Raw genomic sequence first — 288358 nt, 5'->3', positions numbered from 1 at the left:
CAAATAAATAAAGAAAATCTTAAAAAAACAAAAAGTAATTCATATATCAGAACCCACAGGATGGAGGCCACCCAGTGGCCTGGCCCATGTCACAAATCTAAACTTAAGTCAGCCTGCACTTATGGGAAATGCCTCACTGTCAAGAAAACCTAACATATACCAGTCACAATCCTCTACCTCAACTGTAGTTGCTTACCTTAGGTAGTTGCTTACCAACTAGCTTACCTTACCTCAGAAAATTGGACCTGCAAACCTTAATGTGTTATGGAAAAATCGATCACAACTGTTAACTCAGGAAATGAACAGGTAAGCCCCAGTGCAGAACCTTGCCCAACTACTCCATTCCAGGGGACTCTGAGGGAGTTGGACAAATGGAAAGCATAGCTCCAGCTGGGTTTGCCAACACTGTTGCCAAACAAACTCAGATAAACTCATCACAAGAGAAGCCAATAACTCAAGAGAGGAGGGTTTTGAAAAGAGCAAGGGAGAAATTAATTTCTGGTGCCAGTAACCAGGGGAGGTGACAGGCTCAATCCTTAACAACCAACTTCTTTGCCTACAATATGGACTCTTAGAATTTTATAAGGAAAGGTTCAGGACTACCTGCAAAAAAGCAGGCAGAGAGCACATGGTCATGGGGGGCGGGGTGGCACATGATCACAGGCACAGAAGGGGACATGTGGGGTGTGGTCTTCCAGGTATTTCATTGCTACTAGAGCTCTTCGGGTCTGGTGGTTGGACTGTTCCAGTAGTTATCAATGCCTCAAGAAAGTGCCATAAGAAATCATTGTTGGGGGTCTACACTTGAACAAGACTAGTCATTGACAACCTCCTAGCTAAATATGTCCTGTTTTTATGTTGCCTCTTCTAACACTCTATAAAACTCACTCTTATGCAAAATCCCTTGGAAAGAATGCCCCACTGCTGTTGCTGTTAGGCACTGTACTCCCCCAATCCAAGAACTTTTTTCCATTGAATAAATAGCATCGAACTTGTTATTAAATTATTATTTTTGTCATTTAACTATATATATATATATATATATATATATATATATATATAACACAATTACACTCTGTTTTCCAAAAGAAACACCACCACATGAATAATCATTTAGTATGCATACATATATTGAACATATGGTGTGATTAATTTTCATAAAAATGTTTTATTTTATGTATTTAAAAAGTAGATGTAGAATAGAATTTATTTAGAAAGTAGTCTTCGTACTTTATAAAGTTTAGAAATTCTTCATGATGCATTTCTAATTGTAGCTATGAAAAAGACAATCACAATGTCTGTACCTGTAGATTTATCTGCAAATAGAAAAGACCATTATTACAATATTATAGGAGACCAGAATACAGACATACCTTGTTTTATTGCAATTTGCTTTACTGAACTTCACAGATAATGTATATTTTACAAATTGAGTTTGTGGCAACGTTGCATCTAGGGAAGTCTGTTGGTGCCATTTTTCAACAGCATTTGCTCACGTCATGTCTCTGTATCACATTTTGGTAATTCTTGCAATATTTCAAACTTTTCCATTATTATTATATTTGTTATGGTGATCTGTGATCACTGATCTTTGATACTACTCTTGTAATTGTTTTGAGACTCTATGAACCACATCCACATAAGATGGCAAAATTTATTGATAAACGTATGTGTTCTGACTGCTACACTGACTGGCCATTCCCCATCTCTCCCTCTCCTTAGGCCTCCCTATTTCCTGAGACAAAACTGTATGGAAATTAGGCCAATTAATAACCCTACGATGGCCCTTACGTGTTCAAGTGAAAGGAATCGTCTTATGACTCACTTTAAATCAAGAGCTAGAAATGATTGAGCTTAGTGAGGAAGGCATGTTGAAAGTTCAGACAGGCCACAAGCTAAGCTCCTTGAGCCAAACAGTTAGCCAATGTGTGAATGCAAAGAAAAAATTCTTGAAGGGAATGAAAAACACTACTTCAGTGAACATGTGAATGGTAAGAAAGCAAAATAGCCCTATTGCTGATATGGACAAAGTTTTAGTAGTCTGGATAGAAGATCAAATCAGTTACAAAACGCCTTAATATTCCTTGTCCAAAGCCTAATCCAGAGCTAGGCCCTAGAACTCTTGAATTCTATGAAGGATGAGAGAGGGGAGAAAGATGCAAAAGAGTTGTTGAAGTTAGCAGAGATTTGTTTCATTATGTTTGAGAAAAGAAGCATCTCAATAACATAAGAATGCAAGGTGAAGTAGCAAGTATGGATGTAGAATCGGCCCCGAGTTATCCAAAAAATATGGGCAAGATAATTAATGAAGGTGGCTGCAGAAAAAAAAAAAAAAACAACAACAACAACAGATTTTCAATATAGATGAAACAGCCCTTTATTGGAGGAAGATGCCATCTAGGATTTTATTAGCTAGAAAGGAGAAATTAATACCTGGCTTCAAAGCTTCAAAGACAGGCTGACTTTCTTGTTAGAGCTAATGCAGCCAGTGACTTGTAGTTGAAGTCAATGCTCATTCATATACCATTCCAAAGGTTTCTAGGGCCCTTCAGAATGATGCTCAATCTACTCTGCCTATGTTCTAGAAATGGAACAACAAAGCCTAGATGACAGCACATCTATTTACAACATGGTTTACTGAATATATTAAGCTCACTGTTAAGAACTGCTCAAAAAAAAAAAAAAATCCTTTTCAAAGGATTACTGCCCATTGATAATGCACCTGGTTGCCCAAGATCTCTGATGGAGACATACAAGATTAATGTTGTTTTCTTTTTTTAATAATAATTTTTTATTATGTTATGTTAATCACCATACAGTATATCCTTAGTTTTTGATGCAATGTTCCATGATTCATTATTTGCATATAACACCCAGTGCACCATGCAATATGTGCCCTCCTTACTACCCATCACCGGCCAGATTAATGTTGTTTTCATACCTACTAACACAACATTCATTCTGCAACCCATGGATCAAGGAGTCATTTTGACTTTCAAGTCTTATTATTTAAGAAATGCATATCATAAAGCTATAGCTGCTAGAAATAATTTCTCTGATGGGTCTAGGCAAAGTACATTTAAAACCTTCTCAAAAGGATTCACCATTAAGATGCCATGTGATTCATGGGTAGAAATTTAAATATCAACATTAATAAGAGTTTGGAAAAAGTTGATTCCCACCTACATGGATGACTTTGAGTTTTCTGAGGGGGCGCAAGAGAGTCTATTTTAGACCTATTATTTCTTTTTTGCCAAAATGCTCTGAGATTTTTTTTTCAAAGTTAATTTTTATTTCTTCATATGTTGCTCAAATATCAATGACTGAGTAAGTTCAATAGAACAATTGTACACACCGTTCACCTTGGCCAAGTTAGAGGAAGGCACCTCATTTGAACAGACTCATGGTCCTTAGCAATTTTATTTCATTCTGAAACAGCCTCAAAAAATACTGGTAGGAAAGCCACACGTTCTTTAAAGTTCTCTCTCTCTCTCTCTCTTTTTTTAAAGTTAATGATACAGGAACTTTTTTATGAACATCTGTCATAGTTGTAATTATAAAATTTTGTATCTTTTATTTTTTATAGTAATTTTTTATTATGTAATGTTAGTCACCATACAGTATAGCCTTAGTTTTTGATGTAATGTTCCATGATTCATTATTTGTGTATAACACCCAGTGTACCATGCAATAAGTGCCCTCCTTAATAAAGTTCTCTTGCTATGACATCTTTCCTTAATTTCTAATAAACATTTTTGTTAATTTATTAGGGCTATTGTTAAGCATTTCAGAATTTTATAAGTAAGTTATGATTTATTTCTCTAGAAGACATTTATTGGGTGTGGAGGGAATGAAAGAATAAAATATTCTTAATTTCTTAAAAGTCAAAAGGCAAAACTACAACATGTACTTTCTCAGGACCTTGACAGTTCTTGTAAACCGTGGAAACTAATGTTTTTTCTTTTGTTATTTACTTCCTTCATAAGAACTCAAATACTTAGATTGTCAATAATAGTCTTTTAAAAAAAGGAATAATTTGATGCTAAAGTTAAGCGGAAATGACATATATTTGAAATATGTCATAAATAAATTAATTTTTCCACACATAGAATAAACAAAGATGAATGAAGGAGAAGACATTATGGAGACTTATCAGAGATCACTATAAATAAGAAAAAGGGAAAAGCGGGCATTCAGTAACCAAATTATGCAGTAAGAGAGAAAACAGTCCTCTATTCTGGAGTTTTACCAGGAAATTTATCAGTGCCTTTCAAAAATCCTTTCGGATATCATGTAGATTGAACTTATAAGAGTGCAAAGAACTACACATTTTATGGCCATTTAAGAATGTAATTTCTGGGGCGCCTGAGTGGCTTAGTCATTAAGCATCTGCCTTTGGCTCAGGGCCTGATCCCAGGATCCTGGTATCGAGCCCCACATCAGGCTCCATGCTCTGCACTGGGAACCTGCTTCTTCCTCTCCCACTCCCCCTGCTTATGTTCTCTCTCTTGCTGGCTGTCTCTCTCTCTCTGTCAAATAAATAAATAAAATCTTAAAAAAAAAAAAAGAATGTAATTTCTGATTCTCGCTCTCCTAAGGAGGGCACATGATGTGATGAACACTGGGCCTTATATGCAACTTATGAATTACTGAACTCTACATCTGAAATTAATGATGTTCTATATATCGCTAATTGAATTTAAATTTAAAAAAAAAGGAAAAGAAAAGGATTCTCTCTCTTCCTCTACCTCTACTCTCCTCCCACTCTCTCTCTAAGAAAAATCAAATAAAGTAGTAATTATCTATTATAAATACATAAATAAAAAAATAAAAGGTATAAGTACTCTTCACTAAATTCAAATTTAGAAAAAAATTTTTTGATTTTATGTAAGAACTGTGAATTAAAACTCAGTAAATCTGCTTCCTTAACCATAAAATTAGTTGGTAATACAAGGATTAGGATGCAAACTAAAAATTAACAGTATATTTAAAAGAACACTGTAAATTAAAAAGTATGTTCCTGCTTAGTTATTTAATAATTACAGGAGAGGAAAGCAATTTTCTCTCTACCCTTCTGAATTCTTGGCTGAGATTCTTGTAATAAAAGACAGATTAGCAAGAGAAACAGAAGTTTGTTAACATGTATGCCTTACGTGTACATGCGAAATACCCAGGGAAAAATGTGTAACTCTCTGAGGTGTTCTAAACCACCAGCTTAAACACCATATTCAAGAGAGCCGATGGTGGCTCAGGTGGGACAGTTGCCAGGGATGGTGGAGCATGAGGATGGAGCAGGTGTCTGAGCTTCTCTCCCGGACCCTGAGCAGAGTCCCCTGGCTCTCCTGCCTCTTTGAGTGGGGAACTGCCGGTCAGCCCCGGATCACAGAAGAGAACGTGCTAGATATTATGATTTGATTAAATCTAGGATCCAGAGAAGCCCGATACTTGAGAAGAGCTCGAAGTGGTAATGGAAAGTAGTATGGAGGTTCAGGAGAGAAAGGATAACTATTTGGTTACTATCAGGTTCAGGCCAACAGGCCTCACTGCTATTCCGCAACCCTTAGTGGACTGGGCTTAAGAGTAAAACCTCAGTGTTTTTTACCATTTAAAGGTAAGCTGGAAATCTGCATTTCTGAAGGAACCCACTCAGCAGAGGAAGACATCAACAGGAAGCTAAATGACAAAGAGTGAGTGGCACTGCAATGGAAAACACCAATTTACAGGAAATCCCATACTAGTGTATCCTGGAACCTAATAGCTGTTTTAAGAGCCACTTAACTTTAATTGTTTGATATATTTGTTTAAATTCTTTGTAAAATGTAAGACTCATGTTTAATACATAGGTGATTTGTACCTCAAAGCATTTTTTTAACACATGATTTGCAATCAAGATTTAATTATAGGTAGTACCTAGTTGGTTCAGTGTATAACATTCTCAGGATTTGTAACACTTAAATGACCAGACAGAAAAACATCTTGTAGTTATTATGTGTCAGATGAGGTGCTATTTTTCTGATGCCTCCACTGATACTACTTTTCATGTCAAATATTTACTGTGCCCAAATGTATTCAATTTAAATCATAACTGTAGAATAAATAAAACAGAGATGATTCTTGTAATAAATACATACATATATACCATATTCAGCTAAAGACAAAAGAGAAAAGGATGTGCTTATCAGAAAAAATAAGGTAAACAAGAGTAAGTTTTGTTATGCAGACTTGTCTATGCCTTCTCTATTGATTAGGGTCTCATGTGACTTAGAATCATCTTTCTCCTCCTGTTACAGAGAGGAAGATACGCTTATAAGGATGTACCCTCTATAAATATAAGTTTTCTTTTATATTCTTTCTATAAAAGAGATGACTTCTCAGTTTCAGAGCTTCTCCTATGTCTGCTGTTTCTTAGAACAATCAGTTCAAAATAATCCTGTACCAAAGAGGTATATTTGGGGATGGCACATTCTGCTATCTTTCATAATATTAACATTTAGGTAAGGAAAAATATAGCTATTCTTTCCAAAATATTAGAAAGAATAAACAATCAAACTACATTCACACAACAAGGAGATAATGACCTCTGGGCATAACCCTTAAGAAAATCCATATGACATTACAAAATAAAAAAAAAAGAAAGGTGACCTAAGCAACATGAATTAGGAAAATTCAAAGATGATTTTTATTCAAAAATATTTCTTCTCAATTGAATGTAAATTGAGATCTGCAAAATCATGAAAATAAAAGTTTCAAAGGTTTTATAAAAAAATTCAAAGGTTTTATAAAATTGTATTTGTTTATTCAGGATCTAAATAGAAGCAGCATATGACAACTGCCTATTGTAGATTTTCCAGTTTAGCCTAATCAAACAGTATGTCTTGAATTTTTTAATTTTAGCTTTCCTTGAATTTCTGCATTTTTTTTTCAGGTTAGAATACTATTTATAGGAAGATAATGTTCTTTCCCTGGGAAATTAGATCTATATTGTCTCTAAAAATTCAGTAGAGAGCAGTGTTTTATCAGGATGGTACATCTTCTTGTTTTATTCTATTTCTCACTGAAATAGTGGCATGTGTCTGAATGGCCACACTTGGGTTCCCTGCTGCCATTACAAATGAGTATGAAGCCATTTCCCTGGTGGAAATAGCTCTAAGACTGACATTTCATTATAATGAAAGGAGCTGGTGTTCCTCCAAATACAATGCCACTAAATGCTTCCCCACTTCCCCACTTTTCCGATTAAGAATCTCAAGGAGGGTAAGAACTAAAATGAAGTTTACATTAATGTAGGACCATTCCATTTGTAATTGTAACTTTTTATATAATTACATCTAGGCCCCTAATGGCCTTCATACTTAATGTTCATCAACCTTACAATATTTGTCAAAGATCCAAAACAGTGCTGGATTTTTAAGTAAAAAATTTAATTCAAACTAATATTTTTTTCTTAGTTGTAATTTATTCACTTCTGGCTGACATTAGATGGGAGTACATTTTACGGATAATGAAAATTAATTTGCTAAGTTAAGAAAAAAATATTTCTCCAGTCATTTGACTGCACAAGCTTGTTTATCTAAATTGACTCTTTTATTGTTTGTTTGTTTTTAAGTAGGCTCCATGCCCACCATGGAGCTCAACACAGGGCTTGAACTCAGGACCGTGAGACCAAGACCTGAGCTGAGATCAAGAGTGGACACTTAACCCACTGAGCCACCCGGGCACCCCTGAATTAATTCTTTTAATCAAGTGTTCACATATTTTGTACTAAGCATAAATGAATCTGTCTCCTTGCCTTTTGTAGATGCACATGTTGCTTTAGTAAATGTATAGTTTCATTTGTAGTAGTACAATAAGAAGGTAGATACTGCATTTTTTCCAATTGCCAGAAATTAAAAGTCTCACAATATAGAAAACAAATTATTTTCTTGGTCCTATTTAGCAGACACATCATGAAAGAAAGTACTTTGCCTTCATACTTTTTCTAGTGGAACTTATTTTTTTCTCCCCCCCCCCTTTTTTTCTGTTAGTGATTTTGGCAATATAATAAAAAATTCATTTATTCTTTCCTCTATTTAATCAACAGTTCTTACATCCTTATCTGACTAGCTACTCCATAAAATAATCCAAACAAAACCTGTGAGCCTTAAAAATTCTATCATCAGTTAATTTGTGTCAATTCTATTCTAATAATGAATAATAGGGAGTATATTTGAAAATAACCAAGTGAGTTTGTAATGGTAGATACCTAAACATTTGATAAAGTTTATGTTAAAACATTTCATCAAACTCATCAGATATCTTCTTTTAAATTCTGATATTTATTAAACCAAGGTATAATTGAAAAAAACAAATCTGTATAATGAAAATAACTCATTTTCAATCCTCTCTTATTTTAAGTCTATATGCTTTAAAATGAAAGTGACAATAGTCACAGAATTTTGAAAAAATAAAATAAACAACCATTGAATGACATTCTTGGTTAAACAGAATTTCTTCAGAGAGCTTTTTTAAAAAAAGTTATAAAATTTAAAATTGATAATTTAATGTTTTTTGAAGATTATTTTACCTGAACAGCTGTGTTCAGTTTAGCCACGCAATTGTATTCAATTTGACGTAGTGTTTGATTCTGTTTCTGCTTGATTCTCAGTTGCTTATCCTGCAAGTGCACCAAGGGTTGATGCAAGATCAAGTTTGTTTCCGTTTCATAGATTTGATGAAAATTTTCTATTTATTATCTTGGATTAAATTCTATAAAAACATTGAGAATTAAAACATTTTATTTCTTTGCTAAATATATACCTACATATTAAGCAGTAGCTATGAAAGAGTAGTTTGAACAGTCTTGCCTTCTTCTTCTCACTGGATAATTTACACTGTAGAGGGAGCATTTTTTTCTAAGCCTCAGTGAATTGCCATAGTCCTTTCTAAGGTTGGATCAACTTCTAATATGTTATCCTGTGAATTTTCATTGTCATGAAACATCTTTGAGAATTTCCTCAATGTGAAATTTGACTGACCTCACTTCCCTGAAATATCTTCATCTTTTTTTGTTAGTTTCCTCATTTTTGTTGATAAGTTTGCCTTTACTAAAATTCCTTGACTGGATATCTCAAGTCTCTGAAACCATAGCAGTGTCAACTAGTGTTGGCTTTTTACTTTACTGAACTCATACTTTGTTGGCCAGTTCCTTCTTTCTGTTGCCTATCTTGTAAAATGTCACTTGGCTTTACCCTGGGAGAAAGAAAGCAACACAACTACATGCTTCTTGTTTGCATGGGCTGAACAAAAGATGGGAAGTGACCACCACAATCAGACTTCAAAGTACACAAATGTAACTGGTTATGATGAACAGATCATTTATATGGTGATTTGCCAACCGAAGAACTAGCTGTGAAGTTTGCACTTTATTGCAATTGATCACGGTTAATACACCTGCATAACAAATTTGAATCAAATTTTTGGGGGGACTGATTTTAACTAACAATGGTAAGTAGAATTTGTAAACCTCAGAACCATGCAAAACAAGGACAGCATCCATAGCTTCAGATAAAAAACAACTTTAAAAATCTGAATATACATTTTTTTGTGATCTGTGTACACTGAAAAATGACCCCCAAACAACAACAAAAATATGTTATATTTCCTCCATTTAACCAAAAAGAGGTTTTATGGATAATTAATATTTTTCTCCATCTCTCTAATCCTGTTCATCCTAAATGTGTTATTGTGTGCATTTCAAATGACAGATACAAAAAGACTTAATTTTCAAGGCAAGTTTATTGTGTAGTAATCTTCTTGGCTATCCTTATGGATATTTGAAATCTGTGCCTATTTTTGCTTATTTTTTTATAAACTCACACAGATCCTATATTTCTCTCTCACTGTTCCACAAGCAAAACAACAAATGAGTTCAATTCTGGAACACTTTTGGTACACTTTGTCAATGTCTAGAAACTCTTCAATTCTTTACATTTTTTGACTCATGTGCATGTAGCAGAGATGTATGACTTAGTGTATATCACAGGTACTCTTGCCAGAGTCAAAATAGAAACAGGAGGAGAAAATTATTCTGCCACTCTCACACCACTGTATTTTATTCTTAAATCATTGCAACCAATTACCAGAAAATGTAGCTGATGAAGAAAATGTTTCCTCCCAGTGGGAACAGTATTTTTGATATTCAGAGTCCTTTAGTCGTGAATTAAAGTACTCCCTTAAGATTTGTTCGTTCAGTTTCCTGGCAGGGTCCACTCATACAAACTGTGAAATGGCAGGGGGTCATCAAGCAAATGTCTGGTTAGAAAACGTTTCATGGTAATCTAGTGGCATGCCAATATCAAACGTAGGAACAAACAAGGCAAGGATTAAGAAGCACGGAAAGGTCAGGAAAGCAGATGTTCCCTCTCAAGTACAGGCAAGCTGGTGAACAAATGTATTTGATACAAGCAAAGTTGACAGTTCTCATTTTGGAAGGTCCCACGGTTACTGTGTAATCTGTATTTCACTCAAATGCTATTCTTTTCTTCCCTAATGTTTCTATAAAAATGTTGTCATTGCTAATACTTCTAATACTTCAGAAATAAAAAAATCTCAAAAGGAGGTAGATTAGTGGCGAAGGCAGAGATTACTTAAAACACACACACACAAACTTGAAATACAATCAGAGATTTTTTTCCTTTTATATCTTTGTCCCATTTCCTAAATTAGACATGAAATAAGTCACTACTATAAATTGAAGTTTATCTATCTATCTATCTATCTATCTATCTATCTATCTATCTATCTTAAGGGTGTAATCCTCCTTCCCTTAGTAACTTACTCATTTCATGTTATTTATCTTACTCCAAATGCATCTGTAAATGATGGAGTATTAATTAAGCTTTTTCCTATTACTCTGAATTTGAGGAAGTTGAAACAGAATTATTAACTAGGGGTCAAAGATGAAGAAAGCAGTTTTTAAGTGCTGTACATTCTAAAGAGAGCCACGAGTCACCGGGGCAGGTATTAACTACAGGCTTACCAAAAGATGGAAAGAAGTATCCACCAAGTACTGCGTCAATACCCCACTTCCCAAAATAAGACCTATAAAATAGAGGAACACACTTTGCCTCCTTTCCTGGTTCATCCAAAGGGAAGCTAGTTCTAAGAGTGCCACATAAAAATAAACATGTTTAAGATGATGAGGCTAATACCTTGTTTCCTGGTTACTCTTCTAATGAACTTGACAATCTAAGGGACTACCATCCTTGGGACATCTTGATATGTGACCCCTGAATTTGAGAAGAAGTTTTAAACTGAGACTGGTGCCTCCTTCTTTCCAAGATGCAAGGTTTAAAGAAATAACCCATTCACTCTTCTCCTGGTTGGGGTCTAAAACCTTGGGCGGGTCAGCAATACTTGCAAAACTTACCTCCCACACCCGGCCTCTCTCTTCAGTGTGGACACCCTTACCTCAATGGAGCTCTTACACCCAGGGCTAGCACTGGGATGTCCTCTCTCTGGGCAACCAAAGCTTCTCAAACCAATTTATACTACCTCACAAGGCACAAAAAGTGCTTCTTTCTGCCTACTTTATCTGTACTGGATATTGATAAAATTTTTAAATGTGGCAGTATGATAAATGAATCCTGGTGTCTGTTCATGTATTAATTTGTATTCTTAACAAATAATGTTCATATATTGGATATTTGTATTTTATATGAAATATCAGTTCATTGTTTGCCTTCTTTTTTGTAGAGGTGTTTAGTCCTTTTTACTATGTTGATTTCTAACTATTTTTCTAATTTAATTAGCCTTTCCCTGCATTTTTAAAAGTGTGCCATTTTTTGTTTACTTATTGTTTAAGAAGAGAAGTATTTTATTATTATATAGACAAATACATAATTCTATATTTTGCAGAATGCTTAGAACTGCCCTCTAAAACCAAATTTATAAGGATAGTTATGCCTAAATTGGAGTACACGTGAGCATAATCTAGCATTCTAAGAAAAATGTGATAAAACATTATTGTTTCCACATTAACTGATAAGTTTTCCCATCATTTATTGAATAGTAAAACTTACCACTACTAGAATCAATTTTGTCTCTACCTTAAAATAAATTATCTCATGTATTTGTATTTATTTTAGATATTTTAATTACTTTTATTGACTCATCTATTCCTTTGTTCTTTGAGGTTTCAATCACCATAGTCTTATATCATGTTCTATCTTATAGTAGGAATATACCTTTTTGTTAATCTCTTTTTATGTGAATTTTCATGGTTACTTGCATTCATTAATCACTGACTTACTTTATCAGATGAACTTTAGATCTATCCTGTTAACTACTTCCTCTCTCAAAATATGTATTGATTTTTTAAAAAAATGTTGGTTGCTTTGTATAAATTGCATAAAATAATTTAAAGGGAATTTACAATTTTACAACACTGAATCATCTTTTTTTTTTTTTTTTTTTTTTTTTTTTTTTTTGAGAGAGAGAGAGGATGGGGAAAGGGAAAGGGGGAGGGAGAGAGAATCTTAAGCAGGCTCCATACCCAGCATGGAGCCCAATTCAATGCTCCATGTCATGACCCTGAGATCATAACCTTAGCCAAAATCAAGAGTCTGATCCTCAACTGACTGGGTTACCTAGGTGCCCTGAGTTATCATTTCTAAAGACAAATTCATTCAGGTCACTTATATTTTCATCTCTTTTATATTTTTCCTTCATACTTGTCCTTTTTGTTTCTTAAGATAGACATAAATATTTGTAAAATATCACAGAGGAAGCTTGGCTACAGATAGTCTTATAAACTTGTATTTTTCTTCATTTTTTCAGCTTTATTGAAGTATAATTGAAAATTAAAATTGTATGTAGTTAAGATGTACTTGATGTTTTTGTATAAACATACAGTTGTGAAATAATCACCACAATCAAGCTAATTAACATATCCATCACTTTACATAGTTACCATTTCTTTCTCCTTCCCTTTCCTTCTTGTTTCTTTTCTTTCTCTTCCTTTTGCTGTGGTGAGAATGCTTAAGATCTAAAACCTCTTACAAATTTCAAGTAGACCATATAGTATTGTCAATTACAGTCATCATGCTGTACATTAGATCTCCACAATTTATTCATCTTACATAACTGAAAATTTGTGTCCTTGACCAAAGTATCCCCATTCTCCTTCCCCCTAGACCTTTACAATTACCATTCTATCTGCTTCTATGAGCTTGATTATTTTAGATTCCACACATAAACCAGATCATGCATCTTTGTCTTTCTGTATCTCACTTATTTTACTTAGCCTAATATTCTCCAGGTTCATCCATGTTTTCACTAATAGCAAAATTTCCTTCCTTTTTTTTTTTTTTTAAGATTTATTTATCTTAAGGGGGAAGGGGCAGAGGGAGAGAATCTTTAAGCAGACTCCCCACTGAGTATAGAGCCAGGTGCCAGGCTTAATCTCAGGACACTGAGATCATGACCTGACACAAACCCAAGGGTATGAGGCTTAACCAACTGAGCCACCCCAGTGCCCTAGAATTTCCTTCCTTTTTAATGCTAATAGTCCATCATATTCATACATAAATCTTTATTTATTCATTGTTTTAAACAAATTAAAGTAAACTTGTCTCTGGAAAGAGAGCAAAGTCACAAATAATGAATCATGGAACATTGCATCAAAAACTGGGGATGGGGGCGCCTGGGTGGCACAGCGGTTAAGCGTCTGCCTTCGGCTCAGGGTGTGATCCCAGTGTTATGGGATCGAGCCCCACATCAGGCTCCTCCGCTATGAGCCTGCTTCTTCCTCTCCCACTCCCCCTGCTTGTGTTCCCTCTCTCGCTGCCTGTCTCTATCTCTGTCAAATAAATAAATAAAATCTTTAAAAAAAAAAAACTGGGGATGTACTGTATGGTGACTAATATAACAAAATAAAAATTATAAAAAGAAAAAAAAAAGAAAGCAAAGTCAGTGAGAGACTGTGTTCATGTACGTTAAGATGGGAAGGAGAACTCAGATATATAAGAAAGACAGAACCAAGCCTACACAGAGAAATTTGAAAACTTGTGAATATATCCACAGAAGAACAATAAGAATAACAAAATTTACCAATGAAACTACATTAACAGTTTACTGCATGTGCAATTCAAAGATGTAAATTATTAAAATTTAAAATATTATATTTATCTTATTGAATTTGAAAAGCCTAAAGAAAATATTAATATTCTCTGAAGGTAAGATATTTAGAATTGTTTACAATAACAATCTTGTTTTTAAAGAAAAGATATTGCACAGTTGTAAAAGCTGGGCTAAATAAATTATGGCATAAGCCTATCATCAAATATTGGGTAGCTTTAAGTAGGCAGGATTTTATGTACAGAGTCAGGCTTCTGATTGTCTAGTTCAAATTCGCACCTTCACATTATTGTGAGTCCAGGGCTAAGTTCTTAATGTGTCTCTAACTGTGTCTTTATCAGTAAAAGGCAATTGATGGTGACAATCATCAACTATCTCATAAAGCAGCTATAAAGATTAAATGTTGTAACACAAGCCTTGGCTAAGGACAGTTTTTGACTCATTCTGAACAACTAACATATGGTCTCTATTGATGAAAATAATGCCACAGAAATTCTTGTATTAAAAAGAAAGTACATTGTTTCTAGTTTTTGAGTTAAAAATATGAAAAACAGTGTTTTATAACTGTTTTTCTTAAATATGCTCGCTCCCCAGAGTGGGGCTCCAACTCATGACCCTGAGCTCAAGAGTCCCATGCTCCACCGACTGAGCCAGCCGGACGCCTCTCTTATAGCATTTTTTAATGTCAGAAAAACAAAAATATTACAGATAGTTATCTCTACAATGTGGAATTATGTCTATTTTTATTATTTTTCCCCTCTATAAATTTACAGTACAGTAAAAAATCTAAATAAAGTTAAATTACTAATATGACCCAAACAAGAAATGTTTCTCAGAAAGTCTGTATCTTAAAAAAAAAAAACAAACAATCCCAGTTATTGTTGGTTTGATAAATGTAAGGAAATAAAATATAAACATGAATTAGAAATTGAAGTTTTAGTAAGATGCTTTTTAGAAATCTAGAATTACATGAGTAAAATAACCAGTATAGTTATCAATAATAAACACAATGTGTTTTCTCCATCAATCTTTGCAACCTAGACAGGAGAAAAATAAAAGAAAAAATTTTTAAAAAGTTCTGAATAAGAGAAAAAAAAATAGCTTGTTAGATACTCAGAACCTGAGTCTGATTTGCCAAGAATTGCGGAAAACACCTTTCTATGCTTCACATGTGCATTTCCTAATGCCTATTTCTTTTCAATAAATAATGACTAGAATTATTCACATTATAATAGGACCAAAATGGAAATTACTCTCATGCTTGACAATTCTCATGGCCATAGAGTGAGATGAAATGTGTGCTATCTTATGTTGCACTATTCTCTGTAGAATAACTCAAGTTAGCTAGCACATGAAAGACAGAAGGAGAAAAAAATATGCAATGGGCAGCGAATTTCTTGAGAGGTGATAATCAGCACTCAGCTAAATAGAGTGGAGCTCAGTTAGGATGAAGAAAGTGAAAGACTATTCAAATACACTTCTGCCCACTTAAATGGTCCCCATAAAGAAAATATTAATAGGCGGGCATGCCATGTACCATTATTACCTCTCCGAAATTTGCTATAACATTTAATATGATTTTGAATTATTTCTCAAGATGGCATTTAAATATGTTTTCTATTTAAAATGCACACCTTTATAATGTTTCTTTTATTTTCCCCACTGTGGCTCTTCTCCATCGAGCTTTTTCATGTAAATTGCTGGCTGCCTATTATTTGTTGTTTCAGCCATTCCCTACTTCCTTGCTTCTGTATATTATTTTGTTGCATGTCTCAGGAGAAAGGAATTTTAATAACTTTTATTTTAACCATATTCTTCATTTTTATTTTTGTGCTGGGATCTTACATGCTTTTATATATTACCATAGTTTATGCTGGAAGATTTTAATTTTTAATAAGTATTTTTCTACTGCATAATCTGTTTTTCCAGAACTTTGTGTTTCGAGATAAGTTATTTTCCCCTTAAGTTGTCATGTTTTTAAAGATTAATTGACTCGTTTTAATCTTGTCATTGTACTGTGCAACAGAGTCCAAAATCAAGGTTAGGTCAAAGTTTTATAAATAGCTATGTTGTTTTTCTTTTCTTTCTTTCTTTCTTTTTTTTTTTTTTTTTGGTGAAAGAAGACAACAAACATTTCCAGATGATATTTTTTGAGGACAAAAAATAATTTAAAATTCATGAAAAGTATATATCCCTATATATACACACATACACATACCCACATATTACTTTCTGACAATGCCAATGAATTATTTAAAATTTTTGAAAAGATACATTTTCCATTAAAGATATAGTGTTATGGTATGATAAAATGTATATTCTAAACTCCTCTCTAAATGCTTTAAATATATTGCTAATACCTCATACAACTCTGTGACTTAAGCACTCACATTTATTTACCCTATTTTACATAAAAGAAAGCAAAAGTTAGAGAGACTGAGTAACCAACGTAAGATCATACAGATGTTAAGTAGCAGATCCCAGACCGTCTAGCTCCAGAGCACATAACTTGTATTTGTTATTGCCATTGTTACACTCCTTAAGAAGTTAACCAGGAAATAAAATTTTTAGAACTGGGTATATTTAGAATGAGCCCTCTTAAGAGGTAATAAAAAGAGCTAATAAATATTGAGAATTTTCAGTGCAAGAATTGTTCGATTGATATTACATTTAATAACATTACATGAATGAAATAATTTAAGCCATAACATAGGGGTCATTGTATCCTGATTTTAGAGATAAGTCTCCTAAGGCTTAAATGAGATTAACTAATCAACCTTAGGTTACACTACTTGAAGTGGTAATGCCAGGGAGGATTCTAACTCAGGGAATTTGGTTCCAGAAGGTACAGTTGTTAACAAGAGATCCCAGTTTAACCTTTCTCACTTATATCCGTTGGTTGCTCACTGGTCCACATGTGAATGAGCAGTATCTAATGGTTTGCCCTTAGATTTAAATCACTGCTTTAGGCTATGGAGGCTTGACTTTAAAACTTTTCCATTCTGAGAGCTATGATGTTACACCTGGAATTCTTAGAGGTCCTGTGCCAAATTAGTGGAAGCAATCCTTCAAAGAAGAGCAACCATGAACCAAATTCAAGACTTAACAAAGGTTGCATGGATGCTTGAAATAAACATTCAAAGTGGAGCACTGCTAAGAGAAACATGGCTACAGGAAAATGCCAGTTTTTGTAAATAAATGCAAACACACAAAACATAACATTTCATAGATAGAACTTCTATGTGTCTAGAAATTATGTACATACATGGGAATGTCATTTTCTGACTAAAAAAATCCAAAGAACATGGTGTTTTAACTCTTAGTATGGAGGTACGTTTGCCTGCATTATCCCTTGCTTTGGACTAAGTGATAGAAGGAACAAAAATCCTTGAAATCAAAGCTGTGTCTTTCCTCTGACATTAAGTAAAGATCCTACAAAAATCATCTGATAATGGTAGCTAAAACCATGGGGGAATATGGTGTGGGCTATCAGAGTGGAGGCTATGAAAATCAGTCTTAGCTGGTTTCAGTTACACTAAGTACATGAAGACCATAGCCTCTACTTACAGTCCCCTTTTCATTGTGGATGGATGTGTATGTCTCAGCATGTGCATAAATTGTCCATTATTTTTTATTTTCACCCTCTGTCATTTTATAGAGGGGTTCCTATGAATGGATACACTTTCCATTTAGTTTATGTTAATAAAAACAAAAAGACATTATCTGAGAGGGAAAAACCACTGTTCACATACCCTAGAATGCACTAAACAGAACATATGCGATTATATCCCTGTGAGTAGGAGCCACATGTGGATTCACTGAAGCACACATTGTTGTCTGTCTTGTGGAATTTTAAAATTAACAAACCTCAAGAATGGTGTGTGGATGTTGGGCCACCAAAGGATGCAATGTAATGAACATTATATTTTTCCTGTCCTTAAGGCTTCTCTTTTTTTCTAATAAGAGAAGCCTAAGTTTTCTGTGAGAACAATCTCTTTGCACAGTAGATAATATTACTGGGAGTGTCATTCATGGTCATTGACACAAGACCCACTTCCGGACTGGTAAATATCCTCTTGCTGCCTCTGTGGGCTGCAGCACAAGAGTTAAAAATGGTTAGACTTGTTCCACTGTGGCCCCGCCTTGGTAAAAAAATGTCTATTTACTTTGGTCAACCAGATTCCCTTTCTTCCAGCCGGTGACATTTCTTTTCACCCTGGTAAGCTATGACCCCCTAAGTGTCAAAAAATTTTTCTTACCTTCATTATTCAAAAAAAATCGTGATTTGTACAACCAAAGAAATAAGGAAATATTTGCAGTTTTCTTTTCCATCAGTGCTTACTTTGCTCACACTTATTTCTTAAGACAACAGATTCAACAAAATAATAACTTTCTAGGGAATAAGTTCCCTATTGCTCTTAACATGAGCAAAAGCAGGTACTTCTTTTATTTCCCCTTTAAATCTGTTGACCATATAATTTTGTCTTCATATTTTCAAGTTTAAGCGTGATTTGAATGGAAGGGATATATTTACTTTCTTCCAGAAAGTTTATTTTAATAAGTTCCTAAATAAGCTCTGCTGAATTTAAAGGATTTTTAGCTTTTCTTTAAAGTAATATTTCTTAGAAATGAGTCTAATATTTTACAAAAACTTTAAATTAGTACATTTGGGATGGTATCATTTGATTGTACATGGAAATGCATATGGCAAAGCTGTCCAGATTCCCATCAATCATTCCATCATTTTTAGTTTTTAGAACTCTTATTTTGTTTTTTGCAGCAAAGTGTCTACTAAGACATCCCGTTATAATTACATTCCCTTCTGTTAATCATAGGTCTAGAGAAGGTATATGAACACTTCTGGCCAGTGAGATGTGAGGGGAGCTTTGCAGGTGTGCTTTAGCAGATTTTACTCTCCAATCTAAAGAGCTAAGCCCATGAAGAAAAATAACCTGTCTCATCCCCTTCTTTTTCTGTTTTTGGCTATTATGGAGTGAGTAATGAAATTCTTAAATCTGCTTCAGCTACCCAGAGAAGATATGTAGCGAGGATCGTAGTAGACCAGAAAGATGAGAATGGCTAGAGCTTACCCTATTGTTATCGAGCAGTTGAAACTTCCACCTGCCTCCTTCTAAATTGCTAAGTAAGAATTCTGTGTTTGTTTGTGCAGCTTGGCATTGACCAAAGCTAGAAGGTATATTCTTAGTAAGTGTATATGTGACTACTGTCAACCAACATGGGAATGTGTTCCTTGTACTGTGCAAGGTGCAACATGTGCTTTTGGCACGTGTATGTGCTGGCTCAAATAAGAGAGAGAATACATACCTTAATTGTGTAAGTCACTCGTATTGGATATCCTATTTTCAGCAAAAAATATACTGATATAAAAAATCTGAAAAATAAATGCATACTAGTTAGCTGTTTCTCTTGCAATAAACTGTTGTAAATGAATGACATTAATTAGTAATACTTAAAATAGGAATTGTCATGATCAGTTTTTATCATCTATGATTAAAAAGGTAATATTAAAATACAAAGTAAACTAATTTATTTTGACTACAATATTACACATTTTAACACTTAGTGTCCTGATAATGCCTCAGTTTATAACTATTTTAACTGGATTTTTCTATTATTATTTTACACTGATATTAAATAACTTATAACATTATTCTATATATTAGAAAATAACTATTTGACTATTCCTTAGTTGACCCAAAATAATGTGAGAGTATTTGTAAGAATGCTATTCTGGTTGCAATCTTTATACAAAAGAATATGAGGGCTTATAACAAAAGAATTCAGGGTATTAAATGAAAATAAAAATTAAAATGCATTTAGGAATTATGCATTTCTACATAACATACAGTAAAATATGATGAAAACCTTACTTCCTAGTTTAACAGAAATATACATATATAAATATGCAAAAATTTTTATATACCTATAAATCTAAAAATTTATAAAAGTATTATAAATATTTCTATTACTCATAATTATAAATATAAATGAATTTAAATTATAAATATTTATATTGTTTCTATTATAAATATAATTAAATTAATTAAATACTATAAAATTTAAAATAGGTACATATAAATTTTAAATTAGTAAATTTATATATATAAATTTTTATTATTAACTTGGAAAGATATAATCTTTCAAGGTGTTTTAATTTGTATGCCAACATATTCCTCAACTTAATTTCATAAAGAAATTTCTATTTGGATAACCTGACAATTGCTGAAGACATAGCCTTGCCTTTTAGGGCTGATGAAATGATTTATATTAAAGTTCTTAAGGACTTGAAAACACATTGGTGTTAATTATCCCAGTTTTTATTAAAAATAATGTGGAGCAGAGTAATTTAAAAAAAAGAAAAAAAAAGAAAGCCCATTGTCTTAAAAAAAAGGTGCTTCTGCTCAGTCTGCCTTAATTAAACATGAACAAGTTTGCAAGGCTCAGTAATCAAGATAAACTATTTTAAAGATATTTAAGAAGATGGATCATTGTTTTATTTGGGTTCTACTTTTTACCCCCTAGAGAAATTAAATACCGACATGATTGCCTTCATTAGAACACTTTTAATTTCTCTCAAAATGTTTCATCTCTTCTAAAGCTGTAATAAATAGGGTGCAGTGCAAAGGTAATTAATCCATTGTGCAATGAAAGAGAAATATAATGTGCTTACTTTGACTTCTTTTATTATGAATTAATTCACAATCGAAGCTATGGAAACCACAATTAGTTTTACACCTTAATTTCTTGGAATACATGCTCCTATACTGACATTCTTGGATGCATAGTGAATGTGTATATTAAAAAATGTACAACAGATAAAAGATATATTGTTGAAGAAAGATTTTTAGATGTACTTATTTAGACTACATTTGTGTTGTGACTCATGACTTCACACTGCTCACAGATACAGTGTAATTATGCAGTGGATCATGAGAAGTTTATTTCACCTAGGTTTAAGATGATTAGGTTTAAAATTTTGGCTTGCAGTATAACTTCATAGTATGAAAGGAATCAGTTATTGTTATTATTATTATTATTTTGAGAGAGAAAGAGAGCATGTGCACAATAGGGGGGAGGAACAGTAGGAGACAGAGTGAGAGAATCTTTTTTTTTTATTTTAAAGATTTTATTTATTTACTTGACAGAGAGAGAAAGAGTGCCAGTGAGAGAGGGAACACAAGCAGGGAGAGTGGGAGAGGAAGAAGCAGGCTCCCAGCGGAGGAGCCTTATGCGGGTCCCGATTCCAGAATGCCGAGATCATACCCTGAGCCGAAGGCAGACGCTTAATTACTGAGCCACCCAGGCGCCCCCAGAGTGAGAGAATCTTAAGCGGGCTCCATGCCCAGTGTGGAGTCAGACTCAGGCTTGATTTCACAATCCTGAGATCATGACCTGAGCTGAAATCAAGAGTCAGAATCTTAACTATCTGAGCCACTAAGGCACCCCACGAATCAAATATTTTTAATAATATATTTGCTAACAAATATAAGCTGGTATTCTTTGTCTTATATATTTGAATATTAAAACATTACCCTCATATAAAATATCATCTTGTTGACATTAAATTTTTCCTGAATTTCTCCAAATGGTGCAAAGGAATACTACCAATTCCAGTTCTTTAGGACACCTGATATTTTTCAGCTGAACACTTATAAAGAAAGAGGCCATTTCTGTGGTCAGGTCAAAGTGTATTTCATCTTTCAATAACTTGTCAAAAGTTTATTAACATAATAGTGTGACTAATGGTTTTGTAGTTTGAGAAATATATGACTGTGTTCTAAATAAAAAGAAATTTATGTTGATAGATGAGAATACAGAATACTAGAGAAGGTTCTATGAAAGCCAGGGAGATATGGAGAAAACTTTCATGGGAGATTCCATTAGGAACATGAGAGATACTGAGTCTATTTCATTATATTTATATTTTCTGCCCTGAAAGCAGAGACAGAGTCATGGCAAAAATGCTAAAATTTCTGCCTGTCTTTTTTTTCTCTCTTATTATGGCAAGAATTTACAGACCTACAGATTTATACTTTTTTTTTTTTTTTTTCAAGTCTCTTCACTCTTATTAAGAACTCCATAGATCTGTTAGGGACTACTAGGGGTCACTGTCATGGCTAATCAATCCTAGGGAATGGACATCTATATTTCAGGCCTTGGAATCAATTAATTTGCAACAAGAGTCACTATCATTTTTGGTTTGTTTGAGAGTTGCTTTTCTTACTAGTAACAAGGGAAGACATTGAAGGATTTTGAAAAGATCTAACATAAGATCTGAAGTGATTTGTCTGATTGCTGTTTAAATAAATAATTGAACATCGAGGACAGGAGTGAAGATAGCGGAGATCAGTTAGGAAACTACTGTAATATTACAAGTACAAGATGACTGGGGCTGAACCAGTGTTAGGATAATAGCCATGGGAAGAAGTGAGTGAATTTCTGCCATATTGTAAAAGTACAGTAGATAAGACTTACTGAAGAACCCAGTGTAGAGTGAGGAAAAGAAAAGAATCAAGGGTGAGTCCAGGAAATTTGGCTTAACTAACTAAAAAACATGAAAGGTTATTCATCAAAATAGGTGAGAATATGGGAGAATGGTTTCTGGGGGGAAAAAATCAGGAGTTCAGGTTGCAGTGCATTAATTTGCAAAAATCTGAGAAACACCCATGTGTCCGATAGGTTAAAAAGGCAGTGGATAGAAGGAGCATAGTGCAGAGAAGAAGCCACAGAGTAAGATGCAATTTTAGGTGTCTTCTGCTTATCAGTGATATTTAAAGCTATGAGATTGAATGAGATCACCTGGGAAATGGAAATTTGGAAGGAGAAGAGGTCCAATGACTGCACCCAGAGATAATCCTTTAGATGTCCAGAAAGTGAGTGGGAGTCAGATAAAAAAGGTAGGGGAAGGGGGAGGGACAACAAACAACCCTTAAGTTGAGAATCACTGTGCTAGATTGCTATAAAGGAAATCACTTAGGGGCACGTGGGTGGCTCAGTCCATTAAGCACCCGCCTTAGGTGTTGGGGTTAATGTAGAGCATGAAATCAGCCACAACACCTGGCTTGCTAAAATGTAACACAGAGGCCACTGGGGGCGAGGGAAGGTTTCAGAGAAGGGCTAGGCTTTTGGAATGCCGAGGACTGTATGACCACTCTGCTATAGGAATGCCATGGGGAGGTGCCTTCCTGAAGCTTTCCCAGCCCAAACAGCCCCCTGTGATCTAAGAGATGTAGATATTGTCCCTTAGGCTATGTGCAGCAGAACTCGTACAACACACACATTAACATCTATCTTTCCTGGAAGCAGATGCTCCCAGTTTCAGTAAGACCCCTTGTCCCACACCATGTGCTTGAGGAACAGTGATAAGGATTTGTGACTATCCCAAAGGACCAATAAAAGTGAGAGCAAACAAGACCAAAGTGTCTTCGCTTCTGAGCGGTGATCCGCTTGCTTTCTTGTTTCTTTCATGGCAAAGTTTGGAGTAATCTTTCATCCATCGGCACAGGGATTGCTGGCCATTTCCAGCAAGTGGTGACTCCAATGTGACCATCTTGCAACGGACACTGGACACTAGTAGCCCCCTCCCCCCCGCCCGCGCCCCGAAAATGAAAAGTCTGCACGCAGTAAGTTGGCATCGTCTCACGGCCGAGTTCAGGGAAGTTTCAGGCTTGGGTATTTTTACAGAATTAAAAGTTCTCTAAGAACTCCCGATACGAAGGGGCAAAGCCTCTCTTTCAAACAGAGACAATAGGTTTTAAAGCAACTCTTAATGGCTACCACTGCTACTATAAATGAGAAACAGCTCCTTAAGGTGAGCCTCTCACAGAGGACCAGCTTCAGGGTCTGTTAGAGGTTATTGAACAACCCATGGTTCCCTCACTGAGGAACTTAAGATTTAGAAGTATGGGAGAGAATTGGAAAGAACCTGAAAAGTTGCCAAAAACAAGGCAAAAAGGTGTCCCTTCCTTCCCTTACTATGTGGGGTCTAGTCAGGTCTGCCCTGGCCCCTTTACATACTGAGGACACCTCAAATAAAGAAAAAGGGGAAGCTATGACTCCTTTGGCTCCCGAAGTTAGCTCTTTAACTTATCAAATTAGACCTAACAAGTAAGAAGAGCTCCCTCCTCCCCCCTCACTAGGACATTCTACCACCTTCTCCCCTCCACCCCCACTTAGTCGATCCTTACTGGGGGGCTGCATTTAGGAAGTGATATTTACAGGGAAACGTTTCTTAGGGAAGTAGGCTATAGGCTATAAAGACCACGTGTGTTGGAATGCCGCTTAGACCATGATAGATTTCTATCTTTACTGTTTTCCATCAAGTCCTCTACTAACCACTTAAGCTACAGAATTGGATAATTTCCCCTTGTAAAACTTCTAGTGTTTTCCATGGGTTAAAAATGGTGGGTTCTTCAAGGCAAGATAAAATAAAACGTGACCTTCATGGCACAGCCTTCAAGGCATGGTATTTTGGTCCACACACCGGCACCCCTTATAGTCTAGAATGCGATGGGGAAGCAGAGGAGAGGGATGGCCTCCCTCCTACAGGGACCTGTATCAGTGGTGGTAGTCATAGTGATTTTTTTTGCAGGGGAGGGGACGCCTCGAGTCACTTTGACACCAGGAACCTCTGACACACCCTGCATGGGACTCCACCCAGGATTCGGGGATTTTCTAGGTAATGGACACTCTCTTTCCTTCAGTTCCAAAGCACTCTCCCTTGGTGTCCCTTTTAACCCATTGGAAACAATTCAGATTGTAAAATTTAGTAAAGTACTGATCTCCTGTAACGTTGGATGGCCTCAGTGGGTTCTATCAGTTAGATCTCTGCAGTAGAAAAAGGTAAATGGACCTATGGTACCCATTGCTCCTACCTAGGCCTTCATTGCTCTATACTGAACCCGCATCTAAGGTCCTTGCAGGATTGGTTTGCCTGAACATGTCTGGCTAATAAATTCGCTCCTGACATTTTGGATAATTATCTAAACAGGCTTCCTCCAAGAAAACCCAGGTTATTGGAGGAAACACAGGCCATCCCAGACAAAGGGGGCTACTCTTGACTCTACTTTTCTCACTGTTCTAATAGATGTGGGAGCTTCTCCCTCACTCATTTCCTGGGGTTAATGGCTATAATTGGAGCCATTTGTGGTTAGTCTACCTCTGGATGGGGACTTCAAGGAATATTCCCAAGCAGCTGCCGAAACTCCCTTAGTTTGGGGGAAATTCCCTGTCTTCTCTGGCCTGGCATGGACTGCCTATTCCCCCTTGTTGGCGGGAAAATAGGGATTTTTGCTCCTCTGTTGGAGCTGATGAACTCTAGAACCAGGAACACTTTCTCTGCCTTCTGGCTGCACTTGGACTCTTCTGTTTACCTCTCCCCCTTCTTATTTTGCACCACCTTGGTGCAGCCTGCATAACTGGCTTCTAGACCACCTTTGGTGCCTCAGGCACCATGGCTGCTCCTGCCCTTGCCATCAGGGAGCAAGAAGAGCTCCCCCGGACCTAACACCACCCACTCTAGATTTCCCCGCCAGTGTCTCAGGTAAAAATTGACAGCGGAGAGCAAATGGACTTTTAAAAGAGGATCCAAGTAGAACGTAATTCAGTATTTTAACTAAATTAAGTTTGTCAATTTAATTAAGATAGACCTGTCTTTAAGGTTATCGGCATTAAACGTTAAGCTTACTCTGTCGGGATTTACTAAAGGTCAAATACGCTCATGTTACCTCTCCTGCAATTTGTTAGCAAAAGGATGACTCATAAATTCGCCATCTAAAGAATTCCGCTGTAGCAGTTACAATTGGTTACTAGTTAGTCTTCACTGGACACTAAAATTTCTAAGAGTGAAAATTCGGCAACTCTGTATGTAGAAAAGTAGGAGATAAGTAAGAAAGATATAACGAATGGGAATTTCATTCTTGTTAAAGGTAAAAGAAGGTAATTTTCTTCTAAATCAGAATGGTTATTTGGAGAAAAATGGCTTGGGACAAAATCTGACTGCAAAAGAAAGTTGTAGGTTTATGAAGGGAAATCTTTGGAAGGGAATTTTAGGTGTGGTCAGGACAGACTAATATTAAAATAAAGGGATTTTAAAAGCATAGTGGTATAAGATTGAAATTCTCTCTGTTCAAAAGACAATCGTTGGTCTGCTCTTGATAAGAAATGTAAGTTTTTTTCTTTTTAGTCGGCGGAGAAAAGCAGTTTCTCTGTTTTGCCTTTATCAAGTCTTTGACAATCCCTAATCCTTTAGGCATGTTCTTAAACCTTTCTGAGGTTTTAACAAACTTCCTCAAGATTTAAATCATGACCAAGCCTCGTTGACTAATTAGGCTTGTCTGGTATGTTACCTTTTGGTGTAAGGTCATCAACAGTTGAGATTCTGGCTATTGAAGTGTTTCATGCGTCACAGAAGTAACAGTTTCCTTGTCAGTTGCAGCATAAAGAATTCTCTTATCAGATCATTAACAGTATCCATTTCTGAGTTTTTGTCATTTATAATTGTTTTTCTCTTATAAAATGAGGTTCATCTTCAGGGAAATTCATATAAAGGACTTAGGACAAATGCAGGTTTTTGATATCTTTAAAAAACAAAAAAACTGAAATGGGTAAAAACTTCCAGAACTAACTAAAGCTGATTTCAAATTAAACAAGAACTTGTAACATGGGACTAAATGAACTAAAAGATTACAGTTCTGTGACTCTTATTTAAAACATTGCTGACTCTCTAATGTTTGCTCTTGCAGATTAAGGAACTTTCTCTTAAGATATCAATGACTTACAGAAATGTGATAAAGTATTCATTTGTCAACAAAGCATTTATGTTAAGCAGTACTTGGGGCCCCTCAGTATGTGGTCAGGCGTACTGAGTATGACCATTTATGTGAACAGCAAGCTGTTCAGTCACTTAGCAGGAGCTCCTACAGTGGCTAATACGCTTCAGGGGAGAGGTCCATACGCAGATGTGCGATTACTACTTATGGACCCTCGAGTCTTTGAACAATGCTCTTTGTGCAAAAGGAGCTTGGGAACGGACCTCTGATCAGGGCACTCCTTAAGGCTCTTTTGCTTCTATTAGCAGGGCCCCCAAGAACCCTTTATCAAATTTGTCAATAAATTATAGCAAGCCATTCAGAGACCAATCAGTCATAATCAGACTATCATTGAGAGAGCACATTCTACCCTTAAACACATGATACAAAAACAAAAAGGAGGAGATATGGGTCCTATAGCACAATTATAGAAAGCATTGCTTACTCTAAATCTTTTTTATTTAAATTCTGATTTTGAAACTCCTGCCAAAGAAAACCAGTTTCTCACTTCTCACCAGAAGACACGAGCCCAAATCCTCTCCCAAACACGGGCATTTGGCAGGTACCAGTAGAACTCATAATGTGGCAGTGAGGTTATGCTTGGGTTTCCACTAAGGACTGACCAGTGTGGATCCCCACTAGAAAAGTTAAACATTACCATGGCCTGACACAGTCAGAATCCAGTCCCTCAGATGAGTCACCTGAATCTAGAAGAAAAAGAGCCATCTGTCATGCGCCTCCCCAGTACTCACAAGGCCAAATTCATGACCTGGGGAGACCTCAAGAAGACGACCCAGAAAGCCGAGAGATTCTACAACAGACCTGTAAACTGTCTGCTCCTGAAAACGTGTTCTAGGCTATGATATCTGTGCTTAACACCAGTTCTACCATGGTTTATATTCTTGTCTGTCTCCTGCTGTTGCCTAAGGCTATGGTACAAATCCCCACCTCTGACTTCGGGCGGATGACTCTTTTCCTATTTTCAACAATGCCACTATCGCTGTTAATCTTACCAGAGGTTGGGAAGAATCCAAATCCATTAGCATTCTGAATCAGGCTGTATCTGACGTCAGACGACCCAGGGGCTTCCTGGGCCTGCTCATTGCCGGCATTACCTCGACTGTTTCAATTACTACGGCCACTAGTGTGGCAGGTGCCTCTCTTTCTCGCTCGGTTCAGACTGCTGCCTTTGTGGACCAGCCGGCTATTAATACCACAAGGGAATTTCAACTTCAGCAACAAACTATCGATCAGAAAATATTCGGACGTCTTCAACTAATGGAAGCTGCTATTGAATATCTTGGGGAAAAACAAGAAGCCTTAGCCTATTGGCAAGGCGTCTTACATGACTGGGTTCCCAGATCCATCTGTGTTACCCCCACGCCCTGGAATCAGTCCATACTTGATTGGGAAAAGATAAAGAAACAAATGCATGGATTATTCCATGATAATTTAACTTTTGACATTCAGCAGCTAAAGGAGCAGATCCTCGCCTCATTAACGGCGGTGGAAAATCATAAGCTTCATAGAGAAGCTTGACAATCTCTTTCTAACAATCTGCAGTGGCTTAACCCGGCCACATGGTTCTCTTCCACAAAATGGGGATTCTTAGGAGTTGCTATTGTAATAATAATTACTGTTTTTCTTCTCATCATAGTCTGCAAAATTGGAATAAATGCTCTATCTATGCCAGAGATGGGAAGCATATCTCAGTGCGACTCTCTCAAGAACTACGTGCTACCGCTTTAAAGAAACACAAAGGGGGAGATGTTGGGGTTAATGTAGAGCATGAAATCAACCATAATACCTGGCTTGCTAAAATGTAACACAGAGGCTGCTGGGGGGAGGGAAGGTTTCAGAGAAGAGTGTAGGCCTTTGGAATGTGGAGACCTGCGTGGTGACCACTCTGCCGTTGGAATGCAGGGGGGGGGGTGACTTCCCAAAGCTTTCCTAGCCCAAACAGCCCCCTGTGATCTAAGAGATGTAGATATTGTCCCTTAGGCTATGTGCAGCAGAACTCGTACAACACACACATTAACATATATCTTTCCCGGAAACAGATGCTCGCAGGTTCAGTAGGACCCCTTGTCCCACACCATGTGCTTGAGGAACAGTGATAAGGGTTTGTGATTATCCTGAAGGACCAATAAAAGCTGGAGCAAAGAGCAAAGGGCCTTCGCCTCTGAGCGTTGACCGTCTTGTCTTCTCTTCTCTTTCATGGCAAAGTTTGGAGTCATCTTTCATCCGACGATTCAGGGGCTGCTGGCCATTCCCGGCGATTAAGGCTCAGGTCATGATCTTGCATTAGGCTCCTTGCTCAGCAGGGAGTCTGCTTCTCCTCTGCCCCTCCCCACTCATTTCCTCTCTCAAATCAATCTAGCTATCTATCTAAAAAAAAAAAAAAATGAGAACTAAAAATGAATTAGCATTATGTTAGTCATCGATACACGGGATCTCCCTTCCTGGACTATTGCAGTAGACTCAGAGCTAGCTAGTCTGTCTGCTTCTATTCTTGTTTTCTCGTATTTATTCTCAAACAGCAGCCAGTGTGATTCTGGTAATCCATACGTCTGACCGGGTTGAAAATTATCCATTTCTTCCTAACCTAATCAATGCTAACAAAATGTCTTTAAGGCTGACAGTACCCCACGCTATTGGGACTCATACTACCCGTCTGATCTTATCTCCTTCCACTCTCCCATTTGCTCCTCCCTCTGAAGCTCTTCTTGAAATTCCTGGACAAGACCCCAACTCAGGAAGCATTTTGTGCTTTTTCCTCTTGTGCCTGAGGTTCTCTCTCCAAATGACCATGTGGCTCATTCCATCATTTTCTTCCAGTCAGTGATTAAATGCCAGCTTCTCTGAGAGTTTTCACTTATAATTATTGTTTAAAATTGCAAATACTCTTCCACTTGGCTACCTGAACCATTTCCCTGTTTTATTTATCATAGCAGCACTTGCCACCTTCTGCCATATTACTTATTTTTAATGTCTGTTCATACCCATTAAAAATTAGTTTCATATCAGCAATGCTTTTTGTTTGCTTGTTTTATTGCTTCATTTTCAGAAATGGAACATGCTGGGGCTGGGCAAATATTAGACACTCAGTAAATATCCATTGAATGAATTAATGAAATCATGAGTTAAATGTTTTCTTTTTCTCCCCTGTAAATATGCACAATCAACAAATAGAAAGTATAATTAGAAAAGAGTAGGGCATTTGGGTTGGAAATAAGCTAAGTTCCCATTAATGGTTATATACCCATTTATTTGAATCACAAGTCATTACATCAATATATTTGATGTTTTTCTGCAGAAAAAAGAAATCTGACATTCAAAAAGCTGTACTTATTTAATGTATGCAACTTGGTTAGTTTGGAGAGAAGGATTCACCCATAAAACTCACCATAATCAAGGCCATAAACATTCATCACCTTTAAATGTCCTTTCGCTCTCTCCATTTTATTATTTTTCTTTTATCATAAGAACACACCATAAAAATCTACCTTCTCAGCAAATTTTAAGTATAGAACATTGTTGATTATAGGCACTGTGTTATACAGTAGATCTCTAGGACTTACTCATCTTGCATGGGTAAAGCATTGTGCCTTTTGACTCATCCTTCCCTGTTTTCCCTTCTCTCTAGTCCTTAGTAACCACCTTTCTATTCTCTGCTTCTGTGACTATTTTATAGAGTCTTCGTATAACTGGGATCATGTAGTTGTTCTAAGCTTGTGGCTTATTTCTCTTTGCATAATGTCCCTTAGGTTTATCCATGTTGTTGCAAATGGCAGGATTTCTTTTTTTTAACACTGAGTAATATATCATTGTATGTAAATAACTTATTTTCTTTATTCACCCGCTGGTGCACGTTTACGTTATTTCCCTATCTGGAATATTGCTGCAATAAATATGGTTGCTCATACATCTCTTTAAGATTCTGATTTCAGTTCCTTTTAATATATCCAGACATAGAATTACTGGGTTATATGGTAGTTCTATTTTTAATTTTTTTGAGGAACTTCCATACTATTTTCCATAAGAACATGGCTTTTTTTTTTTTTTTTTTTTTTTTTTTTTTTACAATTTGATTTTCTGGGACCCGTATATGGCTTGGTTGGTTGAGCATCAGACTCTTGGTTTCCACTCAGGTCATGATCTCATAAGTCCTGGGATCGAACCCGGCATCAGGCTCCTCATTCAATGTGGAATTGGCTTGAAAGATTCTCTCCCTATGTCCCTCTCCCCATTCTCTCTCTGTCTCTCTCACAAATAAATAAATCTTTTAAAAAAATTTTATTTTTTTATTTTTTATTTTATTTTATTTTATTATGTATAGTGACATAGAACAAAAAAATCTAGCCAAGTTAACAAATGTGTGTCTCATAATATTTGTTTTTTTTCACAATTTTATTTAAAAATTCTACTTGTTTTTCTAATCACCAAAGTAACACATGCTCATGGTAGTATGCAAAAATTTTTACACTTCTATAACTTAAATTTTTAAGGCTTTGTCTTAGAGCAGTTTTTGGTTTACAATAAAATTGAGAGGAAAGTATAGAGATTTCCCATGTGCCTCCTGCCTCCACACATACATAATCATTCACATTATCAACATCACTCACCAGAATGATCTATTTATTACCAAGGAGAAACCCTACATTGACATATAATTACCTGCATTGACACATCATAATCACATCCTAGTTTACTTTGCAGTTCACTTTTGTTGTTGGACACTCTATGGGTTTGGACAAATGTATAATGACATACATCCAACATTATGATATCGTATAGAATATTTCCACACAAAGATCTGTGTTCTGTCAATTCATCTCTCTCCTCTTCAACCCCTAGCAACCACAGACATTTTTGTCTCCACAACTTTGCCTCTAACAGAGTGTCATATAGTTGAAACATACAATATGTAGTCTCCTTTCACTTAGTATCATACATTTAAGATTTCTCCGTGTCTTTTCAGGGCTTCATCGCTCATTTCTTTTTAGCACTGATATTCCATTGTTTGGAATATTCCATTGTTGGAATTTATTTATCTGTTTACCTGCTGAAAGACATCTTGGCTGCTTCCAAGTTTTAGCAATCATGAATAAAGCTGCTGTAACAGCCATGTGCAGGTTTTTGTGTGTACATAAGTTTTCAACTTTTTTTTTTCTTTTTGTAAATATCAAGGACTATATTTGCTGGATTATATGGTAAAAGTAGTTCAGGTTTGGAAGAAATCACCAAACTGTCTTCCAAAATGGCTGTGCTGTTTTACATTCCCTCCAGCAATACATTAGAGTTTCTATTGTTTCACATCCTCCCACGTACATGGTATTATCTGTCAATATTCTGGATTTGGGCCACTCTGCTAGGTGTATAGTGGTATCTCATTTGTGTTTTAATTTGCATCTGCCTATGACATAAGAAGTAGAGCATCTTTTCACATATTTATTTGCCTTTTATAACTTTTTATTTATTTGTTTTCTTAATTCCAGTAAATTAACATACAGTGTAATAGCATTAGTTTCAGGTGTACCATATAGTGATTCAACAATTCTATACATTACTCAGTGCTCATCATGTGAAGTGTACTCTCAATCCCCTTCACTTATTTCACCCAGCTCCCCACCCACCTCCCCTCTGGTAACCATCAATTTGTTCTCTCTAAAACAAGTGTCTTCTGTCTCTTTTTTGTTGTTCATTTTGTTTCTTAAATTCCACATATGAGTGAAATCCTATGGTATTTGTCTTTCTTTGACTGACTGACTTCATTTAGCATTATACCCTCTAGATCCGTCCTTGTGGCAAATGCCACTTTTTTTTCTTTTTTATGATTAATATTCCATTGTATATGCCGTTCATCAGAGATACTGGCCTGTAATTCTCCTTTTATGTGGTGTATCTTTATGACCATTACTTTAAATTCTCTATCAGACATATTACTTATCCCTGTTGCATTTAGCTCTCTTGCTAAGAATTTTGTCATATTCTTTCATTTGGGGCATAGTTCTCTGTCTCCTCATTTTGTCTAACTCTGTGTCTATTTCTATGTGTTAGGAAAGTCAGCTCTGCCTCCTGATCCTGCCAGTAGTAGGCTTATGGAAAGTGGGTCCTGTGGTGCACTGTAGTGTAATACCTCTTTTTCACCAGAACCTAGCACTTCAAGAGTGTCTCCTATGTGTGTTGCATACATCCTACAGTTGTGACTGAGCTGCTTTTGCCCTCAGCCCAGTCACCTGCAATGGCTTTCTTTGTATGTTGTGGGCAGGGATTGGTCCTTGCACTGTTAGTCGGCCATCTGGGCTTGAGTCAGAGCAGGCATTTGGCAGAGCTGCGGTAGTATTGAACTGCAAGACACTCTCCCTGTGTTGTCACCAGGAAGGCTTTCTTTGGGGGGCAAGGTCTGCAGTCAGACCATATAACTGCCCCCTGCCCCCTGCCCAGTGCTGGTGTCTCAGTTGAATTGGTGTGTGTGATTATCTTCCCCTCTCCTGGGGTAGGAGTCACTTGGAGTGGTGCTGGCCCCTATCAAGGCTTTTTGCTCAATGCCATGCTTGTGGTACTGATTTGGATAGACTGCTGCCAAGGGTAGGTTGGAGGAGATCCAAGAAGAGCCTAGGTACAGAGCATGTGGTGTTCGCCAAGTTTGCCCAGGTCTGCCGTGGGAAGAGACCTAGCGCCAATTTGGAGTGCTCTCAAGGGTCATTTGGAGAGAGCCAGTCTGTAGAAGAGCCAAGAATGAAGAGTGCTGTTAGCAAGCTGGGGACTTTTCCTGCTGCACTGGTTCCCACAGGTGTGGGAACCTCTATTTAGGTTGGGAGACAGGAGAGGGAAATGGTGCCTGCCAGCTCTTTTGTTCTTAGAAAAGTGTCCCAAAGATCCTTACCCCTCCAGCACGTGCTCTGATACTAATAAACAAGTCTCTCTCCTGTATACCCCAGGTGTTTTTCAAACTGCTGCTTCTATAGTGTATCTGTGGCTGTTTGTTGTGCTGTCTGTCTTTAAGAGTGAGGACTCAATTTCCTCTAGCCTCTAGAACCAACCTCCCTCAATTTTAAAGTTCCACGTATTAATATTTCACTGTTGTGGAGTGAATGCTTGTGTCCTCCCCAAATTCACATGTTGAATTCTCCTAACCTCCAATATGATGACATTGGGAAGTGGGGTTTTTGAGAGGTAATTAGGTCATGAGGGTGGAGCCCTTATTTATTGACCTTGTAGGGTGATGAAAAGATCCAAGCTTTGTTTCTCTGCTGCATGAGACTGTAGTGTATGAACTAGGAAGAGGGCTCTAACCAGACACTAGATCTGATGGCATCTTGACCTAAGACTTCCAAGCTTCCAAAACTGTGAGAAATAGGTGTCAGTTGTTTAAACCACCGAGTCTATGGTATTTTGTTACAACAGCCTGTGTGGACTAAGATGGTCATGAGCTAACTAAGTCAGTTTGGTCCTTAATCTGTGTTTATTGTTGCATTTATGTTTTTCAGGTATAGTGCTTGTACATAGTTGGTGTTGAACATAAGTTTAATTATTTTAATAGTCATTTATTAACACATCACCAAGGCATTGGTCAAGTGCCAAACTCTCGCCAAATTCTGTCCATATCTCTTCCATCTTTGCCCCCAGAGAACTTTGCTTGTAATTTTAGAATTGTACTTACTATTCCCTGTCTCTCTTTTTATTATAAGAGACAGTTTCCCCAAAATAAGGACGCCTAACGACTGCGCTACCCAGGCGCCCCTCCATCCAAAATTTTTAAAATCGCATTTGGAAAAAATAGCAGAATAAATTTAGATATTTTTGAAACTTGTCTTACTCTGAGATATTTATTTTGAATAATGCTACAAATTTATTAACAAGGAAATATACAGAGATTGATAAAATTCAATATAATTAAAACTGATGATTTTTTTAAACCTTCATTTTAATAATTTAGATGCAATCATTTTAGTTTGAATTATCTAGATTTTCACCCTTCCACTTTGCATGGTCATAGATTAGGAAAAGCAGACTAGGTATTTTGGAAGAAATAATTTATTATTAGTATAAGATTGCTTACAATGTGATTTAATTTGATTGTCCTATGATCTGAAATGTAACAGTTTTGGTTAAATGTGTGTGAAAAGCAAATTTAAGCATGTCTAAATTCATAAGCATGATGAATTAACAAGGTATGAAAGAGCTCCCTCGTCACTTTCCTTTGAACTCCTCACCAACCTAGCATCATCACTGATGCTTCCTATTGAACTATTTTTGTTTCAACTGACAGTATATCCTATAAGACTAAATTATATATTTGCATAAAATTGTATGCATTACACATCAGAGTAATCTTTCAAATTTGTCACCTTCCAAAAGAGTAATGAATCAGGGGATATATGTAATTTTGCTCCATTATTCAAACATAATATGAGCGCTGGAATATGTTAAATACATTTAGGTGAAACATGATTTATAGCCCCTGAGTAAAAACTACTGATAATGCCATCTCAATATTATGCTTCTTCATTTGTGTTATTTAGTTTAAAATATATTTCATATTTCAAAGAGAAGTAGCATATTCTAACATCACTGATAGAACATTAATAGTACATTCATACATGCAATATGGTCCCACCAACTATCACCTGCAGAATTTCATGTGTAAATTTGTTTTCCCTATATGAATAGTGATCCTTAATTAGATGGTGTGAAATCTTAACTCTGGTAAAATTAAAGTGTATGAGTAAGTATCACAGAATACTTTTTTTATACTTTATACACAGAAAGATACTTTTAAAGATTAATAAGTTTAGCAAAAGTAATTTTAGCAAAGATCCTCAGAGAAGTAGGCTATTGGACATTTTTCACAAATGTATGAATTGTTGGAGAAGGGATATTCCATTTTCTGAATATGTTCCTCGCCCCACAGGATCCTAGTGTCTCTTTTATATACCCACTTATATTACTCCCATTTTTTTTAACACCATGCAGCTTAAAGAATATAAACTTCAAAATAGCCTATGAACATTATTTCTCACACAAACTAATTAAGAGACAAGAAAAAAATGAAACAGTTGCTAAATATCTTTGGAGATTTTGTTGTTTGGAATAAATAGAGCTTAGTCAAAACCAGTTATCTTGAGACAAAGTGTGTAGCTTGGAATCTGGCTCCAGATCCTACTACCGCTATGACTTTGGCCAAGTTTGCATACAGGAAGGATAATAAGAATACTTACATCATTAGTTTTTTATAAAGACTAAATAAATTTGTACGTGTGACTTGTTTAAAATGGCGCTTGAAACAGCAATAGGGCACCTGGGTGGCTCAGTTGGTTAAGCATCTGCCTTCAGCTCAGGTCATGATCCCAGGGTCCTAGGATCCAGTCCAGGTCTGTCAGCTCCCTGCTCTGCAGGGAGTTTGCGTCTCCCTATGCCCCTCCCCCCACTCGTTCTCTCTGGCTCTTTCTCTCTCAAATAAATAAATAAAATCTTAAAAAAAAAGAAACAGCAAGAATAAAATAAGTGCTAAACTTATTTTTTGTGACTCTTTAGATACACAGCTCACACCTTTTTGTTCTTTTTCCTATACATACAAATCATAGATTCTAATGTATATTTAGTGGCACTTTTCTCCTCTGATAAAATACTTAAGTATGTTTTTTATAAGGAATAGATACTTGTTCTGATAAAACTTTTATTAATTGCCATTTTTTTCTCCAACAGAAATGTGACCATTGAAGTGGTCAAGAGAAAAGTTATTCAACTTCAACTTCATTAACTTCATTGTAAGAGAATTACAAATCAAGAAAAAGAAAGTAAATGAAGAACATAGGCATTTATTATTCCTTAATGCTAAATAGTGGGAAAATTTAAATTTCTCAACAAAACAAAAATCTAAAGTTAAAACCAATCACCTTTGCCACTGAATTATCTTTCCCTCCCAACCTAAAATACATGTTTAATATGTATTTATTTTTATTATATATTCTTTACATATTAAATACTTAAAGAAAAAGGACAAAAGTTCAGGACTAAATGAATTCTGATTTCCTCAAGCTTTAGTTTAATAATGTCTAATAATTAACTCATTACATATATAATATATTTTAACTCCTAAAATATTAATTATTTTAATATTTCTATATGTGCATAATAAAAATCCCAGATAGATTAAGGAAACTAGTGCTTTGTTTATGTTATGAAGTTGCTTTTTCCCAATTCGATTTTTGAATTTTTTATAATTTTTTGTACCATGCAATATAAAAGCTTATTATCGAGCCAAAATTCTATTTTCTGGAAGGCTTTTGGATTCTACATTGTGCTAGAATATCTTTGTCATTAAAGGGCATATATTTTAAAAGTACTCCTTTGTTTTTTAACCATGTTTTCAGATTTATCCGAAGCAATCTACACATTTAATGCAATTCCTATCAAAATACCACCAGCATTTCTCACAGAGCTAGAACAGCCCCAAAATTTATATGAAACTACAAAGGACCCTGAATAGCCAAAGCAATCTTGAAAAAGAAAAACAAATTTGAAGGCATCACAATTCCAGACTTCAAGTTATATTATGAAGCTGTAGTGATCAAGACAGTAAGATACTGGCACAAAAACATGCACATAGATCAATGGAACAGAATAGAAAACCAGAAATGAACCCACAACTATATGGTCAACTAATCTTCAACAAAGCAGGAAAGAATATCCAATGCAAAAAAAAAAACAGTCCCTTCAACAAATGATCTTGCGAAAAGCGGACAGCAATAGGCAAAAGAATGAAACTGGACCACTTTCTTACACCATACACAGAAATAAATTCCAAATGGATGAAAGACCTAAAAATGTGAAACAGGAAGCTATCAAAATCCTGGAGGAGAACATATGCAGCAACCGCTTTGATATCAGTTGTAGCAACTTCTTACTAGATACTGTCTCCTGACACAAGGGAAACAAAAGCAAATTTATGCCTTCAACGGTATTCATTTACTTGAAACTGCATATCTCATGTAACTGATATAAACATTAAGATCTGTTTAATTTTAAAGTATTTAATGAAAATTGTAAACATGAAGATCTGTTTAAAATATTTAATGAATAACATATGACGAGAAAAGTGTATAAATTGTGTATTCTATATAGTGCAATGCTAAAGATTCTCAACAACATTTTTATCAAAAAGGTCCATATTTAAGTATGTAATAAAACATAATTTTAAAATTATAATCCTTATCAAATATATACAATAAAATATTTTAGACATGATAATGGATTATCTTAGATCCATCGTCATATTACAAATTTCATAAAGTTATATTAATTCACCTTCAAGTTCTTTTGATGAGACAAACACATATTACACTATTAAAAGTTAGATTGTTAAATTACAGAAAATTTCTTATTTGGACAGATAAAACTAAGTATTACATAAACTAAGTATTACATAAAAAGTGTCTAATCTCTGGGCAGCGATATGTCTGTGTGTATGTGTGTGTATAAACTGGTAGTAAATATGATGACTCCAAATTCAATATTCTAAATAACTATCCAATTAAATACAACATTTTCTGGTAAGGCTTTCTTTATTTCAAGTCAGACATGAAAATAACCACATAAATAAAGTCTATATTTTTGTATCCCACAGAGACTTTTCTATTGACTTCATTTAAATTTTACATTGATGCTGAAACATGATAGAAACCAGATGTATCCAAGTTTTCCAAACATTATTCACTAACTTGCATGTAAAAATTGAACAGTTTTACTTTTCTTTTGAATTGACTTCACCTGTCTGTTCATATTTGCAGTGTAACGGACTGTTTTCTTGCATATCTTGTTTGGAAGATGGTATTGAGGAAAGAAATACTTTAAATTGTATTATTCAGGAATCTAAAATGTAAAGCCCAAAAGATTGTATTTTTTGTTATTGCATTAGCTCATGAAATGCCTCCACAATAAGATTACATTCTTTTCACTGTATAAATCTAAAGTCAACCCAAAACTTCGTGAATACTGCCTATTCAATATAAAATGCTTTTCAACAAATTATCTATTATATTTTCAAAAGTTATACCATGCAACAACATTATCAGTAATTATAAAATTGCCTCCTTTTTCAAGAAAACAAGAAGACAAGTCAGAAATTGTATATAAAAGACATATATAGTGATGGACTGATTTCAGAAACACACAAAGATCTCTTAAAACTCAACAGCAAGAAAACAGACAACTTGCTTAAAAACTTAGCAAAAGATCTGAACAGACACTTCATCAAAGACTATATCCAGATAAAATGTATTCATATGAAAATATGCTCAACATCATATGTCATTAGGAAATTGAAAACTAAAACAATTATGACATACAACTGCACACCTACAAGAATGGCCAAAATCGGGAACACTGACAACCCCAAATGCTGATGAGGACATGGAGCAGCAGGAACTCTCATTCATTGCTGGTGAGAATGCAAAATGGTACAGCCACTTTGGAAGAGAGTTTGGTGGTTTCTTATAAAACTAAACTTTTTTTCACCATATGATCAAGCAATTACGCTCTCTGTGAACTAAAGTCTTCTTTGATTTCTTTCAACACAATTTGTAAGTTTTAGCGTATAGATCCTTTATATGTGTTCTTAAGGTTATACCGAAATAAATGCAAGCTGAATAAACTCATTTTCTTTGAGGGAAATTACAAGCGGTATTGTCTTAAATTTCAATTTCCTAATAGTCTATGGTATTGTTATCATTACAGAATAACCCTAAATGTGGGGACTACTTAGAAAGAGTAGTACTATTTTAAAGCTAGAAAGAAACAGAGAATGAGGCACATCTTCTTGGATAATATGGTAGGGGACAGTCTATTTCTTCTTAAACCTATGTAAAAGTTATTTATCTTAATTAGAAATCATTTTAACTCTTTTTTCATAATTTTAATGGATTATAATGTTAATGTTGAATGGTTAGTCATATTGTATTAGTGATTCATATATTTGGGACAAATGTCCAATAGCGTATTTCTCCCAGGACCTTTGCCAAAATCACTTTTGCTAAGCTTATTTCATAAAAATATCTTTTTGTCTATTAAATATTAAAAACGGATTCTGTGAAAATTATCTATACTTTTAAAATTTTTATCACTGATTAAACTGTATAATATCTTATGAAGGACCACTACTAATAATTTTATTAAATGTGAAATATTCAGAATGTTTCTTTTGCAGGAGAGAAAAAGCTGATTCTGAAAGTAGCTGATAATATTTCAATTGTTAAATCTAAACTTAAGTGTTTAACTCTCTTTTGAATTACTAATGCTATGTTAAGCTTTCTATTTTTAGTTGCTCATCACAGCCCACATGCAATTATTATTCATCTCTTCATTAGAAAACCAGAGTTGTATATCCTTTTGCCTTCTTTAATAAAGAGATAATAAAGGGATGTAAGGATATTTAAACAAAAATTCTATAAATGACTTACACGTGGAGATTTACATGCTTAGGATTATGGAAACATTTAAACCAATACACTAGTGATCCAGGTCCCCTGGACAGTTCAAATATTCACTAGTGACTCTTCAGGAACTTCTGGAGCCCACTTTAGAGTTTTGAGGCCACTTTTGGACCATCTAGTGCAGTGAAGCATTAGTTAATGATGTGGCTCTAAGCAACTTTTCAACTTATTGAATATAATTTTAAAAGACTATGAGAAATATAACACAAAAGTTTTTATTTTTTTTCATCAGTTACGTTGCAAAGTGACAAAAAGCTGGGAGGAGATCTTTTGAGGTCATCTAATCATGTTCTTTTAAGTAAACAATATTCCCCTTCCATTGATTCATGTAGGGGAAGAAATGCCAAATCACCAATGGTGTCTCATATCCAATTTAATAGAGTTTCTTTTTAAGTAGTTTTCAATAAAATTCCTTCCTGGCCATTTTAAATTCTTTCCTTATTTCAGGGAAATGGAGATGAGTTAGTAATACCCTGTCATAATGATCCTGTGTATGTAAATCAAATTTCAGAATTCACTTTTTTGTCCCCAAAGAATAATCATCTTAAAATTCCCTTCTTGATCTTTTTATTTGATTTGTTTTCTAATAATCCTTCTGGTTTTCCTTGACTCCATTACAAAGTTGTTCTGGAAATAGAAAACCATAAAGTGACCAGAGTTTGACTAAGTCCAGTCTGGTACATGCATAAACGTCATGTAAGTTAACCAGCACGTAATCAATAAATGTTGGTTTAACAGATAAATGATTAAGTGAAGCTATTATATAGTCTGGCCATTAAGTACAGGCAGAATGGCAGAATGAGGTCGACTTTCAACCTTAATTTCTTTATCTATAAAATGGCTTATTCTAATAGTAAATACCCAAAGGGTTTTATGAGGAATATATGAATTACTGTATGTATAGTACTTAATATAGTGACTGGTTTCTAATAAACATCACTAAATTATTTGCTATTAGAAATATTAAGATTTAAATAAAGAAACAAAATAAACAGGAATAAATGTTTGAAAGTAAATGTGCATCTCAAAAAGATAGTCTCCAAGACAAAAAAACTTTAGTCTTTAAACTGTTAGTCTCATCTTTCTAAAATTTATGTGAAATATTAGAATTGGACAGTATTAAAAATCTTCTCATAATTTATGTAATCCCACTCAGTTGTCTCTCTAATAAAAAAAAAGTGGGGCATGTAAATTCACATGTAATCCCCTATATTACACACAATGATTATGTGGATATAGAAACCAAGGGTCTGCAGACTATGGCCCTTACCTAAATCCATCCCACTGCTTCTTTTGTAAGGTATTACTGAAAAATGGTTATGTCCATTCCTGCACATATTGTCTATGGCTGCTTTTATACCACCACGCCAGGGTTGAGTAGCTGCAAAAGAAATCTTATGGCCCATGAAAATGAAAGAATTTACTCCCTGGTCCTAACAAAATAAAGGTTTGCAGATACCTACTGTAAATGATGAAGAAGAAACGACATACAGGGATTGATTTTATTACTGAATACATATGAATTACGTAAGAATAATAAACTCCTCCATGTTGAATACAAATGCATAATCCTTTAAAGATATTTGCATCTAGAACTAAGACCTGATGAAATAAATACCATTTTCTTACAATTGATTAAGCTTACTCTTTGAAATATTAATGTGCTTAATATATGTAGGGATGGGTGTAACTAAAAGAGGAGATGCTAAATATAGAGAATATTTAGATAATGGACATAGTGTTGAATAATGACTGCATTTTGAAGTGTGTTTAACAACATATATTCACAGCATTTTAAAACAAGAAGAAATACACAATTATCCTCAAACAGATGCATATACAAAATTAGATACATGTTATATCACAAAGCAAACCTCATATTCCATGGAACAGAAACCACAGATTTTTTATAAATTCCACAAAATTAAAGAAAAAAAGCGATGAAAGTAAAAACAATTACAGATACTTCCAATTAAATTTTAAAGTTCTAAAATTATTTAATTAAATAGTAATTCAGAACAAATATTAAAAACTTCTATTAAAAATTTCAGTAAAGAAAACAGCTTATCACATCGAGCCAAAGACATAAAGAAAATGTATGCTCTTGAATATTTTTTCTTACAAAAAGTAAAATTTAAACTAAGGCATTAGCACAAAGTACAACAAAAAAACATCTAAATGCCAAAATCAATTACCATTCAGTTAAAAGGCACAACATTTATCACAGAATTTAAACATCTTTCCTTGGATAAGGGTCTTTAAGAACATTAGCCGATTTAACTTGATGTAAATTACTAAATAGTACATGGAAATAAGCCAGGAAAACAGGTAATCAGCAAAAGAGAGGACCAAGAGATAGTTAATAATTAATCAGTACAATAAATGGGTAGTTTTACAGAAGTCTAAGTTATTTCAGGATGGGGAATAAATTAAGATTGAAGAATAGGAAGTAGTGGTCAGAAAATGAAAGGCTTATAGCAATGTTTCCAGAAGCATTGATGTATTCATAGTTTGATTTAATTCGATATTAAAAGGAATGACGTCAATGTTCTCCAAATTCCCAGCTTTAATGCAATTCCTATGTAAATTCTAGTAAAGATTTTGGTTGACATAAAAAAATTTATTATTGATATGCTGTCATGGGCCTTACAAGAGCAAAAAAAAATTTACAATAAAGTAGCAGGGATCACTGTATTTGATATTAAGTCTTATTATATAGCTGTAATAATCAAGACAGCATGGTACTGGCAGAGGGATAGACAAAGAGACCAATGGATCAGAATAGAGAACCCAGAAATGCACCCACACAAATATTTTTAAAATGTTAAAAATAACATGATGAAATTGTACAAGTAAATCCATACACTTTCTGGCACAACGAATGCATACATACATACACGCATACATATATTCATACATTATAGATACATACTAGAGTCTAAAAAGACTGTTCTGTAAATCAAGTGTGTGAATCTAGGAAGGAGAATGCATTCTAATTCATTTTTAGGAAATGAGAATTTCTTGGACATTCATCATGTGATAGGAAATGTCACTTTCTTTTTCTTTGAATCAGTTGAATTTTATTTTCGATTCCACTCAAAGAACCCCTGTAGTTATCAGATTCAATTCCTTGCCAAAGTGCATCACGTTGCCCCAGTGAACAAGAATCTTTCAGCACTGACCCAAGGCCTAACGTCTAAGTTCAAAGTCTGAGGCCAAGAGATGCTGTGTAGCCCCCAGTCTTGCCACCTCTCCGGGTGCTGCCAGGGAGCTTGGAACCATGCTTCCTAGGAGACACTAGGAGATGCTAGGAGATGCGAGCCTCACTTTCCCTCTTCTGGCTGTTTGTATTTTCACTGTCCCCCTCCAATCATACTTCTCCCCATACTGGTCCCTAGGTAACCAGTATTTAGAGCTAAAGTCATGGGCATGTGTACCTGTAGACAAATCCTGTCTTTACTTCTGCAGCATCATCCTCCGATGAACAAGTAGAGCACATCTGTCTGACTTCCCTGCTTCATTGCTAATGTGCGTGCTTGACAGAGTTAACTTGGTCAGTGCTTACTGACACATTTTATATCCTGAAGTGGATTTTTTAAATAATCCCGTTATAAGTCACAGTTGTCAATCTAGGACAAAATGAGTATTATCTGTGGATTAAAATCATTTTAATATTTGCTGTCTGTTTCAGCTTTTACATACAATTATCCTACTAACTAAAGAAAAAATGACCAGTTTCTGGCATTGATAGGAAAGACTAAAAATAACAGGCAGAATGGTAGTGAATCACACAGCTGAGGGCCAGAAAGAAAGATCACTGGCATGCCAATGACTCTGTGCTGATCAACCAAATGCATGTGACTGGACTGATCACATCGTGCATCTGGACAGGCACAGGCATCACCCATCTAAGGTGGAGCTGCCAGCATGGAGAGAAAATAAGGACTTTCAAATGTGAGAATGACTAAGGCATCCTTCCAAGTCATCTTCAACATTGGTAGAAAGAGAGGCTGCTACAATTCCAAACTGCAACGGTAATGAGCAAGATAATTATCCTCTTTGCATAACCTATACATAATTTAATTGAGCCTAATTCTCCTCTTAAATTCCCAAAGGGAGATTATTCTTGATGTCAGAAAATTTACCCTTGGGAATCTTTCTTTCCCGCTCTACATATTCCCTTGATGGTGGAAATTACACTGACTGCACGAATCCTGTTTATTTTCCAAACATCATTTTAAAATGTTCAATCAAAAATTGTTCTACCAGTTCTGGCTTGAATTTGGTATTCTATCAAAATTCAGATCAAGAAAAATTTCATTTCAAATTTCGCATCTTCAATAATAAAAGAGACTAAAGCATATACGTGTACACATGTGCACATACTCGTGTGCGCACAAACAAGGAAAACAAACGAGCAAAAAAGATGTTACCACCAGCCATTTAAAGAGCTCTAGGGAAAATAATTAACTTTGTATTTCCTGTTTCCTTATCACATATTTTAAAAAGGCATATATATATATATAGATAGATAGATATTTCTGTTTCAAATTTTTTATGTTACAGATAAGTGCAAAATAAAGCCTTATCAGTCAGTTATACACCCATTTTATAAGCATTTATTTTTATGCAAACTAATTAGTAATATTCTTTGTTTCCCCAAAGCTTTATCTTTAAAAGTGATTTTAAGGTCATTGTTTGGAGAATGCAAATAATTGGCAATTAGGGAATTCTTCTAATAAAATCTGCCCTACCTACAGTGTTAATATGTTTATTGGCTATAAAAACAGCTTTCACCCCCACCCTTTCTTTTTTCCTGAATTTCACTGTGATACCTGTATATGCTCGGCATATAAAATTTGAAATGTGTAATACAGCATAAGGAAGCAGCTTATAACCACTCATTATTCAAAAGCCTGCTCAATGAGAGGGTATTTGTTATTTGTCTACACAGGGTTCTATTTTCCAACGTGCTTACAAATGAAATACATTTCTAGGGAAAATAGCGGTGATGATTTGGCCCCATCTCTTACAGTGTAATGAGGAGAATTACTTGCCAAAACTTCTACACTTTGAGAGCAGTGCTTACTAGAGAATGTTAACTCTTTTCTTCACCTTTTTCTCCTTCTGCCCTTGGGAAAGCGAGTGATTTGACAGGTAGGAGGGTAGTGAGAGCCTGGTGTTCATTGGCTGCATTTCTTACTGACAGGATAAACGTGACAAAGGCTTGTGATTGGCTCTACTATGTTGAGGTGCAGTGGATATTTCTACTCATCATTTCCATGGAGAAAGTGAATAAATAAGCAGGATTGCTCATCCAAGTCCACCATCTTCCAATCCTTGTTCATTCCTTGGTGACACTGAATCGCTGGAAGGGCCAGGTAGTAGCTGTTGTGAGAAGACAAAGAGATTGGAATTTATTAGGGATAGTTGGACAACTGCTTTCCCACAGAAAGAGAAGCTGTTACTTTGTCATTTATTTACTGGGATTCCTTATGAAAATTCTCGAGGAAACATCCTGTGGTGATGAGAAGGTCAATTAATTACATATCCCAAAACATCATGAAAAATGAACTTCAAGGAGAATGTGCTTCCCGTGTGGTAACATCTAACAGTGTGCCATTAACAACTGTCCGTGTTACTGAATTACAGCCATGAATTACTGTTTCTTTAACACAGCTTCTTGGACTAACCTTTTCATCATTTTCTGCCCTATTATCAAATACTGTATGATAAACTGTTCATATTCAAGTTGCCTCATTGGCAGAGTCCCATCTATGGTGTATGTTGAAGAATATGATAGAGCTACGTAGTCCTATCAAGATACTGCTTTTCAAAGTGTTTATTAATTTGCACAACATTAGCAAAGTTACCAGTGACTTTAAATTGTCTATTTCCACACATTCTTACCAGCACTGAGAATTCCATTTTAACTTTTTTTTTTTTTTTGCTAACTTGAGACCCATGAGGAAGTATCTTTAAAAAGTTACCTGCAGTTATGTGCATTTTCTTTTTTGTGAACATAAGACTTAAGCCTTTGATTATTTATTTTTGCAGGGTGGGGCGGAAGAAAAGGAGGACAGGAGGAAAGAAAGACCACTTGACATGCTAATTACTTTGAGGGGATCAATTCAAGAGTACAGGTATCCCCCAATTTCCAAAAGTTTGTAATTGCCGCTTTGTTTTATGAAAGATCTACCTTCATACCTGTGTTCTGTAGCTGAAAGAAATACAGAGAAGACTTTTGCTTTTACAAAAAAAAAAAAAAAAAGGTGAAAAGCAAAAATAGCACTCAGCATTTGTTTTGCTGCAAGCCATCCTAAGAGGCAGGGTGCACCCCCAGCAGCAAGAGTGATGCCACCCACCTCCTTCCCTAGAACTATGCTTAGCATCACCGTGTGAAGCCTGGTGTTGAACTGTGACCGTGAGCATCTGTGCTTTACCTCGGTCTATTCCGTGCATCCTATGCAAGACGAGAAAAGCCTACGAAAAGCCTAAGAAAGGTTATTTTTTGGGGTCTGAGAATGCTCAAAATGTTATTTCATATAAATTAATGATAATCACTTCTTCTCTTTACGCCATTGAAGCTTACAAAAAGTTTCATAGAAGCACCGGGCTTTGGGACAGCCGGGGAAATCTGGGCAAGCCTGTGCTGGTCAGGCTGCGCATTTAGATGGACACAAGCACCACCGGCTAAGGGCAGAACTGCCAACAAGGCATGATTCCGTGAATATTTCCATGAATGCTCAAGAGGCATCGCAAAACTGTGTTTTTCCAAACATATTACAAATACAGATTTTCTTTTAATAAACGTATCTTCCTTCACATGCAAATCGTGTATTTTTGATTCTGAATTTCTTAACGCTTTGAGTGCGATTTTCTTTCTTTTTTTTTTTAAAGATTTATTTATATATCTCTATACAGAGATAGAGACAGCCAGCGAGAGAGGGAACACAAGCAGGGGGAGTGGGAGAGGAAGAAGCAGGCTCACAGCAGAGGAGCCTGATGTGGGGCTCCAACCCACAACGCCGGGATCACGCCCTGAGCCGAAGGCAGACGCTTAACCGCTGTGCCACCCAGGCGCCCCACAAGTGCGATTTTCTTTATTATACTTTATAAGTGTTTATTGCCACTCTAAAAGAGCCTTATTGATCTTTGTTTTCGCAGTTTGTTACTACTGCTTACTGACTTGTAACTCATTTTAAGGTTTTTCCGCTTAATCGGAATGAATGTTCAAATGTCCCTTCTCATTGACATAAACAATATAAATCCCTTTCCCATATATAAAGTATTTATTATAAGCAGTATTATTCTATTGTTTATTTTTAGGTATTTATTCTAGATATTCTATATATATATTTTACAGAAGAAGTATGTTTCTGTTGTTCCTTTGATAAGGGTACAAGAATTAGAAAGGAAAAATATAACAAAAACATTCTGGCAGTTCATGTAGTTTGAGATACCATCCATTTTATAAACCAGAAGTGAAGAATTTCTATACCTTGGGTTACAATCAACTTTTATTTAATAGGAAGATGTAATCATATGTGAGGGAAATTGTGAAAAGAATATAATGTGCTTAGCAAATATTTATTGAGCACCTACTGTATATCCGGAAATGTCCTAGTGAGTAAGGAAAGGGTTAAGGTATAGGCAAGGAAGGGTAAGGGGGCCCTGGCTAGGCTCTATTCCTGGCAAGCAGAAGCCTAAGACAGAGTGGACAAGAGATAAGGAAACAGACCACCTGGCCCTGGATCCCGGGAGTATTTGTCTTTGACGGCTACATCATAATCACAGAAAATGACCAGACCTCAAAGAAGTAAGTCATAAAAAGTGTTGTCAATTGTCCTTCCTCAAACCAAGAGGGCACATGAATCTCAAGGCCACAGGCTTCCTGGTCAAGCTTTCAATAAAAGACAGACCCTAAAAACCCTCAGTGGCAACCCTGTTGGGACGCCTCTCACACCTGAGAGCGTTTTCTATATCCTTGTTTAATAAACTTGTATCACTTTACTCACTCTCCTTTGTCTGCAAGATTCATTCTTTGACTCCGTTGAGACAAGAACCTAGCTCTCCCCCTTCACTAGCTTCTAGGATTCTATCAGTGAACAGAATATTTTTAAAAGCCATAACTGGGGTGCTTGGGTGGCACAGATGGTTAAGCTGAAATCAGACAGTTTCAGCTCAGGTCATGATCTCAAGATTATGAGATCGCACCCCACACTCTGCACTCAACAAAGAATCTGCTTGTGATTCTCTCCCTTTCCCTCTGCAGCAATGCTCCTCTCTCCCTCTGAAATAAATAAATAAATCTTTAAAAATAGAAGAATTAAAAAAGGAAAAGAAAAGACATAACTATCATACAGTTTATAATCTAGGAGCCATTACTAATTTAATTTAGAATAAAGTTAATCTAAATTGTTAGAAAGACATTCCATATTAGAGGTAGAAGTATAAACTCTCAAATATTCACCAATTAAGCAGGAATTAAAATACATTAAATAAATGCATTCTCAAATTGTATCATTACATTCCTGAGTAGAATGGAGTTATTTTTCCAATTACATGGGTGTCATTTTGTAAACGAGTTAGGACTTTTATCTCTCAGGTAAAAGTCATTTTTGGTAAGCTGAAATGGTTTGCTTTTTTGTCTAGCTCTTTCTTCCTACTTACTGATTACAATACAAAACTGAAGAATAATTTTTATTGTTGCACTTTATTAGTTTTATTTTCTACGACTTCATTTGTTTTGAGTGAATTAATGATGTTTTATATTTACCAACAAGAAAAAAACTAAATCAGTTTTTTCTGTAATTGTGAAACTCGATTATATTTTTTAATTTAGTTTTACTTTCCTACAGATATTTGTACAGTTAATTAAAAATGCCTATCTTTATTTTACAATCACAAAATCTAAAAGAAAAAAAATTATTCCATGAAGGTCACATATACATGTGGAAAAAAATTGGCCAAATCTTAAGTTATGATAGTACAGTAAATGATATAGTGAAATCACTTCAACTCTGTTTGATAAACATATTTGAAAAAAAATACATATTTTGGTTGCCTCACATAATAAGTACTATATTTCTTTTATTGCTGTCTTTGGAAAAACAGAAGACATCATTCTGTCTCATAGTAATGGATGAAAGGAAATGAGGAAAAAAATATACCCAGTTGTGATATTGTGATGTATAGCAATAAGTATGTATTTGGTTTCTGTCCCATTTCTGGCACAGAGCTCCTAAAGCTCTTGGAATTTCCTAAGAGAGCAGCAAAGGTGTCTTTTGTTATGTTAATGAGGTGATTTAAAACCCTATCTAAGGGTGGGGGCTGGTTACCAGTAGAGCCAATCATGTGATTAGAGGGTTGGAATTTTCAGTCCCACCCTCCCACCCCACTCCAGGGAGGAAGGAGAGATTGTCAGATTGAGTTCAATTACCAATGGCCAATGATTTAATCAATTATGTCTGTATCATGAGGCCTCCATAAAAGTCCAAAAGGAGGAGAGTCAGAGAGCTTCTTGGTTGGTGAACACATGAATATTTGGGGAAGGCGGTGGGCCTAGAGAGCGCAGGAAGTTCCGTGACTTTCATCATACTTTGCCCTCTACATATCTTCCATTTGGCCGTTCTTCAGTTATACCCTTCTCTAACAAACCGGTAATCTGGTAAATAAAATGTTTTTTTGAGTTTCATGAGCTTCTCTAGCTTTGGAACCTCTGATACGCAGCGAATCTGTCAGAAGCACAGTTAACAACCTAGGCTTGCTACTGGTATCTGCAGCAGAATGGCATGGAGGACAGTCTTGGGGGACTAAGACCCTAACCTGTAACCCGTAGAATCTGATGCTATCTCTGGGCAGATAGCATCAGAATTGAGGAGGATTGTAGGACACCCAGCTGGGGTCCAAGAATTGTTTGGTGGGGTTGGGGGCGGGGGTGGAGAAAAACCCCACACTAGGCAGTTGGTACCAGAAACTTCCTGGAGTCAAAGGTTAGAAAGATACAATGGGCAAGAGGGAAATAGGGACTCAAAGAATAGAAACATGTAAATTTGGAACCAGAAGTCTAAATAAGGAAGCAGTTCTGTAAACAGATTTGCTATTAATGTAACTCAACTGCTTTTCATCTCTTCTATCTAGCAGCTAATCACAGTGTCTATTATGAAAATTAGCCATTTTCCCCATTAGGGCAGTGCCTTCATAGAAAGCCACCACAAAGTCAGTGACTGGCTTCGTATTGGCTGACCTGGTTTCAGCTGCTGACCATTTACTAACTTTGGAGAGGGGCTGGCATTATATGGGCAACTATGAGAAAACCTTTATCGAAGTTGATATCCTGCAAATAGTCCATCTGCAATGGGTTCATCTACAAGTAGTGAAGAAACCTTTATTTAAAAAAAGCTACAGAGAAGCTGTTAGCTGTACAGTAGCTGCTGGATAAATCATCAGCCACACAATTACAAATCCAAATTACACAAACCCCACTAGGATGTAAATTTTCATCATTTTTTCAAAAGATGTCAATCTTGGTATTTACAAATTTCAGATGTTATCTATTTTTTTCTCTAAATGGATTTCTATGTCATGCAGGTGTATTTCTTGCCATTTTAAAATTATTGAAAAAAGTAGTTTCATCTCAAAACAAACTCTCTCCAAAAAAAGAACATTGATAAACTACATAATAGGTTTTATTTATTTTTTAATATTTAGCTAAGGGGCACCTGGGTATCTCAGTCCATTAAGTGTCTGCCTTTGGCTCAGGTCATGATCCTGGGATCCTGGGATGGAGCCCCACATCGGGCTCCCTGCTCAGCAGAGAGCCTGCTTCTCCCTCTCCCTCTGCTACTCCCCCTGCTTGTGCTCTCTCTCTCTCTCAAATAAATAAATAAAATCTTAAAAAAAAAAAAAAACATTTAAAAATATTTAAGTAATCTCTACATCCAACACAGGCCTCGCACTCACAGCCTCAAGATCAAGAGCCACTCCCTCTTTTTACTGAGCCAGCCAGGTGCCTCACAATATATTTTAAAAGAGTAGAAAAATCAAACTTTGAAGACCCAAAGAGCAAGAGAAGAAATGGGGGGAGAGGGAGGGAGAACAACAAAAAAAACTTAAATTGACTAGATTCTAGTCTAGTAGGTAGAATACGAGTATTTCTGTATTCATTCAGTTACTGAAGGGCATCTTGGTTCCTTCAAAGTTCTGGCAATTATGAATAAAGCTGCTAACAACATCCACGTAAAGGTTTTTGTGCAGACATGAGCTTTCAACTCCTATAGGTATATACCAAGTTCACAATTGCTGGATCTTCCTGCAAGAGTATGTTTAGTTTTGTAACAAACTGCCATACTGTCTTCCAGAGTGTCCGTACCATTTTGCATTCTCACCAGCAGGGAAGGAGAGTTCCTGCTGCTCCACACCTTCACCAGCATTTGGTGGTGTCAGTGTTCCCGATTTTGGCCATTCTAGCAGGTGTGCACTGGTGCCTCATTGTTTTAATTTACATTTCTCCAAGGATTTAAGTTGAAGAACATCTTTTCATATGTTTATTTGCCATCCGTATATCTTCTTTGGTGAGATGTCAAGGTCTTTGGCCCATTTTTCAACTGTGGTGTTTTTTTTCTTCTTATTGTTGAATTTTAATAATTCTTCATATATTTTGGACAACAGTCCTGTGTCAGATGCATTTTTGCAAATATTTTCTTCCAGTTTGTGGCTTATCTTTTCAGTCTCTTGAAATTGTCTTTCAGAGAAAAAGTTTTTAATTTTAATGAGGTACAGTTTATCAATTCTTTCTTTCATGAATCATGCCTTTGGTGTTGTTTCTATTGCCAAACCCAGAGGCATCTAGATTTTCTCCTATGTTATCATCTAGGAGTTTTATATTTTTCCGTTTCACATTTAAGTCTGTGATCCATTTTAATTTAACTTTTGTGAGGGGTGTAAGATCTGTATCTAGATTCACTGTTTTGCATGTTGATGTACAGTTGTTCCAACATCATTTTTGAAAAAAGTCTTTGCCTCATTGTATTGCCTTTGCTCCTTTGTCAAAGATCAGTTGGCTGTGTTTGTGGGGTTTACATCTTGGCTGTCTCTTCTGCTCCTTTGATCTGTTTGTCTATTCTTTTGCTGTCTTGATTCATGTAGAGCTACTTCTTTTCAGATTCTGTTGTCGCCTTTCAAGGAGGACCAATTTGCTATTACCTTTAAAAAGATATATTTATCCCTATTTAGTCTTGATTTTCTTTTTCTTATTCACTCTTAAAAGAGATGCCTGTACTCCATATGTTCTAAATATCAACTTCACCACTCCCTTTTACTTTTCATTTACAGCCTAAGCTCTTCAATAGTATACGTCCTGCCCATCCAATTTGAACTTTCCTCACTCTTGAGACATCAGATTTCACTGAATCTGCTCATTCCTCTGTTTATTATCTGTCTCCCTTTTCCTCATTCTCTTTCTCTCCCCCTCCTCATTCTCTCCCTCTCTCTCATCTCTGTTTCTGCCTCCATCTGTATGTCTGTCCCTCTTTTCTTGGTTCTGTTTTTGTTGATCGACCTGATAATGTCAGTGCTGACTAGAGTTCCATTCAGGACCTTGTGCTCTTCCTGCTCTTCTGAATTCATAACAATCCTGGCCAATTAATTAATTAGGAACTACATGTACTAGGGGTTTTAACATGACACTAAAAATTTGACACATAACATCTCACATAGCCTTCAAAATAGCCCAAGGTGCCCAAGGTACTCTTATTTTTCAATGTTGCAATTACCTATTAATGTGGAAAAATACCTAAAATATAGTAGAAACAAATAAAATTTTTAAAAATATCTTATGATTTTGTGGGTTAGGAGTTTGGGCTGAGCAATGCTTTGCACCGAACATTAGCTTGGTGGTATTCAACTGGTTACCAATCTTACACGGAGAGTCCAAGAGGCTTTATTCACATGTATTTGTGATGGGCTGGTAGGAAGGCCAGTGTCATCCGGACCACTATCCCTCTCCATGTATTTGCAGAGCTTCTCTGACTAGACAGTTGAACTTCCTATATGGTGACTCAGCGGGGTAGTCACAGTCTATACATAGTGGCTCAGGGCTTCCAAGGGACAAGCTGCTGTTGCCAATCACCTTAAATACCAGACCCAAAACTGGCACGACATCAATTCAGCTGCACTGTTTGTCAAAGCCAACCCAGATACAACGTGACAAAAAGAATCCCCTCTTGCCAAAGGGAGGACTCAATATATTTTTGGCCTACTATTATCATCACTATTTTTAGTTTAAGGCATTGAGTCTTAGCTAAGTAAATGTGCTGCATAAATTCACAAAACTAACAAATAATGAGCTGGGGTTGTCATTTATGAACTTTTCTCTTCCAAAACCATGTCTCAGTTCAGACATGTCTCTGGAACTTTACACTGATGCTTCTACCTACTGACTGGGTATAATTTTGTGAATTATTCAGAATTTCTTTAATATGAACATGCTTTATAAGCAGGAAGTTAAAATAATCAAGTAAACAAATACTCAACTTTTTCCTACTTCATGGTCTCACTGTTTTTTACGATATTGCATTGTCGTCTAGTGCAGACAATGGAGAGGATTCCTAAATTTTATTGATCTCTGCAATATTCATTTGCTTATAACTATCCTCTTCCCTAGATAATAAGCTAATCGAAAATAAGTACTTCATTGAATTCCTCTTTGAGTCTCCAGCTTGAAGCATATTGTCTAGAATATATATGTGGTCATATTTGTGGAAAGAATGAATTAATATAACTGGTCTTACTTATATCAATTTAGTCTTATGCATATCAAATTAATCTGTCAAAATGAGAGCTTATTTAATAATATTTAATACATTCTTCTGTCTTTAGGAACTTGTAGTGTACTGAAAAATGCTTTATTGGAAATTCTTGGTTGTAAAACAATATTAAATTTCAGTTCTATCAACTTTTGGGCATCAATGTACTTTAACATTCTTACTGTTACCTTTCTAGCAAGAATAATTTACTTTCGGAAGAATAACAATTCAGTCATACTTAGGGAATAGGAAGAATGGTAAATGATGATTTGAGAAAACAAAAACAAAAGTGATACATTTGTGTATCCAGACAGGAAAAAAAAAAAAGTCAGCTCTCATTTATGTGTATGTATAACTTCAAAAATTTTCCCTTCTAACTGACAAAATATCTATAAGAGGATTTTAGAATTAAGAATACATTAAAAACTTGCTGGGTTTTCAGGTATATTTTCCTTCAATATAATGATACAATATTTGATATACAAGTCTGTGTTGTTGTACATTGTCATAAAGGGAATTGATTGAAACTATAAACAAGGTTGAATAATTTAAAAGTAATAAAGTTGGTGAGTCTCTGCCTTGGTTTCCTATGTGTTACTTTTTCATACACGTGCCTTTGAAGTAACAACGAAGTAACTGATCTCACTTCAAATTCTTCTCAAGTTTCATAATTATGTCATTAGAGAAATTTACCTCATATTTGAACATGTTCAGTAACCCCACCAGATTGTGTAGCTTAATATTCTGAGAAGGAAAGGTTTGAAATGTTATATGAATTGTTGGCTGATTGCACTTGATCTGAAATTGCCTGCTCATTACCATCCAAATCATTGGCAGCTTATCAAGTCAACTCCAGTGATGAGAATGAAGCACATGTCACCATACCGTACATGTAGATGTGCTTGGACAAATTTAGCATTTTCACGCATAAGATATTAAGGAAATATTTTTAAATGATAGTTTAGAAAATAAAACTCAAAGTGAATATTCTATTATTTACTAAAGTCTGCTGTATTTTTGCACTAGTCCAAGATCTGAGTGTTTCTTTAAGGCACATATCATTTCTGCTCTCCTAACTACTACAATTTAATAAATATTTGATAATAATTCAGTTGTATTCCACAACATTACGACAGGTAATATAAAATATAATGCACATAAAATATAATGCACAATTGAATTAAAGTAGATAGTGCAAAGAAGTCTCACAAATTGTTGTAAAAGTTGATAAAAAAAGATTTGCATTAAGTGTTACATTATAACAATATAACAAATGAAATAAAGTATATGATCTACATTGTATTAAAGATAAAACAGCAAAGTCTATCAGATAAATTTATGTGATTTGGCATTATTTTGACATATGACATTGACATTAATAACAATGCCTCCTGGTTCCATGGTAGTCAAGTTTTTCAGAGAATTCAGTAATTTGTTGTTTGGCACATAAGAACTTCTGTGTCTCAATAAAAACATGTTGGAGGAAGAAATCAATGAATAACTGAAGCATAGACATCACTGTTTTTTCTAAGTTATTAATATATTCTGAATCTAAAAACAACCCTTGTCTGATAAAATGACATAATTCAGAGTGATTTGGTTTCCAGAAGCTTGTGTTGTTATACCATTCCGGAAGAAAAGGTGTGAATCTGAATGAAGGGCCTCGTCTCTAGACTCATCTGTCCCTGATTTTAGTGCAAAGAAAAAAAATAAAAGAGGCAAATGTATAAGACTCTTGAATTTTCCAGAATGCTAAAGGGCCAGGATTGGAAGTGTTCTGTGCTTCCATGCTGAGGTCGGGGATGTTTGACTGTGGCTGTTTATTGCAACATGCTACCCAGTGCAGAATATAACTTGCAGATGTGTATTTAAAAGAAGAGATGGAGTTATACTTTAGCAGTTTCTTCCAACAGAAGTGTACTACTTATTTTGTGAGCATATTCAAGTGAACTGCAATTACTAAAATTGAAAATACATCACAGAAAATACTTTCAGTGAAGATTCTATGCTGGATCAAGGACTCAGTGAAGTGATTTAGACTTACTGGCATCACTACTTCTCAAGCATAGTCAAATTAATGATCTATATAACTAGATTTTACCATTTACAGATATGAATCTGAGGCTATTCAGAAGGCAGTAAGTCCAAAACCCTTATAACCAAGAGTTCTTTAGATCGAAAAACCATAAATCTATACATTTTTATATAGAAGAGTCCTTAGAGGAAACTGCCAGGCAATTATTTTTGTGACCATGAAATGGCACAGAATGCAAGCTATCTTAAAATGTTGTATATTTTACATAGATGGAAAAGTGTATTGTGCTTCAATTCAGGAATGATGAAAGACATTGCACTTACTTAAGCAACTAGAAAATCATCAAGAGGATGATTAGGAGAATCTCTGAAGACTTTGCATTTTAATGAGACCATAATTATTCATCCAACTTTCTCCAAACAAAAGTTTTAGCCTATGATATTCAGAGCTCATTAAAGAAACATGATATTTTGAAGAAAATGCAATGCTATTTTAAATTAAAGGTTAAGTGTTGCAGTAGAAATAAGACATAAACTGAGGAAATCTTAAGTAACTGATAGCAGTGGTAATGAACTTTGTTGTATGATCAGAAAAACAGTATTCTGTAATATACATGGACTGAGTGTAAAATAGTGGTTCCAAGAAGAAAAAAAATCTCTATCCTATAAACAAGTTAGTAAATGTGAAAATTATATCACGCACTCAATTTTAACATATGTAGACCTTAAAAATAATTATTTAGAAAATCATTGCATAGCCATCAACCTCTGATACCTCTTATCACAATGATGGCAATAAATTTCAATTACTTTTTATAGAAATATATGTTGTAAAAAATGCAGTCTATTTTAATTTATGCATTTTCAATAAGGTTCCATTTTATTATTTCTGAATAAAGAGTGTAAAAATTTGAACCAGCTGTGAAAATTAGCATATACACCTTCCCAGGATCAAAAAGAACTTGGGGCCTAAAGCAGAAAACCTAGGAGAAATTTCATATACTTCCCCATTTTTTTTCTTAGTTTAATGGGGAAAAAATATATCTTCAAGGAAACTTTGGCTTGAACTCAAAAGTTTCCAGCGAAGTTTGAATTCTCAGCTTGAAAATTAAGGGAGTGCCTATCAGAGGATTGTTTCTGTAAGGCAAAAATCTGTCAAGAGAGCCTTAAAGACAGAAAGAGATATTGGAATATCAATAAAATGTCATTAACCTCCTATGCCATTTGGTTAGAATCTTTGCTGTTCTCTTTGTATTTTTGAAGTCAGTAGTAAAGCCTGCATGAAGAGTAGGAGCAGGTGGCTGGGATTGATTGAGAGTGTCATTGGACTACTCCTCAGACACCCCCATGTCTTGAGTTCTGTAGACACCAGGGAAGGAGAATGGGGAAGAGGTGAGATCCTTCCTATAAAGAAATTTGTAATCTTAATGATTAACCAACTAAGCAGTAAATACATTCCTTTAATAAACCCTCTGAATTGTGATCCCTGCTCCCTGATCCCCTAAATTGTGACCCTTTTCACTCTGATGTGAAAGATAATTCATATCAATGTTATTTAACATACATGAGAAGTTTAAAGATGAGAATTGTTTGGTCGAATTTCCAGTCACCATTCCCTTGCAAACAGGCTCTTTTTTTTTTTCTTTATTTTTATAAAGATTTTATTTTTGAGTAATCTGTACACCAAACATGGGGCTTGAACTTACAACCCTGAGATCAAGAGTTGCATGTTCTACCCACTGAGCCAGACAGGTGCCCCATCCTTCCTTTCTCCCTTCCTTCCTTCCTTCCTTCCTTCCTTCCTTCCTTCCTTCCTTCCTTCCTTTCTTTCTTTCTTTCTTTCTTTCTTTCTTTCTTTCTTTCTTTCTTTCTTTCTTTCTTTCTTTCTTTCTTTCCCAATATACTTAATGTTTAGTGGTTTTCTTTCTTTCTTTCTTTCTTTCTTTCTTTCTTTCTTTCTTTCTTTCTTTCTTTCCCAATATACTTAATGTTTAGTGGTATATTACTTTCAGGTGTACAGTACAGTGATTCAACAATTACATACATTACTCAGTGCTCATCACAATAAGTGTACTCTTAATCCCCTTCACCTATTTCAACAATCCTTTCATTCCCTCCACTCTGGTAGCCACCAATTTTTTCTCTATATTTGACTCATCTTTTTGGTTTGTTTGTTTATCTTTTTTCCATGTTTGTTTTGTTTCTTAAAATTCCACATATGAGTGAGATCAAATGGTATTTGTCTTTCTCTGACTGAGTTATTTCACTTAGCATTATACCCTCCAGATCCATTCATGTGTGGCAAATGGCAAGGTTTCATTCTTTTTTGTGGCTGAGTAATAGTTCATTACATATACATTTCATAATATATTACATATTTCAATATATATAGTATATATCCCAATATGTATTTATATATTATATATTTCAATATATAGTATATATTCCATTATATATCTATATATCTATTATATATAGATAGATATAGACACACACAGACACACACACAGAAACACACACACACACCACATCTTCTTTATCCATTCATCCATTGATGGACACATGGGTTGACTCCTAATTCATCTATTGTAAATAATGCTGCAATAAACATAGGGATCTATATCTCTTTTGGATTTGTATACTAGGCTCTTTAACTGTTGTTTTACATAATGCTCGTGAAGCTTATTTTGTCTTGCTATGCATAATAATTATGCCATATATATATACACATATATATACATATATATGTGTATATATATATATATATACGTATATATGTATATATATATAAATATATATATATAATATATATATATATATATTTAAACTCTATCAAATAGACTTCAGTGCCTTTCCTCTGTTAATGCTTTATATTATTGACTTTGCTTCCCAGGTCTAGACATATTAAAAAAATATTATATTGCCACATAAGATGGAGACATTAAGTCCACTGCTCCCATGTATATGTAAATTCTCACTCCACCCAGGGACTAACAGGGTAAATTTCACTGACTTAACTTTACTGGGAGTTATCATTAAGTTTAACTACAAGGGGCACCTGGGTGGTTCAGTTGGCTGAGCATCTGCCTTCAGCTCAGGTCATGATCTCAGGGTCTTGAGATCTAACCCTGCATCGGGCTCCCTGCTCAGTGGGGAGTCTGCTTATCCCTCCCCCCTGCTCATGCTCGCTCATGCTCGCTTATTTAATAAATAAATAAATAAATAAATAAATAAATAAATAAATAAATAACATCTTAAAAAATGTTTAACTACAACATGGGCGTACTCTTCTCCTCTCTACTTCCCTTCTTGCTACCAATTGCCCAACAAAATTTTCTTTGAGCTTTATATACCATTATATAGGGTTTAGTGTCATTGGCTACTTGTTCTCATACCTAGTCCCACTCGGAAAAAAGGAGTTATTTGGAAAATGTTCAAGGAAAGGAATGTGTAAGCACAATATACTCTTTAATTACCAATTAATCTATGGCAACATTGCTCAGAAACAAAGGTTTCTTGGCACACTACTTTGTCACCATCACTTGTGAGTTTATAGCAAGTAATTTATTTCTAACGACAAGAGGAGTAATGTAATTTATACAAAGCTTATTAATAAAACAGAACATATTAAAAACTTCCAAATAATGTTATTCTTAATTGCTTTCTGATGTGTTTTATTAAATTGAAGAATTGGTGCTAACTGCAAATTTGATGACAACCAGAATCTACCCTTTTGATATTACAGCTATACAGAGTGACAGTTCAAAAACATAGTAAATAGCTTCTTGTTCTATGAAATTCTACAGTGATTTATTTTTTTCTGAAATAATCTTAGTTTGCACATGGGAATGACTGTTCTGTGTCTGAGCCACACAATCCTAGTTAGAGGTAAAAGAAATGAGACTCACTGGGCTTGTGGTATTAGTCTTACTTTGAGCTGTCTTCTTATAGGCTGGTTTTCTGAATATTTATTAGATAATTTTAATAGCTCCCAGTTGTACTTGTGAAATTTATGTATCCAAACAGCTGTAAGTTGTCTGACGGTGTGATTGTATCTACAGTTTAAATAATTGTTTAATACCAAATAACTTATTAAATCATATAGGGAACACATCAATATTTTTCAAACATCAAATAGAGAGTAAGAAAGAAAAATCTCTGATTAACTCATTATAAAGAGATCAGAATTCAAGTCTGAAAATTCCTCAGCTAGTTGGTCAATGGGGAATACTTGAATGTTCATGTGTTACATTTATAATACATTTAACTATAGAGTTGGAATAACTGAGTGAAAAATAACATGAATAAGGTATTGGGGGGGGAAAGGCATCCTATTCAACAGAAACATATTGGCACCTAATTTGTACAGCTAATTGTCCAGGTGCTAGTGAGCAAGCAAGTTTCCTTATCTCTTAGAGGTTATGGAAATGTATAAGTCTTTTCAAGTGTGATTGGCATTATAGTATAGTCTTCCTCTCTACACATGTAATGTAGAGGACCCCAAGTAGAAAGTCGTTCAAATAACTGTAGTGGGAGCAAAACACGAGAAAAGTAATCTAGGCAGATGGCACAGCGTGTCTGTAGTCCTCGTCTGAGAGACAGCATGGTATACACAATGACTGAGCAAGAGCGACAGTGATGAATGACAGGTTGAAAAATAGGCTAAACTGGAGGTCCAGTTCAAATTTTACTAAGGAGTTTGGAGATATTATTCTAGGGCACTGTGAATCCATGGAAAGTTTATAAATAAATACAGAGTATTATCATTATTGATTTGGAAAGGAAGAGTCTGGCTACACCTGTGCATCTCACAGATGGACACGAGTGAAGCAAGGGTATCAATTTGGAAGAAAGAGATGATAATGACTTAGATTACAGTGACAGTAGATTGATAGAAGTAGCCAGATTATGTAGATATTTGGAGATACAACTGCTATGATTTGGGCTTAGATGTTAGGATTAAAAGAATGAAAAATTGTTTAATGTTTATTGCTCTACATAAATGTATCAAGTACTACTGAAAAGTCAAGTTAACGATCGACAGGAAGGTTCACTGAATTTTGAAACAGGAAGGAGTACATCATAGGCAACCTTATAATGATAATGTGTCAAATCACATGTGGAAGAATCATGTGTTTTTACACCAGTATGTCCGTCCAGTCAGGTTTTGGTGAAAAGAGACTCTATGGGAGTATGGTTTGGAAAAGACACAACAGAAATGAACTTCCAGAATTCAGCGGGGGTAGGAACATCCTGCTGTGATAGCAAACCTGACTGGGAGGCATTTAACCACCTGAACCTGGATTGGCATAATTATGGTTATTATACTTAACAGAAAGGCAAGCTTAACAAGCAATTATCTGCAAATGGTCTTTTCTGGTCTCTCCAAAGTGATCATAATCATCATATATGGCTTATTTCAAAACATTTCTAATATCTTAATTTTACTGCAGAAACACTAAATCAGAATACTTCTTAGTGAACCTGAGAATATATATTTTCCAGAAGTTTCTTTTGACTGGGCAAATTTAGAAAATATTGGTATAGTTCATAAAGATCCCTTGTTATGTGTAATCACGATGGATCTAGATATTAAACTGACGAAACAGTAAATTTTTATTTAGCTTCTCTGCCATTTTTTTTTTTTCTTTTGACTTAATAGAGTAAGTAAAGCATGTGTGACATATCTAGGTCTCCTATGGATGCTAAGCAATTGCTAGTAGGAGATTTTTGGAGCAAAGCCAAAGTAACGAAGGAAAGTTATGTTTAAAGCCATAGAGCTTCACTTGAGACTGAACATCCGGCTGTGAAACTTTGGGTAATCTAGGATGCATGGTGTTCATAAGGAGACTGATGCTTTCTAATCTTCCTCACCACAAAGTAGGTCTTCCCCCCATCAGTATTATGTTATGAATTGTGTGTAATCTGGACGTGGCAATAACTGAGAATGTACTAAAGTTCTATTAATGTGTACCTCTAATCCTTGTGCTCCTATTTCTCTACCGCTACAAGTTATCTCTCAGTTCAAAATTGATTCTCTCGAGTTTTACTTCATTGCTTAGAAATGACAGGAAAAAAAAAACCCAAACATTCTGAATTACAGATGGTTCTGAATGATATACTTGCACTAGTTGGAAGTCGATGATTTTGGAATCATACCGAAAAAGAGAAATTCTACATTGATCAACTTTTGTCTGCTTTTTCTGGAGTTCCATTTTTCTCCATCAAATTATTTTTGTTTTAACTGCCCCTCTACTAACATAGAAATGTGAATTTCTAAATCACATATAGTAGATCACATATAGTGATGACATGCTGTAATTAACATCCCCAACTAGGACACGAGAAAGAATAAAACAAGAAAAATATGTTCAGACCTCTGAAGTAATAGTCTTGGTTGCTCCTTGCTTATGCGTTTTTAAAAAATGAAAGTATGTGTAGGCAGGGAGTGAAGGTAGGTGGGAAGGAAACACTTAGTTATTGGCAGTGTTTCTAACTTTTTCCCCTGCAGATATTAAAATACATAGGTCTTTATGTATTTGGTGGAGGGGGTTGTTGTTGTTTGTATTTTTGTATTTTACTTTTCTTGGCTTATTGTTAGGAGTTCTTGCTCTAGTTGATAATGTAGTTGAATTAGGAAGAACGAAAGTAAGCTACCTGTAAGTTATTCAGTGTAACTTAGAAATCATATATGATAACATATATATGTTATTAATATAATATATAGTGTGTGTATAATAACATCTATATATGTTATTTTTGCAGCATGGATGCTTTATTTGAGATGTTCCCATCTGTGCTCTGGTCATTTCCTAAGTGCTTTGGATTTGCTGATGGCCAAGCTCTACACATTTTTTCCTCCACAAGAGGCATAAATATTGTTTGGAGAAATTGGTTGCAGAACATTTTATACGCTGACAGAGTTACAGACTAGATGATATCTTGGGTCCTTGACAGGAAATAATTGCTAGCAAAATCATGTGGTGTAATACTGTTTATGTTCCTATTTCTAGTGTTATTATTATTTTTTTAAAATTTATGTTCCAACTCATTCTAAAATCATTTGAGGTGCCTTATAAAAAACAGCACAATTTTTGTAAAACCACAGACTTTCTCTCAGTTAAAAACACAAATAATCAAAGAAAAAAAGGAAAAGGGGGAAGGAAAAATGTATGTTACAAAAACACAACAGAGAGAAGTGAATTTAAAAATTTAAGTATTTTTTACTTTAACTTAAAGAAAACACATGTACTCTATATATCTCATAGAACGAATATGATTTCATTTTGAAAAAGAAAAATTATACAGCTTGCCTTTTTTTTTTCTTACCCTAATTGATGGTCTTGTATATTTGCGAGGAGATAGACTAAAGCTTTAACTGTGGGTAGAGGTGGAATGTGTCTCAGAGAGCTCCTCCAGAGCTGCATCCCAACTTCAATAATCTTGTTAATATGCTAGTAAGATTTGTTACATGAGCTCAGTTCTGTTTTCAGCTTTAGCATTTTATTAGGTCCCGCTTGGAAATATTACTCGATACAAAAATCATCATGTGTGAAGTTTGAGAGGTGAATCCAAGATAATATAGGGGAATGAAAACAAATGGGGAAGTAAGATAAAGGCAAAAGAATGATAAAAAGGCATTGATGAGCACTTTATTGCTATGGCTAACTGGACCTTTATCCCACTGGGAACCTCTGGGAAACAGCATGGAGCACAGAGCATAGAGAAAGTAGAGGTATTTATCCACCAACTCAAATGTATCCTTGGCTGAGTGCTATACCCAGGGGTGTTAATTACTGGCAGTGCTCATCTATCCCACCTCTGTTCCTAATACGGGTATAGAAATGTATTTGACTTTGAGTCTAGGATTTTAAATTTTGTTTTTCTTAGTACCTCCAAAATTATAAATCCTGCTTGGGAAGGCAATTTTTTTTGTCCTTTTGAAATCTCGTTTTGAGAAATTCCATTTGACCATCATACCTTGGGTTAAAATATATGGCATTCTGTTTTCCAAATTTTATACTGCAAAATGGAGCTGTATTATATTAGCCATAAAATGATTTTTAAAAATTATTATATCAAGGCACGATTAAAAACATATAGAAGAATGAATTAGAGAAATGAAGGAAATATTAGGGAATTAGCCCACAATAACTATTGTAAAACATTTATTTTATTTAAAATTATTTTATGACTAAAATCGCTTCTCGACCTTTTGGCTAAGATCAAGTGTAAAATTATTTTATGACTAAGACATGACACTGAAAACATTATAATGATGTTTTTATTTTAAAATAATTTCTATTCATCTCCAGTAAAAGTATCACCGAAGTGAAATGTATACAAAGAAAATTGTACATATATAATTTGTATAGCTGGATGCATTATCACAAAGTAAACGCACTACATGATAAATACTCAAATCAAGAGATATACATTAATATTATCAGAACCTCAAAAATATGCAATGTGTCTCATTCCAGGTAATACCACGACATAACTTAGACTTCTAACAACATAGATTCTTATTGCTATTTTTGAAATTCATATAAATAAAATACTAAAATATATATTCACTTATAGTTGTTTTCACTAGACAATAATGTTTTTAAGATCCATCTGTGTTATTGTATAGAGATGTATCATCATTCCTTGTCCTTGCTATTTAGTATTTCATGCTATAAATAGATCAGTATTTATTTAACCATTCAGCGGCGGATAGATAACAAAGGTATTTGTGCATATTTCTGATAATACACTTATGAATAGTGCTGCTTCAGAGATATGGTGCATTTGTTTTGGTTAATACATTCTCATTTGTATTGAGAATAAATCTGGATGTGAAATTGCTGGGTCCTAGGTAATGCTAATATTGATTTTAAGTAGATACTTCCAATTTTCCAAAGCAGTTGTAGTAATTTATACACTCACTAGCAACGATGTGAATCCCAGTTGCTCAGTAATTTTTTTTTCATGTTTCAAGTTTTTATTTAAGTTCTAGTTAGTTAACATATAGTGTAGTATTGGTTTCAGGAGTAGAATTTAGTGATTCGTTACTTGCATATAACACCCAGTGCTCGTCACAACAGGTGACTTCCTTAATACCTATCACCCATTTAGTCCATCCACCACCCACCTCCCTTCCAGCAGCCCTCATTTTCTTCTCTATCGTTAAGAGTCGGCTTTTTGCTTTGCCTCTCTTTTCCCCGCTATGTTCATCTGTTGCTTCTTAAATTCCACATATGAGTAAAATCATACGGTATTTGTCTTTCTCTAACTGGCTTATTTTGCTTAGCATAATACATTCTAGCTTTACCCATGTTGTTGCAAATGGCAATATTTCATTCTTTATTTTTGTCTGAGTAATATTCTTTTTTTTTTTTTAAGATTTTATTTATTTATTTGACAGAGATAGAGACAGCCAGCGAGAGAGGGAACACAAGCAGGGGGAGTGGGAGAGGAAGAAGCAGGCTCATAGCAGAGGAGCCTGATGTGGGACTCGATCCCAGAACGCCGGGATCACGCCCCGAGCCGAAGGCAGACGCTTAACCGCTGTGCCACCCAGGCGCCCCATGTCTGAGTAATATTCTAGTTGCTCCATAATTTAGCTAATACTAAGTATTGTCAGCATTTGTCATTTTAAACTTTGCAAGTATTCCATGGAATTACATTTTAAAGTATTAAATAAGTCAAGCAACATTAAAAATGTGCTTATTGGCCTTTTAGATGTCCTTTTTTGAAAATTGCCCATGTAAATCTTTTGCCTGTTCTTTTTTAAATTAAATCCAATATTCCTATTTCTTTATTATATCCACAACCTTTTTCAGATGTGTATATTCACAAATACATTCTTTCAAAGCTCCTTTTCCTTCTTTTTTACTTTCTTAATGATACCTATTCGTGAACATAATTTCTTAATTTTAATGTAGTATGATTTATCATTTTTTTTTCCTTTATGGTAAATACTTTGTCCATGCTAAGAAATCTTTACCAACTGCATCATAGTTGTAAATATATATTTTTTTTGTTTTTAAGTAGAAGTATCTATTTTTATACAGCTTACATTTAGAAATACTAACTTTCCTAAATTGATTTTTTGATTATAGTGTTGGGGAATGTTTAAGAATCATTTTGGTTCTATTTAATCAGCCAAGCACAATCTATCGAAAGGACTATCCTTTCTTTACTGCACATGAATGCTGGCCAACATTGTCCCAAATCAGATGACCTTGCACTTGTGGATCTAGTCCTACTCATTACTGTGTTCCACAGGCCTACTTGCATATGTCTACAGAGAGCTGCAGTAATATTTCATATGTTATTCCTACTTCATCTACCATCTTCATGTATCTCTCTTTTACCTAAGACAAATTATTAACCTCATAATCAAACAATGTGACCATAATAAGACCCAATAATGAGCTGAGACAATATCAATAAACATTATATTAAATGCGTGAACCTAGATAGCATAAATTTAAAAGTCCCAAGAACAATCAAGAAATAGATAAAAAGGCACCTACCAGAAATAAAGTAATAGTGAACACAAATTAGAAAGAATAGCTCAATTTTAGAGATAATTTAATGTTGAAATAAGCATATTTTTTGATGCAAAAAACTTCACTTAAATACAGAACTATATTTTTGGCTTTCATAACAAATTCAGAACATTGAATATACATGTACACGCATGTATATAAATACAACATATTACAAATAAATATATGAAAAATATAATAATAAAATAATGCCTTAATAATAAGACTAAGCTAAGATCTATTCTTAAAAATCACCTAAATGTTCTTTGGACCTTGAAGTAAATCTAGGACTTTGTAGCAGGACATTTTCCAATGTCCAGGACTTTTTTGTATAGCAGATGAAAATCCATGGGAGAGTGTCCAGAAGAGGTCAGTTCAGCAGGGCAGGGGTGTTCAAACCTGCACTTTCATAAGAAAGTCTTGTTTTCAGGACTGGCCTTTTGGCAACGTCTAGGAAATAAGTATAAAGTTCAAAATAATCTGTCTAATAAGAATGTTTTTGTACAGCTGAAGCCTTGGGTCACACGGTATTACTGTGCCCAGGTAGCTTATGCTAACAACGTTATGGTGAACACCTGCTTTTGCTCTAGGGGTCTGGAATCTGAATGTCCGAGGTTAATGATGCACATACTACATGCTTACATGACTTTGCAATAAAAAATCTGGACAAGGCCCAGGTGAGCTTCATTGGTTGGCAACACTTTGCTCATGTTGTCACACATCATTCTTGGAAGAATTAAGCATGTCCTTTGAGACTCCATCGGGAGCACACACTTGGATCTTACACCTGGTTTCTCCCAGGCATTCTCCATGTGCTCACCTTTTCCCTTTGCTACTTTTAAATGTAAAATAAACTGGCCCCGAGGATAGCAGCTTCTGAATCCTATCAGTCTTTCTAGCAAATTATTGATACTAATGGTGGTCTTGGGGATTTTCTATGTAGGTAATGACAAAGCATTTATCAGAATAATTACCTTCTACAATTGCCCATATTAATAAAACTAGTGAAAATCAGAATGCTGGCATATATCAGTACTGAACTACAGACAATAGAAAACAGTGAGTTTATTTTGTGCAATTGAAACAAAATTTCTCATTTCTGAGACTTGGCCCCTTAAATCAATATATTTCTGATGTATTACTCTACTAGTTATATACCCCTTGATTTATGTTTACATGATATCTATATTAATGTTTGTCTACATTTCTCTTGACTTCTGTAAGTACTATGCTCTTGAATATACCTCCATATGCAAATTGGAAATTCTAGTTAGTACAAAAAAATGAAATACAAGTTAAAAGGTTAGGGTTATCTGAAAACAAGTAATGAAACTAACATTATTTCCAGATGATGTAACTGCGAATATAGGACAAAGAAACTATAAATACACTATTAGAATTAAAAGGGAATCTAGAAAATTGGTTGGATACAACTCAACTAAAAAATTGATTTCCATACATTAGCAATAACTTTTAGAAAATGAAGTTACTAAAATAATAATTTGCAATTGCATTAACCTTTAAATTCATTTTACCAAATACAAATGTAAAAAAATAAGAGCTTTATATAGAAATTTCAATACATTATGGAGAATAATTAAATAAATTCTCAAGAAAATGAAAATGCTTTGTAGATTGATTGAATAATGTAAAAATATATTTTATACTTAATTTTTTAGCTATATATTCAGTGCAGTCACAATCAACATTTCAGCAGATTCTCCTTATACAATTTAACAAAGGAATTATAAATTTTACATGGATATGAAGAGGATCAATAATAGAAAGTGAGCTTTCTATAAGAAGGGAAACAAATTTGGAGAATATAGGGCAACAAATAGCACGATTTGTTAAAAATCTAGAATAATTATATCAGTACTATCACACTTACACTGTCTAGCACTGTCTTATGCACTATTAAGGATAGACAAAGAGAAAAGTACAAAACAGAATGAAATAGAGGTACAAACAGACACCCAAAAATATATGTTTACCCAACTTATGATAATGGTAATATTGCAAAGCAGGTTAAAATTATAATTCTTTTAGACAAATAATAACAGGTCAAATAGATATACGCATGGAAAAATATTAATCACAACCCCATTCTATACCATGTACCAAAATCAATTCTGGATGAATTACAGATCTTAACCTGAAAGTAAAACAATAAAATTCTTTGTCAAAAAATGCCAATAAGGAGGTTTGAAAAAGAAAATCTAAAAAGTTAGACAAGATATTCTCCATATAAGTAAAACAAAGGGCTTGTAACAAGATATAGGTAGGTAGATAGATAGATCAATAAGAAAGAAGCCTGCAATCCAATAAGAAAGTGGTAAGAGCTTTTAACAGTCACTTCACAAAAGTGTACAATGAAATAGCCAATAAGAATACCAAAAGATGTTTAACTACATTATACATCAGAGTTGATGCAAATTAAGACCACAGGAAGATACCACTAGACACATACCAGAACAACCACGGTAAGTGAAATAAACCAGGAACATAAGAATAAATACTGCCTGATTCCAATTATATATGGTACCTAAAATAGTGAAACTCATAGAAGAGCTTAGAACAGTGGTTACCAGAGGCCGGAAAGGAGCAGGAAATGAGGAGTCTTTTTTCAACTGGCATAAAGTTTCAGATATGCAAGATGAGAGATCCACTGTTCAGCATTGTACCTATAGTCAGCAGTACTGTATCATGCACTTAAAAACTGGTTGAGAGGGTAGACTTCATGTTGTTCTTACCTCCCACCAATACACATGCATACAGCAAAACAAAACAACAACTAAAAACCAAACACAAGAATGAACAGGTCTATTATCTTGACTCCGTTGATGGCTTCACAGGTGTTTGCATATGTCCAAGCTCATCAAACTGCATATACTAAATATGTGTACTTTTTGGTGTATTTGTACTTTAATAAAGCCATTTAAAAAATTGAAAAGAAATGTCATGAGTTGGAGGGGATTTCAAACAACTGGCTCTGTCCTATATTGATTCAGGGAGATAAATTGCTGTATTACTTGGAAAAATTAGCCATGTCTGCTAATACTGAACACAATCTATCTTTTATTACAACTCCATTCCTACTTATATATACACCATAACTCGAACTTGTCACCACCCGAAGACATCAGCAATAATGTTCACAAAAACAACATTCATAACAATAAAAATGAAAATAATACAATGTTCTTCTATGGTAGAAGAGCAAATTTATATATATCCATACACTAAAATCCCATACAGTGATGAAAGCTGGTAGATGACATGTAAAATCACAGAGCATAAGAAGTCTGACCCAAAAGTATAGGTTTTATATTGATCCCATTTACCAGGCAAAACTGATGATGTTAGAAGTCATGATAGTTACATGAGGTTACATGTACATGAAGTTACAATTTAAGAGTTCTGTAAGAATTCAAGAGAAGGGTTACAATTTGAGAAGGTAGTGAGGGGAAAGGGATGCCTATTATTGAATACTCTGTTTCTAAATATGAGTACTGTTTGGAAATACATTGAAGGGAATTAAGATTTATTCTGGAAGAAAACATTATTAGTCTGTAGAATGACTCTTTGAAATTATTACAGATGATGTTTCTATGTTGCAGATAACTTCCTAGCCCTCATTAGAGCGACACTGTAACAGATGAAAGGTCTTTTCATTTGGCAACTACAGATGGTGAAGGGAAATCACCTGTTACTCTTCCCACTCATTCTCCCTTCACTTAATGTCATGCATAGAGAGGACTTCATCCTCTAAACTGAATTTGTTTTCTTTTCCTTCCTCTCACCCAAGTATGTTCCTCTTTCTGTATTTCTTTTCTTTTTAAATTTTATTTCACTGTCATTTATGAAAGCAGAGATTTTTAAAGCAAGCCTTCAAATAAATGTAAACTTTCTGTCTGCCCTACATGGCCCTGTGTAATCTGGCCCTTGCTTCTTCCTCCTCATTAAGTTCCTACCTCCTGACATTTGCTCACTCACCTATGGCCCCCTTCTCTCCTTACAGTTTTCTCCTCTCTGCCATTTGAAGCATGGCAGACCCTGTTTTTTTGAACTCGCCTGCTTTCTCTGTAGCTGGAATCTCTGTTGCCTGGCAATTTCATGATTGTTTCTTTTCCAAAGTCCAAGTCTTTCCATTTTTATCTTACATTTTTCTTCTGTGTTACTAGGTGTTCCAAAAAAGAAGTAATTCCATAAGAGCAGAGACTGTGCCAGTTAAATTTAGCTCTTTATTGTGGTATCCCCAGTTCCTAGTACACTGGATGACCTTAGAATGTAGTCATTATGTCTCTGGTGAGTTAATGAATAAATGAATAAATGTGTCTTTGACTTCTTGTTTTCTTATACTAATATCCTAGAACTAATTTAATGCTTTAATTTGCTAAAGAACAAAGAATTCTGTTTTCCAGGGGTTTTGTAGCAGAATATTGATTTTTGATAAAGTGGATTTTGTATAAAGGATTCTATATCAAAAAACCTCATTATCTCTTGCCTGCAGTAGTATATGATTCAAATTTAATAATCATAGATAACTGAATGGAGCCCATGACTAAATAATAAAAATGTGCTTTAATTATTTAATTAAATTAATAATTTAATTAAATGATTTGATCATGAATTCAATTTTAGAAAGGACCCTACATAGTACTTATGTATATGGCTTTGAAATTTTAAAGATAGTCTATAATAACAAAACTGTAAAATTATATTTATTGTCATAGAACTCAAAAAACACATACACAAATACACACGCATGTGCATATACTCAAGGGCAAAAGAAAAGAGGTAGAAAAATCTATAATTTATTAGAGAGCACAATATAGTTATAAATTGATTCCTTGAAAACATTTTTCTATTTGTTTTTTTTCCCCATACATGTTCTCCTTAATGATCCTCAAAATATTTTCACTTAAAGGATTAACTGAACTTTTAATGTTCAATTTGAGTATTTATTATTGCAATGTAGCTATTACCAACTTCCACCAATTTGCGAAAAATTTAAATGAATTTCCAGACTCAAAGTAATAGGTAGTTTAAATGTAGTATTGGTAAATTTAATGGTGTCTAAGAATTAGTCAATGCAGACTTCATCTTCACTGGCTTCTTAAGATGTTCAAATATTGACATATTTTATTATTTTTTATAGCCATATCTACTCTTTATAATCTATATTCTTATTATAAAAGGGCTAAAACTTATAAGGTAAAAGAAATAAAGTAAAAAATTACTAATAACTTTTGAATAATCAAGTAATTTTTGACAATTATTTACTGAAGTTCTTTAATTGTAAGGTGTTCAGCCCTCAGCCTCCCTTGATCTGTGGTTTGTAAGAATCCTTGCAGGTGAAATATTACCCTTGAGCAAACCCATTATCCACTAGATGGTAGTATATCCTTTCTTATTTTATAAAAAAGACAGACAATTTCAATTCTTTTAAAAATTTTAGATGAAAAGAATAGAATTACTTGCCAAAACAAGTTTAGTATTGTTTTGTGTTTGCATTGTTATTCCATTTTTTTAGTTTTGGCTTTTTCTGTATTTTTTTCCAATTTTCTGTTTTATGTTTCCTGCTTATGGAGAGTATAAGAAACTATAATGTAAATATTATGTTGTTCAGTTAATATAGATATATAGAGATATATGTAGATGTATTTAGATATGTTTCTTAATTTATAAACAGAAATTTAGGCATTTTTAACATTACAAATTGAAATATTATTTACTTTTTTCTAGTCCAATTTTAGATACCTGAATTTTATTTACAGGAAAAACTCTCTATATTAAAATAAATATGAATAGAATTATTTTACTGTAAATACTATTCTTAATAAAAAGGTATTCAATACTTCAGTACCCTTAAGAAAGTGGAAAAGTCAGTTAAAATGATACATTGCTTTAGAGTGATATCACTGAGTAATAAATGCATTCTCCCCTAGCCCTTTTCCCCAAATAAGCTGCTGTAACCCATTTAATAAGGAAGACCAGATTATGTACATGTGGTTTTCAGTATTTATGGAAATAATACAAATTTTACACAGAATGTGCTTGAAGGTATTACTTCTTGCAATTGCTAGATTTATCCATCAAATAGGTTACTTTTATGAGGCGTTGCAAAGAAATAGAGTATTGGATCTTCTTAAATGCTATTGTTGGGGTTAAAGTTAGGATAATATGTTTGGAAAGCTATTGTAGAATACCTTGTAATAAACATAATCATTGACATGGAAATCAAATTTCTGGAAATGTATTCTAAAGTATATTTATGAAAATGTGCAACAATTTAGGTACAGATAGTAATCACTATATACTCATATATATATATGAGTATGGAAGTTAAATCATTAATGAAAACTCATATAATGGAACACTCAAAAATCATTAAACATGTTTCTATATTAACACATAGAAATTTATGTAATATTAATCTTCATGGGAAAAAATAAAGCATTTGTTCTTTAGTCAAAAGACATGTAAAAATATTAGATTATGAGTACATATATATAAGATAAATTCATAATCTACCTTTATATAGATTTCTGCATATCTGTGTGTATACTTTATTACCCATTTAAATTATATTTTTATCTGAAAAATAAAAACATTTACATAAGCAAAAATAATGTGTATTATTGCAGAGTTGGAATGGAGAATAGGTCCATATTTATAATTCTATAACAGAGACTATTAATATATTCAAATTGTACTTTGATGAAAATGTCTACAAATAAATATCATTCATTATAAAACTAGGTGAAATGAAAAATGTAAATTTCAAGTGTTTCTTGACATTTCTTTAGGAAAAAATAATTTTAAACATATAAATAGTAAATATCCATCAAATACAAGTTGTAGAACAGTTCACAAAATCTTTTCATTTGAATTTAATTATACAAACATGTGAGGCATGACTTTTGTGATAATTGTAATAACTCTCGGTTTCTGATGACCTCATGGTCCTAATGAGTAGAAATTGGCTACCCTGGGGACTACATATAGGAATTTGTCTATGTGTATTTGATATGATAAATTATTGAACAAGAAACTTATGTAAATAAATATAGAAATGCCAGAAGTTCTCTTATAGTAACTCAAATGTCCATACATATTAATTTAATTAATGTTGTATAAAGAATAAAACATTTCTTCAGATCATTATCAATGCTAATTTGCCTTTTAAATTGTCCAGAAAATATATTTTTCATCAATATAGCATATTGATGAAATATAGCAAATCAGAAAGTCAAAATGTACCTAATTAATCTGAATCTATAAAATCCATTACATACAGAAGCAATTGTTTTGGTGTGTATTGTTGTGTTTCAATGGTCTTTCTTTCAATCATATCATTAAAGACTTCTTATTGAGAGATCCTTTGGGTTATAAAGAATAGAAAAAATTCTAATTTATTATCCATGTATTATATTTGCAATACAGGGTTCTCAATTTATACAGTTTTCTATAGTCTTCCTAGGGCTCATGGGAAGATAACCCATAGATTTTGGGGTGTGGGAGGGGGTACACAAAATACTTCTAATTTTTTGGGGGGCACCTGGGTGGTGCAGTTGTTAAGCGTCTGCCTTCGGCCCAGGGTGTGATCCCAGGGGATGTGGGATTGAGTCCCACATCAGGCTCCTCCGCTGAGAGCCTGCTTCTTCCTCTCCCACTCCCCCTGCTTGTGTTCCTTCTCTTGCTGGCTGCCTCTCTCTCTGTCAAATAAATAAATAAAATCTTTTAAAAAAATACTTCTAATTTTTGTGGCTATAGGAAGAGATAAAAGCAGAAAGAAATAGAGAAAATAATAATTTCCATTAACATATTAGAAAAATTTTGGGGTGCCTGGGTGGCTCAGTCAGTTAAGTGTCTGATTTGATTTTGGCTCAGGTCATGATCTCAGGGTCATGAGACTGAGCCCCATGATGGGCTCCACCTTCCTCGTGGAGTCCGCTTGAGATTCTTTCTCTCTCCCTTTGCCCCGCCTCCACTCATGCGCTCTCTCTCACACAAATAAATAAATAAAAACTTAAAAAAAAAGTTTTTACTTCTTATTAAACCTGATTTGTATTAGTTAACATATATATTATATATGTATATTCATTAATTTCCTTAGTAACACAAATCATTTTTAATATGACATACATATATAATAAATAAACATAAATATATGAACATAGTGAATCAAACAATTTAAGGAGAATCAACACCTTAACAATAGTGAGCATTCCAATTCATGAACATAGTAGATTTCTGTATTTATTTGAATGTGTGTGTGCATGTGCGTGTGTTTAAATTTTGTGTAACAAAATATACAAAATATTATTTCAACATGAAAAATTCTTAAGGTATGTTACATTCTTTTTTTCATACAGAGTCTTCAAAATCTGGTATGTTAGTTATGCTTGCAGCACATCTCCATTTGGATGCTGAATTTTCATTAGAATTACTAGTGTAGTACTCAGATTTCATACAATGTACAGTTGAGAAAGGTCCATAAACCTAAGTTAGTCCCAAAATAATATGTGTGAATGTTAAGTTTTTTAAAAATTCTGTTAACTAATATGTAATATTAATAGCATTGATCTCAGTATAAACCAATGTTCACATAATTTAGTAGCAAAGGAGCGTTTTCTCTCCCTTCTTTCCTTGTTCCTTTAACAAAATGTAAGTGTACAATAGAGTAATGTTAACGATAGGCACAGATTTCTAGAACTCATTTTCTATGGACTGAATGTTTGTGTCCCATAAAATTCATAAGCCCTAATTGCCCATATGATGGTATTTGGAGATGTGGCCTTTTGGAGGTAATTAGATCATGAGGGCTGATGGGATTAGTGCCTGCATAAGAAGAGACTAGAGAGGGATGATGTGTCTCCGAAGTGTGAGGACATAGCCAGAAGGCAGGTGTCTGCAAGCCAGGAAAAGGGCTTTCACCAGGTACAGAATCAGAGGGCACCTTTATCTTTGACTAAACTAGCCTCCAGGACTGTGAGGAATAAAGTTCTGCTCTTTAAGCCATCTAGTCTATGGTCTTTTGTTCTAGCAGCCAGGGCTGCCTAAGACTTGGTTCTTCCTAACTGAAAGTTTGTGGTTATTGATTAGCAACCCTACGTTTCCCCTCCACCCAGCCCCTCACAACCACCATTCTACTTTTGTGTTTTAATTTATCTCATCAGTGCTTTATTAAGTGATTGTATTTTAGTTGAAATATCTCATTAAATTTATCTCTAAGTATTTGACAGTTTGGGTTTCTATGATAAATGGTACATACTTGACTTTTTTTCTTTTCAGTTTTCAATCCTTTGCTGCTAAAATATAGAAATATAATTAATATGGATTATTGACTTTGCTTGCTTTCTACAAAGTACTAAACTTACCAGTTCTAGTAGCGTTTTTGTAGTTTACTGGATTTTTTAAATAATTCTATCTGCAAAGGAAAGCAGTTCAGTTTCTTTCTTTTCCCTCTTTCTTTCTTTCTTTTTTTTTATTTAAGATTTTATTTATTTATTTGACAGTGAGAGAGAGAGAGAGAGCACAAGCAGGGGAACAGTAGGCTGAGGGAGAGGAAGAAGCAGCCCCCCCCCCCCCCCCCCCCCCCAGTGAGCAGGAGCCCAACGCAGGGCTTGATCCCAGAACCCTGGGATCATGACCTGAGCTGAAGGCAGACGTTTAACAGACTGAACCACCCAGGTGACCCCAGGTTCTTTCTTTTCAGTCTCTCTGTCTTTTACTTCTTATTTTGTTTCTTCCTGCTTCATTGTACTGGCTGGAGTTTCCAGTACAATGTTGAAAAAAATGGCCATCCTTGTCATCTCCCTAATCAATCAGAGGGACAAGTGATCATTACTCATGATTAATTATAATTTGTGCTACTAAAAGTTTACTGACAACATATCCTCTCAAATTTGTTTGTTTGAAAAACGTTTATTGCTAGTTTTTTGAAAGATACTCTATCTGGGTACAGGGTTATAAGTTGACAGTTGTCTGGAAAAGTGTCATTGCATTCTGTTTAATCTGCATCATGTCAAATAGGAAGCATGTTTTTCATTCTTTTTTAAAAAAATTTTAAAAAGATTTTATTTACTTATTTGTATGAGAGAGAGAGGGAGAGAGAGAACACAAGCAGGGGAAGAGCAGGCAGAGGGAGAAGCAAGCTCCCCTGCTGAGCAAGGAGCCTGATGCAGGAGTCCATCCCAGGACCCTAGGATCATGACCTGAACCAAAGGTAGGTGCTTAACTGACTGAGCCACCCAGGCGCCCCACATGTTTTTCATTCTTATGTTTGTTTCTCTGAACAAAAGGTGTCTCATACGTCTGGCTATTTTAATATTTTCTCTTTATTATTGGCTTTCAGTAAATTGATTCTGTATGCTTTGGTGTGGTATTCTATATATTTATTTTGCTCTGGGTTTATTCATTGAGATTTTGTCACTGTGTATTTAGAATTTTCATTAAATTTGGAAAATTTTCAATGATTTTTACTTCGCTATTTCTTTTACCTCCTTCTTTTTCTTGTACTCAAGTAATGCATAAGTTTGATTGCTTGATATTATCCCACGTGTCAAAGAGTGTCTGGCTAATTTTTTAAACTTTTTTTGCTTTCTCTCTTTCTCTTGTGCTTCATTTCAGATATTTTCTGTTTTTATATTTACTATTTAATAAATTGTTTCCTCAAGAGTGCCTAAAATGCTCTTAAATTTCAGGTGTACTTTTTTTATTTCCAGAAGTTATTTTTGGCTTTTTCAAAATATTGTTCTTGTGGCACCTGGGTGGCTTAGTCAGTTAAGCAGCTGACTCTTGGGTTTGGCTCAGGTCATGATCTTGGGGTCCTGGGATTGAGTCCCACATTGAGCTCCACACTAGGCAAGGAGTCTCCTTGGGGATTTTCTCCCTCTCCCTCTCTCCCTGTCCCTCCCCCAGCTTGTGCTCTCTCTCTCTCTCTAAAATAAACAAATAAATATTTTAAAAATATATCCTTCTTTTCTCTCACTAAATATATATTCTTTCCAAGCTTTTATTTAAATTGTAATTAACGTACAGTGTAATATTAGTTTCAGGTGTAGAATTGAACGATTCATTACTTACATACAACACCCCGTGCTCATTATAAGTGCACTCCTTAATTCCCATCACCTATTTCATCCCCCCATCCACCTCCCCTCTGGTGACCATCAGTTTGTTCTCTATAGTTAAGAGTCTATTTCTTGATTTGTCTCCTTCTCTCTCTCCCCCCCATGTCCATTTGTTTTGTTTCTTAATTCCCTGTATGACTTAAATCATATTTGTCTTTCTGTGACTTATTTCTCTTAGCATAATACTCCCTAGCTCCATCCACGTTGTTGCAAATAGCAAGATTTCATTCTTTTTTATGGCAGAGTAATATACATATATATAATCACATCTTCTCAAAAACAGACACATAGATCAATAGAATGGAAAACCCAGAAATGAACCTACAACTATGTGATCAATTATTCATCCACAAAGCAGGAAAGAATATCAAATGGAAAAAAAACAGTATCTTTAATGAATGGTGTTGGCAAAACTGGACAGCAATGTGGGAAAGAATAAAACTGGACAACTTACACCATAGACAAAATAAATTCAAAATGGATTAAAGGCCTAAATGTGAGATGGGAAACCATGAAAATCCTGGAGGAAAACACAGGCACTAACCTCTTGGACACTGGCTGTGACAACTTCCTGTTAGATATATCTCCAGAGGCAAGGGAAACAGAAGCAAAAATAAACTACTGAGACTTCATCAAAATAAAAAGCTTCTGCACAGCGAAGGAAACAATCAACAAAACTAAAAGGCAACCTACAGAATGGGAAAAGATATCTGCAAATGACATTTCAGAAAAAGGGTTAGTACCCCAAATCTATAAAGAACTTGTAAAACTCAACACTTAAACAAATAACCTGGTTAAAAAATGCACAGAAAACACGAATAGACAAGTTTCCAAAGACATACAGATGACCAACAGACACATGAAAAGATGTTCTCTCATCGTATTTATGTTTTATTTTCCACATTGAGTAAAAACATATGGGTATACATAGCATACATATCATAGCCATTTTAACAAATTTGTCTTTTGATTTCTTTATCATTTATCTTTCTATTTCTATTGACTATTTTTTCCCTCCCTCCTAGTTATATGTCATGTGTTTTTGCCAGATTATTTCTTTGGCGTATCAGATTTGCAAATCATACAGTGTGGTGCATTAATACTTATAGTATTCTTGTAAGAATGTTGAAATTCATTCTGATAGTTAAATTACTTAAAGATCAATTGGAACTCTTAAATGCATATTTTTTAAACTTTCTTAGAATAGGTTTAGAGTAGTTTTTACCCTAAAGCTAATTAACCACACTTCTTAGGTATGGCCATTTCAGGATCTGATAAATTTCTGTGTATTTAAGATGTTGTTTCAATACTGACTGTCTTTGTGTGACCTCTTAGAATTTTTTGACTGAAGCTCTCCAGTTATTCTTCTTTCTCTGGAAAGTTTCTTTCCAGGCCTCGTAGTGTTTCATGCTATGCAAGCTCAAATGAGTGCTCAGTTAAAAACTCCACTGGGACTCTTACTCACATAGCTATGATTGCTTCCAGGGAATTACCTCATCATAAGAACGCTATTCCACAAACTATGGTTGCTTTAAACTTTCCAACTCTGATACCTGCTTCATCAATGAGTGAAATCATTGGGCTCCTGTTTGGCTTTCTCCCTTCCCAAACTGCAATCCGTATAGTACATACCACCAGAAGGCTGGGGTGATGTTGGGTAGGAGTCACCTGATTTTTTCCCCCTTCTCTAACTGCTGCATCTTGTACAATGTCAAAAAGTGATGTTTTCTATATTTTATTTTTCTAGCTGTTTATTTTGAGTGGGTAACTTAGGACAGAGTTACTCTCTCTTGAATAAAAGCATTATCAGGAAGCAATATTACAGGAATATTTCTTTTTTTTTTTTTTTAAGATTTTATTTATTTATTTGACAGAGATAGAGACAGCCAGCGAGAGAGGGAACACAAGCAGGGGGAGTGGGAGAGGAAGAAGCAGGCTCATAGCGGAGGAGCCTGATGTGGGGCCCGATCCCGGCACGCCAGGATGCCAGGATCACGCCCTGAGCCGAAGGCAGACGCTTTAACCGCTGTGCCACCCAGGCGCCCCTACAGGAATATTTCTATGTTTCTTCATGGTCTGGACTTTCTGAGCAAAAATCGCTAGCAATCAGAGGTAAGAGATGAGTAAGTAACTTGGAAGTTAGAGATTATATATTTCTCTGTAGTGGTTTACAGTTTTATCCCCCCTGGAGCCACGTGTTTACCATCCAAATGGTAATGAATTTAGAGAATTTCCCTCTGATCCACAGAAAGGATTTACTTATCTTAGCAAGATAAGGTCCCCTTCTCCTGAGGGGAAGACAGAAGTTGTACAGGCTGTCTTTTATAAGCTTTGATAGTCATAATTTCAGAGCTTCTCTACTGTGAGGCAAGCCCACATTTTGCATGTACGGACGACATTTGAATCTTCTGTGTCCTCTTGTGGGGAAATCGGGGCATGGAGAACTGTCACTTACATCTTGTGAAAGTAAATAATCTGTCGGCCTTTGATCCAGAAACCTTCTATTTACTGGCATGATAAAATAAATAAATACTTAAAATATCAAGCAAATGTCACAATAATGTTTTATTAAATGATGCTATCATCCTCAAACCATACTTCTGATAAAGGTAATATAGTTAAGGAAATATAGTTGGCCATATTTAAAGCAGAAATTGCAGTTAAAGGTCAGCTACACCTCCAAAAATCTAATAATGTATTTGAAGATGGTAGTTGCTAAAATTTACAGTCCATGATACTATCTTTATCTTATAGCAATTACTGATTTGCTTCTTTACCTTAGGGTTCAATGTGCTTTTTTCAAATAAAATTTTGTAAAACTTCATAGCTCTCTACTAAGTATTAAATAAATTCTGTGATCATGGATCATATTTAAACAGAATATAGTCATTAGTAAATATAAACATTTGAGTTTTTATATTTTTTATATTTTCAAATAATCTTAATTACATGAATTACTATTTGTACCATGTGAAAGAATGCTTAATTTTTTTAAAAAATGATGCATTTTTTAAAAATAGGCATTAGTGCCCCAGGAAATTACTCCTTCCCCCATCTTTATTAAGTATATTTGGTATACAAAAACCTGCACGTAATTAATATATACAGTTTGGTGGTTTGGGAAATAATCTATACTCATGTTACCATCACCATAATCCAGGTAATAAACTTACTCATCATCTCCGAAGTTTCTCTTCATCCCTTTGTTGTCCTTTCCCCTTTTCCCATTCCCAGGAAAGACACTGTGGATATAACAAAGAGCTATGGGTTGTAGATACTTCTTGGTTTTAGAATGGTAACGCTTTTAAGAAGTATTTTCTAAAATAACAGCTCAAGAGATGACATTGAGGCTTTGCAGTCTGTAATTAATGAAGTTGCCGAAAGCTGCTTCTTATGATGTATTTGCCCAATCTTGATTTTTTTATCCAGATTCTCATGTATTATTAAGGGCCTCCGTTAATTAATTGTCTTTTCTTATATAAATGAGAGTTTTGGTTTCTATTTCTTTTATACCTGCAAATATTTTAAGGAATAATTTATGATATGATATCCCCCAATAAAAATCATTTTTTAATAAAAGCACAAAGAAGTATTAATAATGTTCAAAATCTGATTATTTGGAAGGTAAGATAATTTATGTATTTCTACCTAATTAGGATATTTACATTCCAAAAGTTAGTTTAAAGCTCAAATAATCTGTTATATCTGTGCCAAATTAAAACCATAGCTCTACCTATCCCTTATCACTGCCAAATGGTTAATTGTGGGGTGGAGGTGGCTGGCAGGGGACACCTTGAAATATGACCATCCTGCCTCTCAAAGAAGTTTTGTACATAGTGCATAACCATTAAGTGATTATAATTCCTTTATTTATTGAATGGGAAGTAATCCTGGGATTTTTTAGGTATCTAACACCAGAACATGTCCCAATTTTTTATTTGTGCTTGAGTTATCCACACTGATGTCACCCTGAGATTAGTGCCCTTGCAATAATGATGAATTACCGGAATGGTCATGGCCAGACATCCTGATCTCCACGAGTAAAACATTCACCATGCATCTTCAAGGACATCACTGGCTTTCAGGAATGAATGTCACCTGCAGCCTCACCAATTCTCTGTCCCGAGCAACCTAAACTTTCATTATCTAATAGTCTGCCTTCTGTCACTGACAGTTTTCTTATAGCCTTCATTCATTTAAAGCTTCCTCAAGCTGTTAAGTGCCTGTTTTTCAAAGGCATCTGATCACCCCCTTCAAGACTTCATTCTTCTTCTGTCACGTTTTGTCTTATTGCTAAAAGTGCTGAGGTTGTTAGTAACTCATGCTCAAATATACAGGAAAATAAGATGAACATACATGGCATATGTCATTTGATGATGTTGAGAACTTGTTCCCATATGAACTCATAGACGCTATATCCCACTAAAATTTAAGGGGAAAAAAACTAAATTATAGGATTTAATAATGGAGTAAGCTTTACACTAAAATATTTATTTAATTACCCTTGGCTTATTTTATATGAGTTCAGCAAACAAGTAATTAATTTTTAGCCAGCCTTGGGCTTTCAATAGTAAAGTAGGAGTATTTATAATAAATTTCCACTGAATAATAGGTTATTTGTTGGCCATAATTTATGTATTCTTATGGGGTTTTGAAAATTTAAATTAAAATGGTTCATAATTTCTTCACCCCTCCCCCTGTTTTCTCAAAACAGCTTCTAATAACTTAACAATAAATCAGATTATTCTAGTTGTTCAATCAGCACTGAAACAACCTCATTTACTGCTTCATAAGCTAATTATTTTGGTTCCATTCTGTTAAAGACCCCCACCATACTGCAAATTTCCCATACAAAATAAAAATGACAAAGGAATTATTTGGAATATTTAGATCGAGATCTTATTATAACTATTTAGTGTAGTTTCCAAAGGTACAATTCACCTGTATTTTATGACTAATCTTGTCCCCATGAATGAATTCATACAATATATTTTCTTGCAATCAGACATATAATATTAGATAAAATATGTGCTCTATCCAAATACCTATTCTAGCAGAGCATAAAAGGAAAAGTGTGTATACTACTTTTTATTCAAAAGTTTACAAAGAACGATAAGCATCATAAACAAAGAAAGTGGTGACAAGTGCCCAGCAGAAGTTAAAAAAGAGTATAGAGTATGAGACATATTTATATGTGGGTAAAACATTCCCAAACTTGTTTTCATGACTCAAGGGACAGAGACTAGAATTTAGAACTTAAAACCATAGTCCCAAAGTTTGTTCAAGTGATTCATATCTCCATATAATTATAGGAAGTTATTCCATTTTCACGAAAATATCAGTATACATATATAACATAAATATAAAAGTAAGTTTAAAACTAGAAAAACAGAGAAGTACTTCATTGAAGAACTAGAGGTATTGATGATATAAGATTATTTTGCTCTGTCTTTCTACTGTATATCTCATTTAAGTCTTTTGCTAGAGCAACGAGTATAGAAGATAACACATATGTAAAGGAATCATTGATAGTATTTAGAAAAGTGCTTAATAATATACTGAGTATATTGTCATGTAGCTGAATCATTTATATATATTTTTCTGGCACAAAAGCATTTGTTGCATATAAAATTAAATTAAGGCACTTCCACATTTTGTTAGGATATAGAAAGATTTAAGAGATGATTGTTTCCTTATAATGAAAGGGAAATACCAGATAAGCTCTTTCCAAACAAAAATGAGATGCATGGTTGCTTTCAGCTCTAAGGCCATGTTGAAGGAATGAACTTCCATACAAGAGAATAAGAAGAAAATATTGGAATGGTTGGTCAGTCTTAATCTCCAAGTGTGGATTGGTATGAAAGAATATAGTTTCAGTATGTGGTGCCAGTAAATGGTGCCATTCCTATCCCCTGATGCTTCAACTAGGTGCTTATTAACAGCACATTGAAGGCTCTCAGCTCTCAAGACAAGAGGAATCCCCTGAGATATATGTACTCTTCCCCATTGACAAGGCTGCTGCAGGGAAAAAGAACTCAGGAACATCACCATTTGGTGCATGCTCCTTTGGTAGTGCATTATGGTACCCCACAGATGACTGGGCATAGGGTAGCAGGATGGAGAGATAACTGGGAGGTGGGAAAAGTAGGAGGTGAAGATGGATGGCAAGGTGAACACCACAGTAAAAACAATCTCATAGGTTGCTCTAAACCAGAGAAACATCCCCTCCAGATTAAAAAGCTGATATCTGGGTTGTAAAACATACAGACATCTACAAGTTAATTGATGCCCAAATGCCAAGACTTACTAAAAAAAAAAAAAAAAAGCTTTAACCTGACTTAAAAATATTTGAAGCCGGTGATAAATTAAACCTAAATCAAGCTATAATAGATCAAGAGGTAAAAGAGTTAATAGACACTGCCCCACATTAAAAGGAATGCCCAAGACATTTGTGACAATTTAAACAGTGTAATATGTAAAATTAGAGTCCTATAAGAAGTGAATATAGAGAATGTAGCAGAATAGTTATTTAATGAAATAATACCTATAAGTTGTCAAATTTAATAAAGGACAATAACACACATATCCAAGATGCTCAGACAAGACACAAAGCTTAGGATAAATAATAATAACAACAACAAAAATCACCTAGATAAAATGGAATACCAAGGATGGCATTCACTCAAAAAAGACATAAAATGTGGGGCGCCTGGGTGGCACAGTGGTTAAAGCGTCTGCCTTCGGCTCAGGGCGTGATCCTGGAGTTCCGGGATCGAGCCCCACATCAGGCTCCTCTGCTATGAGCCTGCTTCTTCCTCTCCCACTCCCCCTGCTTGTGTTCCCTCTCTCACTGGCTGTCTCTATCTCTGTCAAATAAATAAATAAAATCTTTAAAAAAAAAAAAAAAGACATAAAATAAGAAAAAGAAGAAAAAAAAAACAAATAGAATAAATAGAAAACCAATAAAAAGATGGTTGATTTAAATTGTACCCTGATAATAATTAAATTAAAGGTGAAGAAGTGAAAATTTTCACTTAAATAGAAATTTTCACTTCAGTGGAAGTTTCACATGAACATTGTATACAAATATGTATTGGCTACAAAACACAGTATAAATATAAAGCTGGAAACAGAGATAGGTTGAAAATAAAAAATTAAAATGTTAGAATGAGATACAAAATAGGAAGAGCTTAAGAAAGGTATATTAATATGTTCATCTATTAAACTATATTAATATCTGACAAAATAGAATTATTACCAAGTCATTTTATAAGGATAAATTTCTTTAGGAAACAACACATTTTCTAAGGGTGTTTGCATCTAATAAAGATAGAAAACTAGGTGATATCCCACTTGAACATAGTTGCAAAAGTCTTAAAACAAATACTGACAGAAATAAGGGGAGGAATATAGATAAATCCACAGTCATAGTGGGATAAACACTAGACTCTCAGTAATTGATAGAACAAGAAGATAAAATTGGCATAAAATTATCATATTTGAATAATCCTGCAGCTCAGCCTCACCTAGTGAATATTCTTTTCAGATTTACGTTGAGTATTCACCATTAGTGCCAATATAGGCCATATTTTGAGTCATTAAATGCCACAGTAATGTTCACAGGATTAAAATTACGTGCAGTTTGTTTTATTGTATTAACATAGAAATCAATTTCAGTTACCTGAAAATTCCCAATATTTAGAAATTAAGCAACACACTGCTAATACATATTCAAGTACTGCCTAGAGGGCTGATCAATGTCACCATATAAGGTAAGTACCTGAGGTTTACATCACCACACATTTTAATCTGGTATGTGTTTTAATTTGCAGGTTAATTTTACTGAAAGTAAGCCAATGTTCTGGCAGTTTGTTATTCTTCAGATGAGTAAACTGAGGGAAAGATTAAATCATTCATATTAACATAACATTCTCTAATAGGGATCCAAAATAAACTAGACTTAATGCACAAGGTGGGATATATCCTCATGTTAGATCCCCAAAGACGGTTCAAATGCAGATGCTCTAATTCACCCTAAGGAGGATGCTCCCACCCCATGACCCCCGAGTATGGTTTGCTTTATGCAGTAAGAGTTCAAGAGATTATTATTATGTATTAATAATTTTGTAAAATGTCATAGATAATTCAGTACCTTGATCATCAAAGGGGAAGAAGAAGGGAAATGAGAAAATGAGAACAGGATGACTGGATCACTATTTCATTATTATTTTCAACCACATTGAAGCGGTTCAGTCAACGACATTAGAACTGGGGTTTGCCGACATCTTCCTGGGTGATCTAATTTATCATTATCCATACTCTAGGGTAACATAAAGGAATAATATGGGGGTGAATAGTCAGACAAAAATTAGGTACATGGACAATTATACTGGCTTGTTTTTCCCCACAGAACTTGTGAAATGGTGAAAGAATCCTAATGGCATCAGAATAATTGTTTGCATGGTGAATTAGATTACTGGACAAGATTTATTTGGTACAGAAAATTATAACAGGAAGAAATTTACTACAAGACAAATTTTTTTAATCTTCATACAAGTTGATATAAAAATCACAAACTTTTGTTTACTAAAAATTACACCATTATTGTTTTTTAAACTATTTCATATATGCTCTCATGTTTTCCATACTCCTTTGATTCTTCTCCATTACAGAAATATTCATAAAGTCTTAGACAATTTTAAGGAATCAGATAAGGCTATACTTCTCTAATTAAGCAAAGTTCTTACAAATTTCCACGTGCTGCTCGATCTCCTGCATTTCCACCCTACCATTAGCTCCTATGGCTACAGTGCTTTTCTCTAAACCTCCACATTGTTTCTTGGAACAGTCTCGATGACAAATGCTCTCTTTTCCTACTATGTCTCTAGGAAAAAATCCCGTTCATCCTACCAAACTGCTTAAATGGAATTTTTACTGTTATAATTCGCAAACATTACCACCTTGTTATTACCTTCTCTATCCACTGCTGGAAGTGTCAGTAAATTCAAGACTACCTAACTGTAATACAAATTAGATAAGTAATTTGCTGGTAGCTAGAGGTTCTGTGTCAGTGAGGATTATAATTTTGAGTTAAGAATAAAACATGCATACATGAACAGAATTTGGGGTAAATATTTTAATAGATAGCATACGGTGTGGCATTCTACACAGCATAGATACACCTGTTGAATTCTAGGTGCTTGTTTAAATGCTACTAGAAGGGAAAAGATTTATTTTTGTCTCAATAACTCAATCACAAAACTGAAACTTCAAATCCCTTCATCCTTCTTCCCTCCACTTATTAAAATATCTCTTGTGTGCTCATGAAATTAGCTTGCTTAGCTTCCTTCTTCTCTGCCACTGTCACTGCTCATAATGTCACTGGACATTGTGTCCAATTCCCCCCATTCTTATGCTTAACGCACCTTGCAGAAGGAGAAAAATACCACTCACTCCTGATTTGTGTTCTATCATGCCTGTCTTTGTCCATTCCAGCTGCTATAACGAAGTACCACAGACTGGATAGGTTATAAAAATAACTTTCTATTCGCAGACCTGGAGGCTGGAAATCCCAGATCAGGATGCAGGCATGTCAGGTGAGGGCTGTCTTCTGGTTTACAGACTTCTTGTCTCCTCACATGGTTAGAAAGAGCTAGAGATCTCTCTCGAGTTTCTTTTATGAGGGAACGAATCCTATCTGTGAGGGCTCCATCCTCATGGCATAAGCACCTCTCAAAAACCCCACCTAGCAATACCACCACCTTTGGGGGTTAGGATTTCTACGTATGAATTTGGTGGGGACATAAACATTGAGACCAAAGCAATGCCAAAGAAACTGATTTATTTACCCGAAGCACTGCCATTTATTCACAAGTATTTTTATTAAGAACAGTTAAAGGTGCTAACTTTGCAGTCGGGCTACAGAAGTTCTTGGCTCTGACACTTGACTCTCTGAAATTCTATATGTAATTTGAAAAATATAATTAGAAACATCTTCCTCTAGGATGTTTCTAGAAACTCTAGAAAACCTCTTCACAGAGTTAGAAGAGAACTATTTGTTACTGAATAAACATTAATCAAAATGTGATGTTCATCACGGGCAAATTAATAAGAGATGACAAAGTGAAAAAGAAGTCTCACGCTCTTATAGAGCCAAGGAGATGCAACGTATCTCATATTGCTCTCAAGATAAACAATAACACGTTCCCAAGTAAGAGGACTTGACAGCACTATTTGTCCCATGCAGTTCATCCAAAATTCACTGGATAATTAGGGTGACCATCCAAGTTAACTTTTTTTATTCAAAGGAAAAATAAACTTCTTATATCTTTATGACAAGAAGTAGTCTTGCAATTTAGGGTGAAGTGCTTAAATTAGGCCCGCAGTCTCCCTCAAAAACTGGGAGATTATTTAAAGAAGTTATAGGGAAAAAATTAATTTAAAATTTTATGTTCCCAATTTGGTTTCCTTTGAAATGATTTCTTCAGAAACCGTGGTTGGGACTCCCAGCACTAAGCATTTCCAAACTTGTACCATTTAGGTTCTGGCACTTTTATATACTATTAAGATAGAATAGAAACCTGATTAAAAGCTAGCAAAATATGTGTAATACATTGATGGCCATAAACTGATACAATAGGAAAACAGGATTGAGAGACATTTTATAACTAGAAATATGAGTGGAAAGAGGCAAAAAAAAAAAAATGCCAGTCCATAGGTTGATTTTTTGTGGAAATGCTGATTTCTCAGCTCCTCTCTTAAATATTTTTACTATATTCTGCTACATAAATGAACATCTTTCCAGTATCTCAGAACTTTGGAATACCTTTACTTACTTTAAATTAAAACATACCATTTCTTACCTTGGGGAAATAATTTAAACCATTTATATAATACTAATGTTAATGATCTTTGATATATAGCTTCCTTGTGTCTGAATTTCTACCCTGGTTTTAGAAGCTTCCTTTAGAGTCTTTAAGCACCTTTTTTGAACCATGACCCCTCACTTTTGTACCTCTCTGCTAATTCTCTCTATTCTTAACTTCCTAATCGCAATCTCCTGTCTGTTACAGCCTTCTGACAAGCTTTCTAAAGCATTTCAAGCCATTTGAAATGCCCACATAGCTATACCCTAACCCATCACTAGTCTAAGCCATCAGTATCCTTGTTGCAACATTGTCCCATTTTCAACTGTTACTGGAATGACTTCCCAATGACATAAAGTGGCATGACTTCAACTGGCATGTTGTAGTTCAACAAAATTTTCTTAATTTGACTTTAACTCAGTGACTCTATTAGTCTCCAGTCACCACAGCTGAAAACTTCAAGTGCATGTAATTCTGGTCCTTCCCATGGCCAGTAGAGCTAATCAATCACTAAAATCCCACATTTCATTAAAAAAAAACCTTTACTATATAATTATTCCTCTTGTCACATACTGCTTTCATCTTATATTAGACACTTCAACATCTCAAAATTGTACTGGTCTATAATCTTTACTTCTTAAATTCTACTTCTACTTCCCACTTCTACCTGCTAGATTCCTACAAATTTTGTCACCAGATTAACTTTCTTTCTTTTTTTTTAAGATTTTATTTATTTACTTGTCAGAGAGAGAGAGACAGAGACAGAGAGAGTCCAAGCAGGGGGAGCAGCAGGCAGAGGGAGAAGCAGACTCCCCGCTGAGCAAGAAGCCTAATGCAGGATTCAATCCCAAGACCCTGGGATCATGACCTGAACCGAAGGCAGACTCTTAACTGACTGAACCACCCCAGTATCCCAATAGATTAACTTTCTTTAAACACTGCTTTCAGTGCAATATTAAAACTCAAAAGTCTCTCTCATATTATTTACCCTGATCTGTTTCACATAAAGAATAATTTTTTTTTTCTTACCATATCAGAAAACTTTACTGGTATCTGCTTTGAACTTGACTGAATCTTCACTTGCACTCATGAATATTTCTTGCCCTTTTAAACTCTCATTCACATTTTATTTCTTCTGTAACTTCTTCTATGAATACTCCAGATAAAAGTGACCACTTTTTTCACGGTTCCTGTCATGTCACATGACATCATTTAAAGAGTCTTAACTTGGTTGCCTTTCTACTGTGACTTCTGGTGCTGTTTATGGGCCCGTGCCTGCATAAAACTAACTTAAAGGTACCGCATGTATGCAGAGCCCACAGACATCAGAGGACAATAGGATTAACCCACAGATAAAGCAGGTATGAAGCCTATATTCAAATATGTGTCTTCATCAGATGGACTGTATATCTCTCCCAAGTATATTTACATGGACTTTATTTTTAAGTCTTGTGCATAAAATTTATCAAATCCCGTGGCTGGAAAATTCTCTCCAGAGTGTTATAGATCCAGCTACTGTTAATACTTTCTTAATGCCTAATTTCTGCTACACATCTGAGTTGTACCAAGAAAACAATTAAAACAATAGAGGTGGAGCTAATTTCTAAGAGGAAAAATGGTTACTGGTAAGGATTAATGACTATAATGGCTCCAGACTTTGCTCTTAGAATATAAAATGACTTAAAATTATGGAGCATTGGTGTTACACTTATTATCAGGTTAAAATTGTGTTCCCAAATAGACGCTTATTTTCCTTCTTTAATGGGTGCAAACTGCGTAGGTCAGGCAGTCAGGTCAAATCTCCACTGTAGGAAATCCAAATTTTAAATCTTTCAAAAGGCATTCCTTCTTATTCTCTGTAATTAAGCAATTAATTCTACTGGGGTTTATAGACTACACACAGTGCAGAAAAGAGAACTAAAGAAAAGTTGTAAAATCAAATATTAAAATTTTACTTTAAAGGTCATGAAATCATATGACCTACTTCAGAAGTATTTAACTGAAAATAAAGAACTCAGGAAATAAGCTGAACAACTCAAATTATACAATTAGCTACTTTAGTTATTAGGTAAAAGGTTTTCTCTTAAAAAGCTCACTAGTGTGTTTACACAAATAATTTTAAACTATTTAGTAAATACTCTGTGCTGTATCTTATTTATCCTTCATTATTTTCAGATACATATGGGATAATACATAAGATGTGAATTCTCTTGAATTCTTACCATGCAAAAAAAAGAGATAGAATAACAAAGAATTTTTTTTCTGTCATGTTATGACATTGAAATATGTTTTGAAGGATATGAACAAAAACATTAACTTTTGGACATCAGAATCTAAATCTAACTTCATTTCACTGTAAAATATTAATAATATTTATTGAAGAATATATTTGTGAAATTTCTGTGCAAATTAGTTGATAAAGTAAAATACAATAATCAATTTGTTCTTAGTTTATAATGATGGGGTAAGGTTAAAATTTTCCTACTAATAGCTTAATGATAAAATGATTTTCAATAGAATAAAAAATACAGTCAATTCAGTACCCAGGATGTTCTAAGCACAAATATTAATCTTTGAGATACTCAATCATTTAGATTGAATATTATATTTAATAATTACACGTGAATTATATTTTCTATAAACAATATACCTTCCATTCAAACCTCCATGGTACACAGATATGTGGTATATATTATTAGGACATAAACAAAACATTTTCATATGCAAAAAGGAAACAGACATCCTCAATAACACTACTACAGCTCAGATGCTCTGATAGTGAATATATAAACTGTGGTATTCAATTCAAAGTGCTGAACAAATATATTCTCTTAAATATGGATTTAGAACATAACTATAGTTAATTATAAAGTAATTATCATTAGAAAATCATACTAGTTCTATATTGTTACAGGAGCTGTTAACCCCAGTGTATGGTAACCCCATTTTCTATACTTACATAAGTTTTCAGTGGGCCCACAGGGCACCCAGCTAAAGCAACTTTCCTCAGTCCCCATATAGGCATTGCCTACATTGGTCTAGATTCTGATCTCATGTGTATTTGAATACAAGCAATGTGCACAGCCCAAATCATGGCCTTAAGTGGACGAAGAGTACAATTCCCTTCAGCAACTGCAATGCCATTATAAACGTGAGAGAAAGGGTGGTAACCATGGGGACTGTCTGTTGAGTATGGCAGAACAACAAGAGAGAAAAATCATGGTTGCATGATCCTGGAAAGTTCTCTTTTCAATGTTGAACAAGCCTGGACACCCACCTGAGAGAGAAAAAACTGTTTGTTTAAGCCATTGCATATTTTAGTATTTCTTTACAACTCACCATTTATCCTAACTGATGCATCTTTATATTTTATTCCGGTCACACCTGGGCAATATAATTATTTCAAATTAATGATAGTGACTCATAGTACCATTTTTTCTTACCCTAAATGCAGAAAACAGGTAGAATCCATCAAAACTCCAATAAATTTGCTTTTTATGCTATTATAATTTGTATGTTTTCAATTCGTTTATTGCTAATGTAAAGACAGAATTGATTTTTGTGTATTGACCTTGTATTCTACAACCTTGATAAATTCACTTATTAGTTCCAGTAGTTTTTTGAAGATTTCATTTTATTTTTTTATACAAGAAAATATTTTTAAAAAGACTAATATTTTAAAATTTCGAAGCTTAGTTACTGGTGAAGATACAGGGAAAATGTATTTGGAAAAGAAAACAAAAACCTCCAGTAAATCTTCATCTTGCCCATATGATGATATGTATTTAAAGGAATAACAATAAAAATGTCAACATTTAAAACTAATTCTGTAACTGGAAAATTATTTCACCAGCAATTATTTTAAAATTAATAAATAATAAATGGAGCCATATGAAATTTAAGTTTTAAAAACAATAAAATCAAATGCAATTAAAACAATAAGGTCCTGGCCAAATAAGAGAAAAAAATAGGCATAATGAAGAATTAAGATATCTGAATATTATTGGATATTTAAAATATTTAAATACTGTAATTTGAATCAATAAATGAAATTGGCATATCTAATTCTATCTTGAGGAAAATAAAATTGGATCTCTTATGTTATATGTGCAACATCAAGAAACGACCAAGGAATATTGTTTCTACTAAAAATAAAATATATACAGTTAATGAGAAAGAGAATATCTCTACAGCAAAACAAAAAAAAATATGGATGTGCAAATCACAAAAGAAAACCAGACATCTGTTCAACTTTCCTAGCTATTGAAGCAATAGACATTGTAAATTGGAGATTAACCTATATTTTCCATTTTATACTTTGATATGTATATCCATATTTGTAAACAAAATTATATTTTATTTAACCAAAAAGGATTATTTTAAAAGAAAATATCATCACCTTTATACAATTCATCCTTTAGTTCTTCATTCATCAGTATCTATGCATAATTTAATTTTTGCAAATCTTACGGGATTTATTCTATGTAAACAAAAAATATAACTATACTCAATTAATGACAATTGCCATAAATGCAGTAAAGATTAAGTGGTCTATGTATTTTAATTAGAGTAATTTAACTACTGAGATATACATGCATATATATAATAGAAATATAAATTTCTAATTTATAAACTGTAAATATAGAAATATAATAGTTATTCTCTTGGTTAGACTTCAAGATATATTTGAAATCTGTCCATCTTATAGCAAGATCACTGCTATCATCTTGATCCAATTCACCATCATTTTTCACCTGTATTATTACAATAACTGCCTTATTTGCTACTCCTGAGTTTGTATCTTTTATCTCCATTGACCTTGACCTATCCTTTTCTATTTCAGGGATTTATTTATTTTTTTTTTCCTGCAGATTTCCTCTATCTGGAATTCTCTTAGTCTTATATCTAAGTCATGCATGATCACTTCTTTTAAGCCTGTGTTTGCATTTAACATTTTCAGTTTGCTTTCCCTTGATCAACTCTTTACAAAAAGCAAATACTCCTTGCTCTGCAATGACTATAGGTCTTACCCTGCTTTATTTTTCCCATAGTATTTATCAAAATATGATGTGTATTAGTATATTTTTAATTATCTGTCTTCCCCATGCTCATGCTAAAGGAAGCATTCTGTGTCTGTCATTGGTGTGCCTTCTACTCTTAGAATAGGTAATAAAATCATCACTCAATATTGTGTGAATAAATGAAAGAAAAATGGAAGGAAAAGGAAGAAAGGAAATTAAGACCTTAGAGTAAAAGGAAAAAGAAACAAAAAGAATAAAAGAGGAAAGAATGAAAAGTAGCAAATACTAGGTTTGGGATTCAAGAAGGTAAGTGCATTTGAAATGACATCTAAGTAAAGGGGAAGGGTTAAAACATGGAATATAAATAATACCAAGTAATCCAGATTGGCCAGAGCACAGGGTGCAGAAATATATAATAATGGTGTGTTGGGTTGGGGCCATAACTTGGACACAATATCTCTTTATCTTATTCTGATGATGTTGATGCTATTTGGTTTGTTGCTTGGTTGGTTTTGCTTGTTTGTGGTGGCTAGTACTTATGAGTATGAAATTAAATGTCATGACATGTAGATTTTGCAACGTCATGCATAGATATGTTTGTTGAAGATTGAAGAGTAAATATAATCACCAAAGGAAGAAATACAGACAGAAAAGTCAAAATAAAATAAAATTCGAAAGTGTATAAATTTGGTGAAAAAGAAAGGAATAACTTAGAGCAAGAAAAAGAAAACAGTCATTATGTAGTAAGAGGTATAGTGAGGAGTCTGCCTTCGGCTCAGGGCGTGATCCTGGCGTTATGGGATCGAGCCCCACATCAGACTCCTCTGCTATGAACCTGCTTCTTCCTCTCCCACTCCCCCTGCTTGTGTTCCCTCTCTCGCTGGCTGTCTCTATCTCTGTCAAATAAATAAATAAAATCTTAAAAAAAAAAAAAGGAGGTATAGTGAGGAAAATTGATGGAAGCAAAGTCTTTGTTAATCTTACCCACTGATATTTCTTAAAAAATTAGCACAGATCCAAACAATAAGAAGAAATGTTTAAATAAATTGAATAGAATTGAATCACAATAAAAACTCTGTAAAAGTCTATAAGTAGGTAGGTTAAAATGAATAAAATATAGTATTATATTTCATGATTCATGGTAATTTGAAAAGAAAACAACATAAATTAAATCATAGTGATAGATGAATGTATATTTTTAAGAAGATAAGTAGGCAGGGTGCCTGGGTGGCTCAGTCAGTTAAGTGTGGGACTCTGGATTTCAGCTCAGGTCATTCATGATCTCAGGGTCATGAGATCGAGCCCCATGTTGGGCTCCACACTCATTGTGCAATCTGCTGGAGAGCCTCTCCCTCTGAACTTTACTCGCTCTCTCTTTCTCTCTCACAAATAAATAAATAAAACAAACCTTTTAAAAAAAGAAGATAAGTGAATAGAAAAGAAACAAATGTGCTGGATTGGTGTAAATCATTTTAAGAATGGTTTTGAAGAATAAATCATAAATAAAGCATCATGTAGTATGTTCAAAGGTTCTATTTACAGGGACACTTGGGTGGCTCTGTTGGTTAAGTGTATGCCTTCAGCTCAGTTCATGATCTCAGAGTCCTGGATCAAGCCCTACGTCAGGCTCCACACTCAGTGGGGAGTCTGCTTCTCCCTCTCCCTCTGCCCCCCCACTCATGCTCTCTCTCTCTCTCTCTTTCTCTCAAATAAATAAATAATCTTTACCAAGAAAAGGTTCTATTTACATATCTATTATAGTTGACACACTAGCACATGTGACAGTGTGGAAAACATGAGGCTTTGTATGGCTAGTGATCAAATTAGAGTTAATCAACATTTATTACTATACTGTTAATTCATGAGAAAACCAATGAATTATTTATTCTATCATGGCATATGGATCAATTTTAAAGCGTTCTTTCAGTCAAGCCCTGATGGTTCCATTTGGACCATTCCTTTTAAATCTTCAGAACAGCAAACTATGAATAACAAGGATGGGTGCTTTCAACAGCTGTGCTAAGTTCCCTAGGACACATGAAGTATGGTTTAGATGCAGAATTCACCTGTCTCATAGATTTTCAATTCAACAGGGACACATTCAGCTTTAATAAAACAGTGTTTGAGATTAATAGCAAGGTGGTAAAGCCTTTTTCTATACTTAAGGCTTCCAAAAACTAGCTGCTTCTTTGTAGTATGGGTATATCCAAGGCCTTCAGGCTTTTTTCAGTTAGGGTTTAAGGAAAAAGTAGGGTTGTGTTATAGCTTTTGCCATTCAACATGTTCTAATGGATGCTGTCCATGACATCTTAGAAATTCTCAGGTTTTTGGTTTTTTTTAAGATTTGTTTATTTATATGAGAGACAGTGAGAGAAAATGTGGGTGTGCGTGTGCATGTGAGTTGGGGGAGGGGCAGAGGGACAGAATCTTCAAGCAGAAGCCCTGCTGAGCATAGAGCCTGACCCTGTTCAATCTCGCAACCCCTGAGATCACGACATGAGCAGAAACCTAGAGTCAGTCTCTTAACTGACTGAGCCACCCAGACACCCTGAAATTCTTAGTTTTGTAACTAAACCAGTTAAATTAAATTTTAAAAAGTTGTTTTATTTTCTTTAGTTAATTCTGGCTTTTTGAATTACTACTTTATTCCAATGACTCATTTTTTAAAATAATTCTGTCTAGACCACTCTAGTAATCTTAAAGTTATTACATTTATCATCTGGAATGAATATTTTCCCTATTTTTTTCAATAAACATTGGCAACAAAAAATATAGATGGAGGAAAAATTTGGGCTAGCCAATAAAATATAGAGATGGCCTTCATTTTTTTCAATTAAATATATATGGTGATATCAAAGACTTGGAATGAGAAGAAAATCAATAAGTAGGCTAACAAATTGTCAGAATAAGGAAAATTATGGAGTTCTGGAGAAAAGAAGCACTGAAGAAGGGGCATTAAACAGAGAAAGCTCTACTGAGTCCATGGCCTATGACATTCTAGAAGACACAAGGAGTGCAATCCTATAAAATGGGGGACTGCTAGACAGAACTTCAAACAAGAGTGACAGAAACTCAAGGGTGATCACATCTGAGTCATTGAGAATAAGGGCTTCCATATATGTGTAAGACACAAAAGTAGACAGACAAAATATTTTTGAGGGACACATTCATATCTTTACATTTCCCATCATACAAAAGAGTCTACATTCTTAATACTCAAATATAATGGTCACATAATCAATGCTTTTATATTGTTTTAAGTGAAAGCTACTTCTTAGGAATAAGATACCAATTGGAATTAATGTCACATTTCTGGTTCTGAAAAACTAAAAGCTCAAAATAAGTCAACATAATCACACATATTTAGAGTTTTTTTTAAGTAACTATTTCCTGAATCTCTTCTTCTCTGTGTGTGTGTGTATCTGTCTGTCTGTCTGTCTGATTTCCCTTTATTTAGTAAACAGGAGATGGCAGTATCTCACCATTATTTAAAGCATAGGGTAATTGAACTTACCTGGCATTGACATCTCCAAATGTGTCATACACACATAGACAATGCCCTCTATTGTTTTGCAATTTAGAGTAGAACATTATATATTTAATTTGACAAAGGCACTAGAAAAAAGAACAAAGATCTCATTTGCCTTTGTTCATATATATGAGATATTGGTGAAATTTTTTTAAAAAGCTGTATTTTGATAATGAATAATGAAAATATTTAGAAAGTAAAAAACCCATGGAAGCCTGCACTTTTAGGAAGGTTGTGTTCTTTATGCACTGGATAGATCTATAATTTTGATGAATAAAGTTTTTATTTACTGCCAATGGAAGACGTTTAACAATCATTTAAAATATATATAAACAGTTAAATCTCAAGATACTGGTTAACAACTGGCAAAGAAGGAAACTTTAACTGAAAGAAAATATGAACAGCTTTACCAACCAACTTGCTATTTTAATCTGTGTAAGTTAACGGGTATTCATAGCTGTGGCACACATTGTCCATAGTCTCTCAAAATAATTTGTCCTTGCTTTTTCCTGCTCCCAGTGTCTTCATCTATAGAAATGAACAATGCCAAGTCCTCAAACTATTGTCCTCCTTTTCACTAGAACAAGAATCACCTTTGGGGAACAGGAGGGTGAGTAACTGAGAGACCTCTGAGATCTAGACTTTTTTCCTGATAGAAGAGAAGTCATCTGTGAAGAAGGTACTCTTTTTCCCCTCTGTTTTATCAATACTGAATGAAAACATATTCTTGGAGCTTCCATGCCACCTGATGTACATGGGAGAGAGGGAGACCCCACAAATCACAAGAGAGCTGGTTCAGATAGCGTATGCTTTTATAGCTGCTGAAAGTACCGGCTAAAATGTTTTGCAGGCCTAGTGCACAATAAAAAATAATAGTAATAAATAAAAATTTGAGACACTTTCCTCATAAAATAAGGAAAAATGTTATAAATGTAATAAAATATAAAGCTTTTCCCTTTTACCCATGGTTTCCCCCTTAACATGTATGTATTTTCACTTCACATTTACATACTTCATTGCCCCAAAGGACTTCATCTTCAAAACACAAAAACTGAGAAAATCTAAGAAAAAACTATTACGAATTGTAAGATGATGACAGCATAGCATAAGCCCAGCACCCTTCTGAGTACGGTGCTTTAGTTGACTGTGTGTCGCAAACCCATAAAACCAAGCCTGCTGCTGAACTTTATATTGAAATTAAACATAGGTAAAAAAAATAACCAGTTTGGTTTAAGCCACTTCTAATTCATCTACTGGATATTCTCCATTTATCCGCCACATGCAATCCTCCACAACCTCTGTCTTGTCCAAACTTGCACGTGCCCCAGATAGTCAATGATACACACACTGAATCATCCATAAGCTGTTGCCTTTGTCTCCCAGATGGGTTTGGTCAGAGAGGGTTATTGACAGTAGACTCGTGGGTGTGAGGAGAAAAGAGTTCAGGATGTTTAGTCTTCCTCTTTGTCACAAAATAATGTTCTGGTAATGGCTCTATTTCTCGGCTGAAGACCACAGCTTCAGATGGGTAGTTCCTGCATCCTTGGTGCTAGGTCCAGAGATCACTTCCTCAGACCGCTCTGCTGCTGTATTTCTGGATGCCTCACAATCTCTTTTCTGTCCTGTTCACCCTTTCCACACATTAGTAAATGATCCTTTCATTAACTCTTTCTAATCATTTCCCACCTCTTTGCTTTTAGAATTCTTAGTGATGCAGTCAGTGAGACCACACTCTTCATGGAACCAAAAACAGCCGAACTCCTGTAGTAATATGACCCAGGCTCTGACAATGCCTTCCAGCCAAAAGAGCATTGTCAAACACACCTGTATTGAAACAAAGTTGAGTGTAATAGTTTCATTGCAAGAGAAAACCCCCACCACAGATAATTATGGGGGAGGGGTGGTCTCATTAAAATGTTGTTAGAAAAAATTATAGAATTTGGGCTGGGTTGCCTGGCTGGAAGTTGTGACTCTTGATGTCGGGGTTATGAGTTTGAGCCCCATGTTGGGTATAGAGATTACTTAAATAAACAAAACTTTAAAAAAAATAAAAGGAATTTGGTCTGGTGTTAGGTGATTCTGTGGCTGTTTCAGTGGAAGCAGGATTTGCTTTGGTTATGTGTGATCAGAAAGTTGGGGTAAGGATAAGATTGTGTATCTTAAGCCATTTAATCTAAAAGAAAAATAAAACAGAGTTGAGCTTTTAATTGGAAGATGCAGTATTCATCTGGGAGGGGAAATGTTTGCTATCTTCTGTGTTTGAACAGTGACTAAGCTTTGGTCTTAGTTCATCATGGTGCACACTGTGAATTTGTCTTACGGTGGTATTCCTGTGAGACTGTCTACATTCAGTAAGAGGCCACCAAAGCCTAGCTGGTAGTGGCAATTACCTCCTAACGACACCAACATCTAGGAGTAACATGGCCAGTTCACAGGTAACAGGAGTTGATTTTTTTTCATCCCTCACTTGTTTAACCACATGCTACTTATATTTTTGTGTACAACTCAAACAATGCCAATTATCTTAGGACATTTAAAATTGATTATTATTCTTTCTCCCCCAGACACATTTCCTCTTTTATCCTCATAACTACTTATACCCCAAAAAACTTAAATTAATTTTTGTATACTTTATTAACTTCAACTCTTTTTATTGAAAAAATAGAATAATTGACATACAAGATTGTATTAGTTTAGTTATATAACATAGTGTATTAGTTTTAGTTATACAATATAGTGATCAGATATTTACTTATACTACAAAATGGTCACTACGATAATTCTAGTTACCAAAAAAATTGTCACAGTATTATTGACTATATGTCCTATCCTGTATACTACATTCACATGTCTTATTAATTTTATAACTAGATTATATATAAATATATATTTTATATTTTATATAAATATAATAATATAAATATTATTTTTAATATTTATATAAATTTTTACATATATTTATATATGAATATATTATATATTTATATATAAATAAATATATAAATAAAATATAAATATATTAATATTATATTATATATAATAAATATATATATATTATAACTAGATTTATATATATGTAAAATTAATTTTATAACTAGAAAATTGTACCTCTTAATCCCCTTCACCTATTTTGTCCATCCTTTCCATCCCTCTCCCCTCTGGTACCCATTTGTTTGTTCTCTGAATCTATAAATCTGTTTGTTTTGTTTGTATTATCTTTAAGATTCCACATATAAGTGAAGTCATACAATATTTGTCTTACTCTAGTCTGATTTATTTCATTTAGCATAATGTTCTCTAGGTCCTTCCATGTAATCTCAAATGCAAGATTTCATTATTTTTTATGGCTGAGTAATGTTCATATATATATGATATATATGATATATATCACATATATCACATATATATGTGATATATGATATATATATCACATATATATTCTTTATCCATTTACCTATTGATGGGAATTTGGGTTACTTTGGTATCTTGGTTATTGTAAATAATGCTGAGATGAACACAAGGATTCATGTGTCTATTTGATTTAGCGTTTTCATTTTCTCCTGATAAATACCCAGAAATTGAATTGCTAGATTGTATGGTAGTTCTATTTTAATTTTTTTAGAAAACTCCATACAGTTTTTCATAGTGGCTATACCAATTTACATTCCCACCAACATGCATGAAGAGTCCCTTTTCTCTATATCCTTCCCAATACTTATAATTTCTTTTCTTTTTGATACTAGTCATTCTGACTGGTGTGAGGTGACATCTCACTGTGGTTTTGATTTGAATTTCCCTAGTGGTTAGTGATGTTGAGTATCCTGTAATATGCCTATTGGCCAGCAATGTTTCTTCTTTGGAATATGTCTATTCAGGGTCTTTGTCTATTTAATTAATTTTTTTATACTGAATTGTATGAGTTCTTTATACTCCTTGTTGGGTATACCATTTGTGATAATCTTCTCTTATTCAACAGGTTGCCTTTTTATTTTGTTGATGGGTTCCTTCACTGTGCAAAAACTTTTTAGTTTGATGTAGTCTTATTTGTTTATTTTCACTTTTGCTGTCCTTGTCTAAGGAGAAAAATCCAAAAAAAATATCATAAGACCAGTATCAAAGAGCTCACCATCTATGTTTTTTTTCTAGGAGTTTTATGGTTTTAGATATTACATTTAAGTCTTTAATCCATTTTGAGTTTATTTTTGTATATGGTATAAGAAAGTGGTCCAGTTTCATTCTTCTGCATGTAGCTGTCCAGTTTTCCCAGAACCACTTGTTGAAAAGACTGTCTTTTCCCCGTTGTATATTCTTGCCTCCTTTGTCATAGGTTAATTGACCATATAAATGTGAGTTTATTTTTGGACTCTATTCTGTTCCATCGATCTATATGTCTGTTTTTATGCCATATCATATTGCTTTGATTATTAACTTTGTAGTATGGTTTGAAATTAGGACGTGTGACATCTCCAGATTTATTTTTCTTTCTTAAGATTGCTTTGGCTATTTGGGGTCTTCTGTGATTCCATAAAAATTTTAAGGTTATTTGTTCTAATTCTATGTGAAATGCCATTGGTATTTTGATAGAGATTACCTTGAATCTGGAGATTGCTTTGGATAGTATGGACATTTTAACAATATTAATTTTTTCAATTCAAGAACATAATATATCTTTCCATTTATTTATGCATCTTCAATTTTTTTATGAATTAATCAGTTTCAGAGTATAGGACTCTCACCTCCTGATTTAAATTTATTACTAGTTATTTTATTATTTTTGATGTAGTTGTAAATGGGATTTTTAAAAAATTCTTTTTCTAATATTTTATTATTTGTATGTAGAAATGCAACAAATTTTTGTGTATTGATTCATGTCCTGTAACTCTACAGAATTCATTTATTAGTTCTAATAGGTTTGTTGTTGTGGTTGTTGTTCTTGTTCTTGTTCTTGTTGTTGTTTTATGGAAGCTTTAAGCTTTACTATACATAATATGTTATATGCAAATACTGACAGGTTTACTTCTTCCTTTTTAATTTGGATACTTTTTAAATTTCTTTTTCTTACCTAACTTCTATGGCTAAGAAGACATTACCATGTTGAATAAAAGTGGTCACATCAGGTTTCCTTGTCTTGTTCCTAATCTTGGAGGAGAAGTTTTCAGCTTTTCACCAATGAGTATGAGGTTAGCTCTAGGTTTGTATATGTGGTTTTATTATGTCCCTCTATACATGCTTTGTTGAGTGTTTGTTTGTTTTTTATCATAAATGGATGTTCAATTTTTCAGTCTTTTTCTGCATCTATTTTTTTTGTTCATATGGTATATCATGTTGATTGATTTGCACATAGTGAACCATCATTGCATTCCTCAAATAAGTCTCTCTTGTTCATGGTAAATAATCCTTTATAGGTATTATTGAATTGGATTAGCTAATATTTTGTTGAGGATATTTACATCTGTGTATACCAGGAATACTGGCTTGTAATTTTTTCTTTTTGTAGTGTCTTTATCTGGTTTTAGGATCAAGGTAATGCTGGCCTCATAGAATGAGTTTGGAAGTAATCCTTCCTCTTCAATTTTTTGAAGTAGTTTGAGATTGATAGGTATTAACTCTTCTTTAAATGTTGGTAGAATTCACTTGTGAAGCCAATCTGGTACTGGACTTTTGTTTGTTGGGAGTTTTTTGAATAATGATTCAATTTCATTACTAATAGTCAGTCTGTTTTAATTTTCTATTTCTTTCAGATTCAATCTTGGAAGGTTGTACTGTATCTTAATAAATGCTTTTTAAGTAAATGATAATCTCAAACAAACAAGAAATGGTTGCAGTTGGCTTCAAAAAGAAGAGGTCCTGATTGTAGTGATGTACATATTTTCACAACTTTTATCTTGATAAATAAATATATATATTCATGTTTCTCATACACTAAATTTACTAGTAAATTTACAGAATAAAAAATGTTTTTTGTTTGACTACTACATACTTGTTTTGAATCTTTCAAATTAACCCCTTGTTAAGTGGAGCATAGGGTGAAGGATAGTGAGCAGTAGTTCAACAATACACCACAAGAGAAATTGAAATAGTGCATAAACCATCTCACTGTTCCTGGAGAAAATACCCAGCATGCCTTGGGGGCTAGAGGGGAAGTCAGGTCACTCTGCAGAGACAGAGAAGGCAGGACCTTAGGAACATGTGTCTATTAAGGTATGTGGGTGGAGTGTTTGGGATTCCTATGCTAAGACCAGATTGGTCAATAAAAACCAAAAGAGTAGGTTTGGTAAGTCATACAGGAGGGGTCTTATCACTAGGAACACACAAGGGGAAGATGCTGGGAGTCAGAGAAGACTGTTGATCACAAGAGTTGCTGGGGATGTCATATCAGGAGCTTACATTTGCTTGCAACTATGCAGGCTGTTACCAAGGGCATGTACTTGCATGAGGAGACTAATGTCGGTTTAAGCAACCAGTAGGCCAACTAGCCAGATGAAATGGATACTGGGGCAGCAATACCATGGAATAACTTAGCTAAACTCTCAACAATGTTCCACTCTTTATGGAATTTCTAAGGACATGATTTTCAATGGGAAAGTAAACAGAAATATCTGGAGTAGTATTGCTTAGCCAGAATGCTAAGGTTTTGGTTTTAACAGGATGTAGGGCTACAGCCATCTCATGGAGAATATTGTTCTCTGAAATTGTTGAGATAATGAGCCTGAACTAATAAAAATTATACTTAACATTATGGTGATACTTTCTGCAAAGCAAGTGAGTTAATGTTTGCTATTTATAAATATGTACATATGGTTCACAGCATCAGCTCCCTGTTAAAACCCAAAGGGAAGACACAAATGCATTGACACTCATGTCTAAAGAAGTGCTTAATTATATTTACATGGGCTCCAGATAATGAAAAGCATATCATTTATTCCTTTCTCTTTTCAGGCATAAACCATCGTATGTAGCTATCCACTTTTACTAAGGTTTTCCTTATGGCAAGTGTTTCCAATCTGTACCATGTCATTGGTCTTCAAATATCTTATACTTTTCCATATTGCCAAATGTTAGAAATGATATGTATTTATTTATAAATTTGAATTTGAGACTTCAATCCTTCCTTTTGTTATGTAAATTAAATTTATATCTAAAGTTAACAAAAGCAGACAGGCCTTAATATCTTATAAAGGTATGAGATGAATTTTCCCTTAATAGAGAACTATATTGAGTTATGAAAGCAAGTAAAAAGCAAGGAAATATGATAAATTTGCCTATGGATCACTCTGATATAGGAGATTTATAATAGTTTTTAAAAGAGAAAATAGAGCCCTATTTGCAAAGAAGACCTGTAAGCACCTCCCAGTGCTTTCTTCCCAATCTTGTTCCCATTCGTAGGCAACACAAAAATCAAAATTCTATTCCTTGAAGTGTGTAGCTCTGAAAGTGGGCAAATGAAGTGGTGATACATGGGAAATGTTAATGCATCGATACTACGATAAAGTAAATAGATCTGTGCACTGTGCAGGTTCTACCGAAATTGCCTGCTTTAAATATGATTAGACTGGAAAGAAATCATATGGAAGCTATAGACACTTATAAATAGAAGAGCACACAAATTTGAAAAAGGACTAAGAATATATTTTTTAAACAGACGAGTGACAGAAAAATTCCCTGAAGTGCCTCCTCTGATAAAAATTAGAACCTTATGCTAACATGAGCTTAAGATCTCAAAGATGTGATGATGGGGCAGCTGAATGAGATGAAAATAGAGATTTCAGTGCAATTAGAAAACAGAAGACACACAGAAGAGTCACTAATAAAAACTGAGTCAAAGCTAAAGGGGTTCTTTATATTATTACAGGAAGTGTGGAGGAAAAATTAGAATAAAAAATTGGAGAAACGAAAAATGATATGGAGAGACCAACAGTACCCAGTTTAATAAATGATATACAAAATCGTTATTTATGTGTAATAGAAGAAAACCACCTAAAATGAAAACAAAAGTATATCACAGAGCATATAAGAATGTAAATAGAAACCTTAAATTAAATATATACCCTTATTAATTATAAAAAGTAACTGATAGAGTTAGAAAATGTCATATAAAAAATGCTTATGACCCACAGGAAAAGAATGAAGTTACTTCTAATTTTCCACAGCTACATTCAATGACAAAAGACAGTGAAACGCTGCCTAAACTAAAGGGTGACCCAAATGAATGATCCTCGGTTAACTTGTCAGAAGAGACAGAAATTCTCAATGTGAAAGAACTGGAAGAATCTCTCTGGCTGTTGGGAACATGCTTGTTCCCAACCCTGTCTAAATCTCAGGCACTGTTCCTTCTAATCTTTTCAGGTGCTTCTTTCAGTATTAGGGTATTTTCCTCACACAGGTGCTGATTTATACTCGACTGAATACTCTGGAGGTCTTTTCTTTGCAGTTTTTTCCTCTCCCATACTCTTCCTTGTGAATTCTCACTGTGTTATGTTTCTTGGTCTTACAACCCTGTCTCCTTACCTCAAGTAGATTTCCAAAGACTTCCAGATTCCACCTTCCTGAACCAAGCCCTATAAACATTCTCTAGGCAATACATTGGGACCATCATGAGGCTTCCCTTGTCTATCTCCTTTCTCTCATTGTTCAAGGTCCTTCATTGTCTAATATCCAATGACATGAGACATTCATCTTTTGTCCATTTTAAAAATTCAGGTGGATAAGTAAATCTAATATCTGTTACTCCATATTGGCCACAAGAAATCAATCGTAGAATCAAAGATAACTTACATGTTGTGGCACTACCGCCCCACCTAATTTTTTCCCACAGAGTAAGAATGAAAGGAAAGAGAACAGGTAGAAGAAAGAGAAAGTTATTTTCTCCATTCCACTAAACTGCCGATACTCAATGGTTGTGAACACTTCTCTTACCAGCTTCAGAACTTGTGGAATGTAGACAGAATGTGGAACAAGATAGTGCACTTCTGTCATGTTTATTGTCTACATATCCCCCGTTGTTAACAAGTTTTTACTAGGTGGGAGAAAAACAATATCGTCTGTACTTTGTAGACAAGAAAATAGATAATTCATTCTACCTATGACTTCATAATTATTAAAGTGACCATATGATTATTGTGACAATTGTGAAAATAATCACCTTTAAGAAGGTCAAGAAATTGTGAACATTTTATACTTACTATATTCTCATCATGGTCATCATTTACCATGTTTGGATGTATGCCCTTCTGGGAACCAAAGAACATATGAAGCTACAGTCTATCTAAGTGGATTTATGTTGCATTTACATAAAATTGTCATATATTCTTTGACAGCTACATATCACATAGGGAATATCCACAATTTTTAAAAGAGACAATTTTTGTTGTTCTTGTTGATTTCCTGCAACCATTATTATCTCCTCTTTTCCTGTTTCAGTGTATACATTATTGCCTCTCCTTTCACCAAATTTACACCACAAAGGTTGCATTTTTCGTTAACTGCATTTCATATTTGTTGAAACAAATATCCCTGAAACATCAAAAAATGTATGAAATGTTGTACTCATTGATACAGATCAACATAATTGTAGTTAGTTAATTAAAACCTAAATTTGGTGATGGCTTAGACTCAATGAAATATATGTGCTAAAGTCTCTTTCAGCAACATAAAGGAGGGAATCAATTACTTACAGTGAGTGGTAGCACTGCTGGAATGGATTTTTCACATGTGAATCATCCATTCATTAGTAAATTTGACCCAGAATACATTTATTCCTAAGTCATTAACTGTATATTGGTGCGAGAAACATACAAAATCTGTTAAAAATACTGCAGAAATCTCAAGTCCTATAAGTTGTGGAATAGAAGGTAAAAGTTCTTGGTATTGAAATGAACTACTGGTATGACTGGAATGATAGAATCCTGGACTGTATTAGCAAAGAAGCAACATTAAAGTAAAAGTGACAAAAGACATTCAGAGACATCTAACCATTGTCATTTAATTACAAGTTACAGAGTTCCCAGGAAATATATAGATAGGCCTATCACAAATACTTTTTATCACTGTACTTGAAAATAGTTCATATTATGGAATATGGAGACTTAAAAGAGCCAATCACGAGTCTGTGTCCTCAATTTCCATACCTGAGTCATTTCCCAGACTCAATGCCCCATCAACAGAAGGGAGTTTATTCTTGGGAAAGTTCCCTGTGCTATGAATACAGATACTTAAAATAAATCTACCCCCTAAATTTGGCAAGATAATACTAGGATAACTTATCAGGTTTACTCTTAACTGGAGAAATGAAAGTCTCCTAGTAATTTGGAAATGATTAGATCATGAATCTGAGCTAATACTAATCTTTGAGGACACAGAAGAAAATTGTTTTCCACCAATTAGAACAGAATCTTATGAGTCTCATATGATAAATGGAGTTTTCAGTCTGAGCCTTTCACAAAATGATGTTATTTTATTTGCAAAATTATCCTGTAATTACTTACTCAGTTTCTGAGAGTACAATCAAAATACAACTATCAGAATGTCCATATTATGCCATAAAATGTGACTTCTTAATAGATTCTTGATTTAATGAGAAATGCTGATTCTCTTAAATATCTACCCCCTTCCAACTCTCATTGCTTCTAGAACTATGAACAGATGCAAACATTAGAAGGCCCCAGGAAATAGTTTCAAAGTGTAACTAAGACATGGTATTACGCTCACCAAAAGAATTGCAAGATATCCTCATTCTTTTATTGACAGAAAATTAAGTAACATATAGTAGAATGCTAAATTAGGACCAAAGGACTATAATCCTAGATCACTTCAAATATTTTATTTAGACTACCATCCTGGACCTTTTGGTAGCCTTCATTACATGAAGCTATGATGCTAGAACTTCCCTGTATATTACAGAGGAAAGTATCCAATGGCTAGAGTGGATATATTTGCATGACTGGCTCAACCACCTTTAATGAAATTCTAAAGGCATCCCTCATTGAGGTTTTTGGAAACACATTGTGGTAGCTGTTCTCTGCAGGCCAAGAATGACTGTGTGAGTTACTCACATCTATGTAGGCTCCTTGAATGAGGTGGACATGAGGTAATCACAGAGTATCAGAGGAGAGTTAGTGACATTTTCCTGCCAAAAACAAGGTGGGCATGGTTAGTGTAATGAACAGTAGTACGAAAGTACTAATCAGAAGGGATTAATGCAGAGAAATCTTATGTGGTAGCCAGTTTATCATAGTGTCCCTAGAAATAAAATAGCTCTTTAGCCAATAAAACTGTACTGATTTGCATAAGGGAAAAATATCCACATCTGTCAAATATAGTAGAGCCAGTAGAGTTATTGCCCCTACCACATCCCCAGAAATGACTAAAATTGCAGATTCAGAATCCCTTGAATAAAAGTGGAAGCTGGGTCCCCTAAGGAAGAACCCTACCATAAGCCAAAAATGTTCACTGTAAATATTCCTTCTGGTCTTCCCAAAGGGGACATGTGGCCATTTTCTCCAGCAATTGAGGAAAGGAAAATGCTATAAATTGTTGGGTTACTGGTTGCAATTGTTGGGTTACTGGTTGCAATTCTTGGTGTTACAACTACTCAATATAGGCCACATAAAGATTTATGGTGATAAGATTATAAATGGAATTTCAGCTCAGGTCCATTTCACAGTGAGTTCAGTGTGGTCCTTAACATGCACCCCATAGTTAGTTCCCTAGTTCCAGAACATATAATTAGCATAGACAAATGCAGCTACTGAAAGAATTTCCATTTTTTAAAATAGAATCTCTATTCTGTTTCACTGACCTATAAAATAATGTATATTAAAGTGGGGAAAACCAAGCAAAATGGCCTACCGGCTTCTTTTCTTCTAGGCCATTTTCTCAGCGTTGCATTTCTTGAGGTATTTTAGAAATTAGTGTCCTCAAAAGACTTGAAGAGCATGGATTATTATCCCCACACATTTAAAATCAAGCAACTTACTTGGTTTCTACAGAGGATAGAACGGTCTTGGAGAATGATAGTGGATTGTCATAAATATAGTCAAGTAGCAATTCCAAATGCAATTGTTCTAGATATTTTTTTTTTTACTGTTATTTTCTGAAGCAAATCAATGAGAGGTCCTGACACCTGAAATGTACTCATTAAACTGTTGAACTCTTTTTTCTCTCTACTATTCCTCTTAATAAAGACTAACAGAAGCCACTTTCTTCGACTTGAACAGGACAGTTTTCAATCAATCCCAGGGGTATATAAATTCTTCATACCTCTGCTACGACCTCTTTCACAGAGATCCTTTTGCTCATTTTACCACTCTGGTCTCCTATATGGATCATGGTATGCAATGATTTCCTTTGTAAGAAGTAATGATATTTACAGTGGTGACAACATGCCTCCCCACTACATGGGATACCATGCTGATAAGACTTAGAGAAAAGGAAATAGCAAATAACACAGACACCCTTTGTAAGTTGTTGCATCTGGTGCCCCCTCCCCCACACACACCCCTACTGGGAAAGATATATAACACCAGTAGACATCTTTTGATTTGGGAGGCAACATATATCAACCCATTTGCATTTGGAAGCAACATATATCAACCCAGTTACTAAGCAAACTGAGAGGTTGCTGGTTTTGATTAAGACCCAAATCAGAAGAAAGCTTTCCAACAGATCCAGACTTCTCTGCTCCGTAGTACCCAATAGTTCCTGAAGTATCTGTGATAGCTGAACATGCTCATGGAAACTCTGGCAAGATCCTGTCTATGAATTGCACTGCAGAATTACAGAATTTGGGAACAAAGGTATGCTGTCATATGAAACAACTTTTTTTTAATTTCCTTCAAAAAAAGCATCTGACTTTTTCTATGAGCCTGAGAAGAGATTGGCTGCTTGAACATATGCCACCAAACTAACATGCAACCTGAGCCATGCATCATGAACGGGGCATTAATTAAGTTGCCCATATGAGGCAGTAGTAATCTATCATCAAGCTCATCCATCCTCATGGCTTTAATATGTTTGATGAGTAAGTGATTCTGCCTCCCTTGCTTAAACTCCTACTGAATACATACCTCTTCCCCAACCTATGGCTATAGCTTCGAGGAGAGTTCCCCATTACCAGTTAAATTTTACCAGCAAAAAAATAAAATCAGGCCAGATTTTCAGATGTTTTATGCAATATTCTGACTTACTTGAAAGTAAATTGCTGCATCTTTATAACCTTACCCTGCAGAGATTCTGAAGTATAGTGGGGAAGGAAAATCCTTCCAGGGACAGACATTTAAGCAGGGCATCTGGTTGTTTATCTTACCTAGAACAAGAGAAGGTAAAGAATTCACATCTATATTGATTTATAAGCTGTAGCTAATAGTTTGGCTGGATGGTCAGGGGCATGGAAGAAACACTCTTGGGCAATTGATGAAACGACCACCTCAAACAGGCACAGGATTGAGGATATTTCTGCTTCAGTTAAATGCTTACCAATTGTAAGCATTGCAGAAAAAAAAAAATCAGTTATCAGCTGGACAAAATAATTAATTATAAAGATGTCAGTCAGGTTCTTTTCTGGATCCCTTTTCTTGTCTAACAGACATTTTGAGCAACTTGGCCATAAAAACAGGAATGCATGTTATGCACAAGTTTAGCAGTTGAGATTTCCATTTCTCAAGCCGATATGGCTCTAGCCAGTGTTGAATCACCAACTTAAAAATAGCAGAAACCAACATGGGCCTCCAATAATTCTCCATTCCTCCAGAGTAGCAGCCTGGTGGCAGATTGTTACATGGATCTTTCCCAACAAGGGGGTTGGGGGATGGGGAGAATAATACTTCTGTGAAAATCACCATCCTTTGACTTAAAATGTCTTATTCACTACCATGTATCCCACATATCAGTACTTCTGACAAAGGACCTCATTGTAGAGCAAATGCATTAAGACCTGTGACTATGGAATTTACTGGTCTTACCATGGTTCCCAATACTCTGAAAAAAAAATAATAATTTGGTAGAATAGAGGAATGCCCTTTCAAAGTTTCATTTATGATGTCATCTTGGTGACAAAATTTTGTTAGACTACAGAAATGTTCAATTGGGTGTGGTATATATGTATATATGGGTCTAAGTATACACATATATATGAGAACAGTGATCAATGTATTGTGAAATTCTTCCTATTCATGGGATACACAGGTATAATTGAAATGGTAGAAATAGTAGTGGCTACTCACTTTACTACGCTTTATTATACACTAGCCAAATTCTGCTTCCCACCCCTGCCCTTTAGCTTTTGCTGGTTAGAGGAAAGTCACCAAGAAGCGTCAGGACTACATTTAACTGGAAACTGAGATGCCACTTAACCACTTTGGGCTCCTCACTCTGTTGAGCCAGCAGACAGAGAAATGTTTACTGTATTGGCCTCAGTGATGAATTCTTACTATCAAAGACAAATTGGGTTGCTACTACGCAATGTGGGCAGGGAGAAATACACTTAGAATCAGTATATTCTCAAGGAGAACCCTCACCTCTCTAAAGCTTGTGATAAGATTAAAATTTAATAATATATTAAAGAGATGACCGCTTAATGACACAAACTATGCAGGAATAAAGGTTGTCACCTCATCAAGGGAGGATCACAAATATTTGGTGTGCTTGCTGAGAACAAAGCAGATATGGAAGATTCCCTGAAAGAAAGAATTTCTAAATACCCGCTATGACCATTTGAACAGGTTTTTGTTTTTTGCTTTGTTTTTTTTTTTTTTTTTTTTTTTTTTTAGATTTCATTTATTTATTTGAGAAAGAGAGAGCGCGCGCGCACAAACAGGGGAAGTGGCAGAAGGAGAGGGAGAAGCAGGCTCCCTGCCGATAAGGGGATCAACCCCAGGACCCTGAGATCATGACCTGAGCTGAAGGCAGATGCTTAATTAACTGAGTCACCCAGGTGCACTCCTTTTTTTGTTAAGATTTTCATTTGAATAGTTGAAGAAATAAGGATTGATGAACATATCCTGCTTTGTTTGATGTGAAAAATTACTTGCAAATATTAACCAAATCTTTTGTATTGCCCCTCTCTTTTATTATCAAAATAAAGTATGGTAAGAGTGGTTAACACTGTATCTCAATATTTAATTTCAAAATATTTAATATTGCTATTTAATATTAAATGGGAGTTATACATCAGCTAAAAGATGAATGTTATTCGAAAATGAATAAAGTAGGATGTTGTAAATACTCTTTGGGGAAAGGGTTAGTATGTCCTTATTGTCTAAGCACTAGTTGTATTGTGTTTGGTGAGAACATGGCATTGCCAATGTTTTTGTTAAGTTAAACACTGAATATGAATACTGAGTTCTTATCTTTGTACCATTGCTCAGCTCTTAAGCCAAGTACATTCTCTAAACTCATTTCTATATAATCCAGGTTAGATTTTTGTCAACTAGTTGGTGCTTTAAGAGATTTGAAAAGCAGAAGTGGCCAATATCCTCAGAAATTTATGGTTATTAGAAATGATGAGGCTATAGAGACAGCTAGCTAGCATGCAGGTCCCGGCATATCCTTGCTCTCCTTCCTTCCATTCTACCTTCAGGTCTCAGAAGTGGCAGCTCAGCAGAGGCAGAGGCTTCCACAGAATTCTCCATGAGTTCCCCCCCTTTGTAGTGCTATGTCATGACACACTTAATGTCTCTTGAAGTTTTCCATGAATTCTTAATTGCCCATCTGTTCCACGGCTTCAGGCTTTCCTGGTTGCTTTTTCTGATCTTCTAACTCTTTGAAACGTTTGCTTCCTAAACACTAATACACATTTTAACCCCCTCATTCACATAGTACTTGGGTCACTCTATTTCTTTTATTGATAGAGAAGAAGAGATTGTTAATTAATAATAATATCTGTATTATAGCATTATTTTGTGCTACTTATACTACGTTCTGCCAATTTGTCTTACCTTTGTAACTGGCTTATGAATTTACTGGACAAGCAGACAAAGAGTCCCTTAATCCTAAGACTAAAGCATTATATGCATTGTTTTATATTGTCATGCATTTATTTGATTTTAAATAACATCAATATATAGAACATTCAGAAATCTCTTCTCAAGCACAGACAATCCCCCTGAACCGCGGAAGCGTGCACCTGATTTGCAATCTCCAGTGGTATAACACACAGGCATCTTAAAGTTCACATAGCCGGTGGTGATCTTCTCCCAAGGCTTCTGCAGCAATTTTCTAATGTCCATTGAAAGCATATCCATTCTTTTAATTATTCAGGCCAAAATCCTTGGTGAGTTCAATAAATCTCTGTTTCTCGGATCATATAAGAAGTCTGCTTGAAAATTCTATCCAATTGACTTGTAAGATATCCGGCACTTAGGCACTTCTCTTTAGCCCCGACCTACAGTCCAGTCCTTTTCAATTCCCTCCCTGTTATTAAAGTAGGAACATCTTATCTGGTCTCCTAGTCTTTCCTTCGAGCGCATTTCAGTCTGTTCTCAACAAAGCGGTCTTCGAGACCACTGTTAAAACATAGCTGAGCATGACACGCCTCCGCTAAAAACCTCTGTTTCTCATCCCACTTTGAGAAGAGTAGGTTCCTTATCCTTTTGACATTTCCTACTCATCTCCTACTCATGAAGCAACACTTCAGTGACGTTGACCTCATCACTGCTGTCTCAGGCATTTGGCTGACTCTCCCCCTAGATACATGCAGGGATAGCACTGTCATTATCTTTTAGGTCTTCACCAAAAGTCACCTCTTGTATTAGCCCTTCTCATAACCCCATGTAAAATTTTTAATATTTACATGGCAAAAATCTCATGTAGAAACCCCACACTCTATAATATATATTACTATCTAGCATAATATGTATTTTACATAGGAATCTTACTTATTTTTGATGCTCCCTATAAAATGTAAGGTCCCCAAAACAAGGATTTGTCTCTTTTGTTTACTGATAATTTCCAGCACCTAGAACAGGACAGGATACACAGTAATCATTTGATGTATTATTAAATATATTGTTAAATACATATACGTTTGTATAATCAATTGAATAACCTTATTATTTAAGACATAAATTATAATCTTTTTTAAAAGGTTTTTATTTATTTATTTGAGAAACAAAGAGAGAGAGAGGACACAGAGGGAGAGTGAGAAGGAGAAGCAGGCTCCCCGCTGAGCAGGGAGCCCGATGTAGAGCTTGATTCCAGGACCCTGAGATCATGACCTGAGCCGAAGACAGACTGAGCCACCCAGGCGCCCCCGAAATAAAATATAATTTGAATTAGGTAATCTATGCAAGAAAAATGAATTTTAGATTTGTCTGAAATCAAATAGAAACCTAAAATATTTTTGTTAAATGAAATATGAATGAATGAGCAGCTTAAAACCATAAAGAGATCTTTCTTCAAATGTTTTATGTAAGCCTGACTCTTTTTAAAAGTTCTTTCTTTTGCCTTTGGCCTCATATAAGTATATACTTAACTTAAATATGGGCCAAGTAGTTTTTAATAGTTCTTCTTAAAAAGAGATCAGTAAGACAGATAAGGGCTCTGTTCAAACTGAAATAAGTCCTTTATCATAGTACTACTTGACATCTCTTAGGAAAGTAATTTAATAATTTGACCTTAAAAAATAACTCCAGAAAGTCTGTGATATTTACTCACACTAAAGTATTCTGAATATATTCAACAAAGTGTGGCACAAAATTATCATATCTACTATTTAAGTTACGCCATGTATTAAAAACTATTAATTTACATTTTGTCTTTTATAATGCAATTAATACCTGATTTTATACTAAGATCATTTGTTTATGACATTTTCTAGCTTACTTGTGGTATTGCATCTAAAGTTGGGTGTGTTTTTTTGTTAAGTTTTCTCCTTTAAAATTTACCAAAATTATGATGAAAAGGCCACGAATGACAAATACATGTATGAAATAATGCTTATCCTCATTTATCATCAAGGAAATTCAAAAAACAATTGAGATATTAATACATGCCCATTTAAATGACTAGAAGAAGAAAACCTGACAGTAGCAATTATTGGTATGAATGTGGAGCAACAAGAGTACTCATTCATTGCTGTTGGGAATTTAAATGGTAAACTTATTTCATAAAGCAATTTGGAAGTTTTTTATAAAGCCAGTCCTCCAATATAACTCATTAACTGTGTTTCTAGACACTCAACTGATTTAAAAACTCATGAACACACACACACACACACACACACACACACACACACACACACACAAACAGTCCACAAATGTATATAGCATCTTTACTCATAATTGTCCCAAACTGGAAGTAACCAATGACCTTCAATAAGTGAATGGAAAAACAAACTCTTGTACAGCAGTAGAATGTGATACTATCTTACTATAAATAGGAATTTGCTATCTTGCTATACAAAGACACGGATGATTCTTAAATATATATTTTTAAGTCAGTAAAGCCAGTATGAAAAGACTACATGCTGTAAGATTCCATCTATGTGAAGTTCTAGAAAATGCAAGATAAGAAAGACAGAAGTTCCCGGGCATTTGGGGAGAGGTGATGTCAAATAAGTCTAATTGACAGGGTGTTTCTTTAGGGTGATAAAATATGCTGTATGATACTGTAGTCATGGGTACATGATACTATGTATGTATTGAAACCATAGAAATTTACAGCACAGAAAATATGTCTTAATGTATTAGCATTAAATATATATGCTTAATTATATATATAACTTTATACAATGTGTAATATGTACATACACACACACACATATATGAGGTTGACTGCTCCCAGGAAGGAATGCAAACTCTGAAAAAATAATCAAACCATATTGCTAATACATTAAAGACATGACTGCAGGTGAGTGAAAAATGCATTGGCCTAAGAAACTTTGGAAATAAGTCTCATCTGACAAACCAATGTTAGAAGGAGCTGTACCTAGTACTATACTGTAGTTGATGCAATGTTAATGGCAGCACAGGTTAACAATTCTGGTAACAGTATAGATACACACTGGGATTAAAAAGGTAAGTAAATGCAAGGTAAATGGAGGGATTCAGGATTCTCAATGCTGATACAGGAGATTGCAGATAAACAAGGGGGAAAAGCTAAGATGACTCATGTGGTAATGGAATAGATTTGGAGACATCAGTGTGAACTCATATTTAGCTTAATATACATAAAAATTGATTTATAGATAGATGTAGATCTTTGTATACAGAGATAGATCTACATACATAGATAATTGATAGATTTGAAGATCTATCTAAAAGGACACAGGCACGGTGTGTTTCTACCAAGTAATAGAGAACTCAGAAGAAGAAAAAGAGATAATTTTAAGGTAAGAAACCTAACAAATACTACCTCAGCCAGGTGATTGAGGTTAATATCAACAGTGATACGTCAGCCTAATATTATGTAGCCTCATGATAGGATTAGAAAACCCTTTTCTTGGGGTGCCAGACTGGTTTAGTCAGTAGAGCATGTGGTTCTCAATCCCAGCGTCCTGAGTTCAAGACCCATGTTGGGCGTGGAACCAACTAAAAAAACCCCAAAAATACTTTTCTTTTGTGGTCTTCCTCCCCAAAACACATAAACAAGTATAATTATGAGAAAAACATCACCCAAATCCTTCTGAAGGACGTATTTCAAAATATGTGACCAGTTGGACTTAAAATCATCAAGGTCATTAAAAACAAGTCTGAGAAAGGACCACAGCCAAGAGGAGGAGTCTAGGTTGACGAAACTAAATATACTATAGTTTTCTGGGTAGAAGCCTGGAATAGAAAAAACACTATGTAGAAATTGAGTAAATATGAATATGTATGGACTTGTCTTAATAATTTTTTAAAACTAACAAAAATTTTAAAAGCTGAATCTAGAGGAGGTGTCAACAAATGTGAAAAGGGAAAATATTTCCCAAAAAGCATTAATAAATAGAATAAAAGTGTTTATATTGTGTAGTCTTTTTAATTTCTCATACTCTGATACAGATTAGATTTTTATACCTTTTTAACCAAGTACATGCAAACTGTTATATATGCCATAGAGAACGAATTACATAATGGTAATTTTAATAAGCTATTTTAATAAGTAAAAGAAACAGCAACATACTGACTGTATTCTTACTGAAAGTATACATGTGGTTAGCAATGTCTGAAACAAGACCATTTTTAAAATTATAAGAATTGATTTGGGGGCACCTGGATGGCTCAGTCGGTTAAGCATCTGACTTTTGATTTTAACTCAGGTCATGATCTCAGGGTTGTGAGAAGGAGCCCCAGGTCCAGTTCCCCCTCAGCATGGAGTCTGAGATTCTCTCCCTCTGCCCCTCCCCCTGCTTGGTCGCTCTCTCAAATAAATAAAATCTTTTTTAAAAAAGAATTTGAATAATTATGCTTAAAAGATCATCCTAATGTCATTTGAGAAAATCGTATTATGTTAAAGATAAACTGAAAATAAAATATCTAAAATATTATAACTTCCTTTTCTCACCTTTGAGTTTTCCTGTGTTTTAATAGGTATTCTTAAATGTTGGCAATAGCATCAACCAATACTAATTAGAGTGGCTGAAGATGTTATCTGATTCTCTTTCATGTGGATGGCTCATAACTGCCTCTTATTTGTTAGACCTATTACTTTGTAACAATTTTAAAAACAACTTTAAAACCTCTCCCCCAGTAATAGCATTAAACAGCACTACATTTCCCACTGAAAGTTCAAAATGCATTTATTAGTCAAAGTTCATTGTCCCTACTGAACACGTAAAATCTCTTGAAGTTTTCACAACGTTTTGTTAATAGTTCTATAAAACATCTAAAACTGTAGAATTTTTAAATTCATTTTGCTCGTAAGAGAAATATTTTACTCCTTCCTATCTGCTGCCACATATAGTTGAGCTGTAAGTAAAACGTCTTGCAGGGTTCATGAACCCAAAGATGAATACATTCAGGAACATGGACAGAACAATCTCAGAATTCGGGTGGATTCATAGAGGGTCTTCACTCAGCTCTGTGATATTCTTTTAATAATTTCCTTAGAAATCAAAGATGGTAAACAGGTTTTTCAATTTAATGTCTATGCAGATAACCATAGCTTAGGAAGCAAAACTCTTGAAAATGCAAGGGCTACTTCCAAACATATCTGGCAAATCACTTCCCTACAAAAAATTTTCAATTACTTCATTAAATCATTTGCAGGTTGCCTGGTAATTAATTTGGTGATTGTCCAATTCCATTCTAATTTGTTCTGCTTTAGCACTATGCTGCAGAAAGCATGATTATCATTTTGTGTGCTGAAGAGGAGACAAATGCATGTGGATCCTTGTGGATCAAAGACCGGTAAAAGCTCCACTTTGAAGTTTTCTGCACTGTGGGTGTCTAGAAGAGACTCTTGTAAGGGCTTTCCCAGGTCTTCTTGGTACAATAGCTTCCTTCCATTTCGATTACTAAAATTACGCAAGGTCAAAGAAATCACAATCCGTTGCCCTAGAGAATGTAAGTCTTTCCTGAAAGATGAGCACACACAAAAAAGCATAAGCTCTCTAAATAGGTGTAACAATGCAAGCTAAAGTGCTTATTACTATTGTGTATAAGATATTTTATACCTATAGTAGTAGGTACAAAATCTGATGTTGAAGTACCTTCAGCAGAAAAAAATTATCTGACTTTGTATGGTCACATACAATGTATGTGATACAACGTATCACAACACAGTAAACTATTAGGATAAGAATGCTTTCTCCCTTTACACATCAGTCTTTGGATGAAACCAAAGAGAGAGCCAAATTATGTAATGTTAAGCGTAAACAGAATTTTTGGAAGCACATGATGAGTACTTGCAAAATGTCCAGGAACTAAGTGAGCTCTAGCATGCGTCAAGTCATAAACATCAAGATCTCCCTGGCTGGGATGTTATTGCTGACATCACCACCATTGTCATTGGACACTATGGCTACTTTGAACGTTTCCTCCTTCTGCCTCTGGACTCTCAGGTCAACCAACAAAACTGTGAACTATTAAACTCCAACTGACCTTGTATTTTTGTTACTTTCTCAACAATCAACTATCAAATGGAGTATCCATTGCCCAAGCCTCACGCACATGCCTATAGGTTAAGTTACTAGAGAAGGAGGGGAGTAAACATATATTTTCATTTAACGTATATCGTTGGAAGACTTTCTCCCAACAGTAAAGGTGTTTAGAGGTTGTTTGACAGGATATTTCTGATTAACACTAGAGTTCACTACTTTCACTGTTCAAGAAAGGCATGCATGTTTTCCACCACAAATACACTTAGAGAAACTGGTGCTGACACCAATCGCAATGCAAGTGTCCTAGAAGATATTGCACAGGAAATAATTTTATTCTTTTGATATATCAATTTATTTCAAGACAAAATACTTTTCCTTGAATTTGATCAAGCCATAAGTTAATTTAACCATTTATTGAACTTTCACTACAAAATTAATCCTCCAAGGCACTTGAGTCATCATTCTTCATTTTATTAAGTCTGGTATTGATCAGATTGACTATATGGAGGTTTACATTGGGACCAATATAAAATCAGATGAATTATGGGATTAATTAGAATGGAATATTTTATTCTCATACAAATGTTTGAATTTTAATGTCAGGTTTTGTTCAGTCAGTATATAATATTTCTTTTTTCATAAGCAGAAAATATTTCACATGGTAGTTAGATGTATTCCATCTGTATTCCTAGATTAGATGCTTTCTGAACGATTTCTTGAATGCTGTAAGCAGTTCTTATTTTTAAACCTTAGCTGATTGTCAGTTATCTTTGATAGAATAAACATCCTCAGGAACTCCATGGAGAGAGAAAATAAATCATATTGAAAATCCACTTGAATTCAAGAAGTAGGTTAAACATATCTGTCTGCCTACAATCTGTATTACAGAGTTCAAATATAATCCTGTTGCAAAAACTCCATAATGTAATAGACAAAATGGATTTTTTTAACTCATAAAACACAAACACACACTTTGTATAGTCATTATAAGGAAAACAGTCATGTCAGTAAGACAAAATAATATTGCCAGAATCCTGAAGGACTGCCATATGCCTTTTATCACAGTTCCCTCCCCTCTAAAGTTAACCACTATCCCAATATTTCTGGCGAACACTTTCTTGCTTTTGTCTCTTATGTTTGTGCCATGTATTGTGAGTATTATAGACTCAGAATTTAGTATGGGGTAAGTTTAGTAAAGTCTTTTAAGTAAATGTAACTAAAAAGAATACAGTGAAAATAAGAAATACGCTGAAGAAGATAATAAAGTTCTGAAATTTGTGTAGAATGATTTGAAGTTCAGAGTTCCAGTTGGTACTTTAAAGAAAATTCTTCATTAGCAGGTGAAAAACAAGCAGAAGATAGCAGGTTTTATCCCTCTTACTTTCAGTTGTTAGGGGCTGAGTGGGAGCATTTGTTTTGTTCATTTCCTTCATTTTGAATGTAAACTTTGTGCTAAATTTTAAACGAAGTGCTAAGAATTGTCTAATATTTTAAGCTATATTCAACCCAAAGTAACTAAAATATTCATGAGTCTAGAGATGGGAATGGATGATTATCTGAGAAAATGAGATAAAAGGAGACCAGAACTAAAAATGTACACATTTCACACATACTTAAATATTGATTACATTAAACTTGTAGTAGTAAACGATGTACTTTATCTTTTACGTTTTCATTGACTTTGACCTCTGTTGCAGAATGTGGAATACAATGGATTTCCTGGGTGATCAAGTAGCCTAGCTAGTAAGCAATTCATCTCTGACTTGACCTCTCAGGCTGGTGAATATTTAGCCAACTTGTTTTTTCTTCTTCCCACACTAGTGCAGCGATTCAGTGATTGGAAATTTGCTTTCTGAAATCTTTGCTTAGATCTGACATGTTTAACTTTCTCATTTCTTGTCCTCATATTGAAAGGGGAGTTCTTGCTCTCTTGTTTAATTTCAAGGTGGTATGATAAACTCAGATTTATGACTTTAATCTGCTTGTACCGAAATTGTGAGATCACATTTCAACCATATTGAAAAATTGAATTAATAAAAACATTTGTTTATATAGCCCTTTGGCCTCATGATCTGATAGACCTTTAAAAGTGTTACTTGAAGGGATATGTGAGCTTTATATAATCTTGCCAGAGAGAATTATACAATGATTAAAATTCAATAAATGTTTGCAACAGAGCTGGTTCTGTTCTTTCCCCTCCTTGAAGGGCAAAAAGGAAAGCTGTGAAGTCAAACAAGAGGAAGTAAACACCATAGAACACAATGTTTCTGTTATATTTAAGAATCTTTGGTCCAGCAAATAGAAATGCCAACTCCTGGGGCACCCAGGTGGCTCAGTTGGTTGAGCATGGGATGCTTAATTTCAGCTCGGGTCATGATCTCATGGTCATGGTCTCAGGGTCATGGGATGGTCAAGCAGGGACTCTACTTCAAATTCTCTCTCTCTGCCACTCCCCCCACGCCCGCTCACACCTGTACACTTTCTCTATAAAATAAATAGATAAAACTTTAAACAATAAAAAAAATCAAAATTTAAGAAAAGAAAAGAAATTTCAACTCCTCCTTAAAACTGACAACCTGATTTTGTTGAACCTGGGACTGTTCCCCATGTCAACTTGACTCTCTTCATAAGGAACATTACAGTAGCAGCTGGATCCGTGTAGACTGACCTAGAATGTACATTTTGGCTATGTACTTTCCATTTATCCTTTTAAACTAAGATTAAAGCATTCTTTCCACCCAAAAGAAAGTGACCTCTCTGACCATTATAGGTTAAATAGAGTTAAATATCCTTTCTTGTACTTTTTCCCTTTTTTTAATTTATTTTTTTTTGACCAGTAATCATTTTTTATTTTTGCTGACTTTGCTTTTCTCCTTTTTTTTTAATTATGATGTTCTGTTAGCCAGCATATAGTCTAGCACCTCATTAGTTTTAGATGTAGTGTTCAACAATTCATTAGTACTCTTGCAAATGTTAATTAAGGGTATGATAAGAAAGGATATCTAACACCAAGTGTTGTGATGAGTACTGGGTGTTAGATATCCTTTCTTATCAGACCCTTATTTAGTATTTGCAAGAGTTCATTTGGGGTCTAGAGGTTGACAGGGGACAAGAGTTCATTATAAACATGGATTTCACATATTTAAATACATAAAAGTTATAAATCAAGTTACCAACTATTATAACAAATCACATTCTGCCCACCTATCTTGATAAATATGTCAAGTCTTCATAAGTACAAATTGTGAACTTTTGACGTCTCAACGGTCTGGCCTCTGGCTTGTAGTCTACTCATTTTCTCTCCCCATCCTGGAGGGCCCTAGTGCCTTTACATGCGGGTGAACCGCCAGCCTGAAAATCCAGCTCCGTCTAAGCCCTTTATAACTAGCTGCCTCTCAGCCACTACCCAGGCCTTGTAGGTACAAGTTCCTGGTGTATTTTGCCCTTAGGAGAAGTGATACCAATAGAAGATTATGCATATCTTGTATGTGTCCTCCTTGCTGTTGGGCAAAATATCTGAAATCAAATCAGAGAATGGACTAGAAGGGAGGATGCCGGCAGGACACACCGTGTAGGTCCCTAGCCATGGGGGTGGGATATTGCCAGAGGAGAGCCAGAGTGAGTAAGCTCAAGCTTATCTTGTCTAGGTCTAAAGACAGTAAGCCATCCTATTTTTTCTCTGACAGCAGAGGCTGTGTGTTATACAACTTTATATCCCCAGTGTTATTTGATGCCCAATAAGTTTGTTTTGTTTTCATTATTATTACTGAATGAGAAATTCAACCACAGAGACATAATGTAATTGTGACTAAGGCCATCTAACTCCTGAATATCAAAAATAGAATTCAAATTCACACTCTAAAATCAGAGTCTTCTGGTTTCAGACTCCTTAGTTATTGTTTCACCCCAATTACTTCACAGGAAAGCATGGAAAAGGCGAACCATAAGGCATGTTAAGCAACCAGAGGCCTTATGTGTCACAGGATCCCAAATGAAGGAAATATTCGAGGAGCATGTGATAAGGGGGTATAACTTTATGGAGAAAGTATGATTGATTGGCGTAGACTTTTCCAAGTCTGTATAAAATTTACTTAAGGATGTAGAGAGAATTCTAAAAGGGAGGACAACCATCTCCTCATGTTATTTCCTTCATTTATCGAATATATAAAAGGAAGATGTATTTAAAGTGAATCCCAACTCAAAAGAAAAGGAGTCAATGTTTAATTGAGATAATAAAAATTGTCATAAAGTGTTCTTAATTAATTTGTATCTCCACAACTTTCTCAACAATAGGAATATATTTAAATTGAAATGTTTACAAATTATTTTGGAGACAAAGTCTCAGGTGAACCTATTCAAATCAGTATATTTAAAATATATTCCCTCTCCCCACACACATACACACATACACACAAAATACTCAATCTAGCAAGATCAATCTTTTTTTTTTATCTCATCCTCATGTTTAGGAAAATATTTGCAATGGATATCTATTTGTATGCATTGGGGATTAAAAATTCTCTCTCTTGTTTACTTGGATAAAAGCAACAAACAAATTATGGTGGCAACCGCAGGAGAACTTTGTTTTTATCCAAATTGTTGCGAAAAATCCCATTTCTGGGGAGACATGGGGTCTGCTTAAGTGTTTAACAGAACAGGACTTAATGAGAGAAAGAGGGATGATTCTTCTGTCTTGTGATAACGAGTCCTATTTGTCCCAATTTACAGCAGCAGGGGAGGGAAAGATGTCCCTAATATGCAAATAAACTATCCAGGTGCAGAGTGTGCATACAAAAAGATAAGCTGGGTAGTGGCTGAGTAATTACAGTAATTCAGAACATGTAAATATAACCTGTGGTCCAAAGAAACATAAATAAGTATAATAGAAATGGCACAATTAAGAAAATATGCCTTTGGGTTAAATAGCAGTACACATTCTAAACAAAAGACTCAGTTGCTCACAGGACAAAATCAAGGATAATGTGCTCATTTGAATAACAACTTTAAACCAAAGCCAAGTTAGGTGTAGCTGATTATTTAAGGTGGACAATTACATAATGCTCTATTCTAAGAATGGCTTTTTATGAACAAATAATTTATGCAATTGTTGTATATTGCCTTTAATTTCTTTGAGAAATAGTTATGAACCTCTTGAGCAGACTTGATGGAAATAAATTTTAGAAACAAGGGAGTAAAGTAGAAGAGCATCTCATTTTCAGGAGCACTACAACGTACTATCTGGCAATTAGTAAGCTACTTCTGCAAGGTTAATGTTAAGGTAATAGAATAAACAGACAATTAGACCTCCTGATTTTCCAAACATCTTTAGTTCTGTGACAAATTCTGAAGGGTATCGGCAATTATTAGAATACATTTGATTATTTAAAACCTTGCTATTTAAACCAAATGCATGCTCTATAGTGAATTCCCTAGAAATACTTCTATTTCATGTTTTAATAAATTTATGAGTTAATTTTTTTCAAAGTAGAGCCTCAAAATAACCCACATTCAGATTTCCCCCACATGTAAAGCGATAGATAATATTCACAGAGCACTCTAATGTAGGGTCTTGCAAACAAGGGCAAATGCCCAGTTAAGATTACTTCAAGCTTTCTAGAGTAGCAGAGATATGGAGAAACTCATATAGAGAAAATCATCAGCATATGTTCAGAATTCCTTGTGCTCTGTTACACGGGTGTATATATACAGTGATATGGCAAGGCAGGACCTCCAAATCAAGGAAAAAGAGCACAACCATGAGTCTGTGGGATACTTAAGCTGAATAGGTATCAAAACAGTAGTGTCTCTCCTGCTAGGATTAGTGGCTGATGTTGTAGCATCAATACAACGTGGTAGAAGCCACATACTACCTTCTTTTTTTCAGTGTACTATCTGAGGTTAGGAAAGCATCAGTTCCTCACCTGGAGTAATCAGTGTTTTGATACCTAATCATGGCTGTGGACTAGAATTGGTTATTGTAAACAATGGGGTTGTGGTCAGCTTTTCAGAAGCCTTGAAGGGCAACGCATCTGATGTGAGTTCACTCTGAGCAAGCAAACCCTTACTCTCATATCACCAACAGCATTTATGTGTTGCAACACTCTGCATGTATGTATGATGATAATGGAAAAATGCAAAAGAAGAATCAAGAATATGGTTATTTCCTTCAAGGGGCATTCAATATTGTATAGAAATAAAGTACCTAGAAAAAAATTTACCATGGACAATTAGAAGAGTTGCGTGGAATAAACAATAGAAAAAGAAAATGTGAACATCTCTAAGGTTATGTGTAGTGGTTAAAGGAATATATAAATTAATAAATATCAATCACTGTAATCTCTTCTTTCTATAGGAATAGTAAAAGCAGTGGTGTGCTACAGTCAGCTCATGTGGGCTTATGGGGGCTGATTATTAAATTTTCAGGTAGCTTATAATGAGCTATGATGAGAGTACTTATATCACAAGAATCAACAAATCCTAAAAGTCAGTTTCCCCTTTATATCCCTCAAGGCTAATTGTTAAATATTTAACAACACATTCATGAGTACAAGTCAGAGAGGGAATAGTCTGAAACTGATGCTGGAATTGATCGTTTTTTCCTTAATTCTCAATCTTTATTTAAGCAATTGAGGAAGTTTATTTAAATGATCTATGTAAATTAAATGGAATGTAATAAAATGGGGAATAATTAGTTTCCTTCAATAAGTCTACGATACTCTTTGATTAGAACTTATGTATATCCTGAACTGTAAGATAAAGTATGATGTTCATATGGATGGAAATATCATACTTTCCACAAAGCACAGCATATTTGACTAATAAGATTTTTAAAATAAATAATTATTGATTATCATTAGCAAGATAGTTATTGACATCTTTTGTATAGTAATGGTATGTGATGTGCTTTCCAGCCAAAAGAGAGTGTTGGAAAATTTGTAACACATCAAATATTTCATCCAATTTAATTGAACTGCTCTTTTCTTCTTTAATTTTCCTTAAAATTCTCTGACATTGCCAATCCAAAAATGGTGGGTAAATAAGGACATTTTATATCCATCATATTACTTAATTTTACAATTCCACCAGACAAGCCAGAATGAGAGTGATAGCCTACTTTCAAACGTTGTTGCTGCCAAGTGGTCCATCCACAGATTCAGAGAGAGAGAGTGGTGACTGAGTCTGTAGTTGTCAGACATCCGGTATCCTCACCTGAACAGGACAGAGGCTGAGGCAGGCAGAGACTAACAAGTTTTGCCTGACCCATTCTAGTTCAGGCCTCTCAAACATAGCAAGCGAACTCGTATTTTAATTGACCGTGATGTCCCTAACAGGACTTCTAGAATTTTGTCTACTTTCAACAAATCTCCCAAAGTCATTTCATAATGTTTATATAGTACTGACTACATTGTCCATTTAATATTCATGATGATCATATTTTGAGCTATTAGTTATAATTTGGGTGCTCATTATGAAAAATATTCTAGTTCATATGTAAATTACTATAAACAAGGAGAAAGAATTTGTGTTTAAAGTCCGCTAAGAATTTGTAATGTGTTACTAACTTACATTAAGATCTAAATAATAAATAAGTGAATGATATAGAGATAATTTTAAAATATTGATTGTAAGATATTTTTGGGTCTATTTCTTTAAACCATCTAGTATTAATTATTCCATTTAAAAATCATTTTAGTGATTAATTGCACAAGAGAGGCAAAAATAGGGAGCAATATCCCTATAGATCCATAAAAATTCTTATTTTTCTTCAGTTTCAAGCTGAAATTCTTAATTCCCTTCCAGTTTGTTTAGTCCTTTTAGAATCAGCTTAGTCAATATTTATGGACCAATAAATTGTGAACTCTGTGCTCTGCTAAGTCACAGACATTCATGCACTGGGTTATCACACGTCTGGGTTTTCTTTGACAGTCCAGTCTATGCCTTATTTCCTCACATGATGATAAATAGCCACCTTTTTACTCTCGCCCCAGTTTTGTCTGATAAATTATACCATCACCCCATATATAAGGGGCTTTATATATGTACTTTTTCACTTTGTGCAGTTGTACATTTCAGATTTTTTTTTTCCTAATCCTATTCTAAGCCAGGAGTTTAAAAGCAAATGAGCAGCAGTGTATGAAACACCATATATGTTTACTTATAAAATAGTAAATAATAATAGACTCAGAACTCATAATTCTTCTTTTTTTAAAAAAGTTTTATTATGTTATGTTAGTCACCACACAGTACATTATTAGTTTTCGATGTAGTGTTCCATGATTCATTGTTTGCGTATAAAACCCAGGGCTCCATGCAACGCCTGCCCTCCTTAATAGCCGTCACCGGGCTAACCCATCCCCCCACCCCCCTCCCCTGTGAAACCCTCAGTTTGTTTCCCAGAGTCCATAGTCTCTAATGGTTCTTCTCCCCCTTTGATTCCCCCCTTCATTTTTTCCCTTCCTTCTCCTAATGTCCTCCATGCTATTCCCCTTAGGTTCCACATATGAGTGAAACCGTATATAACCCACAGAATGGAAATAAGTCATAATTCTTTATATAAACAGCAAGTTATAATATTCCTTTAGAAATTTTTTGAAATAATTTCAAGAAGAAAATGTTGATCGAAAACATACTATTACATTATTTAGTAATTATGTCTTTAAAACTAATTATGTCTTTAAAACTAATTTCATTATTGTTTCCTAGCTGTTGACTTTATATCGTTTTTGTTTTGTTTTGTTTTTTAAAGATTTTATTTATTTATTTATTTATTTATTTATTTATTTATTTGAGAAAGAGAGAGAGAATGAGCCAGGGGGAAGGCAGAGGAAGAAGCAGACTCCCACTGAGCAGGGAGCACGATGTGGGAGTTGATCCCAGGACCCTGAGATCATGACCTGCCCCAAAGGCAGCCACTTAACCGACTGTGTAATTGCAAAAATATTTAAGCAAAATTTGACAGAGCAGTGTTGGTACTTATACATTGACTTAATTTTATATGTGGGAATGAATATCCTTTTTACTTCAAATCATCGGTTCCAGATATTGATTTTTGTCAGCTTCAATAACAATTTGCCTTGGCATTAAAGGAGCTGGCCTTCTCATCCTCTTGGACTGTCCCAGGCTCTTAAATCCTGGGCTTCTTGCTTCTCCCCACTGACTTGGCTGCTCCAGTCCTGATTGCTTTACTAGTTCTAATATTCAACTTTGTTTCTCTCCCTCTGTTATATTGCTAAAAATTATGCTGGTTTCTCTGACTCCAATTTGCAATCTTCTGTGTAGATTTTCAGTGTTTTCCTACCAAGTTTGAAAATGATCCAAGGGGAAACAGAGACCCACACAATATCAACTCCCTGCTTTGAAGGTCCCTACTCTTCAGGAACTTGTCTCCTAAGTTCCTCGTTACCTAGGCAGCTATCTTATTTTTTTAAACAGACTTGTTCTTGTATTTTTATCTGGGTTTTCTAGTTGTTCTTGATCTCCTGCAAGCTACTCCATTTATCCAGATTTAGAATCTGGAACAGATTTTCAATGAATAAATAATTATCTTTTTTAAGAAGCAGAAATTTGTACCTTGCAATAAAAACTCACTGGAGAGGAAAGTCAACAATTCTTTCAGTTAAGTGCAAAAATTAATGAAACGTGTACACTTTTAAACTATTTTGATAATTTGAGTATAAATGTTGGGAATATTTTATTGCACACTATTTTCTTACATAGTGTATTCAGTGCCTAAGGGAGTATATTTAATCAACGCCTGGTTGCTTAGTTGGTTAAGCGATTGACTTGATTTCTGCTCAGGTCATGATCTCAGGGTCCTAAGATAGAGCCCCACGTTGGACTAAGCATTGTGTGTGGAGCCTGCTAAAGATTCTCACTCTTTAACCTCTCCCTTTTCCCCTGCCTCTCCCCTCTCCCCCACCCCCCCATCTTGCTTTCTCTCTCTCTCTCCGAATCTGTTTTCTAAGATAGTATGATGGAAAAATAAAATGTTGTTTAATTGTTCTTCAGATTTTTCTGAATGATTGGTGCTATATAAACTATCTTTCAATGAAATGGAAACTGAAAAAACATGACTAAGTTATTTTGAAAAATATTTTTATATGATTCTGGACAATAAACATTGTCTCTTTATTTTTACTTTTCTTTTTCTTTACTAATCAAACTTGGATATTAAGTATTGGATTATTTTTTCAAATTAGCATTACTTTCATAATTCTACAACAAAATTATTTATGATTTTTAATTTTCATTATATAGAGTGACCCTTTCAAAATGCATATATATTATTTGAAATTGTCTCCTCTTTTAAGCTCCAAGGGAACAGAAAGTTTATTCTTTAGTCTCCACATAGTAATTAACACCATATTTAGCATATAATAAATGTTCATTTTAGTATCATTTTAGGAAAAGATTAATGACATTCTCCAATTTCCTATCCCATCTGCATACATTCTGATTGGACACCAATCATTGATCTCTCAAAAAAAATCATCTCACAATATAATATTTTGTAACTAATGTAACCTTAAGTGTTTTTATTCTTTAAAATTAATCTCCCTTGGCATATTTTTCTTAATAGCATATATTTATTATAATGCAATTAGGAACATCTTATTAATAGGAACATATAACTAGCTTGTTACATAAACTAACAAGAAAACAGAAGCCTTGGATTTTTTTCAGGGAGTGTCATATTCCATCATAATTACAGATATTGATGGTTCAATAATATTCCTACATCTCTAGTAATGTGCGCTTTTATTTTTTTATAATAATTTTTTATTATGTTATGTTAGTCACCATACAGTACATCCCCAGCTTTTGATGTAATGTTCTATGATTCATTATTTGCATATAACACCCAGTGCACCATGCAATATGTGCCCTCCTTAATACCCATCACCGGCCTATCCCAATCCCCCACCCCCCTCCCCTCGGAATCCCTCAGTTTGCTTCCCAGAATACACAGTCTCCCATGGTGAGCTTTTAAGTGAGATATTGCCCCTAGATATTTAGGAAAAATAGCACTTGAAAAAAACAAGCATTTAGTATTAAAAAAAAAATAGAATGTAACACTGTACTGTGTAATAAATGATATGAGAAAGGTTTGTACAATGATTAAAGAGTTGTTTAACCACATTTTGTTCTTGTTCCCCAAACAAGGGAAAGCGCATTGATTTATTTATTAGATTGATCTAGTGTCTTCCTTTACAGAGATCAATTATGTGTGTTTTATTATAAGTGTAGAAGGGTATGTGGGATATTTTGATCTCTATATCTCAGAGAGTTGCAATTTCATTTAACTATCAAATACCCATGTAACTTACAGGGTAAATTAAATCAGAGAATTCCCAGTTTCTCAACTGATGAAGTTAAGCTGTTGTCACTCTTCCAGAAGCATAACATTGAATGGATAGGATGAGTTGAATTAAATAATAAAAACAAAGACAAATAGTAACAAGTTTGATAAATTATGTTTCATAATTTAACAAAGTAATTTGTTTAAAATGCAATAATTAATATGTGTGGATTTAGAACTTGTGGCGATATGTTATTATTCCAATTAATACCTTTTACCAGCATTTATTCATTCATTTATCTCTTCATCTTTTATTCATTTTACATATACTAAACACCATGTACACAGAAAATTTTAAGGTTTTTCCAATTTGTGTGGTAAATTAGTAAGTCAATACAAAACACAGACTTTATCATGGTAAACTCTCACATTATATAGCATTTGTCCTTCATAAGCTTCTGTTATTACCTTTCTCTTTTCATACTTTCAACCGTTTTACCAATATTAATAGCATTATTTGTAAAATGAAATCCATCTAGTTCTATGCATTTAAAATATCTTGCAGTATTTCCTATTCACATGTGATCACTTTTCTGCTATCTTAAATTTAATGTACTGTCTGATGAAATTTCCAGTAAATCATTCATTGTGATAACAAAACAACAAAAGTGTTTTGAAGTAAGGTGTTGTAAAAATTTTATACAGGTATTATTTATGTTTGAGAATGGATTTGCTTTAAAATGTAAAAAAATGCAGGCAATGCTTAGAGTTATGGACAGGAAGTCCATAGAAGGCACCCATGCTTTAAATGAAAAATTTATGTCTTGAAAAATTCTTTCAACATGTATTGAAATATAATCTTTTAAACTTTCTTTAAAAATGTACTGTCTGCTGAAGTTTATAAAACTGTGTAAAATACAAGTGCTGATCTTTATTCATAGTTTTTGTAAGTAGAGGGTTAATAATTTTCAATATAATTAATATAAAAATGTAATGAGCCGCATGGTCACTCTTATAGGGCATATTTATGAAGTGGCTTTATAGCTCCTTTTATGTTTATTATACCAGAAACAACTATGTTCTGATCTTTGATTTGTACTTAGTTAAGTTATATATCAAATTTAGTGAAATAAGTGTGGTAACTTTTTTGTACATTCCATTTTAAGTGGACACAGCTATCTGCAGTGGCAGTCTGGCTGTAATTTAATGACTTAAGAGTAATGTAAGTTTATGAGCAGACCAGTCAAGTTATTTTGGCAAATTTTTGCTATTGTGTTTTAGATACTTTTAAATTGGTAATAATATTAATGAATCTCAGTCCTATGAGTACCAAAAGGGACAAACCAGAGTAGAAGTAATCCTGTGATGCTCCAAACAATATCCCAACAAAAGACCTTCCTCTAAATTTTGAAGATGAAAATGATTTTCTAAAGTTTGTTTTTTGTCCTGCTCATTCTGATCAACCTGGATGTGGCTCTCCATGCCTGCATCTGCTGCTGCTGTCTATAAACCGGAATGACAATCTCTCCAGCATCCCCTAAAGAACGATAGCATCCACATTAGGGTTCTTTCAATTACAACACATTTTGAATGGACATGTAATACAAGTGCTATTCTGGAAAAGAGACATAGATATCCCTTTGAATAACATCATTGCTTGTATTATTGAAGAAGTGAAAAATCTTTAAACCACCTTGGTTTTCTTTAGACATGAATTATGGCCACAGTATTCTTGTATGAACTCAAAAGTTGTGAAAATGTCAAATGTGTGCGTGTCTAATATCATGAGCCTTTTACTCTGTTGGCTTTGAAACCCAGGGTCAAAACAGTTGTTACTGTGCATTTTTGTCCTCTTCAAAGGGGAAAAATAATTCCTTTTTATTGAGAAGTAACTCATGTTAATTTATCTTGGCATCAGGTATTTGACGAGTTTTCATTCTCATCTTATAGAGTAGAGCATGTATGCCAGTATGTTGTCATTTTCACACATTTATTTCTGTTTTCCCTTTGATACTCCCTTTCCGTATCTAGGTACTGAGGAAACTGTACCTGCCAAATATGAAAGCATACAACTCAAAATAAGTGAGATAATTTACATGATGATAAGAACAAAGCTTACACAAAATTGAAGGCCATATAATTTCAAGCCCTAAAGACTGTTCATAGTTGTTTTCATGAGCAACTATAAAATATTTCTACATTTTGAAAATAATGCTTAAGTATATAAATCAATATGATCTATGAAGTAAATTATACTAATGTGCAATCATTAATGGCCAACATTTTCTAATGATTTATAATTACATATGAATAATATTGTTTTCAAGATATGACTAAAATAAAGAGATAACATCTACATAGAAAAATTATAGTCATAGGTTTTAGTCATATCATAATTTTTAAGGATAAAAGATAAAAAGATAAAGAGCAAATTGGGAATATAAACTCATAAAGAAAGAAAAAAGGATGTATGTGGATTTCTTTGCGATTAACCATGTGGATTATTGTGTTGCGTCTACATATTTCAACTATATTGAATATCTATATTCACATGTATTGGTTATGGCAGGTAGAGATGGGGAGTAGGTGTCAGTCATTTGGGATCATTTTGGAAATTCAGTGTAAATTATTAACAGCTATCAATATCTTTAAAAGTTAATTAGCTCCCCAATATTGGAAATTCTTCATATAAATTTATATTTAATTTTTTTTTAGGGGAACCTGGGTGGCTTAGTCAGTTAAGCATCTGACTCTTGATTTTGGCTCAGGTCATGATCTTGGGGTCATGTGATCAAGCGCTGTGTTGGGCTCCGCGCTTAGTAGGTTGTCCTTCTCCCTCTGCTCCTCCCCCTACACACGCTCTCCCTCTCTCTCCAATGAATAAATAAAAATCATTAAAAACAATTTTTAATTTTTTTTTCAGAGAGAGAGAGTGGGGGGGCAAGGTGAGAAGGAGAGAGAGACTCTTTAAGTAAGCTCCATGCCCAACACAGAGCCCAATATGAGGCTTGATCTCACAACCCTGAGATCGTGACCTGAGCCGAAATAAAAAGTTGGACACTTAAGTGACAGAGCCACCCAAATGCTCCTATATTTAAATTTTTAATAACTATTTTGGAAAGAATAATATCTCCAGGAAAATTATCTGGACTCTATGGATACATCAAATCCAAATGATACCGGAACTTTGGAATCTTGGTTTGTAATCGAGAGAATTAATCATCGCTACAAACATGTGATGTAAAATACCTCAATTTGCTTTCAGTACCTGCACATTCAAGTTTGGGTTTTAATATCTGGAAGGAGAAGATTGACAACATGCAATTATTCTCTGATGTCCACTTGATTACACTAAGACCCCTAGAGCTTTCTTTCTGTTTTCTCTAAATTGAGTCTGTATCTTACACTTTTCATGCTGATATCCAATGTTCACCTATCTAAACTTTTCACATCAAACAGAATAGTCTGTCTATTGAAAGAATAACTTGCATTTTAATGGTTTCATATTTTCATAATTCTTAAATTGTCCTTAACCTTCCATCCACCCATCCATCCATTCATCTATCCAAATATTTACTAAGTTTGAATATACCCTTTCTTGATCACAAAAAAGTAAAACACTAGCACTCCTCACAGAACCATGCCTCCTTGCATCCTCTTTACCTAAAACTAAATTTCCCAATGACCCAGCTTCATGTTTTATAAAGCCCTCATACACAGTTGCACCTCAAAGACATCTCTTTTGAGTTTACTGCATGTACAATTTATACTTCCTGTGTATTAGGAATAAATCATGTAACATACCTTTTATGGCTATATTTTGGTAAGATTTTAATTAGATTTCCATGTCTTTTTGTTTGATCTCCCCATCTAAATCACAGAGTTATTGAGATCAAGAATTGTATATTGTAACTCCTTGCAATCTAAAAGCAATTATGTGCTAGTATCTTGCCCCTAGAAGATTACCAATGCAGTCCATGACAAAGAAATCTTAGTTGCAAGCAATAACATAAAATTCTTTCTTATTAAAGCATTAACATAATTTTATTAAAAGAATATTAGATGGGTTAATACTTTGGTACGTAGCTTGAAATTAAAACAGAAATAGTTTTAAAAATGATAAAGAATTGAAGTTAAAACTCATCTCAAAAATCAGTGTGAGCACCAGACAACACAACTGAACCTACACTTAAGTAAATGGATGTCGAGGGCTAGCAGTAGCATGTATTATGCAGCCACAGTTTGGGGGGAACTGAAGGAAAGCTCTAAGGATTTTAATTTTATCAAGTGGGCATGCTAATGGCACTGGGCATAGGAGAGTAACACTGATATCATAGCCACTGCTGCTCTTATAAGTTGGATTTTGCTGCCACAATTAATGTCACTACTGTCCACCCCCTGAGTAAGTTTTCCATTATGCATGCGACTTTGTTATAGTAGCTCTGAATTAGAAGTATGAGTTGTGCTCGTTGGCTGTCTGAGCCTTAATTCAGCTCCAACATCCCAGTTACAAGACAACCCAAGAAAGTAAATGCTTGGATTTTTAAAATTCCTACAGTGTATTGTGGTCTCTTTCACTGACTGACTCATAAGATGGGAAAATATTCAAACATAGTAAAAAGATCTTGATTCAGAGAAAGATAAATAACCAATGTCCATCAGTGTTGTGGGTGACACTAATGTCTCCTTTATCTTTCTTGATGCATTCCTATACAGAATTATCTTGGATAATTTGTGCTATGTGCTACCATATCAAAGCAAAGCAAAACAAAAAACAAAAAAATAGTGTAACCAAAAATTGTTCCTTTGAAGCTATCTCCATTGTGATGAGATGTAAGTTCTGCATTCATTAAAAAGTTCAATTAAGCCTAAATTTAAAAATTAAGCTATTAAACTTTATTCTAACAGAGAGAAACTTCCTCAACTTGATAAAGAATCTCTGCAAAAACTTACAACTAACGTTATATTTAATGAGGAGAAACTAGATTCTTTCCCACTAAGATTAGGAACAAGGGAAGGACAGACATCGTCTCTCACCACTCCTTTTCAACAGTGTACTAACAAATGCAGTCAGACAAGAAAAGTATGATTTTACATACTTCATATATTTCAAATCAATTTACTGACAGTTATTTCTACCTTCAACTAAAGAATAAGTGGCCTTCATCTATATTGAACAATCATCACATATGAGAGAAAGAGAAGTGGAAGAGAGCAAGCTTTACATAAGCCCTTAGTACCTGGATGATCAGTGGGGTTATGATCGTAGAACCTACCCAAACTGAATTTTGAGACATATTTACACTACGTCTATGGCTGAACAGACTCAACCCTGAATGGCAAATCTGATCCTTGCCCGTATTTGCTAGCAGACTATTACAGTATCAATCATGGCTGTCCAAGGTTTTATGAATGTGGGAATGGTTCTTAGCATCTCCAGACTCAAATTCAAGGCTAACGTATCTGAAATTCCTTGTGTTATTATTTTTTATTTTAATAAAAAGCCAACATCAGGTGAGAATTACTAGGTAGAATAAAAACAAACTTAGAAATCACTTGAACAAAGTGAAAAGAGGCCAGCCCTGAGCAGCATGGCAGAGTACAGAAGAAGAACATAAGATATTTATCTTTTTGGTCATTTTTGGCCATGGTGAGGCCATTTTCTTGATCCAGCTCACTGCCATCTGTTCTAGTATTTACCCGTGCTAAGCAGGGTGAGTGGATTCCTGAATTACTAAATCTTCTATTGAAATCTAGGGGTTTGTTGCTAGGATAGAGCTGTTGCAACAAAAACCATGGACTAAGTGGCTTAAACAACAGACACTGATTTCATTCATTTACTAAATAAAATTAATATTTAATATTTTAATAATTTACTAATAATATTAAATAAATAAAATTTATTTCTAACAGTTCTGGAAGCTAGACCTTTGAAATCAAAGTATTAGCAGATTTGTTTTTTCTGAGACCTCTCTCCTTGGCTTACAGATCGCCACCTTCTCACTGTGTGCTCACATGGTTATCTCTCCATGTATGCACATATCTGGGGTGTCTCTCTATATCTGGAGTATCTCTCTGTGTGCCTTAATCTCCTCTTATAAAGACATGAGATGGGGTGCTTGGGTGGCTCAGTTGGTTAAGCCTCTGACTTTTGGTTCGGGCTCAGGTCATGTTCTCAGGGTCATGATCTCAGAGTCCTGAGATCAACCCGATTCGGGCTCCATGCTCAGTGGGGAGTCTGCTTGAGATTCTATCTCCCTCTCCCTCTGCTCTTCCCTCTCATACTCTCCCTCTCTCTAAAATAATAAATAAATAAATCTTAAAAAAAAAAAAAGACAGATGTATTGGATTAAGTCTCACCCTAATGATTCCATTTTAAGTTAATTAGCTCCAGAAAGACCCTATCTCCAAATAAATTCACATTCCAAGGTACCAAAGGTACCAGAAAGTGCTCCACATACGAATTTTGAGTGACCACAACTTGGACCATAACAAGGCGAAACTCTGAAATTTACCAAGCTTTACCAGTCTCTGCAGAGAGCTATTTCTTGCCCACTAAGCCTCATTAGCAAGGTTTTTAAAAATCATCAGATAGAGAAAATCGGACTACATCTGAGCTTCTTTATGAGGCAAAACAATCCTTCATTTGAAACTTAGATGAGATAATTTTCAGATCAGAAACGATCATTGAAAATTTAGGAAACACATTCATCTATTATTTATTTTTTTTCTGGATCCTGAGTTTGTTTTAAGCAACTTACAGCTCTTGCTCTGTAGGCTATGCACATTACCATACCTATGAATAAGAGAGACAGGGCGCTGTGGGATAAAAGGGACTTAAGAAAGTACAACAAATTTATTATATTTATTAAAAATATTCAAAATTCACTGTTTCAACAGGAAGTGATTTGTGTCCAGGCTGATACCTGAAGTTTACAAATGAATGAATATGTATTGGTGATACATAATTAATTTAGCCTGAGACAGCAATGGGAGATCCCTAGCCTTTCAAGGAAGTAAAAGTAGAGGAGAAAGAAATTAGGAAACTCAAGAATCTGTGCTTCAAACTAGCTAAATCTTTGTAAAGGAAAGTCAGCACCTTAAACTCACATTTTAAGTAAATGATCTACCATAGTTGATGGATTTTTTTTTTCTTCCATTTTCCCGTGTCTTTCCCTTCTTCTGCTCTACTATATTTAATTCCCAAATACTTTATAAAGGTCATTTTCTGATCTCTAAAGAATATCCTGCTCTCTATAGCTTACCTTTTGGCAAGTAGTAACTTGGTGACTCACCTTAACAATAAGATTAGACAATAATGCTACCATTACTGAATTTTCAGCTTGTTCCAGAAGTGCTGATAAGGCATCTGGCAAAACTTTGTCATGACCTTGGAGGATAATGTGGCAGTCTCCTGACCAATATGTGTACAAAAACAAATAGTTCTGATGGAAGTTGATTGATTTCCCAGTGTGAGGAAAATAATCAAAATATATACAATGAATTTCTGGTATTCTACTTAACTCATTAGTCTCCACCTAGAGTCGATGCTGTTTTTATGAAGATTCTTTCCTTTATATATTCTGTATTGTACAACATTTTTTATCATCTCAATGAAAACACATAATCCATCCTTTTGAAAATTAGCAATGTTGATTTTTAATCTCTAAAAATGAAAATGTCACTGTAACATTACAGGTCAAACTGGTCATCATCAAAGTTCAGCTGGTCCTCTTTTGATATCTTCAAATACAGTGATGGTTTTGCCCTGGGATGGCCAAGGAGATGTTGTACTCTCTGACCATAACAAGTAAAGACACCTTTGGAAAAACACTCTCAAAACAGGGTAGACTAATTTCATGAGCTACTCAGAATGTGACTGCCCTAGTGTGTATTTCCTCCTACTTTGTAATTTCTACTTGGAGTTTATGTTCAGCTGCTGTTTGTTTATTTATTGTCCTATTGGAATCATTTGTTTTTGCTTCTAGGTGTTTCCATGGCTTTACTTGTAAAGAAACGATTGTGCTTTTTAGGATACAGGCTTGGCTGTAAAACCAAACAATCAAAACATAATGGAATAATATTCTCTAGCTCCACCCACATCATTGCAAATGGCAAGATTTCATTCTTTTTTATGGCCAAGTAATATTCCATTGTATATTTATACCACCTCTTCTTTGTCTATTCATCAGTCAATGGACATTTGGGCTCTTTCCATAATTTGGCTAAGCAAAGTAAGTCAGTCAGGAAAAGACAAATACCATATAATTTCACTCATATGTGGAATTTAAAAAATAAAACAAACATAGGGAGAAAAAAAGAGAGAGAGAGAAGGAAACCAAGAAAGATATTCCTAACTATAAAGAACAAACTGATGGTTACCAGAGGGAGGTGGGCTAGGGGATGGGTTAAATGGGTGATGGGCATTAAGGAGGGCACTTGTGATGAGGACCCAGTGTTGTATGGAAATGATGAATCACTGAATTCTATACCTGAAACTAATATTACACTGTATGCTAACTAGCCAGAATTTAAATAAAAACTTGAAAAAAGAATAATGGTAAGTGAAATGATTTAGAAAATGATTTCTCGATTTCACAGCAATCTAATATTCATCAGTCCTAGAAAGGAATGGTGGTGCCATTGCATGAGAAATCAAGCTTCCTTCCATCTTGTTGCTCTGCTATTCTCAAAAGGCATACGTGTGTGGCTGGCAAAATGGAGCACAGATGAAAGGACACAAGAGGAGATTAAAGGAAGTCCACTCTCTGTCTTCACAACTGTGTGCCCTGACATGGGACAGTGGCAATGCAAAGCGGGCTCCCTTTTTTTCTCCTTTTTCCTTGGCCAAACAAGAGCAGATGTTGGCTTTCTTTCTAGATGCTCCAAATGCTGGTGAACTTTTCTTTCACCCACGTTTAATTTCTATTTCAAAGGCATGAATTTTCTGGTGGGCAGACTCTCATGAGAGTGCGAAAATTAAAGAGCTGTTCTTGTAGCAGCTGCTTTTGAAATGTGGTAAATCCAGTTCTAATTTGGACTTCGCAAATAATTGTGAACTACTGCGGTGAATAGTCACATATTGATCCCTTTGTGTCCTTTCCTCTCTCCCTTGTTTTATTTTTTATATATTTAAGAAAATATTGAAAAATAGTTATATATTTGCATACTAAAGAAAAAATAACGAAGCTTTCATTATTCATGAAGAATCTGAAGATTGACAGAACAGAAGCATATAAATAAGCTTATAAATAAGCAAAACGACAGGGTGTCTGAGTGGCTTAGTCGGTTGAGCTCCAGACTCTTAATTTCGGCTCAGGTCATGACCTCAGGGTCGTGGAATTGAGCCCTTGTCAGGCTCCATGTTCATGGTGGAGTCTTGAGGTTCCGCCCCTCCCCAGTTCATGCATGCTCTCTCTTTCTCAAATAAGTAAAACACTTTAAAAATAGATAAATAAGCAAAATGAATAAAATTGTATCTGTTGTTGTGAATACTTGCTATGTTAATATTTTCATGTGTATACCATTTCTATGAGCCGAGAAGACTGACGTCTGTTTTTTGCACATCCTGTGGAGAGGAACATAAGAATATGGCTAATAGCCTAGAAATTGCCGTCTTCAATATGATCTGTGAAGACCAAAAAAAAAAAAAAAAAGAAGAAGAAGGAAAATAAGTATCTACCAAGGCTGTAGAACCCTGGGAAAGCATTCAGTAATTAAATTTATTCAAACTCTTAAACAAAACAAAAGCATAAAAGTTGATGGCCTGGGACACGTTATTTAAAGTTAATGGGGATTGTAAAGTAGAGAAAAACTAGCAAAGAAGAGATTAATTAAAAGCTACTACAGTTTGAAACCAATTCAAGAGAATTCAAGTGAAATTCATTGCTTGGCATCAGTGAAGTGCGTGAGAAATGATTGTGAGAATCTTAGAGGAACACTCTCCAGTATAGTCAAAAATAATGCATCTTTACGATGTTACTCATTTTCAGATTTTTATTTAAAAAGTACAAGAGTAGTAGGACAAAAATACAACTCACATGTGAAAATACCCAACAATATATTAAGAAGCATATGACGGAAATGATATAAAGCAAAGTTCTTGCCACTAGAGAGACCTGTTTTAATCACCAAGTATTCTGCACAATAACTAGGTGAACTTCTGTTTCCCCATTACTGCACTTCCAAAGTACACATTAGTATTTGCCTGACATTCAAGGTAGTTGATATAGGTAATATATTGCATGTGAAGTATTTGGCAAAAGGTATGTTGTGCCTGTAAATGGCAGGAAACACGATTGGATAAAATATGAGGAATCAAGTCCATTTTAAGCAATCTTATCTTATTTCTTTCAATTATCTTGTTTATTTCAAGATAATCAAATGATTCATATGAGAAAAAATGAATGAACTGATCAGGCATTCCCTAGTAATTATTTATAGATTTTAATATCACTCCCAATTCTGATTGTCTCCAATAAGCTCTATGACTTGAAGAAATTAAAAATTTCCTTGGGTCTTCGTATCCCATTCTTGTTGATTGACAGTGTAGATATGTATATATCATATTTGTGAACATTTTAGAAAAGCATTTACAAACAGATTTTATGCCTATATAGACATTTTAATAATTTAACAAATTTTTATTACTTATTGCTTTCAGTGCATAGAATCTATTGGTCAGAATAAGAAAATAAACAGATGATTAGACTAGCAGAGAGCAAAGCAGAGTTCTAAGTGTAGCACAACCAAGTACTTTGTACTTCATTAAAAGAAAAAAATGTGAGCAGATATCTACATCACAACTGAAATATGATATGAGATAAACACTAAGAAACCAACAAAGTTTGGGTATTAGAGTTTCAAAAAAAAGAGTATCGTATATTAAGAAAAGAGCATTATAAAGGAGAGAATAAAAGGAATAAATGACAAAAAGTGTTATGAAATATTAGAATCTAATAGGGAAGGGAAATTGAAACACCTGCTTAAGACAGTATATAAACTGCCAACCCACAAAGGCATTTATTTCCCCTAGATTGAGAAACACCTATATAAATACATAGATATATTATTATGTATTAAGCAATTTTAATTAAAATTATAAAACCTCACATTTAAAAATAACCCCATAAAAACAATGGTGATTGCAAGTTTTTGCACAAGTGTAGTCAGAGACCCTATATCTCTAGCTGAGAAGTATGGAACTATCATCCTTCACAAATATAAACATTAGTCGGGGGTCAGGTTCCTGGGGAACACATAAGCTTGAAGGAAATGTACCAGGAGTGGTCTTGTGATCAACAAATGAAGGAGTGAAAAAGCAGGACTAGGCAGAGAGAAGTGGAGCTGCAATTCGGTCACAACTTGACCTTCTCAAATCACATGGGATGCTCTGGAACATGATATCCCCTTCGGTCCTGAATTGGATTGTGTGATTTGGGTCTTAAAACTGCACGGCAACCAGTAATTGGATGTAGGCTGCTCATAAGGAAGGAGACATGATTTGAGCCTGGTAGCAGACAAGTCCAAAAGCTGAAGGTATAGAACTCTCCGTTTTGCAAGGGGGGATTTGGGCAGTGTAGCACAGCACAAGGGAAGAGACTGAATGTATAAATGATGAACGGCTAGACCATAGATGACAACAGAACTCTAATCCACAACCACTGCTGAAATAAGCCCAGGAAGCCAAACCTCAGCCTTTGCAGCTATCGGCCCTGAAGAGTCAAGACTTGGTTAGTGACTGCTAACTTTTATTTATTTTTTATTTATTTATTATCCTACTGCTAACTCTGGATGAAGAGAAAGCCACATGGCTCCCCAAACCGCATAAAGTGCCCACATGTAATTAGCCCATGTCCGGCTTCCTTATGCCAACAGTCTCCAACGAGAGCACACGTGAAAGCCTTCGCTTTCTTTTCACTGTGAAGCTTTTTTTCCCCACTCTCCTGACTGACTTTGAGTCTCTGACAGGAGAAAGTGATGGTATCCGACTCCTTGTTATAGCAAGTTCTGAACAGACAGACTCTCTTTGATCTCATTTGAGTGGGCTTTATTTTCCACACCTGACAAAAATTCCAATCAGAGCATATCTGTTGCATTCCTTTTTTTCTTTCTATGTAAGGCATCCCCACACCCTGACTGTCTTAAATCTCTAACAAACATGGGGGATGGCGGCTGATTCTTTGGCCATAGAAATCTCTAAATAACTTGTATTTGTTTTTATTTCTGTAGTCTTTGTTGATTTCTAGTTTTCCTGGAAGCTCCACCAAGGTATGGTCTTCACTGCTCTTAAATATTATACTATGTTGACTTTTCTTTCGAGTTAATGGAAGAATTTCTTCTTAGCACAATCCGGACTGGAATCACTAGATCTTCTCTTTAATCTTTAACCATAATCTTTTTTTCTCTGAGTTGATTAGTGACTTCCTGATACTGAATGTATTCATATTTTCACAAGAATGATGTTTAATTGATCAATCTGATGCATTTGTACTATTGAATACACCCATATCCCCCCACTTTTTAACAACTCTGTCCTTAACTTTTCCTGGACAATTAACACCAAACATTATCTTATATATTTCATTTAGGGGTGTGTAATTTCTTTCTACCACTACATTTTAAGTTCCATAAAAGGAGGGACTATATCTGCTTTGTTTCCTACCATGTCCCCAGATCTCAAAAGAGCATGTGAATCGTGGTAATCATTAAATTTACAGTTTCTGTGTGAATGAATTAATGTATCAATCATTTTATTGTCCGTATCTTAAAGTCATTTTTCTTCTTTTTCCCAAACTCAGATCTGCTTTCTTTCTGTGTTGTCTGTTTTGATCAGTGGAATTCCCTTTCAGCCAACTATTCAAGTCAGAAAATTTTAAGCCATTTTAGAATCTTCATTTCCACCCATAGTAATCAATCATCAAATGCTTTAGTGTATATTTCTTAGTCAATGATTAGGTATGTTTTCTCTACTACAAACCCACATCCACAGTGAAGCTATATTTTTCTTCATGAAGCTAGCTTTTCTCATCTGATCAGTATCTGATCTCAGTATCACCAGAATAAATTTTCTCATGCCTAAATTATGTGAATAATTTAGATGACAGACATGTAAAATTCTTGAGCTATATCTTGAAATTTACGTGTTTTCTTTGTCAGTACATTAAACTTTATTAGGCAGATGCAAAAGTATGAAAATGATTGAATACCAAGGAGCCATTTATAAAGAGTTAACAGATCAGAACCACCATGATAATTCCAGTACTTATTATAGCTCATGGTATAGTTAATAATTCTTGGTTGATATTTTTGTTACCTACAATTTCCAGGATTGGCTTCACTTATTCTCCTGGAATTCTATCTATACTTATATTTCATTGTATGCATACAGCACATTTTCTTTCTTCATTCATCTGCCAGGGGACATTTGTATTCTTTCCATAACTTGGCTAAGTGACTAATGCTGCAATAAACATGAGAGTGAAGATTGATCTTTGAGATTTTTATTTCAATTCTTTCGGAAAAACACTAAAGTGGGATTTGTGGATCATATAGTATTTCTATTTTTAATTTGTTGAGGCACTGCCATTCTGTGTTCCATAATGGCTTGTGCACAGTTTTACGTCTGCACCAACAATGCACAGGGATTTCTCCACACCTTCACCAATACTTGCTATCTTTTGTTTGTTTAATAATTAACATCATAACTGATGTGAGGTGATATCTCATTGTGGTTTCAATTTACATTGAATAGAATCTTTTCATATATCTATTAGCCAATAGTATGTCTTCTTTGGAGAAATGTCTATTCAAGCCTTTTGTCCATTTTTTAATCAGGTTATTTGTTTTTGTTTGGTTTGGTTTGGTTTGGTTTGGTTTTTGGGGGGTTTTTTGGTTTGTTTTTACTAGTGAGTTATAGATATTCCTTATACATTTTGGATGTTAACCCCTTATCAGATACACAGTTTGCAAATATTTTCTCCCATTCTGTAGGATGCTTTTCCATTATACTGTGTTTCTTTGCTGTGCAGAAACTTTTTAGTCAGCTGATGTACCAAGAATTTAAAAGGATCATAAGAGACTATTATGAAGAGATAAACACCAACAAATTGAAAAACCTAGAACAAATGGGTAAATTCATAGAAACATACACTCTATCAAGACTGAATTACAAAGAAATTGAAAGATTTGAGCAGATAACAATAATGAAGGAGAAGATTAAATCAGTAGTTAAAAACAAGACAAAACAACAAACAAATGAAGAACACACAAAGAAAGAAAAGCTCAGGGATACCTCAGGGTCTCAGTCAGTTAAGCATCCAATTCTTGGGTCAGGCTCAGGTCATGATCTCAGGGTCCTGGGATCACGTCCTTCATCGGGCTCTGTGCTCAGTGCCAAGTCGGCTTAAGACTCTCTCTCCCTCTCCTTGTGCCCCGCCCCGAGTGCACATACACTGTCTCTCAAATAAATCAATAAATCTTAAAAAAAAAAAAAAGGAAAAGAAAGGAAAAGAAAAAAAGAAAATCTCAGGACCATATGGCTTCACTGGTGAAGTCTACTGAGCATTTAAAAAAGCATTAGCACCAATCCTTCTTAAACTCTTCCTGAAAATTGAAGAAGAGGTAAAACTTCCAAACACATTTTATAAAGCAGCATTTCCCTGATATCGAAGCCAGAAAAGAACACTAGCAAACAAAACAAAACATACAAAAACAAAATTCCAGGTCAATAGCCCTGATGAACACAGAAACAAAAATCAACAAAATATAAAGAAACTGAATTCAACTGCACAATTAAAGGGTCATATACCATGACCAACTGGGATTTATCTCTGGGATGCAAGTATGGTTCAACATATGCAAATCAATTAATGTGATACACTGCACAAATACAATGAAAGATAAGAACTACAATTATTTTAATAGATGCAGGGGAAAAAGCATTCGACAAAACTCAACACTCTTTCATAATAAAAATCTCTCAACAATCTCGGTGGAGAAAGTACTTACCTCAACATAATAAAAACCTTATATGAAAAGCATACAACTAACATCATACTCAATGGTAAAGGTTAAAAGCTTTTTCCTAAGATCAGGAATAAGGTGAGTATTCCCACTCTCATCACTTCTTTAAACTTAGTACTGGAAGCTCTAGTCATGGCAATTTTGCAAGAAACAGAAATAAAATGCATCCAAATCAGAAAGGAAGAGGTAACATTATCTTTGTTTGCAAATGTTATGATCTTACATATAGAAAATAAAAAAGTATCCACAAAAAATACTTAGAACTAATAAAATCAATAAAGTTACAAGATAAAAAATCAAGAGACACAAAAAGTTGTGCTTTTATACACTGATAACAAACGATCCCAAAAGGAAATTACAATAGCATAAAAAATAATTAGGAATACCCTTCACTAAGGAAGTGAAAGATCTGTACACTAAAACTATAAAACATTGGGGAAGGAATTAAAGCAGACACAAATAAATAAAGAGGCATCATGTGTCCATGGTTTGGAACACAATATTGTCAAAATGTCCATACTAAGAAAATAATCTACCAATTCAATGATATCCCTATCAAAGCCCAGTGGTATGTTTTACAGAAATAGAAAAAAAATCTTAAAATTAATGTGGAACCATAAAAAACTGATAATTACCAAAGTCATCTTGAAAAAGAAGAACAAAGCCAGAAGTATCACACTTTCTGATTTCGAATTATACTATAAAGCTACAAAAAATTAAAACAGAATGGTAATGACACAAGGACAAACATATAGACCTATGGAACAGAATAGAGTGCCCAGAAATAAACCCATATGTACTCATTTTTCACAAGGGTGCCAAAAACAGACAATGGGGAAAGGACAGGCTCTTCAACAAATGATGTTGGGAAAACTGGATATCCACAAACAAAGGAATGAAATTGGACTCCATCTTACACTACACAGAAAATAAACTCAAAATGGATTAAAGACTTAAGTATAAGATCTGAATCTGTAAAACTTCTAGAAGAAAAGTAAAGGGAAAGCTTCTTGATATTGGTCTTGACAATGATTTCTTAGATATGACTGACACCCAAATCACAAACAGCACAAGTAAAAATAAACAAGTGGGCAATAAGCTTTTAAAAAGATTTACATCTCAAAGGGGGAGAGTACACATTTTCTAAAAAGAATGCTTTAAGAAAAGGAAAGTCAGAGACCTAGAATTAGAAAAACTGCCTTTCTCATGAGTTAACTCTAAGACTAAATGAAGGTATTGATAATTCAGAGGGACCACATTTTCCTCTTGAACCAGAACTTTCTTTGAACACAGAAAGGAGGTAATGGCATTCTAAGAAACATGAATGACTAAGAAACTCTATCATATCCTTTCTTTATCATGTCACTTCTATGTATTAGGCAGCTGTTTTTGCCAAAAGTGATGACATAGAAAGAAAGGAAGGATAGGGCAACCCATAGTTCTTTCCCTTTCAGTCTCCCTTAGTCATGAGTAAGCCAAAAGTAGAGAGTAGTGGTAGAATGTGCAAATATCAAGAAGTGACATAAACAACATACAATTGAATATATGTTACATCTCCACTACTGTGGTAAGAACATATGTATCTACCAGCTCTGAGTGTGAAATGTGTGATTTGTGTGATGATTCTTTATGCAAGATGTATGCTGTTATATTAGCTTCTAAAACTGACTTTGTACAATGTAAAGACGAAAGGTAATATTCATGCTAATAATTTAAATTTTTATTTTTATTTAATTAGAATACCGTTAAGTAACAAGTAAGTAGGCACTTTAGCTAACCAAGGGTCCATCCATTTTTATTTTGCACTGAGCCCCAGAACTTATATAGCTGACTGTGAAAAGGGAAAGTTTTCACTGGATCTGAGATCTGAATATTCCTTAGAGTCCATCAGTTCTAGGTTTTTATTTAACTCTTAGGACTTTGAGTTCTGATGTTTGTATTATTCCTTGATAAAATGTGGCTTCTAGCCTTCTATCACAGACTATTGTCTATTATTTGCTCTTTTGCTGCCTATGTATTCAGTACCATAAATTCTCATATTGCAGAGGGAAGGAGCACAAGCTCTGTGATTCCATCTTTTTGTTTTTCTCAGGGGTTGATGGATTCAAGGTACCTCAGAGCAACATACTTGGGACAAAAGTAGAACAAATTTTATTTAAGATACTTTTCAATTCCTAGTAAGCCCTTCTTTCTACACTAATGTTTTGTCTCTAAGAACTGCGTTTGACAGTTTCCTCCACCCAAAGCTGTGGATTTGGGGGAATCATAGTCAGTGGCAGTTAGTTTAGTCAGGTTCCTTTTACACATGGTTGCACAAACACCATTCTTCCTGACTATTGCTGTTCTCATGGGACCTTTTCTAAGTCTGCATTCCCTCTGGGTCAATTAGGTATATCTTTCATGTCTTCAGAGTATATATTTATCTTTCTAACTGATATTCTTAAACAAGAACATTTTGGAATTGTCAGCATTAAGGCAATTTACATGTAAACAAATGAATAAGATTTTTCACTTGAAATCTATCTTACAGCAAAAAGGAAACAATCTCAAACATCCAAGGACCTGCATTTTTTACTGTATACTCAGGCTCCCAATACAGGTAGACTTATAAATTGCCTCCTTAAAAGACTATAAACCTCAGAATAAAGAAAGGGGAAAAGTAAATAAATCAGCACCCTTATGTGGAAAACCTGTGTCCTTTCTAAATCAAGGACAGATTATTTTGTTTAACATAGGGACATCATTCTCCTTTGTTTCCATACAACTGGGATAGAAGATTTTTAACTATGTAGGCTTGACAGAACTATCAAGGGCGTAAAATATAATTTTTTGATACATGTTGCAGTGCCTCTGACTTCTGTTTGTCACAATGGGTTTTCCTACATCCTGGTTTACTCCACTTTTTTTTTTTTTTTTTTAAGATTTATTTTCTATTTGAGAGATAGAGAGACAGTGTGTAGGGAGGGGCAGAGAGAGAGGAAGAGAAGCAGACTCCGCTAAGTATGGAACCAGATGCGGGGCTTGATCTCAGGACTCTGGGGTCATGACCTGAGCCTAAATCAAGAGTCAGATGGTTAACTGACTGAGCCACCCAGGTGCCCCTCCACTTCTTATAGGGAAGATAACACACTTTTATAGTGGTCAGTTTGTATCTATTGTGGCCAGTTCTTTTTCTTTTCTTCTTTTTTCATCCTCACTGTTACTTATCCTTATTCCGAATAAAATTAAACATAGAACAGTTAAATTTTTTTTCTTTCACCATCTATTTTAGAACCATCTAACCAAATAGACTCAGTAATTTTCAAGGGACAGAAAACAAAATAAAAATATTTTGCATTAAACAGGCTGTCTTAAAAATTCTTGCCCGGATTGTTACTCAAATGAAAAAGTTCACCCATGTATCTGAATAATGATTTTACTACTAGGTCAGAAATCAAGAATAAATGATCTTGTTACCAGATTGCAAAATAAGAAGAAGGGCTATCATACATTAGTTAAAGAATCTTTCTACATTTAAAACCAATACAAAGATTATATATTGTGCTAGAAAAGAGTTCTTGACATATTCTTATTTAATAGATGATACTTTGGACAAACTAAAGTCTAAACATTTTTTAATAATAATATTTTTTATTATATTATGTTAGTCTCCATACAGTACATCCCTAGTTTTTGATGTAAAGTTCCATGATTCATTACTTGCATATAACACTCAGTGCACCATGCCTAACCCATTTCCCCACCCCCCTCCCCTCTGAAGCCCTCAGTTTGTTTCCCAGAGTCCATTGTCTTTCGTGGTTCATTCCCCCTTCTGTTTAAACCCCCTTTCTTTTTCCTTTTTTCTTCTCCTACTGATCTTCCTACTTCTTAGGTTCCATAAATGAATGAAACCATGTGATAATTGTCTTTCTCTGCTTGACTTATTTCACTTAGCGTTATCTCCTCCAGTCCCGACCATGTTGCAGCAAATGTTGAGAAATCGTTCTTCTTGATGGGTGAGTAATATTCCATTGTATATATGGACCGCATCTCCTTGATCCAGTCATCTGTTGAAGGGCATCTTGGCTCCTTCCACGATTTAGCTATCGTGGACAATGCTGCTATGAACACGGGTGCATATGGCCCTTCTCTTCACTATGTCTGTATCTTTGGGGTAAATACCCAGTAGTGCAATTTCTGGATCATAGGGGCTCAATTTTTAACTTTTTAAGGGACCTCCACACTGTTTTCCAAAGTGGCTGTACCAACTTGCATTCCCATCAACAATGTAGGAGGGATCCCCTTTCTCCACATCCTCTCTAACATTTGTTGCTCCCTGCCTTGTCAATTTTTGCCATTCTAACCTATTCTCCTGAAGCTGTTTCAAAAAAACAGAAACAGAAGGAAAACTACCAAACTCATTTTATGAGGCCAGTATTACCTTGATCCCCAAACCAGGCAAAGACCCCATCAAAAAGGAGAATTACAGACTGATATCCCTAATAAATAAGGACCCCAAAATTCTCAACAAGGTCCTAGCTAATAGGATCCAACAGTACATTAAAAAGATTATCCATCATGACCAAGTGGGATTCATCCCTGGGATGCAAGGGTGGTTCAACATTTGCAAATCAATCGGTGTGATAGATCATATCAACAAGAAAATAGTCAAGAACCATATGATCCTCAACTGATGCAGAAAAAGTATTTGACAAAATACAGCATCCTTTCCTGATTAAAACACTTCAGAGTGTAGGGATAGAGGGTACATTCCTCAATCTCATAAAAACCATCTGTGAAAACCCTACAGCAAATATCATTCTCAATGGGGAAAAGCTGGAAGCCTTTCCCTTAAGATCAGGAACACGACAAGGATGCCCACTCTCGCCATTATTATTCAACATAGTACTAGAAGTCCTTGCAACAGCAATCAAACAACAAAAAGGGATAAAATGTATCCAAATTGGCAAAGAAGAAGTCAAACTGTCTCTCTTCACAGATGACATGATACTCTATATGGAAAACCCAAAAGAATCCACCCCCAAACTACTAGAAGTTATAGAACAATTCAGTAATGTGGCGGGATACAAAATCAATGCTCAGAAATCAGTTGCATTTCTATACACGAACAATGAGACTGAACAAAGAGAAATTAGGGAATCCATTCCACTTACAATAACACCAAAAATCATATGTTATCTCGGAATTAACTTAACCAGAGATGTAAAGGATCTATATTCTAGAAACTACAAATCACTCTTGAAAGACATTGAAGAAGACATAAAAAGATGGTAAAATATTCCATGCTCATGGATCGGAAGAATTAACATAGTTAAAATGTCTATGCTACCCAGAGCAATCTACACTTTCAATGCCATCCCAATCAAAATACCAATGACATTTTTCAAGGAACTGGAACAAACAGCCCTTAAATTTGTGTGGAACCAGAAAAGGCCCCGAATCTCCAAGGAATTGCTGAAAAGGAAAAATAAAGCTGGGGGCATCACGTTGCCAGATTTCAAGCTATACTATAAAGCTGTGATCACAAAGACAGCATGGTACTGGCACAAAAACAGACACATAGACCAATGGAACAGAATAGAGAACCCAGAAATGGACCCTTGGCTCTTTGGGCAACTAATCTTTGACAAAGCAGGAAAAAACATCCAGTGGAAGAAAGACAGTCTCTTCAATAAATGGTGCTGGGAAAATTGGACAGCTACATGCAAAAGAATGAAACTTGACCACTCTCTCACACCATACACAAAGATAAACTTCAAACGGATGAAAGACCTCGGTGTGAGTCAGGAATCCATCAAAATCCTAGAGGAGAACATAGGCAGCAACCTCTTTGACAACGGCCTCGGCAACTTTTTTCATGACACATCTCCAAAGGCAAGAGAAACAAAAGAAAAATTGAACTTGTGGGACTTCATCAAGATAAAAACCTTCTTCACACCCAAGGAAACAGTCAAAAAAACTAAGAGGCACCCCACGGAATGGGAGAAGATATTTGCAAATGACACTACAGATAAAAGACTGGTATCCGAGATTTGCAAAGAACTTCTCAAACTCAATACACAAGAAACAAATAAATCAAAAAATGGGTGGAAGATATGAACAGACACTTTTCCAATGAAGACATACAAATGGCTAACAGACACATGAAAAAATGTTCAAAATCATTAGCCATCAGGGAAATTCAAATCAAAACCACATTGAGATACAACCTTATGCCAGTTAGAATGGCAAAAATAAACATTTTTTAATTAAAAAAAGCTTTTTGTCCTCTTTCTAATATGATGACTGTGTAAATATAATATGACCACAATGTTTTCATTATGTAAAACATTGATTTTATTTCTCAAGTTTAAACTTTTACATTCTATACATTGCTTTCAAAGATCAAGTAAGCAATCCTTATTTCCACAAATTATCCAAAGTTACAAAACACATTTTGGATTTAATTACATAAGATTTTATTAGTGAACAGAATTTTAAAAGGTTTCTAAATATCATGCAATATTAAAATGCTACAATTTATCTGAACATATGTTGTTGACTCATATTATAATTAATATGTCCTTGGTTATCTTTAAGACTTGAGTTAATTAATGGTAATTGCTTCTACCTAGATTCTTAAATAAGAAACTGATATCATTTATACATACAAAATTTCAAATATTAGTCACTAAACAGTTTTATTATACTTTTAAATAATCCTTGGGTCACTAAATTTAAGTTTACCATTGGTCTTTATGTTTCATATATTGGACATATATTAACAGAAAGTGCAAATGCCCCATTGAGGAATATATATATATTATATTATATATATATATATAATCACTTTGAGATTTGTAAATGTGATATAAAATGTGTCCTGTTGGAAAGAAAGAGCTAGACAGTTCAGTTCTTGATTTCTTTCCATCTTCTCATTTTTTCATCTTAGTTTATCATTTTAGAATACTCTGGATTAAATTTCATGTTTTTGAAACTTGGTCATATTACATCATTATATGGTTTTATTTTTATTTAACTCTTTATACATTTTCAAATATTATATCATTCTTTACTGGCAAGAACAAAATGTGACTGCTGCAATAAACAACAATCTTGGAATCAATTCCGTAGCATCTACTCACCAATACACTAAAGCAAGAAGGGAGGCTGCCTCTTATAGTCAATTATAGTTTCCAAATACACACTTTCCTTCTTTCTCATCCATCCATCCAACAGACATTTATTGGGTACTTATTATGTATCGGAAATACCAAAGAATAAAACTGAGTTTTACTCTTGTGGAGTTACATTTTATCAGCAGTATAGAGAAAATAAACAAAAAGAAAAAAAATAAGTTACCTGCTATGTGGGGTGATAAATGTTCTGCATAAAAATGAACAGAATAGAGGAAGATAAGAAAGCTTGGAGAACCAAGAAAAGAAATAATGTTTTTTAATAGACCATAAGGGTAGCCCCCATTGAGAAGGTGACATTTGAGCAAAGACTTGAAAAAATAAGACCCTAGCTCTGTTCACATCTTGGAGAAGAGTTTAATAAGAAGAGGGAACACCCAGTGAAAACTATGCAAGATGGAAATGTTAGATTTGTATGCAAGGAACCATAACATAATAAGTGTTCCTGGGATAGAATCTATGAGGGTAATTGAAGTAAGAGAAGAAGTCATAGAAAACTGGGGTAAGGGAGTGAGGTATTCTCTTATATGACACCATGGACAGAGAAGCCCTTGCAGGATTTTGAGGGGAAATGGTATGGTCTATCAGCTATTAAAAACAAAAAAAATTACTCTGGTTTCTTTGCTGAGAATAAACTTTAAATGAGCAGTTTTAGAGGCAGAAAACACAAAGAGGGTTTTACAGTAATCTGGGTGAAATAATTTGGAGGCTCATATAAGAATGGTGGCAAAAGATGTAATAAAAAGTAGTTGAATGTGACTATATATTTAAGGTAATCCAAACAGAATTTCCTATCCCTCAGCCACTGAAAGAAAGATCTGATGCTATACCTAATTTTAGAGATGTATCTACTTTGGAACAACACAAGGGACCATAGTGGAGAGTATGTGGTAGGACACCCACTAATCTTTTTTGCTCACTATTGTATATTATATTAATATCAACCATACCAACACTTAAGCTACATTTTTGCCTACTTGGATTCTCTTCAAGTAACATAGATTATCAAATTATTATTTGTCAAGTCATCAGCTACCTTATTTGAAATTTACCTTTGTCAATCTCTGAGAAAATGTCATCTCTGTACATAAATAACATGAATAATAGTTTGTGGATTGATTCGTTTGCACAAAAGAGCACCCTATTAAGGAATATTTAGCTTTCATTTGTTGATTTGAATTGCAACCTGAAACAAAGTGATTTGCTCATAGGACTCATTCTCTAAATATTTAACATTTATATAGGTTTAGTTGGCAAAACCTGATCTCTTAAGGGTTCTTGCTTTTTTTCCTCCTAAAATGTTGGGCCATAAGTGATATTTACATATAAAATGTCTTAGACCTGTTTTATATATTTGCATATATGTGACTTTCTAATATTATATCATGTTTATATTTCAAATACCAGATTTATAACAATTGTGTTATCTTAAAGACAAAAGTATACAATACATGTCAATGATTTACCTTTTCCTATCTTAAATATGAATATTGAACTACAAATTAAATAAGTCTAAGTGCTGTTTCTGGCATAATGCAGTATAAATAAACTGCCATCTGTTCCATTTACAATCATTATAAAAAATAAAGCATAAAGTGAATCTCATTTTTAACCTAATTTAAGATATTTATAAGAAAATTTTCAAGATATAGCATAGATATATCTTGAAAAAGTGTACATAAGCAGCAATAATGAGCAATAACAGTGACTTCATACAGGCAAAATCTGTTTTTATGTATTTCTACTACTGTGAAAAAAGAAAATTATGTAGTCATGCAACTATTTGAGATTTAATAATAAATACTGGTATCTAAACATCATATTTCTTAACATCTTCTTATACTAAAAACTGAACATATTTATATCTTCTTTCCGCTGTGATTTTCAAAATACATTCCATTCTTGCTATTTGTTCAGAGAATACAAAAGAACTAAAAAAAAAGCATACTAATGGCAACCCATATCAGAAAAAAGCACACATAATTTGCACATGCATCTCAGAGTCTACTCATAGATGACTTTACATATTTAATTTTTACTACAGAAAACTTCTAACATCTTTGCAGATGGATTTTTAGATCTTATGAAATGAAAATTTAAATCCAGATTTGTTAATTAAAAAATCAAATTTGAAAGTTATATAAGAAATGTGCTTGTAGTTTATTCAATATCTGAAAATAGGACCCTCAATTTCCTAATTCGTTAATGTCACTATTTTGCTTTGCTTACAATTATGATATTTTTTAAAGTATTTGAGTTATATATTTGTTTTCACATATGGATGCATAATATTACCTTTGGATATACGATGTTCTGTATGTCTATTTCTATATAAGATATGCCATCTGTGGTCTCACATCTATTCATGGGCATACACATAATCCAGCCAAGGTATCAATTCCTCTTCTGCTGAAGTGCAAAGTCTTTCCAATCTAGTCTTCATATGTGCGTTATAGACTCCCCCTCTGGAAATCTAGATAAACTTTGCAGGAAGTAACAAAGTAGAAAGGATATTGCACTCTGACTTTGAGCTAGAGGTCATCATTATGTGGTCTACAAATGGCTACAATTTTTAAACTAGGCAGAATTTATCCAGAAAATATTATCTCATGATATGGAAATATTATGTGTGACTAAGAGCACATGCATTGGATTCTATGGGGATAAATGAAATTCAGGAAGCTATACTTTGAAGACAGAAATTGCATGCAATAGTCTGTATGTCATAAAGGCCTGAACAACCTTATATTCCCAGTAGTGACCTCTCCAATATTCCAGGCCTAAAATTCCAAGGCCGGCATCTGTCACTTTTCAACACTTCATTCCATCCCAAACATTTTATTCTAACGAGATGCATGAAAGTCCAGAGTCTAGATAATTAAAGAGCTAGCAAGACGAGGAGTTTTAGAAATCTACATATTTCAAATTTTGGCTGGAGTTTGGAGTTTATGCACCAAACAAACATAAAAACAATGTATCAGATATTTCAAAGGTTGCAACAAGCATTCATTTTTTTTTTTTTTAATAATACAAACTCCTCAGGTGCCTGGGTGGCTCAGCTGGTTAAGTGGCTGCCTTGGGCTCAGGTTCTGATCCCGGGATCTTGGGATCGAGCCCTGCATCAGGCTCCCTGCTCCACGAGGAGCCTGCTTCTTGCTCTCCCTCTGCCTGCTGCTCCCCTGCTTGTGCGCTCTCTCTCTCCCTCTCAAATAAATAAAATCTTTTAAAAAAATACAAGCTCATCATTCAAAGTATTTATAATTTTAATATGGGTCAAACGATTAAATAATATTAAGAAAAATGCTTAGGTTTCCATTTCAGGTTTGCTTTGTGTTTACTTGTTTTATAGTACTAATTTTCTTTGCAACATGTTTTCTTTTCACTGCTTTATAAATACCAGAATTGTTGGTTTAAGGAGATCCAAATTAATGAAAATTTATTTTCAATTAAAAAGATAGAACTAAGAAGAGCTAAGAAGGTGATAGGTATTTAAAGTATTATTTTCTAGAGTTATTACCTGCATATATTCGTTTGCAAGGACAAAAAACACAAACAATGCCTTAAGCTACACAAATTTATTATCTCACAGCTCTGGAGCCTATAGGTCTAAGACTAAGGTGTAGGCAGAGGTGGTTCCTTCTGAGGGCTGTGTTGGAGGATGTGGCAGGCGTTTCTTGCCTTGTAGACGGCCATCTTTTACCGGTGTCTCTTCATATCATCTCTTCTCTATGTGTGTCTCTTTGTCCAAATTTCCTCCTTTCAAAAGGATACCAGTCATATTGGATTGGAGCCTGTTCTAATGACCTCATTATAACTTGATTACCTTTTTGAAGACCATATCATTGAAGAAGGTCACATTGGAAAGTACTGTTAAGTATGATAAGGACCTAAGTATTATGTTAGAACAGAATTCTCACATGAATTTTGTGGGGCATAACTCAGGCCATTACAGTGCACCTTAATCTCTGCCTGATTATTTCACAGTTGCTGTGCAAATGCACCACTACTTTATTTCCTTTATTCAGAGTTATAATTTTCCCAAATTAATATACATGTTATCTACAAATGGTCCTATCATAATATATACATTGAACACACAAATTCTTTCTGATATGTGGAAGATTTTGAATCTCCACAAAAAATTACATTTACTTAAAAATATTTAATTGTTTCTAATGTAAGAGAATTAAGCTTATTTATTGTATATATTAATATTTATATTAAAACATCTAATAGTTGTTTAATAAAGCCATGACATATAAATATGATAAGTGATTAAAATATAATAAAATGATACATTTCAAAAGCAATTGAATTTTAGAAGGCAATATCCGTCATATCTGCTATCAGTTGTCCTTCAGTTGCCTTATATTTTTTTGTTGCTAATGCATAGGAATTCCCTGAAGCACAGAAATCAAACATTCCTTCAAAACCAAGCTTACAATGGTATTTTAAAATATGTGTTTAGTAAATATTTCAATTATCTGGCTAATTTAGATGTTGACTAAAATAACCGCCTAAAAACTTAGTCCCCTGTAAATAGGGTCCCTTCATAGTGGTATCAGCAGCCAATATTTGGATATAACTAGCTCATTATGGGGCTCATGAAATCATGTAATTCAGAGAGAAACATTACTGAGTTTAAGATTATTTTAAATAGGTTATTTGTTAAATTATGTCTTCATTGCTCTTGGAGTCCATGAACAAAACATTAGGACCAACTCATTGGTGAACCTGAAACCAACCAGATAGGTCTTTCAGACAAATAGTTCTCTCTCCTCTTCTCCAATGAAAGTCCCTTTAGTTTTGTTTTGTTTTGTGTTTCTTTTTTTACATCTTTTATCATTTGTAGTTCCACATAGAAGACTATTTGTATAGCAATTTATGCTTCAAAAAAAAAAATTTGGCACCACACAATCCTTGTATTTCACAGTGCAACCCTTAGATTTTATAGGTGCTGACCCTAAATACCAGACTAGCATTGTGTATTGATTAAAAATTAAGAGCTCATTAGATTGACACTAGAATGCAATTAAGTACCTCAAACTCCCTGTCTTATCCTCAGTGTACCACCACTCAAATTTCAGCTGAACATTATTTGGATACATAATTTTTCCTGTGCCTTCTTTAGATACTTTCTAATCTCCTTGTTATTTTACTTGGAAACCCGATGGAGTCATTATCTCTAACATAATTCTAGCTCTAAGCCCAACCCTTCCCTCACATTGTACCATTATTTAAAAATTTTCTCAAGGAGCAGCTATACCCATATAGCAACAGATTATGATGATTGATGCTATGACATTAATAAAAGTAATGAGTTTTCAAAAGAAAATTAAAAAATAAGATAGTTTTGAATGTTGACTTCAATATTTCCTAGCTTTTTGACCCCAAAAAGTCACTTAAGTTTTCTCTATCTGAATTTCTTCATCACTAATTTGGTGGTAAAACCAAACCCACCTCATTTAAAAAACAAACCAACCAACCAACCTCAGATTTAAAAAAAATCTATAAAAATCAATCCTTTCATAACTATTCATAGAATTTTTGTAATCAATGCAGAACTGTTTACTTACGCTCTTCTGTGTAAATTTTATATATATATATATATATCACATAGATCCATATATGTGTATATATTTGTCTGTATACACACTTATGCGTATATGAATATTATATATATGATGTAAATATCTGATAGTGTACTGATAGGATACTTTTATTCTAGGATAAAATATATTGTAATAACTAAGAATGATTTAAAAAGGAGATTTGGAATAAGGTGTATGAAAAACTTTACCTTTATTTTACACTTCTCTGCACTTTTTGATGTTTTGAAAAAAAAAATGTGTTACAGAGCATATATAGATGATGGGAGTAACCCTCTTTTTAAAAATTTCTTACACATTTCTGGAATCTTAAAGTGAATAAACTATATTTCAAAAAAATTATTTTATATCTGCTAAAAGAATGGTCTGCTGTTTCCACTCCACTAACAGCATAAAGGCAAGAAGCGGTATGCTGGACTTTATTCTTACTACAGTGAATTATTATGTTAAAATTAGACTAAAGCAGGTAAGCTATCTAATGAATCTCTCCTCCTAAGTCATAGGTACACAGCATGAGTAAGCTTGTTGGTACCTGTGAAGATGCATTTGCCAAATAGGAAAATCTTAGGTTCTTTGAGCATATGTTTCTTGGATGAAAATACATAAATCGTTGGACTGATTTAGAAGGAAAAATTGGTACAAGAACTGAGTACCATTTTTTTCTGAGTAGAAATATGTTTGGTTAATTATGTGACTAAAAAACATGATATGATACTGCTGTTGAATTTGAACCAACTCCATGAATTTTAAATTTTAAAAAATGGGGCAAAGTTTGAGAAGTCAATGAAAAGAACATTAATCTTTATGCTATAAAATGTAGAGACGAGCTATCTTGAGATTTTATCTCTTAGCTATGAGAATATTATTTCCTAATCTTAGGGAGAGATTAGCTTTTATTATAGAACTTGAAGAGTATTCATCATCTAGTCGTAAGAAAATGAAATTGAGTTGTAGAGGAGTAAATAGGCTTTGTCAAAGATTATGTATTTAATGTGAGAATTTTTGTGCATTCACAGGAATTTTCTATAGCAATAATTGTGCACCCTATCTGTGAGTATAAACAGCCACATGGGGCCACAGTGGGAAGACTAAATAAATGGGTAAATTCTGCACATTCTGTGCTGGTGCCAGCAGAAAAACCCCATTTTTACCTGGTGTTGATTAGTGCTGCTTTATATTCCTTTTCGTTGAAGATTCAACTTTGGGTAATAAAATCAACCAAAATATATACCCCCCTGCAAGAGGTAGAAGACAGATTATCTGAATCTTATTTTCTACTTTTCAAATGGGGAAAGTAATAAATGGGGCTGGAGAGATTGCATAACAAAAAATATGTATTAATTCTACTGATCACAATTAGATAACAATCATTTAAAAAACAACATTGTCTCCTTTTTAATGTCATACTGCTCTGCTCTATTTCCTAGTTGTAAGCTTTCTTCCAAGATTTTCTTCACTCTCTTCTATAAGAACATCCAGAATTACCCGTTAGCCTTTGTAATAACAGTGTTTCAAATCTTCTATTACTATTAATCTCTTATATTTTATTTTGTCTGAATAGATTTAGTTTTCTTTAGAATTTGATTTTTTGTACTTCTTTTTTGTATTCTCAGTACTTTACCATTCCCTATATCAGCTCAGTAAAACCCAATTAACTAATTAGCAAACTTCATTAGTGTTTATTCAAAGCCTAGCTAAGTGCTGGTTACAGTAATCAACCAAAAGTGAGTAAGACATTAAGAACTATGTTAGTTAACTGAGGCAAAGGGGGGAAATATGGGTTGACAAATATGTTTGCAAATAATTACAATAAATGTGGTGAGGCTAATAGACATATGAATGAGATCTTTGGGGGCCTGAGTTGACTCAGTATGTTGTAATTTTGAAATCACATGTATGGGGTGCTACTGGATAAGAATATGCATTAAAATTTCTACATGTATAAGTTAATAGAAAAAGTAAATGAGTAACTCAGATTGGCTAAAAATAAAAATTTGGTATGAGAGAGAATTTAAACTGAGTAGTCAAATGAAAGTGTATCAAACAAAAAAGAAATTGACTTAACTATCACATGAACAGTAAAATAAAAGCATCTCAGTGATTTCAGTTTCGCGGGAGGAACCTGGATGTTTGCAGCCTTTTATTTTACCAGTCCTGAAGTATAGTCTTCTCTTCATGTTATAAGATGAAGGTCTAACCATTAAACTCAAGACCTCGGCAAAAGGTTGAAGGAAAGAAAGGAAGAAAATGACAAATTCTGCAATTATACACATTGCTTTCCTCATTTCTTGGTTTAAACTTAGTCACATTACCACATCAATGTGCAAGGTTGCCTAGAAATGGTTCTTTATATAGATAGGCATGTGTCCATTCAGAAGTTAAAGTTTCATTGGAAAATTTCAGAAAAGTGAATGAGAATAACAACTAAGATGGTGCTAGTGGTTCCACGATACTGGTAGTAACAGGGAACAACAGAGCAACCAGAAGTTTAACAAAGAGAACTACGGGAAGAGAAAGCCAAGAAGAGCCCTGCTAGGATCACAGTCAATGTGTTAGGCTGAACCAATGCCAGGACATTGGGCAGACTTGAAAACATTCTCTAACCACATACAGATACATCTAAAATTAACACAAGATTCACTGGCACAAGAGGCTGAAGTATAACCTCTCACACATTACATTGGCTGTGCAATAAGCTATTCTGAACTGGAGTAATTCTTAGGAAGCCAAGTTTAAAAATAAAATTACATCTATTCCCAGGGTGCCTGAGAGGTGCAGTCAGTTAAGCCTCTGACTCTTGGTTTCAGGTCAGGTCATGATCTCAGGGTCTTGAGACTGAGTCCCACCTTGGGCTCCATGTTCAGCATGGAGTCTGCTTAAAACTCTCTTTCCCTCTCCTATCCCTCCCCCCACTCTCTGTCCCTCACTCTAATAAACAAATCTTTTAAAAAAATTGCATCAGATGCATGTGTGCATACCCAAGGCTGCACCCTTTCCAAAGTGATCACAGAGGGAACATCTACACTATTATTCCTTGCCTGAACTTAGGAAAATAGTATTATCTCCTTGAACTGTGATGCTAGGCTCCAAGCCACACATACATCTACAGGTCAAAGGTAAATATATGTAACCGGCAAAGGGACATAGGTGTGAACTTCAACCAAAAACTGACTTATGCTGTCCTTGGGGCAATACCTAATTAATTAGCCCTGACTAAAGCTAAAAAGGGGGGAAAATATGAGCATGAACATCAGAGGTGGCAATTTGCAGGACAAATATATTTCACAAAACAAATTAAGCCAAACAACTAAAGAAATAAACAAATGAACAATAACAAATAAACAAATAAACAATAACAATGACCTCAACCTCCAGGTGAGAGGGAGAAAAGTGTATCCAGAATAACAACAACCTATTATCTAAAATGTCCAATTTTTACCAAACATTAAGAGACCTGTTAAGAATGGAGAAGGTATGATCCAGATAAACAAAAGCTGAGAGAATTCATTACTAGCATACCTGCCTTGTAAGAAATTCTAAATAAAGTTCTTTGGACCAAATGCAAATGATTCCAGATGGTAATCTGAATGGAGAGGAAAAAGCAGAGATCCAGTAAAGAGAATTCTGTGGGTAATTATAAAATATAGCATAATTTCATATATCTTTTTTTTCCCTCTTAACTGATTTAAAAGCAACTGCATAAAGCATTATATACATAATGTATACAGAAGATGTCAGTAAAGGAAAAATAGATAAACAAAAAGACATCACACATATAAAAAGCAAAATGCAAAATGACAGCTATAAATTCAACCATATAAACATTATAAGATATGTGATGGATTAAAATATCTAATTGAAAATTTGATTAGCAGTTTGGATTAAAAATAAAACCAAGATCCAACTGTACACTGTCTACAAGAGATGTTAGATACAAAGATTAAAAAAAATAATAATAAAAAGATTTACCACGTCTTACCAAGCAAGAAACTTGGAGTAGCTGCAATGCTATTTTAATTATTAGACTTTAAAAGACCATTTTTTGAAGAGACTACCCTCTCCTTACTGTATATTCTTTGCTTCTAAGATGTAAATTAATTGATCACATATGTGTGGGGTTATCTATGGGCTCTCTATTCTGTTCCATTGATCTATGTGTCTGTTTCTATGACAATACAATGCTGTTTTAATTACTATAGCTTTGTAATATAGATTTTTTATTTTTTTCTTTTAATTCCTGTGTAGATAACACTGTTATATTAGTTTCAGGTGTATGATATAGTGATTCAACAATTCTGTACATTACTCAGTGCTCTTCCTGATAAGTGTACTCTTAATCACTATCACCTACTTCACCCAACACCCCCACACATCTCCCCTCTGGTTACCATCAGTTTGTGTTCATAGTTCAGAGTCTGTTTTCTCACTCTCTTTTTTCCTTTGTTCATTTGTTTTGTTTCTTAAATTCCACTTATGAGTGAATTCATATGATATTTGTCTTTCTCTGACTGACTCATTTCATGTAGCATTGTACTCTCCAGCTCTGTACATGTTGTTACAAATGGCGAGATTTCATTCTTTTTTATGGCTGAATAATATTACATTGTGTGTGTGAGTGTGCGTGTGCATGTGTGTGTGTGTGTGTATCACATCTTCTTTACCTATTCATCTATCAGTAGATACTTGGGCTGCTTCCATAATTTGGCTATTATAAATAATGCTGCTATAATGGGATGAATATGTCCTTCTAAAGTAGTGTTTTTGTATTCTTTGAGTAAATACCAAGTAGGGGTGAATATGTCCTTCTAAAGTAGTGTTTTTGTATTCTTTGAGTAAATACCAAGTAGGGGTGAATATGTCCTTCTAAAGTAGTGTTTTTGTATTCTTTGAGTAAATACCAAGTAGCATGATTACTGGATCATAGAGTAGTCCTATTTACAATTTTTTGAGGAGCCTCCATATTGTTTTCCATAGTGACTGTTGCTGTAGCTGATATCAGAGACATTACTGCCTAATGTCTCTTCTAGAATGTATATAGTTTCAGGTCTCACATTTAGGTCTTTAATCTATTTTGAATTTATTTTTGTGTATGGTGTAAGAAAGTGGGCCAATTTCATTCTTTTGCATGTTGCTATCCAGTTTTCCCATCATGATTTGTTGAAGAGACTGTCTTTCTTCTTATTGCATATTCTTGCCTCTTTGGTTGAAGATTAATTGACCATATAATTGTAGGTTTGTTTCTGGGCTTTCTTTCTTGTTCTATTGATCTATGTGTCCATTTTTGTGCTACTATCATACTGTTTTGATTACTACAGCTTTGTAGTATAACTTGAAATCTGGAATTGTGATACCTCCAGCTTTGTTTTTCTATTACAAGATCATTTTGGCTACTTGGGGTCTTTTGTGGTTCCATACAAATTTAAGGATTGTTTGTTCCAGCTCTGTGGAAAATGCTGTTGGTATTTTGATAGGGATTACATTAAATCTGTAAATATAGTTTTAAATCAGGGAGCATTATGCCTCCATATTTGTTCTTTCTCAATATTGCTTTGGCTGTTCAGGGTCTTTTGTGGCTCCATACAAATTTTAGGATTTTTCTTTTGTATTTCTCTGAAAAGTGCTATTGGTGTTTGATTGGGATTGCACCAAATCTGTATATTACTTTGGTTATTATGGGTATTTTAACAAGATAACAGTATTTTAACAAGACTAATTCTTCCAATCTTTAAGCATGGAATATCTTTCCTTTATTTGTGTCATCTTCAATTTCTTAATTAATGTCTTGTAGTTTTCAATATACAGGTCTTTCATTTCTTCTACTAAATTTACTCCTAGGTATTTTTTTTCTTTTTAATGCAATTTTTTAAACAGAATAAACAAATGGTACTACATCAGTGCAGTTGTAAATGGGATTGATTCTATAAACAAATGGGACTACATCAAACAAAAAGCTTCTGCACAGTAAAGGAAACCATCAACAAAATGAAAAGGCAATCTACTGAATGAGAGAAAAGATTTTCAAATTATATATCTGATAAGAGAATAATACCAAAAATATGTAAATATCTCTCTTACAACTCAACAGCAAATAATAATAACAATAAATGGGCTGAAGATCTAAATAGACATTCTTTTAAAAAAAGACATACAGATTACCAACAAACACATGAAAAGGTGCCCGATGTCATTAATCATCAGGGAAATGCAAACCAAAACCACAGTAAGCTATCACTCCACACTTGTTAGAATGGCTATTACCAAAAAAACCCAAGAAATAACAAATGTTGGCAAGGATAAGCAACAATGGAACTCTTATGCACTGTTGGTGGGAATGTAAACTGGTGCAGTACTGTAGACAGTATGGAGGCTCCTCAAAAAATTTAAAAAAGAACTACCTACCATATGATACAGCAGTTCTAATTCTTAGTATTTATCTAAAGAAAATGAAAATAATATCTCTAAAAGACATCTGCACCCTCATGTTTATTGCAGCATTACTTACAATAGCCAAGATATGGGAACGACCTAAGCATCCACTGATGGATGAATGAATAAAGAAGATTTGGTATATATAGAGACAGTGGAATACTATTCAGCCATAAAAAATAACGAAATCTTGCTATTTACAAACACAGGAATTTACCTTGAGGGCATTATGCTAAGTAAAATAAGCCAAACAGATAAAGGCAATTACCATGTGACCTTATATGTGAAATCTTAAAAAAAAAAAAAGAAGACAGAAAGAAAGACAGAAGAAAGAAAGAAAGAAAGAAAGAAAGAAAGAAAGAAAGAAGAAAGAAAGAAAGAAAGAAAGAAAGAAAGAAAGAAAGAAAGAGGAAAAAAAAGAAAAAGGAAAAGAAAAAGACATGCTCATAGACATAGAGAACAGATTGGTGTTTGCCAAAGGTGGGGGCTGAACGATAGGAGAAATGGATGAATTGAAGGTTTTTTTAATTATATAAATTGACAAAAAGCCTTTAAAAAGTCAATCAATGAGGATGATAGAAAAATTAAGAACATATAAGCATCTAACAAAGGTCCCCAAAATACATGAAATAAAATTGACAGAATTGAAGGAAGAAATAAACAATTCAACAATAATAGTTGGAGATTTCAATACCTCACCTTTAATAATGGATTTAGAAGTACAAGGAAACAGAAGACTTGAACTGTAAGTATCTGTAACAGACATCCAGAAGATACTCTGCCCAACAGTAGCTGTAAGCTCATTCCTCTCAAGCACTCATGGAACATTTTAACAGTTACAACATATACTTGCTCAAAAATAAACCACAATAAATTTTAAAATATTTATGTAAAGTATGTTCTTTTACCATACAGGATTGAAACCAGACATCAATAAGAAGGGCATTTGGAAAATTAACAAATATGAAGAAATTAAATAACACAAATCTAAATAACAAGTGGGTCAAAAAGGAATCACAAAGGCAATTAGAAAAATAATGAAGAACTTTGAGATGAATAAAAATTAAAGCACAACATATCAAAACTTGTTAGGACTCAGTTAAGACAGTGCTCAAAGGGAAATGTATAGCTGTAAGCACCGCTATTTAAAAATATAGCTCTCAAAACACTAACTTAATCTTCCACTATAAGAAATTAAAAAATAAAGAGCAAAGTATACTCAAGTAAAATAAATGAACAAAAATAGTAAACATCAAAGCAGAAATAATTAAAATATTAAAAAATCAGTGATCCAAACTTTCATTCCCAAAAGGTCTAGGCTGTTACTAATCCTGCCTGGATTGGACTGTTAATGGTTTTCCATTGACCTTAATCTCAGGGCACGGTAATACTAACAGACATGCTAAGTAATCTATATTCCAGACATGCTCTTCTTTAATTTTATTGTGGAGTAGTAGTTAAATTTCCCCTTCAGGGTCAATCACCTCAGCCAACACCCTAACTCCCTTATTTCCCTGCTAATGCAAAGGCATAAGGAGCTCAAAGTGGCTGAGTGAAAGTCTTAACTTCCAATGCAATGGAATCATTGTGTTTGCTATTGGAAGCATTCTTCCCTCTTCAATGTCATTACGGTTTGAAGGAACATGGGTAGACTACTGAATTCCATGAACACAGGCCCATTGCCACACTTTTTTCCCCCAAAAAAGTGAGTACCTCTATCAGAAATCAAGATGTATGGAAAACCATGAGAGTGGACTGATGGTAGCTTTGGAAGAAGCATTGCGTGCATGGAAGGCAAATCCATATCCAGAGCATGTGCCTATTCCAGTAAAGACAAAATGCTGCTCCTTCTGATGATGGAAGCAGTTCAGTGTAACTTACATAACACTAGAAATAGCTTATTACCCCATTTCTGGTACCTATTTCTGTCTTAGTCCACACAGGGTGCTAAAAAACAAAGAAAGAAAGAAACAAACAACCACAAGGAAACATACCTTAGATAGTTCATAAACAACAGAAATTTATTTTTTATGGTGTGGGAAGGGGAAGTCCAAGAACAAGGGCTGACAGATTCAGTGTCTACGAGAGTTTTCATCCTAACTAGTAGTTGGCTGTCTTTTTATTCTGTCCTAATATGGCAGAAAGTACAAGGGAGATCTTTAGGGCCTCTTTCCTATGGGCATTTAATTCTATTCATTGGGGCTCCACTTACATGACCTTGCCACCTCCCAAAGACCCCACATCTCAATACCATCACATCAATCTTTGAATTTAACATATGAACTGAGGGGATTATAAACATTCAGTCTATAGCAGCACATGTCCAAGAGAAGTGAAAACATACTTTCACACAAACATTTCTTTATGAATATTCATAGCAGAATTTCCTGACAATTATATCTACAAATGGAAACAACTCATATGTCCATCAACCAATATCTGGATAAACAAAATGTGGTTTATCCTTACAATGAAATGTTATTCAACTACAGAAAGGAAAGGATTACTAATACATGATACAATATGGGTATGTTTTGAAAACATTACAGTCAGTGAAATAAACTAATGATAAAAGATCACACACTGTATAGCTCCATTTTCAAGAAATATCTAAAATAGACAAATCTGTAGACAGAAAGATTAGCGGCTTCCTTGGGTCGTAGGAAGGTGGGAGTAGGGTGTGATTGATAAGATAGGAGTTTCTTTTTGAGGTAATTTAAGTGTTCTAAACTTAATTTTTAGCTATGGTTGCAAAACTCTGTGAATATACTAAAAAACATCAAATTGTACACTTTAAATGGGTGAATTTTATGGTTGTGAATTATAGACCAATAAAGATGTTAAAGCAAACAGAAAAACTAGAGTTTCTATTATTGCAGAAGAAAAGTAAAAATGATATTTAAGGGGCAATGAGTTTAGTTGTTAAAAGCATATTGTTCTGAGAAAACGTTTTATAGAAAATATGGTTATAATTATGCTTTCCTCATTTTTGTCCTTCAGAGTCATTTGTATAATTCTGTATGACTCATTATGGAGCAGTTGGGGTTTTTTTTCTTCAATCAGAAGCTAGTTAGTTTTGAGTACTTGTTTTTCTCAAGCATGTGCTACACTGTAGGGATATAGAGGGGAAACAGGACATAGCTAACACACATGGTATAGAGGATCAAACTTCTTGAGCCATAGACACACTTCTAATTGTAAACCATTGACTTAATTGTAACAATTGGTATATTTTTTTAAATAAATGAAAGACTGAAATACTATGGTCTTCTTTAAAGCATCTGATAACATATTTTGTGATTATTTATGAATAATCAGGTTAAATATTTATGAATATTTGTATTTAAATATAATTTGTAAATATTTAAAATATTTATGAATAACCAAGATAAAAACCAGGATAGATTATAGTATATAGAAGAAACCCAAGTAATATTTATTTATAGTATGCGCTCTTCAGAAATCCTAAGTGACTGCCATCAATGGAAACATGCAGAGAGCATCTGCCAATGACCTGATCTTTGGGACCAGCTGTTCTGCTAGGTTGTATTAATCTTGAAAGAAATGTTTCTTGCTTGCTATTTCTGAATTTTGTTATTTTATCAATGAAATGCAGCTATTTGACATATTAAAGCAGTGGGAAGGCTTTGAGCGTTGCATTCTTATTTTCAAGAGTTAATTCTTAACATAGTCCTAAGAATCAGAATGTATTGATGACTGTACATTCTCTTATCTGAGAAGATAAGTAGGTTATTTGTAAATTTCAAAGGCTGGACAGAAAGAAGTGATGGGAGGAAGTGATTCTTGCAAAAAATACTACTACATGCGAAATTAGATATGATCACTACTCCTTATGTTACCATTAGCAAATTAATCACCTCCATTTCTCACATGCGAGATCAGAATAACAATATTCATCTAATTAGACACTATTGCAAGAACTTAAGTAAATATTATATGTAGGATGTTCAACCCCTAGCAAATATCAAGATCAGGGTTCAAAATATATTTTGAAGATGGACCTTGGGGCAGATTACTGTTAGCTCCATGATCCCCACCTCTTGGTATCACATATGTACATGATCTCCTTTCCTTGAGTGTTTATTGGACCTATTATTTGCTTATATCAGTAGAATATGTTAAAAGTGATGGGACATAAGTGATTATGTATGTTTGATTATGTAGTTAATTATATAAGTGTAGCATTCATTTTGATGAAATCTCCCATTTTCTTGCAGCCTTTCATGAAGAAAATAGGCATGTTACAAGCCCACATGACAAGAAACTGAAGGTGGCCTCTAGGAGCTAAGGGTGGCCCCCAGAAGACAACCAGCAAGTAATACTGGAAACAACAAAGCAGGTGTAAGTAGATTCCTACTCATTTGAGCCTCCAAGTGAGAAACTATCATTAGGCAACATATTAATTGCAGCTTTGCATAGGAACCAGATATCTGAGTATTGGATACTGCCATCATAAATACCTCAAAATGTGGGAATTACTTTTAAAATTGGCAGTAGATGTAGGCTAGAAGAATTTTGAAGACTTTGATAGACAAAACTCACTCTGTAGAAATCTCAACTTGGAGCATGCTGCTGGTAAAAGCTAAGAAGGAAATAAAGAACACGCTCTTGGAACAAGAAGGAATGAGGATCCTTATTACATAGTTGTGAAACTTAGCAACTTTATTGCCTATAATAAAGCGGAAAGTAGAAAATGTGCTAATGAATTTGTTGACCTAGCTAAGGAAATGCCCAAGCAGAGTAGAGAAGATGTTGCCTGGTTTCTTTTTCCTACTTACAGCAAAATCCAAAAGAAGTGAGATAAATTGCAACAGGATGTGTTAAGCACAATAAGAACCAGGATGTAATGATTTGGGACATTCTCACTCTTCCAATGGGAAAAGATGCTAAAATTTAGAAATGGCTTCTCAGCACTGTCAAGAAAATGTATCTAGAGAAAAAGAGTGTGATGATGTAAACTTTCTCTAAATCACCGGAAAAGTTGAAACATGGGACTGCAAGTTTTCTTTTAAGAGATTAAGGGTGTGCCTTACAGAACCTCTCAATCAAACCGTGATATCTCTAGGAAACAAGAGTCATGTTCCTCGGCCAGCTCAGCCAGAGCTCAAATTAGGCTATTTCAAAATGATCTCTTAAAATGGATTTTGTGTAAAAAAAAAAAAAAAAGAACCTGAGTTACTTCCATGGGAGACACACAAAGTTCTTGAGAAAATTATTTCAGCAAAAACATTGTCCATTGGGACTGGAAGGGACGAAGATAGTACAAACTATCGGGAGATGGTCAAATACCCCAAATGCTATTAAAAAGAAGCTGATAACACTAATTACCTGTGATCTCAATGATGAGGTCTAGACTTTGAGTTGATGCCATATTAGACTAAAACTCTTGCTGGCATTTGGAAGAAAGATGGTAAAAGTGGTTAGTGGTTTATGTGTGCATTGAAGGCTAGAGGGTGGACTAGGATAGATAATCTCTTAGAGTGTCCCTCATAATCTAAGTTACCTTATATTCAAGACCTTGTGTGATCCCCTCTATTTGAGTATGGGCAAGATCTGTGACCCACTTTTAACCAACAGAATGCGTCAAAGGTGAAAGGACATCTCTGATGATAAAGTGATTAATTTACATGAGGTTATAGTACCTATTTTGCTGTAGTCTCTCATTTTCTTGCTTGCTTGATGAAACAAACAGCCTTATTGGAAGTTCCGACATGGCAAGGAAATAAGACCAGCCTCTAGTTCATGGTCACAAAGAAACTAAAGCTTTTAATTCTAAAGCCTCAAGGAACGAAATGCTGCCAAAATCCGTGTGAGCCTCAAGCAGATTTCTCTCCAATAGAACCTCAAATGGTAGGACAAAGGACCAGCTAAATCATACCCACAGAAACGTCAAGTTAACAGCTTTAGACATCTAGCCCTCAGAAACTGAGTTAATAAATTCGTGTTTTGAAGCCACTAAGTTTATGGTCATTTCTTATTGAAGCAATAGGAAACTAATACAGTCATACTAGAGGGTTACCTGCTTAGGGCCCCTGATCATGAAGTAGAGGAAGGCAGAGAACAGAGTGAAGAGAAAGGAAAACTGCTGAGTTTCTCTTTGTTAATATTCTGTGACAATCTTTCAGGCATTTCTCCAACAAAGTGCTTCCAAGTGTTTTTGTAGTATAAATCTAGCCACTAAATCATTACCTAAACTATTGTTCCTTTCTCCTTTGTTCCAAAAGTGGAAAACCTGGAGCTATATTAACTTGCCCTTTTTGGAGGACAATTCATAGAGGAGATGCTAAGAAAAGTTAAAATGTAACATTGAAGAGGGGAAAGAGAATTTAGAATTATTATATTAAAATATTTAAAATAGTTGTTATTAGGTAAATAAAACAATTCAGAAATTTTATGTACTAAGTTAGGAATTGTAGTGTTATTTTTTTCTGAAACCTTAAAAGTAAAAAAATACTTGAAATAAAATAATTGTAAGGATGGGAGAATATTTTCCTATGAAATTCAGATACATTTTGTTTATTGAATAATAATTAAAATTTTCTTAACTTAAATTCCTAGCTATATGTCCTTTACTTTATTCTTGAGTCTTCTTTTGTACATATCTAGAAATAATATATGAACTCAGCTCTAAAAAATCATTATATTTAGCCTAATATGTAATATAGCTCTTGCTTCCAAGATGTATGAATCCAGTTACCCTACGCCCCCCACCCCGTCTAGGGCAAGCCACTATCGTTATTCCAACAATTACAAAAATTTCTTCTTTCCATTCTCTGCACATATAGTCTTTCCCCACGTAGAATTTATATTGATCATACTGATATTTTTTCCCATCATTTTACTGAAGTAAAAAAATTATAAATTGTAGGTGTGGAAATTGGTAATTGTTTTGGAATGTCTATATCCATATAGCTACTTTCCATATCAAGATATAGAATATAGCAGAACCTCAGAAATAGTCAATATGTCACAACCAAAAGATCACCTCATGTCTATCAGCATAAGTTAATTTTGTCTTTGTCTGAACTTTACATAAATGTAAGCAACAGTGTAATTTGGTTTCTGGCTTCTTTCCCTCAAATATATGTTTGGGAGCGTCATCCAAATGTGTCGAATACACTTCTAGTATACTTCATTTTCATTGTGTTAACTACAGCATAATCTAGGTATCTTACTTTCTGTTGATGGACATTGAAGTAGTTTCTTGGTAGAGGCTAATTATGGATGGCGCTGTTTTGAGTATTGTTGAATATGTCCACTGGTGTATGTATGTGCTTGTTTCTGTTGATGGTAGCCTAGGAGTAGCATTTTACAAAGGTATTGAATATATAAATGTGCAGTTTTAATGGATGCTAGTAGTTTTGTGTACTGATTGTACCAATTTACAATCCCATATGCCATGTTTCTTAATACAGGTCATGGCACATTCACCAGAATTTTCATCTTCCTGATGACTAATTCAACTGTTTAGCTTTTCATAAGTTTCTCTACCATTTGGATACAACAGGATATTTAAATTGAGAATTGTTACCTCTTCTATTGTCTGAAAGAGTTTTTTAATTTCAAGATTAGAGAAAGAGAGCAATCTTCTTAGCTCCAATATCATGTATTCTTCAAACCTGATTTTAAAACAAATGATTAAACAAAAAACTACAACCATTTACCCTCTTTTCTTAGAATAACACCCATACGCCTTAACATGACCTGCATAAAATGATCTCTTTTCTTCAATTCTGCCTACCCACAGTGCCTTGACTGCAGTTTTCAGGCTACACCAAGTTTTTGTTCTTGCACCTGTTAGTACTTTTCATTTCACTCACTACAGAGTCTTTGTTCTTGTTATTTTAATCTCCTGATTATCTCAGTAATTATGTCTCTGCTCAATTGTCATGTAACAAGAGATGCTTTACCTGATGAAGCTAGCATTCCTTGACTTTGGTTTTACTGAGGCTCATTAACATTTTAATTTCTTCAATTCACTTTTCACTATCTGAAATTATCTTATTTTTAAATTTCCCTCTTCAGTGTCATGTCAACAGCATTTAAAACTGTATCAGGTGCATAATCACTATTTGTCATATTTTCAATAAGTAAATGAAAAATGTGCAAGTAAAAATTTTAATGAATTATTCTTCTCCTGACCCATATTTTAGTTGCCACTTTCTCAAGAAAGAAAAAAAATAGAAGAACTTGATTGGTTAAACTTCTGGTATATTTATTCCACTGATACTTTAATCTATCATTAATTTAGAGGATTTCAGCCTGGTAAATCTTCTGTCACAACTGAAGTAGTGACTAAAGAAAGTTGTGTTATGGAAGTAAGAAATGTCTCATGTAAACATCTATATTCACAAAATTATTTAAAGAATGCACAAAATGATCCATGCAAAAGGTGGAGAAGTGGTATCAAACTGCTACCAATTGTATCTTCTTCATTAATTGTCTATGAGATCTTGGAAAACATATTTAATTTTTCTTTTTTTTTAACTTTTTTTTTTTTTAAGATTTTATTTATTTATTTATTTGACAGAGATAGAGAAAGCCATTGAGAGAGGGAACACAAGCAGGGGGAGTGGGAGAGGAAGAGCAGGCTCATAGCGGAAGAGCCTGATGTGGGGCTCGATCCCACAACGCCAGGATCACGTCCTGAGCCGAAGGCAGATGCTTAACCACTGTGCCACCCAGGCACCCCCATATTTAATTTTTCTTTATGTATCTGACAGAATAATTGTTCATGCCTCTTTAGTTCCGAAATTTCATAACTTTATGATCTAAATAGTCATGTCTGAAATTCATTATGCAAAGTGCTGGAAAATTAATGCAAAGGAGAATTTTGCATCAATTATTTAGATCTATTTATTGTGTTTCCTCACTATTTCATTTGGTACACATATATATATATACTGAAATAATCAAGTCTTTGTCAGTTCTCGGTAGTATCTTTACTTCAGGTATCAAAATATGGTCATGTTAAGGAATGACAAATCACACAGCTTTGAAGTGATTCTTGTTCTAAAGAAGGAGAGAGTAAATATATGTGGATCTCATGGATGGGTCTAGAAATGCCTGTAGAATGAATAAAACAGTGGATGAAAAATGTAGATGGTAAGAAGAGAAAGGTGGGTTGGAAAGTAAAATAAATATTTCTAAATGGGCTTTCAGCTAACTAAACTAAGATCCTTGGAAACAAAAGATAATGTTCTCTTTCTAAACAAAATGTTCACTTAAGGGATATCTTTACATTTGAGATGGTACTAGAAAAAATTATAACAAAAATGTTTCATGAAAGTTTCATTTTCCTCGAGCCCAATCACCTAAACAGTTTTGCCCTTTGAATTTTTGTATTATCCCTTTACTTGAAAACTCCAAAGTTTTTGTGGAATTAAAACTAAGTACCTCCAGACCCGGTATTAGTCAGGGTCCAGCAAGAAGCATATGGTTAAAAAGAGTAAGGTCAGAGGATCTAATGTACAGAATTGTGTTTATAGTTAATGATACAATATTGAATATTTGGAAGTTTCTGAGTAGATCTTGAGTGTTCTCACCGCCCCCTCCCAAAAGGATTAACTATGTGAGATGGTAGATGTGTTAATTATCTTGATATTGGTAATTATTCCACAATATATATGTATATCGTATCATCACATTGTACACTTTAAATTTTAATATCATATTTGTCAATTATTCCTCAATAAATTTAGGATAAAAAGAAATTTGAGGAAAGAAATTAACAAAGGGACTCTTTACAGACATGTGGGTAAGATGTAGAAGAACTGAAACAGCACAATGTTATAGGGCAAGTGAAAGCACAAATCTATTATCATCCTATTATCTTAGATCTGGAGAATCAGATGGAGAGTAGTCAATGAATTTGAGAGGTGAGTGTGTGAGAAGATCTTCTCTGACAGTGATGTTGACATATTCAGCTCCAAGTGGTAACATAGGAAAGAAAATGAAGGAAAAATGGAACAAATTCACATTCTTCCCTTCTGATTTCTTGCTAGGGCTCCCCATTGGCTGAAACCAACATAAAGCCAGACGATAAAATACCCTGTTGATAAAGTCATGCGGGTCAGTTTTCAGGACACAGTGTACAGTGAAAAAGAAATAAGGAAAATGGATCAGGATGGGGAGGACAGAAAAGCCAGTACAGACACATGGGTCAATTAATGGGTCATTTGAAAACCTCCGGTGTATTGTGGTTTTATCTGAACCCTATTCCAGCCATGACTACCACAAGCTTCATTTATTCTCAATCACCAAAATTAGTGAAATCAACACTATCACATCCTTATCACCATCTTTCCCTCCTATCTTTTCCCTTTCTCTCCACACCCATTACTTTTTCAAAGATGACGTGTAGGTGCCTGTGTGGTTTTGTTGTTCTTGCTGTTTTTGTTTGTTTGTTTTCTTTTCTTTTAGAAAATATGGATGTGAAGCATAAAATCCACAGTAATACCAGTATTTCTCTCATTTCCAACATATGACTATGTTTATCTTTTTTGGAATTGGTCTTTTTTTCCACTTTAATATTAGTTTTTTTTTTAGTATAGTTGACAGTGTTTTATTAGTTTCAGGTGTACACATTAGTGACTTGACAAGTTTATACATTACGTTATGTTCACCACAAGTATAGCTACCATCTCTCTCTTCACATCATAGAATTGGTCTTCAAATCTAATTAGCCAATCAAATCTTTGGAATTTTGGTAAAACATTATTTGGTCCACTAAAACTCACTACATGGGTTTATATTTACTCTTCATACGATCTAAAATTTCCCCACTTGCAGCTCCTCCTTTTTCAAGCTTCAAAAACATGCTCACATTTACTTGGTAACTGAATCTTCATATAATGAGGAGAGAGAAAGAGAAAAAAAAAACAATAAATCCTTGTGCCACAAAGACTGTCATTAATATAAAAACTAGAATAATATACTTCAAATCTAGAATGAGATCGCCCCTCCTAAGGACATGCACCAATTAATTTTCCCTGCTCCAGTGATCTTCCCTAAGAACAAATTAGTGATTTGTCACTTGTGCATTTCTTTCTTGGAACACTGGAGCCTAAATCCACTTTCCTTTCACCTATATCATAGCTTCTTTATTCTGTTTTTCCTGTGTGTTTCATTGGAATTTATACCATTTACTATTTGTGCTTGTTCTTTCCATGAGTCTACCTGAAAGAAGCCTTATTAGAGAGAATGTTGAAAGTCTACCTTATCTTTGGAGATTTCCAAGTTCTCATTGGCTGACATTTGGTGAAGTACCAATCCCTGGTCCAGGTTTATATCTGAGTAATTGGTTGTTATTATAACTGAATACCCAAGGTACAATATTTGTCAACTAGTGCATACCACTTTTGTCCAGTTGTTTCAGAAGATGGATGTACATTAAGGATTCTATTTCTTTCTAGTGCTAACATCAAAGATACGTGTTCATTTATTCTTTAAAGAAATAAAATAGATCTCTTTAGATAAATCAATCAAATATTATTTCCTTAATATTATGGATGTTTGAAGTAGAAATATTTTTTTTATTTTTGAATGCTTAATGTAACTAAATAGATCTATCTAGTTAATATATACATTGTATGTAATATGTGTATATGTATATGTACACACACTTATATATTGTAAACATGCCCTTTTGTGTTTGATTTATAAACATAAGTCTATCAGTAAATTACATTTTGATGGGGATAAAAAAGTGGAATAACTAAGAATTAAAGCTAACATAATTAACTCTCTCCTGTGTGAATCGATACTGAGAGTTGACATATTTCCCCATCCCTATGTTAAACAGTTTGGAAACAAGAAAAATTAAATTAGCTGCTTGCTCTAAGACATGGCTTTTCCTAGAAAATAAGACCAAATTCATGTATTAGTATCCTAGGGCTGACATAATAAATTGCCACAAATTGTTTGACTTAAAGTAATAGAGATTTATTGTCTCAAAGTTCTGGAGATCAGAACTCCAAATCAAACAATGCCATGCTTCTTCTGAAGGAAGTAGAGGAAGTTCCGTTCTTGAATCTTACTCTCGCAGTGATTATTAGAAATTTATGGTATTCGCTGGTATGAAGATGCTAATTTTAAGAACTCCAATTTCTGTGTCCATTTGTTACATGATATTCTCCCTGTGTGTCTGTATCTCTATTCTCTTTTCACAGGGACACTGGATTAGGGTCATTGGTTTAGGGCCTATCTTTATCCAGTATGACCTCATCTTAACTACTTGTACATGTGGAGACCCTATTTCCTGATAAGATCACATTGACAGGTATTGGATTTTAGAACTTCAATATAACTTTTTAGGGGACACAAGGAACTTACATTAATCCACTAAACAGCTTACTGATCAGGAGTGACAGTTTGCTAGTCAAGGACTTGTTTCACAGCCCTCTCCATGCTGTGTGCAACAATCCAAAACTATGATGTTGCAAACTCTATCCAATTGTAATCATTTCTCAGCTTTTCAAGACCCATATCAAAATCACCTAGCCCAAGTTCTAAAGCTCAAAAAAACATGCTGCCCTAATTTTCCATTTTGATACCCTGTTAATAGAGTCAGTTTAATAAACCATCTTACTATTGTTAGTTTAACAAACTATATTTTGTTTGATCAACATACTCTGCTATTTTGTGGGGGGAGGGGATTACACAGTCAACATACCTAGATGTCTCTTGATGAGTTTTGCTCATCAAGACTGTTTTCTAGGTTCTTACTTCACTCTGTCACCTAAACTATTATGACAAAAACTTTGCACAATCTCTTTCAGTTCCCCACCTTGCAAAACCTGATTTAAAATCAACCTGTCAAGGCCCTAAAACCTTATAAACACCCTTCCCTTATTTTCCATTTTGAGATAATACTATAACTCTGTTACAGTATGCAATAGTATATTATAGCATGCAATGCAGAATCAATCCTCCCTTACTGTAGTAAGTATAATAAAATGTTATATACATTTCATATTTTAAAGTATATATAAAATGATAAAAATTTGGAAGTCATCCCAAATCATGAACAGGAGATGGACAGGCAAATAATGATGTAATTGCACATGGAACACAAGACAGCAATAAAAATAAAAAAAAAAACCCAACTATACATAAAACAGTAGCAAGAAAAATCAACAATTAATCTAATTTCCTACTTTTATAGATCTGTTATGTCAAACACATAAAGAGAAATTAAGTCTTTTTTCCAGGTCTCATAAATAATTTAATGAAGAATACATGATTGCCAGCAATTTGATACAGCTTCCTCATCTTTTACATAGATCATCTCCTGCTTACTTGGGAATACTCATGCACTGTGTATTAATGCAGGACATGTCTTAAATTTGGGATCTTCAAAATTATTAATAGCATTACATCTGTATAAAGTAATGAAATAACAGACTTTCTGATTACCCAAATCATTATAAGGACTTAGAGCAAATATTTCCATCACAATTACCTTTCACTTTTCCTTCCCACTATCAGAATATCACCAGCTCCTGGAAGTGGATAGGATTATGTGACTAGGTGAAACAACAGACCAATTTCTAATTGAAATTTAGTCCTTTATCTCTTCCCATTGTGCCAGGTATAAGATCCCTTCATATAAGTTGCTCGCATCTTGAACATGTCAAGCATTAGAAGAAAAGCTTTAGTCTGTTTTCTTTGAGAATGTGTTCCTATGGAAATTATTGGGTGGTATATTAGTTAGGATTCTTTAGAGAATCACAATAGAATGATCTTCAGGGTTTATTGGTAGTGGGCAAGCTGGGGGACCAGCAGAGTGGATGCTTTAGTTTTAGTTCAAATCTGGAGGTCAGAACCAGGAAAGCCAATGGTATGATTCTCATGTGAAGACATGCAGACTCCAGACCCCCCCCCCCCAAATGGGATGTTTCTGTTCAAGTCCTAAGGCAGGAAAAACACTGATGTCCTAGTTCAGAGGCAGTGAGATAGGAACAACTCTTAGTAAAGGCATGGTCAGACTTTTGTTCTATTCAGACCTTCAACTGATTGGGTAAGGACCATCTACATTGGGGAAGGTAATCTACTTTACTCAATCTATGATTTAAAATGTTAACCTTATTCAAAAACACCCTCTCACAACAACATCCAGGATAACATTTGACCAAATATCTGGGCACCCCATGGCCCAGTCAATTTGGCACATAAAATTATCTATCATAGGTGTCATATTCTCAGTTGGTTTTATTCTGAGATTTCCCAATGGCTTTGACAACCACATCTTGGCTTTGATTTATGCCTGAAGCAGAATTAGATTGCTGTTTTGTTAAAGATTTACTCAGTCCTACCATTTCCCTTTGGAGTTGGAAAGCAGTTGCCTTTTGCAAGGCTGCATTTTCTGAATTTATGTATCCTCTCTCTTCCATTTTATTCCTGTTTCCAGGATAACTAACAGCAAATGAAGCAACAGCAAGGAACACAGCCTGCAAACATTCTAACTTCCAACTCTCTCTGAGACCAAAGCTGACAGAGCTGTTATAGAGAACATGGAGACGTATCATGCAGTAAAGGACAAAGTGGCAATATTTTATAGTTTCTTAGTGCATCGATCTGGAAGTGAAATGTGTCACTTCTCATATAATTTTTTCACTTCTCATATTTTTTAATCAAACTAAGACTCATGACCTTGCCTATCTACTAATATTGCTGGCAAGTTCAATTTTAATGACTAAAAGAGAAGAAAACAAGAATATTTGTCAATTTCCCTAATGACTACCAAAATAATTTTCATAATTTATTGAAATCTTTCTTCCCTGTAATAACACTAATTGTCTTCTACAAAGTAGTAAGCTGGGACTGTCACACAGTAGTTTTCAAACTCAAGCATTTGACTCATCTGTGAGTAGCAAAATCAATTATTTAATTGTGTTTCAAAGGGCAGTTTTTAGAGGGGGGAGGGACAGAGGGAGAGGGAGAGAGAAAATGTTAAATAGGCTCCATGCCCAGCATGGAGCAGGATGCAGGGCTTGATTTCACAACCCTGAGATCATGACCTGAGCTGAAATCAAGAGTCAGACCCTTAACCATCTGAGCCACCCTGGTGCCCCAGGAATCACATGTTTTTAACAATATATTGCTAACAAATAAGCGGGTATTCTTTGTCTTAAATATTTAAATATTAGAACATTACCCTCATATAAAATATCATCTTGTTGACATTAAATTTTTCCTGAACTTCTCCAAATGATGCACAAATTACCAATTCCAGTTCTTTATTTAGTACACTTGATATTTTTCTACCCAACACTTATCAAGAAAGAGGCCATTTCTGTGGTAGGGTCAAAGCATATTTCATCTTTTAATAACTTGTCAAAAGTTTATTAACAGAATAGTTTAACTATTGCATATCTCACAACCCTGAGATCATGAACTGAGCTGAACTCAGGAGTCAGATGCTTAACCAATTGAGCCACCCAGGCACCCCTCAAAGACCATTTGTAGATGAAAAATGGATAGACTATTATAAACCAGAACAGAATAGATCACAGTTCATCCTAGTCAAACAAAACTATTCTTTTGTAAAATTATATATATATGTATATAAAATTATATACATGCACACATGTATCAGTCCAAAATATACCTTTATTATATTATTAAAATATAATACTATAATACACACACAAACTATGGTTCACAGTCAAAAATGTTTGAAATCACAACTTTAATGTATGCATTGAGATTGTGACCACTAAGGGTCTTATATTTCACATAGTTTTAGACAAACTTATATACTACACTGACATTTTACAAAGCTCTTTCACATATATTTCATTTCATCCTTAAAACAACCTTATAAATATGCATAGTTATCTACAAAATGTAAAACTAAATCTAAGCAATATGGTGACTTGACCAAGGGCCTAATTTGCAAATGGTAGGGTGAGGTCCTATCACAATTACGATTTTAAATGCTATTCTTTCTGCTACCCAATCCCACTGCCAAAATTGTTATGGCATATAGCTTATTTCAGAATTTACTCTCCTTTCTGGATTCTAAGATTATCCCTTTATATTATGTACATTTAGAAATAACTATGTACCTTAAAATGGATTTAATGTTTTAATATATAAAGTCCGAGGCAGGCTAGTACTAGATTATGTCTCTTAACATTGAAGACAAATAAAATAGAGAAATTATTGCCTTTTAAGCTGTAGAACTCCTTAGGTGATTACATCTATTCCAAATGAAGCACTTATTAGACACTTGGGTGTATAACAAAAAATGACATGCCTACTCTGAAGAGCTTGATGGGGATGAAGTGCAAAAATAAAAGACAATATAATGTAAAAGTACTATTGTACAGATATATACAGAATTCTGGAGAATACTGCGGACTTATCAATTCTATGTGGGACCTCATAAGATATTGAGTAATGATGGGTTTGGCAGGAGATTTGAATCAAAACTTTTTGATAACCAGCAAGACATGAGAAGTTTAGGAATGTAGTAAAGACATACTATTTGGTAGGAGAATTCATTCTTTTAGCAAGCATTTATTTAATAAACCAATTATGTGTCAGTAGGTAAAACATTAGGCACTTGGAATACAAAGATTAAAAATTAATGTCCTTATAGTTTTCAAAGAACTTATATTTAAATAACAAGAAAAGCCAATGCAGTTCAAACAGTTGTTATGATGGAGATTTCAAAGAAAGAAAGGTAGCTGGTAATATTAAAGGGTCTTGTTATGAATATTCTGAAAACCACTATAATCTGGTATTTAAAATTATGAACCCATGCAGCAAATTCCCTAGATTCAAATTTTGGTTTCATTCAAGAACAAGTTCCTTTACCTTTCTGTACTTTAGTTTTCCTGTATGTAAACTAAGTATAATAGTAGAATTTACCTCAAGTTTCTATCAGGATTAAAAAGTGTGTGTGTGTGTGTGTGTGTGTGTTCTTTGTTTACCAATTTATAAACAACTCTATATAAGTAATTTCTATAATCATTATATGTCAAAGAATAATATTCTGGTTTTGTTTTTACATTTCTATTCTTCTTCTTCTTCTTCTTCTTCAACTTTTCTTAGGGCAATGGCTGTATCTTCTTACTGAAGGGCTATTAGGAAGGGGATGACTTGATTCATCCAAACTAATTTCTCTAACCATTCATTCCTTCTTATTTTCCTTAACTCCTATTTTTTTTTTAATTTTCTGAATACATAGTTGATTGGATATTGTTTTTTAATCAAAAGGAACAAGGTGAAAATATTTAATTGGTCTAATTGTGTGGATGTGAGGCTAACATACAAAAGTTCCACTACATTATACCAAATAGTACCTTTGGAAGGCAAATATTGCTAATTGATATTTTAAAGTTTAACTTTCAGAAAGTTTTGGTTTTGTTGTGTCAGATAATATGTATTTTTATTACATATAGTTTATATCCACTTCATTCAAATAATAAGGAGCTGTATATTCTGAATTAGGATGCCATGATTTTCATTACCATTTTGCAATAGCAATCACACTAACCCAACAGTGAGTATAGTAATTGGTTCCAACTTGCTTGACAGACATTATGCAAACTCAGAACTTTCTTTTGTTATGGCATATAGTTATGGTAAAGACCTTATTTTCAATGCACTTTGTAGTCTATAAAACAATCTCATTTGCATTATCTCATTTTATTTGTCTCATAACAATTCTGTGTAGTGTTTCTTGTCCATTCAAAAGGACAATGAGCTTTTCTACCAAATATTTGAAAAAATTGCCATCAGCTCATGGTAGAAGAAAATGTTCAATCATAAATCTTCCAGTCTACACAATAAATGGCAAATGTGTGAATTTTTTCTTGCTACCCTTACCTTGTTGGTCCATGTTGGAATGAAGTGTTTTGATGAAAAAACATTTTTTTAAAGCACATAAAAAGGGGGAAGAAAAAAACATGTTAAGAGAAGATAAAATAATTACAGGAAAAAAAGTTGATGAAAGTCTTTGTCAACATCACAATACTATTATGAGGAACTAGAATCCCACCAAATGGATGATCCTATTTCAATTTTTTTTGCAAACATAATATAGTAGAGAAAAGTTCAACCAACTTTTGTGGCTGGAGAAATTCTTACTAAAGAAATGTGGAATAATAAAACACAAATAATCTGAAATCAACATATGAGATAATTCATAATCTTTTTAGTCTTAATCAAATATATCTATCAGTTGGGTTACCACATCACCAGATGATAGCAAAATGTTGAAATAATCATGTGAACTTCAGATATTCCAGTTTCTGATTATAATTTCTAATTACAAATTAATTAATATTTTTCTGTTCCCATTTTCCCCATATGAAATTTAGATATTGTGAGTCAAACTCTATATACTAAGAAGGATCTCTGGGTCATGCAAGTGGAGAGAAACATTATAGAAATAAAAAATATACAATACAATTTAGATACAATATAATCTAGATGAATCTATCTAGTAGCATAGCTACTGTCAGGCTTCATTAGGCTATTCGTTATATAACCCTACTACTATATTCATATCCAAAATAATAAATCATATTACTCCAGTTTTACAGATGTATGAGTCATTAATTATTTTTTATGTAAAATACCACAGTTAGTAAGTGTTGGAGATAAGACCTCAAATCATTCTTCACATTCAAAATGTCTCTTACATGCAGTCATCTTAAGGCAGAAAGCTGATGGAGAATTACATAGGATTTGAGAGATAAAAAGTAGTCTGTAAATCAATGTCTGTAAATTTTAAGTCTCAGTCCTTAAAATTTAGAGATGAGGAAACTAAAGTTTATCAAGTTTGAGAGAGTTGTCTAATGATGGAAGCAGGACAAAAACCTATGGTTTTTTTTTGTGTGTGTGAGTTTTGTTTTTTTTTTATAATGATTTTTTATTATATTATGTTAGTCACCATACAGTAAATCCCCAGTTTCCAATGTAAGGCTCGATGATTCATTAGTTGTGTATAACACCCAGTGCACCATGCAATACGTGCCCTCCTTACTACCCATCACCGGCCTATCCCATTCCCCCACCCCCCTCCCCTCTGAGGCCCTCAGTTTGTTTCTCATAGTCCATAGTCTCTCATGTTTCATTCCCCCTTCTGATTACCCCCCCTTTCTTTATCCCTTTCTTCCCCTACTGATCATCCTAGTTCTTATGTTCCATAGATGAGAGAAATCATATGATAGTTGTCTTTCTCTGCTTGACTTATTTCACTTAGCATTATCTCCTCCAGTGCCGTCCATCAAAAACCTATGTTTTTTAATACAATATTTACTAAATAAAAATTTATATTTCCAGATAGGTAGTATATAAAGATATCAATTAATAAAACCAAATTCATTAAAATTAAATTTAAATGGACGTGTAAATAATATGCATAAGCCACTGCATGTGGAGAAATTATTTTTGGGGCAGGAAGATGGGTGCTAAATAATTGAAAAACAAAAAGAAGAAAAAAAGATGGATTATTGGTGTAATGAATTCTGACAGACATGAAACATGAAATATATGAACATTGTATTTTCTGGGACGATGTATATTATGTAATAGTTGCTTTATAAATATAATTCATCTTCGAAGATAACATCAATGAAAACCAAAGGGCAAAAGCAAGAGACCCTAACCCTATCTTGTTCTATCCAAAATTTGCATATTGTTTTACTAGTTTGGATTTTGAAATATGATCATGTTACAAATTATTTGATTGGATGTCACTGGTAGATTCAAGTAAATCAATTTATGGATGAAAATTGGGCCAAAGGAACAAATTAGCATATTGATTATGGTATTTTAGAATTGTAGATATGTTGCACTTTTTTTTTTTAAGATTTTATTTATTTATTTGACAGAAAGAGAGACAGCCAGCAAGAGAGGCAACACAAGCAGGGGGAGTGGGAGAGGAAGAAGCAGGCTCCCAACGGAGCAGGGAGCCTGATGTGGGGCTCGATTACAGGACTCTGGGATCAGGCCCTGACCCAAAGGCAGACGCTTAACGACTGAGCCACCCAGGCGGTCCTATGTGGCACTTTTTTAAAACTCACTAAATTACAAATCTAAATGACCTTTATTATTTTTCTTTTCTATTTCCTATCTTGTTTTTCTCAACAATGATTCAAGGCATTCTACTTCATAATCTCTTGGGTTGTCAGTATTTTTTTTTTTTTTTTGTAAATTCCTCAGGTACTGTTACAAACCTACTGTTTTAAAATCCCTACCACAAAACTTGAGTACTGTTTTTCTTTCTTTCTTTCTCTCTCTCTTTCTTTCTTTCTTTCTTTCTTTCTTTCTTTCTTTCTTTCTTCTTTCTCTTTCATTTTCCTTTTTTTTTTTTTTAAGAATTTACTTATTTATTTGATGGAGAGAGAGAGCACAAGCAAGGAGAGCTGTAGGCAGAGCGAGAAGCAATGTGGCTCCATCCCAGGACCCTGGGACCATGACCTGAGTTGAAGGCAGATGCTTAACCAAATGAGCCACCCAGGCGCCCAAGTACTGGTTTTCTTATAAATCTTCCCTCATGCCATTTAAGAGTGACAGAGCTTTCAATCTACATGGAACAGAAAATAAGGGCAAGAAGGATTGCACATGTGCCTTGAAGCTCACCAGGATTAGATAGGCATGCTTCAACATGGAAATGATGTTTAAACTCCCCAATACTTTAATCTTATAGACTTATATTTTCATGCAAGACTATTATATACTACTTAACTTCTTAGTTATTGAGTTACTAAATCTTTCATTAAAGAGAAAATGAATTCTGTCTTATTAATATACTAAGAAGAATGTCAGCCACACGATGTAGAAAATTTCCTACTGCTCACAAGCAAACTGATATAAGTAGTTTTGTTTTGAGTTAGCCACGTTTTGCATTGATGCTTTATTGTATTTTAGATGACAAATTCCAATCAGTTTAACCTTTTGCTCATCAATTCATTTTATTGAGGTTGTCTGGTTAAGTCCTGATAAATATCTTTACCTGTAATATTTTGGTCTATATTTATCCTGTTACCAGATTATAATGCAAGCGTGTATTATATGAAGTCAAAAATGTACTTTCAGAGATACTTTATTTTAAAACTGCTAGAGTAGAAAGTATAGTTCAGTAAAATAATCAATATTAAAATATAATGTTTAATATTTCAGTTTCAAATTAATTTTCATTTATTAAGTTTCAAATTAATTTCAAATCAGAAATTCTATTTAAATTTATACATTTTGCTGTAATATCACTACAATAGGACTTAGGTTGACTTAAGTGATACACATGATAGATATTTTAAGTGATATTTACTATATGTCAGGTATTAGTCTAAGTGTTTAGTATGTATTAACATAATTAAATTTCACATAATCCCACGATATGGTTACATTGTATTTTTCATTTTAGTAGTGTTGAATTTCAGTCGTGAGAAGTTCAGTAAGTTTTGCAAGGTCAAATGCTACCGAATTTTGAGGTGGTTACAAACCCAGGCAGTATAATTAAAGAACTCACAATCTTTATCCCTTTGCTATACTAAATTGTAGAATTCCATTTTTACTACTAATTTATATAATAGAAAACTACTCTTACAATTAATGCATTTTAAAATAAAATGTACATAGTGTATAAATAGTAAAATTAACAGAAAAATTGTAAAAGGAACTCACCTTTAAAATGGAAAAAAATCCAGTTTGGTAATTAATTTATCAATAAACATTATATAACATTAAGGAAAGTGCAGCAATATTTATGATAAAGAACAGATATGCAAACAATCCTTTGCATCACACCCATATCTCAGATTTAAAAGCACAGAAATTTCAATAAAATTCTAGAAACTAAAATTAAGGTTAGAGGAGCCACAAAATATTTGCAGTAGGTACGACAAATAATTCTGACATTTATGGTATAGAAATTCATTCAAATTCAGAATAAATTTGGTAGTTCACCAAACATAAAAATTAAAATATTTATTGTCAGTAACAAAAGAAAAATAAATTGTAGAAAATATATGGAAATGGAAAATATGTTATGAATAAAATAGCTTCTATTTTGGTAGTGTTTCATTGTCCCAATAAAAAATTTAGTAGAATTTTATTGTTAACAATCTTGGATCCCACAGAAAGTGATATGATAAGATGATGTGGAGGCAAGAGTGCTCATCGTGTAAGATCTGGGCATCTCATCTTTACATAGTTATGGAAAATAAATTAACAAGATAAGGAAAACTTAATATTCTCCCAAATAATTGTGTTTGGGCAGATTAAAGTAGTTCCCTATATAAGATTTTAGGTGTCAGTAACATGAGTTCGATGTTATGTATTATTATGCCTCATCTCAGAAGAATATCATATAATTGTTTTGAATTAAAATTAGGAAGTTGAAATAAAAATAGTGAAAATATGTAACTATTTGAAACCATACATATATATATTACATGAATACACATGAATCAAAGAGCTAGGTGGAATGATAAATGAATATTTTCTTGGTGTAAATGATGTTTAAATTTAACAAATAAAAATATATGTAATTTATAAATATATGCACATTTAGCCCTATATAGATATGCCTCAGTATTCTTATGATTTCCTTTCCATAAATGGAGAGAAAGGGAAACCAGAAACAGACATTTTTGAAGCAAATGAAATGGCATTTATTAATACAGACCAGAATTATTACAGTTTATTAACTTTCTACCAAAACCACCATCAGGGTATAAGTGTGCCTATTATTATCTTTTATCATAAATCTTATCACTGCAAACTTTTTTCCTAAGAGAAACTTTTGTCTAGCCTTTTCTTTGGCCATGATCCCATCATAACCAAAATGGCTTAAACTCTTTCTGTGTTTTGATTTAGTCTATAGCTAGGGTCTGCGTACTGAGGATCTCAATTCCGACCCTCCACTGTTTCCGTAAACGGCATTTTATTGGAACACAGCTACAACCATATGTTTTGTATTGTCTGTGGCTGCTTTTACTAACAGCAGAATTGAGTAGTTATGACAGACTGGATTTGTCATGAAGCCTAAAATATTAACTATTAAGGCCATTAGGAAAAGTTTGCCACTGCCCTAGAGCAGGAGACTGTAATGTTAGAATTCCCTGAATCATGACTTCTGTTTACAATTCCAAGAAGTTTCTAAACTCCTGCTGGCATATCATTAAACAAATAGAATGTAGAAAAGAAGTTTTTGTCATGGAGTGTGTGTGTGTATTGGGGAAAGAATAATCCCTTTTATTCAGTTCTTCTAAGGATTTAATAACTTTGGTTTTGGGAATCAGAGCATGAGATTGATAATAAAGATAAATAGACAATATGAAATATATATATAACTGCATAATCTAGGTACCATATAACAGATTGTGCTTCTAAATTTATACGGGTTGGTAGTAGAATATTTTATGTTGAATTTATAAACTCAGTGATACACACTTGTAGGCAGACAACCACATACACTTCGTATTTATTAAGCTCATGCTATCCCATGGGCATACTTAATAAATCATTTGCTGGATTCTGACTCCAAATATGCTATTTTTTGCCTTTGAGTATGCTTACATTTTGTCATGACCATGCCCTGATCTGTTGCTGTGGTATAATGCTGAGTCTGGTATGTGTAGGCTACAGCCTAATTTGTTCTATTTTAATGATGTGCATTAAATTGCCCTAGTGCACCTTGACTTCTTACAATCAATTAACATGATTAATATGTCTAAAAATGACAGTGTGTTTTAAAAATAGCACTATAAGTCACTGTTTAGGTTGAATATATCTTATGAAATTAGCAGGTGAGTATTTTCTGTAGCTGATGATTAAGGTTGCTATTCTGGGAAAGTGACAACATATAAATATATCTCAGGGAAGAAGACATGGATATTTTGTCCCAATTAATGTCTGCACATCTTGACCCTTCTGTTTACATGACAGATAGCCAACGTGGGTCTCATTTGTAAGGATGACCTATTTTAAGAGAGAGTATGATTAAAGAAAAACTGATCTAAGAACCAGTCCTGAAGGCTGCCCTTTCATTTGCTCACAACATACAGAAATGCTTCTTATCCTAAAAAATAAACCTCCCAAATCCCATTTTGTGACTTTATTTTTGTTGAAATAATGAATTTCCCCAAATATTTATTCCCTTTTTATCAATAATGCCAACTCTCTAGGAGGTAAACAGAAAATGTCTCTATGTTAGTTTTTATATGTGACAACATTTAATAACAAAGTATCATATTTTCTTTGTACTAGTAATAATAAACATAAAAACCCCTCTAAAAATAGCACGATTGCCTTGCTGCTTCCTTAAGATGGCATTTGTATATGATGTTGGGGGGATTTTAATTACTCAACAGAAGTATTAGTTTCAGCCTTAATCATAGGCAGTGTATTTAATTATTCACTGTATACAGTTGGAGGTTCACTAAGTCTTAATTGTACATGTGTCATTCCTATCACCACCCATTTTCAAATACCAAGTAGAAGAGACCTAAGTGAATAATATATTAAATACAGCAATACATAATCAGAAAACATTTCTTAAGCATCTATTATAGGAAAAGCATCCAAGGGAGTAATGGGATGGAGAGTGAGAATGGTTTCTGTTTGTTGATTCGCTTGTTTTCATCTTCCCAGTGTATAATAAATTGTTGGACCAGTTTTCAGTCAAGAGATCTATTCAGTTTTTGTTTTGTTTTGTTTTGTCTGTCTTATTTTGAGAGAGAAAGAGAGTGAGGAGAGGGACAGAGGGAGAGAATGTCAAGCAGACGCCATGTGAGAATGGAGCCCTATGAGAGGCTCGATCTCATGAAGCTGAGATCAGGACTCCGGCCGAAATCAAGAGTTCAGTGTTTAACCGAGTCCTGCAGTTGTTCCAAGAAATCTATTAAGTTAAAATATTATCAGAATGCATATAGTTGATCACTAGGGTAGAAACAATCTTATAAGAAAATTTCAAAAATTCAGCATAAAGATTGGATAACAAATTTACTAATTCAGAGATTAAGATTAGTTCTAATAAAAAAGAAAGTAAATAAAAATGAAAATTTCAGAACTAAAGATAGCTGCTTATGTTATCTATAGTTCCTTTTTAAAGAATTTTCTCTGAGTATAAATAGAGTGAAGAGTTTTTAACAGGCAATGCTTAATTCAAGCTGTTTTGTTTTGTTTTTTAATGATGGATGATGGAATAAAATGTTAAGAATTGTGTATGCTAAGAGATAGTCTATAAAATAAAAATCAGAATCATGATTTAAAAAGAATTTTAATGACAAAGATGATGGTGCTAAGAAATGGAATTAAAATTCAGTATGGATCAAGATTAATTCCCATATTTCAGTCAAAAATAAATGACCTGTACAGCACTGGCTACCAAGGGTTTTTGTTCACTGCAATCTACATCATTCTACAAATACGGTCTGCATAAAGTCAATGCAGACTAGGTTGGATAACAGAAGTCTAGGATTCATAACAATTGAAGCTCTGCTTCTGAAATCACATCTTGACTATGTGTTTATTTATGAAGCTAATTTGCAAAATTGGATGTTGTCAGATAAACATATTCGGGAAATTAGAAAACTAAAGCCCTTCGTATTCGATTTAGTGAAATGAAACTACCTGCAGCGTTAGAAGAAAAAAAATACGGAAAACTACTATCATGAAATGAAATTGTTGGTTCACAACCTTGGGATTTGCACATGAAATGTGAAACTGCCACCCCCCCCCCCATGAAAGGCGAAGAGAAACAGAAGAAAGGAGTAGACCACTACAGAATGTTAAGATGGCAGTTTAGATCGGCCAAAGCAACCTTTTTCATGACACAACTCCAAAGGCAAGAGAAACAAAAGATAAAATGAACTTATGGGACTTCATCAAGATAAAAAGCTTCTGCACAGCCAAGGAAACAGTCAAAAAAACTAAGAGGCACCCCATTGAATGGGAGAAGATATTTGCAAATAACACTACAGATAAAAGACTGGTATCCAAGATCTACAAAGAACTTCTCAAACTCAATACACGAGAAACAAATAAACAAATTAAAAAATGGGCAGAAGATATGAACAGAAACTTTTCCAATGAAGACATACAAATGGCTAACAGACACATGAAAAAATGTTCAAAATCATTAGCCATCAGGGAAATTCAAATCTAAACCACAATGAGATACCACCTTACGCCAGTTAGAATGGCAAAAATAGACAAGGCAAGAAGCAACAATTGTTGGAGAGGATGTGGAGAAAGGGGATCCCTCCTACATTGTTGGTGGGAATGCAAGTTGGTACAGCCACTCAGGAAAACAGTGTGGAGGTCCCTTAGAAAGTTAAAAATTGAGCTACCTTATGACCCAGCCATTGCACTACTGGGTGTTTACCCCAAAGATACAGACGTAGTGAAGAGGAGGGCCATATGCACCCCAATGTTCATAGCAGCAATGTCCACAATAGCTAAATCGTGGAAGGAGCCGAGATGCCCTTCAACAGATGACTGGATTAAGAAGTTGTGGTCCATATATACAATGGAATATTACTCAGCTATCAGAAAGAATGAGTTCTCAACATTTGCTGCAACATGGACGGCACTGGAGGAGATAATGCTAAGTGAAATAAGTCAAGCAGAGAAAGACAACTATCATATGATTTCTCTCATCTATGGAACATAAGAACTAGGATGATCAGTAGGGGAAAAAAGGGATAAAGAAAGGGGGGGTAATCAGAGGGGGGAATGAAACATGAGAGACTATAGACTATGAGAAACAAACTGAGGGCCTCAGAGGGGAGGGGGGTGGGGGAATGGGATAGGCTGGTGATGGGTAGTAAGGAGGGCATGTATTGCATGATACACTCGGTGCTATACGCAACTAATGAATCATCAAACTTTACATTGGAAACCAGGAATGTACTGTATGGTGAATAACATAATATAATAAAAAATCATTAAAAAAAAAGATGGCAGTTTAGATAAGCAATGGGACTTATCTAAGAGATTTGTTTTTGTTGGCTGCAAGAGAACATCTCCTCAGCCTCCGTCCAGAATCTTACAAGTTTACATAGAAGGCTTAACTGAGATCAGTCACATATTCAGGCCAGAGGATCTTAAAACACCTTACTCTCTCAAGGCTGTGTCCTTGGAATGGCTGCTAGTGCGGGAATAGTATACTGAATGTAGATTCCAAGGGCTCTGGAGAGGGCGAGGATCCTCTCTGATTGCCTCCTCCCGCTCTGGGGTAAACCGGAAGTCAGGCCCTCTCATGCTATCTCCCAACAGCAAACTTCCTATATTTAAAGGATTGCCCCATGAGAAAGATGGATGCCTACTGTTTTGGGAGCATTACTAGGATCAGATGGATGAAGTGGTTGATGCAGTTTTCGGCTGACCAGGAACAATTTTGCAATAATGAGAAAAATCACCAATTGAGATATGTCACCTTGTGAGAAAACACTTTCAGTTATGTAGCACAGGCAATTCTTATTGCACTAGATATATGTGTTGTATTAAATGTCCTCTAACATTTCTTTCAAGTCCACAAGTCTATGATTAATTTTGCCTAAACATTGGCTTGTTCGGTTAATGTAAGCATATTGGGAACAATTGATTTGTGCTCATTCTTTGTCAGGAAAATGCAAAATCTTGCATCTTGTTTTTATTTTTTTAAACAGCCATAGATAGTAGTAGTATTTTTAATAAAGTACTATTAATATATATTAGAAAGATGAGTAATTAAAGAAAAACCTTTGACAATTATCCTAAGCTAAAAAATATGTGTTACATCTCATAGTAATCTTTTAGGCTCTAGATGTTCCTTATGTAACTGTTTCTCACATTTAAATGTGTTTTAGCATGATTTTTAGAGTGCCTTTTGCAGCCTTATGTATCAAGTTAGCAACAAGATGTCTCTGCATATACTGCCATGACATGTAGCTTGCACACTTACATTTGTTGCTGTGTTTTGAATTTGTATCATTCCTCACAAGCATAACTACACACAGTGTTAATCAAAATCTTGACAACGATTTTGCCTGACAAAATTATGATTTGCACAACTATTATTTTCATGATATTGTATCATTCACTAGTAGATAACTATGGTCACAATTATAAAATAGAACAAATTTATTTAGAGGTTTCTATCTTGGTAAGCTGTTTGGTGCTTCATTGATATCAAATTGTAATATTTCAACTTCACAAAAGGATCACTGGAGATGGTAATTTCATTTACTAATCAATTAAAATTCCCCCGAGAAATGTGCTTCAAGGAGGATAATGTGGCTTTCTATTCACTAAGTGTGCTGGGCCTGGTTGGGCCATAGGAGTTGGCTCAATTATTTCCTTTTCTGCTAGGGTGGTGTGTTTCTGAAATCAAAAATGTAAAGATCCCTGCACTTGAGGAGCATTACTTTGACGATCCTCTGTAAATATTTGGCTGTCAGAATTTTAACTTATAGTAATATACCAATCCCAAGGGAAATCCATTATCATTATAGAGAACAAAGCATGTCAAGGGGAGATTATTCTGCTTAGAGTGTTTGTATTTACTTCCAGTAGTGTTCTTTTCAATTTGGTAGGGCCCTAAAGGGAATGGAACAAATTTCTTTAGGTTCTACATTTTGGCAAAATGATCTGAAAATATACATGACTCAAATTTACTTCTGAAGTGATCTCTGTAGTCTCTGATTGTTGTCAAGATTCTGATGTTCAAAATGACAGCTTCGTATCCCTAGTCACTGAAGAAATCAAGAATGGAAAAATTATTAATGAGACTCATTATTTTGTCATTTATAAGATTTTGTTAGAGTTTTCACGCTTCCATATATTTTATAGGTTGTTCTATAATAATTTATCGTGCAAAATAATCTTGTAGTAAAAATATGTAGCAAGTAGAAAGGGAGATAATATGTAATAAGAAAAATATAACTAATCTACAATTTCTAATTTTTTTCATTGGGGGAGTTTGCAAGTATTTCAGTGTCTGAAAGTGTATAAGAATAGTATTTTCATGCTATATTAAGCAAGTGGAAATTAGAATAAATATTTCAGAAATTATTAAATCTATGTCCTACACGTAGAAAAAAGATTATGCATTATATATAGAACTATATGCATGTGTGTATATATACATATATATACACATATATACTCTAACATATATAATGTATAGTATATGTATACTATATATATAGTAACATAAATGTAAATGTAAAATGTAAAATATACATTTTATAGTATATGTGTGTACACATATACTATAAAATGTATATTTTGTATAATACAATTTGGGGACCAAATTCTGAAAAAAATAAAATGAATCCAGTAAGTATTCAAATAGAAGTGGTGAAAATATTTTAAAATTTCAAAACTGAATAATTATTGGACTTAATACCAGCAATTGTGCGGGACATTCACTAAACAAAAGTGCATAAAATTAATATGCCCACTTTTGGAAGGTTTCAATCCGAAGATAAAACAACAAATAGAAAAGTAAATCAAAACTATTTGTTTCATGCTACGATTGTAATCATTAAAGTGCATTTTAAGAGCCCTGGATAAAGACATGAGACCAGACTGGAGAAAGTAAAAGGGTAGTCACTGAACACATTTTGGAAGTACTAAAACTAAACTGTAACACAAAGGTCTTGTCAGGTTGAACATGAAGCTATGAATATGGCACTATTTTATGGAATGATCAAGGCTGAGTGAATATGATAGGGCAACAAGAGAGAAAGTGGCCGTAACAGTTCTTTGGAAGAATGGGATAACTTCTTGTGGCTGAATGATGAGTTCTGTTGAGGTTATTGTGAGACCACGAAGAGTGGCTAAGGTCAGGTTTAAAGAGATGAGCGGGACCCAGATTCCACAGATTCCAATCAGCTGGATCTGTAATGGCTTCCCTTCTTTTGAAGTTTAACTAAAGGCACTTCTTTCTTTCTTTTTTTTTTATTTCAAGTTTTTATTTAAATTCTAGTTAGTTCACATATAGTGTAATATTGGTTTCAGGAGTAGAATTTAGTGATTCACCACTTACATAGAGCATCCAGTGCTCATCACAACAAGAAGGCACTTCTTTCCTAAAGGGAGAAGCTCACTCTCTCTTCTCCATGTCCTGTGATCATGCCCCAAACACTGATTACTACTAACTTCTATCTGATGACTTACATCTCAGTACTTGCTTATTCACTTCTAATTTATTTCTAATCCTCACCTTGAAGCAGATATTTCAAGTCCCTGTTTTCAAAAAGAAATGGTATCTGCAAACTAAATTAGTATGCTAATGATTCATCCATTTTACTGATGAAGATACTGAACAACAGTATGCCTTTTATAAGATCTATAGAACATTCTCATCCTTTTTAGACCAGTTAAAGAAACAATAATGATGATGGACTGACGAAGAAAGAAGAACAAATGCTATAATATGGTTTTATGAAAACATATGCAATATGTATTATTATTGACCTAAATAGCCATTATTTCAAAAATCTTACACAACAATTTAGTCCAAGCAATGCTGTATAAATACAAATCCTGTTTTTTTTTTTTTTCATCTTATTTATAGGACTTCAGATTATGTTAAATTTTAGCACTGGTGTTTTAGAAAAAATATATATTCTTTACATGCAGAATTAAAAGAGAACATATGACTTATTTTCCAGTCTTTGACAAACCATGAGTTCACTTGCTTCTGGGACTCCAGCCAGGAGGATGGTGATATTCAAATAATGTTGTTTCCCTGTTGTGATATTTATTATTCAATTAATTTTTTGATGCTTTCATCTCCTATGGGCAGGAGTAGTAAGAAATCCCTTAATTACTTTCTATTTCACATAGAGCTGCTTTGGGTAATCTTAGAAAACAAATTCTAATTAAGAAACTTAAAAAAAAAAAAAAGCTCAATTCTACCTATGCTCTTTAGCCATTGCTGAAAATATGGGTCAGCAAAACACAAGTGATAATAAAATTATTCAAAACTTTGTTTCAAATTTCTTCCAGTTTTATGATTTTTAAGTTTTTTTTTATTTTTAGGTATGTAATTTAAGACTATGATAATGAAATTTTGAATTTCTTTCAATGAATTTGATGGCCATGACATTTCCTAGGCATGCTGGTCCATTTTTGACATTAATGGTTACAGACACAGGTTAATCAGAATTTTTCCTCTTTAAAAATAAAAACATTATGATCACAACAGATTTGATTGAATATTGATTAAATTCATCTGATCAGATCTCTGCAAAGCTTGCTTGATGAAGTTATTGATATGATCAATATTAAGTCATATTTCGAATGTGTAAAATTAAGTTTAATTTTTCATTTTGTACTGTAGATGCAAACGTTACTCAGGTTCATACATTTGAAAGAATCCACAACATACATGAGAGCTCACATAAGCATCTAACAAAGGTAAATAATACAATACAGCAAGAGGAGAGTTCAGGAAATTTGGGGAGGTCCAAGAGACTTATAGGCACAACTCCTCAGGGGCCTTCTTCTCACAAGTACTCTACTCTTGAAATGGAACCAACATTTGTGTTGAATTTGGCTTGAAGAAAAATCAAGGAGGCAGATATTTCTTGTGGGGGTTTTTATGCCTCACTAGTCATGTAGCCTAGATAGTAAGGGAGCTTAAAGCATGAAGACACAGTTTGTTGGGACCCCTTAAGAATACCCTCAGGCTCAATGATTTACTATAACTTATAGGACTTAGAGAAGCTGCTATGCTTCTGGTATAATTATACTATTGTCATGGTGAAAGTATACAGACTAAAATAAACAAAGGGGAAAGGCACATGGGGCAAAGTCTGAAGACACAAGGCGCAAATTTCCAGATGTCCTCTCCCAGTAGGCTTGCTCAGGTCTGTGTAATTCTCTCAACAATGATGTGTGACAACATATGCCAAGTGTTCCCAACCAGGGTAGCTCATCTGAGCCTGGATGTCCAAGGTATTTACTGGGGGTCAGTCACTTATGCCCACAGTGTCTGCATGCTTAACCTCAGCTTGTTGGGCTCTAGCTTCCAAGCAACTATCAGCCATTCACCATGGATAATGTTTTTAGTATAAACTCTCTGAACAAATTAGTACCCTGTGCCCAAAGGCCACAGGCATAAAAAACAAACATTTTTATCATCATGCAAAATATTTCAAGGCCTTGGAGCTCATCTCCCAGAAGCCAGATATAGGCCAGTTGGAAAGACGGGCCTTTCTTGGGAATGTTCAGGGCTGGAGTAACCAGGGTCTGTGGATTAAATCTTTCCTACGCACAAACGTTTTTCAGTAAATTGTTTTCAAGATACAATAATGAACTAGAGAAGAAATTGATATATTAAAAACAAGTTAAAAGACAAAGCAGCCTATTTCAGTTTATGGGTTTATTTGAAGCATTATACAAGCAAATAATCACTAATAGCTCTGTGTGTGTGTGTGATATTTATGAAGCAATTAATAATTATGGCACTAGATTTTTAGCATAATAATAATAATGTGGGTATATAACTAGACCTTATTCTATAGATTTGCATGCAGAAGTATTTAGAAATTTAATTAAATTAGATATCTGTGTTTTATTCACAATAATTTGTAGTTAGAGAAGATGAGAGTATAAATGAAACAGTTTTTGCCATGAGATGATAATTGTATTAATTGAGCGATAACATGAGGGTTTATTATATTCTGCCATAATTACATGTCTAAATATTCATATGTGAAAATACATTTAAATAATTAAGAAGAAAAATGGGTCATTAAAAATAAATCCAATAATTTGAATGGGTACTGAGTAGACTGATGGATTATTGCTAATCTTGTTAGATTTGATATAGTTAAAATAGTTTTGTAAGAAAATGTATTTTTAAGATCCATTGCAATGTATTTTGCTTGAAATAACATAATTTAACATACTTAACAAAATAAAGAGGGTGAGACTAGATGAAACAAAGTAAAATGTTGATAGGTACTGGGTAGGATAGCATGTACATAGGAAGCTATTCACAACTTAATTTTATGTGAGCGCATGCGTGCATGTGTGTGTGTGTTTGGTGTGTTTTAAATGAATAAAAATCAAAGAAATTGGACACTAAGTATAGAATGAACATCAATTTCCTAGATATGCTAAGTAATGCATAGTCATGTCTCAGATTTTTTGAAGAGAATTATTAATAGTTTACTTTATGGCACATTTCACAAGGAGATGGCTTTTTTAAATTTTTATTTATTTATTTATTTTTTATTTATTTTTTTGAGAGAGAGAGAGAGAGAAAGGGTGAATGGGGGGACGGGGAGAGGGAGAGAGAGAGAGAATCCCAAGCAGGCTGCAGGACCCTGAGATCACGACCCGAGATGGAACCAAGAGTCGGATGCTTAAGCAACTGAACCACCCAAGTGCCCCTGGCCTTTTTAAAAAGCATTTGGTGCTAATTTAAAAATGAATGTCTTAGTATAACTGTAAATATATCCCCTGTTCTATTTCTAGCATATAAGGTATTATGCTTCATGCATGTTTTGAATCTATGGGTTTTTATTCCCCTCCATATGTGTCAGGAGCATTTGGAACAAGAAAATATTAACTTCCTGAAATTCTCTCTTCTTCTATGTGCAGGTATATTAAAGTAACCCCTTCTTTCCTTATTTATTACTTTCCTGTACTTTCATCACTTTTCAGTATTTTTCAACTCTTGTTCTCACTTGTGGATATTTCCCAAGATTTTGTCAGCACTTATCTTCTGAATGTATTCATTAAGAATTTACTTAACCCAGACCTCCTTCCTGTGTTCTTTCTCCAATTTTTTAACTTTCCTTTGACTGTTTTTTATGCTTATTAGCCAACATTCACCTGAGTTCAATATGGATGGCACTGACATAATCGCATCACGCTTTAAACTAGAGCTTCATCACCATCTTATTAATTTTCATCATGATCTCCTTAGTTTTCATCGGGAAAATATGTTTCTATGGGTTTTGTAGGTATAAAAAATGTAGTTATAATTTGACTCATTCTTCTTCTTCATCCACCATACCTAATTAATCAGCAGCTAACATTGTTTTCACCTTCATTTTACTCCTCTTTGTCTCTTACTTTACTCCACTGACCAACCCCACCCACAATTTCAACCTCTTACCATTAGACCATTTTAGTCACACACTAATTAACAGGTTGACTAATAGGGTTTTCTATGTATCATTTATCTAAGAATCTACTTCGTCATCTCTTTCACCCTTGGACTGAGACCTAATGTCTCCACAGGTGCTACTCTTCTGCAAAAACTGCAAATCCATTTGCATGTCAGGTAATATGTTCAACCACTTGTCCCTGATGGGCTTTTCACCATACCTCCCCGATCACCCCTAATCTTATCACATGTTACTTAATATTATTTGTTCAGTGTGTGCTCTTGCTACGTTTTCTTCTAGTTTCTAAATTGGAATGTGTATGAAGGCACAAGAAGTGAAAAGGTTATAAAATACCAACAGCTTCATATTCCTGTCCAGGAAAGATTAGAATTTGCTGCCTCTGATGTGATCCTATTTTGAAGTTGTAAGAGCAAGTAAATGCTGAATTATTAAATGCGATTAAAATAAGATTTGGGTTCTACACTCCACTGCCCTCTACCAGGTACATACTTCTGTCACTTTTCTTTTGGCTCAATAATTGTTGTCCCGCTGCCTTTCTCCTCTCTTGGTAGATTGGTCCCCATCTTTTAATTGACAGGTCTTGGAAGAGCATATCCCAGGAATTCTGGCTGGTATTGCCTTTCATATTATTGTTATTTAGACACCTTTGATTACTTCTTGCTTACTCTATTTTCAAAAAAAAAAATTAGGATAAAATAAATTTAAAAAATAAATGGAAAAACAAGAAAGAATGTCAAAAATGTTGTCTATTTTCTTAGTCCTTTAGATTATTTCCATTCTCATTACTACTTTTAATAATAGAACTGTCCGTTGTGTGTCAACGTTACTGGGTTTTTTTACTAGCTTATCTTGTTTTATTTGTATCTTTTACCTTTAGTAAGTCAAAAGTTATAGATTCACATCCAGAAAATCTGAATTACTGAGTATCTGCCTTCACCCATAATCTCCTGATATAAACATTGGTTTATATCTATAGTGTAAAAGTCAATATCAAAATTTACATAACTTGAACATGCATAAATACATCTAGTTTTCCCTTTTACATTTTTTATAAGATTTTATTTACTTATTTGAGAGAGAGTGAGCAAGAGAGAGAGAGAGCATGAGTGGAGAGAGGGGCAGAAGGAAAAGGATAAGCGGACTCCCCAGTGAGCAGGGAGCCGGACATGGGGCTCCATTGCAGGACCCTGGGATCATGATGAACTGAAGGCAGACACTTAACTGACTGAGCCACCCAGGTGTCCCCCTTTTACTTTTATTAACATGATATGCTCATATTTTCCTGATAAAAAGTCTAAGTTGCAGAAATCATCTGCATACAATGGTATTTACTTTTTCTAAATCCTATTCTTTTTACATAAATTTAATGAAATGACACATATAAAAATCCTTTTCTGATGATAAAACCAGCAATATCAGATAAAAATTCTGCCAGCACTTACACTACAGAAAAACTCATCATGTCTTACCTTATGTATTTTGGGTTACATAGCTGTACACCAAAATAAGGCCCAAGATTTTATAATCTTGGTATTTTTTTAATATACTCGAAAAAACTTGTTAAGTATGTTTGAATACCATGAGTCTTACAGTTCTTAGTTGTTAGCTAATCTCACTACGTATAAATTTGTATTTGTAGTTCAAGAAAAAATTCTAACTGTAACTCTCAAATCACATTGAGCTAGGCAATGATTAGAAATGCAATCATCACATCAAATGTATTTCCAAAGTAAATTACCTTAATTAAACAATTTGTTTAGTACAATGATTTTTATAGTTCTTTTACTCTAATTTAGCTATTAATCTCTGATTTTAACAAATAAAATTATTGAACACTAGTATTTAAAAATATCTCGTTTAAAGATCTCTCTGAAAAAAAGGAAGTATTTAAAAGTGGGTAATAACTACTTGGGATGAGCGTGCTTTATGATTTTCTTTTCCCTTTTTTCCATATCATTGTGAAAAGCATGTTTAAGTCTTTGAGAGACTATACCAATATATATAAGAGGAAGAAACTGATGGAGGAATAAAATAAACTACAATCAACTTTTGTCTTAAAAGTTATCCGCCCCCCCACCCGGGTTAAAAATGATTAATAATGTGCTTATAATAAAATATAATTTGTAATCACTGATACAACAGGTTAGTTTTAGTTTTTATATTTACACAAATTCAAAATGAAATATAAAGAATGCATTATTAGCAAGGTCTTTATTTATAATTTTCAATTACTTTTCTAGTTTGTTAAACTGACATTCAAAATTGAGATTGTCAGATTGTAGCTAATACAAACAGGGTTGTGTCTACAGATATGTCATTAGACACCCACAGATTTCTTGGTTGTGTATAACAAACTAATTAGATATTTCATTCAAATACTGAATATCTTTTTTTAAAGATTTATTTATTTATTTGAGAGAGGAGTGAGTGACAGAGAGAGAGAAAGCATGTACACAGGGTGGGGGAGGGGCAGAGGGAGAAGGAGAGAGAATCTCAAGCAGACTCCCTGCTCAGCAGGGAGTCTGACATGGGGCTCGATCTCATGACCCTAAGATCATAACCTGAGCTGAAATCAGGAGTTGGATGCTTAACCAACTGACCACCCAGGCACCCCACAAATACTGTATAACTTACACAGATTATGAGAGTATATTGAATATTTCTAATTTAAAGAAAATAAAATGTAAACTAAGTTCAGTACAAAATAACATTTTTAGTTTCTTAAATCAGATACAGAATTTTGACTGCTTAATCATCATTCTGAAGCAATGTAGACTGTAGACTATTTAACAATAAGCAAAGATAAATAAATTTGATAGTTCTGGTTGAGTCAGGAAAATAGGCCATCTATAGGAAAAACAAATGGGTTTAATATAGGAATCCGAGTTTCCATGAAAATAGGAAAGATGGGACAGCAAGAGTCATTTATTACTTCAGCCTGAAATACTCTACAGATGTACAGAAGAGTCCAGAAAGTTGATCTTTGGGGTGGTCATCCAATAAGCCATGGCTTTTTTATTTCCTTGGCTACGAAACAGAAGTTAGAAAATAAGCCTAAAAAATTATCTTTTCCAGCCACTGAGACTGTGAAAACAAGAGCTGAAAAGAAGTCAGAGGATCCGGCACATCTACCACAATGTCTGTGAGACAAGTGTCCCTCGAGGGACTGCAACACTGTCATGGCTCCTGCCACAGCCTCCCAAGTAACAGCCTTTTCCCCTTCACAGTCCTGAGCAATTCCTTTCATGAGAAAACTCTAACCTGGAACTATATACAAAAGGCGTTCAGGAAATAGAATTCCTGCCTTCTCCTTTGCAGTGCAGGCCATGTCGTAGTCGCAGGTAGTTGTAGTTCAAGTTTGACAACTATCGACTCAGGATAGGTTACTTGTTCATCAACTCAGATTCAATAGCATCCTCTTTATCTTTATTAGTTTCCAAATAAAGGTAGTAACATCACGCCTTGGCCTAACCTAATGGAATGATCTCTTCTGCATACAATATATGTCAGTTAGGATTATATCCAAAAAGTAAAACAATTGTGCATTGGCTGTGGGTATGTGTTTACACTTATGGGTACATTCATATTTATATTTACATAAGAGATATTACAGTTGATTGGCTTACAAAATTGTGTGTGGGGGATGATTAAGCCAGTCCAAAGTCTGGAGGGTCAGGAAGGGAAGATCAAGGTCAAGTTGGAGCCCTGGGCTCATGTGCTGGATCTTACTCCCTGAATGCAGTCCGATGGTAGGAAGAGCAATTGTAGAACTATTTGTTGATTCAGCTGCTGTTTGGAGTCTCTTAGTTCAAGAAAAACATAAACAGCTTCTGGTGGTTTTACAAGCAGGCATAGAGAGGAGAGAATTTCTAGGATTAGATGCTGCATATTAGCTGTCAGAAAATATGTTGTTTTGTCAAGTGAAGAGACCCTATCTGGAAAAGCAGCTGTAATTTGAGTAACCACAAGAATTACTATAGGATAGGCTTCCGTCAACTACAAGATCAGCGCTTAAAGCAGGTCAAATAGGGAAGATGAAAGGTGAGGTGCTGGAAATCAGTACCTCTGCTATTGTCAAGCCTCTGATGGTGGCACAAATGTATTCCGTTTCTCTGGTTTGATGGGATTTGAGGGTCATTTGCATTGATAGTAGCTCTCACATCACAAGCCAGTGAATCAAGGTGGAGGTTTTGCCAGCGACTGTCTTCTATTCCAGCTATGCACACTTCCGCTGGGAAAATAACCAAAGTGTGGGGCTGGTACCCATCGACAGTACTGTGTTGTAATTCGTCAATCATCCTTTTATCACCTGTCTTCTATGAACCTGTTTTGGGTTTGAGAATCATAGTGGTACTCGAGTTCCCTGGGAGTTAGAGTATTATTACATTTCTTGAGAAAAAATAATTTTTTTAAGGTAAGCTCTATGCCCAACGTGGGGCTTGAACTCAACAATCCCAAGATCGAGAGTCACATGTTCCACAGACTGAGCCTACAAGGCAACCCTCCTGAAAATATTTCTTTACCTTAATGGCCACAGGTAAATTTGGGGAAGGCTAGGAAGAAAGTTCTATCTAATTTTATGCATATATAAATTATATGTACTATATATGAAACATTATGTATATGAGAATATATATACATATTTAATATAATCTCCATATATAAACCTTCTATATATAAATATAATTTAATTTAATATAATCTCCATTTTGCAGACAGGAAATGTCTGCGAATATTATTCAGCTGGTAAGTGGGATAGCATACTTCCTAACCAGAAGGCCTGAATCTAGAATCTTTACTCTAATTTCCATATTATAATATTAATATAGCTCATTCTTCAGTAACTCTTTGAGATAAAATTCACGGAAGGAAAACCATCAAAACACTTGAACAACTAAAAATGCCCTTATTACAAGGTTCATTTGTTGGATTTTTTTTCTGGGTAATGCATCCTTAGTAGGAAAGCATTTCACCTTACCTTCTGGTGGTGGTGTTTACCAGCATATCTGTGATTTCACTTTTCCAAAATGTCATGGTAAATTTCCAGGGAGTACATCTTCTTTTATTATTTTTTTCTTCTTCATTCATCAATTGTTCGAGATCTTAATAATCCCCATTCACTATGAAAACTCATTTTTATTATTTCTGCAACATCACCTTTTGATTTATTGAATTATTTTCTCACATGAGTACTCTATTTTCAGAATACTGTTAGTTGCATGTTGGCTGCTATCACATGATCCTTTATTTTTTATATTTAAAACATTATTCTGCCACTTTGTGCTGCTTTCTGGAGATTTTTGCCAAACTATTTCAGTCTTTTATAATTTTTAAATTCATTTTGTTATTTTTTGATTTACCAAATACCCCATTTTTTAAAAATTTTCTTATAGTGTGTTGTTTCATAACTTTCTATTCTTCTTTTTTTTAAGTCAGCTCTATGCCCAATGTGGGGCTTGAACTCATGACTCTGAGATCATGAGTCCTATACTGTACCAATTGAGCCAGCCAGGCACCCCCATAACTTTCTATTCTTGATTCACAGATTAACACAATGGTTTCTACAATAGTTTTCTTAATATTACTTACACTGTTTTGATTCCCCCTGAACTTCTTTCAGTTTTATATTTTGTTGTTTTCTTTTAGTTGAAGTTTACTCAAATATATGGAGGTTCCTGTCTGAACACACGTTTACTAAATACTAAATAACTCATTGGAAGCTCAAGTGAAAAAAATCTTTTTACTGATATGGATATAGGAGTTGAACTATAGTTTAAGTTAACAGTCTTTTTTTTTTTTTTTTTTTTTTTAGTTTGCTTGGTAATTTTACAAGCTGGAAAATAATGTTCTTGGTATACAGAACATAAAAGTTAGGATCACACTGGTCAGAATGCAGACTTCAGTCATGATTTAGTTATGCTTTTCTCCCCCCAATATTCCTCTCCACTGTTAAATGGGAATAATAACTAGAAGAATCTGTCTCTTGATTACACATCATTCTGCCTGATATCAGTGTGACCTCTACCACTTTGAGGAATAATCAGTCCTCTCCTTTACCAGTACATGTGCATCTCGGGAGAAATTATATAGAAAAACCATTATTTCGGAATAAATATGATTGATGATACATCATAACTGTACTTTCACAATGAATGAATAAAAATTAAGTGTATCAAATTTATTTGCAAACAATTATTTTCAAAGATTGAGGTAACGTTGAGATTTTTAAAAATATCTAAATGTTTTGTGTTCTGCGAAGTTTGATGTTATCATAAGCTAATTTCTCAATGCTCAATATATGTGAAATGAGATTCATTAACAATAGTGGAAATAAATCTATAAATCAATTGATCTTCTTAATTCTTTGCGATTGATTGATTCTTTAAAATTTAGATCCTAGCAGATCACAACTGCTTCTACCTTATACAAAGAGTGATTAAGAACTCATAGTTAAGTATAGAAATGTTAGTTCTGCCATTGTCTTGTTTTCTTAGACTCACACATTTATAAGTTCATTTGTAAGCATATAAATGCACAGTTCATTTATACATTTATTTGTTTAAAATCACTTTTGCATTTTATGGAGTTTGCTTTACTTTAATTTAAAATAGATGGTGTAATACATATTAATATTAGGGATAGCACTCAATATTTCCACTTGGAGAGCTCCCATTCTTGAGTTATTTTGAGTATTGTATCTGAAATATAACTGTATGAAATACGCATTATGGGGAGTCATCAGTATCAATCTGTGTCTTAAATGTTGAAAAGCTTAGTTAATTTATTTCTAATATGAAATGACCAGAAATATTAATTGTATTTCTCCTGTATCCTAATGGATCATCTCATATACCCATTGGTGTGCACACTACTTTGAAGTCTACAACTCCAAAAATGTCCACTTAGGGGTCTATATTGATCATATATTAGACTTTTTCTACATGTTTTGGAAAGCATTCTTGATTCATCAATAAAGGAAAAGGGGGACTGTCAGGTTAAAACAATTAATATTCACAACCTATAATTATTATACTTGTTGTCCCAGGAACTATATATATATATATACAGTTACATACACTTTGAAATGTACCTTTGGCTATATAAATATGCAACTGGAAAGTATCATGTATTGGATCTGATTTGGTAAACTGGCTATAGTAAACATTAATTATGAATATAAAATGTATTTTTTAAATTTGAATTCTTAGGCTATAGAAAAATCTAGGGCATGACTTTAATAATTGACAAATTTTGGCAATATGACCATGTTCTTCAGCTAATATCTCTATTTCCTTGAATAATTTCCATCAGGAAATAGGTTATTTCCATAATTATAATTAATCTTGAAATGTAATCAAAGTAATCAAAATATTGTAGTAATTACTCAGTAGATTGTTTTTATTATTACATTGTTTTTTTAAGGGAAGTCTCGGCCAAATGTCAGGGGAAAATCCTTGCTGTCTGCTAAGACCTTAATTTGTTTCTTGATTTCATTTCTAAGGCAGAGATTAAAATATTCAAAACTATAGAGGCTGACTTGTTTATTCAGTGCTTCCTTTTATTTTCTTCTCAATCTAACAATGAATATTAATAATAAATTACCTATATCAGTTTAGAAATCCCTTAAAAGCAATGCGAAAGATCTCTCTTTTAAGTTTTGTTTTGTTTCTTCTTTTTTTTAGGCTGAGGAGGACTACTGATTTCCTGCTTCATGCAATTTTTCTCTCAGAGAACCAGGAAAAAAGTTTCAACCATTCAGATTCAAGTTTTTTTTTTTTTTTTAAGATTTTATTTATTTCTTTGACAGACAGAGAGACAGCCAGCGAGAGAGGGAACCCAAGCAGGGGGGGTGGGAGAGGAAGAAGCAGGCTCCCAGCGAGGAGCCTGATGCAGGGCTCGATCCCAGAATGCCGGGATCACGCCCTGAGCCGAAGGCAGACGCTTAACAACTGAGCCACCCAGGCGCCCCTAGATTCAAGTTTTATTGATACAATTCGATTGTAGATCCTTCCTATTAAAAAGATTGACAGTGATGACAATAACTACCTTTTGTTTCTCTAATAACAAAACAATGGGGAAAATGATCTTGATATAGATCAAGATATGAAGAATAAAGAGACATCTTATGTATTTATATCCTACTAAATTGATATTTATGTAAATTATGTTAATTGGTTCATGCCTTGCTGTGGCATGATCCCTAATGAATTTTTCCAGTTTCCAGAAGAAAGAAGTATTGTCATGTGACAAAGAACCAGAAATCTTGACTCAAAAGACAAGATTTTCTAGGAATTCCTTGGTATGCATTGAAGCTGGTGTGTTAATTTGTATTAAAGAATTAAAAAAAAAAAAAACCTCATCCCCAAATTCTTCCCTTTTTAAATTTCATCTTTCCTGTTTGTGTAGAATTGTTCAGGTCACTGTCCAAGTATATGCACTTGAGTAAAACCCAATAAGTTTAAAAAAAAACCTTTGATTTTTTTTGTATGTATGTGATCATATTTTTTTATGAATCACTTTTGGTAGAAATATTGGACAAATATACATATATTATATATAAGTATATATATTTTTTACATATATTTATATATTTTTTTTTTTTTTAGAGAGAGAGAATGAGTATGTGTAGGGGTAGGGGCTGAGGGAGAGGGAGAGAAAGAATCTTAAGCAGGCTCCACACTCAGCACAGAGCCCCACACAGGGCTCAATCTCACAACCCTGAGATCATGGCCTGAGCTGAAATAAAGATACTTAACCCACTTAGTCACCCAGGCACCTGAAGACAAAAATACTTTGATACATTAAGTATGTTAGAAATAGGAAGGAAATTATCTGATGTAAAGAAGAGTACATAGAGTATAGTAAAGAAAAAAATGATCCTAAAGAGTTTATCTTTTATTGCTGAACAGAGGAAACAGAAATATCATTATCATAGTTCATTATTAGTAGGTAAATATGTAAACAAAATAAGAATTTATAAATATTATTAGTACGGAGAAACCAATAAACACAATAATGAGGCTAAGACTTATTGTAATGGATGTGGTGGAATGAATTTTCCTGTAGGACATAAACACAGCATGTTTATTTTTTAAGCATATACATGTTTTAGTATCTGGTAAAAAGTAAATATAAGAATATCTAGCAATACACCAGTTTGTATAGATGCAGTAAAGGGACCTTATTTTCTCTTTTATTATTTTGAAGCATTTTATACAACAGTAATCTGTAAAGCTTTCCACCATATACTATGCATAAATTGCTAGATTTTATTTTTTAAATCTTCTATGTATCTCTACTTACCAAAAATATTGTGTTGTGACTTACTATATGAAGCTTGTGACTTTTTTTCTCTTTCCAAATACATAGTAATATTTAAATAATTCCTATGGATGAGAAAATATATTTGAAAATGATAGCATTAACTTGCATTGTACCATGTGCTGTGTTTATGCTCTAGAAAATTAAAGGGCAACATAGTTTTCCAGAGATGCTTCCTTTTTTGTTGCCCAATATAAGACAAGAGGTCTTACCAAGACAAATTTCAAAAGAAAAATTTAAGATGGGTTTACTGCTTTTCAAATAATATGGCTATCAAATTATTTGATTTAGAAGATTAAATTTTCAAACAACTGAAAATATTCACTGATGAAAATTTTTCTCAGATTTAATTACATATATTTAATAGTGAATTTATTTAGTGTTTGTATTTTTAAAATATTTTTTCATATTTGTGTTTGAGGTTACATTCAACTGTTTCTAATGAGGTGTTCTCAATTTTCAAAAGAATACTAAGAAAACTCTTTTAAATAATGACATGGGAAATAAAGGTATTTATCATAGCAGACATTGTTCAAAGTCAGTTTCTTCATGTTATAGATGAGCTTTCTACAGAAGTTTAATAATTAGGTCAGAGGATTAAGTGTTAACCTCAATCTAAAATGAAGATCATCTCATTTCTGTTAGTGTTCTTTCTATAACAATAACTACAACAATTAAATGGTAATGAAACAACAAGAACACAAGAACACAACAAACTAAGCTCTAAGCTAGTGTTTATTGAATGTTTCCAAAAGGAAATCAGATTATTTAATATTTGCATTAGCTCATACACACTGTATACATTATTATGCAAGTATTGTTTGTATCCTAATTTTAATGAAAAAGGTGAACCCCTGTGCCTTATTTTACATGTGCATATATCTGTTTTTGTTTCTAATGTAAAGGTTTAAAAAATATCTTGTTTTGTTTGTTTTGTAAAGGCAAATGAGTAAACTATTTTGGGCCAAGTGTGTTGTAAGAAGTACAAGGTTTAAAATGTACTTGAACTAGAGGCAAAATTTATTTTTTTATAAATAAGCATAGGAAAACACATAAAATTAAAATAATATAAGCTTTTAAATGAAACTTATTAATCTTACCATAACTGGATGTGAACCAGAAGCAAGTTACGTAAGAGATTTTCATTTGTCCCAATCTAAAAGTTCCTGAATCTGTAAAAATTATTTTTGTAATATAATTACATACCTTTGTCTTTAAAAATACATGACTTTGGACAAAAGTGTTAGTAAAAAGACAAAGGTGTTCAGCATTGTGTATAAAACACATAAAATGGATTTTGATTTAGTGTTTTTCTAATATCCATCTTAAATTTGGTATCACACAAATAGAATCTAATGTACTATAATTTATCATTAAATGTTTTTAAAGATCAGGTGAGTAAAGCATTCCTATGAGCAAACCTAGAATTAGGACAAGTCTGTTTTTTTATAGTTTTTAGCATGACATTTAAAGAAGAATTCCTTCTGTCAAAAAGAACTTGCACAGAAATAGATTCAATAAAATATGCCCATATGGAATTAGGACTCCTCTTCTCTTCCATTAATCTAATTCATTTTATTGTACAAAGTTCTCTTATAAATGCATCTGTGCACTGTGGAAATGTCACTGAATGTAATAGAGGAAATTCCTGGGAGATTTATCATGGGATGTAATTTTTAAATTACCCATATTGTTGTGCTGGACAGGATCATAGATGAAACTTATTTGAAATCACTGGTTCTTAGATGATCTTGAAAAGCTTAAAAGGTCACTGTGACTGAAACTTAAAACATATGTTAAAATGCAACAGAGAAAAATTTAGCCCAGATATAATCATCCCAATGTCTTAACGTGAAATATTTTTGGCTTCTGCTAAATTATTTTCAAGTGTTAAGGCCCGGCTTACTTTTTTTTTTTTAGTTAACAATGTATACTGTAGAGTAAAGGTGCATATGGATGAACTGATAGGCTTAAACAAATTACAAGTGGTTGGTCCAAAATGTTGATTCATTGAATATTGATGAAGAGACTGTGTCCCCGCCCTCTGAGATGTCAATTAAAGGCAGTAAATAAGAGCATGTGAATGGTTTATAAGATGCATAAGAATAATACAAATATTTATAACAGTTTTAAGGAGCTATAGGATAACAGACATATAGGCTGATAAAATTACAACTGGAGATTATATATATTTGTATATACATATACACACACATGTGGCTGGTGCATTCATTTACACAGGGAAAACTTAAAAGCCAAGCTTTTACCTCCTTAAGTAAGAATGCAGATCAAGATCACTGGCAATGCAAAAGTCAGCCTCAGAGGTAGATAAAATACTAAGTGATATCCACAGAACAACCAAGTCTCTGCATAAAAGAAAGAGAAGCTTTCAACAAAATTTAGTTTAAAACTTGGAAGTTATTTCACAAGTTTTAGTTTTCTAAGTTATATTCGACTATGACATATTTATAAGAACTTAATTTTTTTTTTTTTAAAGATTTTATTTATTTATTCGACAGAGATAGAGACAGCCAGCGAGAGAGGGAACACAAGCAGGGGGAGTGGGAGAGGAAGAAGCAGGCTCATAGCGGAAGAGCCTGATGTGGGGCTCGATCCCATAACGCCGGGATCACGCCCTGAGCCGAAGGCAGACGCTTAACCGCTGTGCCACCCAGGCGCCCCAAGAACTTAATTTTTAATTTTATTGTATATTATTACATTTTATTAACTAATTATTAAATTTAGAAATTCATGAGAAATTTAACAGAGTTGGGGTTGAAAGTACCAGAAGAAAAAATGGATTATTTTTAAAAATAAAACAGAAAAGGGGTACCCGGGTAGCTCAGTCAGTTTAGTATCCACTTCTTGGTTTTGGCTCAGGTCATGATCGTGGGTCCCGAGATGGAGCCCCAAGTACGGTCTCCATGATCAGTTGAGAGTCGGCTTGAAGATTGTCTCCTTCTGCCCCTCTCCCCACTCACATGGGCTTGCACATTTTCTCTCTCAGAGAAATAAATAAATCTTTTTTTAAAAATTCAAAACAAAACAGAAAAAAATATCACTCAACAAAAAATACAATAGGCTGCTATAGTTCCAACTTGCATTCTTCTTCCCTCAAAGCAGAGACTGTTTAAAACCTATTTGCCTCTGGAAGATCACTGAATAAATAAATAGATGAGATACAGTATCCAGTGTCCAGAGGGAATAAAAAAAAAAAGAATACACTGCTCTATTTAAGATAGATCTCCTTTGAATGAGTGAAGTAATATTCATGGTTATTAAGTTCACATTAACTTCACATTTAGTTAAGGCTTGTAGAGTAATGTGTCATTTGAGACTCTCCACCCAACAGAAAACCAGTGGTATGTGCAAATTAAAAAGAAACCAAAAGAAAATCAAAAAGAGTTTCACTATTCATATTTTACCAGAAAGCAGATATTTCCATATAAACAAAAATACTGTCAAAAAAAATGGAATTTTCACATGATGCATTTTTTAAAGAAGTCTAATTGTCTGAAAACGACAAAGTCAGAAAAGAACAATAATAATATGAGAAAAAATGCAAATAGCATGCAGAAAATTATATTAGTAAAAATATGTGGCAAGTACTATGCAATTTGGTGGGCATAAAATATTTGGAGATTCAATGTTTTTATAGCTGAACCAATTAAAATACAACTAAGCGATCTTTAAATGTTTCTGAGAATGGCTGTTATTATGACATATTTGAGAACATGACAGCCAAAGTCTGCCATCTTTCCAAATTCCTGAACAGTGAAAAGCAGCAAGATTTACATTGTTTTATAGGCTCAACTGCAATCTTCTCTGCTATAGTATCTAATCTTTGTTTTCTGTTAGAAACAAGCATTAAAATTATCAAAGTGATTATTCATATTAGCAAATTAAAAACATTTTCTATACTCAAAAATCCTTCCAATATTCTATTAAAGACTGTTTGTTTTAGGCTTCATCACAATCAAATAGTGGAAAATGATCCTGTAGATAGAAGTGGTAGCATTTGAGAGAGATACACTCATGTTCCCCTTCCCATGAGGGCAAGTCATCAGATTGGTCTACTTTTGTGTACTTATTTGGATTAATCACGTGGGGTAGGAATCCTCTTTTTAATGTGGAAATACAGTAGATAAGATTATACTCATCCCTTTTATTTCAAGGATTTATAGTCCATATTGGAAACTTGATGTTTCCTCCGTAATCTCCTTGTGTCCAGTCAGTACCTCAATTAATAAACAAATTTCCCTAGATTTACTACTTCCTTATTTCCTTCTTTAGTCTATGACTAAATTAACAATTAACAAAGGTAAGAGGTACCAAAAACTTAGAGAGCATGTCAGCTACCAAATTAATTAATTAATTAATTAATTTATTTATTTATGAAAGAGAGGGAGAGAGCAAGAAGGCAGGGTGGCAGGGAGCAGCAGAGAGAGAGGAAGAGAGAATATTAAGCAGGCTTCATGCCTGGCATAGATCAAGAGTTGGACGTTTAACCTACTGAGCCACCCAGGCACCCCTACCAAATTTATTTTTAAGTTTGGATCTCAGACAGGATAGGCATTGCTATTACAGCAAATAAAAACAACAATACAACCTAAGTGTTTCAGTTGTAAATCTAAGACTCGTTTTGCTCTGCCTAGGAATAGTTCATGCTCAATCTCAGATTTATATTTCTATATCTATAGCTACATCTATGTCTTCATTCAAGACAAAGATTCAGTTCTTTTTTTGGCCTAGAAATTTGATAACAAAGTAAGACACACAAAGAAAGAGTCAGAACTTTGAAATGCTAGGGTTATGAGAAATTTCATATTTTTATTTTGTGTGTGATGAATCCAATACCGAAAGAGTTATATAATTTCCCTCCCCCAGGGGATAAAACTATTGTTAGTGTTTGCAGTACAGAAAAATATCTCTTAACTCCCTTTCTATGGTCCATTCCTTTAGGCTATAAACTTTTTCTTTACCAATAATAAGAGTACTTTTAATGTGTTCTACATTATTCTGAATGCTTACTGGTTTTAATTCATTTATTTTTTTTTTAAAAAGATGTATTTATTTATCCTAGAGAGAGAGAAAGCAAGCACCGAAACAGAGGTGGGGGGAGCGGCAGAGGGAGAGAAACCCAAGCAGACTCCCCACTGAGTGTAGAGCCTGACATGGGGCTGGATCCTACAACCCATGAGATCAGGACCTGAGCTGAAACCAACAATCGGATAGATGCTGTACCAAATAAGCCATCCAAGTGTCCCTTAATTCATTTTACCTTTTACAAAGCAGTAAGATCACCCCATTTAGCCAATGAAGAACCAGTGAAACGAGATTTTACAGGATTTTCTCTAGATCACGGAGGAAGTGACAATGGAGACCTAGAGCCAGATGTTTAATCATTGACTAGATTGCTGCTTTTTTGCTGGTAATGTTTAAAATGGAAGGCTAGATTTTTATATAGGAAATAATCTGATTTCAAGTTTAATGGCAGAATGACTGGCTAATACAATCCTTCTCTCTTTCTCAAAGGGCAGCATTTTCTTGTAGACATTATAGGATCAGGAAACCATAAGACAGCAGCATTAATGTCAATATTCTGAGAGCGCGAATACGCAAATGAACAACGGCCAGGATAAATATAAAAATAGAACTCTGATGCTAAGCTGTAGTAACCCACCCAAGAACCACCAAATTATTCACAGTAACTAGCCTGTAAGTCAGACTTCTAGGAAGTCAGACTGTTGTCTTTAGTTACCAGTCCACATACCCTCTGCAACAATCAACTCAAAATGATCAAGCCTTGATTAATAACTGACAGCTTCCCTAATTTTTGTATTCCCAATTTAGGAGCAAGCAGAGGAAACCAAATGTGTACCCTTAACCAATCCTAGAGGACGCCCCCCTCCTAATTAGCCTGCCTACAGCTACTCCATGCCAACATCATCCAATCAGGGCATACCTGAAGCCTTCCTTCCCTTCCCCCCTTTATAAAGCTTTACTACTCCTCTGTCTGCCTTTGAGTCTCTGCCAAAACACAAATGACAGGGTTGACTCCCATTTTATGGCCAGCTCTGAATAAATAGCCTTTTCTTGTTCTTACTTGTTTAGTCATCACTTCTTACAATCCTATAATATTTTGAACCTGACTTGACCTTACTTGCTTTGAGTAACGTTGGTCCAGGTTATGTTATAATTCATGCTATTCTTACGCTATGTGATTAACACACACCAGACTGCATTTGTTCCAATAGTTTCTAGTACGTGCATGTGTGTGGATGGAACAAACAGGATTGGGGTGTGGGGGGGGGTATCAGTGAACTTATGTTGAGGCAATTAAAAACTTGACGCAACAGTAGTAAATCAGAGCAGTTGCTGACTACGGTTGTCTGTGGTTAACTAGTTTCCTTGTATAATCTTTGAAAATTTCATCCTCAAATTCATTTTCCCTTTCCAAACATAACTCCTGTTACCAACACAACATGAGACTGGAAATTTCTATACAACAATACTGAGTAATTTGGGAGATTAGTCTTCCCTCTACATCCAAGTTTGATCAATTACTTTTCTCATATGTGGATACACTATTTGAGGTGAAAATTTTTGTTATCCACTCTGGTTTTTCCAACAATCCTTAAATTGTAAGAATACAGCTAGGATGTTGTATTTCTTTGACTTTAGAAATGTTTTTGGAACCTAAAGCAAAAGATAACTTGAAGTCAATGTCTCTAAATAATTTGAATTTTACATATATATATATATATATATATATGAAGATATATATATGAAGATATATATAAATTTGAAGGTATATATAAATTTGAAGATATTTTAATTGGTTTCTTGGACAAGGAAATGAAAAGGGATGCCTTTATGAGTAGTACCAGTGATAAAGTAATTTCCTAACATTCTAGCGTCTGATATGATTCAAGGTTCCCATGACTTCAGGAAATCGATCATCCACTCCAGAACCATGCTGTAGAGACAAGTGGGGCACGGGGCAGAAGGTAGTCTGGTCATCTGCAAACCTGCGGCTGACAATATGGCTCTATAGAGGGTTTGCCTTATACAGACATACAGAATCGAAGATAACTGAGATACACAGTCTCAATGCACTAGTTAAGTTACTCAGTTACCAGTAACCAATTGAAAGCATATTTAAGGCGGGAGAAAATCTGATGTCTTATGGTATATAAAATGGCTCTTTATTTCCTTGTTTAACCCTCTTCCTATCCCTTGGTCTTCAATTGTTTTAACACCTAATTCCAGTCAGCTTAAAATCCCCATTACAATGAAGGTCTCTTTCCTAGTTGAAGAATTGTCTCTGCTTTCTTTTTCTTCAGAAAGAATCCCAATTCTTGTGCTGCTTCAGCACTCTCCTCCAGTTACAGCGAGATAGATTATCAGGCTCTTGTTAGATGAGCTGTCAAGAATATTGAGCCCTTATTGTGCAAATAAATCTTAAGGACCAAAATGACAAAGATTGCTCCCAAAAAAACCTCAGGAAAGATTCAGGAATTTTCAGCACAGATTAGTTATAACATAAAAGGAAAATCATAATTACCTATGAAACACATAATTTAGGGCATTTAATTTTGGGAAATGACATTTGTATCTTAAGATGGGAAAATATTTTGGTAAATTTGTATAACATTGACAATTTCTTTCTGACAAAACTGGGATTGTTTCTAAATCACATGCATGTTACTCCAGAATCTATAGCCCAACAAAATCTTTGATTTTTCTGGAAAATGGGCTCAAGTTATCTTTCTTTAACTTAGTCTTAAATAACTTTCTTTTGACTATCTTTATAAAAAATAAATTCCAATCAGTAATAGAGAGTTTTTACAAAGTGATGTCTGCCCTTAATCATAGGATAAAAATCAGTCTCTCATGGGCTTGCCAAGGTGATTCTACTTGTTTTGTTTAAGATGTTTGTAGATAAAATTAATGAAAGCAGTAAAGTTAATTTTAGCATGAACATGAACAGCAATGTCTACTTTTCACTATTGCAGCAAAAAGCTCGTCAATATATATAAAAAGACAGCTTATCAGGGTGGAGTTTGCCATTCTGGTCTCCAAGTCTAGCATGTGAACTCAATGGAAATAATCTCTATAAGCAACCACTCCATACACATTTGCATTTATGGAATTCCAGCCTAGCTCTCTGCATTTAAAACAGGCAATCTAAACATGTTCTCGGTGGATAAGAATAAGCCCCGAAGAGCTACTCTTTAAACTTTATATTTTTCCACAGGAACTAGACTTCAAAGATATTCTGAAAACACCATAAAGTCTCAAACCGCAGTGCCTGCAAACTTCGCACATGGCTCCCATTGACATCAATCAGAATTCTAGGCGCATGGACTGAGGGCAAAGCACAACCTTTTATATGGTCGACAATATGTTTGAAACGACTACAAAAATATTTGAAACTTCAAACACTGTACTAACTTTATACTTTGAAAGGACACTTAGTTTTAAGAACTCAACAACTGTCTAAATATGCTGGGTTTTACTAATTTAATTTCAAATTTTACAAACTTTAGGGGATTTTTCTTAATTATTTGAAGGTCAAAATTAAATTAACTGAAAATATCAAAAAAGTCGAAGTATTTTATGGTGGCTCTTAACTATCCTTTTATTAAGTTATTTCTGCAGAGTATTGATTTATTAAGTATCTAATAATAACCAACAGAAGTTGCTACCAGTCATTTGGGAAAACCAAACCCACAAAATAAAACTTCAGTGGTAATTAAACATTGTAAGAACAAAACTAAAAACCACCTATAATATAGCAGGAGATATTTACGAAATAAACATAACATTTTAAGTGCCATTAGCTAATCATATTTGTATCTAAGCTTCCTGAGTTTTTAATGCCTTCGGTTCCCTGTGTTATAGGTCTGTTCTTCATCAGATGTTAACACAGGGCTCTAAGACATGTTTAGTGCTGTTCTGATCCCTGGAATTATGTGGCATTACTTTTCTGTGTCTAAGTATAAAGATTTAAGAATTATTTTTTAACCATCTTTCTCACTGTTTCCCTCAGATCATGGAATTCCATATTTCATACTTTATGTATGCTGAAAGGGCTTTCCTATCTCTAAAATCTACCATTAAAATTGTAAGTGTTCCTTGGGAATGTAAATATTAAGCTACTTTGAAATCTCATTAATGATATTTAGTGGGTCGAAAGGAAATAAAAAAATTATCTGGAAATCGATGTCTTTTCAAATAGGATATAATATAAAGACAGGAGTTTTAGAAAACTTTGGAAGTAGAAAAAATAGGGAAAGTAGAAATACAAGATCTCCAAAATGTGCTTTAACTGCTTTACTATCTTTGATCCTAACTATTCATCAAATTAAAATCAGACCCCAGAGTATTAACATGGGCTCTCCTCTTACTTACAGTTTTCTAACTGAGAAAACAACCTGCATGATATATTCACTTCTCATGTTGGTCTGGAGTCCATTAACAACTCAACACAGGATTCAGGAAACAGGTTAGTAAAATCTGGAAGAAAGTTAGATTTTGTAGAAAGACTTAACAGAAAAGCTTAGTTTCCCAGAAGAAAAATAAATATTTACATCACAATTTCAGTGGACAATTCTTCCAACAGTTGAGAATAAAACGACAAAGAAATCTCCATCTCAGGAGGCAATGGAAAACTACCTAATAGAAAGTATAGTCCAGTCACTTCTCTCTGAAAGACGTGTGGTCTGAGACATACAACTAAAGCAGCCTTCTGGACTCTCTGTTGTGCAAGATTTTTAACCCTTTAGTATCTAAAATTCAGGAAGTCTTGGGAGAGAGGATTAGCACTGGGTCAGCAGGGGTTTTCAGGAACTCTGATGAAGCATTTATTTCCCAGCTGGACTGAAGTGGTTTTTTGTTTGTTTTGGTTTTGGTTTTTACAACTGGTTCACCTTTATTGTATGTTACAGTGAATATCAGGCTCCAGCACACACTGAACAGTTTTAGGTGGTATAAGATTTCTCCCTACAAATCTAAGCAAATATAATCAAAGAGATCTCCTGTTCATTTCCATCTGTTCTCACACTGCAACTCAGATCAGCGATGTGCTGTATTAGACATGGTGTGGACTGAATATTTGTGACCTAAAATTCATGGGTTTGAAGCCCTATTGTGATGGTATTTGGATGTGGTGCCTTTAGGAGGTAATTAAGCCACGAATTGAACCCTTATGCGTAATGTCTGTAGTCTTTATAGGCCAAGGTTGAGGCCAGTTAGAGAAAAGGGCTCAGAGGAGATTAGCTAGGGTTTGGTCAGGAAGACAGCCTTTGTCTACATGCACTGAACCCAATGCTACCACTGGTCTTACTCTTAAAATACAGCAACTTAAATCTTAATTTTCTCAGATCCTATCCAGACACTGTAGGGGTGAAGGGCAGGCTGTCCCCAAATGTGCCACTTTGGTATATTGATTATTTTAAACAAAAGTTACTTAAGAGACAGCCTGTGTAAAAAGGACACTCAGAGCCTCCTCTGTCCCCTTAAAAGCAAGAAATAAATCTCCCACGTGAAAGGTACCCTCTGTGTACTAGAGGTTAAAGAGGCATCCTAATCACCAGAAATAGAAGATACAGAGCTAAGAAGGCTGTATGGGTAACCTTACTACTTTTACTAATTTACTGCCCAGCCCAAATTCTGTTTAGAATTCCTTACTAACTGAAGCTTCCAAAGTTAGGTTTTCTCTGTCCTGTCAATTCATCATATATTTATTGCCTCCTTATCTAAAAAGTATAAAAACTGCCTGACAGAATTTCAGCTACCTTCATTTCGACCTCAGTCTCTATTTTCTAATTGATTAAATTCAACTTTCCATTCATCTCTTAATTTAGTCCAAAGACCCAACAAAGAGTCCTCTCATTCAAGCAGTAAGGACTGCCCTGAGCCCACAAGACCCCTCAAGATCGACTCAAAGACAATGATCAACCTGACCTTTACTGCCCACCTGCATCCACCCACCAACCTTCGTCCCTCATTTTCCTTACATAAACCTAGAAGTATTTTCAGCACTTTTTAAAGCGCTGTAAAATCTTTTTAAAAAATAATAATAAAACTTTGGTTTTTTTCCTTCTGTTAATTTGTCTCATGTAAATTGAATTTTTAGTCCAACTAGAAGACCTTAAAGGGAAAAAAAGAGGAATTTTTCCTCCCCTTTAACACATTACTCCAGAAACTGCTATTAGAGTACCTCTAATAAGCTAATAACAAATAAGATGAGACATATGGTAAAGAGATAATTTTTCTTTTATTTTTTTGTGAATTATCATTGTTATTAGGTGAGGTTTACGATTTATTCTTCATGATTGTTTAGTTTGTTTACATAAATGGGGTTTTCAGTATCTTCCTTTGTGTATTGTAGTATCCACAAATTTTTGTGCATCAATAAATAAGTGAATAGTCACAAAATGCTTCAAAACTGGTACTTTGTATTCAATAATAATAATTTAGATTCAGGGCGCCTGGGTGGTCTATGACTCAGGTCATGATTGCAGAGTCCTGGGATCAAGTCCCAAATGGGGCTCCCTGCTCAGCAGGGAGTCTACTTCTCCCTCTCACTCTCTCTCTCTCTGTACTCTCCCCCTCTCTCTCAAATAAATAATTACATAAAATCTTTAAAAAAAATAATGATTTAGATTCAAATATAATTGTATCACAATTTTATAATAGGTCATAGCATTCTGGAACATGCATTGTTTTATGCAGCACAGTCTTAGTTTAGAGTTCCCTGAAGGTAGATGCTGAGACCAGTAGTATATGTTTAAGGTGATCCCAGTAAGCGTGTGTCTGATAGGTAAGCCGGCAAGAGTGATAAGGAGGAGAAGGAAGTCCACAGAGAACTCACACATAAGTGCATCTCTCAAAGATACATTGGAGCTCTGAATATTGAGAGAATATAACTTAAATTTATGGCTCTATGGGCTGAAGATGTTAGAGAGAATTCACCGACTTTTTTTTCCCTCGTTAGTGTAGATCACCTTGGGTTCATTGCCTCTCCAGCATGTCCAACCCACTCAGCAAAGGTACCAAAGAACTCCCCTGTTGTCAAAGATGCCCTTAGGCTGAGTTAGATTCAGAAGTCCATTGAGTGGATAGAAAACATTTTCAGGAGACCTCTAGGATTGGCTAAGTATATATGAACTGAGTACTGACAGTATCTTCTCCACATCCATAAAATAAAGTCTATTGTGAAGAGTCTGTGTTTTATTCATATGTGAGGCACCATTTGTACTACGCAAAGTTCGTAATGAGAAAATGAGATAAAATGGTCATGAAATTATCAGATTTAAGGGCTGATTTTAAGGTAGGTGAAGAATGATCTGCTAACTGATCTTGTATTTTTTTTTCCCCTATGAACTTCAGACAAAGTGGCATACATACAAAATAAGAAGTCTTTTGAAGTCAAAAAATGAAGATTGCAATATTTTGGTAAATTCTCTTTAAATCATAATCTTAGAAATTCGGAGATAATAATGCATCTGAAGAGGAAACTGAATAATTGAAATCGGTAAATGCAATTAGGTGATGATTACTGGAATGAAAAGCTAGCACTGTTGTGATTGAACGTTACCAGGCAGCAAGGACTAGATAATGTCAGTGTGAAAATGGACCCATTAACCTTCAGAATCTATTTAAATAGAGGCTGCATCTCTAATTGAGTTGAAATAGGGAAAACATAAAGAAATTAGCTTTCAATATGATTATTAATGTCAAAATATCATTGCTGTTTTTTTCCCCGTGTGTTTTTATGAATTATTTTACATACATTCCTGGCCATCGTATATCATTCATCATGTAAGAAGGCAGTCAATGTGGAAAACTTAATCTTGTTCTTAAGCCAAATTGTTTTAAATGCCTTTTTTATGGTATTGAGTCATACAATAATGATATTCCCAGGTTAGTCCTGTAGAATTGCTTACTCCAGGGTTCATTGAATGCTGTAAACGCCTGGGCTAATACCTTGATCTAATTTAAAGAAAGCTGTTTGTCCATCTAATGGATGCTTACTTGCTTAAGATTTTCTCTTTCTTTCTATAAAGAATGATATGTAAATCACACACTGTCGTCATAAAACTTAAAATATATGTAAAGATTATGTATTACTATAAAACATTGTGCTTTACATTAAATATTGTCCACTCTGATAGGCTTCAAACCTGACTGCTTTACAATAAAATGTATACAGAAAGAATATTACTATAAAAAATAAGGTCATTGAATATTTGAAACTATCTATTATAACAAAAATCAGTATTTGTAACAACATAGAAGATTAACAAGATAAATATTGAAAACATGGTTACATAGAGCAAGTTTTATTTTTTCATAATACTGAGTTCATGCTTGGTTACATATTCAAAAATTATTTTTGAAATGAAATATGTTATAGATATCTCTGTAGCATTTTAACTTCAGATTAAAAAGAAGTGTTTTGGGGGGTGCCTGGGTGGCTCCGTCTGTTGAGCACCTGACTCTTGGTTTTTGCTCAGGTCATGAACTCAGGGTCCTGGGGTTGAGCCCTACATCAGGCTCCTCAATCAGCATGGAGTTTGCTTCTCCCTCTCCCTCTGCTCCTCCCCTGCTTTTGTGCTCTCTCTCTCTTTTGCTCTCTCTCTCTCAAATAAATAAAAAAATATCTTCAAAAAAATTAAATAAAAAAGTAAAAAAAAATTAAAGAAAGTATTTTGTTTTGTAAATAATTTTTCTGTAAATTTAATTTACAGCCCCTGAGGGGTTAAATGATACCACGAGATTTGCCTTTATATATAAAATAATGACATTTCATTATTAAATAACTACATTTCAAAGAAAGTGTTTGAAAGTAATTTACCATTCCTAGCATTTAAAAAAGGTGCATGTGTCTGTTTAAAGAAACTTTTCCTCTTCCTTTCTAATTTGGTTGACATTTTTTTTCCTTCTGCCTGTTCTTACTGGCTAGACAGACTCTGCAATACAATGTTGGGGAGAAGGGCTGAAAGTGACCACCCCGTCTTACTTCTGGGTTTATTAGTAACTCTGGAGCTCTGCAATTTCAGGAGTTTCCTGGGTCTGCTCTGAAAGTGGCTCCGGTACCTGGAAGGCAAGGGAAGACCAAAGAAAGAGGCAGATCACTCCAGATTGGTAGGTGGCAGTTTTAATAAGCAAGAGAACTAACAGATTAGGCTTGTCTTGGGCAGCTGCAAGACAAGTACATTTCCACACCTGCCTCCAGAATTTTAAAAGTTTATATACAGGCTTTAAGTGGGTTCAGTGATTTTTCAGTCTAGAATGTGTAACAACACTTTGTTCTCTCAACGTTGTGGCCCTGCAGTGTCTTCTACTGTGGGAAGGGTGGGAATGTATATTCCAAGTAGGGAGGGGGAGGCACCTGGGATAGCCCAGGTCGGCTGGCGAATCAACCAGCAGTCCCAACCATTAGATAAGCTCATCCAACAAAACCTTAATTCTTTCACCACTGATGTAGGAAAGACGTTAAGATTCCTAAGCCAATGGCCAAGAAAGAATTCTTGAGACGTCTTTAGTGCAAAAAGGTGGCTTTATTAAAGCACGGGGACAGGACCCGTGGACAGAAAGAGCTGCACTGGGGTCACGAGGAGTGGCCCATTATATACTTCCAAGTTGGGAGGGGGTTAGGGATAGGGTAAGCCTCCCAGGTATTCTGGAAGCAGGGTTTACAGGATCCTGAGGGGGCTAGCTAGTGTTGGGAAAGGTCATTTATTACTGCTTAGTAAAAACTCAGTCATGAGACCCTGCAGATGTATATGGGTGGGTCATATACTTGGGGGATGATCTCCAATATGTATCTTGAGGGGTAGAGAAAAAGGAAGTTTCCAAATGAACTTTTATATGTTAAAGTAGACATACAGGGTCCTGGGGGTTGGGCTAAGATTGCCTTCTGCCCTCAGCAAAGTATTAACATTGAGGCAGGTGAGTCTCTAGGGGAATGTCACTGTGCCTATTTCAAGGACCTGTCAATGGGCTGTAGATAGTGAGGACATTTAATAATTTTTCTTCTTCCTTTGTTTCCCACATCGACCACTAGCGATTTTATGAGCCTTTGAGCTGTGAGAGATGTTGTAGGTACTGAGAAGTTTCCATCTATTCCTAATTGCTAAAATCTTTTTGAGGTATAAATGAATTTTGCCAAATGTTTTGTCTGAATTTATTCAAAAGTCACTTTTTTCCCTCTTTTGTTAATTTAATGAATTACATGAATTGATTTTATAATCTACCGTGAATTCCTTGGAGAAATTCCACTTGATCATGATGCATTATCATTTTTATACTGTTGAATTCAATTTGTTAAAATGTTTAGAATTTCTGCATCTATTTCCATAAAGGATGTTATTTTATAGGTTTGTTTTTGCTTTTTGTAGTCTTGTTATCTGGTTTTAGTATCAGGTTGATACTGGCTTCATTGAATGAGTTGGGAAATATTTTCTCTTTCTCATATTCTGGAGGAGTTTGTGTAGAATTGGTACGACTTGTCCCTTAGATATTTTATCAAATTGACTAGTATGGTAGTGCAGACATTTCAGCCTGGAGGTTTCCTTGTGAGAAGGATTTTAATTACAAATTTAATATATGTCATACATCTAGGGCTATTCATAATATGTATTTCTTCTTGAGGTATTTTCTGTAGTTTTTGTTTTTCAAGAAATCTGTTTCTTTCATATAAACAGTCAAATTCATTGGCGTAAAGTTGATTATAATATTCCCTTTGTTATTCTTTTGAAATCACTGTAGAAATGTAAAGACGAATGGAAATTAAGAGGACACACTAGTGCTTCGGCAAGGCTTGACTTTAAACTGAACAGATTTTTCTCTTCCTCACTGTGGAGGCCTCCCCCTCCCCCTCAACTTATTTTTCTGTAGAATCCTTTGTTCCAGAAACTCAGTATGATATTGACATCTTGCAGACTGTATACTTAGTAACAAGACTCAGATGGCCAGCACTGGTGCGAGTCTGGAGACCTTGAAGAGCTGACTATCGTGGCTGGAAGCACATGCTATGGAAACTGTCCAGGGGCGCCTGGGTGACTCAGTTAAGCATCTGCCTTTGGCTCAGGTCATGATCCCAGTGTCCTGGGAGAGAGCCCCGCATAGGGCTGCTTCTCCCTCTGCCATTCCTCCTGCTTATGCTCTCTCTCTAGCAAATAAATACATAAAATCTTGAAAAAAAAAAAAGAAAAGAAAAGAGAAGAGAAGAGAAAAGAAAAGAAAAGAAAAGAAAAGAAAAGAAAAGAAAAGAAAAGAAAAGAAAAGAAACCTGTCCAGATCCCGTGTTTTCCTGTAAAACCCTCAGCCTTGTACCCCAGGGGAGCTTGCCGTGTGCGAGGCACTCGCCTGCTGCAGCCTCCATTGCCTGGCAAAGGAGTGAACTATCTTCCTCCTTTGCACGCAGACTCTGTCCTTAGGTTACATATTTTGACTCTGGAGCAAGGAGGTCGGTTTTCCACAACAGATTTGGCAACTACAAAGGGTCCTCGTGGCCGATCCCCCGCTGAGACTCGGTGGTTTGATCCAGGCTTCGAGCAGTTTCCATTCCAGCTCGGCCTCAGGAGGAACAGAGGGTCGTCGGAAAGACCCCGCGGAGGCCAGATCGCTAAGGATTGGGTTTTCATTTAGGCGGATTGTGCCACGGTGTGAACTCTGGTAGAAAACCTCCAGGACGACTTGAGCAGACTACAGGAGGCAGATTCCCGGGCTGTTCCAGCGGCTGCCGAGGGCCTTCGGGGACCTTGTTCCAGTCCTGCACACTGCTTCCCAAACTCTCAGGCACAGGAAATTTCTTTGAGGAAAGTAGGAGCATAGTGGTAAGGAAGACATCCCGACTCTTCTGCCACAATTAGGGTAAGTCCCCCGGTGTGCACACCAAAGTCCCTTGGGTCTTACCTACCTTTTGTGAGAAACTCAGAAATAGAAGGATCTCAATTTGCAGGCACCACACAGGTATTGGTCACAGGCTTAGTGGGATGGAGACAGCCGGAGATTTCCTCCTCCCATTTGTTGCCTCCAAATAGGGTGCTTTGCTTTGGCTCTCTCAGCTTGTCTAGCGAGCCATTTGGTTGAGTCAATGGAACTCTGACTTTTGGGAAGGAACCAGAATAGCTGCTTCTGATAGACAACCGAAGATGTGAAATAACATGGGAGTTGCTATTCCACCTAAGAGTCCCCTGGGGAGAATTTTGGCTAATTGGCCGACCTAGAGCTGTAATTCTATGCCAAAACACGAGAACCGTTCTTTATCGTAATACTGCCTGGTTTATGTATGTTTTGGAAAGCAAGGAAAGGTGGTGGCTGGATGGATCCTTGAATTACTATACCATATTACACTTGGAGTTGTTTTGTCGGAGGAGTGGGAAGGAGGATGAGATTCTGTATGTACAGATGTCTGTGCAATTGCATGACAGGGATGGTGTACGGCCAGGCAGTATGTTGGTGGTGCAAAGGAAATCTCAGCCTCTGTTGATCGATGATTTTCGAACCCCGGAAGACAAAACAAATGAGGGCATGTTAACTTTGAGAGCAATGAATCCTTTTAATCCAAATTATGGTCACCCACTGTGCCACCAGCCCTGGCAGCACTCTTTCGGTTGCAAGGAGAAAACACTAGAATTGAGACTATTTCTCTGGTACCTCTCCGTCCTTCGTTGCTGGGAGGATGGGTGGAGGGAGGGCATAATGAACAAGAGGAACTCCCAAGTTATGACCTGGGAATGGGTATGCTCCCCCCACCAAAGACCTGACAGGGCACACAGTTCACATGGAGTCCACCTGATGTGAGTGTAGGGCAATTCCCATTGCACCAACTGCCTGTTGGAGTGAGTGGACAAGGCCAGTTGGCTGCTCATTTTTGGACCTATAGTCCATTCTCTGCCTTGGATTTGTTAAATTGGAAATCTCAAAACCCTTCATATCAATATAATCCTAAAATTAAAAAAAAGTGGCTCAATCTACCGATTTAGATCAAGAGGCCCCTGAGAATACAGGGCTGGTCAATACGTCCTTCACTGGGCAGAGTACCCGTCACCTGAGGGCAAAGTTGAATAAAGTTGAGGGTGCCATGACTCTGAGTCCGGCCCACTTGGTGCAGATTTCTTACAAGACATTTAATGCTCAGGAAGAACGAAGGCAAGCTGATTTGAGTTTTGCTTTTGACACCTGGTAAAGGGTACACCAACACAAAGGGCAAGTCAGGATGTCCCAGGTTGAGCAAAGACCAATGTGCCTATTGTAAAGAAAAAAGGTATTGGAAGGAGATTGCCCAAAGCTTTCTAGACAGATGGTCTCTTGCAGCGAAGGATGGGGCAGGGAGAGTGAATAAAGGGACCCAGGGACCCAGGGATGCCTGGCTAGCGAGTGGCTCATTCGGTTAAGCACCTGCCTTCGGTCATGATCCCGGGGTCCTGGCATCGAGTTCCACATCAGGCTCCTTCTTCTCCCTTCCTGCTTCTCCCTACCTGCTGCTTCCGCTGCTTGTGTTCTCGCCCTCGTTCACTCTCTCTACAAATAAATAAGTAAAATATTAACAACAACAACAACAAAAAAAGGGACCCATGGCTTCTGGCCACATCCATGGCCTTATTAGAAAAACCACACAGGAGCCCTGGGTGCAGTTATCAGTGGGGTCCCAGTTGATGGACTTCTTGGGGGATGTCAGAGCAACCTTTTTGGTCTTAAATAGTACACTGGCTTCTTTAAACCCTTCTACTTCGTCCATGGTGAGCAGCACTGAACAGGACCAACAGTGGCCTCTGTTACGACCATTGTAAAGTAAATTAGGTAAACAGAAGTCGAGACATAGCTTTTTATACATGCCTGACTGTCCAATTCCTCTTTTGAAGGAGAACATTTATGCAAATTAAATGCTCAAAGAACTTTCTCACCTGAGAAATATCACTTGCGGTTACAAGTTCCATCTGAAAATGCCATAAGGCTTCAGCTGCTGCTGATGAACCCAGGAGACAGGAATAAGTCTAGACGCCACCTGAGATCTATGAACAAGTGAGGGATACCCAGGCGAGCTAAGTCAGCCACTCTGGTAGTAGTGTTATTCAAAGAATGAGCAAAATTTCCTCACGTTAAAGAGTATCCTTTTAAGGAGGAATCATTAGGAGCCATACTATCTATTTTTGATTGTTTTTTACAACATGGACTGATTCACCCTTTGTCAGTCTCCTTGTAACACTCCTCTATTCTACCAGCGAGGAAGCCCCATTCAGAAGAATAATGCTTGGTTTGAGATTTAAGGGCTGTAAGTGAGATAGTGCAGGATATCTACCCTACGGTACCCAATCCATACACTCTATTGACTACTGTGCTCGAGACTATGGATGGTTCACAGTGTTGGTCTTAAAGAGTGTCTTCTTTTGTATTCCTTTGGAAGAAAAGTCTTAATTGCTGTTTGCTTTTGAATGGCAAAACCCAGAGACATGGGTCATTACCCAGTATTGTTGAACTATGTTCCCTCAGGGGCTTCAAAAATTTATCTACTCTATTCAGTGAGGAGCTGGCTAAGGACTTAAATGGGTTACATCTAGACCAAGGTCAATTATTGCAATATGTTCATGATCTGCTAATAGCCAGCCCCGATTACGAACATTGTCCAGAAAATACCATCACTGTACTTAATCACCTGGCATGTTGTCGGTCCAAGTTTTCCTTTAAAAAGGCACAAATTTGTAAACGGCAAGTCTACTATTTGGGTTTCCAGTTAAATCAGGGGACCCAATGTTTAATGGCTAGTAGAAAGCAAGCCGTTTTGGATTTGGATATTCTAAGAAATTGGAGAGAGTTATGAGGGGTTTTAGGTATGGCTGGTGTTTGCAGAATCTGGAGACTTAATTTTGGCCTTATGACTAATCTCCTTTATGAAGCCTTAAAGGAGGCCCATTCAGAGCCCCTAGTATACTCAGGGGATTGCCAAAGGCCTTTGAGATGATAAAACGGGCACTAGATTTTGCCCCCGCATTCGGATTCCCTGATCCGAGAAAGGATTTTAAATTGTACATTCATGAAAGGCAGGGGCTGGCTTTTGGAGTGCTAATACTAATGCTGAGAGAAGTACCACGTCCTGTCGCTTATCTATCCAGACAACTGGACACTGTTGCAAAGGGATGGCCCCCATGTTTATGTGCAGTGGCTATCACCTGTGATTTACTACAGGAAACAGAAAAAATCATGTAAGGACAGCCCATGGTTATATATGTGTCCTTGCACTTGTTGGTATTATTAGAACAAAAGGGTTGACTGCAGGCCAAATGGGAAAATACCAAGTAATTCTTTTGGATCACCCAAATGTCATTTGAAAGACTATGAGCTTTTTAAAAATCCAGGCATTCTGCTGCCTTCTCCTTTGAACGAGACTCCCTCCCATAACTGTTTGGAAGTTCTTAAAATTGTCAACTGCAGTAGGCTTGATTTATCTGACCAGCTACTGACACAGACTGATTGAGACTTATTCACGCATGGCAGTAGTTTTCTTAATTATGGGCAGTGCTGGGTAGGATATGCAGTGGTGAGCGGCCAGTGAGTTGTGGAAGCAAGAGCGCTTCTCCTGGGCACATCGGCACAAAAGACTGAATTAATAGCTCTCCTCAAGGAAGTAATACCAAGATATGGACTCCCTAACTTGTACCCAAAGTGTTGATGGATCCTCGTTGATTGCAGCAGCGACTCAACAAGTGAGTAAGGTCTTGGGCATTAAATGGAAATTACATGCATCATGGAGGCCCCAGCTTACGGAAAAATGGGGGAACAAAAATGAATCCTACTTTAAAAAAGACAATTGCAAAAAGGTGCCAGGAAACACATCTGAAATGGGATCGGGTCTTAGCAATTGCCTTCTTTGAATCTGGCTGGTCCCCAGAAGTGGGCTCTAATTAAGCCCTTATGAAATTATATCTGGGAGACCATTCCCAGCTCCCCAAGGCAGAGGGGAAGATATGCGTTTGGTTCAGGAAGTAAAACTAGTAATGGAATGTTCAGCAGTTGCATCAGTTATTAGTAGCTATGTATGAGTTTGTTCCTTTCAGGAAACCACCCCTCCTGGAAGCACCGCTACACCCCTTTAAGGCTGGTGACCAGTGTCTTGGTCACTGACTTGGAAAGAACAGGGCCCAGATCTTCAGTTGGAAGAGAAGTGGAAAAGATGCTACAATGCTCTCTGGATGACATACATATCCCTCAAATTGGCAGGAATAAAATGTTTGGTGCACCATACTTGTGTTAAACAGTGCCCTACACCAAATACTAAGTCAGGCAACCAATCCCAGTGGGAAAGCCAACCCTTGGGAGATTTGAAATACTTATTTCAAATAAGTAACTGTGCAATGTTATTTACACTTTGTCCTATTTGCCTTCCCTGCAGGATGGAAAGATAATTCCCTAGACTGCATTGCTCAGACCTTGGCCTTGTCTACACTGGCTGTGGAGTGCTGGGTTTATCTCCCCAGGCCACAGGGGATGCTAGATCACAGTGATCCATTTGTGTATCCAATAAAAATTGGATACTCGGGTTCCTGAGGAACATTGAATCTGGCCGAGACAACCCAAACTCTCCCGGTGATGTACAGAGTTAGAATAATCCAGTATCCTGATGAAAATGATTTGGGAGTCCCTTGCCTGACTGCTGAGTCCTCGCTTAACTTGCCAACTTCTCTAGACGCCCTCGCTAAAGTAGTTCTGGACAATCGTATGGTTTTAGATGATTTGTTGGCTGAATAAGTGGGTATTTTGTGCTCTTGCAAATAATATCCTGCTATACCTCTAGAAAAACTTCTCCGGTTGAGACTAGTACGGAAAAAATTCGACAGCAAGCCACCTAGTTGCAAGGATCTCCAGGCCATCGTATGTCTATTTCAGAAGGAATGAAAGCTGGTCTTACTGGTTGGTTTACTGTCTTGTTCTCATGGGTCCCAAACAGGCTAAAATTTACTCTTTTCCCGCTGCCTCAAGGAATGTACCTACTATTTAAAAAAAAATCATCCACTGCTGTATACCTTAAAGCCAGGAAGGATGATTGGGAAAAACAAGCGCATGCTTACTGTAATAAGAATCCCCTAACAGGGTCTCCACTCAGCAGGGAGCAGCCAGATGAATACAATGCCCCTTTTTTCCATAGAAATGGAAGGTCTGAATTAACAGTGGGGAAATTGAAACCACTACAGAAATGTAAAGATGGAAGGACATTAGGATGGATGGCAGGCTTGTAGTCTTTGAGGCATTTCCCTGATGCAAGCCTCCTTTGCCTGTCGAGGTTATGAATTATCTTCCTCCTTTTTTTTTTTCCCCAAATTTTTATTTAAATTCTAGTTAGTTAACATATAGTGCAATATTGGTTTCAGGAGTAGAATTTCGAGATTCATCACTAACATATAACAACTAGTGTTCATTACAACATTGCCCTCCTGCTTTCCTTCTTTATATCCAAACTCGGTCTCCGCGTGACATGTTTTGGCTATGGAGCACAGAGGTCGCTTTTTGACAACACTTTTGATATTTGTACAATCTATAATGAAAACACCGGTCTCATTTCTGATACTGGTCATTTTCATTGTTTCTCCTTTTTCTTTTCATTCTAGCTAGAGGTTTATTAACTTAGTGATCTTTTCAAAGAACCAGCCTTTGGCTTCATTCACAGTTGTCTATTGTTTTTCTGTTTTCCCTTATCTTGATTTCCACTTTATCTTTACAACTTCCTTTCTTTTACTTATTTTGTGTTTAATATGCTTTTGTTTTTCCCAGGAGCTCCACTGAATTGAGGGGAGCTTAGCTGCAGGGTGTTGGGCAGCCAATTAAAACGAGCTAAAATGCAAGTCACAGTGGGGCACTTTTTCCGCTAAGTCCCATTTCACAAGTGAGAGACTAAACCCCAGAAAGCTCCGCTCCACACCTGTTCTTTCTTCCTCCATTTGTGATCCAACTTCGATGCCCTGGCTGGCTGTGCACCACGACTGCTGTGCGGTGAGTAGCTTTTTCCCCTGAGGACCTGCCAGGAAACCTTTGTAATTGTGGGTGTGCCTGTAAAAAATCATACTTTAGTTTTTAACAAAAAGCCATACTGCTTAGGTTCCCCCACCCGGTATGTTTTTTAAGGGAAATGCTGAACTTAATATTTGTAAACTTTCTTCTCTAATAAGGCTGTTTATTGGTATGAGTTCTGTCCCCTCATTATTGCTTTAGTGGCACCCATAAATTCATTATCTTGTGTTTACATTTTTTTCAGTACAAGATACTCTTATTTTCCATTTAATGTCTTCTTTGAGCAGGGATATTTCTTGTACTGATTTCTGATTTAATTCTGTGTGGATAACAAATATACTCTGACTCGAGTAAAGTCAAATTTATGAGACTTGTTTTATGGCTCAGAATATAGTCTATGTTCATAAATGTCCTGTATATATTTGAAACAAATTTGTAGTTAGCTGCTGTTAGTTGCGTGTTCTAGAACAGTCTTAATTAGGTCTAGCTGGTTGATAATTGTGGTCAGGTTTCCTATATCCTTGCTGATTTCTAATCTTGTGCTATCAATTGTTGAAGGTATGTCTTGAAATCTGTTTTTGTGGGTTCATTTATTTCTCTGGGGTTTCTATAAGGTTTTATTTCTTATATTATGAAATTGTTACTTATGTGGTAAACATTTACAGTCGTGAATTACTTATGAATGGACCGCTTTTACAGAATCTATTTTAAATTTAAGATGGATTTAATTACCTTATTTAAAAATACTTAAAGAAAACCCTTTTAAGTGATATTTAAAACATTCAAAGAATGCAGACCTGAATGGTATTGAATGCTTGGATATATTTTTGATCTTAAAGTATATCCTTTAATTTGAACATTTTTCTTAATTTTAAGAATTCTCAGATAATTAAAAATGTGTTTCTACTAGTTTGATGCTGTTTTATGTTGGTTTAATTTGACTTTTTTCCGTTTTAGCTTAAGTGTAATTGGTTTGGTCTCCTTGAATTTCTCTTCACTTTCACTGTGTGATTACTACCATTTTTTAAAACAGATTTGTGTTTTGATATTCTATAGTGGTTATTCCTGTGGTCTCAAAATTATTAGCCACTTCACAAAGTATGTTGTTTGGTTTTAAAACTTCTTTAGGTCTGTAGTTTCATTTTCATCTCATTATTTTGAATATTTTCACCAGTGTGGTTTTGTTTTACTATATTCATGTTTTGTTCGTCAAAAATTAAGACTGCTTGAAAAAACTTTTTTTTTCCTTTTTTTTTTTTTCAGAGAGGGAGGTGGGGAGGGGCAGAGAGAGAGGGAGAGAGAGAGAATTTTAAGTGGCTCCTTTCTGGACATGGACTCGGTGGTCCATCTCAGGACCTGAGCCAAAGCCAAGAGTTGAACACTTAACCAACTGAGCCACACAGGTGCCCCGAATAACTTCTGAGTTATATTTTCTTCTGTATCTCATTTAAAAAAAAACCTTTGAGTGTTTTTTTTTTTTTTTAACTTTGCTAATATGTGATGGTTATTTGATGTTTTGAGATTGGTTTAAGACCTGAGAATTTTTGTTATTAATTTTTTTGGTTGCATGAATAGAAACATTGAAAGATGGAGAAGTCATAAGACCATAGGCTGTATTTATTAGAAAACTCAGTCTGTTTCTCTTCTGAAATTTGATCAAGTATCCTTGAAATAAACTAATAGTGACAGGGATTCAGATATTTTGCTTGAATTCATTGAATGAATGATCATGGATCTTTGATGTATATAGTTCGGAGTCCGATGTATTGATTATTTCCTTAACTCACTGGTTTCTCCCTAGATGTTATCCCCATTATTTCTCAATCGGGAAGAGAAAATTATAGATATTCATTCTATTTCATTGTTGGAAAAGCTAGGAACAACACAAGGAATTTTTTGGATTTTCCTGTGCAGGTAGTCCACCTTTTGTGGGTATGGCAATGGTTGGGAAGGAGGTGTCCCTATTCTGTGCTCTTCTGCTCTGAGTCACCCATGTTTGCTCATGTGTTTGTTTGAATTTACAAAGAACATGATATAAGATGATGTCCCTTTATTTGTTTAGCAGGCAGTGATATTTTATCACAGCTTGATTTTTCACTCATCCTAGATATCCGAGGAAAACAGTTCTCTGTAGTTTAATTCTGTTATCCTAATATGAATTCCTCAGGCACAATGTATTTGTTTATTTTTAGAATAAACTAAAAACCAATGGAGATTTTTTTCTCCGCCAGAGTTAATATATACATCACCCGCCTCTAAACTCAGCATATTCACGAAGAGTAGAAAAAAGAATGAAAACACCGTCTGTTTTGTTAATACTAGAATAGTGGTACAAGGACATCTTTACTTGGGGATTTCAAATTTAAACCTTGTTAGATGAAAAGTATTATGGTTCATTTGCAATATGAATTGAAAGAAAATAACCAATATTAAGTCATCTTTGAAATTAGCATAATAAACATTAGAAAGGTCCAGTTAGAATCTTATTTTATCAAAATGGTGCTAGACCAATGTCTCCACTTTAAGCATTGTGTTTCAGGCAGAGATGTAACTTTTCTTTTTTTTCTTAAGATATTTATTTATATATTTATTTGAGAGAGAGAGAGTGAGAGTGAGAGTGAGGGGAGGAGCAGAGGGAGAGGGATAAGCAGACTCCATGCTGAGTGCAGAGCCCAACACTAGGCTCAATCTCAGGACACTGAGATCACAACCTGAGCTGAAATCAAGAGCTGGATGCTTAACTGACCGAGCTGCCCAGGCACCCCTAAGATACAACTTTTCAGTAGCATCAAATAACCTAATGTTGCAAGTATTATTAACAATAAGTTCAATTATGTAAGAATTGTAGTTAAGCTTTAATATCTATGTATTAGTTTAATGAGTGAAAAATTCAGTTCTGCTCTAGAGACCTCTTTGGTTATCCATAAATCCAGGAAAAAAGTCTATAAATTATGACCTTGTTCTTTTCTAACCCTACCCTAAAATGTGTTTAATAGTTTACTTACTGATCTAGTAAATCACTATTTTGTTCTAATCATCAGAGACAAATACATTATCATAGAATTTATCTTCTAAAAAAGAAAGGAAATATTTTGCAATACAAGTCTTCGATGCTACTTTTAATGTAACACTAATCCTTATTCACAAAAGATTGAAATCAAGCTATTATGTTAAGTTTTTATGAACATGATTTGTTTGTATTTTGTTTTAATGCTAAGGATTTAGACCAAATAAAGATTGTATTTCAGCAAAATAAAATTTTTCACTTTCTCAGATACGCTATTGACCAAGTGAAAGTTTTTATATTCATGCTTTATCTTTTTGGATAAGGTGGGGACCCCAGGAACTCATTATGAATGATTGAGAAAAGACTAACCTGGGAGGAGACAATGTTGATCTAGCCATATGCTCAGTGGCTGTTAGGTTCTCCAATGGGCATTGAGATCTATCCACACTGGAGTGTGAGGCTGCCAACAGCTGCCTGATTGTTTTCTGCTGCAGCCAGGTGTAATTCTTGATGCTTATGAAGTCTTGGCTCTAGAGGCATCAGTCTGACCCCAGGGAAAATCTCAGCTGGTAGGAATAAATGTTTTTATCCACTTTTGCACCAAAGAGGGTATAGTACCAATATATTTCTGGCTCCAAAAGAGTTACACTGATTGAAATTCACCCTTGATATTTACTCTCTAACTTAAATACAGAAGAGCTCATTAAGTTGTGGGAAAGGCAATGTGTTATTAAGCTCAGTTTTTTGAAAATTCAAGGGGGAGAATATAGGCACACATATAAACTGAAAGAAAAATTCTTCTCTACTTGGGAAGAAATCAGCAAAAGACATACAAAGCCAGGTACTGTAGTCTAATCAATTATATCACATACAATTTGATTATGAAACATGAGATTATTAAATAAGAATTAACTTCAACTATATACTAGTCTATAATTAATAATTCTATTTGAGTGTGGAGTGAGGTAGGGATCCATGTAGTTTGGGAAGTATGTAACTATAAAAGCACCATTTTCTTCTCATCTACAGTGTTTGCTCAGATGCACACACATTTCCACATATAGGGATCCATTTCTGTTTTTTTTCTTATGGTCAATTGATTTGTTTCTATTTCTCTAAGCTTTCACTAACTTCACTTTTGTTAACTGGTGAAAAAGCCTACAGGCGACTTCATTTTTTTCCATAATTAAATGTTTATTGTTGTGCTCTTTTATGAAGAATTGGCTTAAGTTAATACAAAATCTTGTAAAGATTTTGATAGGCATCTATGGATCCAATTTTGAAAGTATTTTGTATCTTCAAAATATTTTATGCAAGAACATTGTATATCTTCACTTTCTGACATGAAAGATTCGATAATTTTGTAGCCTTTCTATGTGTTTTATATATTTTTAACTCTTGACTTTGATTTTAATACTACATTTTCTAAAAACTGTTGCCAACATAAGAAAATTGTCTTTTATGATATCATGTGCATATGTATATGTGTGTGAATGTAGAGATTTTATTCAGTCCCCTACTAAAAAAAAATCAATTCTGTTATTTTATTAAATTGTTGGGGAGGTAAGACTCTATATAGAGGGTCTTAACTTTAATTTTGAGCTGTACTGTCATGTAATTCCCTCCTTTCTATCAGTAAGCCCTTTACAGATATACATTTTACTCTAAGTGTTAATTTCTCTGCCTTTTCTGGTGTTTCTTTTTTCCACATGGAACTAAATATCTTTTATTAGATTTCAAGTGCAATTTTACTGTGGTCTGAAATATACTTTGTATGATATCAGTTCTCTTAAATGCATTGAGGTTTGTTTCAGGGACCAGAATATTGTCTGTCTTAATGATTCTTTGGATTAAAAAAATAATTTGGTGTTGAAGGAGGAGGGTATATTCTATGGATGGCGGTAAAACCAACTTATTAATAGTTTTTTCCAGGTCTTTTCTAATCTTACTGATTTTTGTCTCTACTGGCTCTTTAAATTATTCAGAGAAGAGATTAAAATACCAAAAAATACCTCTTCTTTTTGAATAATTATAGCTGAATTATTAGTTTGGGCATTTTGATGCTCCATTGCTAGAGACATGCCCATTTATAATTTTATAAAAGATACCGTTTTCAATATGTATCTTACCTTTTTAATTTTTATGTGTCTTTGTATCTCTCTCTTTCTCTTTTTTTTTCTTCTTATCCTTTCCATACTTACTCTTTCCAATGTAAGGAATCTGGGGCTTCCTTGATCTGTGATTTCTTGCATTTTTGGAAAAAAAATTTCAACTACTGTTCTTTTTTTGTTCTCCTTTTTAATAAACTTAACTTTGTATGTGGTATGTTCCCAGGCTCCGACAAACACTATTTGACCTTTGTCACATTGCATGAAATCTCTTAGGCTCAAGAGCTTCATCTATAATAAAGAATATATTTCCCATACTATTTTTTTAGAATTAACTATAATCTATATCAAATGATTATAGACATATTTAGAGTGGATGGCTTTGATATCTATCATTGGATTATATTCAGAGCTATAGGTGAAAACCAGATCTATAAAATTATTTGTCTAAAAAATAAGATCTAACGTGAATTAATTGGGATTCTCTGATAAATTGAGATGGGATATTTTCTAACTTTTCTGCTATGATAATATTAGAAAATACACAATAAAAATAGCATTTGCCCTACTAAACATCACTCTTCTGTTCATTATACTCATGTAACAAGAATTATTGGGATTTGCCTTGTATGGTCTAGACTTCTACCCACTGATCTCTAGATTTGCTGCATATAGCTCTTATTTGATATATGAATTGTATTGTATGTATGATTTATATATGGAATTAGAGAAAAATAGCACTCCTAAAAAATGTCCAACATAAAAAATGGTTATAGACATTCAGATAGATATGAAGTATTACCAATTTTTGTTCTTTCAGTCTTACAAACTTTTATCTCTCTCAATGGTAAATAGGTATTCATTGCTCATATCTATTAACACTACAAAAGATCATCTATCAGAGGAATTTCTTCAAATGTTGAATAAAATTTTGACCTGCATTGTTTTAATTAATTTATTTATTTATTTTAGCTTATGTCTCTCTAAGAGTATTTTAGTGGGAACACCGATCTTTAGGGAATGTTAGCTAAATCTCCTTGGGATTGGAAATCTGTTAATTTTGAACTCATCTTAGACTTAGTTCTTCCAAATTGAGTCACTTTATTGGTTCTTGGGTTTGTCTACTTCAAAATTTAACAAATCTCCACTTTTAATAATGGAGATAATCACAAACTTCTTGTACTTGAGAGCTTTGGAAGTCAAACTGTGGTTCTTTACAGCTGTACATGAGAAAATGAATGGAAATATGCCATGTGAATTCATATATGTTATTTATCTTTTCTAATTGCCTTTATTTTTTTAAAAGATTTTATTTATTTATTTGACAGAGAGAGAGACAGCCAGTGAGGGAGGGAACACAAGCAGGGGGAGTGGGAGAGGAAGAAGCAGACTCCCAGTGGAGGAGTCCGACATGGGGCTCGATCCCAGGATCCCAGGATCACGCCCTGAGCGGAAGACAGACGCTTAAGGACTGAGCCACCCAGGCGCCCCTAATTGCCTTTATTTGAAATGTTCATATTTCTTTCCCTGAGTCCCTAATTGCCTCAAACTTATTCAATTATAAACTTGTTCAGTTTTTTTTCTGGACTATCAGATAATCAAGTCCAAAAAAGAATTTACATATTACTATAAATGGCATCTTGATAACGATCACTGTAGGGCTGGCAGATGACAGTATTTGCATAGAAAAATAGCCAATTCTGTAACATCATATTCCTACTTGGATCTGCTCTCCTTAAATCACCTCAATGCCAATCAGACTTTCATGTCTTGTACCCCATTTCATTAAGGGATTTATTTCTCCTCTGACAAATATTTATGCAAATTTGTTTAATTGATGTTTTGGCGATAAAAGAATAATGTATTACTTTCTCCTAATAACCAATTTTTAGTTAAACACAATTCTATAAATTCTTTATGACATAATTCCTATCCTCGAATATTATGTTTTGTCAGAGTTGTTGAGCTTTCCGACTTAACATATTCTAACTGTCCAGGATCCTAGAGTTCTTCCCATAGACACTTTGTATCTGAAGCCCATAATTTTTGGTAATGTTAATGCCAGTCAGGCACATTTTTCAGCATAAAGAGTAACTGGTTAGGCTGCCATATGTTATAGTAGGTATTCAAGAAATGATAGCTATTTCCTTTTGGCTCAGGCAGCATTCCTTAAATTTCACTTCTAAATTCAAGAAACATGGGGCACCTGGATGGCTCAGTCTTTTAAGTGTCTGCCTTCAGCTCAGGTCATGATCCCAGGGTCATGGGATCAAGCCCTACCATGCTGGGCTCCCTGCTCAGCAGGGAGTCTGCTTCTCCCTCTCCCTCTGCCTCTCCCCCTGCTTGTGTGCGTGCGTGCTCTCTCTCTCTCTATCATATAAATAAATAAATAAAACCTTTTAAATAAATAATTTCAAGAAACATATAACTCTTCATTCCCCTGCAAAACCCCATTTATTCTTCTAGTGGTTTTCTTTTGTTTCACCTATGTATATTAGATTCTAGGTTTTAGACTGGTGGTTGTGCCTTTTTTCTTTTTTCTTTTCTTTTTTGGGGGGGCAATTGGAAAGTAACTGAAGTGCACGCAGAAAGGGTGGATTTAGGGATCCATATTCAAGTTGCTGTGTAAGGTAATAAGGAAAATCTGTAATTAAAATCTCTGATGTTTGAATTTGGAAATGGAGCTCCATGATTTTCAAGAAAACTTAATCTCATTTTTAAATTTCGACTTAATATATATTTGACAATTTTAGAGAAAGCATGTGTCATAGCATACCAGAATGTGCAATATTAAGTATGAGAACTTAAATATATGAAAGAATTTGGGTCTAAATATATGGAAGAAATTGGGTCTAAAGTTAAACTCTAAATACTAAAGTGATTTTTTTTTTCCTAGAGTGACAAAAGAAAACCCTTAACATTTCTTGGTGGCTTGGTTAGGGAATGAGACAAGATGACAAAAAATAATAAAACAGATTTTTAGAAAATAATACAAACCGTCTGATCTTCAGGGACTTTTGCCAGACCAAACCATTTGAATTTTCTTTGCAGCTATCCTGCAATTAATATGCTAATGATAGTATAATACTGGCAGCAATAACTATATACTTTAGGATTTAGCGAGCTCTACCTGCTCATTTTGTGTCCAGCCAGATGTATAAACAGCTGAAAATTATACTGTCAGTGAAGCAAAATTAGAAATCTTATATTTTAGAAGCAAATCTACCTAAAGAAAGAATGCACCCCCCAGTATAAAAGGAACAGTTTAGAAAGAAATTTGCAACAAAATTTTTCAATTTAGAGAGCTTTTTATTTTATTTTATTTTTATTTATTTATTTTTTTAAAGATTTTATTTATTTATTTGACAGAGATAGAGACAGCCAGCGAGAGAGGGAACACAAGCAGGGGAGTGTGAGAGGAAGAAGCAGGCTCATAGCGGAGGAGCCTGATGTGGGGCTCGATCCCTTAACACTGGGATCCCGCCCTGAGCCGAAGGCAGACGCTTAACCGCTGTGCCACCCAGGTGCCCCTAGAGAGCTTTTAAAAATCTATTCAGGTCTTGTTTTGTTACATATCATGTCCACAATGGCTGGAATGATATTCACAGCATTCCAAGTGCTCAGTCATTATTTTTTTTTAATAGTAAGAATGACCATTATGAAAATACGGGGAAAAAAATGAACATTATACAGCATTGTTTATTGGAAAATGAATAATGTTAACATCTATTTACATGACTATACTAGCACGTATGTGTGGTAAAATTACATCTATTACATGACTATACTAGCATGTATGTGTGGTAAAATTACATCTATTACAAACAATATTAAATACAGCCAAATGCTTATTATTAGCAAGAAATCATCCTGATACAATATAAGCAGGTTGTTAATGTAGTGTTGCTTTAAAAAAAAAATTGTGGAGCATGTGTATGTATGTGTTCATGTATTGGGGGAGTTGTCTGAAAGTTAAGATTGAGTAAGGTAGGGATAGAAGTGAATTAAGCTATTATAAAACATTAGCAAATTATGTTAAAATTTGTATGTATGATATTATTCCATTTGTGTGCATGAGAATGAATATTTGTGTATGTTTATTATTGTGCATAGTACAGAAGTGTACCTGTATGTGAGTTATGTATCTGTGCACTGAGATGAATGGTCATGAGATCGAATAACAATGTAATAAGGTATAGAACGAGTATCAACACGATGACAAAAGGTGGGGAGTATGGAGTCCTCATCACAGAGAGGTCAGTGTGTTCCAGCTGCAGACTAAGACACAGGCAGCGCTTGGACATTCTAAGATCCTCTAAGTCAAAGGATAGATGTTAGGTTGCCTGGGGACTAATGACGTGGAGACAGTACTACTGAAAATGCTTGAGCGATGCTCATGCCCAACACCACCTAGTTTTCGTTTTGTCTCCGTGGTATTCTAGCTTCATGAACTTTCTGAGGTACAGTAAGAATAAAGATGTAATGAGATGTTTTTAGTATGATTACCTCAGATTACATTAAGAGTCTGTATTCATGCTAGGAAGAATAAAATGACATTTAGGTAAATATTCTTTAATTCCACCCCCCCAAAAAATAGAAACTAAAAGGGATGTATGTGAGACCTTGAGTTGTTGAGATTTTTTAGTTAAATGCATTTATGGGATAATCTATTTGTTTTTCACCTAAATTGTTCATCTGGGTGTAAAAAGCAAAAGTTTTATGAAACTGAAGTGTGTCCTTTTTTTTCACCAAAAAAATTGGATATTCTCCATGTCCTGATCAGCTTCCCCAGGCTCCTCTTTGACCATACAATGTATATGATTTTGGCTGGAGCCATCTGCTGAAATTTATAAATTCACCATTGCCTGCCAAGCAGCATAACCAACGAAGAACGTACCTGCTGTAGGAAGCTGAAAGCAATGCAAGTGCATGACTCCTGCCCCAACTACTAGGAATCTTGAGTGCCAGTCCTAGAATATACATCTTATGTATATATTATGTGGGTATGTAACACACACACATAAACACAAATATATGTAGCACTGTATATATTCCTGTGTATACATGTGGCGCTATCTGTTTATAGTAGAGTGGGGGAAGCATGCTCCCAATATCATGCAGGCAGTTGGCAATGTGTTTACCTAGATCTGTGATGTGAGATTCTGTAGCAAATGGACATTTACCAAAAATCATATTTTAGCTGAACATTCATGGGCAGCTAAGATTTATCAACCTCTTTGAGAGGCACATTAAAACAATTATTTTGTATTTGACAATTAAAAAGTATCATACTCATTGGATGTGTCTTTTTCTTTCTCACACACATATGCACACACATAGGCCAAATCCAATTCTTCTCTATGAGAGGAAAAACAGTCCTGACTTGTTTCTCTGCAGTTCCACATGACTTAGTTCCCTAAACCATTATTTTCTGGGATTTTTGTCACATGACTAATGTAAGAAACATGATTATTACTGTTACTATTTTTACCAGTATAAAAGTAGTCATGGTGCATAATTGACATAAAAAAATTCCACTGAAGTAGGCAAGGGAAAAGTCTGAAGGTAAAATGTTCTTATTCACAATCAGAAAAAGCTTTGGTTACTTTAGGCGTATAGCAGTTATTATACAAAAGAAGCTGGTCCATTGCTTCCTAGAAAAGTATTAAATGGAGAAACAGAACTCATCATTTAGAAGGAAAGGAGAAACTGCTAGCAGGTGAAAACTTTGGCCATGAAATCACCCTTTATGCCAGGGATTGCTTTTGCAGGATTAAAGTAAAATTGAGAAACCATTTTGTGAGGGAGAATAAAAATTGGGGGTGAGAAGAAAAAAAAACAGTAATAGGAAAAAGTTACTTGGGAAACTATAAGAATAACTCTTCTCAGAACTCTCCTCCTAAGTGACTGATTGTAATTGTAACACGATTACATGATTTCTGCCTTGGGTTATACCTGCGTAGATAGGTTAGGAGAATATAAATATATTTTGCACGCTAGAAGCAAAGAAATAAAAAGAAAGCAATTAGCTTTGTGAAAATGTTTTATAATAGGTTAAAGAAATGTTTTATTTTTCTATTCTCTTTAGCCTAAGTTTCAAATATAATATCCTCATTTAATATTAACTGTTATTAAGTATTCAACTTCTCAAGTGGGATTTGGAGTTTGAATCAGAAAATAAGCATTCCTTTTCCTAAAACTGTGCCTGCAAACTAATTCTGAACCACTGGGTGATGTTTATAGTGGTCCTTGTAAGACATTATCACTTAAAGATAATAAAACTTTCTCTACTGAATTCCAAGAAAGTATCGACTTAATAATTATGGCCACTTTAGGGTAATAGTCCAAATTCCAAACTTCATCAGGTTTTGAAATTTCTCTCTTTCCCCCAGTTTGAGCAGACTGCTGCAAAGCAGTGTGGTCTTTTGTCTTTAACTTTTAGGTCCTCTCAAAACCAACACAACTTCCTTAGCTGTAACTTCTGACTTCCTTGGTTTTCGAGCATGGAGAGAATGGGGAGTTAAGACAGAAAACAAATTATAAAAATCTGAATGTTGAAATTGGTTGGACACTAGATTTCTGTGGAAATGGCAGATACTCAAAGCTGACTCTCATGGAAGCACTAATGGCTTTTTAAAGAAACCCATCTTCAAAGACCTTGTAGTTCTTCTCATGAAAAAAAAGTTTCTGAGCACTTTATATGTGCCAACACTATTCTAGGCTTTAGAGATACTGAAGTTTAAAGAAAGGGAAGAAAGTACAAAATGCCACAGGATGAAATGCGCTTAGGTGTTCCAGGGACAATGAGGAAGCCAGTGTGATGGGAGCAGAGGGAGCTTGAGTGATCTGGGATAGTTAACGGGGACCAGGCTGAGTCCAGGATGAATAGGAAAAAACTGGTGACTGGCCGCATGCCTCAGAAATTCTGAGTTCAAATGCATGCCTTCATCCCTAATAAAAATGTTTAAAACACCCAGTTATTTTACTGTACAGCCAAATGAGAGTACCACTGTTGAAGGATGCTTCCAACTATCTTTACTCTGAGCAAACTGGAGTTCATTGAAGTGATCTAATTTTAATTGTGTTTTTAAAGTACCCCTCCTGTTACTTTGATGAAAGACTTTTACTTTGATGAACGACTGTAAAGGATCAAGGACAGAATAGTGAGACCAGTTCAGTGGTTATGGCAAACTTCCACATAGATGGCAGTGTGCTGGATCAAGATGATTGTGGAGAAGTGGGGAGAAGGTGTTGAAAACGCCTAATAGTAGACCTGATGGGATATTCTGGAAAATTATATATGAGGTATGAGTAAAAAAAAAGTCCAGATGATGTTGAATTTTTTGGTCTGAGTAACTGGAAGAGTGAAGTTGTTCATTAAGATGGATAGAAGCTGTGAAGGGACAGGCATGCAGACTGTGAACCTGTTCAAGTCAGACAAGGATGGGCAGGTATTCAAGTCACGGGCAGTATTCTTAGAAGGAACAGAGTCATGGGAGCTGTCCCTAATTTCTGCAATGTGTGGAGGTGGAGGCGAAGGCAGGCATTTCACTGGAAACACTGAGATCTGTGGCGCCTTCTTGAATTTTGCTGAAGAAGCCAGGAAGTCTGAGGTCGAGCAGTTGAAGAGCAGTGCTTTCTGGACTTCTGCTGATGAATGACGAAGGCCAAAGTAGCTGTGTCTTAATCAACCCCATGGAATCTATCTCACACAACTCTCATAAAACTTAGGTATGACACTTGATAGAAAGAACAGTAGATTATTTCTTGTGTCAGTTTACTTTCTGAGCAGAGCTATCAATTGACATTCTGCCACAAGCAGGGTTTTCTCTCCATCATGTGTGGATTTAGTTTTAACAGTGAGCTGGAATGCCCCCAACCCCTTGCCCTAGTCTTTAGGAGACGCAAATAAAATTCTCCTTTGTCTCCTTGAATTCTGATTCAATTCTGTGAGATGAAGATAGAAACTTCTATCAGTACGTACCCTTACTAGAGTGTGTGGGCTGCAGGTAGACTGTAGAAAAATTTTTGCATCTACTGTCCATCAGGATCCTTTATTTTTTTAAGGTTTTTTTTTTTTTTTTAATTTGAGAGAGAGACAGTGAAAGTGAGTGAGCAGGGGGAAAGAAAGAAAGAGAGAGAATATCAAGCAGACTCCCCCTGAGGCGCTCATTCTCAGGACCCTGAGATCCTGACCTGAGCCAAAACCAAGAGTTGGATGCTCAACCAACTGAGCTACCCAGGTGCCCCTTTAAGGATCCTTTTTATATGTTCTGTGTATTGAGGGTAATAGTCGAGTACACCTTCATTCAGCTTTTGCCGATCAAGTATGGCGGCTGAATTAGGAAACTTGGAAGAGTTGACATGTATTGATTTGGGACTTCTGCCAAAACTAAAGCTGCAATGGGTTTATTTTAATATATTTTTACATGCACATAGTTTTTTTTTTTAATTTTACTTATGTCACTTGACCTTCGTGATTGCTTATGAGTCAAAAATGACAGTTATTTATTATCCTCATTTACAGATGAAAATTGGGCTCAATGACTTGCTTCAGGTGATATAAACAGAAAATGAAAAAATCCTATTTGAACATAGGTTTTGTGATTTCAGAAAATATTCTCTAATACAAGAATGCTACTATTCCCTGTTTTTTTCCTCAAAAGTGAGTCATATAACCATTCCTTTTAAAAGAAAAGTAATCTTGTGTTTTCTTAGTATCTCTATATATCTTTCTTAGTGCAATGCTACTTAAACATATGTATGTAACTTAGGTGATGTCCGTGTCTAAAGCTTATGTTTTTCAGATGTTCACAAAGCAAAAGCATAAAAGTCAAAGTTAATGCTATTTTGTGTCTTGCAATGAAAAATAACATTTATTTGGCTTTTTTTTGCAATAAATATTAATAATATCTGGCTAAAACACTAAAATAGATTAAGGCACAGGACAGTAATGTAATCATAAACTAGAAAAAAAATCAATATTGAAAAGGAACCATATTGGATAAAATTCACATATATAGCTTTTAGTTTCAGGGTACCACACACAGTGAGGTATGCAGACTCAAAGTCAGTTTTACTTGCTTAAGGAATCAAATGGTAAATTTGAGACAAAGGAGAAATGAGAAAATTAAAAGTGAGATGCTGTAGGGGGAATCCATATAGTGAGAGCTCCAAAACTGCTCAAACTCTCTCCAAGTTGCTGTTTGACTCCTGTAATACGTATCTTTAAAAGAGATTCCAAGGTCCCAGCTAATTACAACAGCTGGGAAGATAAAAGATCAAATACGTTTCTGCTACTGCCAACTTCAGGAGTCAGAGTGTTTGGCATTCAAACCTAGCAAATTTAACTGCCTGCTAGAATAAAAGACAACATTAATTAAAGGAGGATAACAGAGGCAGACAGTCTACAGTATATTTATAATGTCTAGTATGCAATCAAAAATTACTAGGCCTACCAAAACCATGGAAATGTAACCCATTGGCAAGAATGAAAACATTCAATAGAAACCAACCACAAAATGACCAAGAGGTTGTATTTAGGAGACAATTTTAAGGTAGGCATTTTTAATATAGTCAAGAACTCCAAATGGAATCATCATATAGAACCAGATTGAGAATCTAGTGGGGGAAAATTTAAATTGCATGCACCTAGCAAAACTAATCAAGTAACATGAAACAAATTGTCAATTTCAGGAGTGAAAATGAAAACTCTATAGACACTAAAACATTAATATAAAATATTACAAAAATTTTAGTCTAATACATTTGACAATTTAGAGAAAAGAGAAAAATATCTTAAAACATAGCATAACCAAACTGATTATATAATCTTAAACCTATTTGAAGAGATAATATCCTACTTTAGATCCTCTTGTATAGGTATCTCCAGTCCAATGTGGCTTCATGGATGCATTTTACCTGCCTTTACAAAGGAATATCATAATCCCACAGGATCGATTCCAAAGAAGTACTTAGCACACGAAGGCAAGATAGAATAAAAATGCTATAAAGATTGGAGTGGGAGAAATAAAACTCCATGTGTAGATTACATGATTTATGAGCATACTTTTAAGAAATACATATTAAAATATTAAATATTGCTGAGGAAAAATTAGAGAAGACTTTATGAAATAGAGTGTCATACAGTGCTTATGAATTGGATGATTTGATGTTGTTAAAATGCTCCCAAATTATTGTTTGGATTCAAAGTAGTTACCCCCAAATTACAAGAGATTTTTAAATATAATTTGACAATTCTATACTTACATCAAAACTTAAGCATCCCTTTGCCTCGTTTGAATATTTTAGTGGGCTCTTTTCCAGCTTGATAATTCTTTCTCCTTTTCTGTCTAGTCTGAGACAATTCAGCTATCAGATTTTTATTTTTTATTTTTATCTATTTTTTTAATTTTTTATTTTTTTTTATTTGACAGAGAGAGACAGCCAGCGAGAGAGGGAACACAAGCAGGGGGAGTGGGAGAGGAAGAAGCAGGCTCCCAGCGGAGGAGCCTGATGTGGGGCTCAATCCCAGTAAACTGGGATTACGCCCTGAGCCGAAGGCAGACGCTTAATGACTATGCCACCCTGGCACCCCAGCTATCAGATTTTTAATATCACTTGTTTTCATCTTTAGAATTTCCATGTACCTCATTTTAGGATTTCATGAAAATTTTAATCTTTCTTTTTTTTTCTATTTTATTTTAAGGTTTCTTGACTTCAGGACTGACATTTTGGGACAGGATATTTTGGGACTGATGACATTTTGTTGTGGGAGGGTTTTTCTGTGCACTGTAGGATTTTTTAGTTTTTAAAGTTTTATTTACTTTAGTGAGAGAGAATATGTACATAGGCCCACAAGAGGAAGGGGAAGAGGGAGAGGGAGCGAGAAACTGCTGAGCTTGGAGCCTGACCCCTGAGGATCCCAGAACCCCGTGATGATGACCTGAGCCAAACTCAGGAGTTGGAAGCTCAACCGACTAAGCCACCAGGTGCCCGCCCCTGCACTGTAGGCTATTCAGCAGGATTTCTAACCTGTACTCACTAGATGGCATAGAAACTCCTTCCCCAATTATGACAATCAAAAATATCTCCAGAAATTGCCAAATATCCCCAGAGGGGGAAAAAATCACCCCCTGTTGGGAATTCTTTGTGCTATTTAAGTTGTGTGTATTAATGTGCATTTATTCCAATATTTGAATCACTGAGGATTTTTTGTCTTATTTTTCTCAGTTTTTGGTCAAGTTCTTGTCTTGCCTCGAATTCGGTTTATTTGGGTCCTTATTTGGTATATTGCTCATTAAAAAGATAATTTCAGGTTAATGTTATGTTCTTTCTAGAGAGTTCGATCTTTGCGTCTTCTGTGGTAGTTTTCCTTCTTTGTGTGTGTGTGTGTGTGTGTGTGTGTGTGTGTGTGTTTAAGATTTTGTTTATTTATTTGAGAAAGAGAGAGTGAGTAAGACAGGGAGCATGAGTGGGGTGGATGGATAGAGGGAGAGGGAAAAGCAGACTCCCTGCTGGGCAGGGAGACTAATGCAGGGCTTGATTCTAGGCCCCTGGGATCATGACTAAGCTGAAGGCAGACCCTTAACCAGGTGAGCCATCCAGGCACACCTCCTTCTTTGTAATTTTAGCCTCTCTAGCTCCAGTTGCTTCTGGAGGTCCCTTACCTATTTAAAGGCTTTTAAAGATTATATACTTTTCAATTTAACCTCAGCAGGGATGATGTTCTGCTTCATACTACATCTTATACAAAAGCAGAATAATGTTATTTACCTGTATTTAATTTTTGATAGGTCTCCGAGGTATATGACTCCTGGTCCATAAGTAAACTTTTCAGCTATATCCAATGTTATACTTATAATATCCATTCATTTTTTTCATGACTGATCTGTATGTTATTTCCAAATTTATTTAGTTTTTTTTCTTTATATGGCCTTTTTTTCAAGTAGTCTACATTTATCTTTACCTGAATTGGAATCATATTTAATATGAACTTTTAGTTTGTTTATAGTCTAGTATTCTTGGGTTGCTACACTAAATCTTACTTATTTTTGTTGGAATTTCCCTTTGGGATTGCACCATTTTTCAAGAGAGTCAGGATGAATTTCACTCTGTCACACATGGCACGGGTCTAGGAATAGAAGTCACTAGGTTAAAGGAAAAACTTACAAGGCTATTGTCAGAAAGTAAAGATAAGAACTTCCCTCTTAACTCTTTAGCCCACGAAGTAATATATCAGAATTTGGATGATTTTTCAGATAGGAGTTTTGTTAAACCTTCCAGTAGAAAGAATACAACTGCCTTTGGGTCTCTCTTTTTTTTTGGGGGGGGGGATTTAAGGATAGTCTTGTTAGTGATATCCTTGCTATGCTTATATTTAATATTGTGCATTCTTTTCCAAACCTTAACTAAAAAGATTTCCTAATTGACCTTCATTTCTCTTGGTTCACCTTAGCAAAATGAGGGGAAAAATAGACTTCTTCAAATCAGTAGTTTGTCATATTCCTGAACCAATACTGAACCAATTCAATTGCTTGATGACATTGAACAATGACAAAGGATATATTTTTAAATATATGATACAGTATTTAAAGCTTACATTATGTGGAATAAAATCAGTTTTTATTTATCTTCAATATTTTCAACTTCTTCTTGGCCTATGCTCTCCTCATCTTTGAGGAGGAAGTTTTGTCATTCTTCATGCTGCTCTAGATATTATTGTTGAGATGTGTGTTGCCCTCCTGTCCAGAGTTTTAGAAGATGTCAAATTATCTTAGACATCACAGACCTATTAGAATTGAGATGGGCATTTTTCTAATTGACGTCATCAAAAAGTTAAGATATTAGTTTTCTTTGTCTTTAAAAACAATCAAGACTTTACAGACCTATTAATACAAAGAACAAACTTTTTGCCAGTGTCTGACCACTTGTTTTAATCAAACTAGTTACTATGTGGGTTTCGTTGTTGTTTAAGTATCTCAATCGACAATACCTTATAATGCACAAGAAACTGTGTTCGTCTAGGAATCTTTAGCAATGAGAGTTCTGAAATTACTTCGGGTATTCGAGTTCACTTATTTATTCTGTCCACAAATATTTTAGTATATACTCTGTATCTATCACTTTGATTAAAACTGGTCAAAACTCTGACTTAATTGATCTTACATTGTGAGTTAGAAATAAATAATACAGCAATTGTTATTAGTGAATAAAAGTGAAAGAGAGAAAAAATGATTTATAATTTTCATGATGATGGGATTGTTTTTTGGTGGTTGATATAATTTTTATCAGAAGACATCCATGGAGAAACAGTTGAAAGGGAAAGAATCTGTAGTGAATTAATAAGAAATAAACTTAATACATCCAAAGCAGTAATTTTATTATATGTACCTTACTATTTATAAAATATGAAGGCATCAAAGACTTTCAGATTTTTAAACAATTATTTTTAAATACAGTCCCAAACTTATAAAGTTGTACATGTTTAAGGTATATAGCATGATGTTTTTATATAAATATACAGAATGGAATGATTGCTGCAATCTATCGAAGTAACATCCATTTCCACACTTAGTTATCACTCTGTGCGTGTGCATGGTGAGAGCACCTGAAATCTACTCCTAACAGACTTCCCAGCATACAACATAGCATTATTGATTAGTCATAATGTTGTATGTTAGGTCTCTAAGCTTATTCAGCCTGCAACTTTACCTTTTGACCAACATCTCTCCATTTCTCCCATCTTCCACTCCTCGGAACCACTATTCTGTTTCTATGTATTTGACTTTTTTTTTTAGAATCCACACATGAGTGAGATCATGTAGGATTTTTTCTTTCTACATCTGGCTTATCTCACTTAGCATAATGTCTTCTGAGTTCATCCATGTTGTTGCAATTGGCAGGATGTTTTTTTAAGGCTGAATAATAAGGCTGAATTCTATTTAAAAGTATAATCAGTAACGATTTTACATATTGTGTAAAAATTGACATTTAAATTGAGACAAAGGATATGAAAGGATATTTTATTTGGGGTCATTAAATTGCACAAAGGTTAGTTGAGGTACACGTTTTTCATCTAGTTAGAATATAGTCCTACCCTCATCACAAGATGACACGGCTTCACAAGTCCTTTTCTGTTTATAGAGAAATGTATTAGTTTAAATTCCTGGGTTTGCAAGGAAATATCTATTGATAATTCTATTTTTTGTTTTAATATTAGTTTATCTAATTTTCATAATAAAATATTGTTTCAGCCAAGTGTATATAAATATTTACTCGTAGGTCTCCTAGGAAAGAACGCAATTCACTAAATCATTTTATCTCTTTGAAAGAAGTCATAGACACACTTATACATACGTATATATGCCACATTTAGGTGGCTATAATTTTCAAATGGCTATCTTTAATTCACCTCACTTTTAAATTCATTCAGACATGGGGCACCTCACGGCTCGGTTGGTAGAGCATAGGACTCTTGATCTCGGTGTTGTGAATTCGAGCCCCATATTGGGTGTAGAGATTACTTAAAAGTAAAATCTTTCAAAAAATTTATTCAAACATAATGAAAATAATTTAGTTTGCTATTAGAGCATCCAATATTTAACCCACATTAAGTCAGAAAGCTCAGATTTAGATAAGTATTAGTCTGATTCTTGATAATTTCCAAAATATTACTAGTCTAATACAGAGTCTAATTTTGAACTGTTTTCTTACATCATTTGTTTTACTCAGTTGTGCTGCTATTACAGATGCTTAATGATCAAAGAGTTTGCAGCGTGGTTCAGACAGTATATAATCAGTCTGACATTTCATGAGTTCATGGGAGATTTTGTAACAGATTTTTGTATAAGATTATTGAAGAAGAAGTAGTTGGTGACTTAATCAAATTTATTTAGCTAATTGCTGACAAAGGCTGGCAATTCTCTTGATGATAATTGGTACTTTATCAAAAGTTTCCTGAGGATAAAAGCATAAAAGGAGGGGGAAATTGTAGTATCCAATATTACAAACTCTAAGGTGAAATAAGTTAATTGCATCAGGGAATGCTAACTATCCTTCAGTATCCATTCTCTTTTTTATTTTAGTGAAAACATCTCCAGCCCAGAATTCTTGATGACCGTGAGGTCACAGTACTAAAAAATACAGTTCAGTCTCTTTTAAATACTTTCAGGTGACCATGCCAGTAATTCTGGCCATTGGTGTATGATTGGAAGTGATAGAAACACCTTCTGTGTTGATTCTAGAAAGAAGCTTACCTGGACTGTGGTGAGGATGATAGGGCTTAATTAACCTTAGACTGCCCACCTCTGTCATACTGAATAATGGAAAGATACACTTCTAGCTTTTTTAAGCTTCTTTATGTATATGCTGAAGGATCTTCATTAGCTGCTTAGCCTGTCATATGCACCTGTTATCAGAGAAAAAAAATTAGTGCCTATTTGACTCCCAGTAAACACATACACCCTGAGTTTTCTGATTATTATTCTTCAAGTGTATTAATTTTTTAAGCTAGGTAAGTAAAACAATGTGCCCCCCATTTCCCCCTCAAGAAAACTTACGTCATATATTTTATTTTTTACTTAATAAATGTGTTGATACACAAAAATTAGAGTGCCCTAGGAGAGGGTACTTACCTACTTTTCCATCTGTAATTTGTTCTCAGATACCTCTCTTTAGATCATTCATATGAAGAACTTTCAGGGAAGTGAGAGGAAATAGTTTAAATGTGCAGTAACAAGATCAGTATAGTCTCAGCAGGGAAAAGTATGTATTCAGCCTATATTTAAGTCACAATATTTACAAAGATGGTTGGAGATTTGTTACTGTATTTTCCTAGGCTATTACTGTGAGATGTTTCATCTCTGTATAAACTTACACATACAATTATATTTGTGTATAAATCACTAGAGTTTAGAGCTTGGCAGAATGTTGTAATTTCTTATAATTGTTAATAAATGATGCACATTCCTGGTCTACAGTCTTATGATCTCAAGGGCTCAAAGTGTAATGAGCTCACAAACTCCCGACTTCCTGCCTTGTAGTCGTGAAGTCTGATCTCACAGGCTCGAGGATTTGGCAGTCTCTAGGCCTAACAACATATGGTCTTCAAGTTCAAGGAGAAGCAGTCCCTTGGAGTTTGGTAAAGAGGTCCCCTGGAAGGAAAGGTCAAATATAATTCAAGACCGTGAAGTTTGCCTTCCGTAAACATTCAAAACTACAAACTTGGAAGATCATAAAACTATGAAACAGATGTCTTTGTGGTGTCCAGCTCCACTTCTAACTCCATTCCTTAGTAGAATTCCCATGTGAGGGAATTTTGTAGGGGTGGAATTTTCTGTCACCTCTGTCCCTAATTTGGATTCCTCTGATATCAAGTGCAATGTGCAGGGTCATTGTTTGCCAAATGTTCAACTGATTTCTCTGATCCAAAAGAATTGATTTGTGCCAGACTGCTTGTCTATCTTTTCCACCCTGAACCTTAGCAACTGGTACTGGGCATATCAGCATCAACATCCTTTGCATACTTTTCTCACCTGGGAAGGGCCATTTATTCAAGAGATCTAATTTTATTTCTTGAAGCTTTGTTTGTGACCACATGTCTTTAGTGACTTTAAATCAAAACTATGATTATGTCTTTTAGGGTATGTCTAGAGATTTATTATTATTAAGATAGGTGAGAATTATTTTCATCTTACCAAACTCTCATGGAAAGCAAATCTTCTAGTGGAAACTGCACACACAAGAGAGATTTTTTTCTAGCCTTTAATTATTAATTATGTATCTGTTTTTTTAAAGATTTATTCATTTATTTTAGAGTGAGAGATTGTGGGAGGGGAGGAACAGAGGGAGAGGGAGAGAGAGAGAGAGACTCTCAAGCAGACTCCCACTGAGCACAGACCCTAATGAGGGGCTTGATCCCAGGACCCTGAGATCATGACCTGAGCCCAAATCAAGAGTCAGATGCTTAACTAACTGAAGCGCCCCTGTATGTGTTTTTGTATAAAGCAAATACTAACTATATTTTGTTTTCTACACATGACATTGTTCTCACTGCCAGTTTCTGTGTATTATATCTTCAACTCAATGTCTACTGTTATTTTTATGCTATGCCAGATTGTTCGATCAGCATCATCTCATTTTTGGATGCTCTCTGATAACACATTCATCACCGTATTTCTTTTGGCATTAGTGTCAGTGGCACAGTGTTCACAATTGCTCTATAATTGAAAATATCCAGATAACCCATGAAGGAATAATACATTCTTGTTCTTTTAACAAATGATCTGGGGTATTAGAGGAAATTCAGTCTTCAAAATAAACTTTGATTGGAATAGGAAGTCCTATTTATTGGAATTGAATTGGAATTACGGATAAATTTGTAGTTATTAGACCACTTATCTTCATTGGCCTTCCTACTTAGAAACGTTGTATGTTTGGTTTATGTACTGCAGTGCACTTTTATTACATTTTCCATATGCTTTTTGATATTTTTGAAGTTTTATACTTTATAGAATTTACTAATATCATACATGGTAACCCTTTCTATTGTATTGCATACAACACAATTGAAGGAATGCCATTGATCTAAGTTGATTTTATATCCTGACAAGTTAGATTCTTATTGTTTCATTCTTTTCTTAAATATTTTTTATTTACTGTCATATTTTTAAATTATGAAGGTTTTGTCTATTTATTCTGAACTTTTATTGTGCCTTATTTATTTTATTGGCTCCAAGAAAAGTTTGGTAGGGTGAATTTCTGAGTTTAATGGATGGTCCCTAAAGCTTTTATCTTATGTAAGATATTTATTAAGTTATGTAATAAATAACCTCTTATCCTTTTAGAGGTTTTCATTATTAAGTGTTATATTTTGTCAAAACAAACATTATACTTGTATCAGTAGTATTTAATTTTTTTAATATTAATGGCTAAATCTAGGTTATAGTGACCTTTGTGTTAAAATATCCTGTTGGTAATGAGATTGACATTATTACTGAAGGTTTTGCAAAATGGATTTCCTAAACCACCCACAGTTGTGTCTTTTTGTAGTATGAGATAGTTTTTTTCACTATGGCTTAGATGTTCTCTTACATGTTATAGTGTTTCAAATCTAAACTGAAAACTTTTCTAGAGAAATTTTATCTTTTTTTAAAAGTAAGTTTTGTAATTTTTTTTTGGTTAAGATTCTTCTGTGTATGTTCAGACTTGTTGTATGTTGTCCCTTGTACCTCCTACAGTATTTTATTTTATTTCATTTATTTTTTTAAAAGATTTTATTCATTTGTTTGCGAGAGTGAGTGAGAGAGCACAATCTGGGGGAAGGGCGGAGGGAGAGGGAGGAGCAGACCCCTCGCTGAGCAGGGAGCCCGATGTGAGGCTCGATCCCAGGACACTGGGATCATGACCTGAGCTGAAGGCAGATGCTTAACCAATTGAGCCACGCATGTGCCCCTCCTGCAGTACTTTTAAAAGTGGCTTCTAATCTCTGTGTTTGCACTCTGAGTGTAGTTGAGTCATGTCTGCAAGAAGATGGTAGGGAAAAGTTCTGAAATGTAGGAATTGAAGTGATTATAGGGAAGAATAAATTATAACATCTACTGAAGTGGAAGGATCATACACATATTTACTTGTTTAGAACAGGGATATAAAATTAATAAAAGCCTTGCCCTTGGTGTTCTCTTGGAGTATTCTACACCTGTTTCAACTGGTTTTATTGCCTTGTAGCAGAAATCTACTCCAGCTCAAGTGGTACATTTAGAGAAGCCCCAGGGATTTGGAAACCACTGATAGAACACTTTAGCAGGAGCTGAGAATAGGGTTCCCATGTAAATTAAATGGAAGCTCAGTACATATTAGTCTATTGCCTTAGGTAGTTCATGGATATGAGAACAGGTAATGTAACTTTTGTTAAGTTTAAGTCTTTGGTCTTAAATATATGTGAATGAAGGCTCACGTCAATTGCAATTTTCTCAGAGTTCTTCTCAAATTTCATTGGTAGCTGGGCCTACTCCTCTGGGATGATAGCAAGGATAGAGAACAAACCCAGATATTGACTCCTGGGTTCAGTGAATTCTTAAAAGCATCTGAAGTGTGGTTGTTCCTGTTCTCAGTCCTAGTTTCTAGGGGCCATCCCCAATAAATTTGGAAGTAGATTTCAAATGATATAAACCAGATATAGATTACATGATCATTACTTAGTATTGAGTCAAAGTTTGCTAGAGATAAGAAAGGTCAGCCATGCTCAAATATGTCTTGCATATCATCAGACTTAAGTCACCTGCCTGGTATCTAAGTCCCATCCATTTCTCCCAGGTGCATTCATATTCTGTGAATAAGAAGTGGCAAAGTTCTGTAAAGACCTTCCACACAACTTCCTCCAAGGTGGTGATAGTGGCTTCATTTGAGTTTCTCATCTTAATTAGTGTTTAATCTCACATGCATTCGATACTGACACTATAATTTGAAGACCTACCACCAAGGAAATTGGAATGAGAACATTTACAGTTACAACTTTGACTTGGGTAGTTATCTTCAACTAGTCAGAATTATTGGTTTTTTAAATTGCATCGACTCCTGTGATTAAAAGAATGTAAATTATTCCAAACTTATAATTACATCTCTTGTTTGGTCTCCTTTCCTTGGCAAGATCTGTCTTTGGCTCTTTCTGCTTAATTTACTAATTCAATGGCTATTTCAGTTAGCTAACATGAATGCTTTGCCATTCTCCTATTCAGTAGGTACGCTCATTGAGCAGTATTGAATGCCTCCCAAACTTCCACTACTAGTATCCTTATACAGATGATCCCCAACTTATAATGATTCAGCTTGTTTTTCAACTTGAAAATATCGTGACAGTAACATGTATTCAGTAGAAATCATATTTCAATTTTTGAATTTGGATCTTTTCCCAGGCTAGTGATATGTTATACAATTCTCTCTTGTGATGATGGGCAATGGCAGCGAGCCTCAGCTCCCAACAGCCATGCAATCAGCAAAGTAAACAACCGATACACTGACAACCATTCTCTACCCATGCAACCATAATATTTTCCACTTTCAGTGTGGAGTTCAACAAATTACATAAGCTATTCAACATTTTATTATAAAATAGGCTTTATGTGAGATGATTTTGCCCAACCGAAGCCTAATGTAAGTGTACTGAGCATAGTAAGCTGGGTAGGCTAAGCCATGATGTTTGTAGGTTAGGCATCTTAAATGCAATTTCAACTTATTTTTATTTTTATTGGAATGAAACCCCATTGTAAGTAAAGGGAGATCTGGATTCTTTTTACTTGGCCAATTACAAAAATCAAATTTGTCTCCATAGTTCAGAATGGAGTGTGCAAGATGAATGCATATATAGAATTTGGAGAGATATGACATGAAAGATATGACCAGTTTCCTTTTTTCTCCGTTTTCAATTTGAGCTACGTTTCTAAAGCATGGGGTCTAGCTTATTAACAGTATAAGCAAATAAAATTGGTTGAATAAGTTTTAGTAGAATTGAAATGGCTAGTTGAAGAGTCTCTTACTTTTTATAACTTGTCTTATACATCTCTAATTTTTTTGCAGTTAGTTAAAACCAGGGGAGACATGCAGATGAATACATGCATGGTTTAGCAAAGGAATATTTGGTTGTCTCCTTTTATTCTTTACCTACCTCTATATAACAGATTCTGGACCAATTGCAGGCTTTAGTCTTCTACAGGGAATTGCCCTGATAAGAGTCAGTGCTGCTAATGTTTGAATTCTTCTGGAGAGGGAAAAAATGTCAAAATCCATTTTTATTTTCCAGTATGCCTTTTATTTTTAATATAAAATCAAAATAATGTTAGTTCCTCCAGGGAGAGAGTGGCAGGAAATTGATAACATACCCTGTGAACAGTGCTGAAAAGAAGAAGAAATATATTCTCTTTGACTATTCAAAATCTAATTGTTAGGAGTTTAAATCAGTAAGTTCTAATGAATGTTAGAATTTTTTTGAAAATCCTTTGGATGATGAAGCTACACATTTGTGCTGTTCCCCATACCATTTGTTGTAAAATATCTACCTAACAAAACAACGTGAAGAAACATGTTTTCTTTTTTTGTATACTAATACAATTATAAGCATAAATCATTTCAGTAGTTTTAATGGTTTTAAGTCCTTAATTATGACACAAAATAATGCTACAAATCCTTAATGTATTGATTATTTTCTTGGATAAGATTGATCTTTACTAAGACTATCTTTACTAAGATCTTTACTAGAATGAAAATGTAATAAGAAGGAAACCTATGGATAAAACTAATTATGTGTATAATCAGATCTTAGAAGCTTTACATAAAACAATTTCCTTAAAAATGCAACTTTTATTATAAAAAAGGGGCTGGATGGGTTTGGTTCTCTTACATTTCTCATAAGCTTAACTACACATTTATAGTAGTCCTGTTTTTTAATGTATATGATCATGGTAAATTTAAACAACATTGATGGCATTATCACATTATGAGAATGTTATATCATAATGGATGGATTAAATACAGTGCTAGTTTCAAATCCCACTGGCAGCATAGTGCTTTCTTGAGATAAAAGGTATTTCATCTCTTGCTGTTTATGGAAGCATCTCAAAATTTAGTGGTTTAACAATTAACCTCTTAGTCCACTCACAGTTGAGTCTACTGGCTTATTCTGGTCTAAGAGGACTCAGCTGATAACTACTGAACTGGCCCATACAGCTATCAACTGGTGGGTCAGCTTGCGTCTGGGTGATCAGGGATGCTTTAATTCAGATGTATGGCTTTTTCAGGCTGTTGTACAGGATCAGAGAGGCACCTGAGTTTCTTATAATCCAGGCACCTGCGTTCTCTTATAATCCAGCAAGCTAGCCTGGATTTCTTCAGATAAGGACCATGTGGTTACAAACCTGCAAGAGAAACATCCCCAATGTACAGCCCTTGTTAAGCCTTTGCTTGTGTCACATTGGTCAGTAAAGTGGGTTGGCCAAAGAAAGTCACATGGCCATTCCAGGTTCAACAGCTGGAGCAATATGCTATTTATTAGCATATTTATTTGTGCTATTTATAGAAAGGAAGGCATTTATGGGCATTTGGTAATCAAGCATACCCGTCCCCTGGCTGAAATTTATTCACGTTTCTCTCAAATGGAAAATAGGTTCACTCTTATCCCTGGGACCCAAAATGTCTCCTGCAGTTCTGCCCTTAGAGTTGAAGTTCAGAATTTTTTGCTTTAAAATCATGTCTAAAAGGCAGTTTTGGATGTATTTCTTTTGAACTAAAGAGACCAGTTACTGGCACCTTTATTCCCACAGACATAATGTATAGAAGATGTGCTAGACACATACATTAGACACCTACTCCACCTTCCAAACTAGATCATGTGGTAGTTTTGCAAGCTGTTCTACTACAAAATCATATGGGTCACCCTTTTGTCAGCTTGCTGTACATTTTCCTCATTGATTTTTTTCCCCTAGCTCCCATGAACAAGTTATTCACTATTTTCCCAGGCTAGCTTGTTTCTTCACTGCTTTTTCCAGTCATCACCATTGCCCATTCCCAAGATCAATGACACTTTTAAGTACAAGATCTCTATAAATTATCTACTGCTGTATAACAAACTATTCCAAAAATGTCAGTGGCCTAAACCAGTAATCATGCATTTGGCTCCTAATTCTGTGGGTTGGCAGAGAAGTCTTTCCTGATGGGGTCAGACTAGCTGTTTTCTGCTGGTCTAGCTTATGCGTCCTCTGGCAGGTGGCAAGTCAGCTAAGAAATGAATGATCTGTGGTTGACTAGCTCACATCACTGGTACTTGGAAGGCTCTTGGGTAATTGGAGGGAGCTAAGTCTTGTGTCTCCTGTTATCCAGGAGAGAGTGTGAGCTTCTTTCACATGGTAGTTGAAAGGTTAAAAACACTGTAAAAGAGGATAAAACTCAAAGAACAAGCTCTTGCCAAGTCTCTGCTTTTATCCTGTTTGCTAATATCCCTTTGACCAAAGAAATTCACATAACCATCACAGACTTAAACATTGAAGAAAGACTCCACTTATTGATAAGAGTGCAGGGGTTTGTGGTCACTTTTGCAATCTATCACAGAAGGTTAAATAAATAGTGCAGTATCTCTTGTTTGTATTAACATGAATATTTTCCCCCTGTAAAAAGACCAAATAACTGTAAAGAAGGAAGGAAGTTTTCTTTCACATATGCGCCATATATTTAACTCTCTGGCCTTCTAATTCTTTGATCTTTTCATCCATAAAAAATACCTTCCACACTCCATGCTCTGCGTTCTCATTCTTTAGTGTTTATCATTGCTGATTATCACAATTCTCCAGAAAATCAGATTCATGATCCTCTGCTATGAATTATGATTTATGTACTCCCAACTTAAGCCCTTTAATTCACCCACTTAAATCAATTTGACCTCATCTTGAACTCGAGTCCATTAACTCCATCACGTTTTCTATTCATCCTTTCCTGATTACCCAGCTTAAATTCTGTGATATATTAATATAATTACTATCTCTCAGGTAACCTCAATCATCCGTCTTTCACCTGAGCAAACCCCAAACCTGGATAAATCCATTTCTCTATAAACGAGTAACTACGTTGGTGCATTTGAATGGGACTAAAACACACATGTACACCCAATTATATGCACTTGTCTCACTTTAAATTTGTGGACACAAATTTCATGTGTACCCTTAGGATTGCCTGACAAGACTGTTCCATTTCCTGGCCAATTCACTTAGCCACTAAGTAAGAGAACTCCTCACCTCTCTTCACTTCCCCACATACTCTACATTAGCATTATTATCTTACTGAGAATATAGAAACAATTCTGATATTATTACAGTCAAATGTACCAATCCATGGGAATCTGCAGGCATATCCATTCTTGTCCTTCTGTTACAATGGGTGCATTGCCCTTGCTTACATCTAAAGTCAGTTTCTCTGTTTATACTCCAGATCCCATACAATCAGGCCTGATCCAGGTCTTTGCATTAGTAATCTATCCTTCTGCCATGACATATTTGAATTTTTATTGGATCGTTTCTATCATGATTTAACTTGATCTACTAACCCAACTTAACTGAATTCACCATTTACATTATTTTATCTTTATTTAAAGAAAACATTTTAAGGAATATCTCTGTCTCTATAACATACATGCATATATGTAGTCACTACTTCCATCGACTGTTCTCCCTTCATCTCTGCAATTACACATTCATCAAGGTCAAACTGAAACTGCTGTTAATCTTGCCATTTTTAAAATATCTGCAGTAAATCTGATACCTCTCAACAATATTTCAATAAGCTGATAGATGTGTCCCTTATTAAGTACTTTCTTCACTTGAGATGAGTCATGGAAGCCTTTTGATTTTCCATCAAATTTGCTGACTACTCCTATTCTTTTCATATCTAAATGCCAGATTTTGTCTTTGATTCAGAATTGTTAATGTTTTCAACAATCTTCAGTATTTCTCTTAATTCCCTATACCCACTACCTTCCAAATGATTTCAAATTCTGATGGGTTTATGTTAGTTCTATTTACTGGTTCCTCCTGAAATTATATAGCAAACCACCATTTCTCCTGAAGTTTACTATTGGATATAACTTTCCAAATATAACGTTTGTACTTCAGTGTCAATTAAATATCATCTTTCACAGGTCTAAAAATACTCAAATTCAACATTCCCCTATGACTGCCAGTCTTCTGTATACTAGTATGACTTCAGAAATCACCCAGTTGAAAGAGGTAGGGGGGAAAAACCCTTAGTCACCCTCATAGTCTTAGTTTCTCTCCACTCCACAGGTTGGGCTGACTTCCAAAATTTACAAATCAATAAACAAAATGAAAGAAACCAAAAGGTGATTCTTTGAAAAGATAAATAAGATTGATAAACCTTCAGGAATGTTAACTAAGATAAAAACAAAGGATACAAACTTTTAATATTTTAATAAAAGAAATGAAAAGGGGCATCACTATAGATCCCTAGGACATTGATAGGATAATAGAGTACTATGAATAATTCTAAGTCCACAAATTTGGTAACTCAGATACAGTGGACAAATTCCTTGAAAGACTTAATCTGCCAACACATAAGTAGAAACAAATTACCTGAATAGGCCTATATCAAAGAAACTGAATCAATAACTTTCCAGAAGAGAAAGCACCAGGCCCAGATTCAGCAAATCAAATCCAATAATATATGAAAAACAGCCTATGTCTTACCAAGTGGGATTTATCCCAAGGATGTAAGGCCAGTTCAACATTTACAAGCAATGAATAATAATCTAATGATGGGTGTAGAACTTTATATTTGCCTAAACTTATAGAATGTACAACACCAAGAGTGAACTCTAATGTAAACTGTGACTATCAGGTGATTATGACATTTCAGCATAAGTTCATCAATTATAATAAATGCACATTCTGGTGGAGGATACTGATAATAGAGAAGTTTATGAATGTATAGAGGCAGAGTGTTTATGGGAACTCTCTGTACTTTCCTCTCAATTTTGCCTTCAACCTAAAATTTCTCTTAAAGTCTTAGAAAAAATTCCAAAAGTCCAGTGTCATGTGGGTGTCGGGTGGATCTCACCCATGCTGACTTTCCTAGGCATTTCATGGTACTTTTTTGCTTGTTTAGCTTGCTCCAGTAACATTCACTCAACTGGACCCTTCTTGCATAAGCAATCAGCTGCATGCAGAGGTAATCCGTCAGTTATTTGCTTCAGCTTTACTACACATCTCACTTTATGTTCTAGGAATTCTCTTCCATTCCACCTACATGCGTGCAGGAGCTACTCAGTCATTGTGTGTGTGTGTTTGCATGTATGTGCCAATTTTTAACACCTCATGGTATAACCTGTAACCAGTGGGGATTAACGTTTATAATGTTCTTCTAAACCTTGCTGGGTAATTCTTTATATTGCTCTTTAGAGGTTCCTAGAGGGATTATGCCTCAGTTGTCTATCGGATAACAAAATGACTCATCCTTGTACTGGCTTTCTCTCCTTCTTGTGACTATTACACTTCTCTTGGCCTTTCCTTCTACTCCACCTACATAGAAACCATTTATTAGGCTCTTCTTTCAGGGCAACTCTGACTAAAACAATTAGTAATAACAGTAATGTTTTGCTTCCATGAGTGATGCTATTTCAAAATATTCTAATTATGCTCACATTGTCAGGATTGAGTGGAGTGGTGATAAATCTTGGCATGAAATAGCATTATAACTAAGATTTTTGTAAGAGGTTTATTGGAATTGGTGCAGCTAAAAGATGAAACATTGGTTTATACAATACGCTTCATTAATATAAGAGCAATGATAATATTAGAGGCTGTGCAATTAGCTGACCTTCATTAATGTTTTTAGAAGCCCAGGAAAAAATTGAACTTAGCCAACTATCAATCCTCCTAATAGAATAGAGAAGCCATTGATGAAAACCAGGCCCAGGATGGGAGTTGAAACCATATGATAATTGTCTTTCTCTACTTGACTTATTTCACTCATTTTACTATATGCTAGCTAATTGAACATAATAAAAAAATAAAATAAATTTTAAAAAAAGACTTCACGGAATTTTAGATTTGAGAATGGGATTGGAAAACAGATTATTAGAAATACGGATCATTACTGGCTGCTTTTAACTAAGTAGAAAGACATGAGCTCAGATAAGAATTGGTTTACTTACAAACTAATAGGACAGAAAATAGAGCATGTCAAGATATTTGAGGCCTCAAAAATAATTTTCAGAACCTAAATAGGAAAGAAGTGGCTTTGTGTAATAATAATTAAAAAAATGACAAAGAATCTTAAGAAATCTGATGAAAAGGTTGGGTAAGGCCTAATTCTTTCAGACTTCAAGTAGTAGAGATGCCATGTTATTTTTTATTATATTCTTCCAGTTTTATTGATGAATAATTGACAAACATCATTGTATAAGTTTAAGGTGTACAGTGTGATGGTGCGATTTACATATATTTTGAAATGATTGCCACAACGGGTTCAGCCTACATCCATTTTCCTATATAGACATAATGAAAAGAAAAGAATAAAAGGAGGGAATAAACTTTTGATGAGAATTCAAGATTTACTCTTAGCAACTTTCCTCTGTCTCATATAGCAGTGTTAACTGTGTCATTCTGTTGTACGTTACATCCCTAGTACACACTTAGAACTGGAAGTTTGTACCTTTGGACCACCAATGGCATTTTGAACTGCTATTTTAAAAGCTTTTGAATGGTAGAGTGACATTTATATTCAGTGCTGCCCCAAAAGATAAGTTTAAGATTGTTGTATTATGATTCCAGGCTTATGGCTTGAAGATTGGTGTCATTAGTCAAGCGGGCCGGGGTGCTGTGTTTTAGTCCATCAGGCTGCTGTGGCCACAGACTGGGTGGCTTGTAAACCAATTTCTTTCTCATTGTTCTGTAGGTTAGGAAGTCTAACATAAAGGCACATACAGGTTCAGTGTCTACTGTCCACTTCTTAGCTCTTAGTTGCCTTTTCTCAGTGCCTTCTTATGATGACTAATCACTTTCTTTCTGGGGTCCTTTCTTATAAGGGCACTGATCCCATTCATGAGTGTTTTACTCTCATGACCTACTTCCCAAAGGTCATACCCCCAAACACCATTACACTTGGGATTAGGTTTCGACATACGTATTTGGGGGGATGATGGAATGCAGTTGATAGCAGGGGGAATCAAAAGAACAAAAATGAATTGAGACCTAAGACTAAGAAATAACTGTAGTTATAGGTTCATGGAACTAACTACAATGAAATTGATTGGGAGTCGTGTTTTATGGGAATCATGCTGCCCAAACTCAAAAGACAGGATTAAAAAAAGCTTGAACTGTATGGAATTTAAAACCTCCCTTTAATCCCCAAACACCTAAGGATAAAACTCAAGATGTATTTCTTAGAAGAAAAGTACATTTCCAGTGATGTTTTTTTTAATTTAAGAATTAATTATTAGATTTACTATTAATTATACAAAGTATAGTTGTTTCGTATGGCATTGATCTTATCGATTTTTCAATTTGATACCAACCTCCTCCTTATTGTAGTTAATTCTATAACATTTTAAACTACTTACATTATCTGCTTTCTTGCTTTTTATTCTTGGATTTTAAAATACTCAATGCATTTAACACAAACATTTTTAGGAGTTTCTAAAAATTTATTCTCTTTAACGTACTGGTTGATCTTATTTCACATTTATTAACCACTTTTTTGTTGTTGCTTAAAATTTTGTTTTCTCTTTCATAATATTGTAATCTGATAATTTAACTGCTGTATGATTTATCTTGATTTTTAAGATCATAAAATCTTTCACATGACTAGGTTTTTATTGACTACATGAGAGTGCATATTGTCTCTGTAGGAGATTTCTACTGATGGAACTTAAAGCAGCTTTATTGATAATATCATTCAGTTCTTGTATATAATTATTGATTACTTAAATTATGTGACAAAGACCAAATGGTGATGTACCTGTCAATTCTTGCTTACTTATCTTAGAGTTTGCTTATTTAGCTACTATAGAGTTTACCAAAAAATGGTTTATGACTAGAAATAGTCTGGCTCCGAAGAGTCTGTTTTTAATCTTTGGACAAGATACTGTTTTGGAAAGTATTAGTATTGTTACCTGTATGTCTATTTTAATTAATATTATTACCTTAGTATTTGCAAGGAGTAAATTTATAAATATCTAGTTTTAAAAATCATTTTTTTTTAATTCAGTGGCTTATATACTAAAAAAAAATACAGTTAGTCTTTACTCTGCATAGAACCTTGTTAACTGGAATTTGAGCATATCTAGAGGATACAGTTCCAATATGCCCAAGTTCTCGTTAATGCGGTTCTGCAAAAGATAGGCACAGCCTGCAGTGGGATTTTGCATTTCCTGTCAAACACTGAACACATAAATCATTCAGCAGGGAAGAGAGGCGAATATATTTTATTTTTATACTTTTAATTATTTTAAGTAATTCCTCTCCTCTCTCTTTGCTCATTTGTGCTTTCTTTTTTCCTACTAATTTCGTTAATGGGTAACTAAATAAAACTATCTGTAACTTGCAAAATTAATAGGTTTTTCATTGGCTTGAAAGATACTTGTGATATTTCTAATTCTAGAGGTTCTGATTACATTAATAGTCACTTTTGGGGTTGCATATATCTATAATTAACTCAAAATAATTTGAACAATTTCTACTTCCCTCAAATCCCATGAAAGATTGTATCATATTTCACCTCACACTGTTTACCGTTCCTTCTAAAATTCTGTTGCTGGCCTTATCTGGGATGATTAATTTCAGTTAGCTTTTCTAATATTCCCTGGAGAGTAAAGCTGCTGCACTTATTCAGATACTGAGCAATTATGTGCTTGTTTAGAAATGGAAAGATGATGATTATTTGACATATTAACCTAAGAGTAAACAAACAACAAATAAACATTCAGGCTTTATTAGCTCCCAAATCATGCTGAAGCAAAGGTCTGTGAAAAATTTAAATCTGACTGCTCATTATGTAAGAGAAATTGATGAAATATGTATTTACCTGTTTGGAATGCAAACATCCAACTTATAAACCTGGAAAATTTATAAACTGTATTGTAAAGAATTACATGAATAATACATGATTATTATTGAAATATTACTCTATACATTTTTAACCTCTATCATGTACATTTACTTTTTTATTTATTTTTTTATTATTTTTAAAAAGATTTTATTATTTATTTGTCAGAGAAAGAGGGGGGAAGTGTGCTCACAAGCAGGGGGAGCAGCAGGCAGAGGGAGAAGCAGGCTCCCTGCTGAGCAAGGGACTCATTCTCAGGACCCTGGGATCATGACCTGAGCTGAAGACAGACGCTTAACTGACTGAGCCACCCAGGTGTCCCTACATCTAGTTTTTTAACAATATCCCTCCCCCTTTTAAAAATCATAACCAAGAGTACTTTTTAATTTTAATTTTTTAAATTTTAAAAAATATTTGCTTATTTATTTGAGAGAGACTGTGCGTGTAGAGGGAAGGGCAGAGAGAGAGGGAGAGAGAGAGTCCTCAAGCAGACTCCCTGGTGAATGTGGACCTTGATACGGGGCTCTGTCTCAGGACCATGAGATCATGACTTGAGCCCATATCAAGAGTCAGATGCTCAACCAACTGAACCACCAAGGTACCTATTTCTTTATTTTTAATTGAAGTATAATGACATTAGTAGTTTCAGGTATAATCTAGAATATTTTTAAGCTTAGCTTTTTATATGTATGTATAACTTATGCACTTTTCTTTCAATTTTTACACACTTCAATTTCCTTGATCTCCCCCTGATGGTAATGCAGTGAAAAGGCAAGGCAAATCAGTTTTTTCTGCAATTTGAGATCTTGGTATCTTGGCATCTTGTCACCTATTTCTCAGTAACGGAATTATGCTAACTATACATTTCATTAACACTAACATTAGAAAACACTTTCTGCAAGCACGATTTTGGGTAGAAGCTACCACTACCTGTGTCTACAAGCCTGAATTTATCTTAAAGTTTTCTACTGTAATGTAAAAAAATTAAAAATAAAAGGGTATAGTATGTAGGAACCAAAAAAGGAACCAAAAAGTCCATTATTTCCTCCATAGACGTTGAAGAAAATCAGAAAATTGGAAGGAAAGAAATTTTCCTCATTTCAGATTGAGTAAAAGAGTACTTTTCCTTGCATGAAATAAGGAGTAGGAAAAAAAAAACAGGTATGGACAACCTCGGAATTCTTGAAAGTCAAGAATAATTCAGTTTGAGTGTGCTATGTGTGAGAGTTGAGTTATGCCTCCCTGGGGAACTTGTAAAATTATTTGTGGACTGCAGTAGAGTGCCCTGCATCTTCTAATAGGATCCCATGGGCCGGCCCTGTGGCTCTTCTCAAAAGAAATTCCATCTCTTGAGAATAAAATCATACATAGACTTACAGTTCTATAGGAGTTAGGATGTTTCCATGGCTGATTCACAGTATGTTTTCCTCTTGCACCCTGAGTAAAGATTGACATGCAAAAACGAGGATGCATCTTTGCAACTAGCCTGACCAGCCTCTGCCCATGCAAACTTGAGTTGCACATCATTGAAATAATCTGCATTTCCTCTCCACTATCCACTTATTTTGAAATTAAGAGAAATGTCTAAAGAGAGGAATAACTATGTCCTGATGTTGAAACTGCAAACTATACTCTAGCAAATCACATACTCTGTCATCACATTCTTCACTGGACAGATCAGTTTCAAACTCAGGTTCAGTTGCTCACTGCTCAAAAAATCGGTACTCAAGAGACAAGTGGTAGTGGGAAAGGGTTGCTTTATTCAGGAAGCTGGCAACCTGGGAAGATAGTGGACTGATGTCTGAAAGGCCATCTTTCTTCTCAGGGGGAGGCTGAAGGGTTTTTAAAGGGAAGGTGTGAGAAAAGAGAGGGGTCTACATGGAAGAGAAGCAGGTGGCCAGGTAGTTAGTCATATGTCCACGTGACCCTGAACAGACTTGCTGGCATCAGTGGCGCTGTTTTTGGATGTAGTCAGGACTTACCTTCTGGGATAATTAGTTCTTCACCCCTCAAGGCCAGTGGTCTACAAATCTCAAGGAAAGTCGGTGAGTTCAGCTACAGATCAAGGGACTTAGGTCAGCAAACAAGGAGTGCGTAAGCTTGAAGCATGTTAACCCTTAAGCCTGGTCAGAGAGCGGTTACAAATGAGTCTCCTTCATTACATAGTCTGTTCACAACAGGAGCCCGCCTGCTGTTGAGGAAACTCCTTGAGCGGAGGGAATATCATACCTCTATAATATTTTACCATGAGACTCAAAATACCTCAAAGGTATAATAAAAAAAAAAATCTCTAAAACCTGAGGTGAAACTAAAAATTGCAAGACTGGAAAAATAGTCTGTAAGCAGAGCACCCTTGACTTGAGCATATAGATGTTCCCCCATGTCAGGAAACTTCGCAAGAGAATGACCGAAATCCTGCTCAAAATTCCAGTAATAGCCTACTTACCCTTACCTTGGCTTGAGATCTTAAAAGATGTTCTGTTAAATGTATGCTCTAAAGAGGTTTGTGGGTCTAAACATATATAAACTGAAAGAAAAGGAAAAGAAAGAAAAAGCAGCTGACCCCCCCCTTTTTTTTTTTAAAGATTTTATTTATTTATTTGACAGAGACAGAGACAGCCAGCGAGAGAGGGAACACAAGCAGGGGGAGTGCGAGAGGAAGAAGCAGGCTCATAGCAGAGGAGCCTGATGTGGGGCTCGATCCCGGAACGCCGGGATCATGCCCTGAGCCGAAGGCAGACGCTTAACCGCTGTGCCACCCAGGTGCCCCAAGCAGCTGACCCCTTAAAAGAATAAAACAAGTATTTGATAAATACTTGAGTATTAATGATGCCATGAGGACTTCTGAAGCAATAGTGTCTGCTTTTGGTTCTGATTTACTAAGATGCTAGAGCCGTAAACAACGACCTGTATCAATTTCCTGACACAGAAGTTACCTTCCTTGTTAGTTAAGTATTGCATCTATTGTTAACATAATAAGAGAACTTCTGAGATCTATCCATGGCTTTCAAGAACCTGTTTTGAAACCCAGAGGGACAATGTGGAAACTTCAAAGGTACAAGAAATGGACAAGGGCACCCAAAAATTTTTGTGATTAAAATTTAGGGGTCCAGGGGCTAAAGCCTTTCATAGCTCTGCAGAGACAGTGTTTACATTGTCAAAAGACATGTAGAAAGGTACCCCCAAATGTAGTTGCTTAAAATACACTGATTTGCTCACAGTTCTGCACCATGAGCTGGGTTCAGGTTACGAGATATTCTGCTGGTCTCAACTTGAGTCACCATGTGGTTGTGTCACCTGGAAAGGTGAGTAGTTCTCACAGTCCAAGATATCATGTTGGGATGTCTGCTCCTTCAACCGGAAATCTTGGGAGCTTCCAGGTCACCTCCTCCTGTCCTGTCCCCTCAAGGGAAGCCAACATTCTTCAAAGGTAAATCATAGGTCCAAGAAGCTGAAAACCAACTGCCAGGACTCTTAAAATCCAGGCCCAGATCCATCACAATGTTTCTGGCATTCTGGACAAACTCATCACAAGGTCAGCCAAGATTCAAGGGAAAGGGCAAGAAACTATTTCTATGTGGGAGAAGAGGTTATGAGTTCACAGTATGCCTTCTGTCCCTAGCTCCTCCCGCTTCTCTGTGTGCTTGACAATATTCTGTGTAAAGAATTACTAATTGAAAAAGTTTCATTTTGTGTCTCCTCCAGAATCAAATTCAGTGCTCCAGCATTTTATGGGTTCTGCTCACGTGAACAGACTGTTCCTTCTCTGGCAGGCGTATTCTACCTGCCCTGCCTGAGACCCTAGCAACTCGTGCCAGATTTGTAAAGTGTCCTCCTTAACTTGCTTACTTAGAAAGGCTGAAGCATCTTGGAGTTTAGTCATTTCATCATTTTGTGTGCATAGCACTTTGATGGCTTTAAAGAATAATGTCTTGGTCCCTCTGGGCCAATACTATACCATAAACTGGGTGGCTTATAAAAAACAGATATATGTATCTATCAGTTCCGATGGCGGGAAAATCCCAAGGTCAAGGTGCTGACAGATTCAGTGTCTGGTGAGGGGTCTTCTCTCTGGTTCATGGATGGTCTTCTTGCTGGGTCCTCACATGCAGGAAGGAGCAGGGGAGCTCTCTGGAGCCTCTTTAATAGGGGTTCTACCATGACCTAATTATCTCCCCAAAGTCCCACCTCTTAATGCCATCACACTGGGGAAATAGGTTTCAGCACATGAATTTGGGGGGCAACAAAAACATTCCATCTATAGCAAATAATGTTTTGGTTTATATAGTGATTTGTGGTTTTTTTTGTTTGTTTTCTGGTTTATGTTTTGTTTTTAGTAAAAATAAAGGATTTTCATATCCCTGTATATCATAACCAGAAATAGAACACAAATTGAGCTCTGTTCCATATGTGTATATGTGTCTGTGTATCTGTTCAGTTCTAGAAATTCTTCTTGTTTCTTTCTAAATCTTCCTGGTGTGTTTTATTTACCTTTTATTTTGCCCTCATCTTTATCTTATTTAATTTTTGTTTAACTTCTGTATCTGATTCTGCAGGTTTTTATGTTACCCACATTGGCTTGCTTTCTCAGGGTTTTTCAGGGGTATGTAGTTGAATTCCTATTTCTTGGTTCTTCATGACTTTTATTTGAGGATACTTTTACAATTTCATCTGTGAGGATTTGCACATGGTTCTGCCAGGGGTCTGGTGGGGTTACACCCCAAATTCAAGGATAGGAGTTGAAAATAGGACTTCTACGAAGAGCCTTCTTGGTTTGTTTTCTTTCCACTCACAGAGAACAACTCATTTTTTTTGTTGATTTTTTTTTTTTTTTTTTTTTTTTTGCTTTCTGGTTTGTTTTTGCCTTTTATTCCACTAGTTACCCATTAAGGTTGTTTTTCTCTCTATGAAATTACTTTATTCAGCCTTTTAACTTGCACTGCATCCATGTGCCCCCCGACCTCCAGTAATTAAGCTATATTATTGTTATTATTTTTACTTTGCTTTTCTGATAGCTGATCAGTTCTTTCCTTCTATCACAAGCCTTATGCATGCTTAAAAATAATGTTCCCTTAGAACGTTCAATCCAGTATTTTTAGGTATAGATGGTTCCCTGCAAATCTTATCTGATACATTATTAAAAATGGACAAAATTTCTCAGTTTTGCCAACATACAAAACTACTTTTTAAAATGTCTCTTGTTAATGGAGTAAGAAATATCATTCTGCATTAAAAAGGATAGATCTGCAATCACTGTAAAATAGCATTCTTACTCATTATTGCGTTCAAGACACTCTTTTTCAGTTTATGTTATCACAGTAAATGACACCTGCTTAAATATATTTCAGAGTACTCAATCATATCTTGATGCACACACGTCCAATTATGAGATCCTATTCTTTCCATGACTATAGACGGCAAGATACATTTTTGATCGTTCCATGCTTTTCATAGACCCGTTTTCACATCTCCTCTATATTTTACTATAATAAACATGTCTTAGACATATTTATGTGCTTTCATAATTTTATCTTGATGCTGTATAAACTAGAAAACACTTTGACATTCCTTTCAGTCATGCTCTGTGCTTCCTATCTCCATAGTTAATACCATCTAAAACAAAACCTCCAGTTACTTTTGGATATGAAAAAAAAATGTAATCCAGTTCAATTTAAAACTTTTATCCCTTATTCAGTTTCAGCTTTATGTCTCTACTCCAGGTTAGATTGGGCTCATGATCCAGCATTGATGTCACCTGATGCTACTACATGAATGGCAAATATATCTGTCCGACTTAATTGACCCCAAACCCAGTCCTTGATAGCCCTCTCCCCAAATCACATACTTGTACTCACATTTGATCCATTCACACACCTACACACCTCACCCTCACAGCTGATAATTTCGTTTCCGATTGAGGTAGTTCAAACTCTAGAGCCAGAACTATCCTTTCCCACCCCGACACAGTTTTCTCCCTCTCACTCCACCTCTAATCTAAATCACAAAATCAAAACAATCCTATCTTCAAAATATAATCAGAAATTTACTGCTCCTCATCACCTGCTCTATGGTCCAACCGACCATCATTATGTTTCAAGGGTGGCTTCAAACTATTCTCGTCATGGTAACCAGAATTCTCCCTTTTAAGCAAGAGACAGGGTATGCTGATATGTCTCCCCTCCCCATCTTTGTCACCAACATCGTAGTGGCTTTTCAGTGTTATAGCCAATGCTCTATGAGACTTTACAATACCTTGTGCCTGCTACCTCTCTGGTATTCTCTTCTTCTTCCCTTCCCTTACTCTTCTCCCAGTGGCTTCTTCCCTCTCCATCGTGTATACCAGGCACTGTTGCTTTAGGCCATATCAGCTGGTCACTCCACTTGGGAATGCTCCTGCCTTGGATCTCTGTTGGCCAATGGAGTAACCTTCATACCTTTGCTCACATCTTATCTTCATAGTTAAGTCTGCCCTATTCTCCCTCTTTAATATTCTCACTTGCTTCTGTCCTCTTTGGAACTTCTAATTCCCTTAACTTGCTCTAATTCTTTTATTGATTTCATGGTTAAGTAAGTCACATGTTTTCTGTCATGAATATATATTCTAGGACTATATCTGCCTTTTGAATTAACTTTGGCCAGGAGTTAATCTTTTTCAGCCAAAACATTCCAAGAGGACTCATTTGCTTTATTAATGAATTACCTTCTTCGGAAAGATACCCTTTCCTTTGTGAACAGGATATCAATTTCTGTTAACATGACACAAACCACATAGCACAAATGGGAAAGCGTATTAAATACAAGTTATTGTGAAATTAATTTTATATTTGAAAACTTGGAAAACAATCAACTTATAAGGAATCCAAGAGCAAATTTTTTTCCCTTTCTTTCATCAAATAAATTGAAGGCCCGTGAAATAGATAAATCTCTTTTGTCTTTAGGAAGTGAACTGTAAAATGGTAATTTTGATGTGGTGGTTTTTCTCACTGTCCTGTCATTTTCCATTTGGTTGGCATTTTGGGGGATTCTTTAAAAACTTCTCTCGGTATGCAAAACAGGAAGTAATAGTATTTCAGTCACTGTGGCATTTTTGTTTAGAATTTAGCTTTTTTCGTCATCCATCAAAGACACAAAGAGACATGAAAGCAGAGATTACAAAACCTGCTTTTTCCTAAGGCATTCGTTTTCCCACTCATCGTTTGTTTTTCAGTTCAATGGAGTGTTTTACTTTTTAATGGTTCACTTCACTGTTGCTTCAAAGGACACAATCTATCAAAGCAGAAAGAATGTTTTGTTATTTTTCCTATCAACAGTTGATGGAAAGGGGCCAAAGTTTTAGTATTTATAATATTTAATAGAATGTGTACTTTGCAGCTTAATAAACTAATTACGTTGGAATCATGTTTTTCAGACTTGTCCATAGTAATTACATTGTGTGCTTCAAAAATGAATAAAACAAAACCTTTCTACATAATAATACAGTGGTAAATGTAGCATTTCTATAATTGGAGGCTTACTTGATTTTTTAGATTTTATTTATTTATTTGAGTAAGAGAGGGAGCAGGAGCAGGGGGGATGTGGAGGGGTAGAGGGAGAAGGAGAAACAGACTCTGCTGAGCAGGGAGCCTGACACCCAGCTGGATCCCAGGACCCCGAGATCATGACCTGAGCCTAGGGCAAACGCTTAACCGACTGAGCAACCCAGGTGCCACTTTGATTTTTAAATTAGAATGTAGAGAGTATACTGAGAAGAAAGATGACTGCATTGACTGGGATGAGCATATATTGCTTGAAATAAAGTGTCATAGGTTGAAGTGTGCCCTCTGTCTTCCCTGCCAGAAATGTCTTGAAGTCCTAACCCTCCTTACCTGTGAATGGGAACTTCTTTGACAATAGGGTCTTTGTATATGTAATCAAGTTCAGATGACATCATTGGTATGGTCCCTAATGCAATATGACTGCTGTTCCCTTATAAGAGAGAAGGCCGTGTGAAAACAGACACAGGCACAGAGGCAAAAAGGCCATGTGAACATCTAGACAGAGATTGGAGTTATAGCTGCAAGCTGAAGGATGCCAAGGATTGTCAGTGACACCAGAAGCCAAGGGGGCGGGGGGAAGCCTGAGACAGATTCTCCCCTAGAGGCTTTGGAGGGATCTTGGCCATTTTATACCTTGATTTCAAACGTCTAGCCTCCAGAACTTTGAGAGAATATTCAGTCATTTTTAAGCCACCCAGTTTGTAGTACATTGTATGGCAGGCCTAGGAAACTAATAATACAGAAAGGGAAATGGATTTTCTCTTCTCTGCGAGAAAGGGGAGAAGGCGAGGTTTGTCCATCCGTGTCTAGGAAATATGAATTAAAGTGACATTTACACTAAATATCACGGTTTTATATACACCTCATTTAATTTTCCTAATTTAGTGAGCAAGATACCACATCATTTTACAATAAAGTAAATTGATAACCACATCAGAACTAAGAAACTAATAAATGACAGAAAAGATTTGAACACATCTGTCGGATTAAAAAGACTGTCTGTCATCCTACACCAAATCTCTTAAGTTCTTACAGCACAGAGGGTGTGGATGCCATCACATCATGGCAGAGACGTATTCTTTTCCTCACCTCAAAGAGAGTCATTTCTTGACAATTAGTAAATTTTACTTAAATGGTACATACACATTTGGCTCTACAAAAATTTGAATTCTAAACTAGGATATTTAAAATATAACAAAAAATACTTCTTAAGTAATCTAAAATAAGATAAGTGATTGCTAATGATGGGACTTTTAGCAACTATATAAAGTGCAAGTACTTCCTTTTACATGATTTATGAATGCATTGGACTGATACTTAAGAAATATATTTAGCCAGACTCAGCAGAACAGCAAATTTTATTTGAATTCTAAAGATTGCTTAAAGGCTGAATCAATTTGGCAAGTAAAAATGCACTGTCTGAGCATCATTAGTGATTAAAAGAACTTTAAAAAGTTGGAAAATAATAGTTTTGGAACATAGGAAGGAAGAAACAGCATAAAGGGGGAAATAATTCATATTGTGTCTCCTTTTCAGTGTTCTAAAGACTTCATAGCATTTTTTGAACAGTGAGAAAATTTGTAAAATTTTTCATATAGATGCTAATATTAAAAAAACCCACTTTTGTACTTTGTTATTTGATGCAACAGTCTGTATTTGCATGTGACCTGTATGTTTATAACTATTATGTTTTGTAGATTTTTCTTTTATTTTTTTTTTTCACTTTTCACCTATCCAGCTGTATGAGTGTAATCCCACTCATAAAAATCTAACCATTTAGCTTAGGATTAAATTGAGGATGCATTAAGTTTTTTAGATTCAGAAATTCTAAAGTTCATGATGCAAAAGAAAGTAGCTAATGAGCTCAGAAGTTTAAAAGCGGAATTACTGAAAACATATGATTATATAATAGGAGTTCATAAATGGTAGCATAATTTTAGAAAACCCAAACACAAGAATGACCAGAAAACAGGCTATGCACAGTAAAAATAACTTGAGATTAATGGACTTGTAAAATATAGATAACACAGTGCTTTTGACAAAATTTACGTAATAAATTGATGCTTAATTCTTGAGAAGAATATGCTGTATTCACAGAAGATATACTATGAAAATTCTTATTATTGTTGAGATGATTGTCATTTATTTTACAGAGGAGATGTATCTGAAATCTGAAGAGAATGCCATACATATAAAAATTAAGAAGTCCATAAGTATTCAAGAAAGAGTTCACTAAGGGATTACTTCATTGTTTTAAGTGATCTTGTTACCAAAATTAATATTAGCTCCATCCACATCCAATATGTCACATAGGATATATTTGCACATATGATTGCAGAATGCCTCTATAACATATTAGTAATTGAGGAGTATTGTGTAGCTAGCTAGATTATAAAGACAGAGATTTTCCAGAGAGGGCAGAACACAGAAGGTTGTTTAAATTACAGCTCAATGTACTAGATGTTTACATATAATGAAATATATTATAAAAATTAGAGTAAAAGATGGTCACTAGGACCCAGAGTAAATTAACTAAAGTATACATGTAGTTCTATCACATACTATTCTAAAATGGTTACATTTGTCAAATTATATATATTTGTATACATATACACCTATAAATATATGTCTTACACAAGACACTTCAAAATATTTAATGTGCTATAATGGATACAGTTGGATTAAAGTTGTACTTGTTTCATTTTAATAGAGCTGATAATACTCAATATTATGTAGAAGAATATAGACTTGAAGTATAGATCTTAGCTATACTCCTAGATGTGAATTCACAGAATTCTTATTCATAAATTTGAAAAAAAAGATTAAATGATGAAATAATAAAATTAAAAATGAATACAGAAAAACCTCAAAAACTGAGTAATGAATTAACAATTAAAATGAATTGATTCCAAATTCATTTGAAAAAAAATATCCAATTAACAATGAAAATGAAAATTGTGAAAACAATGATAGTATTTCATATAACAAATTTAAATAATATATTTTGATATGAAGATATGTGTTAACTGGACAACTTTAAGAATAGAAACCGATGGAGTGCCCGGGTGACTCAGTCAGTTAAGTGTTTGACTCTTGATTTTGGCTCAGGTCATGATCTCAGGGTCCATGAGATGGAGCCCCATGTAGGGCTCTGTGCTCAGAGGAGAGTCTGCTTGACATTCCCTCTCCCTCTACCTTTTCCCCTCCCCTTGCTCACACGTGCTCTAACTAACTAAGTAACTAAATAAAATCTTTCTTTAAAAAAAGAATAAAAACTGATATGGCTACAAAGATAAGTGCAAACTCAAGCCATAAGAAGAGAAATAGAGTGTCATTGCAGGTGATCAGAACACTCTTTCCATTCTAATTCATATTTACTTTTAATAGATGAAGGCTTTTGTTCACAACGTGTCCATTTTAACAGATACAATATTAAGCTAGCATGCATTCAGGAGGAAAACAAGCAGGATACTGAGGTGTAAATGCAATGACAAAAAGTATGGTCTGTAATGTAGAATGCATTTTCGAATGCTTGAAGCCCTCTTACTTGTCATGTAATGGAGGATTGCCTGGCCAAGCTTCAGGGTTCAGAACTCAGACTAATTGGTAGGCTTCTGCTTAACATTGTACTTTATTTTTATATAGTTTGGAATTGCTCAAAAATGAAATTAGTTGGTTTAAACATTATTTGTGAGAGATTATGGAGGAAATCCATGTTGCCCTTTGACCAACATTCTGTTCTTCTCAGAAATACCCCTCCATCACTTTACTCCAGACAAGTGGTACAAATGGGAAATACCGCTTTTCTAACTACACGAAAAGACCTAATCTCTGCTAGCATTTGCTGACAGAGCCTGTCATCATTCTGTGGTCTTGGGGGAAGGGGAGTAAATGAAACAAACCAATATATAAATGTGTTCTTTTGGGATATTTTTATTGTGAATAAAATATCAAGTCATTCTGTGATGGTAGGATTTAAATGACACAATTTGACACTTGTTGGTTCTAATATTCCCCCAAGGTATTGAGGAAACAAATATGTAGGTAAAAGAATGAAGTCACTGATACAAAACAAAGGTGAGAGAGAGAAAACAAGCCCCCTGAAGCCAATGCTTCTTTGAAGTCCAGCTCTTTACCTGCGTGTTATATGACTTGGTATTTAAATCTTTTCTTTAACTCCTTTGGTTGCACCTCTAACATTTCCTTTGTTAGCGATTCCTTTGTCACTTAGCTGGTTTGAAGTATTTTTCTGTGTTTTTTTTTGAAAGGGTATTGTCTAAAATACTTGTCCATTAGGGAAGGGCTGGGGTAATTTTTCTCAGTCACAATACTGCAAATGGAAGGGTTCTATGGGAGAAGGAACTAGACACCCAAAGGGTAGTATTACTTTGTAACAAAACTTTTATTCCTATGATTCCATCCATGGTTAAATCCCAGCAAGTGTTGCTAAAATATAAAGCCATACTCCTAATTTTCAGTGTGGCTATAATTCTTGAGTTAACATTATTCTGTAAATTTAACAATATTAATGTATAATTTGTATAATTTATGTTTTCTTAAAATTATTTTCTCCAAATTTTTGACAATAGAACAATCACAACTTGTAACAAGACAAATTTTTTCCTCCATAACCAATTTGTAATCATTTTGAAATGTTCTATTTTAACATGTGGCAAAAATTCTTTTCTTGACCAAACTTGAGTCAGATTCTGAAACTTGCCATAGGCCCATCTGTGTACCCTCTTATAAAATCCATTTTAGCAAGAATCCCACAGTCACTTTACCCAGAACTTCCCACTCTTGATATCTGATTGTGTTCCTTACCCTTCACCATTGCCGTAGTGATGCCTGATCACAAGGGCTGTCTTTAGCAAAGGATGCTGTTAAATCAGTTTAGCCAAAATCCCCATTATCCCTGCTGTTTTCTCTTGATAATTCCCCATCCACCGACCCCCACCCTCTCCTTAGCTAAAAATTTCCACTTGTCCATGCTGTATACTAGGGTCTTTTTTCCTCTATTTCTGATAGTCCTGAATAAAATCTGTTTTTTTCTGCTTTACTGTGTAGTTCCGATTTTTCCTTTGATACCTGTTTGGCTTTTAGAAATTGTATTCAGCTTCTAATATTTATAAGTATGTGCTCCATAAACACAGACACATATGTGCATGTATCTAATTTTAAGAGATAAACGATCAAGGGCACATCTGATTAATGCACGGTGACAACTTTAGGGCTGCAATTGATCTCTGCCCTCTCAAAAATCTCCACGCATTTCCAAACATCTAAACAGATGACTTGTGGCTACGTAAATTTTGGCAACCAAGCTCAAAATAGTTGAAGCCCAATGGCAAGGTCATCCACACCTTTATGTTTTTAAGAAGGTAGAGCCACAGTGAGGAAGGGTCTACTGGAACATAGACCCACGTCATTGGTGTGTAACTCCTAGCTCTCCCATCCACAGGGGGCTGAGGGAGGAGGGCTGTCCATCTGCTGACCTTCCAGCCCTTGAGATTTGACAAGGAGTGAAATTAGAGAAAAGGATTTAATAACTCTTAAAAGAAGAATATCTCCTAAAAAGCATCTCTTCTAACCTCATTCCCAGTGCAGAAATTTTCCTTTCACTATACTCTGTGTTCCTCTTCATTATTTTTTCCTTCTCCATTAAATCTTTGCTCTGAAATACACTCTCACAAGATTCATACGTGATTAAAAAAAAAAGAAACTTGGTCCAGAAATTTATGCCATACTCTTCATTATCCATTTAACTGGTTTTTCTTTCATGCCATCTCATCTCTTCAAGAGGAATAAATTTAACATACAACTGAAGATGAAAATACAGTCTTTGGCCTCAAGGCATTTCTAATCTGTTCTGAACATCTAATCACGTAAAAACACAATTTTTAGAAGTCCTATTGACAAAGTGTGTAGCAATTGATGAATCTGATAATTCTTGATTTAGTCTTTGTCATGATTTGGAAAAGTCTTCCAGGAAGGTTGAATATTGAAATGGTCTCAAGAACCAATATCCCACTAACAAAAATATACTACAATTCAAGTGATGGTACCATATAAAGAAAACTAAGTTTTCCTCAGATGCTTCCTCCTCTGAGGAGTCTTTAATAAATTATGAGGCAGCGTTCCCAAATGTTCCCTGTGTATTACCTTTTTATCAATAGTATCTGTGCACCAGCTGGCATACCATGTAATTGCCGTTATCTATCTCCCTCATGTATGTAAGATCTGTTGCAGCAAAACGTGTTCATCTTTAGTCACCACTTTGTCTTTCAGTGCCTACAACAAAGCCTGAACAGGGAAGGCACTCAGCAAACGTGTTAGAGGAGAGCAACTATTATGCTTTTTTTGAGAAAACAAATACTAATAATTTGTAATAGCACTGCAGTTTCAAATACTTTGCCTTAAATACATGTGACTGAATTTGGAAAGGGTAGTTTTGAGCCACTATAGAAAGTGTCCAGTATTATCATTTTATGACAATAACAGTATTTTCACTATTTTGGTAAAATGCATTTACATTTAGGACTTAAACATTTTAAGTTTAAGTTTAAGTCCACCTAAGAAAATGAAGCCTAATAGTGAAGAGTATGACCGACTAACCTAACTTTTTCAAATGCATGCCATTTTGTGGTAAATTCCATTATCAGGGTATTGTTGGGTAGGACTACCATAACAACATATCACAAATTGTGTGGCTTACACAACAGAAAATTTATTTTCTCATAGTTCTGGAAGCTAACTGTCCAAGGTCAAGGTGTTGTCAGGGATGGTTTCTCCTTAGGCTTCTCCCCTAGGCTTTCAGACGGCCATTTTCTCTGATGGCCTTTTCTTTGTATACATGCCTCCCTGATGTCTCCTTCTTAAAAGGACTCCAGTCATACTGGATGAAGGTCCCACATTTATGACTGTATTTAACCTGAATTAACTCTTTTAAAGGTCCTATCTTCAAATATAGTCACATTGGGAGGGTTAGGGCTTCAACATATGAATTTTGGAGGGACACAATTCAGTTCATCTCAAACAATTTTCTGGAAATCTATAGCATTGTAAACACATTTTAGTGTAGAAAAATACATCTCTTTTTTCCAATAAGAAATTGGTATAAAATATTTAAATTGCATCAATGATGTTAAAAAATGAAATAAAACATTTACTGCTAAATTTTCTTTTTGTGAATACACAATAACATTAGTACAATTATACTATACTTTCAGTTATTTTAACTTGACACTGTAACCTGTTCATCTGATTTAGCTAGAACATTCTATATTTGAGTTTCTTTACCAAATGTTCATTTAATTTGTATTTCCCTAGAAACTTAACAATTTTATTCTTAAATTTATTCAGTTGTGAAAAGATTCTCTCATCTATTTAATTAATGCATTCTTTACCTCATGTATTTGTTTTATTGTTGTGAACATTTATGTTCTTTCTTATCAAACTTTAATTATATGATAAAATGTTATCAAGTATGATCACCATGTTTCACATTAGACACTCACACCTTATTCTTCCTATAGTTGGAAATTTATCATCTTTTCCCAACTTCCTTGTTTTCTCCACTCCACAGTCCCTGCAACCACTTTTCTACTCCCTGTTATGAGTTTGAATACTATGCTGTGTTGGTTTTTCTCTGTCTTGCTTATTTCACTTAGTATAATATCCTAAAGACCATCCATGTTGTTACAAATGGCAGGATTTTCTTCTTTCTTCATGGCTGAATAATGTACCATTGTGTGTGTGTGTATCACATCTTTATCCATTCATCTGTTGATAGACACTTAGGTTGTTTTCATATCTTGGCTATTATGAATAATGCTGCAATAAACATGGGCATGCAGATATCTCTTTGATATTCTGTTTTCATTTCATTTGGATATATACCTAGCAGTGGGATTGCTTGATCACATGATAGTTTTAATTTTTTGATCAACTCCATACTGTTTCCCATAATGGCTGTACCAATTTATATTCCCACCAACAGTACACAGGGATTCCCTTCTCTCCACATCCACACCAAAAATTGTTATTTCTTGTCTTTTTGGTGATAGCCATTCTTACAGGTGAGGTGATGCCTCATGGTTTTGATTTGGATTTCCCTGATGATTAGTGATGTTGAGCATCTTTTCATGTGTTTGTCGGCCATCTGTATGTCTTTGGAAAAATGTCTATGCAGTTCCTCTATCCATTCATTTTGTATTCAGATTGTTGTTGTTTTTATTTTTTATTTTTATTTTTTTTACTATTGAGTTGTCTGAGTTTTTTAAATTATTTTAAATATTAACCAGTTATTGGATGGTTTGCAAAAACATTTCCCATTGTGTAAATTGCCTTTTTATTTTGTTAATGGTTTCCTTCACTGTGCAGAAGCTTTTTAGTTTGATATAGTCGCATTTGTTTATTTTTGCTTTTGTTGCCTTTGCTTTTGGTGTTAGACTCAAAAAATCATTGCCAAGACTGACGTCAAGGAGCATAACACCTATGTTTCTTCTTTCTACTATTTCAGATCTTATTTTCAGTTCTTTAGTTCATTTTAAGTTGATTTTTGTGTTTGATGTAAGGTGGGGGTCCAGTTTCATTATTCTTTATGTGGCTGTTTAGTTTTTCAGCACCATTTATTGAAGAGATTGTCCTTTCCCCATTGTATATTGTTGGATTCTTTGCCATAAGTCAATTGACCAAATATCCATGGATTTTATTTCTAGGCTCTCTATTCTGTTCCATTGATCTATGTGTCTGTTTTCTGCCAATGCCACATTATTCTGATTACTACAGCTTTGTAATATAGTTTGAAGTCAGGAAGTAGGGTATATCCAGCTTTGTTTTTCTTCGCAAGATTGCTTTGCCTATTCAGGGTCTTTTGTGGTTTCATATAAATCTTATCATTTGGTCCATACTGTGAAAAATGCCATTTGGATTGTGATATAGATTGCATTAGATATGTATATTGTTTTGGGTAGTATTAATGTTTAAACAACATTCTACCAATTTATGAGCATGGAAATTCTTCCACTTACTCAGTTTTTTTCACTAATTCGTCAATAGTTTTTGATGTATAGGTCTTTTACTTCCTTGGAAAATTCATACCAAGGTATTTTATTTTAATGTAATTATAAATAAAATTGTTTTCTCAATTTCTTTCTGGTAGCTATTAGTGTTTATAAATGCAATGGGTTTTTGTATATTAATTTTTGTATCCTACAACTTTACTGAATTTGTGTCTTATTAGTTCTAACAATTTTTTCGTGGAGTCTAGGGTTTTCTATATATTATATCATGGCATTGCAAATAGAGACAGTTTTACTTCCTCCATTCCAACCTGGGTGACTTTTATTTCACTTTCTTTCCTAATCAGTATGGCTAGACTTCTAGTACTATGATAAGAGTGGCAAGAGTAGGCATCTTTATTTTGTTCATGATCTTAGGAGATAAGGTTTCAGCTCTTCACGACTGACTATGATGTTAGCTATGGTCTTGTCATACATGGCCTTTATTATGTTGAAGTATGTTTCCTTTATACCTAGTTTTTTGAGACTTTTTATTCATGAGTGGATGTTGAATTTTTTCAAATACTTTTTTCTGCATCTATTGAGATGATCATATGGTTTTTATCCTTCTTTTTGTTTCAATTTGTTGAATACCATTGACCAAATGAGTTTTTTTAATTTTTTTTATTTTAATGTTTTTTTTATTATATTATGTTAGTCACCATACAGTACATCCCTGGTTTCTGATGTAAAGTTCAATGATTCATTAGTTGCGTATAACACCCAGTGCACCACGCAATACGTGCCCTCCTTACTACCCATCACCAGTCTATCCCATTCCCCCACCCCCCTCATTTCTGAAGCCCTCAGTTTGTTTCTCATGGTCCATAGTCTCTCATGCTTCATTCCCCCTTCTGATTACCCCCCCTTTCTTTATCCCTTTCTTCCCCTACCGATCTTCCTAGGCAGAAGATATGAACAGACCAAATGAGTTTTTGATTACTTATTTGGATATGTTGTGAATTCCTAATACCTACTTCTTACTTTGTTTTAATTTTCTATATTTTTATTGGTTAAGTTAGTTAACATTTTATGTTAAGAGATAATTACATTTCAATTATATATTATTTCCATCATATTCTTATTTTATAGTTTACTGTTTTCTACCTTTATCTTTGATTGCTTCCCAATTCTTCCAGTGGTTGTAACTGTATTTTTGTTTTCCTTTGCTAAATATTTAAGTCCATGCTCTAAAAAACATTTTAATTAACCTTCTTAATACTGTTATTGTTATTCTTTATTCAGCTTTATAGTCCATTAGAACTGATCTGTAGTGTATTAATTATATGTGTATTTGATCCATGAATGATTAATATGGTTTTGAATGCTATTATTAGGTTGCATTTCCTTTATCTGATTGTTACTGACATTTTATTTTAGTGTAAATAGTTACATAGCATTGTCTTCAGTGTTCCTATATTCTAGGAATTTGTTGAAATTGTGCCTTGAGATTATGTATGATCTGTTTTTATTTCTGTTCCTTTAACGCTGAAACATTGGTTATACTTTTTGGTGGGATGTTTAGTCTTTTATTAGGGTATTTTTCACTATGGAGATTAAGCTACTATGAGTGGAAGATACCTTGGTTCTCATTTGACTATTGAAATCATTTTCCCTTCCCCCACCATCTTCCTTAGCTAGCCCTCTTGACCCTTCCTTTCTCCATAAACCTCCTAGAAATGTCACAAATGCATAAATTAATAATGAAATGTGCTCTTCTAGTACTTATCTATACCCGGGGCAAGGGGAAGGGAGGGAAGAGAATTGCAAAAGAGTACAATTCCTAGCTCAATATTATGAATTAAAACTAATGTATTTTACATACTGGTATCTTTAACTAGGATGGTTTTTCCTGGTGCTAGCTGTTCTATGGCTGTGGATCTTCCTAATTTGCACAAAATTTTATAATTTCTGGACTTATATAAATAAGAAATTAATACTTTTTCCTAATCCTTGGTTAAATAGTCATTGTTCTCTGTCCATGTGGCAGTCAGGAAGGGAAAAGGGTAACCAAGAAAAGTGTGTTTTCTAAATATTTTATTTATTTATTTATTTGAGAGAGAGGGAGAGGGAGCAGGGGGCGGGGGTGGGGAGGAGCAGAGGGAGAGGGACAAGCAGTCTCCTCACTGAGCACAGAGCCCGACTCAGGGTTCATTCTTATGATCCTGAGATCATGACATGAGCCGAAATCAAGAGTCAGACACTTAACTGACTGAGACACTCAGGTGCTCCGAGAAAACTGTTTTATGATACTTATTTCTGGATCTACAGATAATTTAGTGATAATGAGTCCATTATTTGGTGGACATATTAGGTTATTGTGCTGACAAACCCAAAATTACTGAGTCTTTTTTAATTAAAGAAAAGTTTTAGTTTCCATCTAACATTTTCCACATGCATTAAACTCTGTCGTAGCTAACGTATCCCTTGCAGAAACAATTTTATACAAGTTGATTTTTCTTTTATGATATAAACATTCTAGATTGAAGAAGCAGGGTTTTGTTTTTTTTTTTATTTAAAAGAAACTTTTCACACATCACAGTCCCTGAAATGGAGGATGTAATCTTCACAAGCTTTGTGATAAGCATGAAAGTATTCACAAGAAAGTAAGTTATGTCATAAAACTGATATGCAAAATATGTTGTTTCCAGATAAGTGACCTTAGCAGCGAAAAATTAGAAAATTATTGCTGAAAATTAATAGTTAATTTATTAAATGTGACCATAAATTGTCAATATATTTTTAATAAAATATAATCCTTAAACTACAAAACTTATTTATTTATAAAAATAAAATACACAACTACTTTATTAAAATATGTGTTGTTTTTTAAAATGTGGAAATAGAGATATATTTCTAAAATGCTAAGTAAAGGAAACATAGAAATCACAAAATTATTCATTATTCCATTTGGCTGGCTTTAAAAATAAAGCAAAAATACAGAAGTGAAAATAAACATTCTACTTAGGAAGGAAAAGAAAACCTCACACTTTCCTTCCTATGGTATTTGTTTTTATATCACAAACCAGTACTCAGATATTTCTTGTGGTTATTGCTGCCTCTTTTTAACTCACCTTTTTCTCAAGACTGCTTTGTCTTCACATTCTATAGTTACCATTTTCCAAATCGGTAACAAAAGATAAAGTTACTCTACATCCAGTTTGAACATTAAGCCTGACATCTGTAAAACAATTAACATGTGCTAATTACTCATCAAAGAAAACAATGTGAATTAATGCTAGCAAAATGAACTCAATTATAATTATTTGCAAGAATTTTTTTGGGGGAAAATCCAGGTTAAATTTATTAATTTTATTGGTGTACTGCTGCAAAGATCAAAGATGGTTGCAAAGTCGGATGCTTGTAATTTTAAAACAGAGATTACCTGACAGTTTTTTGTAGCTGTAATTATCAGTGAGCTGAGGTTTAACCTGAATGTAACCACGAATCTGTAGCCCTAAAATACACCGATATCTAAGTCTTGTTAAGAACTAAATGAGCAAGATGCAAGAGATAGCTTTGGATTTAGAGCTAGGGAGTCATGTAAAGTTATCAATAAGAAAGAAAAAACATAGAGATCTTTTACCTCTGTGCTTAAGGCCAAACAGCAACTGGTGTGGGTTTTCAGTTAATGTGGTTCAAGAGGGATAACATTAGAATCTTAATTAAACATTAATTATTCACTTCTGCGAAATTGCTGGTGGGGGGCATACGTGAAGTTATATCTGTCTCAGGTATCAAGTGAGACTAAATGTATTTCCTCTAACTTACGGGAAATACAGGACAATCATAAAAATAATTAAAGAGAAAACACTTGGTACTCTAAAAATAACTTGTGCTCTTATTCCTCCAAAACTGAGGCTTACATTACGAATTGGATACATCGGTCTTTCACAGTACCTCCTAATTAACCGCTGTTTCCTGGAGGGGTCTAATGACCAAAATATCACCCATTATTAACAGACTTCTGTGGTTCACACCTCAGCTTTAAAAAAATATATATATATATACTCATTTGCTTGTTTTTTTTTTTTTTTAATATTAGGCATTCACATATATTTTAGTGAAGAAAAGTTAACATGGGTAAAGATGTGTGAAGATGTTAAATTTCCACATCCTTGTGGCATTTTCTTATTTCTTTGTTATAGATTTCCAATTTAATTCCTTTGTATTGAAGGATAGATATTGTATGGTTTAAGTTCTTTTACATTCTTTGGGACTAGTTTAAAAGAGAAGGAGGAGAGGGGCTTCTGGGTGGCTCAGCTGGGTGAAGGAACGTCAGACTGTGGGTTTCTGCTCCCGTTGTGATCTCATGTGATCATTTGGGATTGAGCCCTATGTCAGGCTCCGGGCTCAGTGGGGAGTCAGCTTGAAGATTCTCTCCCTCTGCCCCTCCCCCATGTGTGTGTGCTCTCTCTCACTCCCTCTTTGTCTCTCTCAAATGGGTAAATAAATCTTTTTATTTTTTTTAATTATTTATTTTTATTTTTATTTTTTTTATTTATTTTTTTAATGATTTTTTATTATATTATGTTAGTCACCATACAGTACATCCCCGGTTTCCGATGTAAGGCTCGATGATTCATTAGTTGTGTATAACACCCAGTGCACCATGCAATACGTGCCCTCCTTACTACCCATCACCGGTCTATCCCATTCCCCCACCCCCCTCCCCTCTGAAGTCCTCAGTTTGTTTCTCATAGTCCATAGTTTCTCATGTTTCATTCCCCCTTCTGATTACCCCCCCTTTCTTTATCCCTTTCTTCCCCTACCGATCATCCTAGTTCTTATGTTCCATAGATGAGAGAAGTCATATGATAGTTGTCTTTCTCTGCTTGACTTATTTCACTTAGCATTATCTCCTCCAGTGCCGTCCATGTTGTAGCAAATGTTGAGAACTCGTTCTTTCTGATAGCTGAGTAATATTCCATTGTATATATGGACCACAACTTCTTAATCCAGTCATCTGTTGAAGGGCATCTCGGTTCCTTCCACGATTTAGCTATTGTGGACATTGCTGCTATGAACATTGGGGTGCATATGGCCCTTCTCTTCACTACGTCTGTATCTTTGGGGTAAATACCCAGTAGTGCAATGGCTGGATCATAGGGTAGCTCAATTTTTAACTTTTTAAGGGACCTCCACACTGTTTTCCAGAGTGGCTGTACCAACTTGCATTCCCACCAACAATGTAGGAGGGATCCCCTTTCTCCACATCCTCTCCAACAATTGTTGTTTCTTGCCTTGTCTATTTTTGCCATTCTAACTGGCGTAAGGTGGTATCTCAGCAAATGGGTAAATAAATCTTAAAGAGAGAGAGAGGGAGGGAGGGAGAGAGAGAGAAGGAAGGCAGGGGAGTGGAGGAACCAATAATGATGATGTTTGAACTTCGTTCTATCACATTCCAGTGCTTTTTGTTCTAATCAGTATGTTACCTTGTCTCTTAGGTATCTATTGAATATCATATTTCTACCCCTGTTTTACTTCCCTAGTTTATACCAGAATCATGTTGTTTTTTTTCTTCTCTTACTTCAGCCACCCATTAATTGATTCTCTGCCTCCCAGACCTGAATTTGAATAAACTACTGGTTGTTTAAAACACATGCAATCAAGGCAAATCGTTACTTAACCACTAATTTCCTCTGTGACTCCAAACCTC

General features: G+C 34.7%; 1 pseudogene; it reads left to right on the top strand.

Moving 5' to 3' along the window:
* The first annotated feature begins 5286 nt into the window (after window positions 1-5286).
* Window positions 5287-5792, top strand: LOC113256062 (cytosolic iron-sulfur assembly component 2A-like; annotated as a pseudogene).
* Window positions 5793-288358: the final 282566 nt, after the last annotated feature.

This window comes from Ursus arctos, unplaced genomic scaffold (assembly GCF_023065955.2).
Source record: "Ursus arctos isolate Adak ecotype North America unplaced genomic scaffold, UrsArc2.0 scaffold_4, whole genome shotgun sequence".
NCBI classification, from domain to species: domain Eukaryota; kingdom Metazoa; phylum Chordata; class Mammalia; order Carnivora; family Ursidae; genus Ursus; species Ursus arctos.
Note: the sequence above shows the minus strand (reverse complement) of the source record. Positions and strands in the feature narration are given on the sequence as shown.